Consider the following 202,961-nt stretch of genomic DNA (forward strand, 5'->3'; position numbering starts at 1 on the left):
TCTTAGTTGTACCATAATTTCTGCCAGTGCATGTTTGTTCTTAATAAATGAGCTAAAGTTGCTGCAAAAGTTTTTGACGCTCGTGCCGGTGGCCCGTTTATTGTTGCTGCTGCTGCTGGCTTCCGCAGTCGGACAGTTGTGCGTGCTAATGAGTAATAAACCGACATTGGTGGGTGCGGGTTGAACCCTCCAGTCGCTCCCGCAACCAACCGAACCCACTCCCATGGCCTGGACGAGCGGCAGACGTGAATGTCAGGCGAACAGACAGCAGCATTCTACTCCGGCTCGAGAGAGAGTAGTAGTGGTGGTAGTGAGTGAGGATGGGGTTGATTGGGGAGGAGTCGCTCTCCAGGGTAGCTGGAGCTGGAGCTGGAGCTGATGCTGATGCCTTTGGTTCCGGCTCAGCTTTCGCGTTAATTAGTTTTGAGCGCTCTCATTATGCAGCTACATGTGACAAGCCAACGGAGGAGGAGGACGACACCAATGTCATTTGCTATGCGAGATTGTATCTCTAGCTGCGAGCAAGCAATTTCGCTAATGAGCTTTTTTTAGCTGGCCAACAAATTTGCCTTAATTAAATTTTTCTCCTTAGATGATTACATTTTATGATGCTTTTTTCAATTAAGGAAACAGTGGCGAGAAGACATATTTTAACAATAACAAGAAAGAAAGCTAACTTCGGCACGCCGAAGTTTGTATACCCTTGCAGATATTATTTCATTGCATTCTACCTATACTTATTATGTTGAGAGTTTGACAGTTACAGTTTTACATTCCCAGTTTTACATTTTCCCTACATCTACCGATCGGTTTATATGGCAGCTATATGATATAGTTGTCCGATTTTCATAAAATTTATACCAAAATTCTGAACTTATAAAATAAGCTTATATCTCAGAGTAGATAAAAATAGTTTGAAAAACAACGAAGTTATAATTTTTTTTCTATTAATTTCCTGCTCGTTCCTATGGCAGCTATATGACATAGTCGTCCGATTTTCATAAAATTTTTACCAAAATTCAGAAATAATATAAAATGGTCATATGTAAAAAATAGTGCACATATGTTGGAAAACAGCTAAGTTATATTTTTTTTTCTAAAAATTTATCGAACATTTGTATGGCAGCTATATGATATAGAAACAGACAGACAGACAGACGGACAGACAGACAGACGGACAGACAGACAGACGGACAGACGGACATGGCTAGATCGACTCGGCTGTTGATGCTGATCAAGAATATATATACTTTATAGGGTCGGAAACGTCTCCTTCACTGCGTTGCAAACTTCTGACTGAAATTATAATACCCTGCAAGGGTATAAAAATAAAAGCAGCTAAGGAAATACACTATAAATATTTTTAAGCATTAAATGTATAATTAAAATGTTAGATTTTCAGAAAAATATATTTAAAATATTTAGAATCAAAAGAAAAATTATATACAATATAAAAACGAAGTATTTTTAATATTATAATAATTAAATTTTTTGTTTACAATATAACAATAACCCACTTACCATTCGAACTTCTTATTTAATTTAAAACCGTTTGTCATAATTATCATTATGTCCATAAAATAGTTTGATAGTTGTTACTAGTATTCATCTCTAGTAATCATTTCGAAATTCTTATATAAATTTTGACTTATTGCCAAAATAGTGATATTGCGGGACATACATATTTGCTACCTTAGCGATCATTATTGATCACTAATTCAATCATTGTGAAAGACAGAACAAAAGAAATTGATCTTAACAACTTAATAGTTCCTATGATTCAGTCTATTAATCATTTTATATATTTTTTAAAACTAGTTTTTCAAAATCTTAAAGAATTGGTATATTCTTATCATATAGATTAGGGTATTTCATAGTCTAAATTAACCCAGGCTGAAGTAAATGAAATACTGCTGATAAGGCGAAAAGGCTAAATGCGATTGCATTGCATTACACATATATCTTTACGTACATTTATATATGCATACATATGTACCATACAACGTATGGCCGACATCGGCCTCTGCTGCTTTGCTGGCAGCCCGAAACGCTCCCCCTCCCGGCAGCTACAACTACAACATAATGGCTTATCACAAAAGAGTTGACAAAACAAATATAAACGAAAACCGAACAAAGGGCAATGTGCACGGCGCGTTCGTCCCCCCTGGAGATCCCACTAACCATTCCAGCACGTGTGTTGTTGGCTCGTATTTTTCGGTTATCGTTGTATTTTCTACATAGAGAACTCTTATTTTCGGCCACCTGTCGCCGGTCGCTGGGCGCCTGTTGCGCTGGCAAATAATCGATCGTCAGTTATTTATTGATTTCTGATTGATGGGCCGCGCATTGAAATCGAAAAACCCTTGCCTTCGATTCGATTTCAATCGAAGCGCATTAAGTGGCTGGGGGATGTATCGTACGTGGCTACGTGGGATCTTCAAGCTTGTTGGGGCGGATTAGCTAGCTTTGGTCATGCGGCCAACAGCAAACGGCAACAGGCAGAGATCGTCGGCGCTGCTGTTGGGAAATTTGAATAAAATGAACGTTACAACAACAGTAGTCGCGGTTCCCGAGGCAAAAGGTTGATAAGCGCCCAGCTTATCAATGCATAAAGCGGTTCGTGTTTGGTTAACTTTAGTTTATTCATTTTTGAAATGTCTATAACAGAAACCCAAGAAAATATATGTAAACATAAACACTTATGCGTCTAAAAACGTTGTGGGGAAAAGGGAAGATTTTGGGATATAAGTACTTGTTTTTTTTTTTAGATTTTTCATTTTTCATTCTTGTTTCTTTTCTTTAGCAAAAAACTTACGTAGCTACGCCTTAGCCTATGCAATAGTATCAATGATCGTTGAAAACCCAACACCCAAAAGTATGCTAAGTACGAACAGCCGCCTTGCTACTTGCGACTCCCCTTGCGGCACAGCTGCTGCACCGCCTGCGCTGCCGCCAGGAAACTCTTCTCGGCGTAGCGCTTTGGCCAGTCCTAGGACTCGTAGAGCAGCCGCTGATAGTGCGGCAGCACCTCATGCCGGTTCACATGCAGGCTAAACTCCAGAGCCACCAGCACGGCGAACTCCGAGGAGATCAGCTCCTTGCGATTCAGCCGAAACACGCTCTCCGTCTTTTCGATCAGGCTCTTGAGAGCATCGCCCTTCACGTCGTTCATCTTGGCGCTGAGCAGCAGGCAGGCGCCGGCGCACAGCTTGCGGTTGCTCTTATTGATCAGATTGGCCAGGATGAGCTTTTCAAAGTACACGTACGCCTGCGATATGGTCACTAGGTCGATGCGGGAGTCCAGCTTGTTGATCCGTCGCATCTCTCGCTTGATGCTGATGTTGGGAAGTAAACGGAATTAGTAAAGCTCTTTATCTGGCAATAGTTGCAATAAATACCTTCTCAGCTTGCTCAGCGTGAGCTGGATGGTGGGGAACTTCTCGCGGAACTTGTCATTTAGCTCCTTCTTCAGGTCAGAGGGCCGCACATAGTCAATGACAGAGGTCATGTAGGAGGTAAAGGTCAGCAGAGTGCGATGCTTGCCGGCAATCAATTCCGGATCGTCCAAGATGCTGGCCGAGTACTGTTGGTTCTGCAAGGAAATTCATGGAAATTGAAGTCATGCATCTTTAAAAAGCAAGGCCTAACTTACACGCACTGAGTCTCCGCCAAGGATAACGCTCTCTATGTCCATGTCCAACTTGAGGTCTGGCGTGGGACTGGCCGCACTGTTCCTGTTATTGTTCTCATACGTGAAACACCTGCGGAAAATCGGGGTATTCATTATTAATTATTGTTAGCAAGAGCCATACTATTTCGAGTAGTTAGAGTAAAGCGTGAGAAGGCGGGATCAGGTTAGTTGAAGCTCTTTGTTCGTTGGATGTGTGTGAGAGTGGGTGGCTGTGGCAGTGTTTGTGGTGGGGGAAGGGAGGTGATATTGGTTAGTTGGACTAAAAGCATTTGGGCAGACGGAACCAGGCTATGGAAAGGCCGGTCTCAGAGCCAATTTCATAGCCAGGTTGCCTGTCTTTCTTTTTGTCATATTAGCTGTTTTCAAAATTTACCATTTGCCTTGACGTTTGGTTATGGTTTTTGTGCTGAAACGAAGTAGTGCAAAGCGTTAAATGAATTAGCAAAAGTTAATGCCACATAATGTATTCAAAGTATTTTTTTTTTTTTTGTTTTTTTGGGTCAACGATTACCGAACCAAAACAAAGGAAAACAACGCAGTTAATCGATTTGTGCCTAGCTAGCAAAATACAAAGTATCTTACGATTTCGATGTTATATAAAGGTTGCAAATGTGCTGGCTCCACTCTTGATGAGTCAGATCTGGGGTCTTGGTCAGCTTTTCTTTATGTTGTCGAACACAAGAGAAAAGCAAGAAGCTCCGATTACCAAGTAATACGAGAAGCGGACAATGAAGCGTTATGTAAACAGTTTTCGATCGGAATCGGATAGGAATTGAATTTAAAAGCTATCTGTTCGGTATGGCTAACCATGCGCATATGACTCTTGATGGATGTTTTGTTCAAAATGGTTCATGGGCATGACAAAATGGAACTGATTATGTGTGTCTTCAAACAAAAATGATACGAAAGAGAAGATCCGATATAGCAGAACTGGAGCCGTCACCAACCTCGCAATGCCATGATTCTTGAGAGCAGCCGTGCTCGTGATCTCCATTTGGTTCTCGAAGATGGAGGGATTTGTCGAGGCATTGCCATGCTTCTTGCGCTCCTTTTCGTACTGACGCGAGGGTATCAGCAGGTGGCCATAGGAAATGTCCTGCAAAAGAAGAGTCTAATTATTATCCGGTTCGAGAAATTACTTCATTGGCTGGACTTACCTGACCGCTCTCGGCCTTTTGTATGCCCAGCAAATCAAATGGATCGAAGGGGGCATCATTGATAGAACTTAATGGTCGTGATGTGGATGGGTTCCTACGACGACGATCCTCCTTACGGAATTCAGCTCTGCAAATTGGAAATAATCTCATTAGGATTGCTCATTAATTAGTTAGGTTCTTCCAACTCACCTTCCATTCTTGCCCTTGTAGTAAGGCAGCGCCGAGAATATAAAGAACGGCACCTTGCGGGACACCAGCACCATTCGCTCGTCCCTTCCCTGTCCCAGACCCAGGGCCTGGCCGGCGGTTCCCCGCCGACTGTCGCTGATCTGCACCGATTTGCTGAGGCTGTTTCGGAAGCTGCCGGCAAAATTTCCCGCCGGCGTCAGGCTCTCCGTGCTACTGTCATCGGTTATGTGGCTCACACTTGATCCACTCAGAACGTAGGTGCGTTTCAGGCCGCCACCGACGGCGATGCTTGAGTTGGAGTTACCGGCGCGCATACCCGGCGCCGTATTGAGACGGGCCCTCCGCTCCGGCTGCAAATTCTGATCGCTGGCCCCATTGCTGAACGTGCTGTGGACAACAGAGAGATGTGCAGAGATCGGTTAGAATCGTAGTGATCTAAGGAGCAACAGGCGCTCAAAAATTCAAGTAGCGTGAAAAACGCGCAAAAAAGCAACAGCAAAGCGATACAAAAACGCGCTGGGCTGGACCTTGAAGGCGCTTTGCTGCTGGCTGTTTAAAAATACGTTTTCGGTATTTATAAATTCAATGACAAATGACAGAGCATAGAGAGAGACTAGGACTGGCAGCTCAGCTAGTTAACCGACAAAATATGGTTAAGACTTATTCAAGTGGTTAAATATATTTACTTTAAATGTATTTACTTATCTTAAAGAAACTTATTAAATAATAAAACGTATTGATTTTTGTATATTGAAATGAATTATATTATTAATCTTTAATAAATCTATTTATGCTATCAACTAGACAAGTTTATTCACCCTGAAAAATATATAGATTCTATAATTTCCTATCCTAAATCTAGTCTAATATTACCTTGTCTTTTACTAAACAATTCCTATTTCCAGCTCATTTTATTTATTTCCCTGAAAAGTATCAACACTGAGAGCGTGTCTATCTCCCTATGGCTTCCCCTCCTCTGACTTACGATCCGCAGCAGGGGGCCCCATCGTCACACCCCTCATGCAATGATCGATATATTCACAGGAACGCAGAAATGGAAAGACAGACAGAGCCGAGTACGATTTTCCTTTGCGTATTTAAGGGCGATCAAAGTGGCTGCTCGCTCGCTTATCGTTGCTGCTGCTGCTGGTGTGTATTTTTGGAAATCAAAAACACACTCGAAAACCAACACATGTGCCAAGTTTGTGTGCAGCAGCGGTTGAAGGGCATATGCCAGCAGCGGCAACAGCAGCCACAGCAACAAATAATAATAAAAGCAACGACGACAAGTCAATTAGCCAACTAAACTCGACGACGTCTTTGTGGAAACTGAGCGCCTGGCCGATTACCTTGGGATAATTGGTCTAGGTCGAGGTTACAGCCATCATCATCAGCAGCAGTATCTGCAGAGAGAGGGAAGGGAGACTTTATAAACTCCCGCTCCACACAAAAATCCTTGAGGTGACGATTCTGCGTTAATTAGTTGAATAAAGTGCACGAGGCGGGGAGCTCTCAAAGAACGCCACATAATAGCCCCAACCCTTGGCCAGTGCCTTCTCCAGCTACCCACCCTCGGCAATATTATGATGGAGGTGGCGCCTAGGCTGTCATAACCCGTTAATTAGTTGGAGCATTTGAACAGGCTCGCAGAAAGCAGCAGCCCGAATATATTTTTACATGCTTACAAATGTAAGCTGACTGCGAAGATAGGTCGTCGGACGAGAGGGGAATACATACATCCAAGGGCCAAGGGAAGATGACTCCAAAATGTTTATATGTGGCTATACACTGTGTGTGTGTGTGTGTGTGTGTGTGTGTGTGTGTGGAAAAGGGCCGGCAAACATTTATTTTTGTGCGTTTGCTTTGTGTTTGTGGTTCGTCTAACTTATTGACTCGCCTCGCTAATGAGTGTGCGTGTGCGAGGTGATAAGAGTTCAGTGCGTGAGCTACATGCCTCGGAGTGCAACTCTAAGTAGTTTTTGTTTCAAAAAAACTCCACCAACTAGCTTGTGCTGTACGCCTGGGCCTAAAGCAAACAATATTTAAATTCTAACAATAGTTTTTTGAGCATTTTCGAAAGTTGTGATTCAGAATCTTTTGAGTTTTTGGAAATGGAATGGAAAGGGAAATTTCCTTTTTAGGTTTTAAAAATATTTGAGTCTATTAAAAAGCATGGCAAGAGAGAGAAGATGATCAGGCCTGTTCTAGTTTCCACTTCCGCAAAATTTATTCGGATTCGGATTTCCCTGACCTGTTCTAGCGTGCACTTCCGAAAAATTTTTACGGATTCGTATTTCCCTCTGTTAAGTCTCTGTTAATTTGCAGACGAAACGCACGGAAACTTTCCGTGTGCCATTTGGCCGGCGGATTCAAATCCGCAAAATCAGAAATTAATTATTTTAAAATACAATGCGATTATGTATATTACAAATGTTAATTGTATTTTATTCCTTGAAGTTTTGGGAACATTATTGCATAATTGAATTAATTAATACTAACATACTTGATTTATAAATAATTATTTTGTGGGTGCACCTTAAAATCGGTTCGATTCTAACCTTCAACATTATTGCAAATCCGCTGCCGCTGTGTCGTATTTGAGAGGGACCATTTAAGGGTTGTCAGCGTTTCAAAAAAAAAACGGCATATATTTAAGATTAATTTCGAACAATTACTTTTTATGTTGTTTTACAATTAAAATATATGCTATTAGGTAAAGTATATGAAAAAGTGTTTTTCTTTAAAATACCAGCCAATTCAATCCACAAACTGAACTAAATTTTATGCGAAGGAAATTTTTTCTAAACCCTCGGCAACTCTACTTTCGAGCATTTTGCCACCAGAACAGCTGATTGCAATTACAAATATTTCAAAATGTTTATTTCCTGTCTTAATGCTTATTCCTTCGATTTTATTATTTAAATTAGTGCTTAATTACTATCTATGAGATGGAGACAACAGCGGGCCAAAATTTGATCAGCCCCTTTTAGCAAATCTTAGACAACGGAATCTCTTTTGTTGAAAGCGACCAGCTGATTTTGTTTGGGAATTTATGGGAAATTAAAAAAAAATTCCTTTAATCACCAAGGGAAATTCGTTTATGTTAAAGGGAAATCCGCAAATGTTATCAAATTCACTTCCGAGTGGAAACTAGAACAGGCCTGGATATGTATTTCAGATGAAAATGGCTTCCTTTAAAATGGATTACAGGGGATTGTTTGTTAAAATGTTTATATATATATTTGGGTTTTATAAAAATTATTCATGTTTATTTTAAGTATATACAAATTCTTTATCATTTATCAATCATTTAATATTGTCTCTGTTTAGTTTAATCAGTTATACTGATCATGACACTGAAATTCAATCGATAATTCTCGTATAACATTACATAACATTAAACAACAAACAAATAGATTCTACTGAAAAGAAAACTGGAAATAGATTAACAATTTAAAATTAGGAAAGCACTTTTTTCTGATTACATTGAACGATTAGTTATAAATGCCAAGATTGATAAGGTTTATTTTAAATATAAAACTGTATTTATTTCCCTAAGACCTTATCAGCCTCCAATCTAAACACAATAACAGTTCGTAAATCTGAGCTGTGCCAGACTTTCGTTTGGAGTCTCTATCTCTTTGATTAGCAAATATTTGCCAAATTACTGGTACTAAAAGCTTAAGGGGGTTTCCTGAATTAGGAGGCAAAAAAAATCGATTTTTTTTTTATTGCTTAAAACGATAGATAAACTATCTAAGAACATACCACAAAAATTTCAGAAGCCAATTCGAAGTATTTTTGAAGATACAGAGATGAAAGCAAAGGAGCGCCCAGTAGGTGTGCAGGCGCTTGGCGAACTTTGAAGCGCGTTTTCTCCACTTCACATTTTTCGAATTGGCGGGAGAGATAACTAAAAAACTTGTTGACCGATTGAAACGAATAAAGTCTTATTCTCTTTAGAATTAAATTCTCTTCTAAATAGACTACAACGGTTGTTGAAAACCGCTTTTTATATTTTTTACAGCATGTTAAAGTCAATATTTTATCCCGAAAAATGCAATATTGACTTTAACATGCTGTAAAAAATATAAAAAGCGGTTTTCAACAACCGTTGTAGTCTATTTAGAAGAGAATTTAATTCTAAAGAGAATAAGCCTTTATTCGTTTCAATCGGTCAATAAGTTTTTTAGTTATCTCTCCCGCCAATTAGGGACTTCTGTGACGAGGCGCTTCAGTAAACTACTTATAAGTCCGCCATTTTGAATTTTTTTTTTTTTTTTTTTTAATTTATTTAAGCACTTTAAATATGTATAAAAATATACCAAAAATTGCAAGAAGCTTGGTCGTTTCTTTACCTTCCAAAAAAAATCGCGAAAAACAGCTATTTTTTGGCCTCCTAATTCAGGAAACCCCCTTAAGTAAAGTATGCTTTTCGCATCTGTCAGAGAAGTTAAATAAATCTGGCCGGAAAGCTAAATCGAAATATAAAATATGTATGTTAAAATTGTGCTATCTTTGTTACCCCTTTCCCTTCCATTCCCTACCCCATTTGTCTTAATTGTTTAGTGGTATTAGTGTCCCGTGTGTGGTGTGTGCAATCAAGTCAACTGAGTCAATTTCGCTGGTATCAGCAGTAGCACTCGCTTTTGTTATTGTCATCGTGGCTTTGTTGTTTTTGCTGTTATCAGCTGCGGGCTATATGTGCAAACAGATGTTAATAATGGGAGTAAGTTTCTTATATAAGTTATCATTTGACCACATCACGTGCCCCTGTCTTTGTATATTTTGCAATTGAAAGCTTAAGCTGAGTTATTATTTTATAAAAGCTATGAAGAAAAAAATAAAACAAACCGAAATATGTAAATTTTCGTATAAACAAGTATTTGTTGAAAACTAAAAGCGGATGAAACCAGAAAACAGTGAGTGAAACGCTAAAAACGTTAAGAAAGCACCGTCAAAACGCTAAAAAAAAAAACGCTTTAGAAATGTTATGAAATTGCCTGAAAAATGCAGAGAATACCGCTAGGAAATATTATTAAAAACAAAGAGAACCCGTCAGCAAAACGCCTTATTTTAAATAAATATAAAAATATTTTTTTAATATATTTCAAAGAATATGGTAAAATATAAATAGAAAACCGCATGCAAAACGCTAAGAATCAGCTAGCAAAACGCCTGCAAAGCGCTAAGGAAACGCCTACAAAACGCAGGGAAAACGCCGGCAAAACGCATGCAAAACGCTAACTTATATAAAATTGAAAAGAAAAAAACTTCGAATAATGTATTGATATAAATGCTTTGTATACAAATTTTGCAAAATTTTCTAGTTGGCTTTGCTTTTCTAAATTCAAAATTCAATGCGAAGACACGAGAAATTTTCATAATTTTAATACTAGTTGCTGGAAAAAGTATTTTCCCCGAATAGATTTGAAAAACTAGAAATTTCCAAGCTGTTTAGGCAATCCAACCCAACCAATCGTTCGCGGCACTCTCTACACTGAAAACAAGGCAGCAACATGGGCGATGTTCTGAATATTGACAGCGTAATATCGCGACTTCTGGAGGTGCGCGGATCACGGCCTGGAAAGAACGTTCAGCTGCTAGAGAACGAGATCCGTGGCCTCTGCCTGAAGTCGCGCGAAATCTTCCTCTCGCAGCCCATCCTGCTGGACCTAGAAGCACCGCTCAAGATCTGCGGAGACATCCACGGCCAGTACTATGACCTGCTGCGCCTCTTCGAGTACGGTGGCTATCCGCCGGATTCCAACTACCTCTTCCTGGGCGACTACGTGGACCGTGGCAAGCAGTCCCTGGAGACCATTTGCCTACTGCTCGCCTACAAGATTAAATACTCGGAGAACTTCTTCCTGCTGCGCGGCAACCACGAGTGCGCCGCTATCAACCGCATCTACGGCTTTTACGACGAGTGCAAGCGCCGCTACAGCATCAAGCTGTGGAAGACATTCACCGACTGCTTTAACTGCCTGCCGGTGGCGGCCATTGTCGATGAGAAGATTTTCTGCTGCCACGGCGGACTGAGCCCCGATCTCACCTCGATGGACCAGATCCGGCGCATCATGCGACCCACCGACGTCCCCGACCAGGGTCTGCTGTGCGATCTCCTCTGGTCGGATCCGGACAAAGACACCATGGCCTGGGGTGAGAATGATCGTGGCGTTAGCTTCACCTTCGGTGCCGAGGTGGTGTCCAAGTTTCTGCAGAAGCATGACTTCGATCTCATCTGCCGCGCCCACCAGGTGGTCGAGGATGGTTACGAGTTCTTCGCGAAGCGCCAGCTAGTCACGGTCTTTTCGGCGCCCAACTATTGTGGCGAATTCGACAATGCCGGCGCCATGATGTCCGTGGATGAAACGCTGATGTGCTCCTTTCAGATCCTGAAGCCGGTGGATAAAACTAAAAAGTAGTGTCACACACAGCCCAACAACCGTATTTTCCTTAAAGCAAATACAATAACAACAGGGGTGAGTATAAATCTTTTAGAATCCAAACTGAAATCAACGCAACAAAAACTCTAGATGGAGGCATAGAGGAGAAGTTCAACCTGTTCTCACACCTGGCGCTTTCACTATCGGGAAAAATCTAAAGACGAACAATGAACCATTTCAAGGTACTAAACTTGTAACAATTAGTGTATTTCTGTGACATATGAGACTCTGCGGACGAATTAAATAACGAGCTATAGAAGTTATAATAATACTTTGAAATTGAATTTTATTATTAGCGGAGGTGAAAATATATATATATTAGTGATGGATGTGTTTCGATTAGTAGCTCTTAGTATACACAAGATAAAACCATTTTCTATAAGAATCTCGCCTTTTAAAATACCTCACAAAATGTCACATTTCTATATTAATTAATGCTAAACAAATATAATTTCCTTTCAACAAGAACCCGTTGCTTTAAAGTTAATTAATTGCCCAACCGATTATCGTTAAGTTCTGTATTTGTTGTGCTCCGATCCCAATGACGCACATCGTGACCATAATCAATCTATTGCTCTTGCTCCTCTCTCTTACCTCGGAGCGGAACCGTACGGAACGAAAAGCGATGTTGTTCCCGATAAGGAGCAACACATCACGGCAATTCGAGGCCCAATCAGGGCAGCCGAAAGCGGTGCGAAATAAGGCAACATATATAATAACAATAGCAATAATCGTGTTAGCAAAGGGAGCCATAACAAAAGAATATCCGTCGCGCTACTGTAAACAAACAGGGAGCACAAAGTGGAATGCCGAAAAACGCTAGCGGTTTTGGCCGCGCAAAAAAACCTCGAGAGAGCGACTTGTGTTTACATAGTCAAAGCTAATTACATAAGGCAAATAACAAAAAAATGTGTATTTACAAGTCCAAGCGAAGGCTGTCGATAAAGAAACAAATACAGACGTACTTGTTGATAGAAAACTGTATATGTATTTAATATTCTGGCTGGCCTATATATCTCTTTTATAAAACTACAGTATACATTCCCCAGTAATTATTTATAAACTAAAATAAAGAATACCACATTTAGGAATAAACCTTTTTAACCTGTCTAGATTAATACATTGTAAACCCAACCCTAAAATTGGCAAGTGAAATTCTCAAGTAAGGTTGTACCTTGTCATATGTAGCGGGCAAGATGTTGAGGCTTATAATAAGAATATAATCATTTTTTATGTTAAAAAAAGAACTAGTGAATAGGAAATATTAAATTCACTTACTTATTTAAACTAAAACTTGCACCTAAAATACTTTCGCAAAGTTAATACTGCTGGGGATAACTTGGGGATATGTTAAAACATATGTAAACGAAGCCTACGGCTTGTCTATGGACAAAAGCTCGTGTTTTTTCAAAATAGTTATGAATTAAATTAGCAAATATTAAAGGTTTTTGTTATTAGTTATTAACCAAATGAAATTAGCCATTATAATTATTTTCTTACAAAGTGTATTTACTGTACTCGCTTTCAATGAAAACTATAATGGAATATTCTCTTCTCGACCAGACTTTTTTTGCAACTTTGCTTTACTCTTCACTTCAAGTCCGCCTTTCCATACACAAAACAACTTTGGCAAGAGTGGAAATAACAACAAATAACCGAATATCAGGCAAGAGAGAACCCAACCAATCCGCTTTTAACCGCTTTTACTTGCCAAATACAGTGGAAGTCATAAACGAGCCAGAGAAGCGAAAGCCACTGAAAAAGGCCAGATAAAAAACATAATAATAGTGGGGCCATCATATGATGGAGTTGGAACAAATGTACATATATTTAATTATAATAAATATAATAAGTCGCAGTTGCTATATTAGCATTGAGGGTGTACCGATAAGAAACGTGTTCTCGCTTTATCTGCGGGGTCTTTGCTTTTGGGGAAGTCTGCGCAATGAACTCAACAAAGAAATTGCAATAAATATATACATATGTATGTATATATAGACTTATTTGCAAAATGGATTAGTAGTATCTGTGTGTCATCAAGAACTCGACTGGCTTATCATGGCCCGCGTGGAAATCAAGCTTCATGTAGGCAGCCATAAAGCTACCTATACAGAGAAGAAAATAAGCGGGTCTTAGGCTTTCAAAAGAAAGCTACAGCTACATATATTTTCTTGTATTTGTTCCTGGATTTTAATATTCTTAATAATCAAATCAAGTAGTTTTTTCCCGTTCTGAAGCTAAATAGAGTTTAAGGGGTTGCTTTTTTCCTGTTATGTAAACTAAAATGCAGTTGCAAATTGCATCTATTGTGCGCTTTCAAGCTTTTTGCACCACTGACACACATATTTCCACCCCTCAGCTCAAGGCTTGGGCACAGTCCTTTAGAGTCTGACCTTGAAAACAAAGTTTTTTTTTTCCTGGCTTCAAGGATTAGAACCTCTCATACGCACAAGTAGCTGTGCAAAACGAAAACAAACAAGGGAAACCGGTTCTTATTACGTCGTCGATTGCATAAAACTCTGCCCTCAAGGTTACCCAGTTGGAGTGGAAGAGCTGGGGAACTGGGGAGGATTTTCTGGGTTTGGACAGGTTTGCAGACCCGACATTGACATTGACATTGGACGAGAAGGCAGGAGGCAGGAAGCAGGCTATTACGCAGTAAGGATGAGGGCCAGAAAAGCTCGGCCAAGCCAAGTTCAATGCCAATGCCAAGCTTTGGGTTTCGCCGGCTGAAAGTCCTTGGGTTGCCTTTCAGAGCCCAGTAGCGGCGAAAAGGGCGGGGCATTAAATCAAATTAATGCCATGACGCAACCTCTTTATGAAGAGGGAAGTGAAAAACGAGGAACAAAGCAAAATATGAATGAAGTATAAAAAATTGTTTACGTTTTTTGGCCCTCTCTCGTGTTCCCATTCATCGACATCAGCAACTCCACAAAAGCAGCTCAGGTTTCAAAACAAAAACTGGACATAAGTAGTTTGTTTTGGATTTTTCTAACTGCGTCGCAGTAGTTGTGCCCTTTTTTGCGCCAGCGCAGCTTTTTACAGAAAAATTGGTTCTTCTTCCGCTCCCAACCAAATGCCTGAGTTTCAAATAACAAAATACATTCGTTTGCAACAATTGGCCAATTTGAAGATGTGCTGAAATCGCCAGAGCTTCTTCCATCCCATTCCGGACTCCGGAGCGGATGTATGCAATTGAAGATTTGTGGGTAAAAATAATATTGTTGGGGGCAAAAATATTTTTGTTTGGATGCCGATTCGAAAGGCGAGATCTTTGGAATTTTAAGAGGAAAATAACATCAAAATAAGTTTAGGTTTAATACCCATTTGCAGTAATTACATATTATTCACCAAGTGACTCATGAATATAGTGGTTTATAACCAAAATGACACAGCAATTAGTAGTCATTAAATGAATGCATGAAAAGGGAAAATACTACTAGGTACTTGAGGGGTTTTATTGGATTTTCCTACCACCTGACATCAGAGTGCCCCTAAAGTGTCTCTGTAACGTCAATGAGATTTCTTATCGAATGATTAAATAATCTCTGTCCAGGTGAGTCTAAGAGATCTGTTGATATGGCCCGTTATACGTTATATATCAAGATCTTTGTCAAGTAATCTTATCACTACAAAGTGTATACATTTATATATTTACCATCTGTTTATATTATCGCCAGATAAGTTAACAGAAATGAATAAAGATGGTTTTTGAGCAGATAAAATGTTGATGTATTGTTTCTTAACAAGTTATAAAGAGGCTTAAACATAAACACTAGTAGATCTAAGATATTAATATAAATAAAAAACATATTTTTACTACATTTGAACAATAAATTTATTAGAAAACCGCTATTCGATTACATTAAGTGCAAAACTAGAATAAGCTTAAACGTTTGTTTGCGAAATAATTAAACTATTTTTACAGAACTAAATACGAGAGATGAAAAATCAACCACAAAAATTAAAGCCCTCTAATTTCTGATAATTACCAATCTGGCTTAGGAAAAATGATTAGACCAAATGCCACTGACAGGCCGCTGACAAGCCAATTGGCTGAATGCCAACTGCATAGTTTGGCTAAGTATGGTGAACTCTCCGATGACAATAGAGAGCCCCCAGAGACCCCATAAAACGGGTTAGACACCACCAGTTGAGTGGCACAAGCAGCCCAGTCCCGTGAAAGAAACCGAAACCGAAAATGCAAAGTAGAAATAACAAATATAATACATACATACTCATTCATACCGAAGCGTTAGCCGAGCGCGACTGCAGAGCTGCGGAAAAACAAGGTCAGTTTGTCAAAGCGCAGCGGCGAGTGCAGCGACGAATTAAGCGAGTTCAACGAAACTTGTCTGGCATTGGGAGTGAAAGCTCTCCATGGGGGACAGAATTGGGATGCATTTTCCGAAGCTTTTCGCGAAGAAAGACGGGAAGTTCAAGGAGGTTTAGCGAGCGAAATTCGCCATGCATTGAATTTAACGAGCGTCTCATTGGCACACGCAGTTTGCATTGCGTAATTATTGCGTGTCGCTTCGACAGGCTACTACTAGATAATAGATACGTACAACGATAATATCCATGATTCACCTGCTGACAACAATCGAGGGGCTGTGACAGGTCGTTTAAATGCGTGACAAAAACCCGCCACCAAACAAAAGCTCAAAATTAAATGAACACTACGCCTCTCGCCTCCATCAACATGCAATTGCGTTGAATTGTTCGGATTGTTTGAACAGCCTGAAGCCGCCTCTGCCGCTGGGCACGCTCTCTAATTTACGTTAATTGAGCTGGCACACGTCGATGAATGGAGCCGATTTCCCACACCCTCACCCTACCCTACTTAGAGTAAAATAAATTTTTGGGGCTATTTTTAGCGCCTTTTTTGCCGGTAAGCAACAGGCCCCATTGCCTAATTATGCAGAATCAGGCGTTGAAAACGTGAAGAAAATCCTCTCGGCCTCTCTGCCTCTCAGAAAACGTCACAAATCTTCGGAATAACGCTATGGCATTATTCCAATTTCACAAATCGAAATTTATAAATACTTTGGCAGCCAGCTGCGTTGGAGGATCACTGTTTTCCGTGCCTCCGCCGCTTTGTTTTCGCAGTATTTTCATCACGTTTGAGCCTTTTGTAAGCAAATTAGAGACCAAGTGTCAATTGGCTAACGCAAACTTAAGCGGAAATTTCAATTAACGGCCCGAGAAACCAACAATTCGTCGGGAAACCGACAAATCGAAGCCAATTATGACGACAGAATAATTGAATTGAACAAAAGTTCCTTGATCTATGGGTATGATTCATACTTTTCCGCTGTTCAGCCAATCAAAATAATTAAAATAAATTTTCTCGCATTTTAATAGAAAGAAAATCTTGCTTCTTGACGTCACATGTCAATCCGTTTTTGGCCAGCAACACGGCTTTATCCTCACGTGTAATGGGAAAATTTTTTGTTTAACTGAACCATTAGTGATTTATTAGGAATATTTATTAGGTTTTACAGGGAAATTAGATGCGCAGTTGTAGAAAACGGAAAAACTACCTTTAGATAAGATATAGTGGAGATTTGTATACATCTTAGTAAACCATTAGCCCAAAGTTGATTGTCATAAAAGTTAAATTAATATCATTCAGGAGATTTCAATATTGCTTTTATATTAATTATTATTTTGGTATTTAAGGCTTTTGGAAAAACTATAAAATTAATATTTAAAGGTTGAAGATTTTCCCTAGACACTTAGACGAAATTATATTGTTTATAAAGTAATGCTTGGTTGACTCACCGTTCCCTTAGTGGCAATAGCTTGCTGTTGCCAGCTCCACCGGCCACGCCACCGCCACTGCCCAGATTGGACACCTTGAGCGGTATCTTGACGCTGTCCGAATCGCTGCCGCTCTCGGCACCCGATCCCCCGCTGCCAGCGGTACAACTCCGTGCCTGTCGCTGCTTTTGCTGCTGCTGCTGCTGATGGAGCTTGTTGCTCATCATGCCCATATTGCCACTGCCCGGTACCTGGTGGTTCTGACGACCCGACGAGGTCGGTCGCTTTATGTTGCGTCTCTCGGCCGGCACAACGCAGCTGCGATTGTGATCGGCGGCCGGCAGGACGTTCATCAGGTATTGACCCATATTTTCAGTTTCACTAAAATGCCCGTCACCATCGCTGGCACCACCAGCACCGGCGGCGCACTCCTCCAGCCCGAAGCCGCCATCGATGCCCATGTGGACATCAGCGCTGCAGAGGAGCGGTGAGCAGAGGACACCACCATTCTGGTGCTGCTGCTGGGCATGGTTTTGCTGTTGATTCTGATTCTGGTGCTGCTGCTGATGAGTATGTTGCTGTTGCTGCTGCTGTGGATGCCTCTTCTGGTGGTTGTGGTGCGTGGCCGAGTGGCTGCGCTGGTGGTGATGCTGCTGATAGTGCGGATGATAGCCCCCTGAGCCGAGTCCCAGCGAGGTTGGGTTCTTATTCTGGTTGCAGAGCAGGCTGCTGCCGAATGTTGCGCCGAATTTGGTGTCCCGATGGGTGCCATCTAACGAGATATTCGATAGGAACGAGATCGCAGCCAGTCTGCGTCTGTGTCTCGTCTTGTTGAGCGAACTTGCCATTAGGCGATTAACCCTGAGTCACCAAGTGAATTTAACCGAAGGGGAATTTATTGGTTGGGTTGGGTTGAGTCCCGGAAAGCTATGCGGAATGTAAAGGTTGCACTTTTCTGGAACAGTCTGTTTGATACCTCTCTTTTTAACTCTATTTTTTCACTTTCAAACGGGTTTAATGGGTTATATTAACTGCTCTTTTTAACTGCCTGCTGTTTTTTCTTACGTGGTTTGAATAGATATGATCAATTAAGTTTTTTAGTCTCTAAACTAGCAGACAAATTAAAAAACAAACTACTTGAACGCGACATGGTGACAGATTTAAGCACTTTTTACGGAGGGAAGAGAAAAAAATAATTTGATTTGTATGCACTTTTTAAGCACTTTTATTAACTATCGTTTATGCGTCGTTGCGTTGCGTTGCTGTTTGGCTGCAAATAGAAACAAGAATAGAAGGAAAACATGGAATCAATAAATGCGGCGATATGAAGCAGCTTTTTGACCAAAAAATAAGCTTTGGCAGGGTATATTTTGTGGGGATACAGATTAAGTATATCGAGTTGCCATGGCAAAATGTTTTTTTTTTTTGCCCATATGGAATTGTTTGTTTATTTATTTGCTTCGATTTTTTCTTTAACTGTAATTTAAGGGATTGTTTTATTTTTTATTATAATAGTAACTTTGTATATGTATGCAAAATAGAGAATAGCGATTCGAGTGACTTTAAAATCATATGTTAATACTTTTTGCTCTTCTTTTAACCCTGATTTTTGGCAAACTAAATGCCAAAGTGAGAAAACTCCGTTTTGTCAACGACAAAGAAAGCTTTCTCTGGCTGCGAAAAAAGCTGCTGCATGCAGCTCAAAGCTGCAGAAAGCCATGATTTCTGCAACTTTGTTGTTGTTGCTGTTGTTACTCGGCTCAGTGTGCCACTTTTGTGGGTGGCGAGACGGAAAGATAGGGAGAGAAAGAGAGCGAGAGAGAGCTATAACCGGCAACGAAAAATCTCGAAGCGGTTTTCCGCACTTTGTTTACATTGCATTCCGAAGGAGAAGGGAGAGAGGCCCTTGAGATGCCCGAAAAATTTTCCGCAGGCAAGGCGGCACCCTCTAGCACTCTGTGGAGTGGAAAATTTTCCAGAACCGAATGAAAACAGCTGTTTAAAGCAAGCACAACAACAACAACTAAGACCCGGGAAAAGATTTTCCCGGGGGTTGGTCTTCTAATTGGATTTTTGGTTTGGCGAGCCAATTGGAATGCCGCACGGCGCGCACAAGTTTGAACCTGTCCGAACGAAAATCAATGCAGGAACGAACAAATATGTGTGCGAAAAGCATTGATGACACACAAACACACAACTAACTGCGAGTGACGTGTGTGTTTTTCTTGTTTTTACTTACCACTTGGTATCCGTTTTATCACCACTCTGTATTCTCTCGTCGTTTGATATTCGTTTTATGCTGAGAAATGTTTCAAGCGCGTCATTTTGAGCTATTTATAGTGGGTTTCGGAATAGACTTTGATTTTTTTGCCTTTTGGCTGCCAACTAGAGCTGGGAAACTATCGATGGCACTATCGAGGTATCGACTTTTTACCTTTTCTGAGCCACCATCGATAGTTGTTTGTCACTATCGATGGTGCTGGGCATTTTTGACATCACTGATATTGCGAACACGAGGCTTGGTTGACGAAAATTTTGGTAAGAAACTGCAATTTATTAAATATTACATAATTTCTAATCAAAATGGATTTTTAGATAAACTTAAATTGAACGGTGGTGGTGGCCTCAGCATGGACAAATACTTACGGAACCTTAAAAGAAAAGGTAATTATAATATTTTTATCAACAATGGCAAACATGTTAGTAATGGTTACTTGTATATGTATGTGTACCTAGATGACAACACAACAGATAAAAACAGCTCTGATGAGGAAAACGGCGGAATTAAGAAAGCAAGAGTTGGTAAATCCAAAGTGTGGAATTTTTTCGTCAGATCAAATGATGGTAAGACTGCAAAATGCATATCCTGTGAAAAAGTGTACCGTACTAGCGGAAACACTTCCAATTTGTTTGACCACCTTAAACGGGTACACCCAGCGTTGAAGGTTGGCGATCTTGAGGTGTCCTCGTCGTCAAAGATAGACTCCTTTGTGACTACATGCTATGATACGCATTCCAGACGCAAAGCCGAACTGGACAGGGTGGTCATGCGATACATCACTACAGACATGCGACCATATTCCGTTGTGGAAGATACTGGATTTCGTGAAATGCTTAAAGCTTTTGATCCTCGATATAAATTACCATCTCGAAAAACATTAAAAAATGTGATCATGGAAGAGCAGTATGCAGAAAAAAGAATTAAATTGATGGACATTTTAAAGAAAATTGACTTCTGCGGTATTACTACAGATATTTGGACTTCGGTAGCAAATGAAGCCTTTATAACTATCACATGCTCCTTCGTCACAGAAGACTTTGATCTGAAAACGGCTGTGTTGTCAACAAATAAACTACGATGCGAAACAAACCACACTGCTGAAAACATTAAAGAAACATTACAAGCAGTTTTTGATAAGTGGGATATTTCTGCCAAAATTGTAGCAATAGTAACAGACAATGCAAGCTCAATGATTAAAGCGTGTGAGTTACTTCAAAAGAGAAATATACCCTGCTTTGCGCATACTGTTAATTTAGTGGTACAAGACTGTCTCAAACTAGATTGTTTGGTCCCTTTACTTGCGAAATGTAAAAGCACGGTGACTTACTTTAAATCGAGTACTATAGCATATAAAAAGCTAAGAGACTACCAAGATGGACAAACAAAATATAGTCTTAAACAAGAGGTTCCTACTAGATGGAATAGCGCATATTATATGATTGACAGGATTTTGAAAACGCATGAGGCTATCGGCAAAGTTTTTCTAAATACGTCAAAAGCACCACAACCTTTTACTGTGGACGAATTAGACATACTTTTGGATCTAACAAAATTACTTGCTCCATTCGATACAGCTACTAAACAAGTATCTTCTAATACAGTAGTAACAATATCAATATGCATTCCTATTGCTTGTGGTCTTATGCATACGTTGGATTCCGTAAAGTCAGAACTTAAGTCTAGTGAGGGTCTAGCAGCCTGCAAATTTTTAATGGATAACATTATAACTAGACTTTCGAAATATGAAGAACGTTCGATTACGCGAATTGCAACATTAATTGACCCAAGATTTAAAAAGCAAGGCTTCCGATCTCCATTCAACTCTGGACAGGCCGAAAAGCTTTTAGAGAATGAGATGACACTCTTAAAAAATCTTTCACACGATTCCGTACTCCATGCTGTAGAGCCACCACCACCACTTCAAAACAATCAATCTCAATCCTTATTTAAATTTGTTAAACAAAATATTGAAGAATTGCCCAAGACAAAGAGGGTAGACGCAATTGTTGAGCTTCGACAATATTTTAACTTGAATCATTTGGACGAAAATGTAGATCCACTCCAATACTGGAAGGTAACTATACCAATATGCACTAACCATAAGAAGACATAATTAATAAAATTTCCTTTATTTCAGCATAATGATTCAAATATGAAGCAATTGGTACGTAAATTTTTATGTGTTCCGGCAACTTCCACTGAGTCGGAGCGAATGTTCAGCAAGGCTGGACTCATAATGAGCAAACGGAGGGCTTCGCTGGAGGCAAAAAACCTTGATGCTTTATTATTTTTGCAGAGGAATGCCTGGGTCAACTAAATATTTTCAACTGACTCTAATTTAATTTTTGTTTAAATGAGTTGAACTCAGAAAAGTTCCTTCAGCCTAATTTTGTATTACTTTGATCTCTTATTTTAAGTTGTTATTTTGTTAGTATTAAAGCATTTAATATGAAAAATATAAATTAATTGCTTTTAATAAAAAGATTGTACTAGAAACGATACTATCGATAGTATCGAATTTTCGCTCTGAAAACATCGAAAATATCGAATGGTGCCACTATCGATAGTTTCCCAGCTCTACTGCCAACTCGCCTGCGCTCTATGGCTCTCTTGTACCACCTCACCACCTCTCTTTCTCTATAGCGCCTATTTATCTGTGTGTGTGTGCACTCACGCAGCTGCCTTCGTTGCGTAAATTATGCAAAATGCAGGCCAATTACAAAAGTGTTTCCAAAAACTTCTCGGCGGAGCGGTTTAACTCGATTTATTGCGATTTATTGGGAGCGGTTATTGGACTGTGCGGAATACGCGAACGATATGAAAATCAAAAAATCGGCGGCAGCGAAGAAAACATCTGCAGACGGTGATGCGCGCTTAGCTTATTTCTGTCTAGATTTAGCATATTTCAAAATGGAAAAGCTTGCAACAACTTTATAGCCATTTAGTTCTAGCAATAATTGTACGAACGATATATGTATATTTATTAAAAAACGGTTAAAGCTGTCGGAGGATGTAGAATAACAAGAACAACTTACAAATATTCTGTTTATGCATAAATGTTGCGAGTTAATATAAGGAAAGTTATTTCATTTTACGCTGAAAACAATGTGAAAACTTTAAAATCAATTTGTTGTAATATTTTGTATGGCATTTGGGTGTAAGAATTTGTTTTTAGGAAATTTTGTACATATAATTATTTCAGATTATTTCTTCTCAGAATCTAGCTTATTCGAGGGCTTATCACTGAGGACAACACTGGCTCTCATTCAGCAACTGGCCACACTGGACAGTAAAAACAACAACGAAACGTAAACAGCTGCTCGGCCGTGTTGCCAACTTAGCTATTTTATGGTCAGATCTGGCTATTTTACAAGACTCAAAACTGGAATGCACTCAGTATAGCAGGAGCATGTTTTCTTGGTATTTTCGTAGAATAAATATACCATATTTTTTACCTATTTCAACTAACTGAATCATATGCCTGTAATGAACTAGCTTTTTTAATAATTTAATCCGTTCTTACGGTACTAGGGTCAATTGATATTGACTGTTTCATAGTAAAGTTATTCAGGGGATTCTCTATAACTGATCATATCGGCAGCTGAAAACTGTTGTTCCCATAAAATTCGGTGCAAAACGGGCCACTTTTCAAAAAATTACTGTGGCGACACGGATCAAGATAGTTTAATGAATTAAATACCATATAATAACACACCATTTGAAAATTTTTTGATAAATGTTGTATTGCAAAACATTTAGAGCCAGAGGAGTTATAGGGAATCTCCCGATTCGCCTCCTAACTGTCCACAGAATCAACCGATCTACAAATATTATACCTCATTCGTTAAAGGACAAGTGTCCCGAGGTACTCCCGTGGCGTTTTTATTTTTAAAAATTTTCCCCGATTTTTTATAAAAATTTGAAGTCAAAAGCCGGATTTTTGACCAAAAAATTAAGTTAATTTCTTAATTTAAAAATATAAAAAAAAAATAAAAATTAAGAAAGTGTGGAGTTACTTAAAAAAGTTATGTTTAAAATTTCAACATCAAATAATTAAACATCAAATAATTAAAAATTAATTTTAAACTTTCTTTTCCTCTCTTGTACCATGATTTGGTATTTTATGGTATTTATTATTTTACTTTTAATTGCACCCAGGTGGCAACCTTGTACTAACAGCTGTTTTTGCGGACGCGCATGAGAAAATTTGTTTGCGGCTTTTCGTGTTGTGAAAATAAAATCGCAGAAAATGTCAGCGAAAACGGAAAAATCGCTAAATATAGAGATTAATTTCGTAAGTTATTAGCAGAGCTCATAAAATACAGCATTGATAACATTATTTCTACCCACAGGACGAGGAGGATGTGCCGTATGAAGAGGAGATTCTACGGAACGCGTACTCCGTCAAACACTGGCTGCGCTACATAGATCACAAGGCCAAGGCGCCCAATAATGGTGTGAATCTGGTGTACGAGAGGGCTCTGAAGGAGCTCCCCGGCAGCTACAAAATCTGGCACAATTACCTGCGGACCCGGAGGAAGCAGGTGCGAGGCAAAATACCCACGGATCCCATGTACGAGGAGGTGAACAGCGCCTTCGAGCGCGCCCTTGTCTTCATGCATAAAATGCCACGCATCTGGATGGATTATGGCGCCTTCATGACCGCCCAGTGTCGAGTTACCCGCACCCGCCACGTCTTCGATCGGGCTCTGAGGGCACTGCCCATCACGCAGCACGGCAGAATTTGGCCGCTGTATCTGCAGTTCGTGCGCCGCTTTGAGATGCCGGAAACGGCGCTCCGCGTGTACCGCCGCTATCTGAAGCTCTTCCCCGAGGATGCCGAGGAGTATGTGGACTATCTGCAGGAAGCGGAACGGCTGGACGAAGCTGCCCAACAGCTGGCTCACATCGTGGACAACGAGCACTTTGTGTCCAAGCACGGCAAGTCGAACCATCAGCTGTGGAACGAGCTGTGCGACCTCATCTCGAAAAATCCGCACAAGGTACACTCACTCAACGTGGACGCCATCATCCGTGGCGGCCTGCGGCGGTACACTGACCAGCTGGGCCACCTGTGGAACTCTCTGGCCGACTACTATGTGCGCTCAGGTTTATTTGATCGCGCCAGAGATATCTACGAGGAGGCCATCCAAACGGTGACCACTGTGAGGGATTTCACCCAAGTTTTCGACGAGTACGCCCAGTTCGAAGAGCTTTCGCTGAACAAACGCATGGAGCAGGTGGCCAGCAATGAGTCTGCCACCGAAGAGGACGACATCGATGTTGAGCTGCGTCTCTCCCGCTTCGAATACCTTATGGAGCGCCGGCTGCTGCTGCTAAACAGCGTATTGCTCCGCCAGAATCCGCACAACGTGCACGAATGGCACAAACGTGTGACACTGTACGAGGACAAGCCTGCCGAGATCATCAGCACATACACGGAGGCCGTGCAGACGGTGCAGCCGAAGCAGGCCGTCGGCAAACTGCACACGCTTTGGGTGGAGTTTGCCAAGTTCTACGAGGCCAATGGGCAGGTGGAGGATGCACGGGTGGTCTTTGAACGCGGCACCGAGGTGGAGTACGTCAAGGTGGAGGATCTGGCCGCTGTGTGGTGCGAGTGGGCCGAGATGGAGCTTCGTCAGCAGCAGTTCGAGGCTGCGCTCAAACTGATGCAAAGGGCCACGGCGACACCGAAGCGAAAGGTGGCATATCACGACGATACAGAGACGGTGCAGGCGCGTCTCCATCGCTCCCTGAAAGTATGGTCCATGTACGCCGATCTGGAGGAGTCCTTTGGCACCTTTAAGACCTGCAAGGCAGTCTACGAGCGGATAATTGACCTAAAGATATGCACGCCGCAGATAATCATCAACTATGGCATGTTCCTTGAGGAGCACAACTACTTCGAGGAGGCCTATCGCGCCTATGAGAAGGGAATCGCTCTCTTCAAGTGGCCCAATGTGTACGACATCTGGAACTCCTATCTGAGCAAGTTTCTGGAGCGTTATGGCGGCACTAAGCTGGAGCGTGCGAGGGATCTATTCGAGCAGTGCTTGGATCAGTGTCCCGCCGAGCACGCCAAGTACTTTTACCTTTTGTACGCCAAGCTGGAGGAGGAGCACGGTCTGGCTAGACACGCCATGTCAGTGTACGACCGCGCCACCTCCGCTGTGAAGGAGGATGAGATGTTTGACATGTACAACATCTTTGTGAAGAAGGCGGCCGAGATCTACGGACTGCCGCGTACCCGGGAGATCTACGAGAAGGCAATCGAGTCGTTGCCCGAGCAGCACATGCGCCACATGTGCGTCAAGTTCGCGGAGCTGGAAACGAAGCTGGGAGAGGTGGATCGAGCCAGAGCCATCTACGCCCATTGCTCGCAGGTAAGCCTGTTTTCTTTACATTTTGGTCCATTTTCTTATATTTATCATGCTGTTTTTTAGGTTTGCGATCCCCGCATCACTGCTGACTTCTGGCAGACGTGGAAGGAGTTCGAGGTGCGCCATGGCAACGAAGACACGATGCGCGAAATGCTGCGCATCAAGCGCTCCGTACAGGCCACCTACAACACGCAGGTGAACATGATGGCCGCCCAATTCTTGAATACGAACAATGGCACGGCTGCCGATGCCGGAGCTGGAACAGATGCAATGCGGCAGCTGGAGGACAAGGCCCGCCAAGCGGCTGCCGAGGCCAAGCAGAAACCCACAGAGAAGGCTGCTTCCAATATAATGTTTGTGCGCGGAGAAACGCAGGGTGGGGCCAAGGACAAGAAGGACACGGTGGTCAATCCCGATGAGATTGACATTGGCGACAGCGACGAGGACGAGGAGGACGACGACGACGAGGCGGAGAACGAGGTAGCGAACCAAGAGAACCAAGCAACCGAGGCGGCAGCCACAAAAACCGATGACGAGGGTCTCGTCATGAAGAAACTGCGCTTCGAGCAAAAGGCCATTCCGGCCAAGGTCTTTGGCAGCCTCAAGCCCACCAATCAAGGCGACTCGGATGAGGATTGATTTATTTGATCATTGATTTCTGTTTAGGCTAAGAATATGTAAAGATTTCAAAGGTTTAAGAACTTCTAGCCATGCAAATCTAACCTAAATTGTTTATTTGGAATTGAAAGGATTGAAGTTGGCTTTCCGAAAAAAGTCACCTTCCTCTGGGATATCCTTCAGTTAGTCTACGTTTTAGCCAAAGGAAGCAACACACTATTCTATACAAAATTCATTAGGAACAACTTGTCAATAATTTGGTTTTATTTTTCTCGACTAACACTACCGGGACTGCGCTCTTCCCGGCCTTTGACCGGAAACCAGAGATCGTGTAACCTCTCGAAATGGCCTTCCCACGCATGATGAGCGCCCTGCAGCGGAGCCTCGGTTTGTACGGGAGGATTCAGGTGGCCAAAACTACTCAGTCTCTGGGAGTAAAAGCGAGACTCTTGACACACAGCATCCGGCCTGGTGATGTGCAAATCGTGCGCGGATTGGCGAAGGAGTGCGATCCAGTCATCAAGGGCGTGGTAGTGGGCGTGTACGCCAAGGAGGGTGACAAAAATCCCAAGCTGACGGCCAGTGGCGAGAAGTTCGACGACCGGACGCAGGGCAAGATATCGGAGCTGCTGCGAGAAACTGGCCTGGGCGGCAAGCTGGGCCAGGGTATGGTCTTCACCAATGTGGATGCAGAGTTCCGGGCTGTGGCTGTGGTGGGTTTGGGCCAAGAGGGTGCAGCCTACAACGATCTGGAGCTGATTGACGAGGGAATGGAAAATGCCCGCGTGGCCGCCGGCGTGGGGGCTCGAGCCCTGCAGCTTCAGGACTGCACAGAGGTGTTTGTGGACTCCATGGATTACCCAGAACAGGCAGCCGAGGGCAGTGCCTTGGCCATCTGGCGCGCCAACAGCAACCTGCGCCGACAGGACCGCATTCAGATTCCAAAACTCCATTTGTACGAATCGCCGGACGTAGATGCCTGGACGCGGGGATTGTTCAAAGCGGAGTCCCAGAACCTGGCTCGCCGGCTGAGTGATGCTCCGGCGAATCAGATGACACCGACCATATTCGCCCAGTCCACAGTGGATGCCCTGTGCCCGTGTGGCGTTTCCGTGGAGGTGCGAACCATGGACTGGATAGAAAACAACCAATTGAACTCCTTCCTGATGGTGGCCAAGGGCAGCTGTGAGCCGCCGGTGATCCTGGAGGTTGGCTACTGCGGTACTGCGCCCGAGGACAGGCCCATTATGCTGCTGGGCAAGGGCCTGACCTACAACAGCGGCGGCCTGAGTCTGCGGTCCAAGGACTGCATGCACACGTATCGGGGCTGCATGGCCGGAGCGGCGGTTTGTGTGGCCACCGTTCGGGCCGCGGCGGCTCTGTCACTGCCCATAAACGTGACCGCCCTGTTGCCGCTGTGCGAGAACATGCCCTCCGGCATGGCCGTGAAGCCGGGCGATGTGGTCACCCTGCTCAATGGCAAGACCATGGGCATAGTAGACACAAGCAAGGCTAGTGTCCTGGTAATGGCCGATCCCTTGCTCTATGCCCAGACCACCTTCAAGCCTCGCCTGTTGGTGGACCTGGCCACTGCAGGCTATGGCGTCTGCGCCGGTCTGGGAGGATCCGCTGCCGGTTTATTCACCAACTCGAATTTTGTGGCCAAGCAGTTTGAGAAGGCCGGCGCTTTGACGGGCGATCGGCTGTGGCGTCTGCCCCTGTGGCGCTACTTCAAGGAGCTGGTGACCCCCAATCGCAGCTTCGACATTAGCAACCGGGGACGGGGCCCCGCCTCCAGTTGCATTGCCGCCGCCGTGCTGCACGAGCTGGTGCCGTGTGCGGATTGGGCCCACATCGATAACCGGAACGTGGGCATGCTGACACGACACAATCCGTTGCCGTATTTGCTCAAGGAAACCATGACGGGCAGACCCACGCGCACGGTTATCCAGTTCCTCGTCCAGATGGCCTGCGGAGAGGCATAAATGATCGAGGACTTTTTTTTTACTGTTTTTTATTGCTTCTATTGTTTGTTTTTGGCTTTAAGTTTTCGTGTTTGTTCTGTCCCTATGTCCCACGGCTTGTTCAAAATTTAAAGGTTTCCTGTGGAAGGATGAAGTTTTAAGACAAGACCAAGATCGTCAACATATTAACGTGAGAATGGAATCTATGGAAGCCTTCTTAAGCATAATTAAATGGTTTTAATTGCCTTAATTTCTTAGTATTTTGTTTTGTTTATATCCTGTATCATTATATGGTGTCCTTATTGGCTTCAACCTCATCCCTTTGGTTGGAAAATGTCACTTTTGGTTCACATTAATTGAGCGAGAGTGCGAAATGGGAGCAAGGAAAGTGTTTTATATACATTTTACTACTCCAGCTTTTCCCAGCCCCGCCTTCTGCTCCTCGTTGGGCTTTCCGTTGACCTTTTGTTGTTGTTCTGAGGGCGGCTTATTAGCCTAATTGCGTGAAGTTGGCTTTAATGAGTCGAAAAACGGTGCCAAGCCTGGCCCCACAAAAGGCCACAAAGCAAAAGCCGCTGGCCTGTTGTGGCTTTGAATTTATGACACGGCTTTAATGGGTTAACTGGGTTAATGCTCATCCCTCAGCTCATCAACTATCTGGTAGTCTCCCCACCCTCCACTCCGCATCCTGGCCTATAGTTCTTCTCTGGGTGGAATTTTTGACAATTAATCCAACATTTCGGTCCAATTTTGGGGGGAGATAGCTGAAGATTTTTGCTACTTGAGAGGAAACGCTGGGAGGGTGTCCGACTGACTATCTTAATACGGCGACACTTTGCACAAGTCATTAGGCGTGAAATTATTATCATTTTTGAAGCATTTTTGCCATTCCCAATTGGAAAAAATACTCTTTGAAGGGTAGGGTGTACTACAAATGGAAAGAGGGAAACAATATTAAAAAAAAAGTGTTTTATAAATAGTATAAATAGTAGTAGTATAAATAGTAATAATATTACAAAATTAAATTAATAAAGATATAAAATATCCATACAAAAACTCGTATTTTTTTGTAAATAAACAAATATTTATTGCAAAATACAATTTTGAAATAAGTGTTCTAATTTAGAAATAAGAGCATTTCGTCTTCGGTTTATCTTAATTCTTTAGTGATAAGCTTAGTTTCCTTACCCTCTTAATGCGTCCCAGCAGCTGATAAGTCCGGGACTTCCCCTAGGGTTGGAGTGCAGCCAAATGAATTTCGCTAATGAGCAATCAGGCTTGAAAAAAATATTGCAAGTCGACCGAGGGCACTTTAAAGAGTCTCCTCGCCATTTGCCGCTACCATTAACCCACCACCAGGAGCAGCGTTAATCATTTACAGCCTGCCGCTGTAACACCAAGCCACAAAAGCCCAAATTATGATTATTTAAAGGCAGAACGTGGAAATTAGCGCTGGCCATTCCGAGATTCGGACAGTTGCCAAGGCAGCGGGTTCGGTTTGGTCTTTCCAAGCCCAATTCCAATCCCATCGGCCTGGTTTTTGGACGCCGACCAAGAGAACAGAGAAAATAAATGAAAATGAAATCCTTTTTCGCTGCCGGCTTGGTGTGTTTTAGGGGGCAGGGGTGTGTCCTGGAGTAGAAAGAATTGCAATTGTGATAAAATTCAGCGTAACTAATGCCGACCACAGCAAAATGCGATAAATCGCTGGCTGGGTTCATGGTTATATCCTAATGTCAGAGAGTCCATTTATTATATGAATTTTTAAGCATTATATTATAAAGGATAAGTGCATGCAAAAAGTATTTTAATTTGGTTGGAAAATAAATATAATTTTTACTGATTTATAGTGGCTAATAATTTTATAATATAATAATATATCTATTCCTATAAAGTATTAAAATGCTTTTTAATTTGTACTCTAAAACTTCTTGTAAATCAAAAAGGTTACAGATATCAAAGAAAAGAGTTACAACTCTGCTCTACCATCCTTAAGCATGATATAAATAAGGTTCTATTGGATTTTGCAATCCCATTAGGGCATCTTTCGCTTCCGTCTGATGAATTAACCCGCTTCCCTTGGCTATCGCTTGGCTCGATTCGAGGGGAAGGGTTACGGATGGCTGTTGCCTTTTGCGGTTGGGTCTACGGACTACGGACAACAGACTACGGACGGTTTGTCCCCGGCTAAACTTTTGTCGACTTTGGCGCGGCTTTCCATTCTCGCGCCCCCGATGGTTGGTTCCTCACTTCACTTCCGCAGCTTTTACCTTTTTTTATTGTAGTCCTTTTTTTTTTGTGATTTCGCGGGTGCCTCTGTCTGTCCATTTTCCTCTGGCATTGCCTTTTGCTTTGTTTCGCGGCAGATTTAGTTTCGCTGGAAATGATAATTTTCACTTGAGCGAGCACGTGAAAATAAGGGAGTGGTGTGGGCGTGGCTGCTATAAATTGCCAATTAATGGACCTGGACCATCTCTGCGGCGTATTTCGTTTGCATATCGATTTCGATACAGACTAACCAAAGAAATGTCATGTGCCACGGTTCGTATACTTGATATTTGAATGCTTCTTGCGCTTTAAGCGCATTCGTTGGTCACTGTGCCGCCGCTTCCTGTTCGCTCCCTGCTACGGTGCTTTTTTGCCACCAAACCTGACACGCTTCAGTTGACCATCCGGCGCTGAATTCAAATGTAGTCGATCTAGGCCCCGCCCCGGCCACCGCCATCACCGGACAGCTTCCCTCGATTTTTTGGTCAAGCGTCGTGCTAAATTCGTTGCGGTTTTTGCGGTTTCCTTGGCCCGTTCTTGCCCAGAGTTGTTTTCGTCCCTCAAACTGCTCAAAATAAATATACACGACGAAATGGAAGCGGCCCGAATCCGGTTCATTTGCAAATTGCGATTGCAACTGCAAAAAAAAAGCAGGAATAGCGAATGAATAATTGAGCGTGTGCGGTGAATATGAATGAGTGTGCACCGGGAAAATAACCTTGCTTGTCACTAACGAAAACCATGCTGCAATGTGTCTTATAAATTATATATACTATATAGGCTTTACTAAAATGATTAAGACTAAGTTAAAGCTAAATTTTAATACTTTATCAATTCTTCAGAATATCTATTGATTCAATCTTGACAAGATTTTTAATATTATTTTAAATTTTAATATTATTTTTCCAAGTGCACGGCTTAAAATCCAAAAAAGCAATTGATTTTAGTCCTCTCGCCACAAGACATTCAATCTAGGTCCAGTTTTTAGCTTTAATTCGTGTATAAATCTTTGATTATTTATTGAATTTTCGAAAGGATTAAAGACAAACACAAATCAAATCAACTATACCAATTAATTTCTTAATCCTTCGTTTGCCGATTGCCATTTGCCGGTCTCCACTTAAACCCCTTTCCGAGCTAATCACATTTCGTTTATCGTCAGTTTTATTTTAGTTATTGCTTGTTAAACAAGCAGCGAGACAGACAGATAAATTATAGTCCATCTAGCGTGCCATCGAACTAGGCATTACGCATACGACCCGTTGGACGTCGCTGCCAATGTCGATGGCGATGCCTCCGTATCTAACGGTACATAAAACTGTCTGGGCAAAATGCTAAACAAATGGCCAACAACAAGTTGGGCAGTGCATAAACATTGGCATAATATTAGGCGACTTGCTGCTGCCGTCCAATAAATGGCAACAACAAATTATGTTTATTTATTTATTTTTAACACTGCCATCCTCTCTTCGCTGAATGATAAGCCTGGCCCGGCTTGGTCTGGCTGGCAATCGGATGATTCGGCTAATGTATACGTGCATAAATCGAATATAGTATATATTTGCCAAAGGAAAGTACAGTGCGTATAGGCTGAGCGATAGACTTACTTATTTTTTAATCTGCAAAAACGATTAATAGATCATTTTATTTTATTAAGAAATTTCTTGAAATTTTGGAACATTTCTCTTTTTCAGTTAAATAATAATAGGTTCATCTTTAATCAAACTACAATCATGTCAGGCAGCTTAACACTGAGCTTTATATCGCCGGCTATTATAAATAAAATTGCCAAATTAAAGTGCCTGAACGGTTTCAGCCTACCAAACACTCTTCGATGACTCCTTTTTCCCCAACCATTTTGCCTGCATTTCTCCATAGCTCAATTGCATTTTTGGCATTTTCGTTTATTGTGCAAATTGCATTATGAAGGCGTTCCCAGAAAGAATTTCTCCGGAGTCAATTGGGTCCGAATTTATTGAATAAATATATCCATAAAAAGAGGAAAGATGAAATACTGAAACGTTCACAGGTAAAAGCCGTTTCTGGAACTGATTTTTGAAGCAACACAATTCAATGGAAATGTGAGGAGAAAATAAATAAAATATATATCTCTGGGTGGTGTTAATATACACACATGCATAACAGCATAATTTACAAATGGTTCTCGGCTTTTTTATATACATACGTATGCACTTTGCACATTCAGAATAAGAGTGATATAAAAGAAATATATGGAATCAAAAAAATAAATATGCGAATATCTTGTGCATTTCAAAAGATGAAACCACCTACCGGAGCACAACCAATCCCGATGCTGCCATTCGCATCCCAATTGAGCCGGACTCCGTGCCCTGGCCGCAATGGAAGGCATTAAAATTAGTTTATTTGAGCCCATGGTCCGGCTGTGCCGATGGGGATTGCCCACCGATTGCTGCACTCCGTGACCTCCCACCCAGTGCCGGCATTGCTCATACGCACCATTGTCCCCTTGGCCTGTCCCTGGCGTTGCGTTTATCGCCTGCATTGTTTGCAGGCAGGCAGTCGTTGTCTGGCCATTGGTTATTTGTTTAAAGTAATTATTGCGAGAAATTTGATGTTAAGCACGGTATCTCTTAAGAGGATTGCGTATGCAAATTTCGTGCCTTTCATAATTCATAAATTAGATGAAGGCTTCAATGAACCGGTCACAAATAAGTCAAGTTACCAAAATAAATTTTACTAAAAAAATACGCCTTGATTTATGTCCAAAACTTTGTTTATTTATTTAACAAAACAATGCATCTGTCGAGAGAGAATGCGAAATGGCCAGGCATCGTCAGCAACGTCATTGTCATCATCAACATGCAATTGATTAATGGCCAAGCAAATAAATTATGTCAGTTTATTTAGCCACATTGTGTGCCGCGTGGTCAGTGGCCATTAAAAAACCAAAATCGAGAATCTATGGCCTACAAGGAACGCGCACACATTCATTTCGCCCAACTTGTCAAAACCAAAGAGCAGGAAATGTCACATATTACTATATGTTTGCTGATCAAACTATCCGACGAAATTTATTTAGCAACTGATAAGCACCAAGCAGGCACAGGGCCAAGCCCATTACACGATCGTGCAGCCGCTGCCTTGAGCAGCCATTACAGGGTATCATTCCCAGGCGAGAGGTGCACACGCAGGCCTCCACCTGCATTCCGTTCTCGTGGGTCTGCCGATAGCAACCATTACTCGCATTCACCATGGCGCACATGTATGTGATGTTCAGAACTGAAATTATTGGTTAACTTGGAGATTGTTCAATGTATTTAATACATTTACTAAAACTCACTGCCGCCTTTAAAAATGTAGGAGTACTTCACGCACGAGTGAGCGGCTGACATTTGGCACAGATACTGATCCCGATCCTCGGTGGTATTCTGCCATAAAGCCTTCACATCCGGAACGGTGTCGTTGGCTATTCGGGGGATATTATAATTAGTACAAGGTAGATAAATATAATAAATTTTAACGTATAAGGGATATCTGAATTTATCGATATATGTGATATGAAAGTCGATATATATGTACATTGAATTTTAAAGATATATATGCGATGCGATGCTCTGTTGTTTATAGAGCACCAGTATAAAAGGAGAGACAAGTAGCTTAAATAACATTTTTCCGATAATTTTCGATTACGAAAATATCAAAATTTTATGCGAAATTTAATTATGTGTGTTTGCACAATTGGTAAAGTTACTACACTACAGTAACATAAGACAATAAATCAAAATTGTTGATATTTACGGATGGCAATACAAAGAAAAATATACATTCTGTATTTACATTTAATGTGTGAAAATCGATATTTAAATCGATATTTTAATGGTGCGATAAAGTATAAAGTAAATACAATTTTTGAGATAAATTTCGATAATATCGATATTTTACCATTTCTTATAATCGAATACAAATTCAGAAAGTTTATAACTTAATCAGATTATTAATTCTGTAAATATCAATATATCAATAAGCCATATCAACATTTGACTCCTATAGAACGGGTGAATACTAAAGGAATCAGAAGTAAAAAGACTTAAATATGTATATTGTTAACTTCATTTACGTTTATCCTAGTTCCACTGAAATATAAATTCAAAAACATATAACTTTTAACTTACGTGTAACCACCAAGGGTTCCACACAGGGTATGTCATTAAAGTCGCCTACTCTGGAGTCACAGGTCTCTGTGACGATATTCGAATGATTTTCGTAGGCACCAACCCAAGTAAAGCGAAAGCACTGCGGGGCTTTTTAAGCAAGTAAAGGAATAATTATATATAAACCGAGATCATATTTCCCAATTTCAACTCACTTTCAGCCAGCAAATGGCAAGCAAACAGGAGCAAAGGCAGCCAAAATCTCAGCAACTTCAGTGGCATTGCCGATAAGATTGTATATTTCGGGGAATATTCTATTTCCCTTTTTTTAAAGTAATTTTTTATAGGGGAAGGTCTGACGTTGCCACCGCGAATGACAAACTGATAATGCGACGATGGCAATTGAAACGATAGAGCGATGGGTTGATTGCGACTTATCAGTTAGTTTACATTCATTTACTTTGAAGAGGTAAGCTAAAGGCTTGAAAATACCTATACTCAGTTTAAATGTTTTAAAAACTTATTAAAATATATATATATATTATGTTTCTTTTAAAATCATTTAAAATGTTTGATAAAAATAGAAGGGTATTACTTTGTATAGTCCCTCTTAAAGCTTGTTTATTTTACAGAAATAAATCATTTTTTCACATCTTTTTCTAGCCTTTGGTGTAAATGATAACTATTTGAAGTCCACCTCATTCTTTCGCCTCTTTTCTTTGCTTTTACATTATCAATTTCAAGCATTTCCGAGTGCGCTTCGATTGCAATCAAAAATCGATAAGCGTTGTTATCTCCCACCTTTTTGCCTCTTCTGCTCCCCTTTCTTTTGCCTCTTCGATAAACAAAGAAAGTGTCATAAATTGTAAATAATTTTTGGGATTTCAATACCAAAGACAGACTCCTTTGACGGAAAAAACCCAGAGAGATGAAAAATGTATGCAAATGGCATTTAATTAAATTCACACAATCGAGGCGGAGGGAAAAGCGGGAACAATTAAACAGGAGGAGTTGGTAAAATTTTTTAACTAAACTCGGCAAATTGTATTTGTTGTTAATTGTTCGACTGTCCTCCTCTGGTCCATCGTGCAGAGTCCGAGCCACAGCCTTTGCTCTCGCAAAATGAGTTTGAAAACAAATAAAAATGTCAAACGAATGAATAAAAGTTGTCTAATTTAATTTGTTTAGCAGCAGCAAAGGCAGGAGTAGGAGCAGGAGCAGTAGCAGCTGGAGCAGGAGCAGCAGCATTTCAACACTGACTCACACAAGTACTCATACTCACGTAGTTGCAAAACATTTTCGCAAATTGAATAAGCACGAAAATTTGTGTGCGCCTTTGCCCCATTCCTAGCCCAGTATTCGAGTATTTTTTAAATTTAATTTTTAATTGCTCAAAACAATTAAAATTTATTTGCAATTTTGTTTTTTCCTCCGCATGGGTTTGTGTGTGTTTGGCTAACTTTTCCAGCTAAGCAAAGGCAGCTGCCATCGAAATACGTGCCGAGTAAACTTTGACCGACTGTGTGCATGGCAAAGGGATATTCCTTCTATATGTTTTGTCAGAGAAAATATAGCTATTTACACGTCTTTCGTCTGCCAGGAGTCCATCCATCAAATCAAAGGCAAAGCCGAAACCTTTGAACTTTTCCAGTCAATTCACTGTTAACCGTTACATGATAAGCGCATTTCCCAGCGCGTTTCCCTTCACCTCTTTCCCCTGGCTGCGCAAAGTGTGCCATTGTCTTCCCCAAGATGGATCACATGTGTCATTGGCCCGGGGGCCAGTATCAATCACACGGCGGAAATTAGCGTTAGTCATACATTTTCCAGGAAAAACTTTCCGGAAATGCGGAAAAAATGTCACGTCAGATTTTGAAACTGCTTAACGGTGAAAGACTTTGGGTTCAATCATATAAAGGATATTTGAAAGCATTTGTGGGGACAAATATATAATACAGAGTAGAGGATCAAATCTGAATAGTAAAAAAATTGTATATATAGGTCCTTATGATTTGTATACCCTTGCAGGGTATTACAATTTCAGTCAGAAGTTTGCAACGCAGTGAAGGAGACCTTTCCGACCCTAAAAAATATATATATTCGATCTAGCCATGTCCGTCTGTCCGTTTCTACGCAAACTAGTCCCTCAGTTTTAAAGCTATCTGAATGAAACTTTGCAGATAGTCTTCTATATACTCTCACTGCTATATATGTCGAAACGGGCCGGATCGGTTGACCATATCATATAGCTCCCATACAAATGATCGATAATTTTTTAGAAAAAAATTATAACTTTGCTGTTTTTCAACATTTTTGCACAATTGTATATGGCCATTTTATAATATTTCAGAATTTTGGTAGAAATTTTATGAAAATCGGACGACTATATCTTATAGCTCCCATAGGAACGATCGGAAAATGAATAGGAAAAAAATTATAACTTCGTTGTTTTTCAACATATTCTTATCTACTTTTGTATTATTTCAGAATTTTGGTAAAAATTTTATGAAAATCGGACAACTATATCATACAGCTGCCATATAAACGATCGGTGAATGTAGAGAAAATGTAACCAATCTGCAAGGGTATACAAACTGCGGCGTGCCGAAGTTAGCTTCCTTTCTTGTTAAATATTGTATAAAAATAAAAAAATAATTCACAAAACTTCAAACCGCTTAAAAAGTTAACACGAAAGGAAGGTAACCTTGGCACAACGTGCAGTTTGCAGTTGGATCATTAAGAATTGATTTAAAACTAAAATCAGATCAATAAAGAATGTATATTAAACAAGAAAGGAAGCTAACTTCGGCACGCCGAAGTTTGTATACCCTTGCAGATTGGTTTTGATGTTTATATTATAGATATAAATGTTGAAAACACTCACAAAACAGAGTTTCATTACAGTTTACCTATACTTATTATGTTTACAGTTTGACAGTTACAGTTTTACATTCCCAGCTTTACATATTTTATACAATTACCGATCGCTTCTATGGCAGCTATATGATATATTTGTCCGATTTTTATGAAATTTATACCAAAATTCTAGAACAATAAAAAAAGCCTATATCTCAGAGTAGATAAAAATACGTTGAAAAACAACGAAGCAATAATTTTTTTCCTATTAATTTCCCGATCGTTCCTATGGCAGCTATATCATATAGTCGTCCGATTTTCATAAAATTTTTACAAAAATTCTAAAATAATATAAAATGGCCATATCTAAAAAATGATGGAAAAATATTGAAAAACAGCAAAGTTATAATTTTTTTCCTAAAAATTTATCGAACATTTGTATGGCAGCTATATGATATAGTCGTCCGATCCGGCCCGTTCCGACATATATAGCAGTGAGAGCATATAGAAGACTATATGCAAAGTTTCATTCAGATAGCTTTAAAACTGAGGGACTAGTTTGCGTAGAAACGGACAGGTGGACAGACGGACAGACGGACAGACGGACAGACGGACATGGCTAGATCGACTCGGCTGTTGATGCTGATCAAGAATATATATACTTTATAGGGTCGGAAACGTCTCCTTCACTGCGTTGCAAACTTCTGACTGAAATTATAATACCCTGCAAGGGTATAAAAATTTCATATATTTATTTAGTTTTTATAAAAATTCAGAAACATTATTTTAAAGTATTTAATATAATATAATTTGTAATGATTACTTTCATTAACTAACCTATTACATATTGAAGATACAGTTTTACAGTTACAGTTTTACAGCTATAGTTTCACAGTTACAGTTTTACAATTACAGTTTTACAATTACAGTTTTACAATTACAGTTTTACAGTTACAGTTTTACATCCACAGCTTTGGATTTTTCTCTACAAGTACCGATCGTTCCTATGGCAGCAATCTAATATATTCGTCCGATTTAAAAAAAATTGTTAATTGAAATTTTAAAATAATACAGAATGGCCATAACTCAGAGTAGATAAAAATATATTGAGAAACAAGTTATAATTTTGTTCGAAAATTGTTTACTGAAAACTGCGAGCCAGGGGAAAGTTTATTTCCTTTTTAAGAATAAATAGATAAATACATTTTCCTAAAGATTTTTCCCATCTTTATGAAAACTATAAAAATTCCTGCCAGTTCCCTTACTCTAGATCTTTGACAATTAAGCTGACCCCATAATGTTAACAATCTCAATTTGTGGTTTCACTTAAAGCGGTCGTAAAATTGCCATATTTATAAGTACAGCTAATAGTATTTTTTGTACTAGCTTAGATAGAAGGCAATAACATTTCGCCACTTCCCCTGGACTCGCCGCACTCATTAATTATGCAAATGTTTTGATTTGTTCCATGTTACTGGCTTTGGGCACCACCGAGCGAACGAAGAGCAAAAATTATGTTGCCAAAATGCAAATGTTTGTCAAGATGGTTGAGTTAGTGGGCGGCGGAGGTCGCAATCATAAAGAGTGCCATGTGATTAGTAGAAGCCGTTACAGCAGCAGCAGCAGCAGCAGCAGAAGCCCTTGGAAAGGCCGAAAGTTGTTAGCAAAACTGAATAGCCAAACATACACACACAGTTTGTCCCGTCCGGGATATTGGGAACCCGGCTTTAACGAAAGCAAATGTCACTTGGGTCTTATGGCGGGCCTGCATAAAATTTGCATGCGATTAAAATTGATAAATTGCCAAAGAGGATGTGTAAATGCGAATGGTTTTCCTGCCAGAATGTCCCACGCACTCACTCCAATACAATCCGTGGGTTTCAATTATAAGGAAGCACTTGGAGAAAAAGAGGAATTTAATATGTATAATATTGTTTATAAATATGAAAATATGTTTCAAAATAATAAAAAGATATTCTGGTGGGTTAATTTACCATTACCTTAGAGATATTGTTAGGTGAAAGACTACAAGGTATACCTCACATCTCATACTGACCGTTAAGCTCTCCCTTATGACAAAACCCCTTTATACCTCGTCGGTTTCGGTTTATTATCTGGAATTGCACATCTTACACCTGACACCTGGACACCTGCAACACCTGCGACAACTAATGAGCAGCGCCTAAAAGTGTAAGTAAAGAGGCTAATGTCTGTAAATTTAATAGGGCGTGCTGTTTTTGTGAGAGGTCCTTTTCCGGCTCGGTCCTATTCCCGATGACTCCTCGCTAAACCGATTTGCTAAATTACAAAGTCTCCCTGTTGGCACACAGCATCACAGGATCTTTTGTCCCGCGCAACACAGCACCTAAGTCGGCGTCCTTGCCACCTCCCTCCCTCTAATTACGCCTGCGAGGCGCTGGCGAGTCCGGATCATTATGTCACCTGTACGAAAAATGCCGCACGTAATCCGGAAACGAGGCGAGCTCAGTGACGGGCACGAAGTGGGGCTCATTGTACGGAAATCGCATTTGGGGCAGATAGCACCGCCTAACTAACGACCAGTCAACTAATACGATTAGTGTCATAATGCGGAGTGTCACCCCAGTGAAGCAGCTGATGTACGGAGAGAAAATTTATCGAATAAAAAACTATAGTATAAACAATGAAATAATAAGAAAAATCAAAATAATTATATGCTGTTCATGAATGGCAGAAAAAAACCATAGATTGATCGATATCTAATTAATCGATATTTTAAAGTTGGATACAGGTGGCGTAAAGCAATATTTTGTTGTTTCAGTTTAAAACATTTCATTTAATAAATATATTACCATTATATATTAATTATTAATTTAAATAAAAAAGACATATATAATACATAACAGGGTTCCGATATTTCGATCATTCCGATACTTTAATAGCTTTTAATTTTAAAAATTTTAATACATTTTTGAGATGTATTTAGCGCTATATTTCTGCAGATATTATTTGTAATAATCAAGAATAAAATAAAAGAATGATTTAATTTTTTCGATATTTTCCTATTTATTTTACATCGATATTATAAAATTATATGAAATATATATTTTTTATTTTTATATATTTGTATAATAGTAATTCAAAAATTAATATTCCCAATCAGTTTTAGTTACATACAAATTTATAAAATGCTTTTTAGAAAAAATAAACCATAGTTTTTAATTTTTATTTTAGTATAAATGTGAATTACAAATTTTAAAAATATTCATTTAGCATTAGGACAGATTTTTTTTCACAGTGCAGAAACACACAAATGTCCACAGCACCTGCTATTTCCAATTTCTTACTACTTAATTTGACTGCTTGGCTGATTGCTTTTTCTCAATTGTTCCAAAAATAGTTGCGAGGCTATAGCAATACTCCTCCGGATTCTTATAAGTCGCACACTTCCCGGCATTGGATCCCAGGGTCTCCACAGACTGCAATCTTCGGCTGTGGCGGGCTGCATGAAGTTGGGTGTGGTGAAGCTTGTAAGGGAAAAGATTAGGTTTCTGGGTGTTAATCCCTCGAGAAGATCGCGGCAGGTCCGGGGGCTGCTTTTCAACCTCTTGAAAGCGCTGCGTGCTATGCAATGTGGACACCCACAGTCGGGGGGTCTGCAGGTGCACACCTGTCCATCCTCTTCGCCATCTCTGACCTCCTTGGGGTAGCTTTGGTCCGCCCTTAATTAAAATTAACAGGAGATTTATGATTTTAAAATTTTGATAGTATTGTATTGCCTGACAGGTAATTTAGTTTCTAAGAGCTCTAGATTGGTTGAAACATTGGTTACATAATAATAGCTGCAATTTCAGCATTGATATATGTATAGGCTATTTCCTTGGAAAACACCAAATCGTTATCCCATTTAAATATTTGGGTTAGGCCTCAAGACAAACTTAAACCATACCTAAGAGTAGTAAGCCAAACAGACAGGCTAAGTGCCAAGTATGTTTATTTTCCCACGATCCCGCACCAGAAACTTTGGCATGTCATAAACATGAGACTGGGCCGAGTTTAAGCCAGGTCATAAACCAGGCACAAAAGCCAAATCTCAAAACACACGTTGAATAATTTCGATCATTAAACTTATTCCACTTGAAATCCATTCAGGATTTGCGGGGACACAACTTTAAGGGCGACGGCAGCGGCAGTGGAGATAAATGCCCCAACAACCCGAACGTTAACCCTCGACAATCAGCCAGGCGAGCCACCATAGTAGACCCCCGGGCGGCGGTAAAGTTGGCAAAACTAACGTTGAGCAACAGCAACAACGATGGCAATAAAAATCAGCAACAACCAGAGCCGGTGAAATAAACGCTCAAGTGCTGAAAATTGTCAGCTCTCTGGCCGAGGACAGGTAACACGGCAGCGAGCTGGCTTTCTCCTGAACGCTTTTTAATACACTCTAGAAGGACGCACGAAAGCTGTTCATTTGTCCTTTTTCTAGACAATGGTGGGTAAAAACTATAGCTATTAGTTTTTAGTTATTATCCTTTTTTTTCAGTAATTGTTAAAATTCCCAAGTACGAATTAAGCAACGTACTGCTAAAAAACTAAAGAAAGTGTTATGGTTAAATCTGACAGCAAAATGAGTGACCGACTGGGAGATACCCAGTGCCCAAATAATTGTACGTGAAATAAAAATAATTATCCCGGAATGAATGATGAAATTTAGGAAAATGTTGCAGAAGCTTAACATTCTTAACTATACTATACTATACTCCCATGTGTAGGAACATAGTAGGAACACGATGTAAAATAAGTGTAAGCAATGTATTATATCAATTGTAAGTAATGTATGTATATCGATAATAGGTAATGATGTATATCGAGGGTCTGCGATCACTACTTTTTTGTCGGCGTTTTTGGCAAGGGAAGTTCGCAAAGTGTAACAAAATAAAGAAAAGATTCAAATATCAAAAGGCCTATACATGTTTATTCTCCGATTTTGATATCTAAATTTCCTTAATCACTTTCCTTTTATCTCGAAAATGTCTAAATTTTTGCCATCACTGTTACCATTGCCCAGAGAAAAGATGGCGCACATAACAGTGGCGTCCCTGATTGTGGCTTGTAAATTTATAGTTTCACCAAGAAAATCGCGCTGGCAAACTTTTTACTTTTACTAGGTCTCCCAGTACCCACACGCACATCAAACCACCCACCCACCCACACACACACACACACACTTGCAATTACATTTATCCCACACTTAACCCACTCGCAGCAACTTGGTCCTGAGCGAGCAACATCCACCTCCAGAATCCAGCATCCAGAATCCACAATCCCAGTCAGCCAGTTGGCGACATCTAATTGCTTTTGTTTTCGGGCCAGACTGGCAACGCCACTACAAGTGGCTTACAAGCGGGTACAGTTGTGTCGGAAGGGACACACTCATCCTCGTGCTCATCCTAGTCCTTTTCCTCGCGGAAGCCCTTTCGTTAAGGTAATTTTCCGCTATAATTTCTATGACTCTGTGCGTGTGTGTGTGTCTGTGAGTGTATGTTTCAGGGTGTGCGAAAGAAATCGTAGAAAGTTTTTTTTCGTGCTTGGAGGTTTTGGAATTAAAAGAGCTGTTAAAGTTGATTGTTAGTGGGGGGTTAAGCTATGATTATTGTTCTGTTCTACAGGAATGTAAAAAGTCTTATTCTTTTAGGCAAATAAGAGGCTAAAAGTATTGTATTTATAGAAAGCGTAAGATAATTATAATCTGTATAATTAGCTATTATCTAAGGAAATAAAATCTCCAGTACCACCTTTATTTTCTCATATTTCCACAGTCGCAATTAGTTAGCCCGCATACTTTCCTTTTTGGAATAAAGTTTCAACACACACCCATCTTCTGGGAAACTTCAACGCACAAGACGAACATTTATTTAAAGCCTTATAATTTGGCCTGACACCTCGAATTCTGATAACTTCTCAAGACATTCGTTGACTTTTGTGGCTGGAATCAAAAACCCGGCGAAACAAAGCTGCAGCTGCAGCAAAACTTTATGCAAATGCTACGGGAATTTCGCGTACCGAAAATGTTGATGAGTGAGGAGCGGAGGCGAAATTCGGTTGGGTACTACTGCCAACCCACAACAGGAGAAAGGAGCCAAAATACAAGGGGCTACCACTACGGTTCGCATTCGGCTTGCTCGCTTAATTAAAATGCGCAGGCAGTGCGAGCGCTTCATTTGGCGCGCTTAATCGCCTGCCGCAGGATTCGCATCGGCTTGGAGGAGGCCAGTGGTTCCGGGAAATCTTTCCGAGTCTCGTTCTTGTTGCTTTGCATGTAAAGTGTCAAGTTTTTCATTATAATTTGCATATTTTTCGCCAACTTTTCGCCGCCCCACGCCCGAGCAAATGACAACAATAAGCATTATGGCATGAGCCCTCTGAAAATCCAGCTCGGCCAGGACCTAGGCAACATGCTAGCTAGATACACACAGCGTGTATCTCTTAAGCTATTTTCAAGTTTAATTCCTTGACTCCCTCCGTACCCCCTCCGCGTCCGTATACCCTCCGTGTTTGCCCAAAAACTCCGAAGATGTTGCCGAGCCGCGGCGCATAATCACGCAAAATCTGAAAACGTGTCTGGTATAATAATGAGCACTGATTATAACTTGAAATTGTGTGTGAAAGTACAGTTGTGTGCGCAAGTTATGCTACGTGGTGTTTCCTGTGCAACAAAAAAAAAAAGTGTAAAAAGAAAACAGTCAGTAACTTTGTACAACTTTCAGGAGCTTCAAGGTATTCAGGGAGAAACAATGGAGGGAAATAATAGCTTCTTCCTGAGTTTAAGCTAAAAATGAGTAAAATTAAATATATTTTATAGGAAGTAACAATTTGTTGAAATAAATATTTAAAACGATTAATTTAATTAACAAAATTCTGAATAAATATAAGTACATAAAGACTATACATTTTTTCTGCGTGTATAAATCAAAGATAACGCATAAAGTCAAACTTTTTGATTGTTTCAAGAGGTTTTAAAGTATAGATTTCATTACAAAATATAGTAAGAAGATTCCTTTAATTAATTTTTTTTGAGTTTACCGGCAAGGACAAGTAATTTTCACACGCACTGTATGGCTACCACCTATCCCACCTGCAGTTTGATGTGTATTTAAACTTAAATGATGTCTTCTTAATCAACTGCCGAGCTAGGAAGTTGGGGAGCTGTGTGGGCGGATGTATTAAGCGATAGGGAAAGAGAAAGCTAGAAGAAAGTACCTTGCAACTCGTCCTTCTGGCCACTCATACACACTCACTCCTCTTATATTTTTTTCCTTGTTGCTTGCCCCAAGGCAGCGCTGTTATGTCGTATTGTGCCAACATGTCCTGCCAGCTCCACGAGTACGTGTCGGGGCGGTGAGAGCCTGCAGGATATTATATAATGTGTAGTAATTTGAATTTCAAGTGTGTGGCATCGAACGGAGCTTATAAGCCGCAGACACTAGACAAAAGGGCGATATTTCCTGTTCTCCTTTCATCCCAAAACATCAAAAATGTCTCGGGGGGGGGGTTGGCCGGATTAGTACGATTTTCTTTTATGGATTTATGATGATTATGCTGCTGTTATTAGTTTGGACGCGTGACAGTTTGCTCGTCGCTTTGCCATTTTAAAGTAATCCATTGATATACGAGGGTCCTGGCCCTGTTCAAACCCAAAAGCTCCTACTAAATCACAAAAATTGCATGAAACGCGCCCCATTAGCCCGACTTATTTATGGCGACGCGGCTTTCAATGACAATTCAATATATTTTCGATCCTGCAGTTCCCCCCTAAAAAAAGAAAGACAATTGAGAAAAAACGAAATCAAACAAAATTTTTGTATCTGGTCGTCGGTCATTTTTGGTTGGCTGACTCCTCCTCGGCCGGGTTGGGGCCATTTTTTGGCCCGGCCAGAACCAGAAACAAACCCCGCAATCGCCGCCGCGCACAATAAACCATTACAGGCGATTAATTTCATTATCCGCGGCGAGTGAAATCAAAAACAGCAACAGATTTATGCGTGCGACCGCAGAATCTCCATCGAAAGCGAATGCAATTGTCCAGTCTTTCGTTTTTTTATAGCATAGGGGAGGCTTTTTTTACTCGTTATCCGCTTGAGGTTATGAAATGGCATTTTAGGCGGAAATAAATGGATTGCTTGATAAAACTTATGATGATTTGGTTTTGCGGTTTCGCAGATCCTTTGTGTTTCGAAAGCGTTAATGTTCTCAAAGGGAAAAACAGAATAAAAGTTTTGAAAAGGTAAACAAATTGGTCTAAGACAGGTCATTTTATGCTGTTCCCAAAACCATAAAAAACAATATTTCCATTTTTGATAGGTATATATTTATGACAAAGAAATTATGATAAAGTTTGTCTGCTTTGTTGAATAATAATCAATACTTTAGATACATAGTAGGAACACTACATTGTAAAATGTAATGTAGCATAAGTGTAAGCAATCAATTACGAATACGTAGACACATATATAGATAGTAAGCGAGGGAGATCGATAGAAGGATATCGGGGATCTGCGATCTCTACTTGTTGTCGGCGTTGGTGTGCAGAAATTTCAGGTATGTGAAAATAAAATAAAGAACTAAAATATAAAATACCTATAATACTAAGAATTATGCTTTTAACAGAAAAAATAAGTATAACTTTCTGAGTAAGTATTTAATATCTTTAAATTCCCTAATAAGACAGCTCAAAATAAAACACAAAAACACAAACAAAAAATCAACCTAATTCTTATATATTCTAAACATTCATCAATCCCTAAATACCCTTCACAGAGCATTCAAAAGTTCCAAAAGCTACTGTAAACTTTCCCCCCTTGATTTCGCTTTTTTTCCCCCCATTCACTCCCAAGGGTGCATTTAATTCTAATTGTTTCATTTGTTTGTTTTTTTCTCTTCGCGTCTGGGCTGTTACTTCCTTTTGTGGTAAAAAATAATAATGTTGAAATAAAAATGAAGTATATAAATAGAAGATTCAATTCATTAAGCAAACATCAGCAGATGGAACACACACTCGCTCGCCTCCTAACAAACATAGCGAACTCCCTCCCCACTTGTCCGCCTTTGCTTCCATTTCCGTTTCCGCTGCGAGTATACTGCTTCCCTTTGGATACATTTTGACTTATTTCTATTTGTATTTGCCACGCTTTATTTTCGTGGTCGATGGCCGCCACAGGAGACATGAAAGGAGATTCCCTCGCGCGCAGCTCCTTCGCTCCTGCATCTATCCGTAGCTGTGACTGTAGAATGTATCTGTATCTGTTTGTGTGCGGATCGCTGGGGGTCATGTTTAGCTTTTTCACCCCTTTTGAATTGCTTGGCTCTGGCAGCCGACCCTTGAGGGGTTTTCGGGGTTGGGATTGGGGCCCAGGGTGAGGGCCAGGGCGGGAGTTGGTCTCTATGGTCTATATGGCGTTGCTGCTGATGCTGTTGCCGCCTGTTTGTTTGTGTCTCATTGAGCGTAGATGCGAAAAAAACTCACGGAAATAAATTTTAAAATTTGTGTTATTAAACTATGTCATGGATTTTTTATTTTTAAAACTATTTTAAATCTTTTCAGTTTTTATTTAGTATAAATAATAAATTTTTATATAGTAAAACTAGATGAAATAAATAATTACTGCTTAAGCTTTCGGAATATTGATAAGAAATCTTATGGGAAATACATTTTTAATGAATTCAACATGAAAATTGTTATTTTTATATACCTTTAAGCCCAAGTATTTGCTATATATTTTCTTCAGTGTGCAGAGAGTCTTACAAATACGGAGAAATAAAGAGATATAGTGAAAGAGAGCGTGGGAGGAATGGAAAACGTTTTCGGACGGATTTATTTGCTTAAACCCAGAGTAAAAAGCTCGCTTTGGCTGCGTGGCACGCGGTAACTGTAATTGTCATTATGCCCCCGGGCAGTCAGCCCAGTTACTTACTAACCCCTCCACCCACTACCCCTTTCTCTATATTTTTTGATTCCCTTTCCCCCCACTCCCTCTGGCCGTCTCGGCTGCCTTTGGAATATTTGCCTTTGGCTTGGCAGCAAAGTGAAGGCGACTTGAATCATTTTTACCTCCCCCTTGGAACCCGGAACCGCCGCCGCCGCCAAGCGCCTTTCATATTTAGACGTGCTACTTATTTCCCCACACCCCTCACACACTCTCCCTCCGTGCGGCATCATCGTCTTGGCCATAATAATCATTTAGAGGAAGTTCGCCTGAGTTACTTGGCACACTCAACAAAGTATCTATCAATATTTGCATTTAGAAGTTCTTTGCCTTCTGGCGTATTTGTTGAGTTATTAACTGGAATTAGGGAAATTGAAATGCGTTTTCCGCATAAGAGCGTGAAATTAAGGTTTTCCGCCCGCACGCAAAACTGACTCACTCGAATGGCCAACTTGGGTACTGTTTTTGGCCTTAACTTTTCTAATTATGCGACACGATAATTAACTTAATTCAGGCGAGGACAACAATACAGGAACAAGTGGAAGACAGAGAGTAAGAGTATCTTCCCTCAACGCAATGTGCAATGGCCATGGCCCAAAAGCCAGTTGGCAGGCCGCCGAAAAGGCCAAAAGAGGGGGCCGCAAAATGCCATAAAAACCGCCGTCGGACTGATGCTGAAGTTTCCAAATTGCTGCTCAATGGTGGTGATGATGGTCGGTGGGTGAGGGCGATGGCATTTTTTGCCGAACATAGCCAAGGAAATTCAATGCCGAAATGGTCCAATATCGTGGCCAATGTCAATTTGCTTTTTGTTTTATTTCATTAGGTGGAAATGGAGTGCATACTCTTACTTGCCCGAAGGGAGTATATCCTTGTTTAAATGCTAAACTGCTTATAAATCAAGTGTATGAATCTTCTTGTTTCACTCAAGCACTTAAAGATCTAACTTAACCTTGCTATAAGCCATATAGCTCATTAGCAATAACAACAAGACCCAAACGGAATGACACTCTCTGGGGTTAACCTCAAGTGCCTTGGAAGGACTCCCAAATGTGTGATTGTCTTGGGGGTCGCCGAACCCAGGACTTCCAAATCTTAAATTAGCCAAGTCACGGCGCCAGCTGAAGCTATTAAAAATTGTGAAATAATTTCCAAGCACGCTCCAATGGAGCAACTGGGATTGTCGCGGAGTGTGGCTGCAATTACTTTGATGGCGACTGTGACACTGATGATTATGATGATGACGCGCACGACTCGCGCGGCATGCAAATACGCAGGGCTCTGGAATCCCGAGTCCTGAATTCTGAATCCTGAATCCCCGACTGGCACAATGGGAAGCGAAAGTCAGCAGATCAGAATCAACCCTCCGAAGGTTGGTCTGCGGGGGGCAGACGCCGCCCATGTATAGCCTTTAATCAGGGCGCATTATCAGCGTGGCTACGATATATAGCTATTTGTTTGATGACTCTGGGTGTGTTTGAGCACATCTGGCGCGATACCAGGTGGATGGGAACTCCGCCCAGGTCCTGATGAACTGGGCGAGTGCTCGATGACAGACTTGAGAAGAGCTCTCGGTGGTGCTAAATGGTTGGGGCAATGTCTTGCTGGCAATTATCATTAAAGATTTTTGGAGTTATTTCAGACACTTGATACTTTCGGTAAATAATAAAGCCAAAGCCTTTCTGAGGGAATGATATTAGAAAAGGGAAGACATTTTTCTAAACCTAAAGAGATTCTTGTGACAGCGAGAGTTGATTTATGACTTAAAGGGTTTTTTGGGATATAATTAAATTACCCAGAGTAATTATTGTGTAGTCACTCTGAAAAGAAACAGAAAATTAATATACAAAATATTACATCGAAAAATATGTAGAATTGTCTGAATTCTGAACTTTAAAAATTGCATTGCATTATTTAGACTCCTTTTCAGGGGTTTTTAAAACTGACAGTTTAGCATTTTCTTTTGTGAATTAAAAATGTCTCAAAAATCAGTGGTAGTTCCAAATATAAAATTTAATATGAAGAAATAGCAACTGAACAAGAAGAATGAAGGTAAGTCTTGGTAGAAGCAAGGATATTCTGTGAAAACTGCTCATGGAAACGCCTGTTGGTGTATTTCCCCCACATCATAACGCTATCGAATATTCACCGAACTGTGTGAAATTTTGGCTGGGTTGGCCCGGCATTTTCCTCGATAATTATTCGCGCCAGAATTTAAGACACTTTAAGGCGCGCGCTGGCAAAGCCTCAAAAGTATCGGATCACAAAGGAAAATCTTCTCTTCTCACACCGGGTGACAGGGAAACCCCCGAAGAAGCTGTCAGGCGTTGAATGTAAATGCCAGGCAGCCAGGAGATAAGCCGACGCCAAGCCAAGGAAAGCCAAGCCAGGGGCCGGAGCCAAAGGCCCGACAAACAAGCCGGAGATGTGTCGTTCTCATCGCTCGCTCATTGTCCTTGCGCGCGACTAAAATTAAAAAGAAGGAAGAAAAAGTGATAAGGAATCGGCGCTGGCAACTTGACACAATGAACTTAATATTAATATGAAGTAAATAAAGGCAACGCCGCCAAGTGTTGAAGTAGGAGTCGGTCGCTCTGAAGTGCGGTGGTGAAGTGAACTCGCAGGAGTCGAGTGTATTATGGAGTGCCTGTGCGGTGCGGCTTGTATGTGTTGAAAAGATTTACGAGCCCGAAATTCGAACAAAACTTTAAGAGAGTGAGCCATAAATTAGCCGGAGGGGCGAAAATACCGAGCCCGGAATAATACAAAACCCCGGCGAGCACCGGAAGCCCCGACCTCGGAGTCTAGTATTTTGACAGGGCCCAGCCACGCCCTCTCCATCCTCCAGAGCAGTCTCAACCCCTTTCAACGTTATCCCCTTATCCTTTATGGTTATTGTGTGCAATTCGTGGTGGCTTCACCTTTTTATTTTTTCTGACTGGCCCTGGGTAGCAGCGTCGCTTATTGTTATTGATGTTGTTATCAGTCGCAATTATTTTTTTGATTTACACAATTCGACGTAGACCGCTTTTTGCTTTTCGGTGACAATTTTCTCGCCTCGTTTTGCGGTTGGTAAAAGGGCATCGTTCCCAGAAAAGGAGGCTGGGAAAATCGCTGGTCGCCGCCGAGCTCATTTGGGCCCGGCTTAGCGTGGGTGCGGAGAAGAGGTCCTGGCTCGTGGTCCCTTTTCCCCTGAGGTTTTTCGCCTCACTCTCTGCATTATTGACAGTTGTTGTGGAATAATCAGATTTAAAACGTTAAATGTCGTCGCTACTTGGGCGGTTTCCCAGTTTTTCTCCAGTTTCCCTTACTCCAACTACCAATTCCATTCTCTGTGGCCCTGCCATATTTTGCCCGCCATTGTCTTCGGCTTTTATCTTTTATTTTCTGTTTGGCTTATTTTTGGAACATTTGCCAGCACCGAGATTGGCTTTGAATTTAAGTAGCAATTTCCTGTTTTGTTTCTGTCCCCGTTGTTCATGTCATGTAATGAATGTGGAAATATGTTGGGAGTTGTGGTCCTGGCACTGGGACTTCGTTGAAGGTGCTCGGATGTAATGTTTTTTGAAAGGATATTACCCAGCACAGGTCCACCAGCGATAATTTGGGATTATGTATATGCAGGCGACGAAGTAATAAAAATTTGCCACGCCATTTTATTGCGTACAAATGGGAGAATGAGTGTGTTTTATAATATAACAAGAGGTGTATAAGTACCAAGCTTGATGGATTATCTACCAGATACATTTTAAAATTATAAGCCATATACATTTAAGGATGTAAACCGTATTTAACCGTTTCAAAATTTATCCCTTTATCATTTGAAGATCCCTTATCCAATTTGTATCGATGATATCTGAATTGTAATGTAAACTGCGGATTTCTTTTAGGGTTTACTTAAGTTCTAAGAGATCAATGAGATATATAATGTTAATATATCCAAATTGGAAGTATGCATTAAGGTTTTTCAGTAGAGTTTGTAATAATAAACTCCCCTTAGAGTGTATAGAATCTCCCAAAATGATTATTAAATATTTATGCATATCCTTATCGCAGGCATTTTGGCGCTAATGAACCGGTGTAATATGGCCAAAACTGACTTGAGCTAGATAATGAAGCGTACGGAATGTAATCCCCGGCAGTAACATACTTGAACCTAATTACACTACCAGGACCTACTAGTCAAATTTCGGGCACTACCAGCCGGAAGGCAGCATAAGCCAACGTAAGGTGTTGTCTTATTTCACGTAAGCCGCTTAACGTTTCTCATCTATGTATATGGTCGGATGTCTAGACCCCCATTTTCCCCACCCGTTAAGACCCCATTACGTAATGCATTCGAAGATATTTGCCGATGGGCGCTGGCTGGGGGAGGTCTTCACTTTCGTGGGGAATCCGAGACAGTCTCCTTCCCCTGTGCCCCCTGCATAATCAAATTCAATTGCTCATTCAAAACATTAAACTGTTTATTTTTGGATGGAGGCCAGGGAGGCGCAAGGATGTAAGGAGGCGGAGGCGGCTCAAGTGGCAAGGCACTTCATCATGCCGCCTAATCATTTGACCCACTTGAGAGTTGTGCAAATACTTTTTACGTTGGCGCAAACGTCCTATCCTAGCCTGCTCTCCCACTCGCACACACGACGACACACAGGACACATGAGCTGGTCTAATCCTTTCAAATGTCGGAGTCGCAGTTGGAGACACAGAGAGCCAGAGCGAGATGGGGCAAAGGGCAATGAAAGGGATGGAGGCAAGACCGGAGACGGCGACGGAGTCTCTGGCAGTTTTGCATGCATGCAGCAATCATTTCGTCACACTAAAAGAAATTCCCTCGATAGGCAATAACCGATAACATACGATATATTGATAACTTTTCGGGAATGGAATAATCTTACAGATATGGCTGTGCCATAAATATAAATTAGAGTTAGTCTTTTATAATGTTCTATATATTTATCAGTTTTGCAGATATTACAAAATCGATAAAAACCGATATATTGTTTATTAATAATTAAATAATTTACAAATATAATAGACTTTTGAAAATTCATTCTATTCTATCGAGAACCTCTCTATTAAGAAAATAATATTAAAAAGTTTAAATTAATTTCAAAATCATATGTGCAAAGAATTTAACGTAAAAATAGTTTATGATTTTAAGGTACAAATTGGGTCGCCGCAAGATTTTCCCCCAGTGCAGAGGGAAACCTGGGAAAGGGTGCTGCACAAGTGAAGACAAGGAATTTGGAAAATCTCAGCTCAGTGTCAGGTTGCACGTTGAAAATTTGTCGTCATCGTGTCTCGCACACAAAAATGGCGTTAAGCATAGAATTTTACTAGGACAAGGTGAAGGGAATAAGGTGGGGCACCTGGAATGGCAATGAATGGTTCGGGGGGAGGACTACTCGTACTACTTCTACTTCTACGGACTACGGACTTCGGTCTACGGACTACGGACCCGGGCCAAAGACAAACACATCACTGAAAAGAGAGGAGTTGAGGAAAGGCGAAGGAAAGAGAGGAAGATACTTGGCTGCGGCTCAAGGATAAGGCAAGATATAATAAATTATATTTTCCGTGATTTGTGTTCGCTGCCTTGAAGCATTCTCTTTCTCCATCTCATCTCTCGCTCTCTCTCTCTCTCTGCTTTTCTTCTCTGTGAAATTATTTTGCAAAATTTACTTTTGCCCTGAAAAACCGAAAAACAACAATCGAAATTATTCAACTACAAGTACTTTGAGGTTGAACCCGCCTTGAGTTTTGGTTTCTGAATGAAATGCCTTTCAAGTCGGCGGGAAAACTGAAAGAGAATCGTTCGCTCACTGGAAAACCCATTGCGCAGAGAGCGGGAAAAGCGTAGAAAAATCGAAGAGTACCGGCTCTCTTAGGCCTTTGCAGGGTTGTCAGCCGCCGCCATTCGGCAATGGAATGATTTTTTCAATTAAACGTTTGATAGATGTTGTCTGAGGTATGCGGCTCAAGTATCTGAGTTTTCCGGGGATGCAGCCGCTACCCTTCTTCATTGGCGTGTGTGTGCTGCAATAGTATTTCCACATGACTTGCCACTTTCGAGGCCTTATTAGTTGCGCTTTTAAGAACGTTTAAAAGGCGATGATCCCGGTCCCGAGGGGTCAGAGAGTTCATTGGTAGGTAAACATATAGAGAGTCGCCCTGGATAAACATAAATGCGAACTGGACGCGTGGCAAATTTAATTTCAAATCGAAGTTTTTAGCTCCGTCACCGGGGTTTGGCGTCTTAACTGCAAGTCATTGTCAAAGCGAAACCTAAACCAAATTGCATTTTCTGCAGAAATTTGTACGGGTTGTGAGAGCTTTTCATCGGGGGGTATTTATGGCAGTGCAGGGGTTGTTGCATTAAAACAAAAGTAAAACTGGAAGGTCATTAGACTTCAAGAATATTGTATTAGTATCTAATTTTTTATAATATTATTTTAAGAACAAGAAAGGAAGCTAACTTCGGCACGCCGAAGTTTGTATACCCTTGCAGATATTATTTCATTACATTTTACCTATATTATTATGTTTACAGTTTGACAGTTACAGTTTCGCATTCCCAGCTTTACATTTTCTCTACATCTACCGATCGGTTTATATGGCAGCTATATGATATAGTTGCCCGATTTTTATGAAATTTCTACCAAAATTCTAGAATAATAAAAAAAGCTTATATCTCTGTGTAGATGAAAAAACGTTGAAAAACAACGAAGTTTTAATTTTTTCTATTAATTTCCCGATCGTTCCTATAGCAGCTATAAGATATAGTCGTCCGATTTTTATGAAATTTTTATTGAAAATCTAAAATAATATAGAATGGCCATATCTAAAAAATGGTGTAAAAATATTGAAAAACAACAAAGTTATAATTTTTTTTCTAAAAATGTATCGAACTTTTGTATGGCAGCTATATGATAAAGTCGTCCGATCCGGCCCGTTCCGACATATATAGCAGTGAGAGTATATAGAAGACTATATGCAAAGTTTCATTCAGATAGCTTTAAAACTGAGGGACTAGTTTGCGTAGAAACGGACAGACGGACAGACGGACGGACAGACGGACAGACGGACGGACAGACGGACATGGCTAGATCGACTCGGCTGTTGATGCTGATCAAGAATATATATACTTTATAGGGTCGGAAACGTCTCCTTCACTGCGTTGCAAACTTCTGACTGAAATTATAATACCCTGCAAGGGTATAAAAATAGTAAGCTGAGCGATGGTAACTCCAAGGTTAAAAGTTAATGAAATACACGGTAATACGTGATCCTAAATGTTTCCCAAGAATGTATCTAAATAGAAGATTTTAAACATTTTTTAACTAAATCTTATCACTATCATTGAATATTTTGTTTTAATTTTATTCCCTGAAGGTTAGTGGCAGGATTTCAAAAGTTACTCGAATGATTTCTAAGGTTACTCGACACCAGGTTTTCTATGGTCGAGGCAGTTGTTTTTCCTTTTCGTTTCTCCTTAAAAATAGAAAATTACAGTTAACTAATAAGTATTTAGGAGCCAACCACAAGGTATCCTATAGTCGAGGCACTATATTCGCTCATTTTTTTATACCATCGCTTGTGATTCTGGCATTGGGATTAGCCCAGAGAAAAATCGTATATAAGTGGCAACAATTGTCAAGCAGATGTAGCAAAAGCAGAAGCAGAAGCAGCAGCATCAACCCCTGGAGTTGAACCCGAAAAATGAACCCGAAACCCCTCGTACTCCTCGAGTCTCCTCCCTCCTCTCGGTCCTCCGGCAACCGCAAGAATAGCAGCAACAACACCATTATGACAATGTGTGACTGCAATGGCAATGACATTTCTTCTCACTCCCTCTGTCCCTCTGTCTCTCTCTCTCTGTCGCGCACATTGTCTTGCCTGGCTCATTTTTCACATATTTTTCGCAAAGTTGAAACTATTTTCGGAACGCACTAGGGTTGCTCGGGCTCCCGCTTCCTTTATTATAGTTTTTGTTGCCATTGCCGTTGTCAGGCGACAGGCACTCGAAACCGTTAATTGGTTTTATTTTTAATGATGTTTAGGCGAGACGGTACCGTGGATATAGTGGGATATAGCCTGGGATAGACGAAAGGCGACCCACGCGCTCTTGCCTGCAATTATTTATGTAAATTCTGGGCGTTGCACTGACGTGATTTATGTCGCCTTTTCTTTCATCGCCGGCGGCCGAGCGGAGTTTACTGTAAAAACAATTAAACAGCTAATTGACAGGGCTGCTTAAGATATAGTACTATATTTATGGACAGAAAAGGGAAGAAAGAAGTGGAAATAGGATCCAGCGGGTCAATTGATTTCGGTAGCTGCCATTGTAATGGACCCTTGAAGGCCTCTCCAAATAAAGTGCCGCCGGAAGTAAAATGTATTTTTGAAAATACAAACTTCAAGTGAAAGATGATTGGGTAAGGTATAGAAAAAAAAAACAGTGAAACTATAGAAAATAGAAGTTTTTGTTATAAAATTGCATTTATATTTGTTTAAAGATTATCTATCTATGCATTTGATAGATAGAGAGAGAGAAATATTTATTACTTATATTATAATTGGTTTTCTTTCTTAAGAAAGATATGCTTAAATTTATATTAATTGCATCCGCAATCTAAGTGCCCACAAAATGAGCCCCAACTATTTTGTAGTGTCCTTTGCCGTGCGCAGAACCCTTTCACCTGCACTCGGTTGGCCCAACAGGTGTGTCCTTGTCGTAGGGCACAAAAACACCGGTCGCTCCGGCCTCCAGTCTGTCGGTCCGTCAGTCTGTGTCACTCCGTCCAACTGTCACTCTGTCAGTGCGCCGGCTTTGAGCGATTCAGTGCACATTAACACCCCAGGCCAAGACATAATTTATAAGCAAATGCAGTTAAGTTTCCTCAGGAGGATCTCGGGAGCCGGCGATGGCGATGATGAGATACTGTGCGAATCCCACAAATGCCGCCAAACAAAACCAAGCCGGCGGCGAGAGCTAAGAGGGAGAGAAAGTAGAAATCTCACCGAGACACAGAGAGAGAACGAGAGAGACAAAGAGCGATAAGGCGCAACTCTCTCTCACTGGAAATCGTATAACACTTGGGGTATAACACACGATGCTGAAATGTATCTCGCGGATATCCTCGCTGGGGACATCCGTTAGTTTGCGAGCGTTGGTCGTCAGCATCGGACGTGCGTCGTGGCCCAACCCAGAAATATAAACACCTTGTCAGAGGGAAATCGTGCGGCGTGCGTAAAATTCTTTGGAAAATTCTCCAGGGGCGGTGGTAGTAGTAACTTTTTCGCGACTGCAACTAGACAAAATAGTCGCGAATCGGGAAAGCGGAAATCACCCCATTAGCGGAACTCATTCAAGAGTTTTTGTGCGGAGTGTGCCGAGTGCGCAGACATGTCAAATATGCACAACAAATACAAATACGCGACAACACAACAACAGGGCAAACATCATTAATTGCTCGGGCCGGTGAAGTGCGTGCCAAGTGCGTTCGATTTAAAATTTACGGAATAAAAATATATACAAAATTAATTGCATTTCAAGCGTTCTTAAATACGCATCAATCGGCTGGATTTTCTGCGGTTTCATCCCGGCGAAACATAAACAACAACCGAAAACACTCAAGCGGAGGTGTAGTGAGTGAGTGTGCGAGTGCGGCCAGCGTTTCGGTGGGTCGCCCGCTTGTTGTGCGCGCAATTTCCGGTTTCCGCTTCCGCCGGAGCAGCGTCCGTGTCCGGCCGACTAGGCGCAACATTAATTTGCCAACGCCAACTCCAGCAAATAAAAAAAGAGTAATCACAGCTCATAGAAAACAACGAGCCACTAAGAAGATAAACAAGACAGAAAAGTGCTAGATTTCCGTCGAAAGAGAGTTTTCATCTAAAATTAACAATTTTAACCAATAAGTTTTTGGAATGAATGCAAGCAAAGATATGTTTTAAGCGAGAAATTCAGCCAAGTGTTTTATAATTATCAGGTTAGTGTGAAAGATCTTCATTTATCTTATTCTAAGGCGATAAACTCACTTGTGACCTCTGAGATACACGTTCCATATTTATTTTTGGGTGTTTTATTTCGCGTTTAATTTCTTGCCCTGCGCCCAAAAGTATGCAGCAAGCATATTTCAGGCGTGGCAGGTTGTTGGCACAAGAAGCGAAATACGGCAAAAACAAAACGAAAACGAAATGGAAATGGAAATGGGATGACAAAAGTAATGTGAATGTGTGTGTGTGCTGGGTGTTGGGTGCTTGTTTGTGTGTGTAAGACAAGCAATAAAATGGCAAGCGAGCGCCAAGTTTTTGCGCGCCAAAAAGCGTGCAACAACGCGAGTGGCAGCTATGTTTATGTGCCACATAAAACTAGCGCGGCCATGTCGCATTGTTGGCGAAACAGAACAAAGCAATAGACGTCCGGCACGGCAAGAAAATCTTACATTTCCTTTTAAAGTTTATTTTATTGTTTACATTTCGACACACTGAAAATAGGAAGGAAGGGTAACTTAATTTATTCTTCAGTTGTCAATAATTTTAATTTAATTATATTTTAAGATATAGGATGAATTTTAATATTAAATTTTTCTTCTGGCTACAAGATCTCACAATTTGGAAAAAGAAATTTTTGATAAAAATCAATTTTATGGCAATATCTGATAAAATCTATCGAGCTTAAATTTCTCAAATGAAATCGTTTTGTTTTTCTGTGCAAAAAGAGGAAACCCAAAATCCACAGTGCCGGGCAGTTTTATTTTATGAACTTTTATTGTGGTATTTGCCTTCACACTGGCCGTGCTTTTTGCAGTACTCTGCACTCCCTGGCTTTAGTAAACAATAATCATAATAATCGTAATCACAGAGCAGAAGGCAGAAAGCAGAGGGTAGGGACCAGAGAGCACCCAGCGGAAAGCAGAAAGCACGGCAAACAATGAGCCGGAGTCGCTGGCCTTTTTGTGCTGCCTGTTTTTAGGCGCCGCCTCGCACGTGTTTGTTCGCACCTAGTCAGGCACACACACACACACACAGAGACACGGACACGCGGGCACAATTGCATTCACACACATACGGATGGAGGCGAAGGTCCTTTTGTTGTCGTCCTGTCGCACTAAATTGCGCGCAATTGAAAGCATACTTTCAGGCGCCCGAGCATTTAGTTCGGTGCAGCCCAGTGCCTCGCATCCAGCATTTGAATGCCCACCCTTCGTCCTTATTTATCGCACTTCTCGCCAGCCTCTTAGTCGCTTTCAAAATCCCCAAAGGACGTCTGTTGTTGCCCTTTTCAGATTCTTCTTTCTTCTTTTTTGGCGCAGTGTGTAAAAGGTTTTTTATTATTAAATATGGCAGTGAGCATTAAAAATTTCTGGGCTGTCAGGGTTTCAGCTGCGAGATTACCTAGGGGAATGTTTGCCTTCGCCTTTACTTTTATCCACACATACACACACTTTTCGGGGTAAATTCTTGGGATTCTTGTGAGCTCGCTTTAAACTTTTGGCGAAAATTTAATTAATAGCCAGCCGGCACCTTTGGGGATTTTCGTAGAGTTTTCGGGGAATTTGGTGAACATTTCGGAGCATTTTCACTTGCCAAAAGATGCCTTAGCAGCGGCTAATTGACCTCAATTTTGCTAATCGATACTGCCTGAGCCAGCAGGGCCTTTTGTCTCCGGCAATAATTTCATTAGATTGGCCTCGTCTACCCGAAAATGTCTTCTCTCTACGCAGCCTTAATTAGATTAATGAAAAATAGGATTAGGCCTCAGTCAAAGGAGAAGAGAGAGCTCAGCCAAGCAGCTTAAATCAATTGCGCTGTGTGTGTGCTGCGTACTTATTTCCACTTTCGCATTTTCCCGCATCTTAAAGACATTCGCTTCGAGGGGCTTTTCATTTTTTCGTGGCCTTGGGGCCTTGAGGCAACCACAGAAAGTCCCCAAGTCTTTGGCTTGAGTCCTCATTATGCGTCGCTTAGCTGCCATTTGCCAGAAATGGCCTCCAAGAAAACAAAATTTCCATAGCTGAACGGAAAAGTCGAAAAATACTGGACGTGACACACAACAAATTCACAGCTAGCCACCCTCCTCGAGTCGCTTTTCATATTTTCAAATTAATTTCAGGGAATTTTCCCTACTCCAGGGCAAGTTTGGTTCCGTTTTGACATAATCTATTATAAGAACTCATAATAATTTTTGCTAAACTTCGTTTTCTTCGTTTTTTTCCCTCCTTTGTTTTTTATTTCATCTATGGGGGGCTGGATGCTTTTAATTGTGGGCGTGTCGGGACTTAATGAGATCGCCCGAAAACCTAAAGCCATTTGAATGTCCCTCGGGGGAGTGATTTCAAAGTGGAAAAATATTAATTAGTATTTGCACAAGGATCGCTCACTGAAATGTGTGCCAATACGTCAGCCCTAATAAATCAGAGAGCGTTCTGAAAAAAAGTTACCTTCCAAGGCTGGCCCAAACACATACGAGCTCATAACTCCTGACAGTGACTTATTACAGCATTTATATTCGTGTGTGTATATGGTTCGTCATAAATTTTATAGAACCAGAATCCAGGAAAGCTGGCAGCCTGGGCTAAAGGTTAAACCTGCTAACTAGGAACGTGTGGCCTCAGCTGTTTCGTTACACGGAAAAACCTTTTGTTAAATATCCTGGAAATACCTAAAGTAAAACCTACAAGAGCTTGGCTTTCCTGAAACCCAATTAGAGCAATATTTACCCCAAAGTGCTCCATGTTTCTAAATTCTAAATTATTCTGCTATCTCTTGGCAGACCTTAAACAATATTTTTTTGGACCATTCCCAACTATTGCTCTCCGAAAATTAACCCTGCCCTTACTCATGCATATTCATGCATTTTTTCCGCACTCTTTGTAACAATTCCATAAATTTCGACCATTTTTTAGAATTATTTTTCGGCGCCAGATATTTCTAAACATTTACGTAGCAATATTTTTCAATATTTTGCCAACGAAAACTAAGTCTATTGTTGGCATATTTTGCCAATTTCAGCTGTTCAACTGAGCTTTAACATACTTCAGCCTCCCTCTCCAGGCTCTTAATGCTTTTAGCTAAAAATTTTGCCAGTTTCGGTGCCAAAAAATGCAAATTTAAAATGCGTTGGCATGTCAAAAATCCACACAGGGTGCAGCTTGGCAGACAGGCGGCCACAGGGGGTGAAGAAAATCGATAAACGAGACAAGTGTGTGTGTGTGTGTATGTGTGAGAGTATCTGTGGGGTGAGCTTTTAGTATCTTTTGCAATGCAACTGCCATACACGAAATTTGGCAAACTCACAATGCCGAAAAGCGGGAGGAATAAACAGATATATGGAGAGAGAGAGAGGGCGATAAAAGAGAGCCAACAACAAATAGCTTAATAGGAAATAGCATAAAAGCGTACACCCCCAACCACCCAACACCCCTCCCCTCCTTCTCGGCTCACCCATATCACCAGCGTGGAAAAAAGCAAAGAAAGGAAAATCTTTGCACGTATCGCACTCAAAAAATCAGTAAACGCATTGGCATCTCTCCTCCAAGACGTTACTGTTGTTGTTGTTGTTGTTGCTGCGGTTGTTCTGCAAGGGTTGACTCATGGGTTAAGGGATGGGTGGGGAGTAGGAAGGAGCTAGAGAGGGTTAAGGTTTTTTTTTCGGGGGGTTTTTCTGCAGCTTATCGGAGAGAGCGCGCTCGTCGCCGTCGTCTCCTCCGAATATTTGGCATTAGTCAAATGCAAATTTTTATAGCTGCCTGTCTGTTTACTTGAAGCGCCGATAAGCCCGCGCATAAGCATATACACCAAATGGATTCGGGATGTGCCAGAATGGGAAAAGGAAAGAGGGTCGCTCCTCACCCCTTGTCCCGCAGAAAGCGTCACTGAAAATTGCTTGAATTTCCAATAAAATCAAGCGCCAAAATGTGACATTTTAGAGCTGAAACTTCAAGGAAAAGAGGTCAATTGTAAAGATTTTAAGCAGTAATCATAATAATAATAACACTGAGAATAATGTTGAATAATGACAATAATAATATAAGAAGCTAGTAATTTAATTTGATTTGCGTTTACTTAAATATGTATACTTCTTGATATATTTTCGGACAGCTTCTAACATAGTAGAATTAAACTATGGCTTCTAATATGTTAAAGTAGTGCTGGAAAAACATCGATGTTTGTGAGTGCTTTCATAAAATAACATCGATTAATAATCGATGTTTAAAACAAATGAAAATCTTTTTTTCTAATGGATCTAGTATGCCACCAACTCTCCTTATTCTGCAGCCATCACCAATTAAAATCTTAAATTGAAGGAAATTCATAAAAATACCTGATTGTTAATATAAAACAATTGAAAATAATCGATGTTTGACAAGTGAACATCGACGTGGCCCGATTTTTTGGAAACATCGATTGTATCGAATAAAAATCGATTATTATATTATATAATTAAATACAAATCTTAAATATAAACCACAATTTGCAACAAGTTTTGGGAACTTAAACTACTCAAAAAAATACTTTATAGTCCTTAAACATTTATCAAAATTATTTTTATTTGGTATTCCAACTATCCATTTATGTCAGAATACATATTTTTATATTTTACATGGTTTTCTACCTTCCTATAACCATTTTTAATCGAATTTCAAACCGGGAACATCTTCTGACGCAGCAATATAATTTTTAAAGGTTGCCCCGTAATATGCCAGTAGCAGGCACATCAGTGATGGCCAACAACAAAAACATTACCGCCTAACGGAAGCCGAGTCAAATGAACAGCAATTCCTCCAGCATCTCCTACTTCCCACCCACCTAACCCACACAGCCACACACATGGCCAACAAATATCGCACACATACACAAGAGCGCGTATCTTGGCGCTCTCCGCCTGGAAGTAGGCAATAAGCAGCGTGTTTATGTGTGTGATGCAAACATTTTAGCGTATTTTTATTACACACACAGGGGAACACATGCTATGTGTGTGTGTGTGTGTATGTCGTCGACAAGCTCATTGCTGAATTTATGAAAATTTTTGGGGCCAGCTTGGGGTGGGAGGAAAAACATTAGCACCCAATAGAGTTTAATGCGTGCGTGTCAGACCTTCAGTCGGTGCTCTTTGGGCTTTCCCCCGCCGGATGTATATCCTGTCTGCCGCGGGGGACCCAGCTGTGGGCCACAGCCCCACCCACTTGGCCCCAATGCCACTGCCACTGCCACTGCCACTGCCACTGCCAATGCCAATTTGCGGCTTAACATCTTTGAATTATTGAGGCGCGGCGAGGTCGCAGCCTCCAGCTCGCCGGCTCTCGAGCTAACGAGCGCTCTTGGCTTTGGGCTCGGGCTTTTGGGCTCGGGCTTTTGGCCAAATTAAAATTTTATCAAAATGAAATTTGCGGTTTTTGTGTGTTTAGTTTAGTTTTGAAAATGTTCGAAGTGATTTCGCTGTCGCTGCCAGCGGAAGTTTTGCAGCAAGGGTTCAGGAGGTGGCCAGCGGTTTTTTGATAAATATTTCATACTCTGCGGTTTATGTTTTAGCGGTTGCTAAGTGAAATATGAAGGGCGCAGATTGCTCAAGCAAATATTTTGATTAAAGTCATTTTGGGGTGTGTATTTTCAAAAGTTTAAACCAACTAAACGTGAAGGTAAAGGATTTATTAGTTAAGAAATCTGCTTGAATCTTGAATCTTCGATACTATGATGATCTCTTATCTCTGATATATTTTTCCTTAGTTTTCAATTAATACCATATCCGCCTTAGCTCTGAGTGGATCTCCCCGGACTTACAATAAAACAAAAATCCCCTTAAGCCTTGACAAGAGCGAAGCGGGGATAAAAGATTCAGTGACATATTTTCTTATAATCTGCACTTTTATTGTCTCATCTCTTGGTGGCCTTTGCGCCGCTCTTACATCATGCTTTCTGCCCCTGTTTTTAGCCTTCATTCTTCGCCCATCGCCCATCGCTTGTGTTTACATTACACTTTAACTAAGCCGTCGAAAATTATGCAATAAACTTTACTTTTACGTGTCCCCACAGCCACTTGTACTCGCCATCTCTCTCTTTTTTGGCCTGGCATCTCTCTCTGTGCTCCTACATTTATTTATTTACTTTGCCGTTTTGTCCTGCTGCTGCTTTTTTCCACGTTTTCGCCGCACTTATCCTTGCGATTTTTGATGTTCGCGCATTGTAGCTCGTTAGGTGGGCGGCGTTGGGAGTTGGCTGTGCTGGGAGTTGGGTGTCCTTGCCCGGGGTAAGGGGCGTTGCAAATCTTATTTGATGATGCCACGGCAAATACTTTAATTTATGCAGTAATCCTATTACAATAACAGCGGCGGCAACGGCGGCAACAACAACGGAATGAACAATGAGAAGGACGAAGGACAAGAACGCTTTGGGAATGGCAACCATAAAAAGCGTAACAACAACAATGCATTTATTTCGGTCTTGTTGTTCAGCGATTTTCTGCCTTCTTTTTGCCAGCCTCCTTTCCGTCCTTTTCTTACTTTATTTTATTTTATTTTATTTTGTTTTCATTTTGAGCCAGAAAAATCAAGCGAACCTATATCCCTGACCCTCCTCCTTAGCCCATCGATGTGACTCATTTGCATTTTCCTTCCTATTTTAGCGCTCCTTCTCTCGGTCTCCGTCCCTCCTTGCCGTCTTAGCGGCAATTCAATTTATTTTAATTTCTGCTTTTAACACAAAAAATTACCAATTCAATTTTATGACTTTATTCTCCTCCGCACGGCCACGTGGCGCATTTCACAGGACCAGCTGCTCGGGGGAAAAGCTGGGAAAATACTTGTATACCAGGGCCAGAGATAGATCTGCACTCAGTGTCTTGACACCAAATCGAAATGAAATCTGCAAGAAGGGGAGGGAGCAAACGTGCGACAGTTTCCCCCGGCTATTTATATGGAATTGCTATATCTTCCAACTTGTTTGCGCATTTTTGCACTGTCTTAGTTTTGCATATGCAAACAGCTTACGCCCTGCTCTCGTTCTCTATGCGGAGCAGCGATGCCTTGTTTCGGAGTATGCAAATCAGTTTATAAATAAATTTTGCAAAGTTTCTGGCAAACGGTGAGCATTTTTCAGCGGATTCCCGGAGGCAGGAGCACCAGTACCAGTACTTGCTGAACCGATTTAGAAATATGTCAAGTGTTACTGCAAGGGCTCACCAATCGAGTAATTTGATTAAGTCTTGTGATTTTTAGTTTTATATTAGGAATGACTAGCAAGCAGAAAGGAACTAAATTAAGTTATGACCCTGCAATATCAAGGGCGTTATATGAACCCAAGCTAAGTTGCTGTATTTATCTGTTTTTTTTTGTAAATTCAAATTAAAAATTAAGTCAAGAGACATTTTACTTAGCTTTATGCTCCAATAACAAGACAATATAAAATATGATCCATTTATTATTGTGTCATAAGTCTCATGGCAGCTATGACACAATCTAAAAATACATTTTCTTTAAATATCTGTAAGTTATAAATAAAACTTAAGTCATGAGATTTTAAACTTTACTTTAATCTTGAATCATAAACAAAAGAAAAATAATATCTAAATAAATATAACAACTGATAAATACCACACAAAACACGTTGGCCTTATGACACTGCAGTGCCTAGGCATTATGACACACACAAAAATAAAATATTTGAAAATAAGAAGTAATATCTAAAAGGTTTCCTTACTTAACACAAATAAATTCAGACATAAATCCACTAAAAATGCATATACACATCTCAGTTTTTAGCTAAGAAAACTCATTAACTCACATTACAATTGAGTGATTTAATCTAATGCTGAATTCAAACTTGAGAATTTTAGAGGCAATGAAGATTAAATAAGCATAATTTTTCAAAATTTGACCTAATCATTTTATATTTTCCATATATATATTTAAAGTTCCTCAAAAAATATCCAACTTTCTTTTTTAACAACTGCAAGTATGCTTTTTTGAGAAAATCTCGATACCACAACAAGTTACAAAGCCATTTGGCAGCCCAATTCCATGGCCTTGGCAATCAGTATCTCAACCAATTTCGCTCGCATGTCGCCAACTAAGTAAATTCCTTTGGCTTATCGTTAGTTTTGGCCTTTTTTGTCCTCTTTTTTTGTCTTGTTTCGTCCTTCGCCTGTGTCTGCCATAAAAATCAAATTGAGTCAGAGCCGCGACGCTTTCCACAGATTTTGTGTCGCATAAAAATCGCAATCGACGAAAGCTGTGGCTGTATCTAGGAGATACTAACACTGTATCCCCCGTATCCATAGCCAGCCATTTAACGTTGAGATAAAATTTACATTTTAACCAAAGCACAAGCTCAAAGGCAGGTGGACAGGGGCAGGAACAGGAGCAGGATCATTTAAAGACCAACGTCGAAATTGGTTTTCGCTATTCGCAAGCTCATGGTATTTGCCCTAAACAAGGGGTATTATGGCCAAGTAATAGTAGTTTCTCTTATGGAACATAGTATTTCAGTGATTATAAGCTAAAATTAGCATAGGCTGGATTTCTGGAAGAGGTATTTAATAATAATTCTTCCTAAAATGAAAATATCTCCACTTGCCAAGAATAAATTGCATTTGTAATGATAAATAAACAAAGTGTATTTGTAGCTGCGACTTGAGAATGCTCGTTATCATAGTTTGTTTTTCGGGTTGCTGGCAGCATTTTCCTTTTGGCTTTCAGTTGCTTTTCCGTGGCACAAAAGTGAGTGTCTGGACCATGTGGCAGAGTTTTGTTTTGTTTTGTTTGGGTTTTGCTCCCTGACCGCCTTTGGGCATATTCAATTTTCTTTATTATACATATTTCGCCCGTTGCCTTTCCCTTTTCTCCGCCCCCATCCCCCACCCTAAGCTGTGGGCTGGGAAATACTCCCGGCGAGCTTTCAATTTTTATGACTTCTGGTTCATTTTTACTGCGTTGGCGGTCCCAGTGTCTCGTGTTACCCCGATAAACGTTGCAAGTTTCCCGGCCATTTGCCCCGATCTCCCACAGACATTCCCCCTGAGCTCTTTTGAGTCTGTTTTATGCCCCGCCATGCGTTTTTTGTTGCGTCTTCAATGAAATGTTTATTGCTGTGTACTTTTATTCCAAGCCCGAGTCCCCAGCACCCGGTCTCAGGCCCAACTCCTATTGATTGAATGAAGAGAGGTCCTTCAGGAGTCGTCGTAGCTGGTCTTTTCATCTGTGTCGTTGTTGTGACGCGATGTTTTCCTGGCAAAAGAACCTTGTTTAAGCCAGGGCTGATGGCGGAGTTCAGGTAAAGATACGGGAAGGAGGTTCTATCAATGTTTCATGTTAATGCCCCTGATTGACTGTTTTGTCAGCTCATTGGTGTGACTTTTTCCCTCAATTTGACTGCCTTTATGGGATTCTCTCCAGTTTTTTTTTCGGGCAGAGGAATATATATTTATTTAGTAAGCTTTATATAAAATTTTAAAACTTATTGTATTGATTTTTAAGATTTTTCTCACAGTTTCTGTGTTTAATCTTTCTTCTTATGAATATTTCTAAGAGGGATTTTCTCTTGTAGTTTATCCTCAATCTTAGTGCTTATTTATATTTGAGTTCTATCTCCCTGCTTATGATTTTGAACATGTTTTTAGTGCTGCTGAAAATTATAAATAAAATAAAACCCGAATTTTGTGTTTTTAGTTTTTCCCTAAGAGAGATTACTCTTTCGTCTTTGTTTACAGCCAGACAGAGCAAGTAAGTGCTCTATTATTGTTTCAGAGCTTTCAAGAATATGGTGCGAAATTGGTTGAATAAAACTTACACTTAAATGCACACGAAATTACTGAATTTGAAATTATTCAGTGAACTTGTAAGAAAGAATTTCTATATTTTAATAGGTAAAGGGAAACTGGATAAACTAACTAAATAAAAAAATATATTAATATATTTATTTTACCTACAAAGTAAGTTAATTTAGTTAAAAGCTAAGTCTAAGCTTATGTAAGTTCTCCAGGATTTATTTAAAAACTCACATATTAAACCATGCCTTCCCTTCACTCTTTGTGGACTCTCATCAACAGCCCTGGCTGAAACTAAATAAAAAAAGTGCTTTAATATTTGCTCTTAATTAAATTCGAGTTCTCTCGAGCGGAAAGCCAGGCAAGCACACAAAAAATATCGTAAAATAGAATGCGACTACGAATATCTTGCCAAAAGCTGCCACTGAGCTAACGATGGGGAGGAAGTGGTCTCTCTGGTAAAAACCCACTTAATCCAATTTAAGAATGCAACCACTTGAGTGCATACACGCACACGAGACTCTGGGCTTCTCCAACATTTACTGTTCTCCGGTTTAAAGACTGCCTTGTATCACTGCTAAGCCATTAAATTGCCGGCCAATGCCTATTAGTTTAACAGAAAATAAAGGCAGCATAAAATATAAAAAAAATATATACAAAATGCCGAAAAATGTCGAAAAATTACTCTTGTAAAATATTAGCAGCTACTGAAAGCAGGGGACCAGCTACACGGACGTATGCGTATGTGGGCGGCTTTTCTTTTCCGCTTTCTTCTCACATTTTCCACTCATAAATTAGAGGCAATTTCTTTCTGTTTTCTGGTTATTTTATAACATTTCTCTGGACCCGGATAATGGCACACACACACAACACAGGACATATATATTTTGCATGTTGGAAACCCACGGTACCGCCCCCCCCCTCTTCGCAGAGAATCTTATCAGCAAGGGATGTCGGAGGGCACACCCGCTGCTTCCATTGTCCGGGGGTGGGATCCCTCGCCTGAAATTTATATATTGGGTCATTAGGTTTGTAATAATTTGTTGGGGCCACATGTAAAATGGCCCAGTAGTTGCTTATTGGCATCATTGTTATGCGAGCTTAATGGGCCAATTGGGGCAGTAGCTGTGTGTGTGTGCGTGTGTGTGTGTGTGAGCCATCCCCCGGCGACCTATTAAAGTGAAATTTCGTTTTAATTAAGTTTCGGACCGTCCGAAAATAGGCGTCATGCATTTTTAATGCCTCGCTTCGGCTCAATTAGCAATCGGGAGCCCCAGAAACTATGCAGCACACAACTTTGGGCAATGCATTTTTGATAAGTTCTCTAGCAGGATCCCGGCTCTCTGTCGGCAGTTAGCTAAACAATTTTCCAATTAAATCATTTCTCGACGCCAGAAAGTATGCCCAACTATTTGGCGCCCAAATATTCAATAGTCCAAGGAGAAAATCCCACTCCCGGGGAGTGCCAAAACTACACTTAATTAAGTTTGTTGCGGAACTGAAAAGGCGGAGGAAATTGAATTTTCAACTTTGACTTCAATTTTTGTGTTTTGCTCCGGCCTGGTTTTCGGGGTTTCTGGTTTTCTGGTTAATTCGCATGCTAATTCCCCCGAAAAGTGGCCAATAAAATTGGGGCCAACTGATGTCCATGTCCTGGTTTTCCAGCTTCGGCTTCAGGTCTCCGCCGCTGTCTGTTTTCCGCTGGTCTCAGCACAAAATTTGTGCCGAGCGGAAATGTCTCAGTTTCGGTGCGTAATTTTCCCAGCACACACACACACACACTGCACACCCCCGGTCTGTGTGTGAGTGTCTCTTCCTTTTGCTATTTACGTTCACATGTCCGTGAGCACATGACCTCCATATAAAATAAATTACTTTAGTTATCTAAATGCTGTGCATGTGTGTGCTCACGCGTTTGTTCTGAGTGTGTGTGTGTGTGTGTGTCTTTGAGAGTGTGTGTGGATGCTCCACGCCCTCTATTTCTTTGCCTTTCCTCTTCCTAAAGCTGTATTCGTGGGTCCTTAATTTTTTTCTCTTAGCAGAAATGCTCTAAATACCCTGCAAGGAAAAGTCTGTCAGCTATTAATTGAAGTGATTTAAGATTACATATATTAAAAATCATTTAATAATTTATAATCTTTTAGTAAACTTTTGTAAAAATTTTAATTTAATTAAATTTGATGCCTTTGATTTTGAAGAAACTGAATTCCCTGAAGCTTACTTTACACTTATTCAGGTCTATAATTTAATTTGATTGTTGCTAACAATTTCATTAAATTCCCTAATATTTAAAAATCTTTTTTCAATTTATTTTAATTTCTATTCAAATATAATTGATTTTATTTAATATTTTAAAAATATTTATAAGAAAATAAAACCAATTTTAATTTTATTTTTTAACAAAATATCATCAAATAGTCCTGTAAATGCTGTAACATTTTAAAGAAAATATTATCCTATTTAATAAATTAAGAAAATATATAAAACAGCAACTTTTTAGCCTAAATTCCACACATTTCTTATATTTCAAATATATTTTCCCACTTTTTATTCAAGTAAAAAAGAGCATCCCCTTGTTGTCTTCATATATTCTCGCCCCTTTGTAATTTCTTGGGTATTCTATTCGTCCTTCGTCCTTCGCTGGGCTGGTGGTCCTTTTTTTTGTTGTTGCTTTTGGCCAAACAAATGATAACAATAAATTACACTCTCGAGATTTGGACGAGCTTAAGTATGAAGTGCAGCCAGTCGATGTCGATGCGCTGGTCCAAAATAATGAAGGCAGGCGAAGGACGAAGGACGCAGGACGCAGGGACAAGGAGATTGGGGGGCGTGGCAGATTCGGGTTTCGTTAGATGCCACATCAAGTGGCAAACGCACTTGGGGGATTTTTTCCTTTTCTTCTCTTCCAGACGTTGGGTATTTCTTCTTGCTTTTTTTTGGGGGGCAGCAAAAATAAATGTTCTAATTTAGCGACTCAATTTGTGTAGTAAATTTATCAAAGGGCGTCCAGCCATTGTGTGTGCCACGCCCACTCGGGAGTGCTGAGTCCAGAAATACTCACACATAGACACCGGGCGGGCAACCACTCGTGTTACATTTCAGTTGCCATTTATAAAGGCGGCTGTCGTTTACCTGCCCGGCCAAGAGAGTGTGTGTGTCTGTTATTTGTATATTAATTTTTGGTCTGTTGCGGTCAGCAGGTGATAAATCTGCCGAGGTGATAATAAGTGCCATTGGCAGCGATTTGTTTAGTTTTTATTGCACGCATTGAGGGGCGGAGCGCGTTACTTAAGTGTGATGAGATGCCGGAAAGCCATAAAGTTCCAGCCAAAGGAGCTCGATTAAATGGGTCCTGCAATGATTTCACCGCTTCGGGGATTGTTTCTGCGATATAAACCCTGAAATATATATATGTGCATACATATCTCCCATCTTAGGGAGGCAAACTCTTAACCCACTTAAGCCGCAGCTGAGAAAACAGCTCCAGAGCTCAAGAACTTTCAAGACACCAGCTCGCTCGGCTTTAATGTGGCGAAAAATCAACAGCGGCTAAAAGTTTATTTCAAAACTTCGCCACCAATATATGGGGGAATGTATATAAAAATAAAGCGAGAAAATTGTGGGAAAATGAGGTGCCCAGCTACTGGAAATGCGCTCGCTCAACAAGTGCACTTGGCCGCTGCTTAGCGCCTATTTGGCCGACTTTAAACATTTTTATGGCATTTTTTTACGGTCATAAAAAGCGAAACAGTGCCCGGGAACGGCCTCAATAAAAGTTTTGTTTTGTGCGTTAATATTATTATGGCATTACGACAGGACCACTTGGGCCAGGGCCTGAGCCTCGGCCTGACCACGACGACGACTGCACCTCAAGTTGTGTGCTTCATTATGCGGATGGCTTTTGAGTTGGACTCGGCGGGAGTTGGGTTCTTGGAGAAAACTAAACTTTCATTTTATAGCCAGCAAAGTTAGGTCAGCACTTACTGTTCCCGGGGATTATAAATATTCAAAAGGGAGCGGAGTCGAGCCTCTTTCGGGGGTTTAGAAATGCGTTTGCTTTAGTTATTCCCTTTTTATTCTCCCTGGAAGCGTTTTTTAAATATGTTGTTGGGGTTGCACGACTATTTATGTCTCAGTAATGAAAGAGTCTCTGGGTTGTAAGTTGTATCCTTAGACAAACCCCCCTTCAAGGGTTTCAAACCTGGTCAAAATGCTGAGATTATGTGTAAGCCACTGAAAGCGACGCTTTACGACTGTTCGAGTCCCGTGATTGCTGGCTAAATCCTCCTTCATATTTATATCCATTTCGCAGCAATCTGCAAAGTGGAGTCCACTGAATTTTCTGGTTTCACACACTATTAGGAATGCCCCAAAGTGCCATAATTTTTTCTATCCGCTATCCGCTGGCACTGATTTGCGCAGCGGCTCGTAAACTTGGCTGAGCTAATAAACTTTCGCATGGACGACGGGTATCTGGGTCAGTTGCAGATCCCAGTAGAGGATGGGCTTCTTTAGTGGCGCCCAGTTTACTGGCTCATTGTTCGCGCATATCAATGGGCATTGGGAAAACGCATTTTCGGAAAAGGAAAATCGCTGCTGCTGCTGCTGGCCCCTGCTCATTGTTTCTCCTTGCTGCCTTCTCGATTTTTGCTCCATGGATAAAATATTATTTTTATTTGCTTCGCTGGGCTGCATGTGCAGCATCAGCGCGCTGCCGGTCGCCCTCGAAAGGAAACTGCTGACTTCACCTTGATGCATGTGCTTTTCATACCAATCCCCCGCCACACACACACACACACAAACACACACACGTCGGGAGTTTTTCCTAAATTTTTCGTGTTTCCTTTTTGGCAACGTTGGCAAAACACTTCCCGCTCTCCGACCGAAATCAATATGCTTTCGACGCCAGTTCTTGGCAAGTTAGCAAACTGCCACAGTTGCAGCTTCCCTGCTCTCGGTCTCTTCTCACACACACCGCTTTTCCGACCTACTTGCTGCTGAAGCGAATTTTCTTGTCATATTTTCAATTTGTGTCGCTTCGCATTGGTTTGCACCGGGGAAAGCGGCTGGCAGAGGTGTCAGGATTCTGTGCTGCTGCTTTATGGCCCCGGTTGACAATTGCAATAAAAATGTTGCCAGGGATTATAACAAGCGTATAATGTCAGGCCACGCCCACCACGGCCCCTTCGTGGAGGTCAGCGGGCGAGGGCGCGCACTGCAGCATCGAGTTTCACCTGCCAAACCATTGAGCGCTTTTCCGACTTTCCCTTTGCCTGTTTCGGCTTTCCTTTCTCGCTTTGCCATGTCATGTGCAAAATGTCAATTGTGCTTAAGGGCAAAGGTATTTGATTTCAGTTTTAGTGTTTGCGGGGTTCAATCTCGGCCCCTCGCTCTGCCACTCCTCCATTGTTAAGCGTTGATGCATGAGATTCCCAGCTTCCAGCTTTGTTTGCATCCTTCTTCTCTGAAAAAGTATCTTTTGGATGCCGGTTGCCAGATGAGAGGGGTTTCGGATTAAAATCTCTGTTTACATACAGCAAATTGTGTATTTTTGGGAGCGTGTTTGAGCTACACGAGAGCAAACACGGACTGAAACAGGAAATTGTGCCATGAGACTTGCAGAAATAATTACCAAATTTAATATTATTATATTTACTAATTTTCATTATTTATAAATGCCTGAGGCTTTATGCGAATTTAGTTCATTTTTCCCAAGAGAAGCACATATATTCTTCCTCTGTTGTTATTAATAATAAAATAATTAAGATTTAATGCAGATAATATATATTTAATCAAAATAAGCCTGACTTAGTATAGTACATAAAACCTCAAGAAAAGTGTAGAGAAAATGACATATTACAGCAGCTTTAAAAATCTAAGCACACTTTTCCTTTTGGTTTCATTTTTCTCTGCTTCTTGGAACTCTGGCTATCGGCTTCTAAAGGATAATATAATACAGAGCCTCTGCACGCGTTGACAGCCTCGCAAAAAAAAGAGGGAAAACTCAGCCGGCGGATAATAAACAGCTCATAGCTAAATGAACTTTTTTTTGCTGTTCTTGTTCTGTCAGCAGCGAAATGAGGAAAAATTCCAAGAGCTTTGCGTTTTGGCCAAATGAAGGCCGCTTGTATTTCCCGGCAATGAACAGCAGCAGAAATAAAAAGAATTTAACAAGCCACGCACAAAATTAGAAACGTGCGTGGAGCACAGACCGCAGGGGGTGGCCTTCGGGGGGTGGGCTGGCCTTCCGTGAGCTAGAGGGGGGCCAGGGGGACGACAGACAACTGAGCGCCATGTTTAGTCCGGCCAATACAATTACGACGCCCATAACCCTTTCGGCGTGTAATACGCACGTAGTGACCGACCGAGCCACCACCACTCGCCCCCAGAGCCGCCGCCGCTTTCCTCGTTTTCCCCCCAGGGTAGCCCCGTTTCTCCCGCCACACATTCCCCCCAGTTTACCCTTCCGGCGCGCCAAACACACACAATACGTGGTCAAATAAATTGACGCCAGCGACGACGCACCACAGAATTCAATTACACGTACAACTCTTGTTGTTGCCGCTTGCGCCGTCCGTGTTTTCCCGTTTTTCCGGCGAATATTGAGTCCGGCATTTGACGCCGGCAATCCGTCCGGCTATTGGTTAGAGATTCGGATTCATGATTTTGATTTTTTCGTCGGTTTTTTGCAGCTCCAAAGGGGCCAGGCCCCAATCTGAAATCTCAAGTTGGACTCACCCCTTGAAGTTCAGCCGACCAACTCAATTTAACCCGTCCTGGAGCTACAGCGGGGGTAAACATAATAGGATCTTTCTTAAGATATACTCTCGATTAAGTGAAATATACAACAAATAAATTTAAAAAACTCAGTAGGAATTTTAGAAATCCTAAAAAGGTTTTTCAATTAACAAATTAGATGATTTATTTGTTGAGAATTATTTTTAGGAGAATTTTTTTATGCTTTTTTATGAAGTTTATTATTGTATAAATTAGTGGTGTATTATTAAACTATTTCGGAATGTAAAAAATAATAAAAACAATGTTTATTCATATATTTTTATCACAAAACCATTGGAAATATACTTCTTAGAGGAATTTTGAAACAAGTTTCATGTAAAGGGCTCTTTGTTGAGTACATTTAAATATTTTACAACTATTATTTTCAGTGGTCTAAGATAGGCCTACCAATGTGACCGCTGCTGTGTGTCCTGTGAGCGCATTGACCCCGGTAATGGGATTACAGCCAAAGCAGTTTTAGCCAACTGCTTGCTCCTGTTGTTTGTGTACTGTATTTTGGGCTTTGTTCGGCCAGGAGCAGTGAGCAAATCCCGTTATTAATATTTTATGCGTTTCCTTCTATTGCTATTCTTTATCCCCTCAAAACGCCGAACGCTTAGTCCGGACTTAGAGTCGGCAAAAGGGTTCGACTTGGGCCGGACTCACACGGCCCACACACTCGTGGGAGGACGCTTATGGAATCAGTGCATGCGCTTCAATTGCCACCGACTCCATTATCCAGTTAGACAGACACAAACACAGTCGATTTCCGAACCGTCTAGTCCGGCAGCCCTCGGGGGAAAGTAGTTATAAATTTATTTATATTTTTATTTCAACTATTCCTTTGTCCTGGCTTGGGCATTTGAGTGGAGTTTGCGGATGCCATGTGTGAAAATTGGTAGATTATATGGGGGTCACTCTTCGAGAGGTCAACAGAAAAAAATACTAATTGAAAAATATATGTTTGAAGTCTCTAAAAAACTCCAATTATATTAAAGAGGCTACCTACTAAATGTTTGTTTACTCGAAAATTGAAAGACCCCAAGCACCGGTAACAAGATACCAATTTAAATAATTAATTTAAACATTTTTTATTTGTGCAAACACTTTGAAAAACAAATCATAAAGCTCGTCTCAAGTGCCAGAATTTCAAACTATTTCGTTTTAAATATTTATTCTTGTCAAACAGAAGCCACATTCAGTTTTATATATATATATTTCTGCACATGCATCCTTTTTAATTGGAATTACCAACAGAAAGTTAATAATGAAAGTTAATTTCGGGTATTTACTTCAGTTTCAAGAGCAATTTTAATGTTTGCCGGGGCTTAAGTAAATTTACAGTGCGTAAGGGACATTGAGCTGCATAAGTCTGTGGCCGCCCCCGGGCGTGTCATAAAACGATGGAGTAATAAAAAAAAAATAAATACACATGTATATATCATTTGCTGCCAAATGAAAATCTCTGCAACACAGATGCCATTTTTGGGCCCGGGGCAACAATTTCATTTCGACGAAATACGAAATATTTTATTTGGAAAAACTACCATTGGTTATCTAAATAAATGTGCATGAAATTCTATATGTGCCTTAACAACAAAGAACAATGAAGGCCAATTTATGTGAATTTTATTTGGGTTTTTCCAATTTTATAGCCAGCAATCAAAGGCAAATTATACGAGTCCAAAGGGGCGATGGAAGCGTGGCGTGGCGTGGCGTGGGGCAAAGCCAAACAATTGAGACCCAGTGGGGGGTTCCCCACTCGCCAATGCAATTTAAATAGGAAACCAATTAAATTTAAACACAAAAAAAGGTAAACAATGGCGCACTGACCAAAACTTTTCGAGAGAGCAGCCATAGAAGTGCATTCAATTGCATTTGCGTGTCGCTTGATTCGCCGTCATTTTGTTTACCTTCATTGTGTTGCTTTTTTTTGCTCTTTGTTTTGTGTTTTGACCGGACGAGTCTTTGTTTTGGTTGTTTGCCTTCGTGGCCGAAAGCAGAGCGAGTTGATTATATACATAGTCGATGATGTGATTTGAATTTCCGCTTCCTTCCCCTCTCTGGCTCGCTCTCTGGGCCGGGTGACCTCCATCCGCTGGCAACATAAATTAATGGCTAAAAGGGCAGCCTCTATGCGCACTAGACTATAATTTCCATTTCGCAAAAGTATGCCAACAAACCAAAACAGAAAGCCAAACAACACACATGCCGCAGCTACGAAAAAACTGGCAAATATGGCAAATATGGCAAAACGAAGGCAAAAAGTTGGCACAAAATACAAGAAAAAAACAAAAGGCGAGGCGAAAAAGTACTGAAATCGTTGTCGAGCCATTGCTAATGGAACATATTTGCGTTGAAAAGGGTTCCCAGCCATGTCTCCCTCTCCCCATATGTGAATGTGTGTGTGGCCCGAACTGTTGGCAAAACAATAACAAACAAAAAGGGTGGAAGAACCCGCAAAAAACTATGCGTCGCATTCCGCATGAATAAGCCCGGGCCAGAGATGGGGGCAGAGGGAGCATTCAAAGAATGGGGGAATATTTCGAGGCATTCATAAAAATGTCGCAAAAACAAAACGCAGCTGAAATAAAAAGAACTTTATGTGTCATTCATTCAAAACCATGTGAAAAGCATCAACAGCAGAAAACGGATTGTGGGGATCCTTGTCCTGGTCCTGGTCCTGGTCCGGGTCCAAAGTAGCCGCTGCCGAGCGAGTTCAGCGACATAAAAAAAAATTGTGTGACAACCAGGAATTCCCACGGCCGCAAAAAGGGGCAAAAGTGTGAACACACAGAACGCATTTCCGGTGGCACTCCTCGACTCCCGACTCCCCATTGTTATCCTAGTCCGTGACAATAGAATTTTTAATAAATTAAAAGTCTGGGCGGTTGTGTTTTAATTTTCGAGTGTGTGCCATAATAAATTGATATTCCATTTGCATACGCATCTCTCTTTTTTTTTTGTTGTGTTCTGTGTGAGTGCGTTTGTGGTTGGTTTCAAGTGTTTTTGACCGAAAAATGTTTGCCATAAATAATATGTTAAAATACGTATGTCTGCTCCTGGCACTCGGCCCAGCAAAGGCCCCCGAAAATGAATGGAAAATAATGAATTAGAGCCGCGGCTCTGTGTCACTTACAGAGCTCGATAGATGGGCTCCAGTAAATTTTCATATTTAAATGGGTCAGCTCAAGTGGGATGTCCGAAAAGTTAATTAAAAATATTATTAAATATATAAAGAACAGCCAAAAGAGAAGGTATTATAGGAGGTTTTAACAAAATACATCCCAATAATATTCACAGGCGACACACTTTCTTAATCTCCGAGTCACCTGATTCCCATAAGCCTTGCCAGCTTAGCTGGATTTATTGGATTCTGTAGCATTTATACACCTGCGGAATCTGCATCAAGCTGTGTGCTAATGTATTTCAATTAAACCACTCATTGCTGCAGCTGCAGCAGACCATCAAATGGCTTTATGCATCAACATTATTGCACTCTCGTACCGACATCAATATTTGTATAATTTTTAATGTTTTCGGGGCCAGTCGGGAAATCTCTGTCGGTGAAAATGGCCTGGCCATATAATTGGGTTTTTGGGAAAGTCGAAAGCAAATACAATTTGTCTTATGCAAACAACAAACAAACGAGCCAGCGAGCACGCTCTGCAATTGCAACAAAAACAACGGTGGGCAAACAACGCGTCGTATGCGCAATCAGCGACAGCATTTATTTAAATATTAAAATCAACGCGTTGCCAACGAAAACTATGACATCAAAATAAATGCGAACTCACGTGTGTTTGTTTGCCGCCAGTGGGGTATGGGTGTGTGTGGGTATTATGTGCTATTCATACGACGAATTCACGCCATTTTCAACACGTGATTTTCACACCGCACACACACACACTCGCCCACCGAATGTTGTTGCATACATTGAGGCGCTCAATTAATCATTTAAGCCCTCTGCTCTGGGCCCTAGAATCACGGAAAAAGCACTGACGGCGACAACAAACGCAAATTGCCGAAAGAGCTGTCAATGCTCGCTGCTTGTTTGTTGTTAACGTTGATTACAAAAATATATCAATAAATAAATAAAACATTACCCAAAGCCCATTGCTAATTTCAAATTATCGCTTTATCTTTTCAGGTAAATGATTGAAAAGGATGACTGATTGCTGATATCTGCTTATGAGCTTGAGATTTGACATCTCTGAATAAGTGGGTTAAGCTAATAACTTTTAGTTTAAAAATGTACAATGAACATGCTTTTATGTGCTTACCAAATTATGATTTTCTTAGAAATTACTTTTCTTTTCTTAAGAAACAAGCAACACTAACCTCCCGCAGGGCTAATATTTTTCCAATTCCCATTTCAATTAATTCAAAATGCACACCCAGACCCTCGTTTAGATTGGCATTTGCTTACCTTTACCTATCTAAGCCATCTAACTGTTGGGCCAACGATTGCCGGCGACACCTTGATAACATTGTCACATAATTAACATGGCACACGCACTTGACCCGACCCAGGCACGCAATGTTCCGCATACGCCCCGTGGTACGAACGACTAAACATTTATGGCGCTAAATTGTAAATTATACAGGCAAGGCGGCACAACAACTAGATGTGAACATGAACGCGTCCGGGTTAACTGCTAGGGAACTTGGCTAACAGAACCGGAACCGGAAGTGGCTCCGTCATGGCGCAGGCGGAGAAGAAGAAGAAGCGAGAGTAGGGAGAGCCAGCCTGTTGCCTGTTGTGTGCCATTTAAATATGTCATAATTTCATTTATGTGCTCCCTCCCCCCACCACACTACTCCCCCCCCACACACACAAAAGTCAGGCATGTCATGTATTCCCGAGTGTGCGTGTGTGTGTGTTTTGGGTTATTTTTATGGCATGCACGAAGTGTTGTTGAAACACCTGTCGCCATTTGCCGCCTGCTTGCCGGCATGTTCTGCTGATGAGACGTCATATTTCAGGGGCCTCCGGCTGGAGGAAGGGGTTTTCGGGCCCAACTTTTCGGGATAACTCTGTAGGGCAGGGTATCGCGACTTCGACCCCCGACTTTTTGGTTGTTGTTGGTTTTTTCGCTGCCTTACAACCGCACGGCTGCAAATTATTTAATTAAGTGGCACTCACCTCGCTAATTGTTTAATTACAGCCGCTGGCTGGTCGGTGTATGTGCTGTGCTGTGCTGTGCAGCTCGCGGAAACTTTTAGCAAACTGTTATAATTGACAGCTCCAGCCACTGAAGCCGTCACCGTCGTAACCGCCGTCCTGGCTTTCCTCCCATCCATCACGATGGCCTGGGTGTTTCCTGTTTCCTGTTCGCGAGTAGTTTGTCTTGGTTGCGGCAAGGCGGTAATTGTCGCAGAGTCTCGATAGCAACCCGGGAGTATTGCAGCATTCGGGACAGCATAAAGCATATTTTCATATTTTAATCATTGTTTGTAGTAGATAACAAAAGTATCTATAAAGTATTATTTCATCTTTGAACTCTAACTTTTAGCTTCAACTTAAAGCTTTTGTTCCCTGATCTCCATAGATTTCCCTTGCTAACTCGAAAACATAATTTTGGCCACACAGTCTACAAATATTCATCCAGCTAATTGATTCGAACGCATTGGAAAATCGAATTTGGAGTTTGTATTCCGATGCAATTAAAATGAATGCCGCATTTTTGGGGGCAACGTTTTTGTGGATCGTTTAATTAGCAAAGGCATAAATTAGTTAGTTGCATGCTGTGCGGGCGAGTGCTCGATTTATTGATGTGTGCGGCCATCTGAAATTATGCAAAATGCAATTTTATCTAATTAAAATGGACACGAGCCTGGACACGGACACATGGGGTGTGTGTGTGGCTGCCTCCTACAGCGACTAAGCCTTTAATGAGCTTATATTTATAATTTTCTGCTCGCTGGCCCCCCGACGCGTTGGGAATTCATAGATGTATGCGGTGTTTGTGAGTTTGTGGCAGAGTGCATAATTCGTGGCATAGTTTTTGGGCGCGCTTTGCTTTTAATTAACCTCGATGGCGGGTTAAACGCTTCGACACAACCACGAAAACAAATACGGCAAAATATAGCTGGAAGCCCCAAGTATACACAGTTATATAGCTGGCTATATATTCATTTGGCACGCCACATAAGCGCTGGCAAATGGATAAATATAAAATTTGTCTCTGGTGTTGTCCCCTGCGGGGAGCTCCGTTCGTGTTTCCGTATCCCTTTTTTTATATTTTCATTTTTCCTTTGGCCTGATCCACTTAGCTTTATTAAAAAGCTCACCTCGATGTATTTCAGACCCAGTTTCACTTGCTGGGGCCTCGTCTTTCGAGTGAAGGGCGCATCATATTACACAAGCGAATAAATGACGCAACTAGCCGAGGTCTAGACACGTGTTCAAAAAGTTGAGGCGTTAAAAGAAAACAATTATTTTGTAAATGAAAAAATATACCATATATATTTGCTAACCCTTACTATTTTCTAAGGTTGCAGTTCCTCTTAAAGCCCCTACTAAATTCTTAAACCAAACTTTAGTGTATTACTGGACTCGTCATCATTTCCTCCCACGCCAGTGTTTACCCATTTATTTACCTCTTCATTTTACTGCCCAGAAGTGTCTCTTGTTTGGCCATAAACAATTTGCGTTGATATAGAATTTCCGGTATGACGTAGATATGCGAATGAAATGCTTTTTTAAATGTTTGCCGCTTCGGTGTGTTGCTTCATGTGCTTCGTGCCACATGCAAGTGTCGTCGTTCTCCTTTCCCATTTTTCCTTTTCCATGCATGCTGCTCCATTCTGATTTTCCAGGTGACTTTTTGGCTTTCTCTGTCTCACCTTTTTGCCGTGTGTTTTGTTTGGCACGCAAACTTTTGCCGCTTGTATCGAGGGTCATGTTTCATGCGGCTTCCGCTCTGCACCTGTGTGAGTTCCTCCATTGGCGTTGCCTACTTTCTGGCGGCGGGTCGGGCAGTAAACTCGCTCTGGGTTTCTGTGTGTGTGTGTGTGTGTATGTGTTTGCGTGTTGCTGGCCCCCTAACTTTCGGTCGTGTTCAACGAAATTTATGACGACAATCGTGTCTATCTGTCCGACTGTTTGTCTTGGCCTGTTGCCTCTAAGCGTTTACTCGATAAAGATCACACTTTAATCGAGGCAATGGATAGTTTTTAGGATGAAAGACTAGTTTTGTTTACAAGTTTAAACACCTCATTTTTGTATTGCGCGACTTAGTGTGACCAGCTATTGTAGAGCTATCGATAGGAGTCCGATCGTAGACTTATGTTGGATTTTGTGAAAATGAAGAGACGGTCACTTTTGGATCTTGGTCAAAGGAAGAACAACGTGTTTTGAATCGCAGAAAAGAAATTGTGTTAAATAAAAGCCATCCGTTGGAAATATTATTAATAAAGAACCTGGGAGTTTACACAAGTGTAAAGTAAGTGAATCAGCCAGCTATAATTTAATTTTATTAAATATAAAATAAATGAAAGAATGGGGCTCGTTCCCGTACACCACAGGCCAATCCAGCTACTAACAAATTTCAAACGATTTTGAAATTTTTATTTTTTTTTACTTGTAATTTTCTTTTCTAGCCTACTGTTACTTTTTATTAGCAATTTATGCCAAGTAAACTGAGGTTACAGATACATATGTATAAGGGATCACTTTTGCTCTGGATACGGCAAGGGACCTCGCTATAATGAGGTACATATTCCGCATAGGATCCCAAGGTGTTCAGGGCAATTCCTGAATTTTAAAGCTCCTCGGAGGTTGCTGGAGACATACCAGCCAAATCCATGAACTTCATCTTTATGTTGCTCCATTGCTGATATTATCAGGCTTACGTCGTTGTTCATTTTCGTAATTTTTTTTTGTTTCAAATAATTTCATACAATCTGTCTAAAACTAACGCAAGTTTTGTAGTACAAACATGCGTCTTGCGTTATTGCGTTAATTTCGATTTCGATAGGTAACTCAGGTCGGTGAAAATATAGGGTAAGGTGGGGTAAAGCCGACAGTGTGGGTAAACCCGACCTCCCTCTGTTTTCGACAATCGGAAGCACTACGCAAAATAATATTAGTGTTGTCGTGTAGAGCATCGAAAACAATGTAAATGGTGGTATGACAGCATTTTATTAGTCAACATTGAGATGGTCAAACGACAACAAGTTTGTTTTCACAATTTTGAATTTCATTTTTGTGCATAATTAACTGCAGGATATTTCTTTTTGTCAAAGTTATCGCATGAAAAGGTAAGTGGATTTAGATTCTGTGGGAACCGGCGGCGAAGAGCGAGGCCGATAACGGCAGCAGCGAAGTCAGCGCCGACGTCAACGATTGATCTCTTCTGCATAACCTTTTGTATAGTTAGTAGACTACGAGCAATTGACGGACAGGCATTGCAGGTCCGCAAATAAAGTGTTAAATCAACCCGAAATTGAATAGTATTTCTGTCGTGGTGGAAAGTAACTAATGGGTCATTACATTGGCGACGAGGTAAAAAAAAAAAGAACAGCAATAACAAATATTCAAATTAAATGCATATATTTGCAAGAATAATTTCGTGATATTGCGGTACTTGGTACAAACACATGTGTCGCGGGTTTTTTTTCTTTTGCTCTTTCTTTCATTCTCTCCTCTGAAGTTCCATTTGTTCTTCGGTTCTTATTGTGCCCTACCACCGCCAACATACGGTAAATGCTCTCGTTGATAGTGGAAAGCTAAGCGATGATGAAAAAAAAAGAGATCAAGATAGTAAACGGAACCAATTTCTAAGAGAGAGAGAGAGAGTGCAAGGAAAAAAAAAGAGGAAAGAGAGATGACCACGATTCAAAATAGCATAAGCTTAATTAAGAGAGTGACTGAGTAACAGTTAGTTGCAAGTCAAGAGAATCATCATGATTCAAGAAAGAGACACATAAGCCAAATTACAAGAGTGACTGAGTAACAGTTGGTTGCAAGTCAAGAGAATCATTCTAGAAGACGTGAAATAGATCACGGGAAAAAAGGAAATAAATAAAATGTTTAACTGAGCAACAGTACGTTGTAAGTTGGGAAAAAAAAGAAGCCTAATAAACAGAAAAATAATCTGTTTGGGCAAAGGCAGTTAGCCTTGTAATAAACTGACATAGTCAGAGGCAGTTTGCCGAGATATTGAATGAAATTTTGCTTTTATTTTACTTTCAGAATTCGCATAAAAAGGGAAATGGGTGAAAATATAATTAAACCTTTCCTGTGTGAAATCATTGAGAAAGCATTGTTGCGAAACGAATGGGAAAGATGGTTTCGCGCATTTCAAATATATATCGATGCAGAGGAGATTGGAACACCTATTAGGAAACGGAATAAGTTGCTTCATCTGGGAGGCGTGCAATTGCAAACCGTTGCTTACTCCTTGCCCGATGCTCTCGTAGACCCGGATAACAACGAAGAAGTCGACGTATTTTTGGTGTTAGTCCAAAAGCTAAATGATTATTTCTCACCGAAACAAAACTCAACCTTTGAGCGGCATATGTTTAGGAGCCTTTCACCTTTGGAAGGTGAGAGTTTCGCGAAATTTACAATTCGGTTACGTCAGCAAATGCAGAAATGCAATTTCGGTTCCACTAAGGCCGAAATTGAAGAGATTTGTTTAAAAGATAAAATCATGGACTCCTGGACGTCTCTGGACTTGAAGAAAAAGCTGCTGGAAAAAGAGCATACCCTGTCTGAGGTAATCGAAGCTTGTAGAGTAGAAGAAGAAATTATTAAGCAATCCCAATCAATGATTTCTAAGTCGGAAAGAGAAACAATAAATAAAATATCATTCCGGCAACCGAGCAAGGGTACAGAATGCGGTAGATGTGGCCGAATGGGTCACTCTGACAATAACTTGACCTGTCCGGCACGACAAGTGAAATGCAACAAATGCTTGCGGTTCGGACACTTCGCCCGCAAGTGCAGAACTAATCTCAAGCGACAGCCCACACAGCCGAACAACGGTGGTGCCAAGCGATCACGGATAGATGTGCGGCGAGTGCAAGATGAATGCGCTCCTTCTGAAATTAAACCGACCAAGGAAGAATGTTTCCGGATTTGCAGCGATGATGAAGGTGATGAACTGATAGAGTGTTCAATAGGAGGGCAGCTTGTTCCCCTTATCATCGACTCGGGCTCGCGTTTCAACCTGATAAGCCAAGCTGACTGGTTATTAATGAAAGTAAACAAAGCAGTAGTTTTCAACATTAGATCCAACTCGGAGAGACAATTTCGGGGTTATGCTTCAAACCAATTGCTTAACGTAATTTGCGTGTTCGAGGCTCCCATATCAACAGGCTCAGATAAAGAGATCATTGCTTCATTCTATGTAATTGAAAATGGAAAACAATCGTTACTGGGCCGAGAAACAGCAATCGAATTGAACGTTTTAGCATTGGGATTACAGGTAAACCGAGCTGAGTGCATTACTCCATTTCCCAAGTGGAAAGGGGTAACAGTCAAGTTATTAATTGACCCTAGCATTAGGCCCATACAACAGCCTATGAGACGTATACCGGCTGCCATCGAAGCTAAGGTACTATCTAAACTAGAGGAGGCCCTAAGCAGCGACATAATAGAGCCAGTGGTCGGCCACAGCCCTTGGATCTCGCCTATCGTAATAGCCTTCAAAGAAAATGGCGACATCCGGCTGTGTTTGGATATGCGGATGGCCAATCGAGCGGTAATGAGGGAACACTACCCATTGCCTACTTTTGAATCGTTTATGACAAAGTTAAAACATGCTACTTACTTCTCAAGGCTCGATTTGAAAGATGCATATCATCAATTAGAATTGGACGAGGCCAGCCGCCAGATAACAACATTTATAACTCCAAGGGGATTGTTCCGCTACAAACGGTTAATGTTCGGAATAAACTCAGCGCCGGAGATATTCCAGCGAAGGCTTGAAGAGTTGTTGTCGCCATGCCCCAACGTTCTTAATTACATAGACGATGTCATAATATTTGGATCAAATGAAAATGAGCATGACGAGACCGTCAGGAAAGTCCGAACAATATTCAATGATAATAATGTATTACTGAATGACTCAAAATGTGTTTGGAAAACACGCCGGTTAAGATTTCTAGGTCACATTCTATCAGACAAGGGAATTAGTGTCGATCCCGAGAAAGTAGATGTTATCACGTCATTTCGGGACCCAAGAAATAAGGAGGAGACGAGAAGCTTCCTAGGTCTGGTCACTTATGTCGGGAAGTTTATTCCGGATTTAGCCGATCGTACAGAACCGCTGAGGAGATTGCTGGGAAAGGATACCAAATTCGTCTGGGGCCCCAAAGAGAAAGAAGCGTTCAACGATTTAAAAACTCGCCTAGCTGAAATACCCAGACTCTCATATTTCAATATAAGATATCGAACACGTCTGATTGCCGACGCAAGCCCGGTGGCGCTAGGGGCCGTACTGCTACAATTCACAGAAAGAAACGAACCCCAGATCATTTCTTTTGCCAGCCGAAGTTTGTCTGATGTGGAGAAGCGTTACTCACAAACCGAAAAAGAAAGCTTGGCGCTGGTATGGGCGGTAGAAAAATTTTATTACTACTTAGCCGGTTTAGAGTTTGAGTTGGTTACCGACCACAAACCGCTCGAGACAATATTTAAGCCAACATCAAAACCACCAGCTCGCATTGAAAGGTGGCTACTGCGATTACAGACTTATAAATTCAAAGTAATTTATAAAGCAGGGAAGGAAAACATCTCAGACACTTTGTCTCGCCTGTGTAACATTTCATCGACAAAGGACTTCGAGTCGAGAGCCGAGTATAGTATTTTTCGTGTATTGGAGAGCTCAATTCCTATGTCAATGAGCATATCGGAGATAGCAGAGAAAAGCATCCTTGACGAAGAAATTGTGGATGCCATTACTTGTTTGCAAGATGATTCATGGACTTCCGCCGCATCAAATAATCTCTACCCGTTTCGATTCGAGCTTTCCACAATCGGAAACATATTACTGAGAGGAAACCGTTTGATCATTCCGACTTCTCTGCGGGAAAAGGTGCTAGAGTTAGCACATGAAGGGCATCCAGGCGAATCCGCAATGAAACGTCGGCTGCGCTCCAAGGTTTGGTGGCCTGGCATAGATCGTGCGGCTGAAAAGTTTGTGAAGTCCTGCAGAGATTGCCTTTTAGTCTCACAAGCAAACAATCCAGCACCAATGAGCAGAACACCATTTCCAACGGGGCCTTGGATATGCGTGGCTTCCGATTTGTTGGGCCCCTTGCCGAATGGCGAATTCTTACTCGTCTTCATTGATTACTACTCGCGGTACATGGAGTTTAAATTCTTGCGTTCTATAACTTCAACGACCATTATCGAGGTAATGAAGGATATTTTCTGCAGACTTGGGTTTCCCAAATACCTACGGACGGACAATGGACGGCAGTACATCAGTAGTGAGTTTAAGGAATATTGCAGGCTTTGTGGTATAGAGCAGATCAGAACTCCGCCTTACTGGCCGCAGGCAAATGGTGAGGTTGAGAACATCAACAAATCCCTAGTGAAGCGATTAAAGATAGCATTTCAAAACAAAAGTAACTATAGGGATGAGATACAAAAATTTGTGCTTATGTACAATGTAACTCCGCATAGTAGCACAGGTACTGCACCTACTCAATTAATGTTTAACAGGCTGATCCGTGACAAAATGCCAGGAATTCAGGATTTGGGCGGAGAAATATTAGACTCAGCAGAACGAGACCAAGATTGCATCACAAAACAGAAGGGAAAGGAAACAGCTGATAGAAAGAGAGGGGCGAAGGAAATTGATATAGAAATAGGTGACAAGGTCCTAATAAAAAATGTTGTGTTCCCACATAAGCTAACACCAAACTTTGACCCTACCGAATACGATGTTATAGAGAGGAAGGGAAACATAGCAATTGTGTCAAGGGATGGCAGACGCTTTACCAGAAATATTAGCCACTTAAAGAAGATTCCTATAAGAAGCCCGTCGGAAAGCGACTCCGATCCCGGTTCCTGTCCACAGGTACATGTGACTCCACCAGAAGGATTGACAACCACGGGACAAACGGAACACCAGCCAGCACAGACGACCGGGATGGAACTACCAAGTTCGCACCAAGGATTGAAATTAAAGCTGGTGAAAAAAAGGAGGGATGTGGGAACCGGCGGCGAAGAGCGAGGCCGATAACGGCAGCAGCGAAGTCAGCGCCGACGTCAACGATTGATCTCTTCTGCATAACCTTTTGTATAGTTAGTAGACTACGAGCAATTGACGGACAGGCATTGCAGGTCCGCAAATAAAGTGTTAAATCAACCCGAAATTGAATAGTATTTCTGTCGTGGTGGAAAGTAACTAATGGGTCATTACAGATTCTTTGAATAAAGTCCTACAAAGTGCATATAAGTTTGGTTCATTTTTTTTTCATAATTTCTTTTTTAATTGCGTTTTTATGAAAAATTACGTGGTGGGGCAAATCCGACCTCTAAATAGTGGGGTAAATCCTGACGCAAAAAATCCAAAAAAAACCACAATCACACCAAACCCATCAACATCGCAGCCAACCAGACGTTCAACTCGAACCAAAAAACGCCAGCAAGCTATTTGAGCAGCGAATCAGATGATACTGATTAATTATTTTGCTATTTTAATTTTTTTAATTCTTTTATCTTTTATTACCATTATATAACATAACATTGATTGATTTATCATTGCAAAACCTATATTTAGGTTATATCTGTACTAAATCAACCAAAAACATAGGCGGTCGGGTTTACCCCATCATTTTTGAACATAGCAAAAATGAACTTTTTCGTAAAACGCTTGTATCTCAAAACTTTTCAAAGGTATGAATAAAGTGCTATGCATAGAACGTTGCGCAAAAGTCTAACCTTTAATTTGGTATATATAACGACTTTATCCGATGTAAAATAAGCATTTTATAGCCAAAACCATTTACTAGGTCGGCTTTACCCCACCTTACCCTACTATTAGACACCTTATTAAAAGGATTAAAACACCTACATATTACTCTCCGCAGCACCCAAGATTGTTTAAAGATATATTTTTTTCCTTCATTAATTGCTCATTCCAAATAACTCTTTTTTCTGCTACCCTGCTAGCTCTTAATTAACCAGAGATTTCGGATCATCCGGCATATCTCTGTATGTGTGTGCAGCTTAGTGACCTGGAACTGTACTCGTTGCCAAAAACAGAGCGAGCCAAAAATGCACAGCGCCTAATGTGGGAAATTCGCAAAACTCGTTCCATCTCCATTTCTACGGGGTGGCCGCACATAATCGAAGACCAAATGAGAAATTCTTGTTGGAAGGCCCACCGAAATGGGCCAGAGTCCGGTCGGGGCCGTGCATTTGGCCTCGTTTTCATTACAGCCTGCGCCTAAAAGTAGCCTCCAGCAGATTTAATGCATCCGCGCGAGTTCACAGCGGGGATACGCAGAGACAGCGGGCAGCTCCATCATTTCGTGTCCATTAAATCGTTTTGCTTCAGCCGCTGAGTGGTTATTGATTAATCGCCAGTGGGGAATGTCTCTCGTTTTCTCCCTCCCTTTCTCCCTTTCTCTCTCTGCTCTTCAGCACCCACTTTCTCTGTGTGTGTGTGAATTCAAGTGTGCACGGAAGCGCTGATAGCTGATGTTGGCATGTGGGCTTTAAGGCAGCACTTACGTTAACCCATTAACGTCAGAGAGATGTTGGGCGCCATAAAAAGTTTCTGAAAATGTTTTCTTATCACGAGCCCTGGCACAGATTGCGGGACTGAAGTGGGAGCATGTGGAATATTTAACTAGTTGGGTGGAAAAATTTCTTCATTGCTACGAATCAAATCTTTTGCGATCTAAAAGAATGTAATAAAAAATTAACTAGTGTGACAAGATGTTATTCTAGATTATTTCTGTTTATTAATTATATGCTAATATATATACATATGTACATATACTAATGGTCTTAACTTATGTTTAACACTTCTTTCATGTCTGTTCTTGTTTCACAAACAATTGACAAGCGGCGCTCTCTAAAAGAGAGAGAGAGAGAGTTACCTCAGAGAGCGTAGCTCAACGATTAGTGTGACCAGATCTTAAGCATATTCATTGGCCTGCTACACTAGCAAAATGGCGGAGAATAAAAGCAAGTAAAGGGGCATAAAACAATTATTTTCCATTCTTATAAAGAGGAAGTAGAAACTAAAAACAACTAAAGTAAGCAATAAAAAATTAAATATCAAAATGGCAGGTATATTTCAAATGTACTATATCCTAGAAAAAACAATTAATTTTGCTTCAAAGAAATAATAAAGTAGGTAATGGGTATATTCCTGAATAAAATATTGTCCTAAAAGTAATATTTATTTATTAAAAGTAATTGTTTTTTATTAGATACTCAGACCTGCAAATTTTCTTGAATTTCGTGCCCGATGTTCCAGAAATCCCCAACGATTTTGGATTGACCCCTGACATTTGCCATTTAATAATAACAATAAATCTCCATAGACCTGAAAACGTTTTCTACTTTATGGGTATTTAAAAACCCCGTAATCCCCATTAAGTAAACCATAAATGCACCAAGGACTTTAAATGCATATTTTAAATGGTTGCCACAATTGTTTTTAAAGCTCCAGAGAGAGAGAGAGCGCGGAAAACCCACAAAGGAATGCGAATGCCCGGTTATGATTTCATATTGCTTTTCGTGTATTTTCGCTGATTGGCTTTGCCTGCTCATCGATTCATTACATTTCGCTTTCCGCGAAAACCTGAAAAATAAATGCGGAATTCGGCCGCCTCTCGTATGCGCATTTTCGATGGCTGGCAATCAGCGGGACCTAAAACTATGCAGCATGCATTTTTCACCAGCCGCAGAACAATGTTTGCCATTGTTCGCCGTCGGGGCGGGTTGTTTTGTTGATTTACTACTGACCCGATTTTCGGGCTTGTCAACACAATGGCATGGCTATAGCCTATATATGTAAGTGGCGTGTAACCCCCGCACGTGGCTGGGCGGCTGCTCGGGAATTTGTCGCCGCTGCCCGTCGCTATGTGCAACTAATAGTTGCATACATTCTGGCGCCCGCGCGGGTTAACTTCCACTCGTGGCAGCGCGTTGCATAACTCTGCATATGCAGGCCATTGTTTCGGGGAGGCAAGCAGGCGGCATGCACAGACATGCCAGGCACAGGAAAATGCCCCAAGTTATTCGCTGTAGTTTTTTGTGCGCTCGCAGGCTTTCCGAAAAAATGTGCCTCGGCTAAGGTCCTTTCACTCGTTTCTGCGCCCAAAATTGTTGCATATTTTGTGGCACATGTGTTGCCGTAATTTGGTTTACACGTCCACGACTTGACAGGCAGCAGGAAAACTGTGGCAAGCGTTGACGAGCGGTGATGTGGGGGATGTGTTGGAAAATGGGAGTTTAATTTGACTTTTGCTTTGAAAAAATGTATACATGACTTTTGATCCATTAAAAGGAGAGTGGAAAAGGTGTCCTTAGGTCATGGGGATTTAAAAAGGATCTCTAGAAGGAGGTGCTACTGAAAGCGATTATTATTAATTTCTAAACTATCGAAATCACTTTCACGCTGACATCGCCTTGACTCTCAATCGAGCTCGAATTGTGTCAATGTGCCGATATATTTTCCCCAATGGAATGCCCTGCTATTATTTCTTTCCTAATATCAGCTCTCTTGCCTGCAGTTGTGCTGCCTTGGCATTCTGTGATTTTTCATTGTGCCAGTCACTCACACTCGCACACCCTTATTGGAGGTCCTTCAGCTGCCTCTGTGTGATATTGAGTGCACTTTGTCAAAAGTTATTTTGCAACATTTGCTATTATGCGCTCGATAACAATTTTATAACATTTTTTCCCCCAGCCACCCTTGCTCGCCATCTCGTTTTTTGCGTTTCGCAATTTATTGTGTTACATATATTATTATTGTGTACTGAAAAATGCATTTTTCATGACATAACAACGACCCGTTTGGCATTGCCATCCCGAATTGGGTTGCGTTGGGCCCGCCTTTGCCATTTCCCATTTTCCATGCACTCTCTCTCTCTCTCTCTCTCAAGCGGCATTGGGCAAAGTTTTTGGTTGAAAAATGGCTCTTGGCCTGGGAGCCTGGGAGCCTGGGCCGGGATCCTGGTTTCGGGGCCTGCCCTCGCCACGGCATGCGTATAAATTGTTTGCGACAGTAATTGGAACACAATGTTAAAGCATGAAATTTTAATTTGATTTTCGATCGAGCCCTCCTCACCAGATTATTCAGATAAAAAGCTGCCACTGAGTTGGACCACTTTGAAGTTTCCCAGAGAGTTCGGAGCTGGGTTAACTCGAGTTGATAGAGGAAATATGAGACTTTATTTTATTTATTTATTTATTGAAAAGTTCAAAGCTTCCACAGGTTTATTTTAACACAATAAATTATTCATATAGCCTTTAAATAAATGTTCGGGTCATTAAAAATCAGTTACTGGGAATTTCTGTTAATAATTTTACGTCTTAAAGGAATTACAAAGATTTTAAAGAAATATTTAAAAAAAAAAAAACAAAACATAGTGATGATTATGCTTGAACATTTATTTATTTATATATTTTAAAGGCTAATATCTATCATTGAACTCTTAATAACAAAGGATTAGAATATTTAATTTTTTTTGCTTCTAATTACTAGTTACCAATGCATAAAATCTTGTTACTTTCTCTAAACATACGGCTTTCTTTGATAAATGACTTTAAGAGAAAATTTTTAAGAGATTAAGCTTTGCTTATAGCTATCATTAAACCATTTATGACAACTTCCAAAAGCTGAGAAAATAAATGTCATAATTTTTATTGGTTTTATAGACAATTTATTAAGGCATAAAGGTTACTTACTTTTCAGTTTTTGTTAATAAAAAAATTTTCTAAATTAGTTTACTGCTCGATAAGTCGTCAATTTCAGTTTTTCCTTAGACTTTGATATTTCCAAAGTCCGTCATTTTCTGGGTAAACTTGTCTGCAACTAGTTGTTGACTTCAATTTAGCTGGTTGATTGTTTTTCGACGCTTCTTTGGCTTCCGACGACCTCCTCGGCCATATGCCATCGCCTGATGGGGCTTCTACGGCACACCCTGGCCTAATCGAATGGCATTCTCCGGCAGTTTCCAGGTAACCCACATGGCAACATGCCAGTTGCCTGCTGCTGGCCATTGTCTTGACTTGGCTTGACTTGGCATTCAGCTGTCTTCGCTTTGGCTTAAAGCTGGCTCTCTCGTCTTCTTGGGTTTTGCTGAATCCCAAGTTTCGGACGATGAATGCAAACTCGCTTCCGATTAATCACAAATCCTTCTCAGGAGCAAGAGGAGGAGCTCGCCTGGGATATCAATCATTTAGCGGACAGGACACGCTTATCGATTACAACGAAAGCGGCTCACATACACATGTGAGCAGTTCAAAAATTCGATTAAAATTCAGCAGAGAACAGGAAAAGCCGGCGGAAACAATAAAGGCCACAACAACGAAACTCGCATCATTAATTTTTTGCAGCAAAAATTTATCGCCTATGATTATGCAGGACGAGGGGGAACTCACAACAAAACACAGCACAACACAGAATAGAACAGAATGTTCTTGCATAAAGCAGACAAAGGAATAATGGGAAATATAGGGAAACCCATTTCCAACTTTGCCGCCTTTGGATTCGGAGGAGGGCTCGTTTTTTCGCCTACCAATCATTATTCAATATGTTGACTTTTGTGCTTTCCACATTTGTTTCGCTCCAAGCCACATAAGTCATGTTGTCGGTGGGAAAGCGGAGGGGAAACTGTTGAAAGTGTGGGGGCACCGCCGAAGACAAAGAAAAATTTGTTCAAGTGGCTCGTTGGGAGGGAGGAGAGGCGGGCAGGCTGCGCGTCGATGTGGAAATTGTGATAGTGAAAGGATGGAAAATGGAGAATGGCAAATATGGGGTTGGAGGTTCCCTGCCCCCTAGCCCCCCTGAACAATGAACTCGGTGGCAACACTGTCGAAGTTGTTTAACTTTGCATTTGTCCCCGACTCCTGCTCCCCTTCGTCCTTCGCTTAGTGTGTTGCCTTTGATTAAGGCCACCTACAAGTGTCAGCTGGGGCATTGTTTCGAACCTTTCAGAGCCAGGTGTCGGATTCCCCCAGGTGGAAATTACTAAGCTCCAACTCCGCCCCACTTAAAGCTTATTTAACAGAAAAGCTTCAGTATGAATCGGAATAATCGGTAATAATGGAATGCATTAGATACACTCCATGTTTGCCAATAGCAAATGCAATTAAAAGTTGGAAAATTAAAAGCAAATACAAGGACCGAAAAATTTAATTACGCATATTAATTCCGCCATGGCGAAATGAAAAATTAAGACTCTGTTTATCTTTATTTATTTTGCCTGGGCAACTGGCCACTGGCCACTGGCATTTCGTTTGCAATCAATAAAGCGACCGCAGATGGATGGCCCACTGTCTCCTCCGGACTCATTGTTTTCCCCTTCGCTCTTCCCGCGGCAGAAGGTGTCAATTATTGGGAAGCTTGTCAATGAAGCGATTTTCCTGCTGGGTGTGGTATAAAAATTCGAGCAGCAAATGAACCTTCATCTCTCTCTTCCTCTCGGTCGCTCGGTTTTGTAAATTTAATTTGCGTTTGCGTTTGCCCCACTGCCCTGTCTCTATTGCCTGATGTTTTGCGGTTAACCGAAAATGTTCGGATGCAACACATTTGCAGTTTTACAAAGCTCAACACGAAATGATTTCATCTGGTTGCCGCCAAATCTCCGCCCCCCGCTCTTCGTCCTGTCCCGCCAATTTGGTACTTCGAGCCGTATCCCAGGGATCGTTTGCATTGTTGCGGTAAATTGGTAAAATTTACATACCATTGGCTTTTATTGTTTATGTATCGCTGGCATCGTCATGAGCTGTCCAATGATGGCTTTAAAATTGTGGCGATTAAAATTGCAGCTGCAGTCCTGTATCCATTTCAGTTTGGCTCTTGCTTTTATTTTAATTGGTCTGGCCAGAGTAACATTTCTAATAATTTCACAGTTTATCAGGTTGTTAGTTTCACACGAGTATTGATTTGTTGATTTGGAAGGATGTCATAATCATTGAGAAGAGTATTAAATGTATCTCCAATTTAGTTTAAATTTAATTTAATTACTAAACAATTTCTTTAAGTTAACTTTAAGCAACTTAAACTCCAAGCCCTTACCTCCTCTTAAATCCCATATATCTCGGGCCATTTTAAAGCTCTTAAACCAATGCCCAGTTCACATTTCGACCATAAATAAGGAGAGCACACCGGTTTTTAAGTGTTTCGCCGGCCAAACGTGCGAGAAATGTGAAAATGTGGTGGCTTGCTCCTCCCCTTCCCTCGGCTGGCACCTGCTGTAAATGGTTGTTTTTCCCGATTCTGTTGCGTTTTTCCCGCGCCATATGCTTGATTTATACGATAAAGAATGGTTGGTTTCAATAGGGCTTTTAGCCGGACCTTGGTCAACCTTGGAGCCGTTGTTAACATACAATCGGCATGTAATAGTTTGTCACTTGGCTGCCTTGAATGCCCTGCATAATGACAGCTGTGCGACATGTCATGGTATCCCAGAAGCAGCTGCAACAAATACAACCCCCACCACCCGACCAGTGGCAACATGCAGAGTCACATATTGATGATGTGCGTCAAATGTCACCGCTGCTGCTGCTGTCAATTTTGTGGGGATTTCCCCGATTGTTTGCCACTCCGCTGGCTCCACCATGTCGTCCGGCATTCAGTATTCTCTACTCTGTGTTTAGTATTCCCCATGGCAGCGGTTACGTCATTTATGTTGCTCAGTTGACCCCTAGTGTTGCTGCCTTTGTTGGGGTTCTTATGGCCAGTTGAGCAGCGTTAGATCCTCTTTTTGTTGGGTAATTGGAATAAATATTAATTAATATAAATGTAAAAAAGGAAAGAAAGGTGAGGTACCTTTGTTATGAACCAATGAAAGTCTGTATTAGGGTATTCCATGGTCGTGGCCTTTGATCCCATTATATTGCTTTTATTTCCACTATTTTTTGCTGCTAATATTGCTGATGATGTTGCCTATGGTCTTGTTGCTGCTATTGCTGCTCCTGCTGCTGTTGTTGCAGATTCTGTTGCTGATGCAGCTTGCATTGTTGCTGCTGTTGCAGCTTGTTTGACAAATTGATCGCGTGATATGTTTGCCCAATGCTGTGTCATTGTTGTGCTGTGGTGGCCACAGACACACTGCTGTTGTTGCATCCACTGTTTGGTGCCGCACAACCAAATTCGGGCTGCATTAGTTGGCGCTTGAATGCAGTGGCAGTGAACTCCACCGAGCCGAGGGTGCCGTGCAGCCCCCTGCTTGTACATTTTGTTCTCGAAATTGCTTTCGATGTAAATCGAAACCTTTGTGACCATCGTCCGTCGTCCGAGGTCCTTGGTCAGGTTCGGAAAATAGAAAGCCGGCGCCGTAACAACTCCAAATTGGTAAGCCCTTGTCGGGCCACCGGAAGAATCTGCAGCTCGGAAAACTTTGCCACTGACTTTTGATTGGGCTCACATTCCACAGGAGTTCTCCGGGTCCTTTGCTTGATGGGTCTCGGCTCGCATATGCATAATCAGGACTAGGACTAGGGGATTGTCACAGTTATGAGAGGACTGGGTCCTGGGAGTCCTGGCAACGTCAATTCGTTAACAGCTACGTCAGCTTTGCTGCTAATTTTGTTTGTCCTGTGTCGCCACCCACACACATGGACGAAACACTGTTGGGGAAAAGTATGCGCACGCTTTGTACGGTCTGAGTGGCACTCTCTCCCTCTCTCTTTCTCTCTGTCTGTCTGTCTTTATCCCTCTATCCCGCTCGTCGGGCGGCTTTGTTTGCCCTGCACTCCAAACACTGCAGACAAAATGCTGTCGAAAATGTTGCCTGTTGGCTGATGTCTCTATTCTCTCGCTCCCTCCCTGCCGCCTCCTGTTAATCCGCCTAGCCTTATGCAACAAAGTTTTTGTGGAAAATTAATTAATTTCATGTGCAAACAGTTGTTAGATTTTTACCTCGCACACTCGCACACCCGAGGTAGCCGGTGGCGTAGCCAGGCTACTGTTTAATTGGCTTAAACCCTTTACCTTTGGCCGTGCTCTCCATTCTAATTAAATGCTCCGTTCCGTTCCGTTTTGCAGATCCCTCAACAAATAGTACACATGTGCCAATCTGAAAGCTGAGCTGAGCTTCGGACAAGGAAAATCCATACCAACGAATTCCGGGACAAGTGATGAAGTCATGAGACCGACATTCGATCGACGCCTCTGGATATTATTGTTCATTATTTCAGTACAATGTAAGTATCCCGAAGAAACTAAGCTTGCTAAGATATACCCTTCGCACATACATATGTTCTCGTTTTTTTGTGTGTGCCACCGGATTGGGCAGGATGTGGAAATGAATGGGCCAAGTGGCCTCAGAAGGCCAAGCAGCTCGTATATTGCCGGGGCAGAAAGAATGGACCACTTTGTATGCCGGCAACGTGTGAAAAATAGTTCACAGATAATCGCAGTCAGGCAGGTCACATTATTTATGCGCCAGCACACATCCTCGTTCTCGTCCGCATCCTTGGGATCCGCTTCCCCGGCTTGATATTCTATGCCACATGCAGCAAACAAAGCCATTTCTTTTATTTGATGTGCGTTTTTGGGACGGGGTGGAGCCGGAGGGAGGGTCAAGAGCGAGGAAAGCTGACCCTGGCCATCCTACGAGCAACCAAAAACAGGTCCTGCATATCAATGGCAATGGTCTGTAAATAAGCTGAAATCATCCCGGCTCCCCACGCTTGCCCCGCTCTAATGCAATGAGTAATATGCGATTGTCAATGTCTATTGGGTCCACGCGGCGTATGAGTAATATGCTGTGATTCGTGATTATATTCCTTTTGGAATTAGTTGGTTTTTCACATCAGAAACTGCTAAAATTGCAATTATAGCTTGTATCTTTTAATGAGGACAACCACGCATGTCAATATCCATTGTGCACCCCACGGCGTATGAGTAATATGACAAGAACTCGGATGATTTACTTATATATTACATTTAAAGATAGTAAAATTAAGATCGAAATTAAATTATAATCTCCTTGTTAAACTCCCAACCCCTGAACGGGTCAACTTTTATATAAAATATCCCCAACCACTCTACGTGGGGTCACTTCAAGGTTGCAGCAATCTGGTCCAAAGCCGAACTGAAGTGGATATTCAAGCACTCAGGAAAACCTCATCCTGCTGGAAAAGCGAGGCAAATGCCCGACATATTCCCCGGCAGACGCACAGAGAGAACGGAAACGGAAATGCGCGTTCAAGAATTTTAATCTGCATGCGCAATTTCGCGTGTGAGCTGTATGCCAAAAATGGCGCGCACATGTCGGCCAACTGGCGACTGTGTGGCATCGCCCTTTCCCCCAGGTTCCCCATGATCCCCGGCATGCCCCACTGCGGTGCGCCTTGGAATTTCACGCGTTTATTTGCAAAGATTACGAAATGCGACCGGCTCCCGCTAAAGTTTTGTATGCGTTTCCTGCGAGCTGCCGGCGCTGCCTTTTCTTTCTCGTGTGTGTCTGTAAGCGTGGGTTTCCCCTGCCCTATCCCCGATTTTTCCGCTTTTCCCCGGTCTTTGCTCTGTTTGCTTGTCCGTCCGTCCGCTTCGCTGACTTGTTATGCATGCAAAAAGTCTGTGGCAAATACACAGACCCGCCCTCCTCGGGCCCAACTCCTGCCAGATGGGAGTGACATGCAAAATATTTTTGCATAAAAATGTTTGCCCACCAACACGGAGTCGGAGCAGGAGCAGGAGCCGGAGCCGGAGCCAGAGTCCTTGCCGCATTCTGGCAGCTGCATCTTCCCCTTACTTTGTGTGTGATGTGTGCCCGGGCTGGGGGGAAATGTTAAATTTTAAAGCATTTCAATTTCGCATTTTTGACACACGCAAGTTGAGCATGAAATTTGCTAGATATAACGTTCGAAATTCGTCTCCTGGCATTTTTACCTTGAACGCTCGCTCGTTGCTTCCACCGAATGTCCTTCGCCCTCGGGGACTTAATGTCCAGCATTTTATCTCCTGTATTTAAGCGTTGTGCGTTTGCTACGTGCCGGCCATGCCAAAGGACCTTCCACGGACTCCTACTCGATGGCAATGCATAATGCGAGGCGACAGCGGCGATGGGGCATATTTCATATTTAATAAAGTGAAGAAGCTTCGGCAGGGCTAGCATTTTATTAGGGCCGATGCGCTGATGAAATCAGATGGTGATCCACCACATTTCCCGGATTATTGGAGTGTTTCATGGGCCATGCTGTTTTATGTTCTTTTTTATTCCGTTATGAAATCTGGGACAACCCAACAAAGTTTTCCTCAAATTCTCTGGCACTTTGTAGAAAGAAATCTTGGATAGTAAAATGTTTAGATCCACCGACGACGTATGTGGGATATTTGATTAACATGCCTTTGCAGGGTGTGTGTTTTAAGGGTTTGGAAGGGAAATCTTTTCAGGGACTTTTTTAATTTAAAGTCACAACAAAATAACTTAAAAATCTCTAAATGAGATGTCTAAAAAATCAGGTTTTAAAGGTCTAAATTTAACGTCTTCTTAACACTTTCTGTATTCCTTTGCTTTGCTCTCTTAGATAATTTATTTGTTCAAATTAATTGGGAGATATTTAAGGTCGCTTAAGAGTTTTTCCTTACAACTTAGCCATTATAAGGCTTTTGCAGGTCTTGAGATTAATGTAAGTAAATGTTGGCGACTTAAATTTCTGGATCTAAAATATTTTCAAGAGCAGAAAGTATTCCCTGCCCTACAAATCGGAAAGACAACGGAGGAGCAGAGCTCTTGAGGTTCTTGAAACTGCGGCATGATGTTGATGATGATGATGATGGGGGGGGGCGAGAATGGACCTGCAGAGTCGGCGACTTAGTTAGCCACTTTTCTTTCATAGAAAATGCGCCTTTTGTGCCTCAAGTGGCTGGGCGCCCCCGCCGGCCGGCAGCGCCTCCCCGATCCCGATGGAAAGAAAAATAGAGCTGGCTGCAAGTTTATTTTAAAACTCGACTTTTGTGCGCTCAAGTTTACTTTTGTGGGGAATTACTTTTCGGTTATTTTTGCGGCCCAGTCATCGCCTGGTGCTGGTCCCGGTCTCCACGGCTGCCGAGTATCTCTTTGCTGATTGTCTTGTTGCTCTGGTGTCGATGCACTGCGGCGGCGGTGGTGGCTTCTCGGGGATCGGGCTGCGTCCAGTTCGAGGCGGAGTTTATTATGTGCGCCGATGTGCTTGAGGAAAATGCAATTATTAAAAGTTTCGCAAGTCGCCCGCTCCTTATGCATTTAGTTTCCTTTCCCCGCCGCCGCCTTTGTCGGGCTCTGAAAACTATAGCTGGCGCCATTTTGCTGTCTATAGTTTTCGTCTTAACCTTCTGAGCTGTCATTTTTTGCTCTCATTTTTTCTTTGTTTCTTTTGCTGTTAAACATGGCATAGCAAATGTAGTCCATTGAAAAGTTTCCCGTAAAAGTTCGCCCGAAAAGTTTTCCTTAAAGACAAAAAAGGAAAACGGGTAGCAGCGGCTCTTTAAGCCGTGTTGTTTTAGCCGGAAATGTGAACGGCCCGCGGTGCGCGTGGCCAAAAATACCAGAAAAGCGGAAACGCAGCTAACAATACGAGCCGAAAAGGGCAGAAAACGCGAACTTCCGTTTAAAATTTCCTAACATTTCAAGCGCCTGGGAACTGCCCGGGACCGGGAGTCCGCAAAAAACACCTCCGTGTGGTCAACACGTAACAGACGCCGCTGCCGCCGGGCTTCCTTGCCGCCGCTCTTCCTGTCCAGACCGACAAAAATTGGCCGCACACTAAATTGCACACCTGGGAATTAATGCGCCGGCCACTCGAAAGGAGTTTTCCGAAGCCCGAAGCCCGAGTGCCAGTGCAAGTGCTGGGAAAATGGGAAATGCGAGCACCGGCATTTCCACACAAAGGTGTGAAGGCCGTAAGCGCTGCAACCTGCAGTTGCAGACAAATGCAAAGTCAAATGCTTTTCACAGACAGACGGGAAGCCCGTCCAAAGTTGTTGCCAGTTGTTAGTTAACGCCTGAGGTCCTTGTCTTCTCTGGCCTAAAAGCGGACAGTGGGCCAGAGAAGTCGATTAGCTAACTAAGATTTATTTGAATAGGTTGAAAATAATAGTAAAATTATAAGAAAATTAAAATTTATTAGAATTTAATGATTGTTAGATAAAATTATTGTTATAATCCCAAAAAAATAAATTTATTGAATTTTTTTTAAATTTTTATTTAAAAAAAGTTATTTTGTGGTTGACTTTGAGATAAACTTAACTTTTGCAATAAAATAAACAGAAATAATAAATTAATTTTTAATTTTTTATAAAATTATTTAATTACTCCATTTGCTGTTTCCTATTCCCTTGTAAAAAAAAAAAAAATTGTCGAATATAAAAAACCTTTTAAACTATAAAATTCCTTGTGTAAGAAGTCGAAACCCGATAATAATTATGAGAAATCCTTTAAATAAGTTCACATTAACCTTTATTTAATGTTTCCTTTGTCCCGCGGCCATAAATAAAACATCCTTTTAAGGCCGGCATGTGTGCGGACTTTATTGACCAACTGTATATCGTACGATTCCTTCTGCTTTTCGACTTCTTTACATTTTTATCCTTATTTTTTTTTGGGGCTCAGACAAAGTTGCCGTCCCATCCGCTCGGCTTTTCTTTCGCTCGCCCTTTGCTGGTAAAAGCAAGTGAAAATAAATTAAGTGGAAGTAAGTCGTAACGAAGTGATACATAATTCTTTGTACTTTTTTGTATTTTATTTTCGGCTGCTCCTTCGTCCTGCTTCCATTGTGTGCTTTAACAATTGCTAAGAGTGCAAGTTTGGTGGAAGGAAAATTGATTCGCTTTAAGGCAGGACCACACAGCCTCAAGGATGTTAATTAGTGGCACTATTAGCCGCTGTAGTGGGGCTCCCGGCTTTAAGCTAGCTCCGGAAAACTTTGGCGAAAAGTCCACTGAATTTTCACCCCGCCCCAGAAGCGGTAACCTAATATACCGTAATTTGGCTTTAATGACCAGGCCGGGTAATCCGAGGAGCTCCGTGGAGCGCTCCACTTGCCGTCTAAACAGCCTAAATAACTTAATATCAACCTGAAACGCCGTGATTGAGAGGCGACGCCTCTGCCAGCGCATTTCGGGCTGCCTTTTCCAGCTTATTGCTACTTAACTAAGCCAACGACATCATTTTATTACATGGCTCTCCTGGCCGGGACTGCCAACTCGCTGGCAAGACTGTTTTCACTTTTCCCGGGAGCGTGGCTTTAACGGGGGCGACCTCTCACCTTTCAGCTCCCCCAGCTTCCATTCTCTTGCTCCTCTTCTTCCCCTCTCAGGGAGGCCATTAACGTGTTTCGTTTCATTTAACTTTTACGCTCTGCTACCCCCCGGAGTCGCCTCCCAGAAGCCCTGCTATTTAGTCCGTACGAAGGACTCCGGCCGGAGATGCCCCCTCCCCTGTGGATTTCCCGCTACCAGCGAAACTTTTACCTGCTGCACGCTTGACCCAACAAAGGCGGGGGTGGGATGTCCTGTGGGTGGCCCTAACAGCGTTAGATGTGACCTTCGGCGCTGACAGCAGCCGTCATTAACCTTTCATGACGAGGGAGCAGGAGCAGCAGCAGAGGCAAAAGCAGAAGCAGGAGTCCTGGTGGTGTCCTGTGAACAATCAAGCGGAACAGGTGGACCAGGGCAGGACAGGACTGCCGCAGCCGCCGGAAGTTGACAACAACAACGAAGTGGCAAAAATCGGGGCAACAACCAAAGTGAAACCGAAACTTTGCTCGAGTGTTCGAGACAATGTAGCAGCGGCAGCCGCCGCTCCCTGTTGAACTTTTGACTGCCGAGGTAGGAGTTCCTCTTGCCTCGTCTGGCGACCGTGTACTGACCCAGTTTTTGGGGTCCTGTTCCGGCGACATCTACGGCATTTTTGTTTAACTAACCGCATGCCACGCCCACGCGACCACAGTTGCATATAATTTGGCAACCGCATTTGCCTGGCTGCCTGCTTTGCATTTGGCATTTGGCATTTGGCGTTTCACATTTCGCATTTTGCATTCCGCGCTTTTTGCATTTCGCCTTTCGCCTTCCGCATTTGGCGGGTGAAATGTGTTTGCCAAACGAATTTGCGACGACGACGACACCCCGAATAGCGAAATTGGGGACACCGAATATATAGTATATAAAGTATATGCAGCATGTTTGCCAGAACAGAACAGAACATTATGGAGCAAATAGATGAACTGGCATGTAAGCCCCAAGGTCGCATATAGCGGAAATGCTTTAATATGGCAACGCTTTTATGTCGCCTGCATAGCAATAAGTACTTGTGGAGGAATACACTGGGAAATGAGTGCTGAAAATATGCTGTTTCGAACAAGAGAGGCCCTATGTCTTGCTTAGAGGCACTGCTCAACACTACTTATTAAGGATTTCCAAGATGTATGTTCTTAACTCATTAAAATAAATGTCAAAAGATTACGATTCGCAGGTTTTGCTCAGTGCAATGTCCACAGAAAACCCAAGGCCGTACGGTCTGCACTTAGCATCGCATTCGGTTGCAATCCTTACGGGAAAATCAATAGCCATCGCTTAGTGCCACGTGGCTAGGGCGTTGTGACGTGTAAGGGGGCGTGTGGCCAGGCACAAGCCCATCCCAGACCAACCCCACCCAACCCCTTGTGTCATTCAGACACAGCCAGGACAACTGTCGCTACATAATCATACACGTAATCATGATGAAGCAGCGACGGTGACGACAATGACGACAATGTCGACTGACTGCCCTCGAGTGTTTTATCCTTGACAAATCCTTGTGCAACAATCAGCAGCAGCAGTAGAAGAGTAGAAAAAAAAGGAACCTTGTGGAAATGTTACAAGAGCAATGGAGATGGAGATGGCTTTGCGGAAAAGCGGGGCCACAATAGTTGACAATGGCAAATGCACAGCAAAATGTCTAAGTGAGGCCGAGGCTGGGGACTGACTCAACTCGACTTGGCTCGGCTCGGTGGCTGAATGAGCAAACTCCACTCGTTAAGCTCCCACCGGCCCAGCTATCCACCTTGCCTTAACCACGGGTGCTAGCCGCAAATCGAGGCCCGAAGACAGAACACCTACCCGTCGGGAGGCCCTGGCTTGATGGATGACAATAAACAAGACAAGCGGGCACGATTGTTTGTCGGTTCTGCCAAGTCTGTACTTAGCGGCTCTGAAGGCACTTCCTCGGCCACACAATAGTTGCGCTTATCCGGCTGGAGACGAAGCCAAAGTATTTAAGGGATTGTTTTCCATCCAACCTTAGTGGTTTACTACCAAAGAAGAAAATGCTCTTCCTGCTGGCCAAAACGGTTAGCAACTTTAATAATAATTTATGGCAGCTCTGCTTTACTTTATTGAAAGTAGAGCCAATTGGTTTTTGTTGTTTTCAAAGGGGAAAAAGTTGTCCAAAATTATACTTTGAGCCCACTCAGTTGCCATCCGGCAACTCTGTGTTGCATTTCGGAGCCGTATGCCTCCTCTGGGCAGCGGGCTGTTCGGATTGATTTCTTGGCTTTGCTTCTATACTTTGCGTTCTCTGCTGAGCTTCATCACCCAGCTTTTTTAGTAGAGCCATTTTGAAAGCATTAATTTTCTTGGCTTCTTCGCATAGCTTCCTAATCTGAGCCATTTTGTTTTTGTTTCTCAGAGCCGCTTCTTCAGCTTTCTTCTTACTCTCGGCTTCTCTAGATTTCTCGAATAATTCACTCTTCTTCCTGCACCTGCCCTTTATAACTTTCAAAAGCTGTTTGATCTCGGCTTGCTGGGTGAAAGCCTCATAGGGCTTAGGACCTGATTTCTTTATCTGCTCAGCCAGATCTCTGCTATTGGCGATCTTGAGGTCCTCCTTGGGCTGTAAGTTCGAATTGGAGCCGAGCTTCAACATGGCAAAGGCTTTCTCTTTGGCTTCCGCCTCCTTTTTTTGCTTTGCCTGGAAATGCCTGCGCTTCCTGGCCATCCTTTGGCTTTTGGGTGGAACTGGCTTTGTTGGGGTTGGCTCAGGAGCCAAACAGGCTTGCTCCAGCTCGACTTTCTTGCAGAACGTTCGCTCTTGGTTGAGGTATACTAGGTCTAGATCAAGGGATCTCAGCTTTAAAAGGGGCATCAGACAACTGATTATCTTGGGCCAGATCAAAGAGATCCGGATTTTAGGCTTTCCCCATATGAGACTTTTCCTCGAGAAGCTAGCACACGGGTCATTATTTTCCTTATCTTCGAGTTCCTGGCACTTCTTCTTCTTCAGGAACTCTCGCCTCTTCGCTATTTTAAGCTGGGGACATGCTGGCTGTAGGTCCGGCAAATCTGGCGGCACGTGTCCCTCGATGGTGGGATTCTTCTTGTAATCTATGCAGGCCTTCACCTCCTCCTGGTCTTCACTATCTTCAAAGCCATCGTCGGGTTTCCGGCCGAACTGCCTTGGCTGGTAAATGGCTAGGTGCAAGTTCATGTTGGACTTCAGGAGTAGTCGGTTCCACCTGGGCTGTCCGAGTTGGCGGACGGCGGATCGTGTAAACTGACGCACTATCGTCGCCATTTTTTTTCTTTCTAAATTTGAATTTTTAAAAACATTAAATTTTGAGAAAACCTAGGCAAAATAGGGCTAGGTATAAAAACTGAGTCTATAGGCCTGGTAGACTTGTTTGTAAACCAGGAATTCGTATTTTCAAAAAATTAAATTAGGGTGCAGAAGTGGCCTTATATATCTTAGAGGAACCAAGTTCTGTAACCGCTGGAAGGCACCGCAGAACTCTGGCCCAGTTTGCCGCTGATTTTCTTTGGGACCTTCCCCACCTGCCGGCTGGCGGACATAATAAAGCAATTAAAGTTTCAGAGGCGCCCACACACACTCCCAATTTCCCATTTTTCGCCCGCACACATCAGGCGGCAATGAAATGAGCATTTCCCCGTCCGTCCGCGTACACCTGTGCGCAATTAAAATGTAAACGTGTCAAACACATGCCAGGCTCGGCTCGGGTAGAGCTTTCGCTTAAAAATTAACAGCGACAATGCCGAACAAGTTGCAGAAATTAATGACAACATAAAGGAATTTAAATACGCAATGAGTGCGATAGGAAGGGGGTCAAAGGTGAGGGGGGCATACTCGCACTCGTAATTGCGGCGCAAGTTTGCTGTGTGTACAGTGTTGCCATGTTGCCAACTCAGGCTCGAACTCAAACTCACCTGCCTGCCTGCCTGTCTGTCTGTCTGACGTCTGCTGTTGTCTGCTTGGCGGCGCATGAAGTGAAAATTAATTTCTAAATGCGGGAAATTAACAAATTACAAACAGCGCAATGAGGGGCGTTGATGATGGGCTGGCTGGCTGCCGGCTGGCAGGCGGAAGTAGACATGCCATAATTCACCACGCACACACGTGGAGGTTCGTTGTTCTCGAGGAGCAACTTCCTCTTGGGGAGGGGGAATGGAGTTTCTCGGTGGCAGGTCGGCAAGGTGTTGAAGCACATTGTCTTGGCTTGGCCTGGGGGCAACACCACACCCGCACATTCAAACCCTCAACCTGCCGCATACTTCTGGCCACACTTCAACTCGGAAACACTCCCCTTGCCGTCGTCTTCACCTTCGCCGCCGCTGCTGACAGTTGACAGGTTTGCTAATTTGAAGCAGCCCACCGCCGAAAATGAAGTTAGCGTCTGTCAGCGTCTTGCCGGGTGATAACGCTCCTCCCAGACCCAGCCCCATTCCCAGTCCCACTTCCAGTCCCTGCTCGGAGCCAGGAACCGCTCTCGCAACCCCATCGCAGTCACACCTTCGGAAGCCACAGACGCGCTGCGGTCGCGCTTTTAACATTTAATTAAGTTGTGCTCGATTTTATGTTCGACAAAATTGTTTGTCTGCCGCTCTGCCCCTCCTCTGGGGAGGAAAAGGGGTGTGTAAGTATGTCGTGGTTGCGGCTCCACGGCGTTGTTGTCATTGCTGAGGTTTGTGCAAAGATTGGAAAATTGTCGGTGCAGGAAGAGTGCTTGCAGCGAACAGCATCCCAGCCTACTTTTTGGCAGCAGGAACAGGTAACATTACGGGGATGTATTTTCTATGTACGTATGAGGAAACGAATGATATTTCTAAGATCTTGAAGCACTTCGAATTACCTGTCTAACAGAAAAATAGTTCCCTTTTAAACCTTAGACCATGTGTGGTGACGCCTTTTAGATCTCCGAATTTGTAGGAAAATTTTCCCCTTTCGATTCGGCCAAACAAAATTTGTAATTTATCAAAAACACCCAAAATTGTAGTAAATTTTACTTCCTAATAAGGCCGCGGGGACTTTGCGAAGTTTTATAGACAGAACAATGTGCTCCCGCCTCACGAGAGACCTCCTTAAGCGACTGCCCCATGCCCACACGCTCCATGTGGGTCTGATGAGGCTGCCGGTGCGCTACTCCGGCGATTATCCGACGGAGATGGACTGCGCCACGTTTAAGGCTTACAGAGCGAAGATCGCCAAGGCTGTCCAAAAGCGCAAGGAGGCCAGAAAAAAGAGCAACGCCGCCCAACAGGTCAAGAAGGATGCGGCTCGACTGAAGAAGCAGCTAGACAAGTGCATCGAGGTAAAGACCAGGGGCATGAAGGAGCAGGTCGAGTGCATGTCTGAGGAGGAGAAGAAGGCCATGGGGGATATGATGGATTGCGTGATGGCGGGCATTAAAAGTACTTGCCTGAAACAGGTGCTCAAAAGGTACTGCAAGGAGCAGGAGATGAAGCGCCGCTACGCACGGCTGATCAAGGAGAAGCATATAAAGGACATGGTCAAGAAGTGTGCCTCCGAGTTGAAAACAGATGCAGACTCGGCGAAGTGCGACGATCCCGAGGCAGAGCAGGCCGAAATGGAGCACGAGAAACAGGCGGCCATTGCACAGATGTGTGAGGAGAGGGAACAAAATGAAAAGTGCATGGCCGAGGTCACCAAGCTTCTGGAAGACGCAACCTGCAAGAAGGATAAGGAATCGAAGTCCAAAAAGACTGATGGCAAAGATTCTGATAAGCCCAAAAAGTCCAAAGAGAAAGTTAGTAAGGCGCCAAAAAAGAAAAGTGAAAAAGCTAATGGTCCCAATGAAGATTGTAAGCCTGAAACAAATTCACGATCAGGCAAACCAAAGGAAAAGGACGCAAAAGCAAAGGGTTCGGACAAAAAGAAAGGAAAAGATTCTAAGAACGTGGAATCGAAATGCAAGGACTCTAAAAAGGGAGCACAAACAGAAGCGAAGAAAACTGGAACGAAATCCAAAGAACAGGCCGATGAATCCGAGCCACCTTCTAAGTCGCCATTTGCCAAAAAGATGGAGAAATGCATGTGCGAGGAATTAAACGATGTTGCAGAGGTCCACAAGCGGATGAGCCCTAAGAAAAAGAAGCAACTTTCTGGCTTCCAGGACTGCCTTGCGGCGCAGATTAAGGAGAGATGTCGCAAGAAGGTAGTAAAGGAGATGTGCGATGATATCAGAGGAAAGCCCGAGCCAAAAGAAGATAAATGCAAAGGTCAGGGTGACGCCAAAAAGAAGCCGAAGGGACCAATTGAGGAGCGCGTCCAGGAAAACTGGAAGGACGTGTGTCCTTTAATTCAGCACCTAACCGAAAAACATGGTGTCGATTTCGCCGAAACGTCATGTGAAGTGGAGGAACTTATTAAGAAGACTTGTCAAGAAGAGGCCGAATCTGAAAAGGGAGAAGATAAACAAATGTTGGAAAAGTGTAAGAGTGAGGCTTTCCAAAAGAAATGCAAAGCTTTAAAGGAAGAGAGAAAACAAAGAGACAAGGAAATGGAAAAACGTCGCGCTGAAGAAGAACTGAAAAAGAAATGCGAAGCGGACAAACAAAAGCAAAAAAACCGAGAAATGAAGAAGAAACGAGAAGAAGAAGACCGAATGCAGAAGTGCAAAGAGAACGAAGTTATGACAAGTTGCATGGAGGAAGAACTTAGAAAAACATGCGAGAAGAAACTATCTGAAGAAGAGCCATGTTTGACCCCCGAAGAAAGAGAACAGAAAGAGAAATGTGAAGAACAACAGATTCTTACGAAATGCAAAAAGAAAATGTTGGAGAGCCGACGTCAATACCAGGAAAAGAAGAAAAAGGAGGAAGAAAAGCAGAAGGAACTTGAGAGAAAAAAGCAGTGCGAAGAGTTAAAGAAGCAAGAAGAAGAAAATAAGAAAAAAATGGCAGAAGAGAAGAAACAAAAGGAGCAATATGAAATGTTAAAAAAATGCGAAGAAGCCAAAACGAAGACACAGTGCGAAGAGCTCAAACAAAAGGAGAAAACGGCCGAAGAGGCTAGAGTTTGCAATGAGCCAAAAAATAAAAAAGAAAAGACAACTGTAGATCATTCTAAGGCAAAAGCGCAAGAAAAAGATCAGGAAATGAAACGGAAATCCGCTGAGACAAAGCAGTGCGAAGCTCAAAAAAAAGAAAATGAATCTAAAAAGAAAGCGGAAGAAGAGAAGAAAAGAAAAGAGCAGGATGAAATGAAAAAGAAATGCGCTGAGGCTGAGTTGAAGAAGCAGTGCGAAGCGCTTAAGAAAGAAAAAGCATCAAAAAAGAAAGCGGAAGAAGAGAAGAAAAAGAAAGAGCAGGATGAAAGCAAGAAGAAATGCGCTGAGGCTGAATTGAAGAAACAGTGCGAAGCGCTTAAGAAAGAAAAAGCAACAAAAAAGAAAGCGGAAGAAGAGAAGAAAAAGAAAGAGCAGGATGAAATGAAAAAGAAATGCGCTGAGGCTGAATTAAAGAAGCAGTGCGAAGCGGTTAAGAAAGAAAAAGCATCAAAAAAGAAGGCGGAAGAAGAGAAGAAAAAGAAAGAGCAGGATGAAATGAAAAAGAAATGCGCTGAGGCTGAATTAAAGAAGCAGTGCGAAGCGCTTAAGAAAGAAAAAGCATCAAAAAAGAAAGCGGACGAAGAGAAGAAAACGAAAGAGCAGGATGAAAGCAAGAAGAAATGCGCTGAGGCTGAATTAAAGAAACAGTGCGAAGCGCTTAAGAAAGAAAAAGCATCAAAAAAGAAAGCGGAAGAAGAGAACAAAAAGAAAGAGCAGGATGAAAGCAAGAAGAAATGCGCTGATGCTGAATTGAAGAAGCAGTGCGAAGCGGTTAAGAAAGAAAAAGCATCAAAAAAGAAGGCGGAAGAAGAGAAGAAAAAGAAAGAGCAGGATGAAATGAAAAAGAAATGCGCTGAGGCTGAGTTGAAGAAACAGTGCGAAGCGCTTAAGAAAGAAAAAGCATCAAAAAAGAAAGAGAAAGAAGAAAAGAAAAAGAAAGAGCAGCAGAAATGCGCTGAGGCTGAATTGAAGAAGGAGTGCGAAGCGCTTAAAAAGGAGAAAGATGCTAAGAAAAAAGAGGCTGAAGGGGGAAAAAACAAGGAGGAAATGAAAAAGAAATGTGGCGAGGCAGAATTGAAAAAGCAGTGTGAAGCGCTAAAAAAAGAGAAGAAAGAGGCGGAAAAGAAGAAAAAGCAGCAAGATGAACCTTTACAGAAATGCAAAGACGTTGCGAACGATCCATTTGACCATATGGAAACTGATAAGATGATCCGCGAATACGAAGAACTAAACGCCAAGCTTGAGGAAAAATGTAAGGGAGAAACGAGCCAAGATAGAAAAGAAGTCAGCATGATGCTCCGCGAATACGAAAACCTTATTTCCAAACTGGCAGAGAAGTGTCAGGAACTAGCAAACGAGGATAAGAAATGCCCTAAAGATTAACAAAAAATTACTATTAAAACTACGAGTGAAGGCAGACTTTGCAGATTGGAAATAAGAAATTATGGTATTCCTGGTCATCGCTGTAGAAGGATCCTGGCAACCCCAAGAATATCACGGACGCCACTTACGGAGTTAAGGATGCCACTCCATGAGGCATGATAATATGGCTCACCGGACGATGGCGGTAGTAAAGACCGCTGTCTTCCGGTTGGAGCAGCTGTTGGCCAATTTCTTGCAAAAGGGAAAACTGTGAAATGGCTGTGGGGAACGGTTACGCCAACTAGGCGATCGATCTTTCGATCACTGCCGTGGCCTAAGCCATTTTAGACGATTTGTTTCCAATATTGTCAATGTCATCAATGGCCCATGGAACATGTGAAGTGCATGTTTGGTTGGTGCTCATGCCATCAGCATCATAGTCCCCATGGCCTTCCGCTTGTATCCAAATCTGTATGCAGTAAATTTATATTTTAGCCTCAGTCACTCATGAGTTATCTATCGCTTTGTTTAAACAAAAAATAAAACCACCTGTGACTGCCTTACGTTTACTAGCCCTTTGTTTTATTTAGTAACCATCAAAATTCTTTGGCAATCGCAGCGCCCCAAACCGAAGTCCTTGGCATGTTTCGCAGATGCGTAGCCTCGCAGGTGCAGCGCTTGCTATTCGGTCTCCGGCTAAGTCCATCGATACCGCCGGTGAGCTCTGGAGTCTTCGGAGTTTCCCAAGCTCTTGCCAACTTTCACTCCGCTCCTCCAATGGCCTGCGATATCCTGAGCAGCGATCTGAATAGGACAGGTCCGGCTACTGGGGTCAGACAGGTTCGACAGCAGGTATCCCTTGTGGTGCCAAATCGCAGCATCCGGATCAGAACATCTAGTTGGCCCAGGGAAGTCTGCCAGCAAAATATAATGGGTCGAGTCTACCACCAGGACACGGTCAAAGGAAAAATGGATACATCAGTGCCGGATAGCAGCAAACGACTCCTGCAACATAAAACCAGACAAAGCTTGCTGGAGTTGGTGGAAGATCACGTCATCAAGCCTGGCATTTTCGAAGCAAAGCAAGTTCGAAACCAAATTAGGGTGAAGCTAAGAAGGAAATCGCCCCATCGAACAAGAAGGAAGCAAGCACCGAAAGACGTTCCATCAAGTTCCGATTCTGAGGAAGTTGAGTCCCTGCACAGCCAGAAACCGAGGAATCCAATCAACCATTGGGTCGCCATTATCTTGGAAAAGTCTAAAAGGGTAAGAGCAGAGTTGCTGGAGGGTAAAAACGCAGACTTGGAAAGGGTAAAGTCGCCAGAAGATGAGGCAAAAATATTGCACTACAAGAACCACTATATGACACAAATTCAGAAAAAGACAAGCGGTATAAGAACAAGGACGATTACTGATAAACAGGACCAAAACACACCCAAAGCAACACTAAGTCATACACAATGCTCCAAAGATCCAAAGTCAATGGTTGAACTAAACGAGATTATCGGATCAAAAAAGGAAGTACTAATCCCTTTAACCTTTAGCAAGGATGAGGGGGCAATAGAAGTTTTAGATAAGATTCCTCCAACGCGATCAATTACTTCGCCTCCTCCCCCAAAAGCTCCACTAAGACAAAACCAATGTTCGGAATACTCAATGCTAAGGGCAGGACCAAGATATGCAAAGTTTGGAGAGGCTGCGAAGGAATATCCACAGCCTCGTGTATCATTGGATAACTTTCGAGCCCGTGAGAAGAGTCTGTTGAGTTGTATCAAAAGGGAAACCATTAGTCGCTGGCGAGCGCATAGACTGGTACGACCCTTTGAACCCATGCCTTATCAGTTCACCAGGCGCAGCCAAAATGTTAAGAAGGAAATGGGCCAACCAGAAATATTAAACCTAGTAAGCGACGATCAACTTAACAGCAAGGCGATTCATGGGGAAGTTAAGAGCATTCTAATGCCAAGTCTTAACTCTCCCAATTGGAAATCTGACATGAAGATTATTTATTCGAAAAATACTTTACAAGACAACCACGCGGCGATCTTCAACCAGTTGAAAAATGACATCCACAGACGCCTTTGGGAACTCTCTGATGAAGAATCGTTCAAGAAAGATTGGGTTACAAGGTTAAATGATAAAGATGAGTGGCAATTTCGGGTAGCCGAAATGATATCCAAGTGCTTCTTTTTGGTTCATAACAAAATGATGAATGAACCCGGAAGCGGGAAAGCCTACCAGGAAAAAGACAAAAATGTAGGTGAAATCGCTGAAGAGTTCTTTAGGAACTACATCCAGGTTCATCCAGATAAGAATCAGGAAATTTGCGAGTCAAGTTGTAAAAACGAATCAGGAGGGAAATCTGGAGGAACTGGGCAAATCGATCAAAGTAATTGTCCAGAAAGGGTAAAGAAAAGTAAAGATCCAAGGCGAAAGACCAATGATGGAATGTTCAGGAGCAGACTTAGTAATTTGAATAATAAACTATGCTCAATCGCGAAGCAAATCAACGATATTGCGATTCAGTGCCAGCATATCAAAAGCGAAATTGAAAAGAAAACTGACAAAGAAAAGCCTAAACAAGAATGCGCTAAAAATGACATTGAAAGGGAATTCAGAGATGAGGAACAAAAGGAGCCTATCAAGGGTACTAACGATAATGGTAAATTGAATTCAAATAAAGGTCCAGCGAAGAAATGTGCAGAACAAATACAAAATATAAATGATCTTAAAGGGAGATGCGTAAAAGAAGAATTTAGAAGAAAATGTGCGATACTTGAGCTTACAGAACTGATTCAGCGGACGAAATGTTCACAAATAAAGTTAAAGAGGAAACTGGAAGAAATGGCCCTGAAGAAGAAACGAGCTGAAAAAATGAAATGTGAAAAAATTGACCTAATGAAGAAATTTGAAGAATTTGGCCTAGGAAAGAAACGCGCTGAAAAAGATGAGAAAGATATACACAAAGGTGCAAAAATTGACCTAAGTAAGAAATGTGAAGAAATGGATCTAAAGAAGAAATATGCAGAAAATGATGTACACAAAGAGTATGCGGAGAACGATAAGAGAACAAAAAAGAAACGTGCAGAAATGGAGCTTTGGAAGAAATGTGCTGAGAAGAATGAGAAAGAGAATAAGGAATGTGAAGAAATTCTCCTAAAGGAGAAATGTAAAGAAATTGATCTAAAGAAGAAATGTAAAGAAAGTGCCCTAACGAAGAAATGGGAAGAAGTGGACCTAAGAAGGAAATTCTCTGAGGATGAGAAAGAGAAAATGGAATGTGCAGAAATGGACCTAAGGGAGAAATGTGAAGAAATTGCCCTGAAGGAGAAATGTGAAGAAATTGCCTTAAAAGAGAAATGTGAAGAAGTGGACCTAAAAAGGAAATGCTCTGAGAAGGATGAGAAAGGGAAAAAGGAATGTGCAAAAATGGACCTAAGGGAGAAATGTGAAGAAATGGCCCTTAGAAGGAAATGTGAAGAAATGGATCTAAACACTAAAGGTGCTGAAAATGATAAGAAACCCAGTGAGAAATTTAAAACCGATGATAAAAACGAACTAAATAACTGCGAATATGAAGGCTTAATGAAGAAACTGTTGCAGCTGTTAAACGAAATATGTGAGGAAGATGACCCGAAGACAAAGTCCGCTGACGAAAATAAAGAAAATGGCGGGACTATGAAAGAAGAGACAGACAAGTGCGTGGCTGTAGAATTGTCAAGAAAATTTAAATTTCTCGACCTGAAGAATTGGAATGGGACGGCTGATAGGCAGAAGACATGTGCCGAGGAGAAACTCAGAAGGCTGGAAAGCAAAAAGGGTCTGGGCCAGTGTGTAGGAGAAGAACATAGTATGTCGGATTGGGCGGAAAGCCTCAGCGAACTCAGAAAGGAATCGGGAATAGGGAATATGGACGAGAACAGGGTGTTCCCCGGCTTTAAAGGCATCTTCCGCCTACCTACCTTCGCGAACGGATGTTCTCAGGATGATTTCTGTGATCCCATCACTTCAGTTTGCCCGAAACTGAAGAGACGGGATGACAGAGAGCGATCCTTTGGCCATCGACAGTCGCTTGTATGTACAGGAAGTTCATTTACACATAGACTCCACCCAGAACGATTCTCACGGCTGCAGAGCAGCTTTCTTCAGCAGCAGCGGTACCCCGACCTGACTCCATTAACAACCAACGGGTTGCGGGTACGGCTGCGAAAAATACTGCCTTTCAATCTGCCTTTCTTGGGACGGAACTTCAACGAAGACGATATCCTCTTTTAGTAGCAGCCAGACAGCTCAAACGTGCGACGATATTCGGATGAGGCGCAATTGTGATATAAGACCATTTACAATTCATGATCTAAATTAATATTTTAAGAATAAACCAATAAACAAGTTAAAGGAATGGCTTTTAATATTTACGTAATTATTTCTTATTATCTACTGGGTTCAAAGACCTGAATAATTTTGAGGCTAAACTATTCCTTTGCAGTCATAGCATAGTCAATAAAAATATTGAAAGGGAGTAAGATTCCCAAGTTCAAATTAAGTTCCATATCGCTTTTCTAATATCGCTTCATGAATAAATATAATGATGGCACACATATGCCGAATATTTACTCAAGGGTATCTGCCCGGCAGAGTAGCCAAAGCAAATAGCAAGGACATCGCACAGTATTGATTGGCGTGTTGTTTTATTGATGAAATAATGAATTTGCCACCGCCCTGCGCACACACTAGCGTGTGGGGAAATACCCACAGACATCAGATGATTTGCTCAATGTCTGTCATTGCCATGGTTATGAATTTTCCGACATGATAACGAAACTTATCATCGGGCATCAAAGCAAACAAGCTTGAGGTGGTGCCAGTGGTGGTGGCCTTGTGTTTGATCAGGGACATCGCCAGGATGTGGGGAGCTTGGGCTTGTTTGGTTTTCATTTCGCATTGATTCCGAGCTAGCCGAGGCTTTCATATGGCCAAAGCAAATTTGCAGACGCCTCCGAGCTGGCCATCATCAACAGCCATCCGTTTAAATTATTAACGTATGAGTAATTTTTATGACATATAAACAAAAGTCTGAGTCGGGGCCACGGCTGACTGGCTCCTTGTTGATTTCGGCTCCGGATCCTGTTTCCAACGTGCCCGCCCTGCCATGTGTCACGTGTCGCCTCTCGTCTGGTTTCGTTTCGGATTTTCCATTTCCCAGACGACGTGGCGATGGAGTCCCATGTGGCGTATTCGGGGACTTGTTTTTGTGTGCGACAAATGAGTTGTGTGTAATTAAGTTCGGGATGCTCTGGGTAGCCCGCAAAGCGGACTCACTCGTTGTCAGTTTTGCCAGGGGAATTCGAGCCGAAAGCGTCCTGATAAGCTGATTCCGACTCTCTTTAATAACATCACCTTGTTGCCAACTTGAACTAACAGTTTTTCCATTTGTTTTGTTCTCTTTCTAGGTAAGTTCCGGCGCAAGGCTAAGACCAAACTCAATCACTAATCACGGAACGGAGAGGCCGCCGCCACCCAGAACCGCAAAACTTTCGGTCAAAAGGCGGTGCCTTTTATTTGAAAACTTTGGCATATCCAAAAATAAAATCTATATGTAGGGAAGAGCGAATTTGGGTGCAAAAAGTCCGCACAAAACCATGGTCCAAACAATTCGAACACTGCATTCCACGCAATGGCCTGGCCAAAAATCAAAGCATATTTCCCGGCGTGCCCGACGCAACCACTAAACTGGCCAGTCAGTCGGGAGAACCGGAGAGCTGGAGATCCGTAGACGGCTCCGGCCACATAGTTTAAAAAAACTTTTTTGTTTGAAAGCGTAGAACGTGCAGGAAAAAATTATAAAAAAAGGCTGAGCCCGGGTCCACTATTACATTAAAACAGAAAAATAATTGCAAAAATTTCTCACAACTTTTTCAACTTTCTCTGCGTTTTGCTAGGACTTTTTTTTGTTTAACCGCGCCTCTTGTTTTTCTGTTTTTTTGCTCGGTTTTTGTTAAACGCACTTTGAATAGCCGGCGAATTTCTGTTGCCATTTGCCAACTTTAAGACCGCTCATTACAACTAATAATGTTAATAATCATTAAAGACGGGAATTTGAAAATAATTTTGGGGGCCGGTCGGGGGAGTGTGGTCCCAAGATTTGAGCCTTTTCCCTCTGTCTTTTTGGGACGCCGTGTGGCACTCAAATTGCAAAAATTAAAATACTTTTCCAAACTAATTAAAATTGTGTTGCACACTCCGGGAAGGCCGTCCCTTTTTTCCGTCTTGGCCCCCTAAGCCTTTTCCCTGGCCAAAGGGAAATTGGCCAAGGCAACCGGGCAGGACTTCGATGTTCGACTCTGGCATCGATTATTGTGGCTGGTTTATTGCTCCCCCTTCCCGGGTCGAAAAACTTTTGCCATTTTTCTCTGGTGTTTGTTTCCCCCGGGAATGATCCGGCGGCAGCTCAATCGCAGGGCCGCGTTTCCGGTTCTTAAAGGAGAACTCTTTGAATTTAATTCCCCGCGTGAAACCCAATTATCCGTCTACTGACAAAAGCCCCTCACTTGTCCTTTTCGGCTTGAAAGTTAAAGAAATGCCTGCGCTGTCTCCCTGCGGATTGTCGTCGCCTTTTAAGGATTATGGGGGATACTGGGGCTCCTGTATGTGTACGCCCTAGGCCCGCCGGGCTGTCACACTCGCAGCATGCATTAAATTTTATGGACAGCCCGAGAGGAGACGAGGCAGCGGCAGGGGCAGGGGCAGCAAACATCAAACGCGTTAAGCAACTCGAAAGCTCAGCCGAGTGCATGAAATGCGTCGCTTGCCCCGCTCTAGAACGACATTCAACACGCCACGACTTTTGCAGCCAAAGCAAATCAAAAGGAAATAATGGCGCACTGGCACGAAACGAGGGGTATCGAGAGGCTGGGGGAATCGGGGCGCTGACAGGCACACGGGGAGAAAATACAGGCCATGACAGAGGTGTCCTGCGGTTAGATATGCCTTGGAAAGGAGTGTATATATTCAATACAGTTTTAAGGGATATTTAGAGAAAGGTATAAAATATTTTATCCCTCTTCAGTTTTCAGTGTTGTTTAAAGCACGGAAAAAATCCTAAACGAAGTAAGCTCTTTATATTTTTTCAATTCCCATTTATTATCAATAATAATCCCAACCAAAGATTAGGAATTCTTTCTCTCGGTGCACCTGGTGGCCCCTTTCCCGCACAAATGCTCGATGGGTAAATGGCGCGCACGAAGTGCTCACATGCACCTGCTAGAATGCATTCGCTGCGGATTCCCTGGCGGCGGCTTGGAGGGATGGCAGCAGGATGCCTCGGCTGCTGGTTGGTTCCTGCTGCCTGAATGCTGATGCCGATGCCGGCAATTAATTAGGATTATGTGTGTCGTCTGAGCAGCGCCTAAAAGCGTGCAACACATGTGAGGCGCTCGTTACGGCGAGCCCTGTTCGGAGTCCGGACTTTGCACCCGTAACCGTAATGGAGCCGTGGCAGCCGTAACAGCAGCAGCTTGACTTCCCCTGCGTGACATCCATATGCACAGCCGCATCTACGGCCACATCCAGAGGCTGGCTAAATAGTTTGATTAAGCAAATTTATGGCTGCGCGCTTTCAGGCGCACTTAATGGCAGCTGCAGGAGGAGCAAACAGAGCCCAATCAATCATCGGAATCGCAGCTTGCATATTTTTAATGATGATGACGTCAACTCGACTGCTCATTAAAAGTCTTTCACTTGGCTGCCTCTCTCCCTGGCTCCTCTCCTCCATAAATATATATATGTAAACTGGGTTCGGTGTCTCTGGCCGCTGCTTTTGACCATCCCTAACGACTTTTTAAGTATTTACACACAATTTGGCTCGGGCAACTTTTATTTCCAAGTCTGGCCCAACATTTCTATATTTCCCCCCGTTCGCCAGCTCGCTTTTCTTTGCACTTTACGCTTCATTATCTCGGAGCTTGTCTGCGGCGAAGTGCAAGTGGCAGGACTTCAGCTTGAGGTTCTGATTACCCGCTCACATGTCCTGCGGTCGCCGGTGCCCTGCACTCATTTCACAGCCCCGACAGCGGGCATGATAAGCCTGTCCGGCTGTCCGCCCAAGATTTCCATGTCTCCGGTTAGTTTTTCGGGTGCGCTCGCCCTATCTCTCCGGTGCAGCAAGGCGCCCCAAGGAGTGTCACCTGCCACCTGTCTGGCACTCCCAGTTCTCCGAGAACTTTCTGCATCTGCATCTGACTCGTCTTAGTAGACCTTGAGGTGCGGTGTTGCAGCCTTTTCAGAAGGCAACCCTTAATGTCTTGTTTTTCGGACTCTCATCGCACTTGAGTTCACTCGGGTAAGAAAAAACATGTCTGATTGCTTACTTCGCAGCTTTTACAGCTGCACTTGTCCGCTTTTCCGATCCGGCAGGATCGAGGGAGCAGCCCGGGGAAATGGCACGTGCCTGTGTCTATGCAAACAGAGCAGCAGCGCATTTTGCCGGAATGAAGAACTAGCTTCGGTCAAATCGACGGTTGTCTGGTTTAAGGTCCTTCCTTCCTTCCTTCCCTCCCGCTGGCGACATCAAAGTGAAAGTCACGCATTTACGTCTATTTGCCACTTTGTCTGGCATTTTTTCACCATCACTTGCATTCGGCTGAAACTGCAAAGCCGGGAAAGTCTGGCCCCCTCCCCAGTGCCTTTTATCCTTTTCCCCCTCTCCGTCTGCTCCGTTGTCTGCCTCATTATGTTTTTCCCTGGCCCCCGCCGCCATCGTCCTCATCATAGTCATTGCTATCGTCATCGCCTTCGTTTGTCGTGCTCGCCTTGGCAATATTTTTATGTAAACAAGCCAAACAGTACAGACAGCGCCTGGCGAAATTGGCAAATCATCGGCTAGACAACAACACAGGGCCAGACGGCGGCTGCCGATACCCTTAACGAAGCGAGAGTCCTGGCTGCTTCCACTTGGCTTTGTGCAATTATGATTAATCCGGCGGAGTCAGTGGTAAACACAGGGAAAACAAATACCAAACGTGATTTGAAATCTTTATTTGTAGTGATCAAAAGAATGCACTTTATCATGATACATTGCTTTCCTTTGCATGTCTTTGGACATTAATTAATCTATTTCCGAACTTAAAAATCGATCGGAGTCATCATCGCTTTGACCTTGATGGATATTTATAGGATACTTGCTGGTTCTGTGCAGGGATCTCGCTTTGCATAAACTGCACATTAAATTCCTTTACAGCCAAGGCAGCCGTAAAGTGTGCTTTGTGTATTTCATTCGGAGCTGGCAACGCCTTGGGTAAACACTCGATCGCAGGACTTAGCAGGCTCCGGGAGTCCTGGCTGGCATTCCGGTATTTCCACTGGCTGCCGGCTCTGCTCCTGCCTCTCCGTTTGTTTATTTACGCACATGCGAAGGAGGGACCCATTTCATATTCATAGAAAAATCGCAAACACATGTGCGCTAGCTGAAGGTCCTTGCAGCAGGACGAAGGGAGAGAGAGAGCCAGATATATATAAACATATAGAGGTACGGAGAAAGAAGAGACAGCAGCTCGGGACGGGAGTAAATCAGCAGCTAAGTCAGTAAGATGCTTCATAAATTGCTTCAAGTGGCCCAGCTGGCTGCTGGCAGCTTGCGAGGCGTAATGTCCCGAACCAAGGACTCAGGACTCAGAAGGCAGCCACCTCTAAGCCATCATGTAGGAAAACCCCGACCCAGTCCCAGTCCCAGGCCCATCTCCGGCTGCTGGTTTCCGCTTTAAGGCATATCATCGTGCATAAATCTAAATCTGAGCCCAAATACGAGAAATACAAATGAAAATCAGACGCATCATGATGAATCCTTACTCGCACACATCCCTGCTCCCGTCATGCGTGTGTGGTTGTGTGTGAGTGTGGCAGAATCCAGGAGAGCGTAAAATTTACGCAACAGACGCAAAGGGCCCGCAAAATATTTGAACTAAAATGTTTTTGATTTTCCATGCTTCGCCGGAAATATTTCGACAATATTTTGCCTGATGCCGCACCCTCCTCAGCCCGTCCCGTCGCCCCCTTCGGCATAACTCAAACAATTGCGACAGATTTCCAAAAAGGATTTCGGTCCTGGAAGCTTATTTATGTGCGAGTTGGTATAAATACACATTTTGCAGACAGTTAATAAGCGGAACGTGTTGATAATTTTTGGCCCGAGTCCTCGTTTCTGGGCTTCTTGTTCGGGCTTAATTGCTTGTAACATTTAATGGAAAATTAATAAGTTGAGAAATGCGCAAAGGAAGTTCGAACAATTTCATTTGAGGTCGGACCGAAAACGGGTCACTGATTTTCGGTCAGCCAAAAAATCTCGTTCATTGAATTAAGTTCAGCTTTGTTGGGATAAAGACGTAAAGGGTTGGGCTTCTATCTCTAAGTGATTCATGGAATATCCCTTGATTAGGTTACTGAATGCACAACATTTATTTGCGGTGGCCTGTGGCCGGTTTCCGCTCGAACGCCAAAAAGTACGCAAAGGCAAAACATTGACAAACCTAATATTAAACCAAAGCCAGGGGCAGGACTCAGTTCTCGGGCCAGTGCATCGATCAACACTTGGCTGCAGTCTGTTATTGCATAATTGCGCCTAATGACATGCAACGAAATTACCTAAAATTCAATTTCCGCACTGCTAAGCCCGGCCACAGGACGCACACAGGCCGAGATGGGATAATTATGCTCTGGACAGTCCGACTGCCAGTCACTGCATAGGACTCTCACTTGGCCACCTAATGGCTATTTAATTTGCCAGGCTTCCTGGAGTCGTTTCAATGCGAGTTGCCGAAAATTATGGCATTAAAATTGAATGATTAACCCTGGCCGGAGTTCACTTCCTTCGCCTGACCCCGATGCACCTGCACCTGCACCTGCAGCTGCTTTGCGGCCCAATTAATCACCTGGCATGCAACCGTAATTAGAGCCGCATTTGATTTATGCTGTTTTGCGGCAATTATTCAGACAGAGGCGAGTTGGGTGCCAAAAAAGCGATGCCACAAATTGAAAACTGTGTCAGAAGAACGGACACCGAGGACATGCGAAGAAAAACAGAACTTTTCCGGCGCCAGACATTCAACCACTTCTGCGACTCTCTGCTTTTGTGTTTTGTGCACATGATTTATTATTTTTCAGAATGAAAAAAGGGGGGCATGAGAAAAAGCAAGCCATTTTCCGCCTGCTCATTTCTAATGTGCAAAATGACCCAGTGACAAATTGTAGAGCCAAGTTTTTTCGTGGCCCGAAAACTGTGTCACAGGAAAACCCTTCATTGGACACCCGGAAAACTCCCACTCGCGGTTTTCCTTGCGGCCTGCTTAACTGGACACTTGTCGACCGAAATTTATGTGGAGTTTCCAGTGAGATTTATGTCGGCAGGGGTTGGGCTTCGACTGGTTTGGGGCGTGGCTCGGCCGAATATCGATAAATTATTGACACAATTTGCCAAAGACGCTGTCCGGGACGCAATAAATTAAATATGCGTTCAACCCACTCCCTGGCCTAATGAACTTCAAAGTCCCCGCTTGGATCTATAATGAACTGGCGTTTTTTCACGTTTTTTTGGAGCTTTTCATAAATCATCTTGACATGCCTCGTTAAAAATCAATTTCCAGGCAGAAATCATAAATTCATCTGTACATTTCCCAATTTTTCCCCGAACTTTTCATCGTAATTTGAATGCAAATACGTTTGACGTCATTATTGAGAGCTCTGGCAGCCATTTAATCATGCTCTCCGCAGCTCAGCAGAAATATATGCAGATCCATTCGGCCCCATTTCCATTTCCATTTCCCCGCTTTCCTTTGCCGCAGTAATTTCTTTTGGCTTTTGAGCGCGGAATGCAAATGCCAAACAAAAGTAGTTTAGAAATTTTGCGGCTCGTCCGGGGGATGTTTTTTTTTCCCCAGTTCCATGTACCTTCTGTGGTTTCCGAGCGCCAAAGGATGCCGGGCAGCGGGAACCGGGACTCGGGATCCGTCGACATGACATTAAAATTCAATATGTTAATGAGCCACGGTCGCCAGGTGTTGGGTGGTCCCGCTCCCTCAGGACCCTGCCAGCGCAAGGTCAGACAGAGAGTTCGCTAAGCTGTCGGGGGATATTTAAATTTGTTGCTGGCACTTGTTTGCTCTTCGATTGCTTGAATAATAAGATAACGACTCGGACTTCCAGCTTCCCCAACTGGGACTCCTGGCAATGTAAATGCCAGAGCACTCGGTTGCCCATCGGAATACTCGATTTTTTGGCATGCAAATTTGCAAAGTTCGTATCGCTTGTGCTAATTAAATTTATTCCATAATTATTGCGGACTCTATTGGCTTATTTAGCATTTTGTTCTATATCAATTCGCGTTCTTTTTCCGCGTTGACACATCTGTAAATCAATGCGTGACGGCTAATTGCCATTTCCAGTTCATTGGCATCTAATTTGTTTTATTAACAAGCGGCATAAATTAAAGCGTGACCAAGCGAAAGCCAATTAAAAAAGCATAAAGCTTACATAAAACCAAGTTAATAACAAGTAAGAAAAACAAATACTTTTCTACTTTGAAGTTTCTTATATTAATGAAGCCATAAATTTAAAAAAAAGGATGCCTTTTTCGATCTGAAACCAGTAAAAAATACTACTACAAATACTACCCGTAGCCATAAACAGTTTAACAAGCTCATCTCCTGCCTTTGCTATCTCTGCCATTATTACCATAAAACAAATAGTTGAGCAAAGGCTGAAAAAAAGTGAAATAAAACGAAGGAAAACATTTGTCAGAACGCAAAAAGTGACACTAAATAAAATAAAGAGAACAAAAGTGGGAATCGAACCGAATCGAGGAGATGGTAAAAAGTGCAATCACTTTGAAATGCCTTTTCAAACTCGCAAAACTGGCTCTCGGTGCCGTGGGGGTGGCGCGGAAATGGCCTTTGGCGGAAATCCGTTTAATTTGCAAAATGCCAACAATGCCGGCGCAATAAATGTGACAAAAGCAGACTCAAAGCGGCAAAAGACCCGCAAAAAAATGTCGAAATCAGCATAGGATGATGGCAAACTCCTGTGGCATGCCTCGAATTAAAGCGTTCCAGCGTATTTAGGTTGCATCTATAAATTATCAAATTGCCATTTTTTCCATCTGTTTTTGCCTTGTCAACGGCAGTGAACAATAAAATGTTATTACCGCGGAAGTGCCTAATATTTTACCAATTTTTAAGCGTAATATTTTTTATTCTCAAAATTATTTGAATGAATTATGGTTTAATAATTCAGAATTTTGTATAATATTATATTAGTATTGTAAATATAATTTAATTTAAATTTTAATTCAACACTTATAAGTCATTTTTAGGTAAGAAAAGCTATCTAGTTTTTCTTCAAAAGAAAGACGTTATGTAGTGTCTGCTCAAGGAACAAAACTTAGTAGTGGGGGGCTTCCTAAAGAATCCTCTCCTAGGATAAGAGCCTGGAGTCAGCAAATTAATCCTTCAATTTTAAAATCTCCGTAAGATTTTTTTTCAATTTGGAAAAAGTCATCGAACGCGGTTCCAGCGAGCATTATTCATCTATAAATAAAAAATCGGCGCATTGCCCCTGGTTTTTGCAAGCTGGCGGAGATTTTTAATGGCGACCACTACAATAGCAGCCGTAGCTGGGCTGGGGCGGCAACGGCAACGCCCCCGACACTGAGAGAAAATGCAGAAATGGGAGAGGGGGTCTGTGGGTGGCCAGACAAACAGACGGGCGGACAGAGACTGTTGTTTGCCCGCCCAGCGTTGCATCTTGTTTAATTTGTATGCCCACACGGACGGACAATGCACATGCATAATATTTTATACGTTTTCCCCCCGTCTTTTCCAGCATTTTCCTTGCTTTTTTCCGCGCCTGCGACAGTCGTCGGGCGACATTTTCATGTTGTGTCTGCCGTGTTGTTATTCCGGTGATTGTTCGCCGCTGCGTGTAGTTCTCTCTTTATTTTATTGTTATATAAATAAGCTATAAATTTCGCCGGCGAAAGCAGTGCTGCTCACACACACTCCGCGGGCCAGACAGGGGATATTTATAGAAAATTTTAATATTTTTTATGTCTGCATTGCAACGCACTGACAATGCCAGACACCGAACCTGGCAAATTGAATGGAATCGTGGGACAGATTTAAAGTTTCAATATTTTAACCGGACCCCACAGATTTTTGGCTAAGCCTTTGTGCCCCTAATTTGATCGTTTCCGCCCAGACAGGCATAAATCAAGGCGGGATAAGCCGGGGTCTGATTCCTGCCAACAACCCGACCTGTGGCCGCTGGTCGTTAAGTCCGGAAAATCCTCATATTAAATGCCCGGGCTGCTGCTTGTGCAACTTAATTTTATGCTCGATGGCAGGCGCCAAAGTCCCTTTCCCCGGAACTAATCCTTTGTATGTACACATCTCCTGCAAAGGACACACACCAACCCTCACCTGACCATCCCCGTGCATTACGTGAGCAACACGTGGCAAGCCCTTCCCCTCCGGAGCTGCGCTAATGAAGGTAATTTCGCACATTTCGCTCCTGTCCGATTTCCCCGCGTTTCCTTTCAACTTTTCAATGTCACTGGCTGACAGCAATTTGCATGACAAGGCGTCCAGGGTTGAGTTCATTTGTTGGCTTTGACAGTTTTCTAATTGCAAGTGTGGCAAGCGTGGAGAACTCCCAAAAAAGTGTCCCATTTCCCATATAGATGCAGTTACCCATCGATATCATCGATATATAAGCTCTGGAAATGCCAAAATATGTGCATATATGTTACAATAAATCCTCATTATGCACTGTGCAAACTAATTAAATTCCGTTCCTGGATATTAATTTAATTTTGACTGCAGCTTATTCCCTTACTTTTCGTTTTATTTAATTGTGGTCGTGTTTTTTTAAACAAGCCAGTAATTTTTGGCGCATTACTTAATGTAAATCAACCCAGAGGTATTATAAATAAGCCCCATTCCGCAGTCGGCATCAAAAGTAAATCCCATTATGAAAATCCATTTTGTTGAGCGTACGTGATAGTTTGGCTGCCAGTTAAATGTTTGATTTCCCTGTGAAAAGTATTTGTAAAAATATATTATTAAAGATAAAATAAATATATAAAAATGAGTTGGGTTCAGGTTCTTTAAATATATTTAAAATTGAATTTAGAAAGAACGAACAAAGGATAAATTATTAATCAAACGAGGTATCTGTCCGTCGACTTACTTTCTTTTTGTTATTCTTTTTTTATTGTTTAGCAATATGCAAATATATTTATTCTCCTTTTTTTTCAAGTTCCATTCGTTCATGTTAATTTGCTGCTATTGTTTATGTCTGTGTGTGGAATATTTTTCGCAGCAAAATTGAAATATATGGCTGCGTTTTTTTCACTCTCTTATTTTCTCCTTCTGCCGCTGAATAACCGCAGCTTTATTGCATAAATGTGGCGATTTAATTAATATGCTTAATGAGTTGCAATTAAACACACATAAAAAGCGAAGAGAAGAAAACACTGGACCGGCGGAGGCAGGGAGGGAAGTTCCAGCAAAGCAAACAAAGAAAATTAGCAAAAATTTGTTGCAAATTAAGAGAGTAAACAAACAATGGGCAAAAACATGAATTGAATCGGATCAAAGAGGGGCAAACATGGATGTTAATTAAATCAAAGTGCATTTAAATAGCCCGGGGTCGAATAAACGTATTAAACGCAAATAACAAATTATTGCTGAGATTTGTTCCCAGTGGTCGGGAGACGCCACAGCATCTGGCCCGGTGGATATCACTCAGATTCCGACTACGATTCCGATTCAATTTCATTTCCATACCGCCAAGCCTATCTGCTTGTTGTGGCAGGCTTGTTTTTCCCGGATTTTTCCTCGGCCAGTGGAGCTGCGTAAGTCGTTCGGAGGGCCAGAGCCTCCGCCAGCCAACTTTGCATTTGGCAATCAAAAAAATTGATTAGAACCGAAATGGCAATCGCTGGCGGCTCAGTCCGAGGCAGGCCAGGATTTCCTCCGCACACACACGCACACACAATCCTAGATCCTGGAAACGGGTGCAGCCAATTGGCAAAATGGTAGCCCTTTGCCCATTCCCCCTGCTACTCACTATCCACTTCCTGGCAAGAAAAAATTGCTGGCGAAATAAACTGAGGCTCGAAACCAAAAATCTGAACCCGTAACCAAAGCCAAAAGCAAAACTATGCAGCTCAGTTGGCCGGACTGAAACTATTTTTGGGTTTATTTTCTGGACTGTGCGCCGGGCACATCATCAATATGAAACAGGGGACATGCATAATCGGGCGGATGGCCGCCAGTGGGCTGCATTTATGCGCTGCGTTGGCCTGGTAGGAAATCCCGTCCAGACAGGAATTTCCAAATGCCACGCCTGGATTTGTGGACTGGGACTGGGACGGGGCTGTGGCTGTTTTTCATTGTTTTCCCTTGGTTTTCGGCGGCTGGCAGAGATAACACAATCAAATAAAACCGCCTGACTGTCTGACAAAGCCATTCCAGATCCCCATTCCAGACCTCCACTCTGATCCTGATCGTAAAAATCAGATTAGAACTTGCAAATCAAATTAAATCAAAGCTTAAGCCTTGAGATGAGGCCCCACTTCATTGGGCAAACGAGCGGCATTTGTTCTCATAAAGTCCCATCTTCGGGCTCATTAAATCCACTCGCAAGGATCCAATGGGCTCGGCTCCCCTGCTCCGGCGGTGTACGTGACTATTAATTAGAGCAGTAAATATTATGTGTGTTCATGTGCGATTACATGTAGATGAGGCCGAGTCACTGGATGTCGCGCCCAGCCATGAGAGTTGGAGTATTATGATAATTCGGTGCGGACGGGCCATGTCGCAATTGTATTTGACTTGCGTCAGGGCCAACAGGGCGTGTGTGTACCTAATGACCTGCGAGTACATATACGACTTTGATTATGAAGGGGGAGTCCTTGAACCCAGCGAGAGTTTCAATAGATGACGACATGGTACTATATATTTCCTACAAAACACTTAATTTAATACATTTTTTTAAGAATTGTATTGCTGCCTCTGTCTTCGTCTTAATATTTAATACAACCTCCTTTAGTTTCATCACAACTGTTGTCTTTTGTCTGGAGTTTTGTTCTGATTGCATTAATTAAATGCTCTACACACAAGCACAAAGAGTTCCACGAACACACACTCTCGCCGGGGGAGTCCCGTCTTTGCCGTCAAAGATTTGCGAGAGTTTACAAAAAGTTAGCTACAACTTAACATGCCAAGATTTGACTACCAGAAACTTTTGTCCTGCCACGCAAGGACGAGAATGGGGAACAGTAAGCGGAGTTGTAATCTCCCAACTTCCAGCTATTCGCCATTCCCATAGCATCCCTGTTTTTATGGTGTACCCTGTAGCCTGAGTAGGCTGAATTTCAGTTAATTATAAATACATTTATGCCTCGCCCTGGGGGCCAAATTAGGGGTGGGGGGACATTCTATGGGGGTGAATCTCCGACCGATATCGATCGGAGGGATGAAACTTCAGCCAGCTAATGCTGACAAACTGCAGCTTTGGCACAAAATTGTTGCAGAAATTTATTATTGGCTTAACGAAGAGACGGCCAGCGAGGAGAGCAGAAGGAGAAGAAGGAGGCAGAGCTGAGTGCACTTTGGTGCTGAAAAGCGTGAGTTATGCGCCCACTTCAACCATTCCAGGGAACTCTTTTCCTTTTTCCCCCAGTTGGGGCAGGTGGCCGAGACTGCACTCGCCTTCCATCTACGTGTCTCGGGACTCTCCATGGGCGAGTCGGCTGCCATTACGCCACAGTAAAGAGGGATAAGGTTATATCCCAGGACGAGCGAGGACGTGAGATACCCCAAAAAGATGCTTTATGACATAAAGCCGTGGAGTTATCGGACGGTGGCAGAAGCAATGCCAACTGATGGAGCCAATCTAGCAGAAAAATTGTGAGAAAGTCGATACTCTATGGCTTATGGGTGTTTTAATGCCACCGATTGACCTGGTTTGACAAGCTGATTATAAAGAATATAAATTCAAACTTATATCTAAAGTTTATCATCTTAACATCTAAGGAATGACGAATGAATGAAATATTTATTAAAATTCAAATATAATTACCTGCAAGTAGAGCTCTGCTTTCCAGATTTAATTTCAAAATAGAGGAAAACAATTAATTGCCGGCAAATGCGACAGCAGGTCCCACAAAATGCGACAAGGCAACAGTGGCAATTAGCAAATTTCAGCACTGCACACACGCTGGTGAATGTTAATAAAAGTGGTGTCATTGTTGTTGCAGCCATTGTTGGCGGTGGCCAGTTGGCTGCTGACGCCACTTTAGCCGGCGACTTGTCCAATTACTGCGACAACGGAGGGGATGTCCTCGGGTTCCGGGGTTCAGAGCGGTCGGGGGAAGTGTGGCATTCAAATGGCATGCCGCAGGACACTCACACATGCAGGTTGTCCTGCGAGCGGAAGAGCCAACTGAAAGTTTTTTCATATCCTGTGAAAATTATTATGCGCTTTTGTGAAATAGTCGAAGCCAGCGGGCAAGAGCAAATGTTTGTACTGCTGCTGCTGCTGCTCCTGCTGCTGCATTTTTGACCAGGAGACAAGGACCACACACCCATGCAGGATTCGACAGTTGGTATCCTTGACTCCGACTGGACAAAACTTTTGTCAAATTAGTTTTTTCCGCTTTCTGTCTGTCCTCCCGGACTGCCATTTTTCTGCGGCTGCAACAGCTTGTGGACACCGATGTCAGCGTTAGTTTTAATCATTATCCGTCTCCCCGTTTGCTTTACCAAATGAAATGCGAGGGGCAAAAAAGTAAAAAATATGTCTGCTCATTGCGTGGCAAGTAATTAAAATGCTGTTTATGAAGCCAACATTCCGTGCTATGTTTATAAATTAGTCGATAATATTATAAGTGTTTTTTGTTTACTTAACACAATTATTTTGAACAATATTCATAGGCTACAAAGCGCATTATGCTTGAATTAGCTGGCTTAAAGCCGCTTAAGCTAATCTGGTTATAAATTATGCTTTTGTTTAAGTAAATAAGTATCTAATAAATATAATTAAATTCTTAATGTAGCCTCTCTAAATAACTCTTTTTCTTTCTCATTTCAGGTAAGTTCAGCCCCCCGTTACCCTGACATCTGTAAGTAAATGAAAGTCCTTAAAGCCTCCAAACAGGACGGCTTGATGCTTGAATGGCAGACCAAAGGGAAAACCTTTTCCTTGTTGAACCGGCGAACTTTATCATTTTTCAAAATGCATTTAATTTCATTCCATTTTGTCGCATTTCACTTTTGGGCGCCGTGTCTCTTTCTCTCTTTGACAAATCAGACGGAGGCAAAGTTATAAAACTTCATTTGTAAAAGTGCTACGTCATGCCGGGAACGGGTCTGTCTGGCGGGGGAAATGCGAAAATAGGGGCGCCGGAAATGGAGACGGAGGTGAGGGCGTGGCCGGGTCGTGTGAAGAGTGAAGGGCACGAGTTAGACAAGTCATCAAATAAATCCCTTTTAGGTATAAAGTTCTTTGCTTTGCACTGCCCCCTGCCAGGGCCCATCTTCCAGTTTTGTCCGCTTTTCTGGCTTTTCCTCCTCCTTGTGTTTGTGTCTTTCTCTCGCAAATTTTTTTTTATGCTTGAACTGTTTGAGCGGAGAATTTAGCAAGTTTTTTGCTTTGTTTGAGAAACGCCAAGGACACCGACGAGGACAGTGGAAAATGCAGAAAAGAAAGAGGTCGCCTTTCCGACTTCTCCATTGATTAGTTGGCTGTGCAGTGGAAATTGTTGGATAATCATATCATGTCATCCCTCTTTGCCCATTTGAGCTTGTCATCAATCAGGGCATTACGGCCAATTGGCCAAACATTGTGAATTTGAATTTGTCATAGTTAAAAACCGTTTACAGCGATGACACTTAATTGCCCCGCTGTTGGGGCATTCACGTTCCATTCTACATGCTTACGGGGCTATCTCAGTCTCGGGTTTCCTGTCAATTTCCATTTGAGCGGATATTTGTCGAACAAACTCGATTGATTTCCCCAGCTCGAGGTTGTCTGCTCTCCGCTCGCCTCGCTTCCCCTTCACGGCTCATAAGCCACAAAATGCATTTCTAGCAATTTCCTTGTTTGGCCCATTTTTACGGGGCATGTTGCATACTTTACGGCGCCACTGTATGCGTCCTTGTGAGCGCTGAACTTCCTTTAGACCCTCCTCCCCCATCCCGCAACCTCATCTGCTTAGTTTCTCATCCAGACTCAGCCTTGACTCGGGTTTTTCCGGAAATCATTGCAGCCAGGAGCGGAAATATCCCTCCCCCGACATAGAGCTATAGCTCTCTTTCCTCCCTCCTCGCCAGCTGTCTTCGGCACTTCAGCCGGCGCTTAAGTTGCACAAAATGTAATACATTTGATTGCACTCATGTTCAAGTTCTGTGGCCAAAGTGGCTGCTACTGCAAGGGAGCAGAGAAAAAGGAAACCGAAGCCATGCCCCTCCAGGACGTCGGGCTCGTAAGTGAATACGGACGAATGTCTGGGCTCCGGCTGGGTGTGTGAGCCTGAAAATGCTACAAATTGATAGATCCGCTGCTGCATTGGCAAGAACAGCGAGCAAGGGCGAGGAGCAGCCAATTGCGAACTATCTGTTTATTAGGCCAAACATGCAGGAGGAGGGCAGGAGGCAGCAGGCACGAGTAACTGCATTATGTGCATATGAGATGGAGGAGGTCAAAGGGCGTCTGGCCAAGGAAAACATCTAATGTGAAAGCATCAGTTTAAGGGAATACACCAACGTTAAAGCATATTATTGAACTCAAGAAGTAATTTTAACATTCAGTTATTTACTGACAACTTTCCATGAAACTTCCATCTCCATTAGCGCTCCATTAAATGCGCATTCCTCTACGAGTGGCCTTTTACATCATTCACAATTAAATCAGATTAGCGAGCCAGCGGGTCCATCAGCTTCAATCAAAACTGACATGCCGAGTGGCCGCGTGGGCCAGCACTTGGACAATGCGGGAGGACCGGCCTAAATGGCTGAAATGCCTGCCTGTCGCCTTTTAGCCCTCCCTGCTACTGGTAGCAGGACCCCGGCTAATAGCCTTTAACTGATGGCGGGCAGCTCCATCATTAGGCTGGAAAAACCGGGAGTTGGAGCATTGGATGTTGGGAAAACTTCTGTCGCAGCCAAACATCCACATTCACATTCATATCGGTTCAGGTTGAAGCATCGACATGCTAATAGCTTTGAACTTTTCGCAAATTGCAGGCACGGCACGGCACAGCACGAATGTGAACTGCAACTGCAACTGCAATTGCGTTTGCCTTTGCGTTGGACTGTTAATTACCGTTATTGAACTTGTTTGATTGGCACAAGTTGAAAAGTTGGGCGATCCAAGGCAATCGCTGACCGCCGAACACCACCCAGCTTAACCCCTTTGGACTCGTCCTTTTAAATCGAATTCCCAGCGAATGAATGTTTGCAAGGGAGCAACAGATTTTCCCCACCATGTGCATGCAGGCTTCGTATGCCACTTGGCAAAGCTTATGGGATTTCTTCTATGCTATTCATGGAATTTAATCATAAATAAAATCATTTAAATAACTCACAAGTTCATTCGAAATCATAAAAGAGCATTCAAAAGCACTGGAACCAGGAGCAACTGCTCTTTGGAACACTCTTCCGGCACTAGGACAACAAATGCATTCAAAGGCGCTTTTCAACGCTGGCTGGCAATTGGCAGACGATGGCCAATACAAAGGCTAGCCCGGCCAAAACAAGATGGCGGACCTAGTCCTTGCTGTGTCGCTGTCATCGCCATTGCCGACATGTGTGACTGTGCGACTCCCCTACGATTGCGTCCCGTTGTTTTCGTTGATTTTCCCACTTGGCTTCGCTGCCGTATTGTTAACGCGCAGCTCCTCCTCGGATGCTAAAGCTAAAGTTGACTTTTTACTGATTTGAACTGCAAACTTTCGCCATAGTTTAGTGCTCCTTTTCACAGCAACCGAGGGATTTATGGTGGCTCAAAGTGCTCCTCGCTTCTCAGCTCAGCTTTCGCTTGGGTGTGAAGTAAAAAACTTTGTACAACGATATTATATATATATAAATATATATGTAGACACGTGGCGCATGTGTAGGTGTCCGGGCACTTGGGCATAAACTTGTTCAAGTCAGTGTGTAATCAGTTTTAAGCCAAGTGTAATGCCAGCAGATGATATCGATTCAATTTTCAAGTCTTGCCAGTGCACAGATCGGAAAACTGAGCTGGAGAGGTCAATTCATTAATATTAGTTGGCTTTTCCGGTAAGCTTGTTTACCAAAACATCGAGAAATGTGATGAGCACGAGGGCGAGTGCACTTTAATCCCAGAAAATAAAGTCGGAGAGTGGCGGCGGATTTATATCAAGCTGGGATGCAAAATGTAAAGCATTCGGCTGCCAACTGGGGCTAAATTATGTCCGATTCGTTGGCGTTGGTAAATTGCGAAAAGGACTCGCTGCTGGCTTTGTCGATGGCAATTGCAATTGAATCCAGTTCTGTGGCGACAGATTTTGCGTGGTCCCCGGTCTCCAGTCTCCCGTTCGGGAAATGTAAATTTCGTAAATTTATGGCCAACCGTTTTGTGAATTTATTGTTCTTGCATTAGTTCAACTCCCACTTTGCGAACGATAAATAAAGGGAGGTTCGCTGACACAACTTAAAGGATATCCTTAATTGCGGCGCTCCAATCTCGTCCCACCGCCACTGATGTAATCCAAACTGTTATCGCTTGAGTCAACCTTGTGTCAAGCTTATGTGGAAAACTCACTTTCCCCTTCGACTGCCAGGATGTGTGTAAATTTTATATCATTCGCTCTGCTGCTAGCCGGAATTCAATTTCTATCTACACTTTTTTTCTGCTTTTACTTTGCTTCAATTTATAAAATTGAATATTGGCAACGAAACTCGATTTGACACGCCCACAATGGGTGGACTGGCTGGTGACTGGCGGAGGGCGACCTACCGTTGTCTTCAGCGAGTTGCGTAAGTTGGCAAATTATCCCAAGGAGAGATTGGCATTCGAGGCTACTTACCCAGTGAATGGCTGACAGTGGGCTGAAAGGACGACTAAAAAATAGGGATTAAGATTATAGTTACGATATTTTAGTTCTATATTGTATAGGAATTAGTTTACTTTTTAGCTTTTATTTAGCTTAAGGAATGGAATGCTGTAAGCAGGAGCTTATAATGTTATAAGATGCATTAGGCGCTAACAATTGAATAATTTATCTTCTGTTGAAAAATAGACGTTTGCAGACAGACAGATCTAGAATGCTTGAGAAAGCAATTGGGTCCGGAGCGCTCTCTTTGGCTCTTAACAAAATTTTAGAGGCTACAATACAAATTTGAGCATGAAAAATCAAATGGCGCTACGTATCTTACAACATTATAGTCTTTGAAGAGTTTACAGCTTTTTCTTAGCATTATTAGAGACTTTCGATTCATTTTCACGACTTCCCTCCTTTTCGGTCCACTGTTAAAGCGCTTAGTGCATTTCCTTTTGACAGCCTTTATCGCCTGCCAATTGCTTCATATCCTGCCTCTTAAGCCCACACCCACACATGCTCACTGACTCGGAGCCTTGGCACGCATTTTATTTAAATACGAGTATGTGTGTATATATAAAAATTGCCATTTTCCCAGTGATTTTTATTGCGCTCACCGCTCTCCTTAGCGAGTCCCCAACAGCAGCTGCCTTTATTGCCACCCCATTTTCAGTTGCCTCATCACTCTGAACATCGTTGACAGTTTTACGTTTTGTGGGACGCACAGTGACTTACATAAGTACACCCACAGACACACACACACACAACTGCTCCTTTGTGTGTCATTTAGCTTTTGTCTCACGCGTGCCAAGTCGCCTCCTTTTCCCCCATTTTCCGACTTGTTTGTGCTCTTAATTTTCTTGCCAAGTTTGCAGTTTTCGCAGCGTTTTTATATGATTTTTATACATACGTGATATATTTTTCTGATGCGCCCGTTCACTTTTTATTATCGAAGGACCGCCCCATGTGTGCCGTGCTGCGCCGAGCCGTGTGTCTTTGTCCTTCGTCCTTTGTTCTGGCTTATTCAATTTCATTTATTGATTTTCCCGCTTATCTCTATCTCTATGTGCGGAAAAGGCCCTACTTCTGCTTCATAAACGCAAACTGCTTGGCCCGCACGGCGATGTGGTGGTCCAGCTTCTTCCAGAACTCCTTCAGGATGCCGCAGTCCAAGTGCCGTTCGTGCTGCGGCAGGGCAAGCATGTGCACCGGCAGGTTGCTCAGCTCCTTGCTCGGCGCCGTGTCCTTGAAGTGCAAGTGGAAGGCGCACACCTCATGGAAAATCGGAGCCGGATCGCCGCTGTGCGGCCAGCCCTTGAACTGCCACTGGGGTCCCAAGGCGAAGACGGCAGCCACCCGCTGCCACTCCTCAGCCTTCAGTCGCTTCACGTTGTCGATCACCCTGTAGCGCACGAGTTGGCCCTAAAAAAGGCATGGCTTTTAATATTAAATGTATAAGGATCCGTAACGGTTACCTGGACATGGCGTTCCAAGACGACCTCTTCGGCGGACTGAAAACCCAACTTGCGGACCTGGTCCACCGACACGAAGCGCATCTCCTGCAGCAGCTGCTTGACATTGTGCAGGGTGATTAGGCTGGTCAGGGCCGCCGGCACCACGATGATGGGTCGATGATCATTCGTCGAGCGGCGTCTGGCCTTCTCGCCAGTGCTGTGCCGGTGGCTGGATGAAGGCACATTTGCGGTAGCCTCCTGGCTGGTCCCTTTGGCGATCTCTTTGTCGGTCCCCTTGGCGATCGCCTTGCTTGTCTCCTTGCCGATCTTGCTAGACACCTTCCCTAGTTCCTTAGCGAATTTCTTCTTCGTTAGATTAGTACCCAGCGGATTGATGCCAAAGGCTTCCTTTCCCTTGAGGAACTTCTCCTGGTCATAGCGATTATATCTCGACGAGAAATCATTGGCCGGTGGATTTCGTTGTGGTGGCACCACTGGGACCTCTGGTAATTCTTCCGGATCCGAGGCTTCGGCAGGTCCGGCATAATTCTTGGACAGGAGGCGACGCGTATGGACGTCGTAGACGAGCGCCAGCGTACGGAGTACGCCCGGCAGCTCCTTCTCGCCCAGAAGCTTGTCCTCGAAGGGGCGGTGCTGCCGCTCGCGCTCCATTGCTCGCTTGCACACATTCACCTGGTGCTCGTCCACCTGGCGTTGCTTCTCCCGCTGCAGCCGCTTGGCGTTTGCGGCGGCATCCTTGTCGTGGCGTTTCATGGCCAGGCGCTTGGCCTTGATCGCGGCAATGGCCTCGACGGACATGGTCTGAGCAAGAGATTCCATTTTCGAGAATTTATATTCCTTAGAAAGATTGTTGCAAAATGAAACTGATTCGGACCGGAATTGGCTTCCAAATGACTTTTTTCTTGGTGCCAAAAGTCAGTCTAGAATGTAAATTTATCGATTTCTGATGGTTTATAGCATATTTACACCGAACTGAGCTACCTATCGAAATTAAAATTATCGCTATAACGCACTGGTGTGAATGGGGCTTTAGTTTGAATTGACTTTCGGTATATTATTTCCAATTAAAATTGTTTATTTTCCATTCCAATTCCTTTCAAATAAACAATTGAGCCCTTTTTTTGACTCGCTCACTGCTTTAATGAAATCACTCTGTTATCGATGACTGCGGCATAATTAATCGGGAAACGCAGAGGAGTTCCCACTTTCACTCCATAACTCTCTCTTTCTCCTCTTTCCGTTTCCCTACCGAATGCCGGACTTTTTCTTGGCTCACCTCCTTTGTTGGCACATAAAAAACTCATAAATATTCAAACTTTTTCGCAGCCATCGTTTATTTTTTGTCAAAGCCATTATTTATTTTTATTACATTGCCTTGGTCAGTTGTTGGCCTCGCCCTCCTTCCCTCAGCATCCCCCCCTCGCTGATGATTTTTATTTTTCCGCCTCGAGTTGTTTTTATTTGTAAGCTATTTTTATTTGACAAAGTTTCGCCCTCACCCCGGGAGAGAGCCTGGCAGAAGGAATTGTCCCGGCTTTATGTTATTGACTTTAATAACATTTTAGCTGCAAGGCATGAAAATATTTTTATAAATTGTGTTTTTGTTTTCTCCGGCTCTCCTTGCATTTTTCTCCGTTATTATGCTGCTGCCACACGCTTTGTTTTGTTGGCCCAAAGCCTGGAATTGATTTCTGCGCGAGGGTGCACTCGCTCCCATCATAATTTATGCATCCATTGAGTCAGTCACCCAGCCAGCCAGCCAGCCAGTCAGCCAGTCATCCAGCCAGCCTCAAAAGCTATTAGCCGGCTTAGCCCGGCTACCCTCGATTCCCCAGTTATCGCGGCCATGGCCCGGGGATGCCCGTAATTGCTAAAGCGAAATTTCATTACCGAAAACGAAAACGGGCGGGTAAAAGCGGGGAAAAGCGAGTTGGCAGACGGGTTTTCGCGTGTGATAAATACCGTAAAAGGTCGCCGCCGCCGCCATCGCAGCCTGGGAAATGAAATTTTCATCCAGACTCTTGTGGCAGCCATTTTGTCGTCGCATGCACTAGAAAATGGCAGAGCGGCGTCTGTGGCGCGGCATCGTTGACGCCATTTTTGTTTATGGCCGCATTTGTCACGGCAAATTGTATTGCCAACTGGCGGAGCTCTAGCCAGGCCCGGCACTTATTTTTTTGATTCACTTTTTGTCTTGCCACGTTAAGAGTGAGGCATAAAAATCGCGATGAACCGGAGTTTCACCTTACGTCTACGGCATTTTGGCATGTTAATTAAGCGGGCGGGCTGGCAAGTGTCATCTGATTGCTCATTTGGCTCTGCCATAATTAAGTTTATGGCATGATGGCCAGCAGGATGAATGTGATGGTGACCAGAGAGCAATTTTTCCTTAAAATAGGGCTTTAAGGCTTAACCAATTTAAGAACCATGAACACGAAAGCCGGCTTCAGGAAACTAGAAAACCGTGGCAGAACAATGGCTAACATCGAAATTGAAAACAATGGCTTACTGACATAGATATGGAATGCCTTTTTGCCGCATTTAGATTCCCATTCTCGATTCCTTTTGGCCAGTCAGAGCCAGCGAAGCGAGCACCACGGCCGAGTGCATAACTCCAAATTTAATCAGAGAAGAATGCGGCCACGCATAGCCGTTCTGGCCGCGGGGAAATGGAATCATCTCTGCACTCAGCTGCATGGAATCGCATCAGGAAGCCGGGAAACGGAAGATGGCAAAGGGGAGGCGCCCTCGGCCATCATACCACGCAGCTGGGAACTAATTTCGCCTCAGTGACAAGACAAGGCCATCAAAAATCCCCCAAACGGACCTTGGCCAATTATTGCTTGTGGTTCGCTCTCGTTTTATTACGTAGCCGCAGCATTGGCCCATTTACGGCTCACGACGACCCTCCACGGAGGAGCCGGGTCGGATCATTTAATGGGCGGCAGGCCGGAGCAGAAAGGAGAAAAACAATTTTGTCAGCTTATAAACAGTAAAAATAAAATGCCGGGCTAAACAAATACGAGGCGAGCGAAGGACCAACGACATCACAATAAAGCGCCATTGAGACACGAATACATGCAGGGCACACACCCAGACACCCAGACATGCATACAGGACACTGGGAAAATTCGGGAGTTAAAAGTGAAAGAAATTAAGAAGCAAATGTAGTCATTGAAAACACTGAATTCTGTAGCAACACACACTGTCCTTTAATTAAGATTTTATTTATTGCTGGGATTTTTGATTTCCTCCATTATTTTTCTCCCTCTGCACGTGTGTACTTTGCGGCCTTCAAGGCTGCCACTTTATTACTTTTCTTGGCAAATTATTTTCATTATGTTTTCGCTTTCGGAGCAGATTCATGGTGCAAGGAAGAGGGCGGCATAATGGAAACGAGATTGGCTTCGGCTGGAGGGGCCATGAAGGCAATGAAGCCATGGAATGGAAATTCGCTTGTTAACCGAGCAAATAAGGCCCGAAGGGGCGCCAGGTCAAGCTCTCCGATCAATTTCAACGACCCACTTTCTGGCTTTTGTCACCTCGACAGAGGAGACCGAGTTCCGATCGAGTTGCACGCTTCAAGTTGATGGAATCTCGGTGAGATTGGAGGCATCTTCGAGTGCCACAGCCAGGCTGCCCCGGATGTACTCCTCTCTCCAATATTCTGTGTGCATGATTGCCATGACGACTGATGAGCTTGTGTAGAGTGCTCAAGCACACACACACTCCCAGCTTGGGAGTCCGCTAACCTTTTCAGCAGAGCTCTCTGGGAAAAAGTCTCGACAACTGCAGTCGCAATAGCAGTTGCAATCTGTATCTAGCTGGTCCTCTTCGCGTTCCCGGCGTGTCCACTTGGCTGTCTCTCCATCATGTTTGCACACTTTGATGTCTGTTTGATGTGCAACAGTTGCACTTGAAGTGGCCAGTTGCTGCCTGTCATCTCGGCGGTGGCACTGCCTGTGAGCTGTGGGGGGAGCATCCTTTGCGAAATATCAAGCATTCGCCATGTGGTCCTACTCCTGGCACTTCCGCCGCCGCCGCAGCCGGGGGCCACTTGGCCAGAAAGAAACTTTTTATTCAATTTGATTTCCTTCAACTGCAAGCAGCTGTTGCAACTTTCTCGCAAAATTGAATCCGAGAGAGGACGTCAGCACATGAAATTAAGCGGAAGCTCGACAGTTTGTTTATAATGGGTTATGGGGAATATTGATATCGAACGGTTAAAGCGCTGAAATGTCGCTGCTTAAATCAACCGACGCTGTCGCTCCAAGTGGGCCACACATGCTCTACCCATATTTCCCTCTGACGGAGCGCACACGACTTTTCCATTAAGCCAGTGGAAAAAGTGGGAAAGCTGGGAGAGAGAACTTATGCAGGGCAATCAGCGAAGCAACCTTGACGAGCAGGTGCAATTGCAGCAGGAATTTTGCATGACATTTGCGAGCTGCCAGGAAGTGCACTTCAAACGGAAATTGCGACACACATATTGCCAGCTTCCTTTGACTCATTTCTCTGGCGAGGCTTTAGCTTTCTTTGCTCAGCGTATGCTAATACCTGACTCTTACACTTGGGAGATACAGGGTGACAGTTACTGTTTAAGGTGGCTTAAATATGGAAAACCTTGAAGAGTAAAATAAAATTATTCAATAAATCTTTATAAAGACTAAATTTGGGAGTTGCACCTACTTGGCTCACACAATGTTTATGTATTTTATTTCCAAACACCCTGTGCCTGTCTCTTCTTCCGGCCTTGCTAAGAGTTTTCTGAATTACCGTAATTTATTACAGCCAAGTGGGTGGCCTATTCTCTTCGTCAAATGCATTTCCATTGCGAAAGTGTGTCAGAAGCTTCAACGCTTTTGGCATTCGCTTCCCGGGCTTACGCAGCTCACCTGCCAACTGTTGCCCTCACCGACTCGCCTGTTTAGCTGCTCACCTTTGCACCTGCCGCTGCACCTGTCTACGTCCCTGACTGTCTCTGCCGCCGCTCTTGCCGAGAGCTCATCACATTTGCCACTTAGTCAGCTCGTCAGCTTTTGTTTCAGCATTTGCCGCCGCTGCATAGTTTTGTGTGCAGTTTTGTGCGAAATATATTTCGGGGGGGTGGCTCAGTGGGCAGGGTGTGCAGCAACTGTAAACTTTGAGCTGTAAACTGTAAAATGCTACTAATTGTTTTGACGCCAATTACGTGCACAAGTGTGTGTGGCGAAGAGACGTGTATGCGTAGCCGTTTGACGTATGCGTACTGTTTATTAAAATTTATTTTGTCGAGCACCTGCTTTCCAGAGCTCAGCCTCACCTTGCCCTGCCCTGCCCTGCCGTGGCATTTTGTGCATTTTCGCATAACATTTAGCACAATTTTCCACATTTTGCGGCTTTGCCTGGCACGAGGAATGTAGCAAGTGGGAAATTATTGCTTTTGTTTTCAAATGCAACGAAAGTGAATGAATTCACTCGTTATAAAATCACTTAAATTGAATGTAAAACTTGTTAATAAAATGTCATTCCTTGGCTAGCAATTATTGTTCTTGTAAATCAATCAATAGACAATAGACAATAATGTTGCTATAAAAGTCAGAAAAAAATATACATTTTTGGGAAAATACCTTTAATTTGAAAGTATATAGAAATAGTACATTTGTCAAGGCAAAAAAACACACTTAATATGGCCGTAAAACCTGCCGTAGGCTGACCTGTTTCCTCGGGGCACAGACACACATACACTCGCACCCAAAGCAAATGCAATGCACTGAGCCGTTAAGAAGGCGTTTCCAGCCTCTCATGGCATAACGCGCATACGCACCGTGGTGCGGCGGGTGTCCAAGTGAAGGCAAACAAACATAAAAGCAAACAATAAAAGGAAAAAAAAAGCACACACTTTTTTGTTGTATTTTTGTGTGAAAATAAATGATTATTTAATATTTATTTTCATGTTGCTTGAGCAAGGTGAACGGACGGCGGGTGGCTGCATCATTTTTCATGCCTCTCGAAGTGAGTCTAAGTGCCTCGCTGGGACTGGCCATTAATGCCAGTTGATTGGTCAGCGGAGGACTGACCGAGGGGCCCAAGGAAGCGGCAGACAGTCCACTCGCACACATGTATTTATTATTTAGCCAGCGTTTCTGATTATTTACGCCTGATAGGACCCAGTTCTGGAGGGTGTAAAAATGATTGAATGTGCCGAGCCGGCAGCAGGAATCGGAATCGGATGGGTCGCTCTCGGGCTTTGTTGTCTCGATGCCTTAGTTTTAGTTCCCAGCATGTGTGTGTGTGCAAATGGATGATGCTTTTGCTTAGGCCAACGAATAACTGGGGGCTCGAGTGATTTATTGATTTAAATGGGAGCTGGAACGATGCCCATGGAAATAAAATAGAAGCTGATGGCAAGTTCACACCGTAAAAATGATATAATTATGTGGGACATCATCATTTGCTTCGTTCTATAAACGATCTAATAAGTAATAAATGTGATTTTTTTGTAGTGTAAATAAGTGACAAAATATCTTTGCCTTAACCTAGTATCACTATCATTAAGCATATCTTAGCCAAGTTCCATTGTTACCCAAAATGCGTCACCCTCATCCATCACATTCCGTAGGCAACTTTCGAATTTCTCGAGCCAAAAAAAGAAATGCACTGAACCGAAGAGACAATCAAAACTCACATACAGCCCAGATCCAATCCCACGGAGAAAAAATACTGGGAAAAATCTCCCAAGCTTGGGTCGCTTCCACGTCAATGCGAAAGTGAAAAGGGCTGACCACTTGGCTGAAATCCGGGCTAAGAGGAGGGAAAAAGGTGGTTGGTTGGTCGGCTTGACGGCAGATTTAATGAATTGGAAGGTAATAAGCAAAGCATTACGGCTATTTCTTCATCAGGCTCTCCTCCTTTCCCCTCCTCTCTCCGATTATTGATTTTTATTGAATGCGAATTTTTTGTGAGCTCCTCTGCTGTCTTATTGGATTTGTGAGCCATTCGAAGGGGAAAGAGAAGGGGAAAGGAGAGGGCGGTCTGCCAAAGTTAATAAGATTTGCCTTTTTGTGTTTTCCTGCTTAGCTCTCCGCCCACTCCTCCCCTTTTTGGGCCAGTGGTCAGGCGAATTAATTAAAGCACATAAAAAATGGTCGAGTGCGAGGAATGCAATAAAGTCAGTCCGGTTAGGGGGAGGAGAGCTGAGCTGGGAGGGGGAGTGGAACTATGGCCCAGGAAAATGGCCAGGAAGGCTAGAGCACGCATCATTTAAGCGCTAAATTATAGCTTACTTTTATGCGGCAGGTTATAATTCACTGTACGTGCGAAATGCAGTTGCAGCCGAAACCGAGGACTACGGTGGTGGTGGTGCCACTGTGGAAAATTATCATTTTAATTGCGCATTTCCCAATGCCCCGCAAAAACATGGCAAAAAATAGTCTGCTGCACAACCGAAAGCGGCAAAGTCAAAGCGCAAGTAAATAAATTATGCTGCAGACTTCTGCAGCAGCAACAAAAACAACAACAGGACAGGCAACATTTTATTGCACGGTTCTTCGTTTTATTTGCATTAATTTGCTACTGCAGCGAGGGGCAAATAACGAAAAACACTAAAAAAGAGTCCTCTCACATCGGCAAGCAAAAAATTATATAGGAAATGCCACTCCTCCGTAAATGTGCACAAATTAAAAAGCCAACGCCGCGAAATGAAAACATGATAAAGTCGGGAGCGCATCCCCAAACAAAGTTGCCATCGAAATTTGGTCACGTGCCACCTCGCTCTGTGCTCCCCGTTCCCCAAGCGCCCCAAACGCGACTGTGTGGAGTTATTTACGTGCCGGGCACATTTTTTGGCGCTTAATTCAGGCTCCGCGGGGAAGAAGGAGCCAGCGAGGAGGAAGCGGACCAAAAGTGAACAAACAAACAGGCAAAAGGACGCGCAAACAAAACGGAGCTCCTTGCTAGCGCATAGAAGAGCCGTCAGGACATAGCTGGCATTTTGACTGCTCTTCTGCTCTGCTCTGGAACCGCTGCCCCTTTTGTCCAGCGCTCTTTGGTCTCCGCTCTCCCCTCTTCCATCGACCTATTGCTCGGCTCTTGTTTGTTGTCTCAGCATTTGTTTGTTCGGGCCAAGCGAAACTGCAGCATACTTCCCGACTGGCAACTGGCGAGTCGGTGGCGCAACGCGGCGTATACTTAATTTGCGGTTGGCGATGGTCACAGCACGTAGCCGCTAAGTACGCTACGCCTAATGACCAGCAGCATCAGCATCAGCAGAGAATGGCGCAAGACGAACATCTCCGATGGGTCCAATTCGAGATACCCTGTCACTTGGGGAGTTTTTTGTCCTTCGACTGAAAGAGTCACTAGAGTATATATTTAAGCTTTTTGATCTATTTAAAGACTTGATTCTAAGGAGCACTAATAATTTAAAGTAGAAAGAAATCCTTTAATTTTCAATAGACGTATACTTCATATCATTAAAAATTAAGGTTTATATATTAATTAAAGATCTTCCACCTCTCATATCCCATTCAACATACCCTTTGGGCATCACTCGTTTTTTGACAAACCCGATAACAAAACATAAATACCCCTGCCAACGACAATGCAGAGGCTGATGGGACAAAGTGGCGACCTTTTTGGCAGAGTCACCCGGCGACATAAATAATACCGAAGAAGAAGTCGTGATGGCAGAAATAGGAGCAAACGGCAAAGACCGAGGGGAAACGGCAGATAGGGGCCTCAGCCTTTTCTTTCCTTTTTTTATAGATGCCAAATGACCCGGGCAGCGAGTTTCTTGCATTTAATATACGTAATATACGTAGTCCCGTAATGTTTTATCTAATTTTTGTACCGCCGCGCGTGCTGAAGTGAGAAATATGGCCGGAGAACGTGGTCAGCTGTGCCCAGAGGCAGCTATCAATTTCTATTAGGCCCGGAGCTGGAGCTGGAGCTGCTCCGGCTCCTGTGGCTGTGATGTCACTTTAAAACTGCAGCCGGGCCAAATTGAAAGCAACTGCCCGAGCAGAGGCAGAAACAGGGGCTAAATAAAAGGGGACACACTGGCAACTGGCAAAAACAAAAATGCCGAGCAGCAACGGCAGCAAAAATTGCTCTTAATTGGCGGCAGCCATTAAATGCAATTTATCAAACAGACGACAGAGACAGCCACACAAAGCACACACAGGCGGCACACACTGTGTGTGTGTGTGCCAGAAAGAGAGTGGAGTGAAGTGGAGCGGAGCGACAACAGTTGACAATTAATTTGACACAATTGCAAAGCAGAGACAGCGCAGGGAGTGAGCAGGCAACGCACCTGGCCCAAGGATACCAATTGCACCTGGCCTCTACCTCTGCCTGCGTCCTGCGTCCCGCTCTTATAGTTGACACTGTGTAAATGTCGCCGACATTGTCCTCGCATTCTGTCGTTGTTTGTGTGCCTTGTGTGTGTGTAGTGAAGCAACATGCGGCCTGTGCAATGATGTGGCACTTCCAAGGAATGCGGTTACTCCAGGGGCTCCAGAGATGGAACTATGTACATGTGGGCCGGGCATTAGCCACGAACATTAGGGCGAGTGGCCTCGGAAGGTCACAAGCATAATCATAAAAAAACAATGCAGCGCGCATCAACTCGCTCGACCACTTAGCCAAAGAGAGGCTGAAAAAGCATCACGTAGGTTTCAAGGAGTTTCATCATGAACCTTGGCTTAAAGTAGGCCCCAATCAAAGTAAGCCCAGATGTTTCAACGAACTTAAAGGCATAGTCTTCTACCTAGTAGAAGGTCTCATTATCAAGGCTAAATTAGAGCAGAGCCCAAGGACTTTAGTAACATGGGTGAAAATTATATGGGGATATGCCTCAGTTGGCGGCAGGATACTAATTAGTCCATAACGTCAGCAATTTATATCCTGCACCCTATCAAATTCACTGAAGCTGGCAATATGTGGCAACATGTCAATTAATTCTCGACAACCTTCGCAAGGAATAACTCGAGCTTATATCTAGATTCTCACAATAATTTTACGGGAAAGGGGGAGAGGGTGAGCGAGAGAGTGTTCGGGAGCGATTAAAAGCCTTTTAGTTGCCAATGGCAGTAATGAGGGGGTCCCCCTGTTCCTCCTCCTGCCGCTGCCTTTGCCTCTGCTGTTTGCTGGCTTGCCACAAAAGCCGCCACCGCACACCAGGCAAAGTGCAGTCGTGCCACGCCCCCGCACCGGAGCACGCTCCGCCCCGGCTCAGGACCCCCCCTCCAGGACGCGCCGAGCTCAGCGCTTGCATTAAGTGGCGGTTGGCAAAGTTGTCGACGTTGTGGAACTTAAACACAATGCACAAGGCAAGCGGGTGCATGCAGTAGCTGCTGTTGCCTCTCCATTTTTGGCCCAGGTGCTCGCTGCACCCACAACCGTCTCACATGTCCTGCGGAGCCGGAGAGCGGGCGAACCATAAGCTGCTCAGGACCGGCTTGGTGGCGGGGAGCGAGAGCGGAGCAGAGCTGGTCATGGAGACGAGGACTGCCAGCTGTTCTTATGCCTTAAGGACATTAACCTAATCAACGCTCAGTGCAGGGCTCGCACTCGCACGCACACACGCACGCCGCCACTCGGCAGAATGTTTTGCATAACGAGGGGGCTCTGTTGACAGGGCAGGGCAGCGGGAAATGGGAAATGCAAGAGTGGCGGCAGGGGTGGAAATGCAACCGAACCGAGTCGAGTTAAGTTGAGCCGAGGGTATTGACTGCCTTTGCGAGTTATTGTTTAATGTTTGGTCCGTGATTCAGCACGAGTTTCTGAGCCAGATGGGTGGGGAGCCCGTGCAGAGAGAGAAAATGTGGTGCCTGCCACGGGAAGGGATGAAAGTATAAGCAAAATTAAATAATAATCAAATGCTTGCAGCTTTACTCTTCTCAAGAAATCGCAATCAAAGTCCAGATATATTTCTCTTTTATTAAATATAGTCCTTTTCCCTGTATTATTATTCCAAGTGCAGGAGTCAAAGGCCAAAGTAAACACTCGGATTTGCAAATAGGCAGACGAAATGGGGGCAGGAGTTAATTAGAAAAGGACTAAGCTAAGGACAATGCTGCCTGCTTGTAACGTACAACTTATGATTGCATAGAGTAAACCGCTCCTTCCGTTGCAATCCCTCAGCATTCCGATAGCTACTTACACAGAATAATATTATTAAAGACAACACAAACACGCCGAGTCGAGTGCATTAAATGAATGTTGAATTAATGCAATAAAGGAAAGCCGTAGTGGCACAAAATGAAATTCAACTCGATGTCATTTGCATGTTGGCCGGGGACAAACGCGAAAAAATGCGTGGAAAAAAATCGATGAAATTTTTGCCAGTTAAATGTGACAGTGGCCCCTCTCACACGCCACCGCCCCCGTAATCGGGCTGACATATAGGGACATATGTACGCCTATAGTCGAATGTACGAGCATGTAATTATGTCAGAGCTTGATTGTCCGATCCGCCCTTAGGCGGGCATCGGTTTGCCAGTCCATAAAAGGGACACGGCTTTTTTGCATATTGATAAGCTCGCCCCGTCGCATCGAATGCCATAATTGTCATGCCTGGAAAGCTGAGCGATTTTCGTGTAAAAAATTATTTGCAATAATTGCGTAAAACAGCCTGATTTATGTGGGCGAATCGAACGCTTTGCGGAATAATATTGGTTTTAATATTATTCCGCAAAACGTTCGAAAAACGATCCAATTAAGCGGATGACAGCGCCTCAAGCAAGGCAATCAATTTGTGGGCTTGAAATGGGGGGTACTTATTTGGTTTGTTTCTAAAAAATTACAGAAATTAAAATACATATTTGTAGTAAAAATTATAGGAATAAGTGGTTATTTCATGTATAAGTACATGTGATTTTAAAACATTTAAAAATGTGTCTAAAAGTATGCTCTGTTTAAAAAAAATAAACTAAGTCTTCATTAAGATTGGCGTACTGTTTGCTTTACTTTTAAAAATCTCAAACTAATCCAAAATAAAATCAAGTTTATAATATGTCCGAGTTGTGTTAGGGAGGTGTAGAAGGTATTGTTATGTTAACATAAATTGAAATGTTGGTCAAGTCACATCTGATGTTTTATGTCTGGACCGGGTCAGGGAGGCCGTTATTGTTCCCTCTTTTGATATATATTTTTATATTATCCAGGGGTTATTATAGCAATACAAATTCCAATTCCAAATCAAGAAACTTTAAGGCACTGAAGCCCTTCGAGGGCTAATGAGCAGAGTGTGGAAAACACGTTTGATTGTTGTCAAGAAGCAGCAGTGTTTTATCAACTGTCAAACAGCCCACTCCACTCCGGGCTCCTGCTCCCGCCCAGAAATTTATGCGGCGCAGCGTATGCCGCAGAAGAGCTTGAAGCTCGAGCATGCTCGAGTGTTTGCCAGAGTGTGAGTGCCGAAGTGGGTGGTTGTCGGTGTGTGTGTGTGGCAGCTTCATTAAATTTGCACGCACATCTCGGGGGGCGAAGGACCAGAGGGGGCGTGGCAGTGAAGACTGTGCAATTTCCGACGCAATCTTCATTTACAACTTAAGTTACAGCACAAACAACAAATACAGCAGCGCATGCAAACAAACACCGAGCGAACACACACACTCTGGCAAAAAGTGTAGCCGACTTTTAAGCTGTTGTGAAAACATTTTAGCGCATCTCATAGAGAGTGTGTGGAGTGTGTGTGTGTGTGTACAGCATGTCTGTGTGTGTTGCAGGGAGTTACGACTACTCCATAACTAACCCCGTAGCACCTCCCTTAGTTATGCCTATGCAAGTCGAGCCTAGCGGCGGAGGAGCCTCGCCCGAATAACAGGATATGCCAGGCAGAAATTTATTAGGCGCATTGCATACTTTTGTGCGTTCACTTGAAAAATGACAACTTTAATTTAGCTGCAAACACAAAGCCAGCAGACAGACAGACAGCGGGGAGAGATGAGTAACGCCCCGAAAACGAGAAAAGGGCTGGAAGACAATAGCGCCAGCCAGACAATGAGAAAGGGGTGTACAAGAATGGAGAAAGGAGAACAGAGAGTGGGGCAAGAAGCAAGGAGAAGGCAAAGGATGAAGGCTAAAGCCCCAGGGCTAAGGAGTGCGAAGAAAGGGCTGCGAGACTATTCCCGGGTCTGGATCTGCTTTTGTCAGCTAACCACAGACATTGGCTCCTGCACCGAGAGAAATCATGCCTAACAAGCTAGGAAGCTAGCTTCGGGAGGGTTCAAAAATATTTTAGTACTGCTTGGAGTCCTCTAAAAGCTAGAAAGCAAATGATTTCCCTAAAGTCGTTAATATTTCAATATATTCCAGGATTAAAACCATCAATTTTATATACAAAATTCGATGCGTTGATCTGTGCTCTGACTTTATTATAATAAAAGCTTAATCATACCTTTTGAAAGCAGTTGATGAATTTTTACTGCAAATAAGTCAGACTATCGGCCAAGTTTAATTTTGATAGCTCCAAACTTAAGAGACTAGGGTGAGACACTAGTTCCCTACAAACTTATCCAGTTTTCCTTTCTATACAAATTATTTTCATTCCCTTATATTTCCGTGATCTCCATTAAGTGTAGGATTTTCTCCCCGTGGATATGCATTGCTGCCGGCTACAGTTGACTTTCGGATCATAGAAAACTGGGGAAGGGCAGCCTGTAGTTGTCTTTTCAGATAGGGGATTTCCCCGCTCCGGCTCCGACAACTCCCACGCCCCTCCCTCGGCACTCGTCTCAGATGAATATTAATTACCATTTGAAAGCTTGTCATACACTTGTGTAAATTTATCAACAACAACAGGAGTGCCAGCAGGAAAACAACAACAGTGCCGGGGAACAGGGAACCGGGAACAGAGAAAGGGTGGACCGGGGGTGTTGGAAATTCTGAATCTGAGGCAGACAATAAGCAGAGTTGTCAAAGAGCAACACACGAACACAGAGAGGAGCACAGGGCCTAGGCATGAAAATAGCTTTGAATGTGCAGCAGATTAGGCCGGGATTTGCATGCATAGGGAAAACATGTCGAAAGGACACTCCTTCACCGTTCGACTCCTTCTCGGCTTCTCAATCGATGCCGCTGGCTGGCTGCTGGGGCAACTTACGAAATTTCGTAAATAAATGCATGAGTCCTGGGGAATGCCACACAAGGCAATGTAATTGATACTCCCATCCCAGCACGCTTCCTGTCCTGGAGCCATTTTTCCCTCTATCCTAAGTCTATCTGGGTTGCAACTGGCAAAGTGCAAATAAGTGCGCCAAAGATCAAACAGAGTGTTTGCAGATACATTGTTAATATGAATATTTCTCGTTTGCTCCTTGCGAATTCAACATGAGAAATCCTACAGGGCAAAGCCATATTTGGTTTAAATAGAAGCCTGACTTTTAGACACATTTTTAAATGATTTTAAATCATTTCTCGCCTTTCCTAATCGGTTTTCTCCTTCTCAATTACAGGTACCACCTACACACAGCCGCAGAACATCAACGCCAAGTCACTGCAGAGGACGAAGCCCGCCGAGCGCCGAGAAGCCATCACCAGCAGCAGCACGAGCAGGAACAGCTGGCTAAGCATATCAGCCGAGTCCGAGGCAGACGCGGCAGTTGACCACCGCGGCAGTAGTGCTAAGCCGGGAAAATGCTCGAAGAACTGCCAGAAGGCCAAGGCCAAGTGGGCCAAGTGGCGCGGCCAGCTGAAGCCCCATCACCAGGCCCATCGGGCAGTGCTGCACAGGGAGGCCAAGCGGCGTCAGCGCCGCGAAACCGAGGAGGAGGACCTGGATGCGATATACACACCACCCAGCTCCAGTTCCAGCTTAAGCTCCAGCTCAACGAGCACCACCACCACAGCCGTGGCCACCACCGTGCAGGCCACCAGCTCAAGTTCCCTGGCCACCAGGAGGAGTTCTTACTTTAACGAAACCAAGGTGAAGCGGCCGCGCTCGACGCTCCACTTGGCACCCGAGGACCTGCAACCGAAGCCCAAGGAGCCGGTCATCATCATCGACGATGTGGAGGAGTTCGACAGCGGCACAAGCACTCGGGATCTCTTCGCGCGGAAGAGTCGCGAAGAGGCGGAGGACGACGAGGACGAGGGTCCGCTGGAGCCGCGGGTGCTGCCCCTACGGCCAGTGCCGCCGAATCCCTACGAGGCCGAGGAGATGTCCGTGGTCTATGCCGAGCAGCACTCCGAGATCAAGCTGATGTGCGAGGTGGACCTGGACATTGCCACCAGCATGTGGTACAAGAACGGCCAGGTGAGTTAGTTCCAAGCCGCCCCGAGAAGAGCCCTCTCGAGCTGTCAGGATCTGCCAACTTGTGCTGACTTTAATTGCATTCTTGGCCTTTTGCAGTCCCCTGCCCACTCCACTTCCCCTCCGCCATTCTCTCTATCTTTATTCTTTGTCTATCTGTCTGTCTGTCTGACTGCCTGACTGCTCCTGGCTTTATTTTTATTCCGGCCGAGACGTCTCGAGTGGCAGGGCTTTTGCTGCGGGTCCGGGTCTGTCTCGGAGTCTGTGTCTGTCTCGGTGTCTGGTCCTTTGTCGCTTAACTGCCGCATTATGCAAATAGGATAATCGTTATTATTTGATAGTTTCTGATGTCGCAAGTGCTGGCAGAGCTCATCTTTCGAGGGTCGCGCTTCTTGCTCGATTGCCTCATTATGCAGCAGCGACGAGGGCTTCTAATTACAACTTTTTGCTATGCCAGAACGCCCACCAGTCTGCTCCCGCTGATGGAAATTGTTAGCAACAAAGCGGGAAACAAAAAACAGAAAACAGCAGCCGGCAGCTAACATGAGCTGCAACTTCTTCCCCCGCCAGCCGAGCCGAAAGTTATTGAGTTGTAATTGCTAACGCTAACGGCTGTGAGCCCACTTCCCAGCAAAAACCTCTCGGCGTAATGCAATTATAACTGTTTGCAGAGTTTCGCCGAGTTGCAAGCATGTTTTGCCCACACTTTGTGCGAAAAAAGGAGTCGCACAGAGAGATAGTGCCCTGGAACGGCCCCTTACTCAGCCACACACTTTATGAACCTTCAATTTGGCTTTCCAAACCCCATCGGCCTCCGGTTGTGGGCAAATATGTCTGGGTTTGTGTGGGGGCCATAACCGAGGTGCACGCCACTCCAGCTCAGGTGTAAATACAACACGCTGCCAGGCCAAGTTGTTGATGGGCAAATAATAGTTGCAACTACCAGCAGCAATGCCACTTTGTGTACGTGCCAGAGCTATTTGTTGTGGATGTTGCTGCTGCTGCTCTTGTCTGTGGCAGGTAAGTGGCTGCTGTTGCTGCTGCACTTGCAACCTGCAACTAGCAACATGCAGTCGGTATCGAAAAGTGTTGCACTCTTGCGGCAACGCAGGCCAACATTGTTGGATCCGGAAACTGCGATTGTTTGCCTACTTGTTGTTATTTGCATTTGCATTCCGCTTTAGATTCCGTTTGAAGCCACTAAATTGCCTGTCAGCAGCTTGAACCCGGGATTGCCTGCACGTCGGCTATCCAATTGCATTCGCATCGAAAGTGGAAATGTCTCGCCACATACTGTCAAGTCCTGTGGATCTCCAGGGATCGTTGGGGTGTGCCTCAGCTTTCCATATTTTGTATTTTATAATACACGGAAAGGAAACTGTATGGGTCGTTAACAGAGCTGGTGATGTCAATACCAACAATGTGTCTTTCTTACCAATAGTTTTTGTGTACATTATTCTAACTGTTACTGTAGGGGTTGGGGTGTTATAGGTTATAGACAAGGAAATGTTAGGTAATGTGTTAGTTAGGTGGAAAGTCTATATGTGTTTAAGAGATCATCGTTTTAGGAAGGTCCATTAGTACTGTCTGTTTTCCTACTTTTTTCGATTAGTCCCAAATAAGTATGTAACTTACTCCGATTTATATAGAATGAATTTTCACTATTTTTCTCAAATTTATTGACCGAAATAACTGATATTTTCGACTAAGAAGTTTTCTATCGATTGATCCAGTAAGTGGATATGTTCTATCTATAATCCTCAGAAAAACTCCCTCGACGCAATCATTTAAGCTCGGTCGCCAAGGTTGGGCATACCTGATCCAGAGCTTTCTTCGCCGCGACTCATCCTCCGCCGCCACCTTGTCTTGTCTGGCAATTTGTTGGCTTTATAGTGCCATATTTTTGCGCCCGGCGACAATTGCCAGACATAAACCTTAACCCGGCAACAGAGTGAGCTGAAATAGGAGTTTTACGGTTGCAGCCGCCTTGTTGCACACTTTGTGGCGCTGCAAACTTATTTATGGGCCGGGGCTCAGGTTTAAGGTCAACAAACCCGCTCTTCCCGGCTGCGGGCTAACATAAATTTTATCCGGCGACGCCCGATAAGCCTCCATTAGTCAATTAGGGGCGAACTTAAGGCGCTCCATTAATAGACAAGTTGCTCTCCCCGAGGAAGGCCTTAATGCAACTGCAACGGAGAGCGTAAATCACATCAAGCCGGCAAATTAATCAGTCAGCCCCAGAGATCCCAAATGAAAATGAGCAACAATGCGGTGCCACTTAGTGGGAGTGAAAAGCGCGGCGGGAAAGCAGGGAAAGCGGGGCTTAAGTTGCTAACACGCCGCCTGCCTTGTACCTTTGACAACTTTATTGAGTTACTTACAATGTCGGCCCTGGTCGACTGCTGCTGCTGCTGCTCCTTCTGGCTCTGAGTGCTACAACGGCAAATAAAATCAACGCCACTGCAGCTGCAGCAGCAACATCCATCGCATCTCGGATCTGGGATCTCTGGCTGCCATTGCAGCGCATTTCCCAGCGGTGCAATTGTATTAGTTGTGTTAAAACAAAAGCCAGCCATGTGTAAGAGCAAAGAGGGATGGGATGAGCAGCATCCTGGAGGATGGGAGATAGGGCAACAGTAACGAGCAGGCTGCGGCAATTACAACAATGATGCGGCAACAATGTGTGTGCTAGTGTGTGGAGTGCGAATCGGAGACAGTAGAACGACCTGGGGATGCTCTTTTCCTTTTAAAGTTGTAGTAAAAGAAGCCATATGCAGAATTCAGAAGAAAATACAGCAATAAATATGAGAAAATGCGAACTGAAAAGTATCGTAAAAACAAACTATTAGAAACCAAATAGCAACTTCTAGAAGAAACCCAAGAGCAAGAGATAGACCTCGTAGCAACCTGCAACATACAAAAGAAACCCAGTGGCCACACATGAGGACTCGGGCAACCTGTAACCGAAGCAGGGCTTTAGGTTTCCTGGTGTGCGGAAATATATATATAGTTTGTGATTATCCCCAGTTGCGTTAAGCCCTCCCCGGCAATTGCACTCGGGCTTGACACAGCCTCCCTCCCACTAGAACTCTGCTCCAGTTGCAGCTCTCACTCCACTCGATGGCATTGCAACTGCGGCAATGACATGCGACAAGTGTTGCACTGACAGCTTGCAACATGAGCGACTTTTGTTGTACTTTCTAGAGCGTTGCACAATGCATTAGAGTCCCCGAGCGGGAACAACGGCTAAAGGAGTTCATCCCTGCCCTGCTCTGCCCCGTCCTGTCCTGCCCAGCCCCGGCTCCTGTGTCTGCCAGTGTGAGTGCCAAGGAATTTATTGTTGAATATTATCAAGAGGCTAATATATTTGCCGAAAGCAATTTCAAGTTAGCAGCTCCGAGTCGTCGCGGGGAATTGGGCGGCGGATGGCGCGACAGTCAGTGAGCAATGTTGGCTGACAAGATTTTTGCAATTCCAAGCAAGTGATAGATATAAGTAGCCATTTCTCCAGTCAGAAGGGAGTGCTCCTCGGCGGAGGCCCTTGAAGGAAATAAGCGTCTGTTTGGAATGGTCGGAGCTGAAGGAATGCCCTTCTTTTGGGAGAGGCATGAAGCTAATTGTCAGCGAACGTCAATGGAGAATGCACCCAGAAGGGGGCGTTTATTATATTAGCTTTGCTCTTCACATTCGCATTTTTATCGACTTTAACAGGGCTTTATGTTATTTCCTGTGTGTGCGCTGCGAGATAAATGAAATATTGAAAGGGTATAGTAACAGATTCAACAGAAAACACGGTGGCCCGAACGAGGCAAAAAATAGAATATTCATTTGCATTATTATGCACGCATTCAGATCGGTGGAAATGAACAACAGGGCTGTTGGGCAAAATTAAATGTAAATCGCGAATTGCCAAAAAGTTTGGCCAACAATGCAATTAGAAAATTACAAAACCCACCGCTGCCACTGACCACCTTTTGCAGCGGACCGATAACGTGGCCCCAAATTATGCAAAGTTATGCGTGCACGCCTTCAAATATTCAGCAATTTATGCGAATCGAGGCAGCTGACAACACACCGCACTCGCCGGGGCACAACAAAGGCGTCCGAATTCATAATTACCCCAAAAACGAGAGCGGCGGCAACAATGGCGCGTCGCGAAACAATCGAGCGTGTAATCCGGCGAACGCTCGTCGCTGTAAACAAGGATTTGCCACGCTCATTTAACGCTTTTGTCCGGCGGCCATGTTGCCAAACCAGGAAAAATCCAGGCCTCACACTCTCGCCCCGACCAGGTGCCAAAGGCCTGGACATGAGCCGGAGCTCTTGGCCCTCGAACTGCACTGGATCTGGCTCTGGCTCTGGCTCTGGCTGTGGATGTGAATGTGGATGTGGATGCCAAAAAGCCTCGGATCGCCATCGACCTCATAAATTTCCAGCTGAATGCCCCGCTGCACAGCCACGCAGAATCCAGAATCCAGTTTCCACTTGCCAGTTTGCCAGTTTGCCATTTTGCCAGTTGCCAGTCAAATGCGTCGCTGGTTAATAAATTTTCTGCAAATGGCCGCTGCGGCGACTGCGGCAAATGCGCGCCGGAAGTCGCCTCACGCACACACACATACACCGATTGGGGGGAGGAAGGGAGGGGTGAAATTCATATACGCATAAATATTTGCACTGCATTTGAAAAATATAAACGAAACGAATCGAAAAGAATCGTAAGCGGCGGGTCTAAACCGAAACAGAGAGAACTGAAAATGGCGAACGCACAAACGGAACCGGAAGTGCAGCATACAAATATTCTGTTTACATTTTTTGTTTCGCTTTGTATGCGCAGAGTCTCTATTTCCCGGCTTTTCCTATTTTTATTTCTCTATCAATATGGCCTTAGTTGTTTTGTCATGTTTTCCCTGAAGAGAACTTTTGGAAAACTGATAACCGCATATTGAATGATAGCATTTTCGGTTACATATGAAACTCTAGAAATTAATGTAAGGAAGCATTTGTAGAGTAGATTCAGTAATGTATAGAGAATGGTGAGGGTATTTCGCTGCTCCTCGGGCCAAAGCTCTCCTTAATCCGAGCCCAAAAGTTAATCTCTCTGCCTGCAAATGCAATTAAAATTGCGTTTCATTTATGGCCGCCTCCCCCGTCCGCTCTCTCCCACTCTTAGCCAGACATTTAATTGGCACTTAAACGCATTAAGCGTGCGAAACATTTCCACATAAATATGTGTGCCCGCTGTGGCATCTCCTTTTTTGGTTTTTTTTTTTTTTTTTTGCTTTTGTTGCACTCTTCATAATTTTTATTCCTGCCCTGCGGCCGAGGCATTTGAATGCGCACATAAATTCCCGTTTGCATTAAGCCCCGCGCAGACTGGCCAACAACTATTGGCAACAGTTTTAAGCCGCCGCCGCCGCCAGTTCATTGTTGCCACATTACCAGTGGATAACATGTGTGGGGCAGCCCCAGTCCTCATTTAATTGTCATTATTGCGCTTGTTTGATGCGAAATGTAATAAAATGCGCCAGCGAAGCCCAAGTGTAAATAAATGGATATGAAAACATTAAATGCAATTGTTTCACTCGGCGGCGGAGCATTGCATTTAACGCGGGAATTTATGGCCATTTAATGCGCTGCATTAAAAGTTTCAAAAGGCGCTTTGCATAATTCCGCGACGGGCATTAGTTTTAACGCCGCATCCTTGCCACTATCCTTAACGTTTGCTCTCTGCTCTCTCCCCTGCTTCCAGGTGGTGCACGCCATGGACCGCACCTCGCGCGTCACCGACTATCGCTTCATCAAGGAGGCCAACGGCGCCCTCACCATCACCAACGTGATGCTCGAGGATGACGGCAAGTGGCAGTGCGAGGCGGAGAACACGCGCCGCTACACGGAGAACGCCCGGCCAGTCAAGCTGGTCGTCCTGGGTGAGTATCCATTTTCACAGCAACGAGAGGGAGCTTATTCCTCCTCCTCGTTCTCGGCCGGGATCAGCCGCGCCTGTCACGACTTGGCCAACAGCTTAGACAAATATTAAAAAGGTCGTTTCATCTGCCAAATTAGCCCGGCCAGGGGACCGGGCCAACTGCGGAATGTGGCTCCTGGCGAAATGCTCGCTTTTATGACTTTGCCATCACTGAGAAAAAGAAAACAAGTTTCCGAAAAACAAAGCTATTAAAACTTTAGAACTTTAAGGGATTCGAATAGCTTCCTTTTTTAAACTTTAATCGAGAATTTGGGAACTTTAAAATATTTCTAAAATATTTTATTAAGATTATTTTACTTACTAAACTAGCTCTTTTTAATTTTACCTATATCTCACCCACTCTAGATCGCCCCAAGCCACCGTATTTGCTGATCGACTCACGGCGCCTGGACGCCAGCAATCTGTTTGTGCCCGTGAAGGAGAACTCCGAGCTGAACCTGGCCTGCGTCAGCGAGGGCGGCAATCCCCGACCCACGCTCACCTGGGAGGTGCTGCTCAGCCCCGGCGTGGACAGGCATGCCCAGAAGGTGTCCGCCGAGGTGCTGGAGCTGGAGGAGATCAAGGGCGAGAAGGTAAGCCGGCTGGATGTAATCCATTGAACCCGCTGAGTGACAAGTGGCGAGCTTTCCCAAATGGAGCTCCGAATGAAGATGAGCAAACCGCAGCCGGCCGGCAAACACATTAGGTGCGGCTCCCTCTCCTCGGGGGCTCAAACAACGGATCTTCCGGACTGCTGACTTGGCGGCCAAGTGGGTGGTGGTGGCGGCCGGTCGGTGTTTGCGGTTGTGCCAAAATTTGTTTGTCTTGCACTCGAGCATAATGAAAAGCAGACATTTCGGTCGAGCAATGCACTCCCTCCGCCCACTTGCCACTCACTGCCACCTGTCAGGCGCACACACCCCACCCCACACACAGACGGGTGTGTGTGTGTGTAAGTGTCTGGGGTGTTTGTCGCTTGGACCCTAAATGCCACAAATTTGCGTGTTCGGCTGGTCACAGGCCCAGGCATGGCCACCCACCGACCGCCCCGGATGATTGATTGAAAACTGTGCCAACAAAATTTCCATGCAAAAGCCACAGCGGGTGGCAGGAGCGCTAGGTGGGCGGCGTTGTGGGTGGCAGTGCCCTTGCCCTTGGACTTTAATTTAAATTAATGATGTCGCGCTGATAACAGGCCTGACTAATTGGCTGCCCACACCGCCCACGAGCTCCGTGGAAAACTGAAGAACGGAAAATGGAAATCCCCCTGTCATTTGGCCCAATTTGCCAGTGTTTAGCATCAAATTGAAATGGAATTTTTTAGCGAACCGCCTCCCTTTCTCTCTTCTTTAGGTGGACAAGAACGGCTACAAAATCAACAGTGGGGCCAAGAGCGAGGCGAGGTTGCCGGCGGTGTACAGAGCCCACCACAACGCCCGGATCCTGTGCGTCATGGAGCACCCCACGCTGAAGATTCGGCAGAATGCCTCGCTCCTCCTGGATGTGCAATGTAAGTTTTCCAGAAAACTAGAAAATACATATCCTTGGCAACATATTCAAGATAAAAGTCCGCCTAAGCCCAGATAAAGCTTTGGTTTGCTACCTATCTAAATATTTATGATTTCATGATTTATAACACGTTTTCCCTTCCAAACTCTTTTAAGTTTGATTCCCCCATCACATTTTCAATTATTTACCAAGTCCAACCTGTGTGACTTTGCACAACAAATGTCAAATAAATGTCAGTGAGCCATCACCAGGCTCTCGGCCCACAAAAACTTTTAATAAAAGCCAAACACAGTGTGAATATCCCACCTTGTTTAATTACCTCAGGAGTACACGGCCGAAAACGAGAGTGGAATGGTTGAAATAAAAGTGAAAACCAAAAAGTAAATGTTGATTGAAAAGTTAAATTGCCAAAGTTAACACGGCAGCAGCATCCAGAGAACGGGTCAGAGTCGGGCCGAGAGCACAAAAAAAACGGCGTCAGAAAATTATTATGCAGCTGCAACGAACAAAGTCAGCGGAATAAATGAAAGCAAAGGTGAAATTATATTAATTGAAAGTGTGAGCGAATAAAAAAAAGCGGAGAAAGAAAAATATAATCAAGGCGGTGCAATGAAACCCTGCGACGCGACGGCGAGGACCTGGCCCAGATGAACATAATAAGGGCGACAGTTGAGAAAAGGACGCCTACGTACAATTGGAATGCAAGGATAAAGGAGTCGGGGAATGGCAGGGAAGGGAGAAAAGTCGAAAGCCGAGAGGATTGCTGGGCTCTCAATTAGCTTAAAGTTAAGCAGGTGTCAGAGTTCAACTGCGAGAATTTCCATGGCAATAAGAGCAGAGGGAATGGGTATCCGATTTTAATAAAAATAAATACATAGGATTCTTAAACTGGGAATGAATGCAGATTTGAATATGTAGGGGGAGTATATTTCGTTATTTGCCACATTAAAGTCACTTACCTAGTGCTCTGAATCCTTAACCGGAAATTAATGCAAATCTGACTAAAAAACAATAAATTACTGGGAAAAGTTTCATTTCTGTTCCTATAGCAAGGTCAGAAGGCCCTGCACTCACCTAGTGTCCCTCTGATTAGTCCAAATCGACCACCTTTCACTGCCATTGATTGCTTAGTGACTCTCATCCGCCTCATCCATCAACTGCCAATTGAGAATACTAGAGCCGCACTAGCGATGAAATCACTTCAAAGGAGACCGGTGCTAGTGCTGTCCATAGGCAGGGGCATGCATAGCCAGAAGCCACAACAAAGCTGGGAAATAAAGATTGGAATCCTGGCGGGCCCGCAAGAGTGACGCAACCGGAAGTGGAGGTGGCGCAACTGGAGGCGGAGTGAAATTCACTGACGGGGGATCGGTCGATGAGGCGAGGCGACAATTGGAAGACTAGCACTAATTGGCAGCCAAATGCCGCACACACGTTCCGGCCGCCGGGTCCTGGCGGAGGGTCTCAATCAGCGCCTGGACTAGGATCAGGGGATGTACCGCAGTTATTTGCTTTATTAATGCCCGTGAAGCCGCATAATGCCATGACAAATGCCCAGGTAGTGGAGAGCCCATGAAAATGATTGGAAAATATAGAAAAGCCGTGCGGGGATTTGCATGGCAGAGAGTCCTGCCACGAGTCCTGTGTGCTGTGTGTCTGGGTTTGTGTGGGCTTTGGCCAGGCATGAAAATTGCAAAAACCGCAATAACAACAGCACAAGGCCTCACACAACAACCGCATCGTTTTCCGGGTTCAACAAAAGGAGGAACAAGTTCGTCCTGATTCGTCCCGTTTTTCCTTTTATTATTCCCGCTCCCCGCCCTGTGCTCCCCTTGTATAAATTAAAAAGCACACACATGAAAGCATTTGCCGGGCCATAGACATTGTATCCTGCACATCCGTATCCTTATCTGTATCTGTAATGGTGACTGCGTTTAATTTGCGCATTTTTATGCAGACAGTTGACAGACAAATCAAGGACAGGGCATCGGGAGCAGCTCGGCAATTCAAGCTGCAGCAATTCAAAGGAAAACATTTGGGTTTCCATTTAAATTAGGGCTTTTTATGGCCGAGATTTGCTTTTAATTTGAGCAATTTCCACAGATGCCAATATGAATATTTAAGGGCGGACAACCGATTGTTTCAAATACATATTTTCCGCAATAATTGATTGAAGTCCGAGCGAAAACAATCCGGGCACAAGTTAAACAATTTTCCAGCCTTTGTGCCCCCTTTTAGTATTTTTACACACACCGTGTGTGCCCCTGCCCATAAGGGACACTCGACAGGAAAATGGCCAGGAATCGAGGCTTCATGGAATAGTTGGGCAAACAACCGACAAACAAATTTCATTTGTCCCCTGGCATCTGCAGACCCATTCCGGGCACCTAATCAAATTGTATTAGTTACAAAGGGCCACAAAAGCGAGTGATGCGCCGAAAAATTGAAAGGATTGAAATGAATGCAGGCCCATTTGGGCAGCATATTCTTCCTGGTCCATCTGGTCAGGCCCAGTGCCGGCCAAATGGCCAGCACTAATTAAAAAACATTTGATTTATGCCTATGAATATGCATTGAATAGGAGAGAGCACATGTCTGGCCGGGCGACCAGTTGGCTTCGCCACATCAAAGGGGGCAGTCCGGCCGGACGTTCCCATTATTTACATTTACATTTAGATATACATTTGTCGATGGCTTTTTGACATGTACTGAATGGCTTTCTGATTGGCAGTTTGGGATTGAAATCGGACTTGCAACTCGAAACGTATATCGAATTACTTTCGAACAAAACGAAATGAGATGTGCCACGGCGGGCTCCGGCAATAAAGAATAACGAACATGGATGGCGCAGTATTTGGACATGACATGGCGGCATCAATGCCGCTAACTAACTGAAGTTTTGTTGAAAACGCTGATTTGAGACCGGAACTAATTGGCATGTGGCACTGGTAATTGAATGCTGTCAGGTTGAACTGCACATTTAATTAATCAGTTGCCGGTTTGGTGTCAATTAGGCAAGAAACAAGCGTGTTATAAATCATTAATTTGCATCAGAGATATAAGAATGTATTATTGAGCTGCCTAAAAGTATGCAGCCCACTTTATATTACACTTTAGGGGATTCTCCTTTCCTTTTCCCACTATAAACCGAAAGTCATCAAGCAATTTTTAATCCAATCACCTCAGAGTGACAATTTACGCATTCTTATTTACCTTTCGCCTGTCCAGGACAGACGGGCCCACCACTCACCGCCTAACATTTGCATTTAGTTGAATTATAAAACTTTCTCCTTCTTGCCACGAGTTTGTACCCCATCTTCTTTTTTGAGTAATTTTTTAATTAAAAAACTATTTTGTTGATGTTGCCACCGTCTCCAGTGGAGATAGTGCCGAAAATCTGCAGCCAAAGCCAAGCCGAAATAACCATCTGTCCCCGTTGCAGACACGCCCTCCTTCGCCATCTCGCGCACACCTGGCTTCGGTTATCCGCTCCGCGAGGGCATCGAAGTTAGCCTCAAGTGCGACGTCGACTCGAATCCCCCGAGTACTCCGCGCTGGCAGAAGGACGATGGTGACACGCCGGTAAGTCTGTTCTTAAAATTCACACCAAAAATAATAGTATTTTATATTTTTAGTGACTATATAAATGCAGATTACCTATCCGAATGAATACATTTTTTATAAATTTCTATTTAGTTTTTCCTATATTTTACACTAGGGTCTTTGAATCCTTTAAAAAGGTGTCTAGAAGTATGCAATACTTTTAAAACTCAATGTAGCACTCTTTTTGACACCTTTTCAAGTGTTTTTAAAACCCTAAAGAATTCGGTAGTTTCTTTTTTTTTCTCTCTGTGTGTGAAAAACTCCGAAAAGTGGAGAAAATCGTGGGGGACTCGTACGTAGGCCAGCGCCATCGGCGGAGCTCGGCCTTTTGTGTGATTTTCGGTTGAGGAGCAAGTTTTAAATGGATTTTCGTGCAGTTGTCGCTACCTCGAGAAGTTCGGCTAAGGGAAAACTTGGCCGAAACTATTTGCCTTGCCTTAATTACCAAAAATTGTTTACGCATAACGAGCCAAACTCATTTTCCATTCCTTTCTCTCTATGTGTGTGTGTGTGTATTTATTTTTTCCCTCAAAGTGTCAGCACTCTTTCTGATTTGCCAATTTTCCCGATCATTGCAGGTGCCACAAACGGGCGACGGCTTCCTGAACTTCACCTCGATACGGCGCGAGCACTCCGGCTGGTACAAGTGCACGTCCCGGCACCTCAACTTCCAGTACTCGTCGATTGGCTATTACCTCAGCGTGCGATGTGAGTATGAGCAAGAGCATGGGTGTATTCCGGCCCGAACCATTCTACTATCAGACACCCGTAAATTAGGCCGCGTATGCGTGAAATTGCCTCAAAAATGGCGCGTGATAATATTTTGGCCATTAGTTTGCGCCTGTAAAATTACTTGTTATAACCCCCGTTCGGCAGAAGGCAAAAAGAAAAAATCGGCGAACATTTTACGACACTCGCACGTGGCGCTGAGGACAATATTCGGTGTGATTTTTCGGGGATGTTCTTCGCGCTGTCAGAGGCGCCTTGTGGCGCCACCCTGCTGCCGTATGCAAAATGTGGCAAATTTCATTGGCACTGACAGTGGCTGAGAGCTTGTCAACCCCCTGTCTATGCCCCATCCTTGCCTGTCCTTGCCTCTAGTATTTATGCTTACGCGCCATTTTGCTGTCAATATTTTCTCGTTTGCGGGCTGGGATATTCGGCATTTTATGCGCCCAATGCGTGTTAATGCTTGTAAATATTTTTATTGAATTTTCCCCGCCCTCTCCCACTTTGTGTGTGCAAATACGCCCAAGAGCACGGCACCAGCAGCGAAAATCAAATTATATAGCTCGCCAAAACTCATTTGCAGCCTCATTAGGTGGCAAGTGCAATCGCAGGAGGAGGGAAGGAAGAACGGGATCAAATACTCGCGGAATGCACTGCCACGCCCCGAAATCCATCTTCGTTCCCACCCCGCACAATCCGTCATCAATCATGGCGGGAAGAGAGAGAACCCAACTAGACAAAACGAAAAAAATGAAATAAAATATTGGTAATAACAACTTGACAAAGTGTTGCCACTTTTTATGCCGACGCAGGGATCAGGAGGACGCTCCCCCGGGGGGGGTCCCCGGGGAGGGATTTTTCCATTTCGGCACTCCTGACAGCCGCCTGTCGATGCTCATTATGGGGAAAACAAATGCTTTATTAATAAAAACAGAAAGGAGAAAAAAAACAAAGCCGACGCTGAGAGCCCGAAGAGGCCAAGAAGTGACGGAGGCATCGCAGGCCCCATCGACATTATCGATGATTGATGGGGGCCGCAAGGAGGAAACTTTTCCTCCGCCGGATTTTCCGATTTTCCAGCGAAATCTAATTGTGAGAGACGCTGAGCTGGCAACATGTTAAGCACATAAATCAATTTGTAAAACGTTTTATCGAACTCGGGAGCAAACTGCCGAAATGGCAAGTCCAACTGGCAACAGTCGGCATCCGAACCCCATTTATGACAACAGGCGGCGTCGGCGGCGAGGACCTTCCTTCCACATGTGCGGGGGAAATTTGGGGAAATACCTATAAGATATAGTAGAGGGAAGGACACGACTCGCCTGTCATAAACTATAAAACAGCTGCCCGACCCATGATAAATGGCGGCTGGCAAATACTTTTGAGCCAAACCGGCGAAAATTTAAGACTCCCAGAGAGATAGAAGTCGAAAAAAAACTGATAAATCGCATTTGAGCTCCGGCAAGGATAAGAGGGAGAAGGAGCACCACCCGAAATCCCAGACAGACGTTTGAATGCCGGCTTAATTGCTGACGATATGTTTCCTCCTCCGAATCGCTCCGCCATTGAGCTGGAAAATGGAAGCGAATGCCACCAGGTAGCAGGAGCAGACGAAGGGAAAACTTTGCTGTTGACAACAAACGAGGACACCGCTGACAAACTGCAATGAAAAAGCAATCAGCGATGCCCAGCCAAAAGCTACAAGAAAAGCGGCGGAGGTGGCACATGGCGGCCAACAAAAGTAGGCAATTTGACGCAGTTGCTCAAAGTTTTCTGCGCCGGCCACTTTTGCGTGATTGAATCGCCCGTCGGAAGGCAGGACTCAGGACTCGGGACGCAGGACACACGACACGGCGAGCTTGTTAAAACGTCGCTAATTTGACACGTACGTCAACAGGAGCGGCGAGCGTGACGTGATGGCCGGGCTTGGGAATCCAGGCGGATCCTGGTCCAAAGTGGGCCAGGCCCCGACCCCAGCTAAGGGCCCGCTCAGGTACACTCCAAGTATAAGCCCGGCCATGGGCCAAAGTTCTGTTTGCCAGCCTCATTAATGAGTTAAAGTTCTCATTGAGGCTAATTAATGTTGAGTGGCCTGCACGGCGTTCGGGCCAACAATGTGCAATTAGTGAAAGTTTGCCAAGTCAAGCCAAGGGGAGTTCAGCAGGTCCTTCAAAAAGTTCATATATGGTTTGATTTGTGCCAGAAAGTGCGGTTTGGGTTGTTGGCAAGACTTTGACTTACTGGAAATAGTAACTAAACAAAGAAAAGTGGTTATATTTTGAAAAGGAAAGTAGAAAACGATGGGAGATTTACGTTCTTTAAGTGAAATATGATCACAGAGATTTCCTGGGCTAATTCCCAGTCCCAGGAAGGTGATAAAACGCCATCCGATCCTCCAGAGATGCCTTTGCGGTTAACCCTCCTGCCGGAGGAATCCATGTGCAAATTGCATTCGCCTCGCCCTGAACTAATTTGGGCAACCAACTGTCGTGAAAATGCATTCCACCACCAAGAAACCACCGGCAAAAGGACTCTGCCACATGGCCAACCACTTCGCTCGCTCAGGAGGAGAAAACAAACGGAAAGCACAAACGACGACAACGACGAGGAGTTCCTCTGGGAAAAGGACACTCGAGCTGGGCTAAAGGCGAATTACGAATTACAATAAAATTTAATTCTACACGCTATCGTAAGCATTTTCATTGCGAGCCATTTCTTACGCCGATTGGCAGGGTCCTTGTCCTGGTTGGGGGCCCCTGTTATCCATTATCCTTTGTCATGCTGGTTATCGCGGTTTAACTTTATTGTTTATTCCGCCCAACCCCCCAACGAACCCTCATGTCCCATGTCCCATGTCCCATGGCCCAGGTCCCATGTCCTGCTCCTTGTCCTTGTCCTTTGGCCGAGCTAAATTTCTGTGTTTATCGGCGCGCACGATTATTAGTTTTTTTGTTTGCTGCCTTTGTTTTTATAGCCGGCGATTATGTTTTCGGTGTGTGGTGTGTGTTTGTGTGTGTGGAGGGTCCGAGGGTCGGCAAAGATTTTCAATAAAATTTTATTTGTTGTTGCCTCAAATGAAACGCAAAACTCATTTCGGGCCCCATGCTTTTGGGCAACTTAAAGAAATATTAAAAACTCATTGCCGACAAATGTCCTTGAGTAAAGCATTTTTTATGGCCGCAAACTTTCGACGGCATAAACGTAAATTTGTGGAGAGAGATTATCTTTTATGGATACGTATCTCGGGCGGTATCTCCGGTATGAGCTCACTCGGGATAATTTCCATAGCCATCCATGGCATCCAATCATCGAGTGTTCTCCCCGGGAATCCCCCTTCACTGCATCCACTGCAATCATCTTCAATTTCAACTCATTGCAAATTAATCGCGTGTTCGTTCGCTGAAAGTCTTGAAAAATCTCAGCGCAGCGGGGGGAAAAATTAAAATTTATAACCGAGCCAAGCACAAATGCAATCACAGCCAGCCAAGTTTACTGCTGCTCGCAGCTTCCGCTGGCTGTTTATGCAGCCTGTAAGTTAAGCTGATTGTTGCCTGCCCCACTCTGATGATGCTTCTTGCCGCCTTGATGATGATGTTGCATCTCGTCGGCCTCCTTCATATTCATGACTAACTATGCAGATGGAGACGGACGAAGACGGAGACTGAGAGCAGGAGGAGCTGAAAAAAATGGAAATTAATCCCGTGGTGCGGAGCAGGAGTGCTAATGAAAATTGCAAAGCAAAAAAGAGTGCTGAAGGATACCCTTTCTATCGGAACTTAATGTTTTACCTTCGGCACTTAACCCCCTAAAAAACGCCGAGTATCGAGAGTGAAACTCTCCCAGCTATTGTTGAAGGATTTATGGATCGCACTCACCCGTCATATTCACACTCCTTCGGGCAGGGGAAGATGTGTCGACACATTGACGGGGACTCGATACACTCCGTTAGGGTTCGGGTTCGGGTGCGGCCCTGAAACTGGCAGGACTCTCGGCTGCTGATGATGATGCCCCATGATTAATGATTGGTGGCGGGAATCGAGCTCGCTCGCTGGCTCTTCAGTCAGTCTCCCCGGCATATTGATTCGGCTTGTTTGCATTACTATTTGCTGTTTGCCCTTCACATTTGCCGCTGTTATGAGTTGGGATTTATTCGAGTGTGCCCCGGCCCGATGCCAAGATATGGCACAAGAATCACTTTCTCCCCTTCGGCAGGCCTTTCTTTGCTTCGCTCTCAATCTTCTTCGGTGTCGCCATATGGGCGGTACTCGATGCCCATTTGTTTGCCTTTGTTTATTTGTTTTCTCCTTGGTTTTCCCCCAGGGTGGGCGGACACTTTTATGAATGGCCATTGAGTAAAATATGCGTGAAACAAGTGCTGGAAATTATGAATGTGTGTGGAAAACTTGGGAAAATATTGAAGGAGTTTGTTTTCGGGGGCAGCAAAGAATCGATATCTCACTCTAGTCTAAGGATACAGCTTCATAAACTTCGCTTGACAATCTGGTGCCAAGTATTTACACAATAAGAATGTAATGTCAGTTGTATTTCAATGATGAAATAAAAATAAATATAAGAAAAAAATATAAATATCACGAACTTGAACAGGACTAGGATACAATATCTCTTCTTCTTTATAAACTCTAGATTTAAATTTCCTTCTTAGCTCAAAATCCCACGTAATTTGATCGAAATTCGAAACCGGAATGGGCTCGTTAACTTCATAATTTAAACTGTACGAGACTGAAGAGATTAATGTCAAATTTTCGGTGATATTTCCTCTCTCTGTAGAGACTTTCAGACACTTCCCTTATCGCATCGCCTCAAGACACGCCGCCGGCTTTTGGCCAATGACAAATGTCTGTCAGTTGGGCCGGGACAAGCTGAGCTCATTAGACATTTTCGCCAAGAGTCCCCGCGACTGCGAGGGCTCTTCTTTCTGTCAAAGCTGCACTAGAGCACTCCCTGTACTCCACTCCACTCCACTCCACTCCGCACCCCCTGCTGGCCATTGAAGTTGTCAATTTGAGCGACGCCGCCTTTGTCCGCCTTTGTGTCGGGCAATAAAAAATTTTATAACTACGTGATTTTGACTAAGTAACACGCCCCGTTCGCCGAGGGGAGGACTTTTGCTATTGTCAGCAATAAAACCCGGGCCGAGGGGTGTCCTCCGGCTGATTGACATGCGACGAAGGGTCTCTGAGGCGAAAGGAGCTTACAATTAATTGTAGCTGGAGAGCAACGTGGTCTCTCTTTATGGCAACCCAATCCCCTCGCAAATCTCGGCTGCGCGCTACTTCGGGGGTTTCCCTTCGATTAAAGTTGCCAGCGGGCCCCCGGTAATTAGTAGTTTCTGTTAATTGTGCGGCTCACTTTTGGGTCTGCTAATTTGATGGTCGCCTCGAGGAGTCCAAGCAGCAATTCGAGGTGATTCTGAGGCTTTTTCCCACCCACACTTGCATCCTTTGTGGGGCTTACAGCTTACAGCTCTTGGGTTTTTCTTTTTGTCTCCCAGGCAGGTCGCCACTTGGCAACTTATTGTTACGATATCCGGCCGCAGACAAAAGACGCAGACCTGGCCGGAGGCGGGCCGCATACTTTTAGGCACATGTCAGGGCAAATTGTTATTTATACCGTAATATGAACGGCGCCATAAAGTATGCCGCACAAAGGACGCGCTGAAATTTAAAGCCAGAGCCTGGCAAGGCAAGTGGAAAATATGCGCCTCGTCCTTGCTTCTGCTCCGGCCTGCTGCCTGCTGCCTGCTCCGAAATTAGAATGAAGCATCGTTATGGGCTCTTCCCGCCCCCGGAAACGACCATAAAATATATGTATTTATGAATTTTGCGGCGAGGAGAAGATTGCAGCTCGGGCAATTTTCCAGCTAGCTGAGCAGCGATTTTCACTTTTAGTTGGCATCAAAACGGAAGTGACAACTCATTGCGGAGTGACTCAGGTGTTCCCGTCGCGTCAGCAATTTGTTGCTGCCTCTGTCATTGAAATATTGTCACATTTGACAATTGACAACAGAGCCGGAGATTGGCACAGGAAGAAAAATTCGACTGAGGCTGTACCTTGGGTGTATCCAAGATGAGCTTGAGCTTTAAAGTATTCCCCTTCGCTTCCAGTGCAGGGGCCACATGTGGCCTGGAGCTTGCAGCTTTAACTCACCTCTGTACTCTGTGTCTTTTGTGTCTTTGCAGACGATTCGGTGGATGTGACCTCGGAGCCGGATGATCAGGATGTTTCCGTGGCAGCTGCCTCGCACAATCCCAACAAGGGGCAGCTGGAAGTGCAGCTGGGCGGAGCGGTGACTCTGCAGTGTCCGCAAGGTAAGCCAACCCAACCCCGTTGCTAACCTCCTCCGACTCCCCGACTCTCTCGACTTCCCGCTGGCCAAAAACTTCAAAGGAAACGGGCTTTCGGGCATTCGTGGCCCATTTAGAATGACAAATGCGTCTGGGCTGTAATTACATTTTACATTTTACTTTCGTTCGATCGAAACGAGCCGCGGTCGTGGCCTTTTGGGCGCCTCTTCATTAATTAGCGCAATTGGAAATTAATTATGCGTGCAATTTACTCTGCTCACTTTTGGCCAAATACGAAAATAGACAAAGTGCTCGACCGGCGACGCATCAATTAAAGAAATTAAAACTTGCGTGCCGAGTGCCGCGTCTCTCGCGACCTCCCGGGAAGTCAATTAATTAAATTATGCAATGGCTTTCATGTCTCCCTCCCTCGTTTTAGGCTCTCTGGGCTGCTGGTCGCACTTGGACCCCATTTCGGCCCGATTGCGTGGCCTTGGCTACGGCAGCAGCCAGCCCACCGGGCAGTTCTCGCTCAAGGACGTCATGTACCAGGACGCGGGCATGTACAAGTGCGTGGGCCAGTCGCCGGCCAACAAGAAGAAGCTGGAGGTCCTGCAAAGCCTCACGGTGTCAGTGAAGGGTGAGTTTACAAGATTTCTTAGCTTGATGTCCCAAATTTTAATGGGTTCCTTTAATATTTGTTATCCTAGCTAGACAAATTTAAATTTATATATAAGATATTGTACTGGTCACTTGTGGTTTTTATAGCTTAAAGATGGTCACACTTCCATCTCTTGGTCACACTTTTCCTAGACTTACTTCTCTTGCTCAAACTAAGCTTCGGATTGTTTAATCCCCTAGTGACCCGGCATCCCAATCAATGGAATGAACCTGCAACACCTTGGAGCAGTGAACTCCCGCAAATTGGGTGTGGCCCAGTTTTGGATGACTTTTCGGTGGGCGGGCGATGGGCGGCTCTTCCGAATGGATGGCAACTCAGGTGACAGCGAGGAGTTAAAAACATTAAAAACTTTGACAGCAGTTTCGGGACACGGCAGAGCCAAGGAAAACAAATGAAAAGTTTTATTTTCTTGCTGTCAGAAGTTCGACATTTTACTTTGCATGTGATTTTCCCCAACGATTTCGCTTCTTTTTTCACCTCTGCTCCCCGTCGCTCGGTTTTTGTGCGCTTTTATAGTCTGGCTTATCGCCCGTTCCTTGTCGCATTGACACTTGTCAAAATCTTTGCCTGGGCGTGTGGAAAACGACGCATGATTGATGACATTGCAAAAGGCAATTCCAATCAGCTGGCTTCCCCTGTCACTGTCTCTGTCCCCTGCCAGAGTATACGACAAGTGCAAGGGAATTTGAAAGAAAAATTGGAAATCATGCTGCCGGAAATTAAGGAAAATGCGTTAGCTTTGACTTCACATCATCTTCGGCTTCGGCTTCACCTTCAGCACGGGCCCCTGCCCCTTGCTGTTCTCCAGCGCATTAAGTTGTCTTGAGGCGAAAGCCAAGTGGACATTGAGACAATAAAACTTGCCAAGTGGTCGAGCGGAGAGAGAGATCGAGGGGTGACTGGTGCTGCCAGGACCAGAGGATGAAGATGAGAGCGAGGACCTGGCCCGGGCTTACCCTCGAGTGCAATCCAAACATGAAGAGCTCAGCTCACACTGTGGCTCCCCGGATCTCCGGACAAGCCAAGCCAAGCTAAGCAATCAAACAAAGTCCTTCTCGGGAGCGAAGGAGTGGGTGGCCCTACCCGAGTGTGGGGCTGTGTTGTACACGAAATGGAGACACTTATAATGCTCCCGCATGCAATTTCAAGGTAAGACAGTTTGTCATTAAAACTGCGAAATTGAGTGCTAGATAAACAAAATACGAAAGCAGCCAAGGAAGTGGAAATTCAGCAAGGGTAGCTGGGAGGAGGGTGCCACAAGCGTGGCTGCTAACACTTAAGGCAAATAAACAAGGACTCTACCAGCGGATGGGTTTAGATGGGGTAAGCTGGGTTTAGCTGACAGGGGGAAGCGTGAAATAGTCATATTTATCAAGTGCCAGACGGCAAAAGGATTCCCAGGCTTCCCAGGCTTCCCAGTCAAAGACGACAGGATAACGGAGGAGCAGAATGGGACGCTCAGGAAAAAAGAAGTAAAAGAGAGATGGGACAGCCATACAATAGATTAAATTCACAGCCCGGTGGCAAAGGAGTTGGGACTCTTTAGTTACTTCCACTATTTGTGTTTGCTTCTAAAATTAAACAAAATACAAAGAGCGACTCGGAAAAAGTTTCCCACGCTGCTGTCTGCAAAGTTTCGCCCAGAGAATCGAGCTCCGAGAAGACGATAAAGAAAAAAGCTGGAGAGCAGGGATGCGCTTCATCCAATAACGACAGCAACTGCCTTGTAATCGCTCCTCAAACAGGCAGCTCATCGCTTATACCTAGCCATAATTACCAAGTCAAATGGCAGGGGGCCAGAAAGCGATGACAAAGGGATTATTAGCAGTGGCCTCAATCATTTGCTTCGCTGACATTTTTGATTAGTCCGAGGCCGAGATGAAAGCAGGTCTTCATTATGCATATGAAAGATTCCCCCTCCCCCGCCTGTTCTGGCTCCTTTCGCCTAATGAAGTCGTGACTTGAAATTGCAGTCTGTGTTGCCGTTACGCTTCGTTTGGGGCCTGGTGGGCGGCCCTTGGTGGGTGGAAATTATGCAACAAATAAGGAGGGAGGCTGCAGCACCTACTTGCATATGCAGCTGCTTGAGGGGCGGGCTGCGAATAAAATAAATGTGCATATGAATTTTGAAGAAAGCCAAAAGGATTCGCGGCGGCCCCAATGCAAAGTGCACTTACTTACAAGGATCCCGGGTATCCCTGTGCGCGTGTGTGGGTGCGCCCAAATTTATGCTTGTGTTAAAGTTTAGTGCGTGTGCTGGGCAAAAAGTTTTGCAGCAGGAACTTGAGCAACAGCAGCTGCAAAAATGTTCAGCACTCACACAAATTAAATAACAATTTTCTCTCACAATTTCGCCACTTTTTGTATTCTTTTTCCTTCGGTTTCTTTTTGCCCCCGTTCGCTGTCGTTAACTTTATGTGGGCGTTTTCTTGTTGACAGTGTGTGTGCGGGTGTGCTGGTGTGCTGGTGTCCTGGCGCACTGGTGTGTGTTTGGTGGGCGTAGGGGCGTGTCAAGCTCTGCATATGTTAACTGGCAGTTGGCAAAAGTAGCTCAGTAGTAGACTTTGCCTTCTTGCCAGCGCTTTTTGTTCCTGCCATGCATTGCAATTTTATGTAATTTAAACAAATGCAGCGAAAAGTTGCCCAAGTGCCTGCAATTCCCTTTTTGCGCGGCTTCAAAGTGCATTTTAATGAAGATTGCCACTGGACGTTTTGAAAATTAAATATTAAATGATCTTTAAGGGGGAAATCTGAAATCTGCAGGCTCCAACTTGATTGTTGCATAACTTTTAAGGCTGTTCTAGCTGATATAAGTGGTAATTCACCTATATTAAATCATATTCAAGACTAGTTGCCAATGCAAAGGCACTTAACCACCTACTGCCGAGTTTCCTTCCACCACTTGGCACCTCCGTGTATCCCCTGTTGAAGGGGCTTCCCTTTTGGCAATGCCAAACTCCCCGCCTAATGATTACTTGCGGAATTTTCATTACAATCTAAGGAAAAGGAGCTGGAAATCAAAAACCAGGAACCCTGAGAGCCGGCAAAGTACAATAAGAGCCGGAGTCCTGTTGTTCGGCCTGTTTTAATAAAAGCTTCTCCACGCATATTCCACGCTTAATTTAGAACGAGCAACGTAGCCCCCCGACTCCAAAGCAACTCCCCTCAAGCGATACGGGAACATAAATATTGCTTTATGCGCTGGCACACTCGAATTTCCCAACCTACGCCCACCCCCCTGCGAGTTTTCCACCCTGGCCACTCCGTTCTTGGCCCTGTTTTATGCATGCTAATTTGTAATATGCATGTTCGCCGCCGCCGCGCTTTTGATCAACGTATGGAGAAGGAAATATTTTCGCATTTTTTCATTTTCCATGCGTAATTTTTCTTCTTGGCAAATTTGCTTTTGGAATTTGGCGCGTTTGCCTGCAAATATGGCTTTGTTTCTACTCATTAGGTCGCAGTTCTGAGTTTCTCTTTTATTTTGTTGAGGGTTCCATTTCATAAAATATGCGGAAGAATTTTTTCAGCGCCCCCCTTCTATGCTTTTCATTTGTGCCTCATTTAAATGGCAATTTATTGCGCCCGGCGACAAGGCTTTAAACTCGGCAAGGAATTTTCGCAGCAGCTGCGTCAAATTGCATGTTAAATGCCTCGCAACTCCGCCCGAAAGCGATCTTGAGCCCTAGATAAACGTTTTCGAATCGGACTTGCCGAGGGTTGTTCCCCTCACTCGCAAAAAATACATTGAAATGAAAATTAAACCCACTGTCGAGACTTCAAAGTCTTTCTTTATGGCATTTTCCAAAAACGAAAGCCCAAGGGAGTCTCTGGTAGATTGGTAAATAGTTTAACCACCGACCGGGGGTTATAGGCAGACGGGCCCAAAGATATGGTACTTTGAAGTATGAATTTGGGATTTGGGAATAATAATTTGATTCCAGTTCGGCACTCGCTTCGATTTACGATTGATTTGCTGGCAAATATTCGAAGGCACCCCTGCCTAATTACCAGCCCAAAAAGGATGTGCAGTTGCAAAAGTAATTTCTCGGGGAGATAGAGAGACTCAAAGAAAAACATTTCGTCGAAAGCAATGCCAAAACTTTGGCCACTCTCTGCTAACTGTATCCTGGCTGGTCCTTGCAGCGTTGTCAACAGTTTTGTGTCGTCCTTTCGTCCTCTATTTGTCGGTGTGTGTTGTCTTTTGCACAGAATGCACTCAAGCATTAATTTTTACGCTTCAATTTCCCAGCAAAACACACACTAACATTCTCCGTAGAATGGAGCCCCCAAAAAATTGTTGACTAAATTATAATTTTTCATATGTGCTGCCCAGCGTCTCCCTCTTGCTGTCTCTCCATCCGTCTGTCTGTCCGGAGTCGTTAGTTAAAATATGAAGTCAAAAACTTGTCATCAGAAACACCCCGTGAAGCTAAAAAATGGCCACCAAGGCAGCATGTAAAACTTTTCAGACAGTTGCAGAAATCATTTTTGGCCATTTCCCTGGCTGGGCCAGAGCGAGACCGGGCGAGTGCAGGCGAGACAGCAACAGCGATGGAGTATGCTGACTTTTGTGGGTGTTTTTGGGCGCTGTTGGGCCCTCGTCGCCTGTCTGCAGCTGCAGCGGAAATGAGCTGAAAAAGTTGTGCAAATAGACGCCACCAGACGTCGCAATGTCGTCAGAGGTCCGGCCTTCCACCGCCCACTCGTGACCCCCTTGCGACCCCGCCGGATGTGAGCAGTAAAACAAGCCGACAGCCTTGTGTGTGTGGCCTCTCTGAAAAATCAAAACTAATTCCCGCCACTTGACCGGCTCGCACTTCAGCTGGAAATAAGTGAGAAAACTGAAGGTGTTGCGACTACTCTGTTAGGTATCCCAATTTGCTAAGGATAACCTTGTTTTTAGATTGGTCCTAATATACATGTGGGAATGGGTCTGGCATCTCCGTTCCACCTAACCCACCACACCACAGGAGAAGGAGAGACGTAGGGTGAAAAGCGAGGAGTTCGGAACGAGAGACAACGACGAAAAGACGTGCGAGCTTACGACGGTCACAAAACGAAGTTAAAATCAACTAAAACCTATTTCAAACTATTCTAAAATACATGTAAACGATCACTTTATACTTAACTAAACTATCTACTATAAAATATCATTAAATACTATAATAAAACTTAAAACTAGTGGGACTTCTCATTTAAAAAGGAAACCAATCCCACAAATATGGGGGCTCAACCTACGTGATAAAGTGAAATTAAAGAAACGATGAAAAACTGATTTAAAACGACGAAAAATTGATGAAAAAGTGTGTAAATTTCAAATTGTGAAATTAAAAACGACGACGACGCTACACACACACTACGACGCATACGTGTATGTAAGAGCGAGAGGAGGAATTGTGAAATTCCCCTGCAGTACCATTCATCAACAATTCATCAACGTTTCATCAATAGCCGAAGGGGTGTTGTTGATGATTCATCGATGAATGGCCATGCAAATTACTGATGAATTTAACATGGGCATGTCATAGGCATTCATCAACAACAATTCATCAACAATTAATCATCATTTCATCGATGAATTGTTGATGAATTACTGATGAAAGACTGATGAAATGTTGATGAATTGTTGATGATTCATCGATGAATTGTTGATGAATCATCAACAATTCATCAACATTTCATCAGCCTTTAATCAACAATTCATCATCAATTCATCGATGAATTGTTGATGATTTTTTTTTTCATATATAAAAATAAAACTCTTAAATTTTTATTAATATGATTTATTCTTACTAATTCTATACCAAAACTAAAACACAAATATTAAAAATTAAGATTAAACATCCATATATTAAAAGGCCTTAAGGTCTTTTTGATCCTTGGTGTTCCGCTTTCTATTCATGAAGACCAAATTTATTGCGCAGTATCTTCTCTGGAGGCTCAGTTTTAGTCACTTGGGAAATTGCATCTACAGAAAAAATTATAATTAATCCAGGGAAAATATAATTTCATTAAATAAAATTACCCAATATATTGGCCATTACTGCAGTCTGAAAAGAAAATACATACATACATATATAAATATAATATATTATATACATATAATAAATAAAATAATATACATATGTACATTTATAGGCTTCTATTTCATTAAGAACAATCTTTTTACTCACCTTTTTTTATATTCCAATATGGCCCGGAACGTAATTATTGAATTATTTGATTTCTTAACATTTTTAACACACGACACTTCTGCAGTGGAGAACACTTCAACTTGTAATGCAAAGGGAATAAGAAGAAGCAAGACGAAACCGAAAACCGCTGCTCCGAAAATATGGAGTCGAACCTTCGAGAATCTATTTTAATTGCGTCTTCTACTTTGTTTCGGACTTCAAAAAACGAAGCCCATGCAAATTGTTTTTGTTTTTTTTTTTTGCATGCACCGACAAATCGGACTCGAAGGGAGTTCGGGTCTCCGAAGGGAGTTCGGGTTCAAGTAGCAGTCGGCAGAGCGTCGATTCTGTCGACGTCGCAGTCGGCGCGTTGATGAATTGTTGATGAAAAGGCCTATTGATGAATTGTGGTACTGCAGGGTCAAAACGAAGACGACGCTACACACACAACGCTGATCTGCACGCATACATTTAAAACGACGCATAAGTGTATGTAAACGACGGGCAGAAAAGAACGACGAAAACGGTAGCGAAGCAACGACGTGCAACGACGTGTTCAAAGGAACGTATTTCACAATACACACAAAATGACTCAACTAGCGGATTTTGATGTGGTGCTGCAGGCATTGAAAACGGAGAAGAAAAAGAATGTAGACCTTCTGCACATGTTTGTGTATGAAAACAACGGCGATCGGCATAATCGTAAACGATTGCGTAATTTCGATGGATTCGATTTTACGGAAGAGGATGATCTGTTTGCTCAAAAAGTTTCGTACGTAGCTGAGAACTTGACCAACAACGATCTTGCTGTAATTTGCAATATATTGGGACTCCAACATGACAAGGATGACCTCATGATTCATATTTTTCGGAATTTGCGGTCTGGAAATTTGCTGAAAGATATCGGTGAAGAGGACGAAGAAGATGACGAAGATGAGGAAGAAGACGAAAACGAAGAGAGTGGTATACAGAACTGTATGAGAACTAGAGCAGGACAGAGAGAGAGAGCTGATAGCAAAGCAATGAGTGCGAGCAGCGAAGAGGAGGATTTTCGCTCTTTTAGAAGCAACACACAACAACAAGGAAGGAAGAAGCAGAATACCAATGTCAATGCCAATGTCAAGGCCTCTACAGTCGCGTCCGATAATAATGACGTCAGCTCAGTGCAAAGTTTTGGCACGGGTACGCCGCGATTTTCGGTTAACTTCCGGGATGTTGAGGACTCGATTAGACCATTCAACGGTGACGACACGTTGGCAGTGGAGGTGTGGGTGCATGATTTTGAGGATATGGCTTCGATCATGTACTGGGATGATCTTCAGAAATTTATTTTCGCAAAACGGTCTTTGAAAGGGCTAGCTAAAATGTTTATAATGAGTGAGCGTGGCATAAGAAGCTGGCAAATGTTGAAAAATGCCCTGATCAACGAGTTTAAAACGGAAGTAAACGGTGCTCAAGTACATAAAATGCTGTGCGAGCGAAAAATTAAGAACAGTGAGAGCGTGCAAGAATATCTCCTCAAAATGAAAGAGATAGCTTCCCGTGGCAGTGTAGACAGTAGTGCGCTTATGCAGTACGTGATCGATGGCATAAACGATTTAAGTGTCAATAAATCAATATTGTACAATGCGAAGGACATGAAGGAGTTTAAAGACAAGCTGAAGTGTTACGAGAAAATTCGCGAAAAATCTGGAAAATCGAAATATCAGGAAGAAAAGCTGAAATATTCAGGTGCGAAAGACAGTGGTGGTCATAAAGATGTAACCGTGCCGAAAAAAGTGAATTGCTTTAATTGTGGTGCTTTTGGACATACAGCCGCTCAGTGTTCTAATCGTAGCAACGGTCGAAAGTGTTTTAATTGCAACAATTATGGACATATTTCGAAAGACTGTCCTGTTGGCAAAATCGAACCGGTAGCAAATTCGAGCAATACGCGTAAAGTTTCCGAAGAAAAATTATCGATGTGCAAGGAGATTACAATGAAGCAAACGCAGTATACAGCCCTGATTGACACTGGCAGCAAATACAACATTATAAGTGAAACAACGTACATTAGTTTGAAGAAGCCAAAGCTGTGTGCTGTAAACATTGTTCTTGTCGGTTTCGGAAATCAAAACAGAGTAAAACCGTTTGGTTCATTCAAAGAAGAGTTCGAAGTTGACGGCCAGGTGTTTCAAGAAAATTTTCTGGTGGTTTCATCTGATTTTTTGGACGTTGAAGTTGTGTTAGGGGCAGAATTTTGTAACAATGCGGAAATTCAAATAAATCGCGACGGAATAAAAATCAAAAATCCAGAAAATCATGACTCTGATGTGGAAATAGGTGCGCTAATGAAAATCAACGTGGAAAATGAAGAAAATATGAGCATTAATATTGACGAAAGTGCAAGTTTCCAAGCCAAGCGTGAAGTAACTGATTTAATTAAAAGCTATAAGCCGATGAACACGAAGTCAACCAACGTTGTGATGCGTATCGTTTTAAAGGACGACACTCCTGTGCACTCGCGTCCGCGTAGATTCGCATTTTCCGAGAGATGCATCATTGATGATCAAGTCGAGCAGTGGCTTAAAGACGGTATTATTGAACAGTCTGAGTCTGAGTACAGCAGTCCGGTCGTTCTTGTGAAAAAACGCGATAATTCAACAAGGCTATGTATCGATTACAGGAGGATTAACAAGGTAATTGTACGAGATCTATTTCCCCTGCCCTTGATTGAAGACCAATTAGACCGTCTGCAAGATGCAAAAATATTCAGCACGCTAGATCTGAAAAACGGATTTTTCCACGTAAACGTTGAGGAGGATAGTCGCAAGTTTACATCCTTTGTAACCCACAATGGCCAGTACCAGTTCTTAAAAGTCCCATTTGGCCTCACGAATTCCCCAGGCGTATTTCAAAGGCACGTTAACGCTATCTTTCGAGACTTGACTCGTTCTGGTATAGCAATCCCATATGTCGACGATATTATAGTTCCTGCTGCAAACGAAGAACAAGCCGTATCGAATCTGAAAACAGTAATTAGACGATGCGAAGAATTTGGGTTGGTGATCAATCTCAAGAAATGCTGCTTTCTGAAGAAGAAAATCGAGTTTTTAGGGCACGTGATCGAAGACCAAAAGATTACTATATCTGACGAAAAGACCAAAGCCGTGACGAAGTTCCCTGTTCCGATAAACCAGAAGCAATTGCAGAGCTTCCTGGGCTTAGTTGGATATTTTCGGAAGTTCATTCTTGACTTTTCAATCATCGCGAAACCCCTGACTGATCTTTTGAAGCAAGACTCCAAATTCGTAATTACTGAAAGAGAGATAGCTGCTATTGATACACTCAAAAACTTGATCACGCAGAAGCCGGTGCTTAAGATTTTTCATCCACAACACGAAACGGAGCTGCATACAGATGCGTCGATTGATGGTTTCGGAGCAGTTCTACTTCAAAAATCTCCAAACGATAGTCTTATTCATCCAGTTTATTACATGAGTAAGAAAACGACAGAAGCCGAACGAAAGTTTTCCAGTTACGAGCTAGAGATCTTAGCAGTGGTTGAAGCTCTTCGAAAATTCAGAGTTTATCTCCTAGGTATGCGCTTTAAGTTGGTTAGCGATTGCAATGCTTTTACCAAGACGATGGAGAAGAGAGAAGTGTGTACTAGAGTCGCTCGTTGGATTCTCGAACTGCAAGAGTTTAACTTTGATGTTGAGCACAGATCTGGAACGCGTATACGCCATGCTGACGCTTTAAGCAGATACCCTGTAATGATGATCTCCGACGAAACCTTGCACAGCCAATTGAAATACATTCAGTCGCAGGACGAAGAGCTGAAAGCTATTATTGACATCCTGAATGAGAAGCCGAGTCACAATAATTTCTTTATGAATTCTGGTCTCCTGTACAAGCTAGTGGACGACGATGAGCTGATAGTTGTGCCACCAGCCTTTCAACGCGAAATTATTCGGCAAGCACATGAAAAAGGACATTTTTCTGTAAAGAAAACGAAAGAAATCATCGCCAAAGAGTTTTTTATCCCAAAACTGGAAGAGAAAATACAACGACAGATCAGATGCTGCATTCCATGCATCGTTTCTAACCGCAAGCTTGGAAAAAAGGAAGGAGAGTTGCATCCTTTGCCGAAGGAAGCGGAGCCACTTCAAACGTTTCACATTGACTTCTTAGGACCGCTCGAATCAACTCATAAAGCGTATAAGCATATTCTAGCAGTCATTGATGGATTCACTAAATTCTGCTGGCTGTATCCAACGAAATCAACATCTACAAAGGACGTCATCGCTAGACTGGAGGCTCAAAGCGCAATTTTTGGTAATCCTGCGCAAATCATCTCTGACCGTGGTACCGCATTTACATCCGACGAGTTTAAGCAGTATTGTACCAACGAGAACATCGAACTTCATGCTGTAACGACTGGACTTCCAAGAGCAAACGGACAGGTCGAACGTCTGAATGCTACAATTGTATCAGTATTGTCGAAGCTATCGATTGAAGATCCTAGCAAGTGGTACAAGTTTGTAAGCAGTGTTCAGCAAACTATTAACTCAACGTACTGTAGAAGTACACGCACAACTCCATTTGAGCTACTAGTAGGCGTAAAGATGCGAACTAAAACCGACGTACATATAAAAGATATCGTTCATCAGGAGTTGATCCAAATGTTTCAGGATCAAAGAGACGAGATACGGAAGACAGCCAAGCAACAGATTCTTGTCATGCAAGACGAGAATAAGCACTCGTACAACCTGAGACGCAGACCTGCAGAGAAATACAAAGTTGGCGATCTGGTTGCCATAAAGCGTACTCAACTTGGTGGCGGACTTAAGTTAAAGCCAAAGTATCTGGGTCCGTACCGCGTTACCAAGGTGAAGCCGAAAGATACGTATGACGTTTCTAAAGATACTGTATCTGCTGATGGGCCGAGATATACTACTACCTGTGCCGAGTATATGAAGCCATGGGCTTGTCTGAGCTCCAAGGACGACGACAGCAATGCATTCGGGACGAATGTCTAGAAGGATGGCCGAGTTGTGGGAATGGGTCTGGCATCTCCGTTCCACCTAACCCACCACACCACAGGAGAAGGAGAGACGTAGGGTGAAAAGCGAGGAGTTCGGAACGAGAGACAACGACGAAAAGACGTGCGAGCTTACGACGGTCACAAAACGAAGTTAAAATCAACTAAAACCTATTTCAAACTATTCTAAAATACATGTAAACGATCACTTTATACTTAACTAAACTATCTACTATAAAATATCATTAAATACTATAATAAAACTTAAAACTAGTGGGACTTCTCATTTAAAAAGGAAACCAATCCCACATACATTAATATTAATCTGAAACTTTGCGTTCGAATAGTAATTTTAAAAATGGGAAAACAATTTTTCTTAAAATTTTATACAGAAATCTACACAAACTGAGTATACCCTGTCACTACCCTAGAACCCCGTACAAATATTAGCAAAATGCAGCTGATTTCCGTGCTCGAGCATGCAAATTCCGCGCCACAAGACATCGAGTGGTGCCAGCAGGAGGGGCGCTGGCCAAGTGGCAATCCAACCCCTTCGCGACCCGGCCACCAATTGTGCCCAGCGGCAGCCACATTTGCTGGTTTTGCGCCGAACTAATAAGCGGCTGTTGAGAGGCTGGAGAGGCCGAGAGGCCAAGAGTCTCTCCTGATGGCGACAAGGATGTCAACCCCGCTGCATGCTGGCCTCAAGTGGATTACGGCACACATTGGCCGGAGTGAGAGCGGGGAACAAGCTGGCTATTTTAATTTCCCGGGACAAGGCAATGATCTTAATGGGTTAAGCAGACAAGCGGACGGAGCTAGTTGGGTTTTAATGCCTCGTTACAGCCGGGGAAATTACGTTTTAAATGGTAATGAGCTGTCCACGCATGTTCGAGAATCCCTTATTTTTTCGTACTTTACGTTTCCAAAGGCCTGGCATAACTCAAATGCATATTTTAATTGCATTTCGACGGACAGGAAGTGCATATATAAACGGCCAGGCCGGACATTGTTCGCAGCGTGCAAAGTAATTAAACGCCGTCGCCACAATGCTAATAAAAATGTCAAATGTCAGACCATAAAGCATAGGCCTGCCCACATGGGTGACCCAAAAAAAGGGGGATTGGGGCTGGCATTTCCATAACCGCAAACATTGGCACCGTTCGCCGTCGGACACTGAATTTTATCAGGCGCCTACGGAGGGGTCCTGCCCGAGTCCTGGTCCTGGCGCCAGGTGCCGTCAGGTTCCGAGGGATGTTTGTATGGGACTGGGTCCATTAACCCCTTATCCCGGCGCTAGCCCTGTTGTGGTTACAATTGATGGGCAACACGATATGGACATTCGATTTCATCAAACACTTTTCTATTTACCAGCAGGAATTTAAGGAAACCATTTTAAAGTTCTCGGCGGGGGAACTAGAATGTAAAAGAATAGTCTTTAGTGAAGTTACTAAATCATTTTAAAGAACTCTTTGTATGATATCCCTGTGAGTAACATGCCAGTTTTTGTGCTCCTTACTTCCCTATTAGTTGGTTAATCAGTTGCTTAATTAACTCACCAGAGCTACTCTTAAAATCGATGCGAAGAGTCAAGAAGCCAGCCAGTGTTGCCGTCGTTTGACGAGCTCCACCGCTTTGGCAACACACAAAATGAACGTTCGATTCCATCAAACTTTGGCACCCTCCCTTCCTCCCAACTTCACTTTCTTCTTGTTTAACCGTAATTTTGTGTGTTTACCAACATCACTTAAAAGTTTTCCAACATCTCACTTTCACGGCAGGGCGCAAATAAACAAAAAATGCAAAATTTTATTAAATTTACAAGTGGCAGGTAGTAGCCCGAGCCGAAAACAGAGCTGGCATAGGGGAGTCCTGCCAACTTGCAAGTTTGGCATTCTGCAGGCTGCAGGCTGCAGGCTCCAGGACAGGACGGGGCCGAGCCAAAACCGAAAACTTTAAGTGGCACATGTGAAGCGATTTTTGGCAACTTGTGCAATTTGCAACGACTGTAGGGGCGGAGGCGACAGGGTCTCCAAATTGGGTTGCTGTTTCATACGGAGAGCTGTTCATCCAAACTTTAGTCCTATCCGCACACAGACACACCGAAGCACCGACACACGGCGAACTTTGCCGAAGTATCTACGTATCTGCAAGTTGCAATCTTGCTGCCAGCCAAAAGTTGCCAACCAGCCACTCATTTGATATTGAAAGTGAAAGAGCATATTTAAATACGTAAACTACGGCGGAGGAGTGGCAGAGACGGGGCCGGAGACCTGTGACTGTGCATTCAGCCCTACATGCTAGCTTAATTTGTGTTGACAACGCCGAAAAAGAGGCGAAGGGGGCGGGCGGAGCAATAGAAGCAGCTATGGAAGCGCGCTTTGTAAATTTTCAAGATTTGGGTTAGAGATATTTACACACTCAGACGAGCGAGCACACATACTGCATAGATGTCCTCAAAATAGATGGAAGCCAGAGCTGGTAAGCTGGCGTGTTCTTATTAAGATAACCCTGCTGATATAGTCGGAGCTGCACTCCACCTCCAGCGTATACATATATCAATCTCTGTCCCTTTCGCCACTTAAAGGTCACCGCACAGCGTCAAAGTTTGTTTGGTCCAGTTCTCCTCTTTCAGATTTTGTGGAGCAGTGCATTTGTCCCCAAGCAATTGACTTTGAAGTCGACATACTTGAAGGGATTTCAATTAGGAAAAGTAAAGCATCAGTGTCCTCAAACTGGCAAGTCCGCTTATGCCTACACGTTGAGAAAAAACCACTATAAGTCAAAAAATATTTCATTAGTTCGCCAGTTTAAATTCTTCGGCTGGCCTTTCAAAGTGTGCCCATTAGTTCCAAAATATATCATAATAATAATAATCATAAATAGCTTACCTAAATGCTTACAGAAAATGTCTTTATTGGTTCGCAGCACTTAAAAACTATGTTTTGCTAAACAAAATTGCAAGAATATGCTATGGTGCTGATAGGACTTGATTAAAAGAGCTCTGGTCACACTTCACTGGAAATACCAGTGTGGGAAAACGATATTTTCTTTCAATTTGGTTCTGGAAAGCTCTCTTCATTTCCGCAAGCTGGCCACACTACCACCGTCTGTCACGTGCTTTCGTCTTTTAGTTTTCCTCAAAATGAATTTTTACTGCCTATCCTATCCGACATGAACCTGGAGGATCTTGTAATACAGGCAGAACGCTTGGCTGGGGAGACCGGGGCCACGGATCTGCCGCACGTGGACCGCACCTTGAAGCAGTTGCTTCAGGCCACCGAGGAGTTGCACTCGCGTGTCACAGAATCCGGCTCCAATAATTTGGCTGCCCACCAACTGCTCGGCTCCAAGGGCGTGGACCTGCCCAAGTTAATCAAGAAACTAGACGAGCTGAGTGTGCCCAAGTCCTTTGAGCCAGTCCATCCCTTAGTGGATACCGATATCAGGGAATCCCTCAAGGACGAACGAGAAACCGCCATCCTGAATGTCATCGAGGAGACCAAGGCCGATGTATACTCAACCGTGGAGCATCGAAAGTGGCACTGCGTCTACGCAGACTGGGGCATGGAGAAGGAAGCGCTGCTCAACTCGATGGTGGGTCCTAACCAGCAGGACTTTCCCGAAGCCCAATGCCACCGGGTGCCGACACAGCTGCCCGACACGCCCGCTCCAATCTCGCGCTTGAACGGCCTCGAGCATCTCTACGCGAAGGAGATTTGCTCCGACGTTCAGTCTCTCAACCAGCGGCCTAGCTTGATGGTGCGCTTCGCTAGCCTGGCCTTCGATGATCCGGTCGTCCGCGAGATGTGGAGTGTGCTGAGGTACATGACCAAGGGGGTGTCCCTGTCGCCCAATAGTGATCCCATACAGAGTCGCCAAACCACTATGCAGTTCATCAAGCCGGCGCGCACTCTTCTGGAGCGCCGCTACAAGAACCGCATGATTGAGTTCACCGAGAAGAACCTGGCCATTGCTAAGCGCGGCGGCATTCCCAACGTTTACAACCTGGTCCGTTCCTATGTGAGTGTCAGCTTTCAGCTCCACCATTCCCTTGCGGGGATGCAGGACGTGGTGAATGGCAGGCCGCTATGGCCCCTGGTCTACTACAGTCTGCGTTGTGGAGACCCCGATGCGGCTGTACAGTTCCTCAAAGAATCTGGAACTTGCCCTGATCTCCTCGAACTGATGGCTCAGCAGCTGCAGCAGGACTCGGAATCCTCTTCCAAGACGATCAAACGGCAGCTGGAGCTCGAGTACAAGGACAGGCTGCGCCACTGTAGTGATCCCTACAAGAAGGCCGTCTATGCCATCGTATTGGCCTGCGATCCGCACGAGTTGCACCCGGAGTTGATGTCCAAGTCCGACGACTTCCTGTGGCTGAAACTGTCAATTCTGCAGGGGCAGGACAGGGGGGACTACTGTACTGAGCAGCTGACCTACGCCGGCCTCCAGTCGCTCATCTTGGAAAAATACGGTGAGAACTATTTCATCGACAGCCCCACGGAGCCGCGGTACTTCGAAATCCTGGTCCTCACCGGCCAATTTGAGACCGCCATCGAGGTCCTGGCCCGCACCGTGTCCAACCGATCACACGCCGTCCACATGGCCATCGCCCTGAACGAGAAGGGTCTGCTGGGGACGCCCAGCTGCACCCATGAGCCGCTGCTGAGCTGCGAGTCGACCGACCCACCGCCGATGAAGCGCCTCAATATGGTGCGCCTGATCATCATGTACACCAAGTGCTTCGAGCAGTCAGACACCGCCCAGGCCCTGCACTACTACTACCAGCTGCGACACTTCAAGACCAAGGAAGGCCACAATGCCATGGTCGTCTGCTTCTGCGACCTGATTGTGGAGAAGTGCGACGACCAGACCCTGGAGTTACTCTTTGGGGTTGAGGATAGGGTCAACTCCCACCAGTTCAGTTCCGGCGTCCTGGATCAGTTCAGCTCTATGGACTGTGACAAGTACTCGCTGGCCGCCATGGCGGGCGATGAGCTGTCCAGCCGCACCAATTACGAGGCGGCCGTCAAACTCTACCTTATAGCCGGGCAGGTGGAGCGGGCGATGTGCCTGGTGAGTTCCCTGCTCTCCCAGGTGATACACCAGATAACGCGGCCCGGTGGCCTGCGGGAGCGACTGGGCAAAGTCATCAGGCACTTGGACTCTGTGCTTACGGACCGCAATCCGACCGTGAAGGCCCATGTGATGCTCACCTACAAGATGCTATCGCAGCTGATGCAGTTCTTTGATTACTATCACGCGGGCAAAATGCGTCTTGCATCGGCTGTTCTGAATTCCAATCGGCTAATACCCTCCAACAGCTTGGAGGCGGACAAATGTATGTCCCATCTAAAGATCATGGGTACGGAGATCATGAAGGTGCTGCCCAGTGTCCTGCTGGCCGCCATGGAGATTGTGTACGCCGAATACGTGGACCTAAAGGCCGCCGACGACGACCAAACTGAGTACGCCAACAGAGAAGGCGTCCTGCGGCATCTGCGGGGCAGGGCCAAGGCTCTCACCTACATGGCGGGCTGTTATCCCAACCTGGCCCTGGACGTAAGCCAGCGACTTGTCCAGCTGGAGAACCGTATGCTTTAAAACCAAGATCGTGATCGTGGCTTTCACTTGTTCATCATAGATGCCTAACATAATCTTACTAATAAATAACAAACAGAAGCAAAGGCTTCTCACTTCCCAATTAACACGTTTCTTCACATTTTTATTTCGAGTGCATTCCCCGGTAAAACCCATTGAAAATTCTCTGAGCCGCAGGAAAACGCGTGCTCCGACTGACAAAACCCACGGCCAACCACACAAACACAGCAGATGACTTGGCAAAGTTTCGCAACCTTTCGGCTAAATACCAACGCCACCGGCAACGCCCCCTCATTAATTTTTGAGCAGCTTAGGCTGGCCGGCCCCAAAAGTTGCCAAACTTAAGATAAATGCTGAAAAGCTGAAAGGCTCTCGGACCTGCTTCAGAGCGGCATCCTCGGCCGGGTTAGCTTGTCATCGCGGCAATCAATAATTCAGCAACCACCTCGGCGACAATAAATTCAATTAAAAGCGCTCAAAGGTGGGCACTGGCCAGGTCGAACGGGACCCGGACCCTGAATTGGCAGGTGACAAATGGCAAACTAAAAGCAAAAACAGCCGCTAATCCCTCTTTGATTGCTCAGCCCGGGCACGTAATTTCAATTTGAGCCTCGCTCCGGTCCAGTTCGCTTTGTTTTTCCAACCGAACCGAGCCAAGCCGAGCCGGCAATGATTTCAGCACACAACGAGCCGGCAGCTTTTTGTCCCGGCGGTTGGTAATTTTATTTGCAGCTTTTTGCATTAAGTGCACACAACGTTTATTAATTATTCAGGGGCACAACATGGAGCAAGCAAGCCAGGGGCCCTCGCACCCCTCCGACGTGGCCGTATCCCGGTCCAGGCCGTGCTGCTCCTCGGGCTACCATTGCATAATTGAATATTTTGATTGTTATTTTCACTTGCTGCCTGTCGGATTGCCTGTTATCTTAGCGTTTTCCGCCCTCGCCCTTCCGCCGGAGCCCTGCATACTTAATAACATTTAACTGGACTCTTCGCCGGAATCGGAATCTCAGCCGGAGTCTTGGGCCCCTGGGCATGTTTCAACCGCCGCTCACCTGTAATGGCAGGCACTAATCTAAAGAACTCTGGCATTTCATTGGCATTTTGGCGCTTTCATGGGTTCATTAAAATGTTATTCGAGGGGAATATTATAGTGAAATTCGGTTACAAATTATGACTAACTCGGTGTGTGTTTTAAATGGGTATTATTAGTCCTTCATCTGAAGCTAACAAAGCCTTGCTTTATCAGTTTCTATGTACTGACTAACCCATATAAACCGTGATCTTTATTTCAGGCAGTAGTAGCTTGTACATTATTTTATTCCTCCTCGCAAAGCACTCCTTTTCTAAACTAGACCAGCGACTAAAGCCGCTTGAAACCATTCAGAAATGTTGCGAAATTCGACTGGCTTAATGTAATTACATGTTGCTTTGGCCCATTGCCTGAAGAGTTGCTTTGGCGGTTCCTCTTTCCGCGCTGCCCAATGAAATTTGCATGTTTTTGCCCACTTTCGGGCACTAGACAACTTTTCCTGCCAGCATTTACAGCTGCAACAGCTGAAAATAAATATTTAAACAATAACAGCAACTTTGCATGTTCTACAATTGCTGCAACAAGAACGGAGGGGGACTGGGGAGTGGTGCGGGGCAGACAAAGTCCTGCGTCCGAAATAATAAAGTTTTACGGCTGAAAATTACTCAATTCCCGTTGCCCGAAAAAGTTAACTTAATTTTTCGTAGTTGCCTTTTGTGCGGAAACTTTGCAAAGAGGTGAGGCAGTATCCACAGAGAAGCAACAGCAACACCAACAAGGAAAACGTTTTGCAACACTTCGGTAGGATGGGGGACGAGTCCAGGAACTCGAAACTGACTTCATCCCATTGATTGCACGTCCCCGAAAGCTGATGTCCTCCTTTTTCCTGCCATCTCCCTTCGCTGTTGTTACGCGAATGCATAAAATGCGTTTGCGTGCAGGCGAAACTGTGGGGGGGGGGGGACAGGGACCACCAGACAGTGTTGGAAAGTGCCCTCGAAAAAAAGTAAGAAAGAAAAAATAATGACCGAAAATAATTGAATTTTCGTATTCATTCGCGAGCTGCAATTACTTGGGGGAACACAACTTTTCAGTCCCTGTTTCTGTCTTGTTATTGTTTGCTCTTGCCTTGCTTTTCGGTCCACAAATTGAGTCGTCCCAGCTATTTTTCTTTCCCAATGATGTTGTTGTTTTCTCGCAAGCTTTATCAAGGATTGGCCGGCCGCATCCAAGTATTTGGAGAAGGAATACTCTAGCGTTTCCAATACCTCTGAGGCCGATTTCCCACTCCCTTGGCCTTCTCCGACTGCGGGCAATTGAAAACCCATTTCTATTTGGCGCCCCCGGGTTCACGGCGTGGAAATCAAATTAAAAGTCGCACCAATGACCAAAGCACTGACCTTGGGGGCACCGTCGACAGCCATCCACCTGGAACCCGTGTCCCGGTCTCGGGGGTAAAATTCTGGCACACGGTTCACTGGCTGCAAATCAAAATAGAATTTAAATCTCTTTGAGAGCCGAGTAAAGGGGAGCGGTAAGCGCTCATCTCATGCAAAAATCATTTTTGGCTGTCAAATAAATTACACTTTTTCCCCGGGTTTTGCCAAGCAAGGAAGGGCAGAGAGGCCGGGGTCCTGGGCTCGACAAAATGGCGTTGAACGCATAATTTGGCAGGAGTCGCAACCCTGCCGCACTTGCTTTAATTGATTTTACAGTTAGTCGCCCAGGTCCCAGGGGTTTTCTGGTTATAAATTTGCGAGTGTCGAACGAGTGGTTCTTCGATTTGTTTTTGTTTGTGTCTGCCCCCTTGCAACACTCATTTGCACTTAACACTTTCGACCATTTTGTATTTCGGTTGCCAGGGTCGCCATTGCGGCCCAAGTTTATTTGGCCATCACCCCTGACGCCGACGCCGGTCTGTACTATCTCAGGCCAATGATGGGGAAAATTGCAAAATTTCGAGCCTCTCTCGATAATTAAATATGCTCTGCAACAGTAGCAGAGGCGCCCTCCCCGGGGGTTGGGCTGAGGCTGAGGCTGAGAACGAGATCAAGAGCAGAAAGGGTTGGCACATGTGTCTAATTGGATTGTCGCAGTGTTGGCCAACATCGTCAGGCCTTAGCATCTCACCGAGATAATCCCCTACTCTGGCTCGGCATTGGGCCCACATAAGTTCCACAAAATTCGCTTTGGCGCAAACTTTTTAATGAAGTTTCAGCGTTCTTGGGCCAACTTTTCCTTTGGCCCCTCGACATGTTGTCCTCTATTTATTTTGATTTTTCCCACACCACGCTCACCGCTTTCCCAGCTTTGCCAGAGGTGCAGATCGGCCTTGAGGGCTTTTAGGGCGCTCGGGTGGCGGCTGGTGATGGTGGATGCTGTGGCAGTAAGTGGCACATTTGTCGGGTGATACGCTTTTAATTAGTGGCGATGGCAATGCTGATGGCAGCGGTAACGGCGGCACTAAACTTTTGCGCCCTGCCTTTAATTGCAGCTGATGCGAGGCTGCGAGGCGGGGCAAACTTGGCGCCGGAGTACAGTTGCGCCGGAATTGGCTTAGCATGTGCGAAGTGCGACGTAGCCCGGCTTACCCAGAAGTTTGCTTAGGGAATCTCGGTGCAGAAAGTTCCCAGGGAGCAGGCTAACGAGCCAAGGCTGCGGCAATGCCATCGCCCACTGGGAATCAGATTCGCAAAAGTTTCCAATAGCAATTCTGCGGGACTAATCCTTCTCGTTTCTCATTGCTGCAGTCGAAGAAAGCTACCACAAAATTGTGTAAATTTCTCGTTGTACTTACAAGATGACTTATAGGAGCTTAACCCAATCGAAATTTCCTATTTAAATGTATTTTAACTTAAAGGAATCATATTAATACGAAATTCCTGACTTATTTCCAGGTGCTCCCACAGCCATGGCCCTGAATGCCACGCCCGTTGCCTATCCGGGCTCGCCGCTACACCTGAACGTTGAGTTCTGTGCGAATCCTCCAGCTCACGCCGCCCGCTGGCTGCACGGCGATCGGGTCTTCACGCCCGGAAATCAGTACGGCAGCACGGTGCTGGCCTACTCGGTGAAGGTGAGTTATCCCATAGAGTGGCCCTGACGCCCTGGAGTTATAACCGCTTCTCCTCCCTTTGCAGGATCTGCCCACGCCCTTCTGCAAGGAGGCGCGCCTCACGTACGTCAGCATGCACGAGAGGGTTCCGAGGACCTTCTACTTCATCGTCTCGTCCCCCGGCGGCGTAGCCGAGGCCGTGTTTAACGTGAACTTCACGAAGCGTCATCGACAGCTGTCCAATGCCATCGACGACGACGAGGAGGAGGAGCTCAACCGGCCGGAGCAGATACACTTTCCCGTGTTCAACAGCACCTCCGGCAGTGGGCCTCTGGTTCCGGCCGTGATCGTGGCCCTGGCCCTTAGTTTCGGCTTCCGCCATTAGGTTTAAGTCAGTTAGGACATCTGTGTGACTGAGAGTTGAGTGTGAATGGAAGCCGGAGTGAATGATTTCTTGGGGAGTGCCTGCCTGGAGCGTTTACTACTACGAAGCAAACCAAACCACATCACACCACATGTTCTATGTAATCTAACCCCTTTGGCTAAGCATATGTATGGACTTACCCAATTACTCGACATTACCGCGTGGACTATGCGACACAACTACTACTCTATATAGCTATATGTATGTGTATCTGTAACCGATTTAGCCAAGCATCAAAATTGCCCTAGGCTAAGACCCCCGATGGGGACGATCTGAACTCTCAAACACCTTTCAGATTCTTGGAAAGACAACCACTCTTTGTCCCTAAGCTATTCCAATATTTTTACTGTAACCCTTAGATTTAACTGTAACTTTACCGGTAACTGTGACTGTTACTGGAAGTACTGCAACGGTGATTGTAACTCTAACAGTAACAGGAACAGTAACTCTAACTGTTGCTCTTGCAGTAAAAGGAACATTAACTGTAGGAAGTGTAACTGTAACCCTATCGCTGTATGTCAATGTGTATGTGTGTGCGCTTAACGTAAATGCCAAATCATGAGGAAAGGTTTACAATTCTTTTGGAAATACATTGTTAAAAGTTGATTATTACGAGTACTTTAAGTTCCTTTTCGATAGCGAAGAGAGATCGAGATCGGGATCGGTATCGGTATCGAGATCGAAATCGAGATAAGCGACTGATTTTGTTAAATATTTTGAAAATGTTTAGAACTAAAAGCACGAGAGAAGAGGGAGAACCTATAGTTTAAAATTGTAAATGTAAACGGAGGCGAAGAGACGAAGTAATACTTACCAGGCACGAACAAATTCCTTCCATTTGAAAGTTTGCCCCGAGCAAATAAACTGTAAGATATTTTGGGAAATGAAATTAAGCAAATTATCAAAAGAGTCTAAATATAAACGAGTTGCGTTATATTATACAGATTAAACCGCACCTTATAGTTTCTTATGGTTTTCCAATCGTTTGAACGGACCAAAAGCAAATCGTTTCACCTTACTACACGGATATTTTTGTAACACGAATAAATATCATTATACAGCCCCAAAAAACCAATTGAAGACCCTCCACATAAGCGATAATTGTACATAAATGTTCAAGTAGCGAATTGCTCAACCCAGAGAGGATCGATATATACTATTAAAAGTGTTAAATGTTGTTTGAATCCACATAGGAAACGCCACTCAAGTGTCGTAAGTAGCAGTTCCAGAGAAAATGAAGCCATTATAAATGTAATATAACAGTCCAGGGCACTTAAACTTAAACACTTGATTGACAGCTATTGTAAAATATTTCAGTTATTGATCAGCAGATGTGTGTTTGCATGCTAAAGGATTTTTTGTACAAAGCCCACGCTTTTGTAATTTATTTCATAGTCGATCTAAGCTACACTTACACTATATCCTATGCGCAATACGTATAAATATATATATATCGGTAGGCTAAGAGATCAGTGTAAAAACAAGAATACTTAGAAGAACCTAACGCCAATTTAAGCCACACAGCGAGAAACCGTTACGGAGTTCCAAGAATTCTGGCAAAGCGATCACGGAGCATTGTAAAATGATAAGTTTAAATTGAGATTAATTAATCCCGACGAATATCCGAGTGTGGGCGGCCCCTGTATAGTTGAGTTTAGTGATTTCCTCCTTGCGTTTATCGTCAGCTTAGGTTTGCGAGTATTTGTGCGAACAAAGCCAGCAAACAAACACGTCGTCATGTTAACTAACAAAATAATTACTGGACAATTGAATGGTCAAGTGCGTACTGTATTTATGATTCATTGCATTGCGTTGGTAATATTTACAGGATATTATTTATAACAAGAGAAGCCAACCAGCAACAAACCACATATATTACTAAAGAAAATATTAGCTCCTAAGTGCAACACAAACCAAATGTGGCAAATTAATCTTAAGCCAATGAGTAATTATGATACGGGGGACAGTGTTCATCTGTAGTGCATAGTGTTGGGCGAAGGACTCACTAATAACCCCTTACCATTACGATAATGAATACAAATACCGAAAACAAATACAAATACAAATACAATACGTGTTACAATAAGCAGAAACGGTTTACATATATAAGTCATAGGCCCAAGAGAAATGTAAGCAACCACCACCAACAACAACCACAAGAAACACTTTTAGCCGTAAACGAGGCCTCGGAGCTGGCCAAAACCTCAGCCGATGAGTCGAGGAGTCGAGGAGAGCGCCACTGACGCCGAGAAGCCGAGAACAGAATCAAAAACTAACTCTTAAGCGACCCCGTGTTCACTGCCCCAGCAAAGCAATAACTCCGAGTCCCTGCCAAGGGTCGGGCCACCACGGCCAAGCAAACTGTTACATTTAAGCCAGCAAGCCAAGTGGCCAGTAGTGGCCAGTGGCCAGTGGGCAGTGGCCAGGTGCGGGGGCCTCGAGGTCGAGCAAATTTACAAGTTTAAGTGACAAAGCAACAAAACAAAATAGCCAATTTAGCATAAAGTAAAGACAAAAGCCAGGAGAATGCAAATAAAAGTGCAGATAAAAATGAGTGGCGAGGGAGGCGGAGCGGAGGACAGCAGCCAACAAAGACACAACACCAACAAAAACACACACACACACAACACAGAGAAATGAAAATGGACATGAAATAAAATTTAAAAGCAGAGAAATGCAACAAAAAGAAAATCTCTTTAACTGGGCGGGTGGACGTGGTCCAAGGACTGGGCGGGGAAGTATGGCAAGAGAGTCGGCGCCCGCACACACTGACAATCGATCAGCAGCCAGGAACGCCCGTCATTAAGCTGCAATGGGGAAAAAGCGCCGGGGAAAAACAACCAGCAGATACTCTTAAGTGGCTAATGGGTGGGAAAAAAAGCAGCCTTGCATTAACCGGAAAAATTAGCCAGCAAAACCATCAGTTAACAACAAAGTTAATAGCATACCAGCGTTGCTCGGTGGGTTTAAAAAAGTACTTAGGGTTGCAGTTCATAAGTTAGATTAACTTGTTCGTTAGGTTGCTATACTTAACCCAAGGGTAGGGCAGTATATATTTTCATAAATATTTTTTAAAGTTTTTTTTTTTTAATTTAACCCCAGAACACTTTCCATTCCGCGCACTTCGACCAAACATTTGCTTCTTTTGTGAGAGCTTGCCGAGCAATTGGCAAGCTGAACCCCGACCTGAACGGAATGCCAATGAAGCACGCTGGCTATGGCTGGCATCCAGCATCGCTTTTGCACTCTCAGATTGCAGAGGCAGTGGCAGTGGCAGTGGCAGTTGCAATTTCAGTTGCAGTTGCAGTTGCATAAATATCAATCAGAGGCCAACGAAAGGGAAAGGCCGGACTGCGGCGATTTCGGCTTTTGGGTGACCGCAGGCTCGGCTCGATTTGCGTGAAGGAGATTCCGGTTTTCGGGTTGGTGCCTGGTTGGTTGGCTTGGTGCATTGGCCCAATACCAGAGTTGCGTTGTCAACGCCGAAAAGTCAGGGGACGGAGCGAGCGGCTCTTGTTTATTAGTTGGAAATCAAAAGTACATCGACACCGCAGGATTGCTGTGGCCAAACTCTGTGTGTGTGGACCTGGCTGCTACACTTTTTGGCCTAAAGAGTCGTCGGGCAACCTGTTTGGCGAACAGCACCAGCGCTTCAGCGCAGCCAGGTAGCCCCATCGATAACCTGGCCGGTTTCGGGCGCTAATGACAGTGAAATGCCTTCGAATTGCCGAGGCGCCAGCGAGATTACGACGAATTCGAGCGGGGGCGTACGGTACAGTGAGGCTAATGGTTGCATTAACACAAGGGTTCACCGAGAGAAATGGGTATGGGCCTGGAGAAATGAATAAATAGTGAAGATTTACATCAAACAGAATGGATGTTCAATGTACAATTTATCCATAAAAAGCTTAAACAACCTACACAATGGGATCAACAAATACTATATCTTAAGGACACTTTGAATAATATACATCTTTATATAACAGATCGCATCTTCTCCCTCCCTCTCCGTAACCAATGATTAAAGCGTTTTAATGCTTGTTCGCCTGCCATACTTTTTGCAGTGTAATTTATCAATCAAAATTCCCGAGCAGTGATCGAGTGGAATAAACTTGTAATGTTCGCCAGTAATGACAGTGACCAGCAGCGAGGTGACTGCGGTGGCCAATGTCGACGCACGCGCCACAGCGAAAGGTGCCCCAACTAATGGGCATCGTGTCCCCTCTACGTAGCCCCGAGCCCCTGCCATCCGGGCACTGGCACTGCGGCAGATATCCGCAATCGCCAATTGGCATTACTGTGCGCATTTCGTTTTAATTGTTGGCCGGACCAAAGTCAAATACGAGTGTGAACCGAGTTGGAACCGGCTCCGAAAGCCGCCAATTGGAGCCACCGCCCGGCGATACATCGACATGTTTCAATTTGCTTATGAGAGGCGCCATCGTTGAGGAACCGAAATCCAGAGCGGGATCCAGTCTGTGGCAGTGCAGCAATGGCCAGAGGCAGTCGAAAAATGGGTGGGACCAGGACAGATGTTGGTAGATATGGCCCGATAAGTGGCATATAGCTGGGAATGTATTTTTGCACTCGTAAAGGCGATAACTCAGCTGGAGAAATCTCCTAATTGGGCATTAGGGGAAGTGCCTTGCCCCGGCATATCTTTGGACATCGAATGGGCTTAAAAATGGTCACGAAAACAGGGATATGGTAATGCAAGTCATATTATCATCCTGCTGTCAAGTTGTCGCGACTTTAAGCGCGCTTAAAACGCTGACAATTAAAATCGTTTTCATTGCACATCGATGGGCGCCCATAATTTCCCACTCCCACCCCCAATACGCTCGCCTGAAATTTCACAGTTCAATTAATGCATTTTAATTTTAACTTTATTTTCCAATTTACTTCACACAGTTAAAACGGACGAAAGGAAAGCCAGCCAGCCAGCCAGCCAACCAGCCAAAAGCGTGGCAAAAAATATGAATGAATGCGCGAAGAAAAAAGCAGATCAGCCTGAAAATTGTTAACGCAAAATTAAAAATTGTTTTTGATTGATTGTTGCATGAAATTGGCTTTTGGTCTGAGGCCCCACCGAGGCCGCCATTGGACCCATTGATTGTAATTACCTTTTTCACTCATATTTCATTTGCCCTGCGCACTTAATTAGCCGCCTTTTCCGCCCGAATGCGCCTTTCGGGGCAGCACAATGGCTGAATATGAGCAGGGCCGCCAAATGAAATTAAGCGAATTGCTTTTAATAGATTTTTCCGCAATTTCTGCGATTTCTTTTTTCATTTTCATCGTCCAATTTCAGCTGCGGTCAAGGCATCTGAAAGATTTCCTTTGCCAACTTTTCGAACATTTTGTAAATGCGGCAATAGTGGCGTGGACTTTTCCCATCGACAAGTTGACTTTATTTTCCAGGCGGAAGGAAACCAACCGGCGACTTCTGTTACACTTTTCCCCAAATGCTGATCCGGCGAAAATTAGCCAAGTAAAAATTTGCGGGACTCGACGTGGTCCGAACTGGTGGTCATGGCAATTTCCCCGCAGCTCTCGGCTTGGGATTTTCTGGATTTGCACCGCCACTCGCTTATGCAATCGCTTTTCATCATAATTGTCTCCGAGTTTTGGTGCGAGTCTGGTGGCGGAAAAGGCCGGAGGAAATGCCAACCGAAAAGCAGTGATCTCGGCTCCAGTTCCAGTTTCAGTTTCCATTGCTGCTCAGCATTTGGTGAAAGTCCAAATGTGTGTGCATGAGGCATGCAACATGTCTTTAATGAGATGCAAACAGATAAAGAAGCTAACCGATTATGGAAGCCATAAATCACACCCGAATGATCGTTGGATCTATATCTGCGAGGTAATGGCGGCATTAGCCTTAATAGAACGCCCGCTTTCCCCACATTTCGCTGATATTTTGGTGATATTTTTTGAGCGACGTACCATATGATAGCATCATAAAGAGCTCACTTTACATTTATAAGTATTTTATGTGGAAAACATATTCTATATCTGTAATGTTCCTTATCTCATGGAGCTACTAGTTGGCTATAAAATATACAAGTCCCTACTTTTCTACACTTAATTAGGTTGATTCTATATTCAATAGATGACTTCATTTATAAGATTGCCATTGGTTTATTGAATTGAATATTGAATTTATATTGTTGCTTCAAGAATTGAAATGTTTTATATTAAGTAAATTATAAATTCTGGATGTCCATTTTAAATTAAAACAACCATGTCTTTCAGGTGAATTTCTTTTGCATTTTAATCAAACCAAATTCCAATGGTCAATCGGCAAGCCGTTTAAATTTATTTCCATTTAAATTCATTCAATTCCTCAACTCAAATAATTTGGCCATAAAAATATATCTTCAAAGAGAAAAACGATATCATTAAATATGCAATAAATAAACTGAATTACCAAAGCATAAATAAAAAAGTCGCATTTTAATAAATCAGACAGGAATAAAAAGCAAGTGCAAAACCGCATCCACATTAATCAATCAGCTGGAAACGTCAAACGCTCCACAGCAACAGCCTCGGATGCCGGAGCGAATACCGCCTCATTAAAAATTAATGAAAATGGCAGGGGAAGCGTCGGAAATCGCAGGGAAACAATGCGTTCGCAGGTGATCGAACCAGGCAGGTGTGCAGGGTAAATGCGATAATTGCACCGAGCGCGTTATGAGGCAGGGAATAGCAAGAAGCCAGAGAGATGCATCTGTGTCAGGGCCTTAAGGGCTTTCTCTTGGCCCAGAGGGGCCCAGCGGGGCTTTGACCATATTGCCCCTGTCATTGGCAGGAAAAACCAGTTGGGCTGTTTTCCCGCGCTGGCTGTCTTTGCAATTTTTTGGCAGGGTCAATGCTGCCGCCGTAGAAAGCCATAAAAAAAATAAGCAAAAATGTCACTGCCTCGGAGGAGCGAGCGAGACGGACAGGCGGCGGTGGCTCTTGCGCAATCGCCGGCTGGACAAGTTTTATGCTACACTTTAAGGATCGCAGCAACATCGGCAGCAGCATCTGGGGAGGCTGCAGCAGCAACATCGGCGACGACAGCAACTTGCAACCCACGACGACGACGACGGCGACGACGAAAAGAAAACGAAATGCTCAGTGCAAGACGGTTTCACTTTCATTCGCAACGCGCACGCGCAGCTGGCAGGGTCGCAGAAAGCAGCGGCATCGCACCGAAAAACCACTCAGTGAACACTCATTCCACAACCTTTGTGCCATCGGAATACTCAGAGAATTGCAATTGTTTTAATCGAATAGAAAAGTGATTATAAGTGCGTTTTAATTGGACGCGCAATCAATATAAATAATTGAGTGTTTTCGCATCATCCCGTCGGCATAAATAAAGGCCACCCCCGTCGCGCGAATACTTAATGGATGCAGGTAAATGAATGACTGAATCGAATCGGGCAGCGAAACCGTTTAAAAGCCCATTTAACAGTGGAAATTGTGCGAAATGAGCAAAAGCTCCATTTAAATGTGCAAATTGAGTTAGGAGCGGCTGAAATTGGCATGTGATTTGCTGCCGAACGAAGAGCTGATAGAACTAATAAAGGAAAACGGCATTATTTTCGACAACTACAAGCTGCAGCTCGGCTCCTTCAAAACACCAATCAAAAAGGATTTGCCTAGGCCTCGCTCGGTGTGTGTGTGAGTGCAGCATTTAATTGCCGCCCGTTCAGATGGTTATCTGCATACCCAATTAATGCAACAATTTGCCTACCTAAAGCTCCACTTTCTTGCATCCTCTCGGCCACGAACGGGACCGGCTCAAAGCACCCAAGGCCACTTAACGATGAATATTGCAGGTGAAATATGTTTTGGCATGCATATTTAATGCCCATCAAAATACTGGCAGCGGCGGCGGCGGCCAAACTATGTGAAAACCCGTACGAACCATTTTAAATGCCATCAATTTCAATTTTCCAAATTAAATGGCAGGCGGAGAGGCGCTGCTCCGGGGGCCTAATTAATAATTCATTACGTTGCCAGTAGCAATGACATAAGCCCAAAGCGAACGCTAACGCAAACGCAAGCGCTGCGTCAAGTTCAACAACTTTTCTAGGGAAAATCTCTCGGTCGCCGCGAAAGAGAAAGAAAAGCGCCAAAGTGCCAAGGCAGCCACTTAGGAAAAATCATCATCCAGCGACGTATCGTATCGGATGAAATCAAACAGCCCGACAAGTGAGTGGCCATAGTAGTCGGGAGGATTGCCTTTGGAGTGGGCCAAAACAGGCTTGACTGCTGCCGCTGCCGCTGCTGCTGCTCCTCCGAATGTTTCGCTTGGAATTTGTCGTGCTTTGCGGGGTTATTCACACCACAGCACACTGCACACACAGCACACTCCTCTCTGCCAGCCTCCGCTAACTCTTTACTGCTTTTGGCCATTTCCGCAACAGCTCCATGTGGCCCCGCCACCGCCAACAACCACTGCTAGCGACAGCGGCGACGCTCGGCTGTCTGCTGGCCATCATCCTCGTCCAGCCGGCCCCCTCATCGGCATCCACTGCCAATCCCGATCCCACTCCCGCTTCCCAGAATGCGACCCGAGGCCCTCTTCTGAGTGACAGCAGCAGCGTCAAGGAGGTGAGTCCGAGTTTAGTGAAAGATTTTGACAGGCAATGAGCGTCGCTTTTGACAGCTTAATAAGCAGCCAGAAGAGGAGCAGACATCCGTCGCCAGCGAGGTCATCGAAGGCTTCCCCAGCCTGGGCACTGAAGTGCCCGAGGAGCCGGATTTTGAAACGCTAACTACGGAAAGGGTAGCGGAGTTTGTGGGGTAAGAGAGATCACAATAAAAACTTGCCAAGTTCGAGTGTCCTCAGGTGTTCAAGAAAGTCAAACGAAATTTTCTCTTGGCCAATTATTAAGTAAATTAATTTTCTTTAACACCTTTGACACCTTTTGCTTACCCTAAAGTTACCCTGCTCTTGTAACACCCTTACTTCGCCTCAGAGTTCCTGGCTTCCTGCCCACGGTGCTGCCTCCCAGAGATGCAGATTCGCCCACAAATGGCCATGGCTACATCCAGTTCGAGGTCAACGAGGAGCTGCCCGTGGAGGTGGTGCGTCGCCAAAAGCCCATTCAGCAGACCATAACTCGCTCCCGAACAGACACCGTGAATGAAGTCCTGTCCAATCTGTTTCCCAACGGATTCTCGGACATATTCCGCTTCAGCGGAAAGGACGCCAACACGGAGGCTGCTACCACTACGGCCACCACCACCAATAAGGCGGTGGTGCGACCCACAGTGGAGGCCATCACCACCACCGAAGCAGCCACCACGGAAACTCCGACTGTGGCAAAGGCCCCGAATGAAACCTACTACAGCTACCAGACCACGGTGACAAAGGAGTACCGTCGGGAGCTTAGGCCCGGACACACCGAAATCGTGGTGGAGCAGATCCGGGAGCCGGGATTCCGCGACGGCAGCAACCACATCTCTCGGGATGAGCTGCTAAGGATCAATCGGGCGGCAGTGGCTGCTCCCGTGCTGCCCAGTGTGCTCCTCCGACCCGAGGGAGATGACAACGAGACCCTAGTGGCAGCCGAGAGTGCTCCGATCGTGATTCTGGGAGAACACGAAGCAGAGGTGGAGGAGAACGCCGAAATCGAAGACAACCAGATAGCGGAGACACGCCATGTGGGCCGTGAGGCTTACCAGCAGAGATTGCCAGCTCCGAGTCACAACGGCATTGAGAGCTATGCGAACCAGAAGGGTCCTGGCCAGGACCAGGAGATCAATGTGCACATCGTTCATGACGCCACATTGGGTAAATCCCAGGAGGGAGAGGGAAAGGTAGGTAGCTCCTAAGAGAAACTGTGGTTAAATAATATACTTATCTCTTCAAAAAGGCAACCTCGGAGAAGTCCCAGCCACAGATACAGCCACAGATCGCCTTGGATCACTACCAGGCGCACAGCGAGCAGCGGTTCCAGCAGCGTCATCAGGGCCACGAGGCGCCCTCGAGGCAGTTCCTGAAATCCTTCAAGCCCATTGTCTCGGGCAGCGGGGAAGGACCGCTGCCGAAGGGCAGCTTCCACTACGAGGTGCAAAATCCTCCCCAGCTACCGAGTCCACGGCCGTCGAATGAAGGAGATTACGCCGGACACTTTGCTAGACCTGCTGCCCAGTTGGAATACCAACAGGAACTCAGCCAGGTGCACCAGCAGTCACAACAACAGTCACATCAGCCGCTGGAGACCCTGCACACCAAGGCCATTTCCTCCCCCTCCCCAGAGGTGCATCACTACTCTGGATATGCGGGTCCCACGCCAGTCTCCGCCACTCCCAACAGCCTGGTTTTTGTCACCCTGAACACTCCCACTCCCCCGCATTCCTCGCCCGCACCAGCCCACGCTCATGCGCCACACGAGCCGGGAGTTGACATCACTGTGAATCATCCAGCTCCGCACGATTACGTATCGGAGGCAGCGGCTGAGCCCTCCCAGCAGCACGTCCAACATGCTCCGGCCCCGGCGAAGTCTCACTCGTCCCAGCCGAATGGCTATACCTTCGTGGAAGTGCAGAAGTCGGTGAACATCCACAACAAACTGATCACGGAGAAGGATGGGCGCTTGGTGGAACAGCACGAAACCATCTACCATCAGCCCTATCTGCATTCGCCTGCCCCACCAGCAATAGCGGCTGCACCTGCTCCGGCAAAGAGCTACGCCTCTCTGGCCAAGAATCCCATCCACGTGGAATACGATAGTTCTCCCCAGGAGGTGGGAGATCACTCCGCTGTGAACTTGGATACGGGTCACTCTGCTCAGCAAACCGTTCATCCGGGACCCGTTTACGCTCCTGCTCATCAGGAACATGTCCAGGAGAATCAGGTCATTCACCAGGAACATCAAGTTCATCACGATCATCATCCAGTGGCTCATCAGGAACACCAGATTCAACATGATCATCATGTTCATCAGGAACACCAAATCCACCAGGATCATCCAGTAATTCACCAGGAGCAGCATCCAGTAATTCAGGATCCCCATCACGAGCATCAACATTATTTGGAGCATCATGAGCCTCATTATCCCGAGGAAAAGCTGAAACAAGTGGTGGAGAAGCACATTCCCATACCCTATGCCGTGCCCCAGCCCGTGCCCGTACCCGTTCACGTGGAGCACTTCGTGGACCGGCCCTATTCTGTAGAGACCATTGTTGAGCATGCGGTACCTTATCCCGTGCCAACCGTGGTGGAGAAGATCGTAGAGAAGCACGTGCCCGTGGAGGTGGAACGCATTGTGGAGAAACCAGTACATGTGGAGAAGATCGTGGAGAAGTTCGTGGACCGTCCAATGGCCATCCCAATTCACGTACCCGTGGCCATTCACATGCCCATGCCGCCGGGTCACTCCTCCCTGCCATTTGGCCATCATGGCCATCCCAATGCCTTGACTCCCTGGTCCCACTCCGTGGCCCACATTCCGCCGAAGGTGCTGCAGAACTACTACACCCGGATGCTGAAGAAGTTGCTCCCACAGCTGACGGCCAAGGTTCCCCCAGCTCCTGCCTCCCAGTCTGCGACCAAGGCCCTAAAGCTGAGCAAGCCAGTCGTGGCCACTGCCAAGCAGCCGGTGAAACCGGTGAGAGGAGAGGCGCCCAAGGTGGCCACCTTCAGTCTGGCGGACATGCGATTCGACCTTCGCCCACCCCCACCGCCTCTGGGCTCGCCTTGGCTTCAGGGCGCCCGCTACATATACAACACCCTGCCCGCCGATCTCGCTACTGCCGCCGCCTCGGCTCCCACCCAGATGGTCAAGTCGTACATCGGCCCCGTTCCGGCCACCACCTCCAGCGGAGGCAGCGACTCCGCGCTCTCGAACGAGTTCGATGAGTTCCAGCGCTGGCGCAACGGGCACTCTCTGAAACGCAGTCCCGACTTTGGGCGCAATCTTCAGCTGGAGTATGGGTTCAAGCCCCCCTTGGTGCCCTCCATGGAAATCGACGACAAGGGTAATCCCCTCAAGCAGGCAGAGCCATCGGAGTCGCAGTGAGCTCCCGGCCAAGGGGAGATCGGAGGAAAAAGCGTGCCAAAATATACAGCTATAGTAGTTATTGTCTATTTATGTAACATATTTAAAGCAATGCATTTAATAAAATTATAATAAATATTTTAACTTTATTTTATATTTGTTCTGTTTTAAGAAGCTAACGAGACTACGGACTTTGCTGCTATCAGAAAGACTTATCTTACTATACACTTACCTACAGCTTAAATTAATTTTGCTATATTGTTTGGTGGTAAAAATCAATGAAAAGCAAAGAACCTTCGCAGCAGCTACCTTTTCTGCTCTATTTTCAAAGCACTCTGATTTGCTGTGTAAACAGTCCTTGAAAAAGTCCTTGCCAAGACAATACCTACGCAGGCACTTAGAAAATTGCCGACGAGGCTCGGCTTCCAGAAAAACACACATGTGTCTGTCTGCACATAGATGCTTAACTCAACTCAAAGATATATGGTATATGGCCTGCGCTTAGGTGCAATATTAATTAAGCAAATGACAGTGACAACCCTGTCGGCAGTCGACCGTGGACGAGGGGACTGTACCCAATTAGGGGCGCGGGGCGGGGCAAAAAATATTATGAATCTCCTTAAGTATGAGCCGTATTTATGCAAATGAAAAATGAAAATAAGGAACCGAAGAAGGGTTCGTTCCGAATGCCTTATCTGGCCGTAAACAGGCACGGCCCCCTCCCGGACCCAGGGCACACACGTTTCGCAGAAGGGTGGCCGAGCGCAAAGATTTATATGACAGCTAATAAATTTACAACACATGTAGCGCCTAGCAGATATTAGGAGATACAAGTATTTCCCGGTGACAAGCCAAGGCCTTGCACGTCTCGAGTTTTGAATGTTATTGAGGCGTGTTTTCGCCGGAGAAAAATAAGAGCCTTGCCAATGTTTGCGCAGC

The 202,961-nt window shown here is 43.8% G+C and overlaps 11 protein-coding genes and 5 long non-coding RNA genes across 18 annotated transcripts; 9 read left to right on the forward strand and 7 right to left on the reverse strand.

The window, feature by feature from the left end:
* Nucleotides 1-2,714: 2,714 nt before the first annotated feature.
* LOC108080855 (CDK5 and ABL1 enzyme substrate 1) lies at nucleotides 2,715-22,399 on the reverse strand. 2 transcript variants are annotated; one of them, XM_017175758.3, is made up of 10 exons: nucleotides 22,205-22,399; nucleotides 19,489-19,579; nucleotides 17,271-18,519; nucleotides 5,038-5,424; nucleotides 4,849-4,975; nucleotides 4,639-4,787; nucleotides 4,065-4,097; nucleotides 3,653-3,761; nucleotides 3,399-3,592; nucleotides 2,715-3,335 (listed from the first exon to the last, which is right to left on the reverse strand). In XM_017175758.3, exons 3-10 carry the CDS (start codon nucleotides 18,095-18,097, stop codon nucleotides 2,990-2,992), a joined length of 2,172 nt encoding a protein of 723 aa, XP_017031247.1. In that variant the 5' UTR covers nucleotides 18,098-18,519; nucleotides 19,489-19,579; nucleotides 22,205-22,399; the 3' UTR covers nucleotides 2,715-2,989. The 2 variants fall into 2 exon arrangements, with proteins under 2 accessions (XP_017031247.1, XP_017031248.1); XM_017175759.3 differs by lacking the exons at nucleotides 4,065-4,097; nucleotides 22,205-22,399 and having other exon boundaries at nucleotides 19,489-19,639.
* On the forward strand, nucleotides 10,379-11,757 carry LOC108080856 (serine/threonine-protein phosphatase alpha-2 isoform-like). Its single transcript, XM_017175760.3, has 2 exons — nucleotides 10,379-11,522; nucleotides 11,577-11,757. Exon 1 carries the CDS (start codon nucleotides 10,557-10,559, stop codon nucleotides 11,463-11,465), a length of 909 nt encoding a protein of 302 aa, XP_017031249.1. The 5' UTR covers nucleotides 10,379-10,556; the 3' UTR covers nucleotides 11,466-11,522; nucleotides 11,577-11,757.
* Nucleotides 19,675-21,992, forward strand: LOC108080839 (uncharacterized). Its single transcript, XR_011444440.1, has 4 exons — nucleotides 19,675-19,787; nucleotides 19,845-19,913; nucleotides 19,986-21,604; nucleotides 21,668-21,992. It is a non-coding gene; the product is annotated as an uncharacterized lncRNA (long non-coding RNA).
* Nucleotides 22,400-23,692: 1,293 nt separating the features above from the next.
* fand (Pre-mRNA-splicing factor SYF1 fand) lies at nucleotides 23,693-26,632 on the forward strand. The gene is made up of 3 exons (XM_017175761.2): nucleotides 23,693-23,824; nucleotides 23,883-25,913; nucleotides 25,974-26,632. The coding sequence occupies exons 1-3, from the start codon at nucleotides 23,780-23,782 to the stop codon at nucleotides 26,547-26,549; spliced, it is 2,652 nt and encodes an 883-aa protein (XP_017031250.1). The 5' UTR covers nucleotides 23,693-23,779; the 3' UTR covers nucleotides 26,550-26,632.
* Nucleotides 26,633-26,715: 83 nt separating this feature from the next.
* S-Lap5 (Sperm-Leucylaminopeptidase 5) lies at nucleotides 26,716-28,742 on the forward strand. The gene has a single exon (XM_017175762.3). It carries the CDS (start codon nucleotides 26,873-26,875, stop codon nucleotides 28,511-28,513), a length of 1,641 nt encoding a protein of 546 aa, XP_017031251.1. The 5' UTR covers nucleotides 26,716-26,872; the 3' UTR covers nucleotides 28,514-28,742.
* A 5,034-nt stretch (nucleotides 28,743-33,776) lies between these two features.
* On the reverse strand, nucleotides 33,777-35,285 carry LOC108080847 (uncharacterized). The gene is made up of 4 exons (XM_017175750.3): nucleotides 35,109-35,285; nucleotides 34,915-35,043; nucleotides 34,083-34,208; nucleotides 33,777-34,021 (listed from the first exon to the last, which is right to left on the reverse strand). Exons 1-4 carry the CDS (start codon nucleotides 35,173-35,175, stop codon nucleotides 33,795-33,797), a joined length of 549 nt encoding a protein of 182 aa, XP_017031239.1. The 5' UTR covers nucleotides 35,176-35,285; the 3' UTR covers nucleotides 33,777-33,794.
* A 14,384-nt stretch (nucleotides 35,286-49,669) lies between these two features.
* On the forward strand, nucleotides 49,670-52,199 carry LOC138927954 (uncharacterized). Its single transcript, XR_011444399.1, has 3 exons — nucleotides 49,670-49,766; nucleotides 51,771-51,939; nucleotides 52,009-52,199. It is a non-coding gene; the product is annotated as an uncharacterized lncRNA (long non-coding RNA).
* A 5,394-nt stretch (nucleotides 52,200-57,593) lies between these two features.
* tei (teiresias) lies at nucleotides 57,594-192,677 on the forward strand. The gene is made up of 12 exons (XM_041775826.2): nucleotides 57,594-57,703; nucleotides 96,450-96,607; nucleotides 149,116-149,915; nucleotides 155,665-155,842; nucleotides 156,247-156,473; nucleotides 157,234-157,390; nucleotides 160,832-160,971; nucleotides 161,571-161,700; nucleotides 167,922-168,050; nucleotides 168,466-168,666; nucleotides 189,442-189,620; nucleotides 189,685-192,677. The coding sequence occupies exons 2-12, from the start codon at nucleotides 96,550-96,552 to the stop codon at nucleotides 189,982-189,984; spliced, it is 2,499 nt and encodes an 832-aa protein (XP_041631760.1). The 5' UTR covers nucleotides 57,594-57,703; nucleotides 96,450-96,549; the 3' UTR covers nucleotides 189,985-192,677.
* Nucleotides 93,672-96,453, reverse strand: LOC138927883 (uncharacterized). Its single transcript, XR_011444326.1, has 3 exons — nucleotides 96,324-96,453; nucleotides 95,232-96,257; nucleotides 93,672-95,162 (listed from the first exon to the last, which is right to left on the reverse strand). It is a non-coding gene; the product is annotated as an uncharacterized lncRNA (long non-coding RNA).
* LOC108080853 (axoneme-associated protein mst101(1)-like) lies at nucleotides 103,651-105,033 on the reverse strand. Its single transcript, XM_017175756.3, has one exon. The coding sequence runs from the start codon at nucleotides 104,938-104,940 to the stop codon at nucleotides 103,837-103,839; it is 1,104 nt and encodes a 367-aa protein (XP_017031245.1). The 5' UTR covers nucleotides 104,941-105,033; the 3' UTR covers nucleotides 103,651-103,836.
* LOC108080850 (axoneme-associated protein mst101(2)) lies at nucleotides 106,512-110,658 on the forward strand. Its single transcript, XM_017175752.3, has one exon. It carries the CDS (start codon nucleotides 106,712-106,714, stop codon nucleotides 110,108-110,110), a length of 3,399 nt encoding a protein of 1,132 aa, XP_017031241.2. The 5' UTR covers nucleotides 106,512-106,711; the 3' UTR covers nucleotides 110,111-110,658.
* Nucleotides 110,731-114,504, forward strand: LOC121502395 (uncharacterized). Its single transcript, XM_041775825.2, has one exon. It carries the CDS (start codon nucleotides 110,732-110,734, stop codon nucleotides 114,362-114,364), a length of 3,633 nt encoding a protein of 1,210 aa, XP_041631759.1. The 5' UTR covers nucleotide 110,731; the 3' UTR covers nucleotides 114,365-114,504.
* On the reverse strand, nucleotides 133,852-135,623 carry LOC108080852 (parafibromin). The gene is made up of 2 exons (XM_017175754.3): nucleotides 134,678-135,623; nucleotides 133,852-134,624 (listed from the first exon to the last, which is right to left on the reverse strand). Exons 1-2 carry the CDS (start codon nucleotides 135,494-135,496, stop codon nucleotides 134,283-134,285), a joined length of 1,161 nt encoding a protein of 386 aa, XP_017031243.1. The 5' UTR covers nucleotides 135,497-135,623; the 3' UTR covers nucleotides 133,852-134,282.
* Nucleotides 164,824-167,941, reverse strand: LOC138927882 (uncharacterized). 2 transcript variants are annotated; one of them, XR_011444325.1, is made up of 3 exons: nucleotides 166,319-167,941; nucleotides 165,597-166,096; nucleotides 164,824-165,398 (listed from the first exon to the last, which is right to left on the reverse strand). It is a non-coding gene; the product is annotated as an uncharacterized lncRNA (long non-coding RNA). The 2 variants fall into 2 exon arrangements; XR_011444324.1 differs by having other exon boundaries at nucleotides 165,597-166,221.
* LOC108080849 (uncharacterized) lies at nucleotides 174,490-175,116 on the reverse strand. The gene is made up of 3 exons (XR_001770932.3): nucleotides 174,885-175,116; nucleotides 174,737-174,761; nucleotides 174,490-174,679 (listed from the first exon to the last, which is right to left on the reverse strand). It is a non-coding gene; the product is annotated as an uncharacterized lncRNA (long non-coding RNA).
* Nucleotides 192,678-197,157: 4,480 nt separating the features above from the next.
* LOC108083518 (uncharacterized) lies at nucleotides 197,158-202,074 on the forward strand. The gene is made up of 5 exons (XM_017179342.2): nucleotides 197,158-197,424; nucleotides 198,441-198,627; nucleotides 198,683-198,819; nucleotides 198,996-199,839; nucleotides 199,896-202,074. The coding sequence occupies exons 2-5, from the start codon at nucleotides 198,445-198,447 to the stop codon at nucleotides 202,041-202,043; spliced, it is 3,312 nt and encodes a 1,103-aa protein (XP_017034831.1). The 5' UTR covers nucleotides 197,158-197,424; nucleotides 198,441-198,444; the 3' UTR covers nucleotides 202,044-202,074.
* Nucleotides 202,075-202,961: the final 887 nt, after the last annotated feature.

This window comes from Drosophila kikkawai, chromosome 2L (assembly GCF_030179895.1).
Source record: "Drosophila kikkawai strain 14028-0561.14 chromosome 2L, DkikHiC1v2, whole genome shotgun sequence".
Classification (NCBI taxonomy): Eukaryota; Metazoa; Arthropoda; class Insecta; order Diptera; family Drosophilidae; genus Drosophila; species Drosophila kikkawai.

Bases quoted from the DNA above. Each gene is read 5' to 3' on its own strand.
- LOC108080856 (XM_017175760.3), top strand. From the start codon at position 10,557: ATGGGCGATGTTCTGAATATTGACAGCGTAATATCGCGACTTCTGGAG.
- LOC108080855 (XM_017175758.3), bottom strand. From the start codon at position 18,097: ATGGCAAGTTCGCTCAACAAGACGAGACACAGACGCAGACTGGCTGCG. The intron at 3,762-4,064 runs GTAAATTTTGAA...GATTTTCCGCAG, and splicing joins ACCAAACGTCAAGGCAAATG to GTGTTTCACGTATGAGAACA. The intron at 3,593-3,652 runs GTAAGTTAGGCC...ATTTCCTTGCAG, and splicing joins TTGGCGGAGACTCAGTGCGT to AACCAACAGTACTCGGCCAG.
- fand (XM_017175761.2), top strand. From the start codon at position 23,780: ATGTCAGCGAAAACGGAAAAATCGCTAAATATAGAGATTAATTTC. The intron at 23,825-23,882 runs GTAAGTTATTAG...TTCTACCCACAG, and splicing joins TAAATATAGAGATTAATTTC to GACGAGGAGGATGTGCCGTA. The intron at 25,914-25,973 runs GTAAGCCTGTTT...GCTGTTTTTTAG, and splicing joins TCTACGCCCATTGCTCGCAG to GTTTGCGATCCCCGCATCAC.
- S-Lap5 (XM_017175762.3), top strand. From the start codon at position 26,873: ATGGCCTTCCCACGCATGATGAGCGCCCTGCAGCGGAGCCTCGGTTTG.
- LOC108080847 (XM_017175750.3), bottom strand. From the start codon at position 35,175: ATGCCACTGAAGTTGCTGAGATTTTGGCTGCCTTTGCTCCTGTTTGCT. The intron at 35,044-35,108 runs GTGAGTTGAAAT...TTGCTTAAAAAG, and splicing joins TTGCCATTTGCTGGCTGAAA to CCCCGCAGTGCTTTCGCTTT. The intron at 34,022-34,082 runs GTGAGTTTTAGT...CAATAATTTCAG, and splicing joins CTACATTTTTAAAGGCGGCA to TTCTGAACATCACATACATG.
- tei (XM_041775826.2), top strand. From the start codon at position 96,550: ATGAGACCGACATTCGATCGACGCCTCTGGATATTATTGTTCATTATT. The intron at 149,916-155,664 runs GTGAGTTAGTTC...CCCTGCTTCCAG, and splicing joins TGTGGTACAAGAACGGCCAG to GTGGTGCACGCCATGGACCG. The intron at 168,667-189,441 runs GTGAGTTTACAA...ACTTATTTCCAG, and splicing joins CCTCACGGTGTCAGTGAAGG to GTGCTCCCACAGCCATGGCC.
- LOC108080853 (XM_017175756.3), bottom strand. From the start codon at position 104,940: ATGGCGACGATAGTGCGTCAGTTTACACGATCCGCCGTCCGCCAACTC.
- LOC108080850 (XM_017175752.3), top strand. From the start codon at position 106,712: ATGTGCTCCCGCCTCACGAGAGACCTCCTTAAGCGACTGCCCCATGCC.
- LOC121502395 (XM_041775825.2), top strand. From the start codon at position 110,732: ATGTTTCGCAGATGCGTAGCCTCGCAGGTGCAGCGCTTGCTATTCGGT.
- LOC108080852 (XM_017175754.3), bottom strand. From the start codon at position 135,496: ATGGAATCTCTTGCTCAGACCATGTCCGTCGAGGCCATTGCCGCGATC. The intron at 134,625-134,677 runs GTAACCGTTACG...TGCCTTTTTTAG, and splicing joins TCTTGGAACGCCATGTCCAG to GGCCAACTCGTGCGCTACAG.
- LOC108083518 (XM_017179342.2), top strand. From the start codon at position 198,445: ATGTGGCCCCGCCACCGCCAACAACCACTGCTAGCGACAGCGGCGACG. The intron at 198,820-198,995 runs GTAAGAGAGATC...ACTTCGCCTCAG, and splicing joins AGGGTAGCGGAGTTTGTGGG to AGTTCCTGGCTTCCTGCCCA. The intron at 199,840-199,895 runs GTAGGTAGCTCC...CTCTTCAAAAAG, and splicing joins CCCAGGAGGGAGAGGGAAAG to GCAACCTCGGAGAAGTCCCA.